Source organism: Acartia tonsa, chromosome 4 (assembly GCF_053477335.1).
Source record: "Acartia tonsa isolate MP-2025a chromosome 4, ASM5347733v1, whole genome shotgun sequence".
NCBI classification, from domain to species: domain Eukaryota; kingdom Metazoa; phylum Arthropoda; class Copepoda; order Calanoida; family Acartiidae; genus Acartia; species Acartia tonsa.
In genome coordinates, this window is record NC_137263.1 from 8,273,427 (window position 1) to 8,490,018 (window position 216,592).

Here is a 216,592-nt window from a genome sequence, read left to right on the forward strand (position 1 = left end):
TTAAAACACCAATTGCGTGGCTTGCCTTGATGGTAGGAAAATACCACGCATACCTTTAGAACCGCTCTAAACTTTAGTTTTTGGAAATCCTATTATATAAAGTAGTAAGTGTTTTTTGTCCGTCCCGAAGGATCTCTCTAACCGCTGAACCGATATTGTTCTCCTTTACAATGAAGCTTATTATAGGTCCAGGGAGGGATTTCAACTATTTTGGGGAGGGTGTCTTCACCCCTCCCCCCCAAAGAAAAATATTTTTTTTCTATTCTTTTAAAACCCAAAATTTAAAATGAGATGAGGTCGAGCGTTGAGTGCCCCTAGAGGCTTCTAGGGGGCGTAGCTGCTAGTACATATATATACTATGTACTTCATCAGGAGTCGACATTTACATTTTTTGTTGGTAGGGGTCATATTTTTCCAATGCGATTTATCTTGTTAGTTCCCTGCAAAGGAGAACAATATCGGTCCAGCGACAAATGATACTCATCGGTACAAACACACTGACAGACATCCTGTTATGTTTTATATGTAGGATTGGATCATTTTCAAGTGCTTTTTGTGTATTAGCGTGTATGTATGTTGTATAGATATAGTATTTGATAAGTTTTGTCGATATTTTATTCCGAAATTACACTAGGTAATATCGATCCAAGATAAGCACGGTGTTCCTTCAATTATGCCAAAAATTCATATCTGTCGATAATGACAAAAAGCGTATTTTTTTTATAAACATAAAAAGAAACATAATAAACAAATGAATAAGGATGTAGTACACTCTCCCATGTCCTAGACTCCAAAAGGTTGTTTGCATCCCCTACATTTCAATTTAATGCTCTATACTAGCTTTAATTATCATTATATACTCTTTGGATTGCATATAATCAAAATACGTTGTGTTCTTTAGTTTCACTGTTGTAAATTAATTTTGCAGTTTTGACAGTGGTTTGGTATTTCAATTTATCTAAAAGGCTATGATTTGGTTGTAGAATTTTTGAGAGTTTGAATGAACATAGTTATGCGCGGGGACCTTTTATATTATTTACACATTCACCCCTTCCCCATATATCAACTATTCAACCTTCCCCTCATCCAACGTAGACATCGTTGAAGCTGTTGGTATAATCCCTCCTGTATAATATATTTATTTGATAAATCAAGATATTTTACATTTTGACGATTTCTTTATTTGCAATATTTTTTTTCGCAAATTCATGGATATGAAAATCATCCACACGGCTATATCACTCAAAGATATGAGAGATGTAAAGATAAAAAGTAATAAAAATGAAATAGACTCAAAAATCTAATACTATAGACAACTAATAATATTTATTTATCGCAACGTAATTATAAACAGCTTTCCGCGGATATAAAATCTACAATCATAAGATTAAAACAAGTTTTTTTTAGCCCCGAGATAAAATTTTATGTCTGCGACTGAGGGTGGCTCTAATCAGCGCTGTTAGTTCTAGCTGCTACCTGAGTATTATCATAGCTGTTTGAATTTTTTACTCAGACTGCGGTTGGCGGTGGCTTTGACTATTTAGGCTGGTTGATATAAAATTTAGTGGCTGCTGCCGAGTCTTATTGGGAAGCCTAGGTAGCCGTGCGGCTAACTATGTGACTAATTTTGATAGTTTACGGGGAGGCTTCTTATGTCTAAGGCCTGGTTTAAAATAGCCGAAAGATGTAGCTAAATGCTTTTAATCCTCACAAAACAACCTGAGATTTATAGAACACGCTTTTCGTTTCAAGAAAAAAATTATATTTCAGGTTTTATTAAATTTTTCAAAGCTTATGAATATAGAAGTTTTATCTTAAAGTTGCCAAAACAAATCACAAATTTAGTAAGGCTCATTGTAATGTGCAAATAAAAAATTATTTTGTAAAGCCTTTAAGGTTAATAAAAATACTTTTAACGAATATGCGTTTCATATAAATTTATCATTTTCCCCAAATTTAAATATAAATTTATATGTAAGATGATTTAAAAATTTTAAACGTCTTTTTCAACTCAAACAAAGGATTTTTTGACTAGCTGCTTACAATATTTTGTTACCGGTTATATAACAGTGCTAATACATACATTGCATTGTGTAATAGTTATTTACAACTTTTCATTTTGCACTTTTTTCAGAAATGCATAGGTAATTTTTTTTTTACTTTAGTCAAATGAGATTTAACACTATAATCGGAATCACTTCAGTTTACCTATGTAGATGGGCGTACCTTAACGGAAGAAAGGTACACCAAATTTCTTATGAGTGATTCCAACAAATGTCACTGAATAAAATGCATAGGCGTTTTTTTGTTATCACAGGGGAGAGAAGTTTTAATATTTGAAAAATTTAAAGATGCCACTCTGCGTGAAGGTTTAAGTAACAGGTTTTTTTCTACTTCAGGTTTCTAGTTGCATCTCATAAAGGGGAGGGGCAAGCAGAAGATTTCACTATTATAGAAAAAAGGTTCTTTGACTAATGGTGAGACGGTGTTGGTTATTGGCAGTTCCAGTACAATATATGGACCTGCTGAGATTCCAGCTAGAGATACCTCCAGTTTTAGATTACTAAGGGCTCCAGTTCAGATGAACAGTTTTCTAGCATTCGGAATATATTGGGGACTCAAGTAAAAAATGTAGTAGAACCAGCTTTTTTCTAAACTGGAGAGTGCTCCATTATTTGGATTATTATGGGCTCTAGTTATCTGGACAGTGCTTCAGCATTCGGACTATTAGGAGATCAAGTAGAAAATGTAGTAGAATCAGGTTTTAAAAAACTGGAGAGTGCTCCAAAATTTGGATTATTAGGTGTTCCAGTTTAGCTGGACAGTACTCCAGCATTCGGACTATGTTGAAGGCTCCAGTAGAAAATGTGGAAGAATCAGGACCTGCTTTTTCAGCTGGAGGTACATACAGTATTTGGGTTACTAGAGGTTCCATTTCAACTGGACAATGCTCCAGCATTCGGACTCTTAGGAGTTTTTAGTAGAAAATGTAGTAGAACCAGGTTTTTTTTCAGAACTAGAGAGTGCTCAAGTATTTGGATTATTAGGTGCACCAGTTTAGCTGGACATTGCTCCAGCATTCGGACTATTGGGTGCTCCAGTAGAAAATGTGGTAGAATCAGGACTTGCTATTTCAGCTGGAGAAGGAGTGGGACGCTCCACATCAAACATCTCCTGAAATAATACAAGATTAGTTCAATGAAATTTCGTGCATTTGAGACAATAATTATTTACAAAGCTTTCCACACTAACGCAACTATTTCTCAGGGGATGCTATTCAGCCAATAATTCCTTTGAAATTGCCGAAATTGAAATATTTTGTTGGCGTAGAGTTGGCGTAAAACTTGTTTTTATGTAACAGAAGGGAAGTGGGTATTTCTTAATTATGCAGTATTAAATTGTATGTGTGGTGAATTGACTTAAAAATTGGTATTATTCCAAGGCAGGTTATAGGCTTTATTACAGAATAAGCTGGGGGGGGGGGGGGGGGCGGTTTACTGTTTTGCGAAGCACCTAGACACTAGGGCCGATGCTTGTTAAAAACTATTGAAATAATATTGCAACCCAATGCATCTAGTATTGACAGGGACCCAAGGAGAGTTAATTTTGTTTATCATATTTAGGAATGTATATTGTATATCAATTTATTGTCCTTTCCCTCAAGTTCCCTGGAATTATTGGAACTGAATGATTACGCCAAGATTTTCAAACAAATTCTTTGAAAATACATTATTTTAAATTAATTAAATAATAAATGATAACGTTAATAGTAAGTAATTAGTAAATTGTAATGGCATTTAAACAATACTTCGATATGAGAAGCGATCTTATTTAACCTAATAAAAAATAGTAGCAAAATTCACTATAAAACTATTAAATTCTTCATTTACATTATATAAAACTAGCGGCTTCGCCCCTAGCCTCTAGGGGCTTTGCCCCAAGAGGTATAATTACATCTTCTATTACTTACCCAGCAGAACGGATCGCAAATTTTCGCACCTACCCAGCAGGAAAACATTTTCTCGATTAAATAACGAATTCGCAAAATTCGTAAAAAAAAAAATAGCGATTAAATAACGAATTTGCAAAATTTGTAAAAAAAAAAAAAAAAAAATGGGAGGATTTTTTTTTGTTTTGGGGGGAGTGGGGGTGTCCCCCCCCCCCCCCCCAAAAAAAAAAATAGCTTAAAACCACCGCAGGACCAATAGGTATATACCCTGAAGAGTAGAATTCGATCGGTTCAGTGGTTACCGAGATCTTAAGCTTCAGACGGACGGACGGACGGACAGACAGACAGACATCAAGCTACTTTGTATTATAGATAAAGGAGATGATAATTAAGTAATCATATAGGAAGGTGGGGGGGAATGGGGGGGGGGGTAGTTTAATAAGACAAACTGTATGTAATTTTAAAAAATAAATTTCAAACAATGTTTATTCCGACTTACAACTGTTTGTTTATTGATTTAATTGTAATGTACTATTAATTACACAATATAAGTTATTACAGAGGCAATATAATATTGATCCTTTTTATTATTGTTCATATTTCACTATCATTAACTCACCAGCCCCCCTCACCCCCCCCCCCCCCCCAATACCACAAATAAAAAAAACATTAATACCAGGGTTCGGAAGCCGCGCCTCAGCCGCGCATAAGCCTCAGTTTTAAACCTGCTTGTGAGCAGAAAAATAAATTTCAGATAGAAGGATTGTCTGCCAAAGAGCAGTTTTATACATCCAGCTAAATTTTATAGTGATAAAATGACGATTTCAGTGAGGCTTACACGCGGCTTACGCGCGGCTTCCGATCCCTGATTAATACAATGTTATGTGCAGGTTTGTCCCTAATACACATCTTAACCTAGATATCTAAAGGGATAAGACAATGGTCGATAACTTTATGTACATTGTACATCTCCAATGATTCTACACAAATTTACCCCTTTTATAGATTACAGTTAGTGGTTGAAAAGTTATCAAAGTTGTTAATCTATCAAATAAAAAACAATGTCATTGTAAAACTTTGGGGACTAGTATAATAAATAGCCCAATTTCCCCTTTCTTCCTGAACACGTAACCCAACTATAAAATTGTAACCTCAGAAAGCCCAATCTAATTAATCCCAATAAATGAATAATTAGTCATAATGGCATTACAATGTCGGTATTATGTATGCCAGTCATGACGACGACGTAAATATAGTGACAACCAATCAAATTAACACAAGATATGTCCTGCAGAATTTAAAGTAAGATTTTGTGGATTTTCATTCCTTTATCAGCGAGGAACTTGAAATGACTTGGCTTTACTTGTTTAGTTAATCTAATATTCTTCACTCATGAAAAAAACTATCCTGGGATGGGACCTTTGTAAAGATTCCCTAAAATGGAGTTATTCATCGGTTCAGTGGTTGGTGAGATTTCAAAAGACAAACAAAGAAACCTTACTACTAGCGATGCGGCTTTTTATATGAGCGAGGGAGGTCCTGATTTAAAAAAAAATGCTTTAAAAACTTTTTTTTCAGGGGGGGGGGTATCATTCCTTTACTTTTCCCTTTCCGTCCTTGAAGGGCTGACTAACGATACTAAATTAAAGTTAAGGTTATATTCTTATGTTGATGAAATATCTACACCAAATTATTACGTTCACACAAGAACATTGCAGTCTATCTAAACTCCACACTCTATATTCCCTTCCTATCTTTAAAATTCCTAACAACTTGTATTAGATTAAATAGGGGTCTTTGGGGACCATTTATCATATTTCTCATGGGTTTAACTGGGCTTAACAAGCTATGTACATTACACTATTTCAGACATATTGGATCAATAAATACTAAGACAGGTTCTTGGTCAACATAAGAGATATACAGGTTCCAAATATTAACAGTTTTGCATGCATGAAAAAACATTTTTGTGTGCTAAATAATATAAATCCTTGAGGGCAGTCGATAGAATAACACCATTGAATTGATTATGTATCGACAAAATGCTGCTTGTTTTCACAGTTTATCTTTTAGCGGCCATATTCACTTGGAGGCCTCTAAGGGCATTTAAATATGAAAAAGGGGGGGGGGGGGGTAGATGGAGGTTGACCCAGTTAGTTTCAAGGAGAAAAGTAAGAATACTAAAGTGTGTTACCTTTTTATTTCAAGGAATAATTCCTTGAAATAAAAAGATATCTTACAACTGATTGATTGGGCTTGTAAAGGAACCATTTGAGTATCTTCGGTCGAAAAAGGTCTGATTTGTGAGCATTTTTGACCGAGTTGTGGCCAAATAATAATGAAACATATAAAACGGTATTTTAGAAGTGGTACTTCTTCTTGCATCGATTTTTTTTTGGGAAGGTGTAAGATAAAAAAACTTTTCGGAAGAGTAAAAGGAGAATCATATCGGTCCATTTTTCTTTCTTTTGGTACAGAAAGACAGACATTATATAATTTAATGATTAACACAATTGAACAAAAATGCCGGAAGAATAAGGATATATTGACCAAGAACAAATAGACATTATATAGAGTAGCCATGCTTTATATGCAGTTACCTTATGATGTTGTGGTCTATGTTGAGGTGGAATCTTACAACCGTTGTTGATGTGCCACTGCAGTTGTTGTTGGAGCGAGTAAACTTGCTCTTCCAGCTTCAATGTTAAATTTTTCAACTCGTCTTTCTCCTATACAATATATATTAATTCCTCGTTGGCCTAACATCACATATATTCGATATAAATGGGGGTTAACAACCCCTAAAAAAAAATTTTGCGCCTCGCTCCATGATTAAAAATTTATAATTAGTAACATTTGCTATATTTTGGGTATTTCATAATAGTTTTTTGTTGTATGTATTCTTGTTTATTCTGCATGTTTAAAATGGATGGAATATATGTATGTATTGTATACTCTTTTAATTAAATATTTGCGGACTAGATATAGAAAATTTTTCCGATTAATATAAATTTATATCAAATAAAAGTTTTAAGATACCTTTCTTAGAGCTCCAGCTTGTTGATCTAGCGTGGCAATTTTCTCAAGCTTCCTCATCCGACACTTGCTCGCCGCCACGCGATTCCGCGCCCGCTTCCGCTCAACCTTCAGAGCCTCGTTGGCGTCAAGATTGAGCGGCGGCATTAAAGACGAGGGCGGCGGTGGCGAACCGTGCAGCTGTTGTGGGTGACAGTGGGCGTGTAAATTACTTGTGGCGCGATAGCTTGTGTAGTGCGGCGTGTTTGGTCCGCTGGTGGTTTGTCTGGCAGCACCCCAACCAGACATATCCAACACAGGGGATTCATCCTTGACCCGGCTGCTATTGTTGGAACGGTATATCATCATGGATGTGTTTACCTGGATCGGCTGAACAGTGCCCGCTGCTGCCGCCGGTTCCACAACATTTCCACGAAAGGGTGATGTTGGTGTGTGAGGCAAACGACTGTTGTTTGGTGTTGTTAGAGATAATACTTGGTCTTGGTGTGCAGGGGGCGGGGCGAGACAAAATTCACTCGGTGGTGGGGTACATGAATATTCAACCTTTGAACTTGAGTATTCTTGTTGTTGTGATGTTGTTGCATGATGTTGCTGTGTCGTAGGATGTTGTCCACCACTACTTTGATCTCCTTGGTAATACTGGTCTAAAATTTTAGATTTTGAGTAATATATAATATTTTAGTAGCAAAGCTACTCTATAATTCACTTTATCTGTCCGTCCGTACATGTTTACAAAAATATAAAAGGAATTGACTCGGAAAATTAGTCTTCAACCCATTTGTAAAATCAAAATCAATTTAATTTAATTAAAAAAAACAATAGAAACCTTCTAATCAAACAGTCTTTGCATGTTCAAAACAAGGACAAATAAAAACATTCTTACCCAATCTGTTTTCTATACCCCAATCATAAAGGTTTTGTTCGTCCTCAATTATACCAGGTTCCATTTTTTATTCACAATTTAATCATAACATTTAATAGAAAATTTTTTTGTTAAAAGAAAATTTTTGACCCGCAAAGTCTAACCAACGACTAAAAGAAAAGTACGATGTACGCTTTTATCCCTTCTATCCCCTTCACCCCCCCCCCTCTCTCTCTCTCTTTTACACCCTACTCTTCCAAATACGTTACTCAATTATTACATACATATCATCAACCAACCTTTCTCCTTTTCCACCCCCCAATAAATGGTAGCTAATATAATATTGGCAGAATATGATTTCGGACAAATTTGAATGTAATTTTTATGTAATTTAAAACTTTATGTGTTGGATATTTTCATATTTATCTCTATCTTCTGGAGAACTAATTCGGTTCAGTAATTGTCGAGATCTTTTTGTCAACGAACAAAAACCATTTTGAAAATACAAGTTGCTTTGCCCCTAGATAAGAGCGTGGCAGAACAGGATGATAGCATAAAACCACCCTCAAGATATTTATATAGCACCATTGGAAATTATTGACAGTTCGGATCAACATTTTCAGAGATCCAATATAGATTTAGACTAACACACCTTACTACTTTAGATTCTAGAATAATATTATATAATTATCAACTAAATTGAAAATTTGTAAAATGATGCATTGGCTGAAACATTTTCATTGGTTGAAATTATCCGCATCTTGCCACCAAAGTTTTAATATAATTCTGCGTATTGATCCATTTTACCCAACATTGATCGATATTCCCCTTCCCCTATCACGAAATTTCCCCTTACCACAAATGTGTATTTCCTTCCGGATCTGGTCGTCGTCGTAACTGGTTGGGGGAGGGGGATATTATACCTCTGAGAGCGTATTTTATTATATTGGAGGAAAGGGGGTAGGGGAAAAAAACAAGCAATCCCTGTCCCTATAAAAAAAATGGACAGAGAAAGCGTCACGGACCAAAGATTACGGGAACAAAATAATTTTTAAAAGCGAAGCTTTTCTATGAGAAGGGCTGGATCGTCCGTACGGCTGTAATGGTTAGCTCTTTTCTTTAATTTAAACATGTAATAATTTTCCATTTGAATTAAAACTTTGCATAATGATTCCTATAACAGTTAGGTACGACTTACAAAGCAAAGCAACTCTATAATCGTTACCAGAAATTTCGTACGTCCATTTAAAACATGCATTTTACTTTTTTGACAACGAAATTTTGTATGTTGAATTTATCTTTTTCATCTGATTTTTGGAATGCTGATTCCTATTAAAAAAATATTATAAGCGAAGCATCGCTATAATCAAGTCCTAAAAATGTAAGTATGTCCTTAAACAGTAGCATGTATTTAATCAGTTTTGCAATAAATTTACTTACAATTTTGTTTAGTATTCTGCTTATTCAGTTTTGACACTCTATAAGTTTTAATGTTCGATTGTCCTTTCATTTCAGAGATTTGCTTTTATGCAGGGGCGTCCAAGCTTTTTATTTTGGGGGGGGGGGGGTAAAATGGCGCGCGAAGCGCGCCGCAAATTTTTTTTACCCCCCCCAAAATTTTTACCCCGGGGGTAAAATTTGCTTGGGGGGGGTAATTACCCCCCCTGAAATCTGTTGGCAGGGGTAAATTTAGTTTACCCCCCCCAAAATTTACCCCCGGGGTAAAATTTTTTGGGGGGGGTAAATACCCCCTCCTAAATGGTTGGGTGTGCCTACGGCACCCCCAGGGTAGGGGTAAATTTTGAATGGGGGGGGTAAAATGAAAAAATTTTTGGGGGTGCCTACGGCACTCCCAAAATCGTTTGGGGGGGGGTAATCGCCCCATTACCCCCCCCCATGGACGCCTATGCTTTTATGGGTGGATCCTTGTTATTACTGCAGCTACTTAATGACTTCGCTATGTCCGTGCGTTAAAAAGCCTGACTTCTCCGATGCTGTACGTATTGGTGCAAAAAATGGGGACAAATTTCAAATTGTTTTGGCGTGTGACGTCATACCCCCATCTCTTTTCTAGGGGGTTTCTTTCCTCCTTCCCTTTTCTTTCCCCTCACTTGTGACGTAAATAAACAGCCCCGTCAAATCAATTTAAAAATTGTCCCCATTTTTTGCACCAATACGTACAGCAACGACTTCTCCCTATAAAGACATATTTTCAGACATACAGAAGCTTCTCTAACAAGGATGACAAAACCCTTAAAAGCAAAGAATGATAAATTAACAATGAATCAACGAATTTTAACAATGTATTTAATTAAAGGAAGCCTGCAAGAAGTACCACGCTTTAACTGCTAAAAGACTGCCACAAGTAGACCAAATACCTTAAATTTGAAGCCTTCTGCTTCTATAACAAAAAAGTTCTAAGCATTTTAAAATGACATTTTATGTACAATGAAAATTTTGAAAGAATTGCAATGCTCAAGTTGAAAACTTTGAAATTAAACTACGTGGCCTAGAAACAAAATTATAAGCTTATTTTTGTCATAAATTTAGGTTTCCAGTAACTAATTATATTTTTACAATAAAAATACCCATTTTTATAGTCAAAATCATTAAAAAAAATTAAGTTTTACTTGCGTTGTACCGAATGTACTGTAGCCAATCTGAAGGCTGAATCAGCTTAACATCCAATCACAGCTAAGCTTGTATTAGTTTACCCCTTTGTTTCCGCTATGATTTTTGTTTAAAAATGCAACTTAAATCGATTTTTTTTCATAGATTTTGACTATGAAATGTGGTGTTTTTATTGTAAAAATTTAATCCGTTACAGGCAATCTAAGTTTATGACAAAGATAAAGTTATAATTTTGTGTCTAGGCGACGTAATTTAATATTGTTTTTTCTTTTATGAGCATTGGAAATCTTTCAAAAAATCCATTGTACATAAAATGCTATTTTGAAATGCCTAGAACTTTTTTGTTATTGAAGCTGAAGGCTTTAAATTTGGGGTATTGGGTCTTCTTGTGGCAGTCTTTCAGCAGTTAAAGCGTGTTATTTCTTGCAGGCGTCCTTTAAGGGTTTTAAACTTTATTAGTTTAAAAATTAGTTTAAAACGTTTTAAGGATTTTGTAATGTTATGAAATAATTTGAATAATATAATATCATTTTCTTTTAAAATATGTCATATTATATAAGTAAAGTAAACTAGTCTATTAAGATAAAGAAAAAAAGCAGAGTCAAGCAGCCGCGCCCTCAGCAGCGCTGCTGCAATTGTGGAAATATTCAAAATTTAAAGTATTTTTTAAAACAAAACCTTCGTGTTCTTGTAACTTCATAAAAAAAAAAGTTATTATGAAGTACCAATGAAGTACCCAGTAAGCAAAAGCCACCAAATTTTAAATGGACATCAACAGCCTTAGCCACCCTAAACCTCACTTATACACTCAGCTGCAACCACCCAAAGCCTCACTTAGCTGCGGCTGTATAATCAAACGAACAGCTTAAACAAAACTGAAGTAGCGTCTTCAACTAGTCAACCTAGCCACCATCAGCCGCAGCTGCGGTTGTCGGACCCTTTTAATATACAGCTCACAACGTGTTTGAAATTAAATTTTATAATACAACTGATAAAGGTATTAATTTGATTATATAAACCAAAACATATCTCTTATCTTAAAAACACTTAAACAAACAATAGACGAAGTATTAAAGGTAATGTATTTTAGAGAGATTTGTTAGTAAACGAAAGATACTGAAAATGTCAAGATTGTTGTGCTTATCTCTTGCCTTTCTGTCAGTTACACATGCTTCTATTATAGGTAAGTTTTAGAATCGAAGATATTCTACATCTACGGTGGGTCGATTCTGTCGGTATACTCAATTAAGGCATGTAAAAATTTTCCATTAATTTATATACTGATAATTTTTGAAACAGTTAGGTACAATTTGGAGAGCGCAGCAACTCTAAACCATGTCCAGAAAGTACGTATGTCGATTGTAAGCAAAAAGACTTTTCAATTTTATATGATATCCTATTCAATTGATTTATGGACAAAATCTATATGGGGTGTGATTTTAAAGTGTAAAACCATTTATAATTTGCCTTTTAAAATATCCAGCCGGCAAACTCAACAGCTGCAGACTTTTACGCGCTTCTGCCACAGAACTTTCCTTGAAATATAATCCAATTCTAATTCTAGGAGAAAAGGATCTTTTACATGCATCCTGCAGTGTCAAATGGTAAGTTTATTCCTTTAAATAGATAATAATAGGATAGGTACTTGTCCGTTTGTCTTTCAGGCTTTATCAAAAGCAACCTTTCTAGCCCATTCTTCCTCGGATTTTCAAAATTATTATTGATTTTAATTATTAGATTTCTTTAGATTTTCTGGTTGCCAGAAATTAAATTTAAGAATCTTGTTTAGCTAGATGAGATTTGTCTAGTTAAGATTGGGAATTTTAAATTAAATTTTTGTAGTAATGACCTGTGGTTACAGGATGTTTGTCTGTCTGTGTACCGAAGGATCTCGCTAACCGATGAACCGATATATCTCTCCTTTATAGGGTAGCTTCTTATGTCCTGAGAAGGGTAATAACTATTTTGGGGGTAGTGTACAACAGCCCTCACAAGAAATATCGGTCCTAAAAATAAATAACACCCTTAAATAAAAACTTTTTAAAAAAACTTACATAGCCGCAAGTTTAGTATAATTAGTTTCTTATTAGAATAGCAGAGGCATTCTTTTCCTTATAATTTTATTCACTAATTATAATTTTTCATAAAAAATGCAGTAAGCTAAATTATTATTACCTATTAAGTTTTAAAATAAATTAATCTGTGCAAACTTTTTCAGGACTTTATCCGAACAATGTGAATCTGCCCAAGAAAAAATTATTACTCAAATGAATCTTTGGGACAATGAGGTAAAAATAAACCTTGTTAACTTTGAATTTGTGTTAAATATATAATTATTTGTACAGGATTATGGTACAAAGCTAGAAGATACAACACATAATTATTATTTGTACAGGATTATGGTACAAAGCTAGAAGATACAACACATAATTATTATTTGTACAGGATTATGGTACAAATCTAGGAGATACAACACATAATTATTATTTGTACAGGATTGTGGTACAAATCTAGGAGATACAACACATAATTAATATTTGTACAGGATTGTGGTACAAATCTAGGAGATACAACACATAATTATTATTTGTACAGGATTATGGTACAAATCTAGGTGATACAACACATAATTAATATTTGTACAGGATTGTGGTACAAATCTAGGAGATACAACACATAATTATTATTTGTACAGGATTATGGTACAAATCTAGGTGATACAACACATAATTATTATTTGTACAGGAATGTGGTACAAATCTAGGAGATACAACACATAATTATTATTTGTACAGGATTGTGGTACAAATCTAGGAGATACAACACATAATTAATATTTGTACAGGATTGTGGTACAAAGCTAGGATATACAACACTTAATTATTATTTGTACAGGATTGTGGTACAAATCTAGGAGATACAACACATAATTATTATTTGTACAGGATTATGGTACAAATCTAGGAGATACAACACATAATTATTATTTGTACAGGATTGTGGTACAAATCTAGGAGATACAACACATAATTAATATTTGTACAGGATTGTGGTACAAATCTAGGAGATACAACACATAATTATTATTTGTACAGGATTATGGTACAAATCTAGGTGATACAACACATAATTAATATTTGTACAGGATTGTGGTACAAATCTAGGAGATACAACACATAATTATTATTTGTACAGGATTATGGTACAAATCTAGGTGATACAACACATAATTATTATTTGTACAGGAATGTGGTACAAATCTAGGAGATACAACACATAATTATTATTTGTACAGGATTGTGGTACAAATCTAGGAGATACAACACATAATTAATATTTGTACAGGATTGTGGTACAAAGCTAGGATATACAACACTTAATTATTATTTGTACAGGATTGTGGTACAAATCTAGGAGATACAACACATAATTATTATTTGTACAGGATTGTGGTACAAATCTAGGAGATACAACACATAATTATTATTTGTACAGGATTATGGTACAAAGCTAGGAGATACAACACTTAATTATTATTTGTACAGGATTGTGGTACAAATCTAGGAGATACAACACATAATTATTATTTGTACAGGATTGTGGTATAAAACTAGGAAATACAACACATAATTATTATTTGTACAGGATTGTGGTACAAATCTAGGAGATACAACACATAATTATTATTTGTACAGGATTATGGTACAAATCTAGGAGATACAACACATAATTATTATTTGTACAGGATTATGGTACAAAGCTAGGAGATACAACACTTAATTATTATTTGTACAGGATTGTGGTACAAATCTAGGAGATACAACACATAATTATTATTTGTACAGGATTGTGGTACAAATCTAGGAGATACAACACATAATTATTATTTGTACAGGATTATGGTACAAAGCTAGGAGATACAACACTTAATTATTATTTGTACAGGATTGTGGTACAAAGCCCGGAGAAACAACACCTAATGGGCAAAAATGCCTGTATCATCACACTGGATCTGAGGTTACTTATTTTATTTGTTTGGTGGCAAAGTTGCTCTGTAAATAACTCCTGTCTGTCTGTCCCAATCGCATTCTAATTAACAACAGTAGTGTCCCAAAGTGCGTTGTTAAGCTCAGAACACACGTCCCACTTCCTAACTTGAAATATATTAAAATTAAGTGGGGAGGGTTAATTTATTGTTTGTTCTATTTATTACTTAAGGATAGGTTAGGTTGAATTGGATATTGGGAAGCCCGCAGGGTAAAGGCCAATTAAAGGGGTTAGATGAATGCTACCCCGTCTTATTTTTAAACTACTTAAAAAATAAGAGGAGGGAAGATTTGGTGTTTCATCGATTTGGTTAAATATTAAATGTTTTAAATGGTGAGTTAATTTACTCACCTACCTCATTAAACAATTATTTGCTGTAATAATTTAATTTAGGGTCTGATTACCTATGGTACCCACACCACCCCCATCCACAGATATGTTGATGATCTTACATTCACATTCATTCCCAAGGATTATGGCTGTCTTGTTGATGTAAGTACCTATACTCTTTTTTCATTTAATCATTAAACCACTGGAGGCTATGCCCCCAAGTCATTGCTAGATAACAAGAAAATAGCACGAAACCATCAAACGGAGCATCCTAACTCAATTAACCAGCCATGTCCAAGATAATTTAATCCATTAAAAAACTTACCCAAAGAGATATCTTCATCTTCCACATTCCAATATGCCTAACTATGCACCAATGTTAATCTGGATTAAACACACATCAAGTCAAAGTTTTTAATTCTTCAATTGACCCTTATTTGCTCACGTATATACAGACAATAGAAGACAATGTGTAAAATTTTATATTCATCAATGCGAGACAAATATTTTACTTGCAAGAAATAATTACGAAAAGAGATTCACTACAGGCCCTAAATATAGAAAAGCTTCGCTTTTAAAAAGGTAGAAATTAACAAATGGACATTTCTTTTTTATATTACAAACATTTGTTCAGGCCTTCTCCCAGTCCGAGACCTTGTCCCTGTTGGACTACGGAACCAACTACTGCAACCTGTTTAACCTGATGGACGGAAGTGGTCTGGTGCAAGACTCTGCCTATACTGAGGATACTAATGATTTCATCTGTACTCAACACTCCACTGCTGATTGTGACATCTATTAAATATTTTATTTTAAATATATGTACAATGTTAAAATTAGCTTTTTATTCTTAGACCCTAAAAAATGGTTACTTTCATTAAAAAGGCTTTGTCGTTAAAATGGCTAAATAAATTTCCTTACACTTAACTTGCACTACCTTACACATAAAAAAAATTGCATTACTTATATAGATAAACCATAAGCTATTTAAATAGCCGTTCGGCCATGGTAAAATTTAATATCTATCACTTTTCCAATAGTCATGATGCTCACTATTTAAATTGACTCTAGGGCATGGTGACATTTCGAGTACAAGTCCTCTCCACGTCACCTTTGAACATACTATGCATTTTAAATTGTAATGTAACTCGCCCAATCGCCTAGGGTATCAACACTAATCAGACAACCAAACCATTGATTAAACGACCTTTGTCTGAGACGTCCTAACTGTGCATGATAATGAGATGCGTCTGTTTTGGGCTAAGGCATTCCCCCTACTTTAGCTATTTTGTCGCACATCTTACATAGCAGCAGTAGGAACCATTTTTAACGTCTTTAGTTATGACGCGGTGTCGGACCGAGATTCGAAACTATCACCTTCCCGACGACGAGCGGGTGCGCTACGTGTTGAGCCACGGTCAAGTTATAGAAAAGCCATGCAACAATACCAGGACACAACTTAGAAGTATAATATTGTATATTTAATATTATACATATAAATTAAACATTATATTATTATCATTATCATAGGATCACAGAATTTAAAATATATACAACAATAATAGTCGTTGCACATAAAATGGAAACTGCTAAATTTTAATGAATATTTTGTATGAACCGAGGCCAGCTTCATTTCAATAATTTTTTACACTGTTAGCTGCTTAATTTTACTTTATCTTATAAAATTAACTAGTTCAATTTACGTTTTCGGTTACAAAAAAAAATTGACATATTTTTAAATTAAAACTTTATTAATTAACAATTGACTAGGACGTAAAATAACAAGGTATTAAGGGAAAATTATACAAAAATATTTAATTTGATTAAAAGGCACTTATAATTAATAGATCAAAGAGATCAAAACTTATTAATTAAGATTTTTTACTTTTCATTACTTAAAATATTTAGTAGATTTATGTTTTAACAACAAAAACTTGACCTCTTTGAAAAATCTACAAAAAGTATTATCTTATTAAACAATATGGAGAAGCTTATTACTTCAATTCAGAATAATATAACTATATTTATAAATGGTGATTTAAAAAGATAATGTATTAACCGATAAATGCAAACAATATGTTAATCACCAAATATACTGTGATCAAGTCGGAAACAATAAGAAAAGTTTCTCTTTTTACACACCGTGTCCCTCAGAGGCCCACAAATAATATAGAATAGCCAAAGCCCAACAATAAACACGAAGCGCACGGTTAGAGAAACCGCGCAAATAATGATTACGTGCTATATGCGTGCCAAACCTGTTAATTATTGGGGTTTTACTATACCAGATTATTTTAAGGCAATGTTATCAAAGTTTTAAGGGATGTAAGGTCCCCGTTAAGGTGTTAAGATAGTTAAAAGATGGAAAAAAAACTTGCTCTGTATCTTCGTGTTGATCCAACTTATACATTCTATAAAAATGTGCTAAGATAAAAAATTAAATAAAAAACTATACAATTCTAATCATTTTGTGTGTAAATTTCTTAAATAAAATAATCATACTATTCAGTAATAATAAAAATATATAGCTGCTAAATAAAATATAGTAAACCAAAAAGGATGGAATCCCATAAAAATGTGTTAATATGCCTATTTCTACAATAGTGTGCCTTACTCCTATCACCCACATAGGTAAACTTAATGAAAGAGATAGTTATATCCAACTTTTATGTGATTCCATAGAAATATTATGATTATCTTTAAAAATTAGATTGTCAATCACAAAGTTAGTTATACATGTTACATCTAAAGTTATTTTTTTTATATTTTTATAAAATAACTCAAATTTTAACTTCTACAGTTAAAGCATTTTTTAAATACTATTCAAAAGATTCGTTTTTAAGTAATCTGGCCTTAGAGAACTAAAAAAATAATGTATATTGCTTTAATATTTTGATAATGCTAACCTTAATGAATAGATACTATTAAAGGCTAGTAAAGGAAGACATATAAATATTTTTTTATCTCCTTATAGTTTTACAATGTATATTAGTTATATAAAAGCTTAATATTCTAATTGCAGCACTTATCTCGTTGTTTCCTCTCTCTCTAAATTTGTTGAATTCTCGACTGCTCTTCAATGTCGTCGTAGTTGAAATACTCAATCAGTCGTACTAAAATTTAAAACTATATCAACACATACAATCATATTGAAAAGGTATCCACCACCCGCCCCTCCCCCCATAATTAACAGTCATATAATGAAAGAAACCATGTTGAAAGAAACTGTGTAAAAAAAAGTAGAATTTTAGTCTCAATGTAACCCTACTCTATATTGTATAAAAACTCATCTCATTAGGAGGAGTAGTTAGATAAAAGGTCAAAAAGGGACTTTTTTTGAATTAGAGGTGAGGATTTTGACAACTTAGGTTAGCAAATCCTAACTTATTTTTGCTATGTATAATCTTAGAAAATAATACAAAAAGATTTGTCAAATGCTTTGCCAAGTTTAAATGTGCACTAATTATGATATTTATATCACATTAATTTATAGTTTAAAATGCATAATTTTATTAAGAAATAGAATTATTGACTTAGTTTTATTTTTTATTATTTCGGTAAAAATATTTTTTTGTGTATGTATAGCCTTACATATTGCAATTTATACAAAAGCAAAGAAGTTCTGAATCACCGCCTTATTTACCAAAAAAAACTCACCCCTCGCTCATAAGTAGTTCCCTTAATAACAAATATATCAAGAATCATGTGCAATAAAAATATTAATTGTGCCATTTTTATTATTATCAACATTGAGGTAGGAAGGTTAGCTTCTTGTTTCTGATAATATAATAAAATCTAATACATTAAGTCATGTTAGTGTTCTTATCAAACTAAAAATAATCAAAGCACAAACAAAATCTTACCGTTTTTGAGATCGATACTAATTAGCCTCCTGTAGTAACTTTTTCCCACTACAGGTTTAATTTTCAAAGTTTGAAGAACCATAATTATTTACCTAGGTGCTTAAACTAATTTACTCCCCCCCCCCCCCCTCCTAACTAACAGAAAAGAGAGACAGCAAAATATTTGATTTTAATCATCATTAAATGTTATATTTACTTAACTATAAAAATGCCATTGCCTAAAGCATTCAGCTTTAACATAAAACTCTAACATACTCTGTAACAACATACCATAATAAACCAAATTTGTTCACTAAGATTATGAGAATAGCTTTATGGCATTTGATCTGAGATCTTTATAACTTGGAAGGCAAAGAGATATTTTCTATAATATCCCTTGAAAGTCATTGATCAATTGTGTTACTAATAACAATTTCAAGCAAAATTATTGTCCCATATAAAAACCAAGTAAAAAATAATGAAAGTCATAGAACATTTATACAATACCTGAAAAACAAAGCAAAAGTAGAAATGTCTTATTTTTTCTTACAATATTATTGTGCCAAATTTTAAACAGTGTTAGGAGATTTTAATTTTAATATAAAATAAATCAAGATGTTTATCTCATTTCATTTAAAAGTTTCATTTCATAAGGAATATCATAAACCCATTACTTAACCTGGTTAAATTGGCAAACTGAAAGTTAGCAGGGGACTATGAAGTGGAGGTTTTGAGGTCTAATTATGAGTTAGAGGAATGGCACCTTTAATCTTGAAAAAATACTGGAAGGGGAGCGGGTTGCAGTCCACTGCTAAAAGTGGTGATTTCACCAAAAACCAGAAAATAAGTAAATAAAGTAACTGTCTGGGCTTACCTGTGGTGGCAAGACATAAAAACCAAAGAATAACTTTAGTTTATCTGTAAGTTATAGTGTGGGGTGGATGTGTGTTACTGTACTGTGGACCCGTATTTAAAGTCTATACCACCAAGTTCCAACTCTTTCAGACTTTACGGTCTGTTAAGCAGCGTGAAAAGAAAAGGCAATATTTAGATATTTACATTCATATCATTTTATCATTCATTAAGCGTTTTAAAGTGACTGCAAAGAACAATAACTTCAGTTTCATTTAATTTTGACTTAACTGGAAAATTATAAAAAGTATTTTCTTTACATTTACTTTAAAACATGATTTTAGACTTTGACACAAATCATCTAATTTTTTTTGTATTTTGAATGAAAGGACAGACATCAAATTAACTTTCAATCAAATACTCATAGTTTATATTCTACCTGTGGTAGAGAATTTTTTTGAGGGGGGGGGAGGAGTTGTCTTTACTTAAATCATCATTATCCTAAGAATTTAAATGTTCAAAGGGATAGTTTCACGAAGTGCATTTAAAAAAAAATAGTGAACTTTAAGTTTTTTCTATTTTAAATAACGTAGTAGTGCATAATATAAAGTTATTGATTAAAATTGAGAGATTTTACCAGGGATTTTCCTTAAAAAATGAGTTTTTCATTTTTATTTTCAACTTCGTTGCGTGTTATATATGGCAAAAACTTTTTTGTCATAAATACAACTTTAGATAGCATTTACTAGTTAATAGAACTTTAAACTTTTTATACAACAAAATACACATAACAATAAAGAATGACCAATAAAATATTCAGTATGGTACTTAGAGTAGTGATCTTTTTATATGTCTTAGTAGAATATATTAGGCATTTGATAGATATGATTGTGATAAAGAATTTTAACATTGACCTGACCAAACTTTTTTTATTTGACAATATCTAAAAGAGTTAGTGATTTGCAACATAAATTACATGAGAATGGTTATTTTATATATATATATGTTGTATGGTTAGTTGGTATTTCCGCGTGAGATAATGTGTATATTGTAAGTAAACCGGACGGTTTTCTTTATTTTTTAAAAAAAGAATCTATAGAAAACCTGTCCTATAGTGAACCGGACGTTATTTTTTATGTTTTTTAAGTAACTTGTCCCAAGGGGAACCCCTGTTCAATTTTTTTATAACTCTTGTGAAATATGTGGAAAAAGATTATCTAAAATTGGTGTTTTGGCTATACATATTTGGAAAAAAATAGACCATTCTCATGTAATTTATGTGGCAAATCTCTTTAACTTTTTTCGATATTGTCAAATAAAAAAAGTTTGGTCTGGTCAATGTTAAAAATTCTTTAACATATAATCATATCTATCCAATGCCTAATATATTCTACTAAGACATATAAAAGTTCACTACTCTAAGTACCTTAACTCTTTAAATACACTTCATAGAACTATCCCTTTAGATAATCTGGTCCAAAGTCTGCACTAATTTTAATTATAAGACATATACATTATACACATATATATCTTAAGCTATTTTAAGTGTATGGTCTAACAAGTACCAAATTTTAAATAATTCAATTGGTTGTGAAATTAATTATAAATTCTTTTTATTGTAACTAAACATCAATATCAGAAAACTAGACTTAAACACATTATACGTTTTATGCTTTGAAATAATTATCAAATGTCCTTTAATGAAATTTTTTTGTTTTGTTTTTGAGGTTGAAAAAAGTATTTAAGTCTAGTTTACTGATTTGTGGTGTTTAACATATAAACATCTAGTTGATTTACTTTGCTTTCGAAACTAACAAAAAATATTATTTACTTCCATCACTAGATTAGAAAGGGTAAGTTGAAAATGAAATGTAACATTAGTTTGCATTTACAGAAATAAACTTAATTCAATATAGGCAAAACAAAATCCAAAATTAATATTTCATTGACTTATGTTTAAAAAATACGTAAAAGATTTTTTGTAATTACTGAGAAAAAAATAAATCAAAAATTAACTTTTAATAATCTGGAACTTTCTTATCTCTGCTTTCATTTCAAATCTAATGTGGTACGATGTTCATAAGAGGATATATCAATCCTTTTATAGAAAGAATTAGAGACTTTAAAACAAAGATTATAAACCCAAGGAAAAGAAAATCATCTTGTGAACAACACAGTAATTTATAATTCCTGTACTAAATCATTTGTTTTTATATAAAACTTTTAGTACATTTTCTACAGTTATTATCTCCTTAAACTTCTCCGTTTTTAAAAATGTAAAAAAAGTTTCATACAAATGAATGAATTGTTAACAGTGTATAAAATAAAATAAAAAAAGATTACCTACCAACGAATAACAGGTTGATCTAATAAAATGGAGCCCTTTGTATTTCTAAACTTTAAGTTAAAAATATGTGGAGATCTCATATTTCCATTTATAAATGGTCGTTGCTACAAAAGACCAACTAGGCGTTGCTACAAAAGACCTACATTCAAAAAAATATATTGCTAGAAGGTCATGGCCGCAGAGCTCGACCCCCTGACCTGCCTAGCCGCGGGCGCTCGGCCCCCTTGCCTATAACCTAACCTAACCTAAACAATATCTATGAATGTTTAATGTACATTAACTTATTTATAGTTTAGAATTTCGTAGATTTTAAAAAACGTGGTTGGTAGATTTTTTTCAAATTTTTTATATTTTTAAAAGCGAAGCTTTTCTATAATTAGAATCGGTCCGTCCGTCCGTAACGGATAGTTTTTTTCGTTAATTTAGGCATGTTAGAATTGTCCTATCGATTTCAAATTTTGCATCTTGATTCCTGTAATAGTTAGGTACGAGTTAGAAAGCGTAGCAACTCTATATTCATTACAAGAATGTCCGTACGTCCATTTTAAACATGTTGATTTTTAAAAGCGAAGCTTTTCTATAATTAGGGTCGGTCCGTCCGTACGTCCGTCCGTCCGTCCGTCCGTACGTCCGTCCGTCCGTACGTCCGTCCGTAACGGATAGCTCTTTTCGTTAATTTAGGCATGTTAGAATTGTCCTATCGATTTCAAATTTTGCATGGTGATTCCTTTAATAGTTGGCTACGATTTAGAAAGCGTAGCAACTCTATAATCATCACCAAAATGTCCGTACGTCCATTTGATTTTTTACATGTTGATTTTTTACTTTTTTAACAACAAATTTTTATGTGATCTAATTATCCGATTGATCTGATTTTTGGTATATTGATTCCTGGGACAACAAAGTATAATGTAATAAGCGAAGCAACTCTATGATCAAGTCCTAAAAATGTAAGTATGTCCATAAACATTATCCTGAATCAAGCAGTTTTTCAACAAATTTACTTACAATTTTGCTTTGACTCCTATACATTTATATTATTATTATTCAGTTCTGACACTATACAAGTGTTAATGTCCATTTGTCCTACCGTTTTAGTGCTTCGCTTTTATGGATGTTGTCATCCTTGTTTTTACATTTTTAATAACAAATTTGAATGTGACCTAATTATTTGATTGGTCTGATTTTTGGTATACTGATTCCTGGGACAACAAAGTACAATATTATAAGCGAAGCAACTCTATAAACAAGTCCTAAAAATGTAAGTATGTCCATAATCATTATCCTGTATCAAGCAGTTTTTCAACAAATTTACTTACAACTTTGCTTTGAGTCTTATGCATTCGCATTCTGATTATTCAGTTCTGACATTACACAAGTGTTAATGTCCGTTTGTCCTACCGTTTCAGAGCTTCGCTTTTATGGATGTTGTCATCCTTGATTTTACAATATTTAGGTAAGGTTAGGTTAGGTTATAGGCAAGGGGGCCGAGCGTCCGCTGCGGCCATGTATTGATTATGTATTACTTTATTAATAAATTTGATGTTGGCCTTTTGTAGGCGTTGGTCTTTTGTAGAGTTGGTCTTTTGTAGGTGTTGGTCTTTTGTATGAACGCCTTATAAATGTTATAGAAATTCAAATTTTTTACATATCTGCCATTAAATAGGTACCTATTATAAACCCTAATTGATGTGATGATTTAAATATTGGCCTTGATTATGATTAATCCTTATTTGTTAACATTTATGACAATTTAATAACGCTGTGAAAAAGTTTTTAATAATAATTTTGGTTTCAATTTGACTTATTGATACCAATTTACAGCAGCTGAAATTAAATCTTTAGGAGTCTGAATGTACTAGAATCTTTGAACTACATCAATCCTGTCTCTATAATTGCACAGAGACACTCAACTCATAGTTTGAGCCTTTTAAATATGTATCTAACGATCTGATATAGATAAACAGAAAAGAAAAAAAGAAAAACAACTATTTTGAATAACTTAGATGTAATTTTGTACCTCTTACTTCTAGGGCTTTAAAAAAAGAATATACTGTTTGATAAGCGTAGTGTAAACAAAGTAAAAAAAAATATTTATTTTACCTGATATATTAAGTTGATAAAGCCAATAAAAAGCTAATTCAAATTAATATCTGTAAAAGTGATAGCTTGTCTCATCAAATGATGTTACTGTTAGTATCTCACTGAAAATTCTACAGTAATGCTTAATTATCATCATAAATCTTGTTTTTGATGATTACAAAATTTATAAAATTATATTAGTCCAATTAGTAAGCATTAAAATCATGTCCTTTTCCAGGAATTTAGTATTTCTGTAAAAAATTAAATTTGAAAATCAGTTTTTAAAATAAAATGCAATGAAAAATATTAGAAAGAAAGCTCCATTTTGGCAGATGACCCGTGTGCTCTTACCTTGAAATGAAAACCTGTAATTCTGCGGACAACAGCTGAAGTTCCCAGTACCTGTGAGTCCAGAGTGTGTTGACTTAGGTTCAGGCTTCCAGAGGTTGCAGAGTTCCTCTCAGAGTTGTTGTTGTCACTGCTCTCTCCGGATAATCTGTTGTTAGGTGATGTTACACCATCACCCCCATCTCCAGCACCACCCACAGTTTCACTGACTGCTGCACTGCTAACTACAGCTACTTCTCCATTGCTTTTATCATAATGATGAACTTGCGGCTCAACTGGTATTTTTTCCACTTGCGCTATCACATCCATTTTACTGCCATTTGAAATTACTGGCGATTTAGCACTATTCGTCGAGGATTTCCTGCCGCCGTTTTTCTTCATAACAGAGTCTGCATGACTAGGCGGACGGCGGACAACCATTTCCTCACTTTTCTTAGACACCCCTTCTCCTTCATGAAGTTCAGCTGCCACAACAAACCTCGTGTTTCTAATGGCAGCGGGGCTGACCGGTTCGGGCTGAACAAACTGGCGAAGTCGGTCAAGTTGCGCCTCCAGTTGGCGGTTGTGATCCTCCAAAATAGCTAATCTGGCCTCCAAGCGGTTCTTCTGTTGTCTGAAATTAAATAAAGATAAGAAATATTCTAATCTAAAACATAACCAACTAACCAACATAGACCCAAGTAGTAACTGTGCTATTATCTAAATTGATTTTAATTCAAGAGAATACTAGATTAAACTAGAGTAAAGAGATACGTTCAAAATAAACCTTTTTGTCTAAGAAATTTGAACATGTTTATGAAAAATAAATAGGGGGTTTAGATTGTGAGATCAGTTATCAAAATAAGAGAGGTATCCAATGCTGTGATGCAATGTAAATACAATTTTTAGCGTGTTTTCTAAGAATTGTGAAAGATAATATTGAAGGAAAAATAAAGTATTGGGCAGGTCTGCCATCCTGTGGGCAGGCTGGTTTACTTTACTGTGGCCAGGAATCCAGGAAATTGCCATTTCAGGTCAGGCAACAACCCAACATTTATTTTTTACACAAGATTTTAACACAACTAGCAAAATCAACAGGTTTAAAATAAATTTACTGGATACCACTGGAGACAAAGAAATCTGTAAAGAACTTGGTATAAGGGGAGAGGTAAGTTATATTTAAATTTTAAATAAATCCATAGAAACAGTTTATTTTCTCATCTAAATGTGGCGAAGTTTAAATGAAAAAAAAATTAACGACTAACAGATGGTTATAAAAATAGTTCAGAAAAAGAAAAGAGCAATAACCTACTACTACAATATTTTTTTCTACTAGCAACTGAACCCCTAACATATTGTGACTCTGTAATAGTGGTAGTAGTAGTGTTACGGAGGGGGGTATAACAATAGACTAAACCATCTTGGAACCTAAGTAAAGCTACCCTAAATAAAGAACTCAATCTGTACAGTAGTTTATGAAATTCAAACTTTAGACGATAAAAACATTACTATTATACGGAGAATTACGTACGACAAAAATACAATATTTTCAATTTGACGGTTGGCAAATTAGCACTTAGCTCTTGTGCAAAAATAGAAAGAAGGCGGAATAGCAAACTGAGGAAAATATATTTTTGTGTATAAATGTGTCCGCTAAATTGGCGAACATAATTAAGATTCCGCAGATATTACATTATTAAGATGCTAAAAATCACTATAAAAAGAAGTTTTGCTGCTCGATAAATAATTTAGGAATTCTGCAGGCCTATGAACCAGGCCATGGAAGTACGGCAGGGGGGGGGGGGGTGTAAGAAGAATTCAAGACCCCAAATAAGCCAAGAAACTACTGTGCTCGCAGATGTCAAACGGGGGATCTAATACCGAAATCTTTTCTGCACATCCTATTGTTGTACATCATCTCTATGATGGAGAAAACTAAAGACAATATAACAACAAGATGACATAAAGTAATTCTTTTAGCGGAAGTAATTAAACACCTCCATATTTTTTGTTGGAATAGTGACAGTGAAATTATTTTTCATTCATGACGTCATTATTTATTGGGATTATACGGCCATCAATAAAACTGTAAATTGTGATATTATTTTGTATTTTATTATACAAGCTCTGACAGAATGGATAATTTAGTCTGAAATGATATAAAAAGAAAAATGAGATCTTTATGTTTTTTAATTTTCAAAATCCAATGACTTAACAAGTAAAACTCATTGGTAAAAAAAATCAGCAAACGTCAATTCCATATCGATTGCACTTTTTGTACTTTTGTGTTAAAGTTAGAAATGAAACTTTTTCCTATCCGTATTATTTGCAATCTTGTTTACATTTCAAAATTGTTTAATCTAAACTTGAGAGCGTATTCAATATGGTAAATATGTTCGCAATATAATGTAGAACATTATTAAATAGCACACTATTTAAGTCTCAAACAAGAACGTCCAAGCTATTTTTATTTGAGGGGGTAGGTAAAAAATTGAAAATCAAGTTCATATTGGGGGGGTATTCTTTATATCATAGAGGCAATGACGTCCAAGCTTTTTTTTATTTTTTGGGGATGGTATTCACCCCTTTACCCCCTCCCCCCCCTGGACGTCCCTAGTCTCCAACACTATAAGATTAACATTATGTCCATTGTAGTATGCCACTAGACTGGATACTTTTAAAAAGTCACTCTAAAGCATAGCTGCAATTTAAGATCAAATCAAAGTTGACAACATCCATAAAAGCGAAGCTCAATAAATAAAAAGGACGACAAGACAAACGAATATTACAATTGTATCTGTCCAAAACTTACTTTAAAAAGGATGCTTAATATGGAAAGACATACTTACATTTTATTACTTGATTATGAGACAAATATACGTAACTTAGCAGAGTGAAATGCAGAGAAGCTTTTCCAATAAAAAATGCAACAAACCTTAAAGATTTTTCCTCTGTGACAGCATTGTTTGATTGACCGGCCTGATTAGCTGTCACCAGCTCTTGATATTCACTTTCTAATCTGTTGTTCTCCTAATAAATACATCTTTTCATATTTCTGTTTAAATAATGTATAACCTAGAAAATGTACATAATTGAACTTACAATGGCAATGTACAAAAATGGCGTAAAATTATAGAATAATTTTTCTTCTTCTAAATCTTTTAAAACTTGAATGAAAAATGAAGAGCATATGTCGAAGATAGAAAAATTGAAATAAATGATAATAGTGCAGATTTTTTATGCTTTTTTGACGCAAATAGACAATTGAATTTTAAAATGCACGAAATTCTAAGAAAAAATTACCTCCTTTAGTTGATTAAGCATCTGCTCCACTTCCTCCTTCTCCATTGTGTCGAGCCTAGTATCAACTTCCTGCAACAACAGAGATCCAGCCCCGCTCATGTCAACATCATTGTTGTTGTTTGCTGTTGTCAACATCTTGCAGTAGGTTGCAATCAGAAAGTGTTCATCCTCCTCGTGCTGTTCTGAGCCCAGGGTGTCGTGTTGATTTAGGTTGCTTTGATTGCTGGTGCTGGACATGTTGGCGGCCTGCTTGTTGTTGCTGCTGTTGCTCGTGGTTGTCAGGCTTGTCTCCTCCCCGCCAGCCAACTTTGATGACATTGACTCAGTAATACTGGCCGGGAAATCACGTGACTCCCAGGAAAGGTTGGGAGATAGGGCAGGAGATTCAAAATTATCACCCTCAGCCACAGTCTGCACTGGCAGATATCCAAGTTTACTTTGCTTCTTCTTAAAATATTTCCTAGATCTAAATGAGTTTCTAAATGACTGCAACAGATGGCGTGCGTTGTCTGTTTTGCTAGTTGATGTACAATATTCTATCATTGGATGCTCAGCTTTGTGGCCTTTTATACTCTTGCCAAGAAAGAAGCAGCCATGGCAGATATCCAGGTTAAAACACTTCTTACAGTGATATCTGAATCCTATTATAGGATGTGCCCGACAAATCTTGCACCTCACATCATGTGTTGCAGTCTCAGCAGAGCTTAGCCTGTGCAAAACAGGCAACCAAACCAATGACTGTGGCTCCTCTGCCAGCCACTCCATAAACTCCAGACAATCCACCCAGGTAGCGCTCACCTGAGAACTTTTGCGAAGGCAGGACCTTACTGAAGGCTCAATGTTGGATCCGCCAAACAGGGCAATCTCTCCCAGATATTTTGGTATTTGAACACAATCATAGATTAGTAAACCTAGTCGACGCTGGTCTAATCTTTTTTCTCCGCCAGTTGCCATTTCAAACATGACATTGTATTTGTCCTCTAATGGTCCACGGCACATGACGACCAGACCTATCTTAAGGCTCAGCACCCGTAGAAAACCTGTTCTTTGAGAGTCGAACACATTTAGCAACCAGTTGAGACAAAGGTCGACACACAGGGGCACTTCGACCTCCTCCGGTTCGCACTGGTACAGCGTCTCATAGATGGACGTCAGGATGGTCACAACTTCAGGTACGGCAACAGAGAGATCGTGCTTGTCAGCGGTCAGACCGTGCGCCTCGAAGCACACCACGGCCGCCTCGATGTCGAGTAGGTCGAGGCAAAGTTTTTGCTGCACCTTGCGCAACTTCAGGGCCACGCGGTAGGCACAATACTTGACAGTGTTCATCACAGCTATGGAGTCGAAGAGAGAGGTAAACTCTGGATGGTCCCAGGATGTCGTCTTCTCTGTGTGGTGAGAATAGTAGGGAATATTCTCTTCTGTCAGACATCTCTCCCAGTCAGGTGGAACAGCTTCTTTCAGGAACTCCTGGTTGCTTGGATCCACCTGGACAACAAGGCTGGACAGCTGTTCTCGTCTATGGGCTGCTGACTCCTTCAGGGCAGACAAACGTTTCTCAAGAGTAGCGAGCCTGTCACCAACCTGGATGTAAGGTTTAGTATCTGATTGCATTTTGGCTGCAAGAACAAGTTCCTCAACTTGATTCAATCCTAGATGTCACATTCATTATATTAATTTTGATTACAATACAACTTAAGGGAAATAAAGTAAAATCTCAAACATTTAAAAACAAGCCTATAAATGCTGTAAATTATTATTTCATAGGGAAAAGTATTAAGCGTGAATTTAAATATAGATATTTCAAAGGTTAAAATAAGTATGCAATTAAAATGATCTGTAATGAATAAGTGCCTGCTAGGGTGACTTCCACCTCATCCCTCTCTTCTCCCGCCGTGTCTAGACTAGGTGGCAGGCTCCACTCCGTACTGTTCGTCTCCAGGTTCACCATCTTAGTCTCCGCCTCCTGTATGGAGGCCTCAACCCTGAGGGTGGCCCGCTCTGCCTCCCGGAGCTGGGTGTCCCAGTCATCTGCCAGGTCCTTCAGCTTTTTCCATTCTTCTCTTAGTTGGTCGGTGGGATTTGTTAACAGTTTATCCATTCTCTCCTCCTTTTTCTTTAATTCATTCCTGAAAAAATGAAAATAAAAAAACAATAAGTTACTCCAAAAGAAGTAATTAAGAAAGTATATTATTTTTTTTCTAAATTCAAAGGACTAAGATTCAATATGACACTTTTATATTATTTGCTAGACATTTAAAAATCATTCTTTACCATTAATCATTAAACAAAATATAAAAAGATAGACTTTGGTAATCTTTTTCTACTGACTGTTTGGCAATTTCATTTTTGTTTTGTTTATTACTTTAGGTCTGGTTATTTTGGGTACCGGGTAGATAACCCCAAAGGTTTAGGCATCACAGGTAAAGGCCCCGCAGGGGTTATTCTTATGAAAGAACTACCCGATCCCCTTACCTCCAATTCATTTAAAAAAAAACATATGTTAAATTCATAGTTAAAAGTGAGTTGACATTAGGATGCAAAACAAATTACTTAATTTACTTTTACAAAAGGATGGACGTACGGACATATCCAAGTTATAGAATATCAGCACTTATATGAATAAAATGTATAAATTAATCTAGTACCAATTGTACCCTAATCAAACAAGAAACTTTCGTGTTTTCATTTCTGTAAGCCGATGTAACCAAGAAGCGAAGTTTCTCGAATATGGATACATTAGTAAAACATTTCAATATTATTAATTGCTCTTAGGTAACTAAATACATAGGTACAAAATCTTTTCTAAGTATTTCAAGACAAAGCAACTTTAATTTCAATAGACATCCTTTTCTTTTCTTTTCGTTTTTTTTCTTTTCACAACTTCTTACTTAATTCTTATTTATTTTTTTTTTATTTTCTCAAAGCACGTTTTTCCATATGTTAACGTCCTTGTTAACATCTCAAGCTGACGTTTATCCACGCCTTAATCCGTCAATTGCCACAGGGATGTAAGGATTTGTCGGGGAGGAAATAAGTCATTGGGTACCTACGGAAATGGGATGCTATATCCCATGGATATAAAATAACATTAACGTGTAAAATCAACTAATCTAGGGAAAAGTTGGGTGGGTCAAGGAAAAGGTCTAGAACGGGAAAAGAAGCGTGGAGAAATCCCACGACATCCGTAATTTAATTGTATGGATCTCATTCTTGGAGACCCCGAAATAAGCAAGGTGGAACAGTCGTTAAGGGTATTATTAGCGAATATTATAGTATTTTATCTTATTGTATGTAATCAATATTCATGCAAAAATCCTATTATAAGCTATGTCATGACTTGGTAAGCACTGCAAAGACACCTCGCAGTTCAACAACCCTGAAGGGTTAAGCCATCCATTCGTGACACAGCTGCTCAGTGTTCATAATTATAAACATGTAATCATATATTTAAAATGTATGTGAATATAGGTGCGGACGAAATATTCAATACAGCCCTGAGCTGGTCATACTTAACTTATTATTATTGTCATATATAATAAAAACTGATACATTTACCACTTACTACATCCCTGGAATCATATCATTGTAATAGATAATATATATATATATATGCATTCTATTTCAGCCAGAAACATTATTATAAAACTGCAATCTATTTCAGGATGAAACCTTAGTAAACCATTGTAAACTTAATCAGTAACTCGCCCTAATTGTATGCACCTTAGGAAAATAAATCTTATCTTATCTTATCTAGTATTGAATAATTACTACAACTATGTAAACGAAAACTCTACATGAGTTTAATTTGAATTGGACTAAACTCTCTTATCATAGTTTAGTAATATGATCCATTATCCCTACTACCTATCACAGTATAAAATAGTAGGATGAATATGTGTATGTCTGTTAAATAGGGATTCTATAACAGATTTGTATTTTTAGGCAAGTTTTCGGCTATTTTTCAAATTGTAAGAGAATTGGGAGGTTGTACTTGCATTGTTCTTGCATAAAAAAAATAGGATGAGTAGGTGTGTGTAACCGGTAAGATATCAGAATAGCTGACCAAAAATGTTTCTGATTGTCTTGAAAGCCTTATAATGGGCACAATAAAGTTGTAGGCTATACCTATTCTCATTCAAGATAAAGTAAGACCAAGTCAAAAATTTGGGTATAGTCCCTTTCGTAACATCGCACCTTATGGGGCGATTCTTCGTACTTTTCACAGTAGCTTTTCTCCTAATTCTAGCCCCTGCGGGGGGCTCTAACTCTGCGGGCCAATTACCTAACCCTGTGGGGCAATTACCTAACCCTGTGGGGCAATCACCTAACCCAATATAACCTAAAATAACCTATAAAAAGCCATTTTAAAAATACGACAAATCGCCCCTTATGGGGCGATGTTACGAAAGGGACTATTCCCAAAAATTTTAACAAAAAAGATATTTGATGAATACGAACAAAACTGAAATTAAAAGAAAAATATACATACAATAGGCAAGTAAAAAATATATTTTTCTCATTGGAAAATACATATTTCTCATAAGGAAAATATTGATATTTGCAAAAAGTGCATATTTTTCAAGCATATTTATGGAAATCTATATCTTCCTAAACCTTTTAAAAACACCAAAACAAGGACGAAAATGTGGACAGGAGCACAGCAAGACAAAAAACAAACAGTTTTATGTGCAAAGGAAGATATAATAAGATATAACGCTCTTAACAGTAAGTTTCAAAACTGACTGGCATTTCTACCCTCGACCTTGTAGGGCTTTTAAATCACATGTTGCCTAACCTAAAAGAGACCTTTCGAGGCCTTTAGGGATGGGCGGCAATTTTTACACTTTCAGATAAAGGGATGTTATCTCAAATGTTAAACCTAACTCTTTAATGGTAAGGGTTTATCAACACTCCCTGTGTACACCCCCTCTATAACATAACCTCCTCTTTTTGAAATTTTTTTACACCCAAACTTAAGTCTAAATCATACACCTTAACCATCATAAATACTCTGAAAACTTAAAAACACCCTTCAAAGCGTTTATTATACACCTTACTGACGAAAAAACCACTCATCAACCCCCTTAATTCTTTGCAGAACCCTGTACACGCCAATGCTTGAGGTAAAATTAATGCACATAACTTTGAAATCTAATCCCATGGTGATGGGATAAAATCCAAGTTGATAAGAGAAAAAGGGTGGCGCAGTGTAATATCAATGTATGTACAGAGTAAAATAAGGAATACATATATTTTGGCAAGACTGTAGCTGTTTAACCTAATTCTTTTCTTATATATTGTAACTAGCGGCTACTCCCCTAGAAACCTCTAGGGGCACTTGAGGAGGGGAGAGTCGAATTTGATAACCCAATTTCTTATTTTAGAATTTAAAAGAAAAAGTAAAATAATAAATTTTTCTGGGGGCGAAAAAAATTTTTTTCGGGGGGGTTGGGGGTGTCCCACCCCCCAAGAAAATAGTTATAAACCTTACCGGGACCTATGAGAAGCTACCCTGTTAAGGAGAACCCGATCGGTTCAGCGGTTAGCGAGATCCTTTGGTACAAACAAACACACAGACACACATCCTGTTACTTTAGTATAAGGATACAATTTCTTTTAAAAATCCTCTAAAACATTTGTTAAAAATCCACGTATTTATTTTTAATGTAAAAAATAGTATCTTTCTGATGATTGCAGAAGCATGAAACTCTGAGTAAAAGAAAGTAAAAATTAAAGATAAAAAGATGTTTCACTTTTAAGTGTATGTATGTATAGTTACACGGTGTCATGATAAAAACTGCGTTTTCAATTTAGGAAATCAACCACAAGTATGACAAAAAATAATATTAGGTCCATATTCTCTGTAAAATATACATCAAACCTCAAATGAGTTATTTAAGCAAACAAAATTTAGCATAAATGGATATTTAAATCCCAAGGTTTTTTTTGCAATGGAATGTTTTTTTTTTATCTCTAAAAAATGTGGCTATATTATTGGTACATGTATGTACGGGAAAAATGCCTGATACTAAATATGTGATAACAATTAGACTCAAATAACTTAATATTTCGTAACAATATTAAAGTATTAAAAGGTTTAATAAATTTTCTCGTATTCATTCGAATCCGGTGGATAGGAACCGGTTCTCATCCATACGAAAAAACTATGTCTAGCATCGTATTATAATAATATTCCACCTCGGGGCTAAAAAAACTAGTTTTAATCTTATAATTGTACATTCTATATCCGCGGAAAGCCGTTTATAATACGATACGAGAAATAACTATTCTCGTATTCATTCGAATCCGGTGGATAGGAACCGGTTCTCATCCATACGAAAAAACTATGTATAACATCGTATTATATTAATCTTATAATTGTACATTCTATATCCGCGGAAAGCTGTTTATAATACGATGCGAGAAATAACTATTCAGGATTTTAAAAAATTTTATTTTTTTTGGCTGTATTCAAATAGCTTTTTATTTGTTACTTATATATCTCTATGTTAAATACATTTTTAAAAGTGAAATCTTTCTTAAAACTGTGCACATAAATAAATAAAACAAGTTACTTTTTAATTTAAACAAGGATGACAACATCCATAAAAGCGAAGCACTGAAACGGTAGGACAATCGGACATAAACACTTATATAGTGTCAGAACTGAATAATCAAAATATAAATGTATAAGAGTCGAAGCAAAACTGTAAGTAAATTTGTTGAAAACTGCTTTATATAGGATGATGTTCATGGACATACTTACATATTTAGGACTTGATTATAGAGTTGCTTCGCTTACAACATTATACTTTGTTGTCCCAGGAATCAATATACCAAAAATCAGATCAATCGGATGATTAGATCACATAAAAATTTGTTGTTAAAAAAGTAAAAAAATCAACATGTTTAAAATGGACGTACGGACATTTTGGTAATGATTATAGAGTTGCTACGCTTTCTAAATCATACCTAACTACTACAGGAATCACCATGCAAAATTTGAAATCGATAGGACAATTCTAACATGCCTAAATTAACGAAAAAAGCTATCCGTTACGGACGTACGGACGGACGGACCGACCCTAATTATAGAAAAGCTTCGCTTTTAAAAATATCTAAAAAAGAAGAAAGTTAGGTGTGTTGATTTAAAATTTTTATCTAAAATGCTACCTTATACATTACAGATAAATTATGATTTAATCTTTCAATCTCCCATTCAAATTAAAGGATTAAAGAAGTAAATGAAGGCAGGTGAACAATAGACATAGGCAGGGCAATTATTAAATTAAGACTTATTAAGTTGGAAAAAAGAAAAATTGATTATTTGTTTTGAAAATCTGTTAAAGTTTAATGTAATTGATAGAATATTTTGAGCTTTTGTGGTAAAATGTTGTTGTCAAGGAAAAAAAGATTTTATTTCAACTTTAAATGCAAAATTCCACCGAAATAAAGCATCACAGATACACCTTTCTAATTCTTTTAGATCAAAAATGCCCAGTTTTAAGGTTGAGTTCTTGCACTTGTCCTCTACATTCTAAAACAGTTTTCTATGATTTCTAGAGTTCCTTTTAGCATAAAGTTAACATTAGTAAGTAAACATGTAATCAAGGAATAAACAAGACTCTGTGGGAAATTTTAAACATAAATCCAAGTTGTAAACTACGAGACAGAACACTAAAACCACACCCCATCTAAATACAACCAAGATATGTTGATGAAATATCAAAAATGGGATAAATCGAACCTTCAACTTAATATTTTATCAATAAAACCTAGAAAAAAAATCAACATTTTATATTTTAAGTTTGTCTTAGGGATAAGACAATGGAGATAAATTGCTGTAAATTATATTTATTGATAAACAAAATTACTTCTTCTGTAGTTTAAAATTAATGATTGATAAGTTTGGACGCTGTTAGTTTGAACCAGCTAATCAAGATTTAACAAAAGTTCCTAAATTTTTAAAGTGTTCAAAAAATTTGTGTACCAATATAATATACAATCTAATGTTCTTTCCTATGACAAAATCAAAATACAACAAATCTTGATTGACATGACGGTCAAATACATAACTACAAGTAATTGGTTGATTTTTCTAAGAAAAGTCTTAATTGTTCTTTTATTGTTAAACTTGTAATTGAAAAAAAGATATTAAGGTATAGCGTGAATCTGATATTTCTCTTCTATGACAAAACATTATATTTTAAGGGATGGGATAATGGACAAAATTTAATCCCCCCTATAAATTAATTATCCGTTTGATCTGATTTTTGGAATACTGATTCCTAGGACAACAAAGTACAATGTTATAAGCAAAGCATCTCTACAATCAAGTCCTAATAATGTGATTTACTTACAATTTTGTTTGACTTTTATAGATTTATGTTCGAATTATTTAGTTCTGACACTCTACAGGGGTTAATGTTGGTTTGAGTTTATATAAGCTTTTTTTTTTTTTGGGGGGGGGGGGCAATAATTTAGTGTCCAAAGTCCTCTCCCTCCCTGATGTCAGCTGTTCTCTGTTTTATACACCGCACAGACTCAATAATTAAATATTTATATGATTCTGATAAAATTAAGACATATTTCTAAATATAACATCATTTAAATTTAATCAAATTCTTCTACTAATTTTATATTTCTTGGGACAGAATAAAATAACATGAAAAGGCAAAATATCCAGGCGTTTATAAAGTTTCAGTTTTATATTCTTTATCTTTACAAAAATTAACACATAGGTATTATCGCATTTTTTATATACATTTTTTTACTAACATATGCAGTATAAGAAGTATGATGATTGTTTATCTGTATGTTACTTCAACCAATACTCTTTCAGAAGCTTAACTTTGGTCCAGAAATGTTTTCAGTAAATAAAATTAATTGTCCTTTAAACCCAGCTTTTGTTCTCAGGCGATTTTTAGTTTCATAACAAAAATTGTAAATAAAATACTTTTGAAAAAAGCGAAGCTTCTATATAATTAGGGTCGGTCCGTCCGTACGTCACAGACAGTTAGCTCTTTATCTATAATCAAGTTCTAAAAATGTAAGTATGTCCTTAAACATTATCCTGTATTTAAGCAGTTTTCAAAAAAAATTATTTACAATTTATACGTTTAGACTGAATGTTCTGACACTCTACAAGTGTTAATATTCGTTTGTCCTACAGTTTCAGAGCTTCGCTTTTATAGATATTGTCATCCTTGTTAAGATAAAGTTTAGGGCATAATTTATAATTCTATAGGGTAAAGTAAATAGTATTGTAATATAGATACTTGGTAAGGACTACATATTGGTTTAGCGGATATCTTTACACAAACAACACTAGAAAAACAACAAACTTTTCCATTATTCACATATCTTGAGATGAACACTGTAAAAAAAAATATTAGTATTTATGGAAATTCATTACAATTATTGCAATAATGTTCATAATGAACTTAAAATTCAGTCAATATAAGTATATTCGAATAAGTTTATTTCGACTATTTAAAGCATTTGATATATAATATAAAGAAGGTCAGGCTTTTTTGGTCTGAAGCGTAAGATCCAAATGGGTTTCAGAGTATCTTTATAAATGTTTTGGGGGGGGGGGGGTTTAGGCTATTTCCTGACCTCCCAGGAGTATAGTGGCCATTAAACTATTATCTCATTAAGTATTAAAATGATCTATTAATATTATTAATAATTTTTTCCCTTTTTTCCCAGTGCAGTGTATAAATCAAACACAGACACACACACACACATATGCACATAGATACTTTGTTAACACTAGGAAACTTTAGTGCACTTACTAGTAAACATTCAAAATAACGTTTACAGATTATGTAATTGAAATAATCAAATTGCATAGGAAATGTAAAACATAAAATTTCTAGATGAAAACAGTTTTACGCTCTTTTCTTGTATGGGTTTCGGCAAAATATATCGCGAGAACTTTTAAGGCAAATTATAATTGTGTTCAAATGAATATTAGTGACTGCTTAAAGTTTTTCTGTATAAAGGATTTTTCTTACATCATCCTATACTATATATTAACTGGATGTATGCATGTGTGACCAGTAAGATCTCGTAAACTATTTGGCTGATGGTTTTACAATTAAATGTTTCGTAGTCATCACTAAACAACCCTTTAAGCTAAAGCGAATCCACTATCAGTGTAAATAACAGCCTACATAATATTGACTAGATATCTTTAAAACCTTTTGCACATGGCTAGCTATCCATCTATGATATTTGTAACTTTTACACTAACCTAATCTTGTCATGATGTTTTATTTGTTGTTGTATTTCTGACAAACTCTTTCCAATATCTTCATTCTCTAGCACCTTTGTCTTCTCCTTCATATACAGTTCAAACTTATCAAGTTCTTCAGATTTAACCTTGTCCTTCTTAGATTGAATACTTGCAAGATTTAACATCCTAAAAAGTTGTAAAAAATAAATAGGTCGTGATACTGTGTTATAGGGGAAAAACAAGTGTAAAAAGAATAAACAAAAAACATTTTGTTTAGAATTTTACTCCAAGAATTTAAGGTAGAAGGGATTATTTCAATGTTTTTAATCATAGACTGAAAATTTATTACATGAAATAATTTTAGTTTAAAAAACAGCTCGGCTGTTTAGGCTCTACTATGCAGAGAATATCTCTACTAGTCATATCATGTCTTTATTCTATTATAATAGGGATTGGGACACCTCAAAAGGGAAACAATGATCCCTCCAAAGAATATTTTATATAAGACGGGATTTAAAACAAATTTTGACTGATGGGGAGTTACCCCGACCCACTCTTGGAGAGAAGTCTCTAGTCTATGAAGCCTGTTGTGGACCTCATTGTAAGCTAGACTTTGTTAAAATTTTCACAAAAATAGTGAACCTCTTGCATAGACAATAGACCAAGAAGAAGTATTCCCCTTCAAATTGAGTTCAGCCATTTTAGAGATATTTTAAACAAGATAGTTCAACACCAAATCATATCAGATTTTTACCTATTTTGTAGATCTGTCCATCTTCTCCTAAGTTCTTCAATGACAGCAGCGTCGAGATCATTTACTGCCTCGCTCTTACCTCCACCCTAATTCAGATGAATTTCAATAAATTTCTCTTTTTTACCGTTTTCTTCAAAAGGGGAATTCCATATAATTGCAAATATTTCCCAATAAACAAAGTTTTTAATTAAAAATTAATATTTCCTAAATTGTACTAAGTTACTGGTACTTCAGATCTATGAAATGACGTGTGTTAAACCAAAGGCTTGGCAGACGTCAATTAGCCCTCAATTTTAACAGTTTAGATGCTTAACATTAATAAGCGGACGAATCTACATAGTAAGAACAGGTTTATGCATCCAATAGATTTTTAAAGTTCATTCGGTTTTTAACAGGGATGCGCGGTAATAAAATTAGAAATGGCAAATCATCCTTCCTGTATGGGTTGATTACACAAGGCTTGAAACTTAAAATCCTGAGCTCTGACCTCAACCATGACATCCTCTACTCTAGTTGTTGTACTCTCACTCTCTATTCGTCCAACCTAAATATTTATAAATATAGACACCTCTGCTCTGACCACAACCATGACATCCTCTACTCTAGTTGTTGTACTCTCGCTCTCTATACGTCCAACCTAAATATTTATAAATATAGACACCTCTGCTCTGACCTCAACCCTGACATCCTCTACTCTAGTAGTTGTACTCTCGCTCTCTATACGTCCAACCTAAATATTTAGAAATATAGACACCTCTGCTCTGACCACAACCATGACATCCTCTACTCTAGTTGTTGTACTCTCGCTCTCTATACGTCCAACCTAAATATTTAGAAATATAGACACCTCTGCTCTGACCACAACCATGACATCCTCTACTCTAGTTGTTGTACTCTCGCTCTCTATACGTCCAACCTAAATATTTAGAAATATAGACACCTCTGCTCTGACCACAACCATGACATCCTCTACTCTAGTTGTTGTACTCTCGCTCTCTATACGTCCAACCTAAATATTTATAAATATAGACACCTCTGCTCTGACCTCAACCCTGACATCCTCTACTCTAGTAGTTGTACTCTCGCTCTCTATACGTCCAACCTAAATATTTAGAAATATAGACACCTCTGCTCTGACCACAACCATGACATCCTCTACTCTAGTTGTTGTACTCTCGCTCTCTATACGTCCAACCTAAATATTTAGAAATATAGACACCTCTGCTCTGACCACAACCATGACATCCTCTACTCTAGTTGTTGTACTCTCGCTCTCTATACGTCCAACCTAAATATTTAGAAATATAGACACCTCTGCTCTGACCACAACCATGACATCCTCTACTCTAGTTGTTGTACTCTCGCTCTCTATACGTCCAACCTAAATATTTAGAAATATAGACACCTCTGCTCTGACCACAACCATGACATCCTCTACTCTAGTTGTTGTACTTTCACTCTCTATACGTCCAACCTAAATATTTAGAAATATAGACACCTCTGCTCTGACCACAACCATGACATCCTCTACTCTAGTTGTTGTACTCTCGCTCTCTATACGTCCAACCTAAATATTTAGAAATATAGACACCTCTGCTCTGACCACAACCATGACATCCTCTACTCTAGTTGTTGTACTCTCGCTCTCTATACGTCCAACCTAAATATTTAGAAATATAGACACCTCTGCTCTGACCACAACCATGACATCCTCTACTCTAGTTGTTGTACTCTCGCTCTCTATACGTCCAACCTAAATATTTAGAAATATAGACACCTCTGCTCTGACCACAACCATGACATCCTCTACTCTAGTTGTTGTACTTTCACTCTCTATACGTCCAACCTAAATATTTAGAAATATAGACACCTCTGCTCTGACCACAACCATGACATCCTCTACTCTAGTTGTTGTACTCTCGCTCTCTATACGTCCAACCTAAATATTTAGAAATATAGACACCTCTGCTCTGACCACAACCATGACATCCTCTACTCTAGTTGTTGTACTTTCACTCTCTATACGTCCAACCTAAATATTTAGAAATATAGACACCTCTGCTCTGACCACAACCATGACATCCTCTACTCTAGTTGTTGTACTCTCGCTCTCTATACGTCCAACCTAAATATTTAGAAATATAGACACCTCTGCTCTGACCACAACCATGACATCCTCTACTCTAGTTGTTGTACTTTCACTCTCTATACGTCCAACCTAATTTTTTTTTATATAATGACACCTCTGCTCTGCCCAAGGGATGGAGGAAGGGGACATAGGACTGTTTGTTATACTTGTCCCCAAAGTCTTACATATAATAACGTTTTCTTATTCGTTGGCTTTACAACCTTGGGACATTTATTGAATTTGATTAGTTGGTTTATTTAGTTCAGAGTCCAAATATGTCAATCAATAATTGTAATATAATAAAGGGGTAATTTTGTGTATAATAATTGGAGATGTACATCAATCTATTGGCCATTGTTTTATCTCTTTAGATCTCTGACCTCAAGCATGATATACTCTAATCTATCTGTACTCGCATGAAAAAAGAAAACTTTTATAACACTATAAATCTGACTTTTAAGAACGTGAAATATAATAGTTATTTCTCGCATCGTATTATAAACGGCTTTCCGCGGATATAGAATGTACAATTATAAGATTAAAACTAGTCCCGAGGTGCCAAAGGCACTGGCTAAAAAACTGGTTTTAATCTTATGATTGTACATTTTTATATTCGTAGAAAGCTGGATATAATACGATGCTAGACATGGTTTTTTTTCGTATGGATGAGAACCGGTTCCTATCCACCGGATTCGAATGAATACGAGAAAATTTATTCATTATATTTTAACATGAAAGCCAAGTTGATGGTGAGAAACAGACCAATAAAAAAGTTTCAAATTTACCAACTTTCCAAGGCAAAATTTTGTGACTATTTATTATATTTATACCTTAGTTTCAATGGTGGACAGCCACGTACGAAACTCGGCTAAATCTTGATCTAGCTTGTTTAGGGACTGCAGGGCAGCCTGAAGACTCTTGCCCCTGGCAGCACAGCCGCTGGACAGAGCCGAGTAGCGGCCGGTCAACTCCTGGTTTTTCTCTGATATGCGGCTGGTGTCGTCTCGGCTGTAGATGCTTATCAACCGATTACATGCCTACGAAAGGAAAATTACAAGTCTGTAATTTGAATCAGTCAGGTATTTCTTTTAACCCTGTATTCGAAGTGATAGAATAAGCAGAATTTAGCCTAAAACCATCCCAAGACGTATATAAAAAATAAATATCCTAAAACCATCAAAACTTCCATAGAATGGAGAACTCAAACGGTTCAGCAGTTATCGAAATATTAAGCTGCAGACCAAAATACCTTGTTACTTTATATATAAGGATTGTTGTACATCTAAATTTGTGAACTTTTTGAACGACAATATTTTTGTGTATTTAAGTTTTACCTTCAAAAACTTGTGTATAATTTAATTAGAGTAATTATTTTGCTTGGAACGAAACATATGCTCTATGCAAAAAATAATGATACAAATATTTCATTTATACAAAATTTGGTGCATAATATTTTTAGTTTGTAAATTCTTTATATAAACGATAATATACTAAAGTTATCTATTGCTTTAGTCAATATTATATTATACTTCTACTAAGCTGTAAAGAAGAGTTTAATTCAAAGCAGGGATAAAGGGACCAGGATTCTGACAAACAAGTGAAAATATCCCTACAACCCACTTCCTACTTTTCTCATCATTTTACACGCTTCCCTTTAATTCACAGAAAAAAACGGAAACGTAGAGAAAAGGGAAACCTTGCGATCCTGGATACCTGAGAAAGTAGCGCAACATGATGGGCATACTGTTGTAGTTCTCTGTGAATCTGGTTGACGTCACGTATCTGTTTGAGTAAAGTATCCCTGGTGCGTCCCACTCCAGCTCCTAACAAACAGGATAAGTCAAGTAGAAAAAGTATTTTTTTGTGGTTCAAAATATTTACTGCTTTGCATGAGAAAGGGACAAAGGTATCATTAATTTAAATTGTTAGTTACTAGTGCTGCGACCCTATCATCTAGAAGCACTGTATTCAAAGGGTAGGGAGGGGGCACAATAAATAGCCTTAATCCATACTAAGGATTTAATCTAAAATTATAATAGCATAAAATCATTTCGGAACCTATGTGAAGCTTTCATATAAAGTGGAACTCAATCAGTTAAGTGATTAAAAAAACTTATTGATTTCTTAAATGGGATAAATTGTTTTCGTCCCTAAAAGACATTGCTATTATTTGAAGTCTAATAATATAAGAAGGAATTTTAGAATATTTACAAATTGAGTTGAACAATCTAAGAAGGGGGGGGGGGTTAATGCAACCATCTCGTAATCAATGTATAAATAGCACTTAAAATTCGAATTTTGATCTGAAATTTTGCAAGAGTAATCCTTGGTAGGTCTATTTTCCCTAAATCGAACAAAAAGTTGAAAAAGTAACGGCTAACGGCTCAGCCGTTTAGCCGTTTTTTAAGCTATTTTTAGGGCAAATCTGTCATTAATTACGTAGAAATCAACTTTTTGAAACATATTTTTGCTTTAAATTATGTGAAATTATACAAAAAAACATTTTTTAGATTTCTAGTACCAGCAACTACCGGCTAGTACCGTTTGAAAACGTTTTGGAGCGGAAAAGAGCATTATGTGGAGAGAGGTTTCGTGATTTATTTATCTTGAAAATACCCAACAAATGTCTACACGGCTGAGCCGCCAGCCGTTAGCCGCTACTTTTCCAACTTTTTCTTCGATTTAGGGAAAATAGACCTACCAAGGATTACTCATGCAAAATTTCAGATCAAAATTCGAATTCTAAGTGCCATTTATACATTAATTACGAGATGGTTGCATTAACCCCCCCCCCCCTTTGTAAAATAAAAATTTTACCTGAAAGCATCGACTCCAGTCTGGTTAACCAATCCGACACTTCCTGTCCCTTGCTCTGCAGGTTGTCTGTGTGCTCCAACATGGTGGTCAACTCTGTCTTACGGGACATCAGAGTTTGGTGCAGCTTGGACCAGCTCGTGTTTACCTCATGCTTTGTGTCTGTGCCGTGGTCCACACTCGAGTTCTCGTACATCAACATCAACTCGTTCTTGGCTGCCTTCTTGGAATCCAGGTGAGATAATAGAGACCGGATTCTGTCCAGCTCTTTGCCAACAGCATCCGTATCCATTACATCGACTTGTTGTTTAGTGCCAACCATTTCAGAGGTCAGATTTTTTAAGAAGGTCAACATTTCGTTTGTTTTATTTGCCAGCAAGGTAGCCTCACCTCCTTTGGACGCAGTAGTGACGGGCACATGATGCACCAGTGCAGGAACTTCCTCCGCCTCCTCCGACATGGGGCTGTTAGTTCCTGTTGTAGGACTTGTAGCCCATTGTTCACCGCAGCTAGTACCTGTATTGGTTGACCGACAAGCCCACTCGCTTGCTGTTTGTGAAACTGAGCTTGCCGCCGATGCCTGGCTGGTGACACTGCTCACTGAATAACTAGAACTTGTCTTTGGCATGTCTTTACCACTAGTGGGAGATGAGTTTAGTAATGTAGTTCTAGTGGTTGGTATTGGTAGATGAACAAGCTGCTTTAACTTGACATCATTATTTAACTTTGTCCATTTTTGCTTGAGATCTGTCAGGTCTTTCAGCAATCTCGGATTCACCTTATGTTCTCCTTTCTCAATCTCTTTCTCAAGAAGAGAGAAATCATTAAAAAGTTTCTGAACACTATACTCTATTTCTCCAACAGCGACCTTGATAGAATTGTTGTCTTCATTACTTTTTGCTGTGTTAAATCTGTTTTGAAGATCTTGTACATATCTCCTCTTTTCTCTGATACTATCCACCATTGTGCCTAGTTTGTCCTTGTGTTCCCGCAAAGTTGCCAATTTTTTGGGCAGTAGAAAATTAATTTTTTGCAGCTTTGCCTGACTTGAGATGTATACGTTGGAGTTTTGTCCAATGGTGCAGCCAAGCTCATCCAGTGCAGATCTCTGGTTTGGCAGCTCTGATATGTACTTCTTCAGCTTTGTCAGGATGTCAGCTAGGACATCCTGTTCACTTAGATTGACAGGTTGACTGCCTGTGTCCAGGGCCTCTTGACACCAACTTAGGATTGTATTCAGATTGCTGTTTGAAACATCGTCAACAACTAAAATAAAAAAATATGTTTTTATTTCTCAGAGTTATCAAATGTATTTTTTTGTGTAAAACTTTGGAAAGTAAAATTTGCAAAGAAATGTGACTAAATATGCGAGTGCCTTTAAGCGGTTATTAACTGTATCTCAATTTTACCCACAATTTCATGTTGGGTTAAAAATACTTCATTCTCTTAAGTTTTTGGATCCAAAAATATTTACCTGGATTGTCAACTTTCTTGTTGCTATTATTAATATTGTTATTAGGATTATTATCAATATTAGCATTTATATCACTGGCAGCTGTGCTAGCAGGTTGAGAAACTGTTTCCTCAGCTGTCACATCTGGTTCTTTAGCTGTTGGAGCAGTTGTGTTGTTGTTGTGAAGGTTTAATTCTGTGTAGACGCATCTCCAGCGCTTTCGCACTGTGTCGAATCTAAAAAAAATTTTTTTTTAATTCTACGCCATTATGGATAAATGTTTGTAACCTTTAGTTTTAACTTGATTAATTTGATTTTCCATTTAAGGAAAGTTAAAGTTTGGTTTTATATTTTATTTTGAGCATAAATACGCGGCTATTATGCTAACTGCAATTCAGTAATATAGTGAACCCATTTAAAGAAAAGCTTAGACTTCACCATACCTGTTAAATATATCCCTAGCTTGTGTAGCACCAATCTGAGCTGAGATCTTGTTGCCCAGATCTGCTAAGTGTTTGACTCTATGTTCTGTATTCTCTACCTCAGCACTCAGAGAGTTTAATCTGTTTTCAGGCTCGTCATGAGAGTTCTAAATAAAATGTATTATTGGCATTAAAAATGTAGCAAAATTTCAAAAGCCGCTGTTCGCTTTTTTTTTATTTACTTGTATAACAAAACAAAAGACGTATGTGTCGAAAACTAACGCCGAACAGGAGACAGGTAAATGTTTAATAATCTGTAGTATTGATCACCAAATTATTTATTTTCTTCAGTTTTGTTTTTTGCAAGTCTAAAATAATCATTTTCGAGACACATTGAATTGTTTTTGTACATGTAAGATGTAAAATTAGTTTAATAAGTGATTTTTAAAATCCTCATATTATTACAAACGCAAGTGTATCACAATAGCATATTATTATAATTAGCAATAAGTGAGAGGATTTTTATGTTATTGATGATAGCGAAGGAAAGGGACACCTTGCGCTGTTGTAATAAAAGGATGGTGACTAATTTATGTTATGTATGTGCGCAAGGTACATGGTTCAGCACATCAATTCCATTTAAAATTGCTGTAAGTTTGGATATTTTTGTGGGATTATTTATGTGACGTAAAACTTGTTTTTGTGCTATAACTACAGGGAAGTGGATATAAAAGGGTCGAGGGGGGTGGTTTGAGGGAAAATCTTTATTTAGAATTGTATGTCAGAATCCTGTTATTTGTCCCTGAATGTGCGGAATTGAATGCTCACCAGTTGAATAATGTCATCCTTAAGAACTCCTTAGATATGCACGCACAGTTTTCATTTAACTTTTCACATTTTATACTTCAAACTTAAATCTTAAACATAGTCTTCTTTGGACTTTTGGTGTATTTTTCTAAACTTAATAACAATTAAATAGTCCTGTACTAAGTATACATACATTTTAGGGTTCTGATTTTATCCCCAAAAAAGGACAGAAAACGTAAAATTCTTTGAAAAACTTTATTTTTAACAACGATCATTGTCTTTTAATTACAACGTTATAGGTAAATACTACAAAAATTCAAATATCCTTCGGACACCAATTTGAGAAGGATGTTGTTAGCATATTAATTTGAGAAGAAAGAAATAATCACCACTTTTATACTTTTTAAAACTTTTATACTACGAGAAATAAATTCTACAACAACATAGAAAGGATCACTGTTTTAGGATGCTAAAATTGTTTATTCAAAAAGCCTTAATGAAAAAAAATCTCGTAAAAAGTTGAGAGAAATGCGTCTAGTATCGATATTAGTGCATGTTGGCCGGATTAAGTTGTATCCCTATACTGATTAAACAATTCCCCAGGCACGTATCAAAATATTTTTTCTTGGATGCGTAGCATCTCTGTAAATGCCCTTCTCCATCACTAACTGTCTCATCTTATTATTAATCTTTAAAATATTTTTGCACCTTGAAAATAGGACTAATATTTTTTTAAGTATAGACAAAATTGTATATAAATATGATTCAAAATTGTATCAATACAAGATTACATTTTTATGGAGATTATAAAAAAATGTCGTCAATAAAGTTTTCTAAATCGTAGCTAACTATTACAGGAATCATCGCGCAAAGTTTGAAATCGAGAGGACAATCTTTACATGCTTACAAGAGCCAACCGTTACGAACTGACGGACCCTAATTTATTAAATTCAACTTACAATATTGCACTTTTGGTAACTTGTTAGTTTTTTGTAATAAGTTTATGTGTCTTTTTTAAAGCTACGCTTATATTGATGCTTGCTACCTTGTTTCTTTTATGTACACATATCAGGGTTAAATAATATTAATCATTATTTATTTTATTGAATAGATAACTTTTTAGTATACGGAAATAGGACTTTTAGTTTTATTGAAAACACTTTTAGTATAATGTAGAAAAAATAAACAAAATTTTGAGAAAATGTGAAGGGAAGGTATGAATGTTTATAAAAACAGTTTGCTGTTTGACCTATTATATACAATATACAATATGTGAGCATATATATTTAAATATATATGTGCTTACATTTACATGTATATTTTCTAAATTAAATTTGAAGGAAACGGTGTGTTTTTAGCAAATTAAGGCCAATTAAAAATATTAAAAGGGTTTAGAATTTTTATCTTTATTTAAAATGTAATTTAAAGTAGAATATGGTCTGGGACTATGGTGGAGCTCCCCCCAGGGACTAGATGTCTATGTCTAATCATGCATAACGATGACACCCCCCTAAAAAAGAAATTGGGTAAGACTGCCTCCCCTTTTTTTCTCCTCCACAAGACTTCACGCCCCCCCCCCCACCCCTTCTGCTGAATCCATTTTTAAACTACTGCATTTCTGTAAAGACAGAGGACAGGCAGACATTCAGACATAAATCCTTTTTGTTAATCTAGATGTATACCCAACTTCTGTAGGATAAACTGGTAAAATGATGCAAAGGTTGTGAAAACTCAAACCAACTAAAAATTCTTTTGATCACACTGAAGAAATCTAAACATTAAGATATATAAGTTTTCCGGAATTTTAATGTTAGGGGGAGATTTGAAATCTGCATCAAATTTTAAGGATTTTTTAAAAAATTCGTTTTTTGTATAATTCTTTATCTAAAAGCGGAAATGCATTTTAAGTTAATTAATTTTGACCAATAGGATAGGTAGATTTTAAACTACCTGCGCTCTAATTGGTTGAATGATGTACGCCATCCAATCAGAGCGGAGATTTTTTAAATCCACCAATCACAGATGCTAAAATTAATTAACTTAAATTGCATTTCCGCTTTTAGATAAAGAATTATACAAAAAACGAATTTTATAAAAAATCCTCAAAATTTTATGCAGATTTCAAATCTCCCCCTAACTTTAAAATTCCGGAAAACTTATATATCTTACTAAACATCCTTTTGATGCCAAAACAAATATAATCATGAAGAGAAGTGGAGGGAGAAAAGGGAAGTTAACTGCAAAACTCTTAACCTTCTTTATCAAACAAGAACTCTTCTTTACTTCATATTTTAGTATACTAGCGACTGCGCCCCTACTTCTTATAAGAATAGGTAGGAAAGGGCCTAACTTAAAACCATCCCAACATATTCATAATTCGGATCTTGGAAAAAAAATTTTTGGGGTGTATAGTCGTATTTTAACAGTGGCTTATGATAGGTTAATTTAGGTTAGGTAAATGTTAATGATCGCCTCGCAGGGTTAGGAAATAGGTTCCACTGGGTTAGAGCCCCCCACAGGGGTTAGAAACAGGATAAAAGCTACTGTAAAAAATACGACGAAACCCACTACTTCGTTATCTTTCAATAATCCCATAATTCTTTACCTTCTTAATATCTTTGATAAACTGTTCAATGTCTACCAGCCAGTTGTTAAGCTCGTGCTCAAGGGTGGTGAAAGCGCGCATCTCCTGATCACACACGCGCCACACACTTCGCCTCTCCACGTAGCGGTCATTGGTCGTGTTCCAGTCCTCCCGCAACTTCTCTCCCATGGCGGTCAGCTTGTCAAAGTACTCCATGGAAAGTCCGCCAGATATATGGTCCATATCGGACATGGTCTTCTTAACCTAGTCAAAGAATGATCAGATTTAGTGTATATGAAATCAGAAGCATTTGCTTATACTTCCTTTTTTCAATTCAACAAAATGAGAGGGATATGTTACTAAAACAAAAAACTAATTTCCCTTTAAAAAATGATATACTTCTCCAAAAAATGGAATAGTCTAGGCAAAATAGTTCGTCTTTAGGTGCGATATACAATATACATTTTCCTATAAACTAATCCATTAAGACAGGGCAAAAGAACAGCTGTTTAAATATTCTAAAAAATATTATTATATAAATATTTAGAATATTGTAAAACATAAATTGTTACCTTTGGTCTGAGAGTATCTAAAGCTTCTTTTATTTTATCCAATGTTTGTGCTTGTAGCTCCAAACTCTCATAATTACGTTCCTGTTTTGAAACAAAACATTTTTACTTTTGATATATCACAGTGGGTGTTTCAAACTTATCAAACTTTAAGAATTCAATTAAGCTTTTGTAACTATCCAATATCTTACCATAATAATTTAAGTGTTAAAGATTTTAAAAAACCTGCCGACAATGTAAAAAGTTCTCTGATATACCTATGCCTTTATACAAAAAAAATAGTAAAAGATGAAAATGTTTCCTTAAGAACAGAAGTGTCAAGTTGATTTCTAACAGCTGCCAGCGCCTCCTGAACCCGAATAGTCCGGGTGAAAAGTTCATCCGGAACAGACCTGTCCGTCTTCTTGTCTCCCGGAGACTTACTTTTGCTCCGCCTAACTCCGTCGCCTCCAGCTTTGTTGGACCGCTCGGCTTTAACAGTCGGCGTTGCTAGATCTTTCAAGATATCCCAATCGCCACGGACTGCAATCAAAATTTGTTTCATGTCTCCCAGTTTATCAATAGGCTTTATAGTCGCTACAATTGATTCAATTAATTTAATTTCACCGGCCTTGCGGTCAACTTCTTTTCTTGCAGGATGAATACGTTCTTCTTCGGATTTCTTAGATTTAATAATTTTAATGACAGAGTCTAACCAGTTTTTCATTTTCTCTAGTTTATCTCGCAGTAATTTTAAAGTTTCCGCCTCTTTTGCTGATTTTATCTTTTTTTCTTCAGCAAAGGCTTTTAACTGATTCCAAGCATCCCTAAGACTAGTCACATTGTTCTTTAACTCCTCGCCCTGTTCCATATTAAACCTGTGTACCATAAGTACAAGTGTATCTCCACGTGATATTGTTGTTGCCACGTCAGCTTCCAACTCATTCACCTCGAGATCAATCAAATCATTCCTCACGGGGTATTCAGATTCCAGCTCTAGCGTGTCCATCTTTCGTCTGGCAGTTACCATTCTGGCGTTGATTGTATCAAACTTGTCCCTAAACTCCTTGATGTCCTGCACGTGATTTTCCTTATTATTCTGATGGCAGCGTGAACTTGTGTAGCTGGATCTTATCCGCACGTCCTCGATATCCTCTGAGGCTGACCGCAACAACCTATCAATAATGGCATTGTCCTCAGCATTTTGTTTATCAATGTCATCAAGAATGGACTGTGGTGCAGCACCTGCCAGAGCACTGTTCATCATGACACCTCCTCCTGTGCTGTCCATTGGCGACAGCGTGGGACTTGTGTCAACTGACGGTAACACTGTGCTCACCGGGCTTGAACATGCGACCACAGAACTGGTGACAGGTTGGACTACAGTGTAGGTAAGTGTTGTTGGCTTGGATTGTTGTTGCTGGGGCGGAGAATACATTTTAGTAGACTGTGGCATGCTTTGTTGTAGGGGTAAGCTTGTGATGGCCACAGTAACCTGTTGAACGGGTGGTGGCTGACTGCCTGGCTCTGGTACCATAGGGACCTTTCCACCCCCTGGGGACCGTAATGGAATGCTGCTAGGCTTTTTCAGCTTCTTTTGCTTGGCAAACGTTGTGTCCTCAACTACAGGTATTGTATGAACTTCATCCTGCACAACACGCATGGAGTCAACATACCACTGAGGTTTAGGCTTAGTAGCCGGTGCTGTTTTACGAGGAATCTTAGAGGGGGAAGATTCCTTACTGCTTGAATTTCTACTTGGCGAGCCTGCATCTCTTTTAGAGGAAGTCTTTGATTTTTCTGATGATGTACTATTATCACCATCAGCGTTAGAATCTCTTTCTAGTTCTGAATGTTCAGCTATGTTACCTTCTGCCAGGTATATATCTCTACCTGTACCTCCAGGAGGACCAGACATGAATGAATCCTCCGGTAAAGTTGATATTTCTTCAGGGTCTGAAGTTGCAGAATTATTTAGGTCAGATCCCTCTGGGGTGCCAGGTTTATTACGCTGATCTGACCCACGCCTCCTGCAAGAGTCCTGCTGCTGTTCAGGCTCTTCTGGTAAAGTTTCCAGCTGGACCTGAGAGGATTTTATCTCTTCCAGAACTTCTGAACTGTCTGAGGATTGATTTGCCTGTTTGAGTATCTTTCCAAGTATTGACTCCCAACGCTGTCCTAAATTCTCCATTTCTGGCTCAATATCCTCTCTGTTGTTAGAATACCTGTCCAATAACTTGGACGCCATGTCGCCGAGTTGGTCAACCTTTGGCTGGTATTTTATTATTTGTTCACCAATATTTTGATCTTTGCCATTTATTCTCTCCTCAGTGTCTTCAAGCCAGGTTGATATTTCCTGGAACAGATCTCTGAATTCTGACAGCAATATACTTTCATCTCCAGAGGATCCAGTTGAGTTTAGTGATCCATTTGTAGCGTTGGCAACCTTAGATGCTTCATCCTCAGATATATCTAGATCAGCCATGCTCAGCTGATTACTTTCAGGCAGTTTGCTATTGATCATCTTAAGAACAGCCGCCCAATCAGAGTAAAGAATTTTGAGAGCATCCTTAAGGCCAGTCAAGCAGGCGTCATCATTGCACAAACTTACAAATTCCTGTTTTAAACTTAAGAGGACATTGACGTCATTCTTAAGTGCTCGCATTTCCCGCAGCTTTGTTTTGATCATGTCTGGTGCCAGACCGGACATCTGGGACTTGGAGCTTCTCAACCACACGTTCACACGGTGCATTCGTTGGCTGAACTGTTCCGACAGCTCAAGGGCACGCTGCAAGATTTCTCGAGATTCGGTTACCTGAAAATTTAAGTTTTTAATTAACTAACAAAGAGGGAAGTCATTTTCTAGTAAATCCCGTAAAGGTGTGTGTTATAAGGCCTAAAAATAGTAGTAGAACGATAAGGTGCTCTATATAGTGGTATTCCCTATTGAATAGAACAATAGGGAAATTTTTTTTTTTTTTTGATAACCGTACCTGGAATATCTATCATAAGAAATTTCTATCAAACGCTTTGTTTGGCTCAAACTGACAAAAATTAAAAAATATATAATTATAATAATAATGTTTTCTATAGGTACAAGGTACAAGGTAAAGGTTAAGAACATTAAATAAAGGAAGAAGCCATTCTTTACAGGTTGTACGAGCAGTGAACATTAAAATGAAACTTTAACAAATCAATAATACAATGACTTAGTGAAACAAACCAACACAACAAGTTACATACAGACAATTTTGAAAACATTCAGATATACAATCTATATAAGAAGGTAGAAGATTCAAAGTGGAGGTTGCATGTCATATTCTTTCTTTGCTTGTTGTGTAGTATATCATTTTTAGTTTCAAATCCTATTTTAAAGCCAGAATATTTTTTTTATAATAAAGATTGACCAAAATGTAGTTGAAAAACAAGTTAGTTTTTTGATAATGAAAGTTTAATTTACAGAAAAAAATGTTCTAAAATGTAGTTGTTCGCTGTAGTGAAATTGAAATGAAACAATGCACATTGAAACCTTCTACTTCAAAGCAAACAAACATGAAATTCCACAAACATAAAACTAATTTTTGTCACCTTGAATAAATCAACCTGTAAAGAATGGCTTCTTCCTTTATTTAATGGTATAGATTGTTCTTAACCTTTACCTTGTACCTATAGAAAACATTATTATTATAATTATATTTTTTAAAATTTTTGTCAGTTTGAGCCAAACAAAGCGTTTGATAGAAATTTCTTATTTTTTAAAGATATTCCAGGTACGGTTATCAAAAAAAAAAAAAAAATTCCCTATTGTTCTATTCAATAGGGAATACAAATATATAGAGCACCTTATCGTTCTACTACTATTTTTAGGCCTTATAACACACACCTTTACGGGATTTACTAGAAAATGACTTCCCTCTTTAACACATTTCATAGTATTTGAAAATAATTCTAAACAAAATATAGAATTCGTTATTGTATTATCCACTTTTGTTTATTGAAAATATTCCATATTAATATAACATATTTATTTAAGTGATGATAAAATAAAAAAACCTATTAAAATAAAGTCTCTGTTTTAATTTTCTTAAAACTTAAGTAATAAAAAAGAATAGCTGAAGTAAACCATTTGAAAAGAATTGCATTGAAGGGCAGGGTTAAGAAAATTGAAAATATATTATTGACAGAGCAGGCAACTACCAAGCAGCAACTCAATTTCTTGGTAGGGTGGCCAACTTTTTTTGTATTCTAGTTTTAAAAAAATTCAATTCGTATGCAATGTACTGACGTACAGAAAAACATACCTCATATGATCTAATAGGAAAACAATAAGATTATTTTTTTAAAAGACAAAACTAGAATTTTGATTTAGGCTATAATTATGCAAAGCATCATTTATTGTCAAAAATCCATGTTAAAAAATAGTAAATGAAACCTCAGGAATTTAAAGGGATAAGACAATGGTCGATTAAATGGTGTACAAAACCCAATGATACACGAAATTACCCTTTCTGTGGTTGAAACGTTTGGACACTAAACTTAATGAATCAAAGAATCAAAATTTAATAAAAGTTGTTAAGTCAAAGAAAAGTAAACGTTATTAAAAAACTTAAGGGACTAGTGTAAAAACAGCTCAATGTCCCCTCCCTCCCTGATGAAACCTAATTATTATCTTTTTTGACTAAAAAAACAAGTTGATCCTATTTGTAAAAATGTTGCTATGGAAGATTATTTCCAATATACAACTGTTGACAATATTTTGCATTTGTCATCAATATTTTTACATTTCTTACTAACATATTCTTATTACCAAACAAAGTTTAAAAACTATTCAGGTTATTTTTACAAGAAGAATATTATTTCCAGTATCGCTTAGAAACAGATAAGAACTGGTTCTCATCATAGAGAAAATAATTAAAGAGAAGAATCAAGGTATCTAGAGGCATTTTTTCGGTAAACCAGTTTTTTTAGCCAAAAGATGTCGAAGGCGCGGAAAGCTGTTAATAATACGATGCGATAAATAACTATTAAGGATCATATCTTTTAAATATTAAGATAACAAATTAAATCATTCCATAATTTTCAGGGAAAGAGGGAAAATTGGGCTGTTTATTACACTAGTCCCCAAAGTTTTATAATAACGTTTCTTATTAGTTGGCTTAACAACTTTGGGAACTTTTTTCAAATTTTAATTGGTTGGTTTATTAAATGAATTTTCAAACGTTTTAACTACTTCTGTAATCTACAGAAGAGGTAAATTTGTTTCTCATTATTGGGGATGTACATTATAACTTCAGCTCCCTGATAATATTACCTGAGCGCCTAGGACATTGAACAGCTCTTTCAAAGCATCAATCTTGCGCGTTGTGTCTGGCCCATCTGCTACGGATCCTGTATCAACGAGTTTGCGTCCCATCTTTATGGTCGACTCTACCTCAGGTTTTATGTCCGCCAGGGCCTGAAAACAAATGTTGTTTTAAAATCATGGCCATTGCAAACTGTTTTCAAACACTTCATACATTTAAGAAACTCGTTAATATATCATAATTTACATTCTTCAAAATTGTTTTGGGTCTAGAGCATTCCCCATATTATTTATAAAAACGTTACGTACAGGGGAAGATGTGGATTAAAAAATTTAAAAAAATTTTCTTAAAATATAATTTTTTGACAATAATTGCATTACAATTTGTGATGGAAGTGCAGTTAGTCATTAAAAGAATTAAAAACCTTTTTCTTTTTTAATATCTCAAAAAATGCTTAATTATTTTGTTACTTTTTGTAAGCTAACCCAAGATTACAAATCATAGACCCAATCTTAGATGACATTTTTATGAATATACTGTGGTGTTGGGTTGTACAGTATATTATATATACTGTTAAAAATAAGTAACCATTCATATAAAATTTATTCCAATTTCTTGTGTTAAAACGTTCTCGAAATATGAGGATAATCTAAATTAAACTAAAAAAATACAGAAGTAGCGGACCAAAGTATCTTAAATTGCATTTTCGCAAGTCTTATAATCACAGTGGTCCTCAAGGCAAAAGAAGTTTGACAAAACCTACCATAAAAACGGACTATATGGCCATCAAATATACACATTGGAGGGCCAGGAACTGATTTTCTTAAAATCATAGCTGTTCCTTCTTGGGGTTTATTCCATTTTAAAGTTAACAGACCATATTCCCTAAAAAATCAAGGTTGTTTGTCGCGATTTTGTTGCTTTGGATTCAAACCTTTATAACTTTGGCTGTATGAAAGACTCATGAAAGCTAAACCTACCATTGGAAAGCCTATTGAATGACAATTTCAGACATAGCTTTAAATTTTTTGTAGCTTTCTTACTTTTTGCTCTACAAGGAAAATTGTAACCAAAGGGAGAAAATTTATTTATAAATCTATTCTCAGAAAGGCTTTCACTAGGGTATTTTGATGTAAATTTTTCAGGATTTTTCTTATGTTCAGTGATTCTTTTGATGACAAATGCAAAAAATACACTTTCATACATTTAATTTGGTATATTTGCATTTTTTCTACCTTGTGCCAAAAATTTTTAATAAAAATTATAAGTTGGTGTATATTTTTTTGTCCAAAATTTTACATAAATTTCAGGAATAAATATTAAGAACCATCAATTGCTACATTTTACATGTGTAGTTTTAAATTTCCTATATTTATGGTTGTGTAGAAGCCTTAAAAAATGCTAAACCTACCATTGTAAAGCATGTTGAACACTCTATCCAAATAAATCTACAACTTAAAAAAAAAAATTGACTTAAAGGGCTTGCACAGGATTTATGTTAGGTGTAATAAATTTCACCAAAAATGTTTACTTTCCTACAAAATTTGGAGTAAAAGGGAGGTTACAAAGCAATAATAGTTATCACATGTCCTGTTTCAACACCAATCTATGGAGGGGGTGTGCCCATCCCCCCCTCAAAAAAATGGTGCAGGGCTTAGGTGCCCCCCCTTTCCCCCCCTAAAAAGGGAGGGGGATAACATTTTGATAGTTGAAAATAATGCAAAATTTAAAAATTAAAAAAAATAATTCACAGTTTGGGGAGAGGGGGGGGGGGGGTGTAAAAAGTGCATGAAAAGTGCTGAAATTTATTTTATTTTCCTAAAATACATTTACTCCAGGGGTAACACTTTTATGGGGTGGGGGGGGGGGTATTCTGCTATATATCTTTTTAAAAATGTTAGGGGGGGGGTGATTTCAACCCCTCCCCCCACCTCCTTAGACATATCTGGGAATTTTTTTCATCTTTTTCAACTCTTCCCCTCCTAAATTCTGGTAACTTCCCCCAGTTCAGGGGGTTTGGGTGGGGCTCACAATCCTTCCATAGAAAAAAACCTGCTCACGTTCAATCTGCACAAAGTAAAGACCAATTTAACTTTGGGCTCGGGAACGAAGTAGAGGTTGGAAACAACAATATGATGTTTGGCTGGAAAACCGCTAAAGGACTAGTCAGGCAGATGATTCTGAATTCCCACAGACCAGCAAAAATTTGCACCTGAATGTTTGGACAATGTTTCAGTCAGGCCAGAAAGAAAACATTTGCTGAGAAATGCTTAAAGCCAGGGTTGATATCCTGGCAATCACCAAATCAATGTGGACAAATAATGGAGAGTTTAAACTTCATTCTGGCATGAAAATACTTTACTCAGGCCATATGAATGAGAATCTAGGTCATAAGCAAGGGGTGGCTCTTATGCTGACCAAGCAAGCAGAGCAGGCCATGATCAGTTGCCAACTCCATGGTCCAAGAATCATGGAGGCTTACTTCAAATCCTCAGATATAAACATCAATCTGAGAATTATAGTAGCATATGCTCTTACAGAACAAGTTTGGCTTAGACTTAAAAAGCAGGACTCAAACCCTAACCCCAGGAAGAAATATAATTTAACAACCCTTCAAAACTCTGAAAAGCTACAAGAGTTTAAGCTCACTCAAAAGAACAGATTTGAGTTGTTGACTCTTCAAGAGGAAGATGGAGTTGAAGATATTGGGCAAAGTATCAAAAAAGTTTATAATTATACTAGCCAAGAATAATTAGGTTTCAAAAAGGCTAACCAAAAGCCGTGGATCACTAAAAGATCCATTGATCTCATGGATCAAAGAAGAGATGTAAGACAAAAGACACTTTCTAGAAACTCTCCAGAAGATAAAGGCCTGTATAAGATGCTCAGCAGGGAAATCCAAAGAAGTGTCAGAATTGACAAAAAAGAACACTTGGAAAACCTTGCTATGCAAGCAGAAAATGCTGCTAATCAAAATAGAATGAAAGATGTCTATGAGATTACTAAGAGCATTGCAGGTAAAGTACACAAATCAGGATCACACATCAGGGACAAGGATGGTTCACTCCTTAAAACTGATAAAGATATTCCAAATAGATGGGCAGAGCACTTCACTGAACTGCTAAATCTTCCAGTTCCAGAGGAAGAAACTGAGATTCCACCCTCAGATGCACTTGACATTGACTGTCAAGCGCCAAATCTATTGGAAATCAAAGAGGCCATTAAAAATTTGAAAAATAACAAGGCCACTGAACCTGATAACATACCAGCTGAGGTCATAAAAGCAGACCTAGATACATCAGCTGAGGCATTCCTACCTTTGATCACAAAGATATGGAATGATGAGTTATGCCCAGAGGACTGAAAGAATGGACATATCTCATTACTAGTCAAAAAAGGACACTTGACCCAATGTGGAATCTACAGAGGGATAATGCTTCTTTCAGTAACTAGCCTTATCCTTAGTAAGATTCTTCTTAATAGAATAAAGAAAAAGGTTAATGAAAAGCTAAGACCTAATCAGGCTGGATTTAGACTAAACCGTTCCAATATTGATCAGGTAACCTCTCCAAATATCATCATAGAGCAATCCAAGGAATGGAACTCTGAGCTCTTTGTAAACTTCATTGACTACAAAAAAGCATTTGATTCTTTAGACAGAAGATCTCTCTGGAAAATCTGCCGACACTATGGCATTCCTGAAAAGATAATCAATATCATTACAGCCTTTCATAAAGGAGGTGGAAATGTAATGTATAAAGGTAAACTATCAACCTTTTTTGAGATTGTAACAGGCGTCAGACAAGGATGCCTTCTTTCTCCCTTTCTTTTCCTCCTTGCCATTGACTGGATCATGAAGAACTGTGAAAGTAATGATGGCATTTGCTGGGAGCTATTTGGAAATCCAAAATATTTGGGAGTTTTGGACTTTGCTGATGATATTGCTTTGTTAACAAGCAATAGAAGTCAAATGCAAAGAAGGACTAACATGATAGCTGAAACTTCCAAGAAAATTGGACTAGAAATTAATGTTCCTAAAACCAAAATACTCAAATTAAATGCAAATTCCCAAGAACCAATTACTATTGGAGACCAAATTCTTGAGGATGTAGATTGTTTTGAGTATCTTGGAAATAAAATTGATGAAGCTGGAGGCACTTTAACAGATGTTAAAGCTAGAATTAACAAATCTAGGACAGCCTTTACCAGCCTGAACAAAAGTTGGAATTCCAACAACATCTCCATAAAGACCAAGTTAAGATGTTCTCTCTGTTTTGCTGTATGGGGCTGAAACTTGGTTCCTAAACACAGCAGTGGTCTCCAAGCTACAGACATATATCAATAAGTGTCTCAGGAGAATCCACTAGATCTTTTGGCCAAATAAGATCACAAATGCTGAGCTTCTAGAGCGCAGTGACATGTCAGAAATTAAACTGACAATAAAACAGAGGAAATGGTGATGGTTGGGGCACACACTAAGGAAAAGGCATGATGATATATCCAGGCCTTGACTTAGAACCCCCAAATAGGAAAGAGGAAACCAGGTAGACCTTAAACAACCTGGAGAAGGGAACATTAACATTTTCTAAGCACCTTTCAATAAACTGATCAACTAAAAACATTGTATTAACAAAAATATCAAGGATTTAAGCCTTGATTTTTTGGTATTTTTGGAGGGAAAACTGGAAAAACAGGGGGGGTATGTTATATCTTGTTGAGTTTTGAAAAAAATATTTTTTAAAATTTTTAAATTTTGCATTATTTTCAACTATCAAAATGTTACCCCCCTCCCTTTTAAGGGGGGGCACCTAAGCCCTGCAACATTTTTTTTTGGGGGGGGGGGCACACCCCCTCCATAGATTGGTGTTGAAACAGGACATGTGATAACTATTACTGCTTTGTAACCTCCCTTCTACTCCAAATTTTGTAGGAAAGAAAACATTTTTGGTGAAATTTATTACACCTAACATAAATCCTGTGCAAGCCTTTTAAGTCAATTTTTTTTTTAAAGTCGTTGATTTATTTGGATAGAGTGTTCAACATGCTTTACAATGGTAGGTTTAGCATTTTTTAAGGCTTCTACACAACCATAAATATAGGAAATTTAAAACTACACATGTAAAATGTAGCAATTGATGGTTCTTAATATTTATTCCTGAAATTTATGTAAAATTTTGGACAAAAAAATATACACCAACTTATAATTTTTATTAAAAATTTTTGGCACAAGGTAGAAAAAATGCAAATATACCAAATTAAATGTATTAAAGTGTATTTTTTGCATTTGTCATCAAAAGAATCACTGAACATAAGAAAAATCCTGAAAAATTTACATCAAAATACCCTAGTGAAAGCCTTTCTGAGAATAGATTTATCAATAAATTTTCTCCCTTTAGTTACAATTTTCCTTGTAGAGCAAAAAGTAAGAAAGCTACAAAAAATTTAAAGCTATGTCTGAAATTGTCATTCAATAGGCTTTCCAATGGTAGGTTTAGCTTTCATGAGTCTTTCATACAGCCAAAGTTATAACGGTTTGAATCCAAAGCAACAAAATCGCGACAAACAACCCTGATTTTTTAGGGAATATGGTCTGTTAACTTTAAAATGGAATAAACCCCAAGAAGGAACAGCTATGATTTTAAGAAAATCAGTTCCTGGCCCTCCAATGTGTATATTTGATGGCCATATAGTCCGTTTTTATGGTAGGTTTTGTCAAACTTCTTTTGCCTTGAGGACCACTGTGTAATATTATAAATATACTGAAAACTGTTCAGAACTTACTTTTTTATTCAAATATAGGAGTTCATGCGTTTTACTTTAGAGTTTATCTAGAAAAAAAATATCCAAATATGTAATAAACTTTAGACAAAAAAGGCAATTACATTTTCACACAAAGAAATTCTTTTACAGTGTGTGAGTAGAGTAGTGTGGCCCGAACTAAGTTCTTGTGTCAGCAATAAATTATGTTGAAAAGTGGCAGTTTCAATGTTATCAGAACAGAGCTGCCACCAACCACACTTCACAAAAGGATTACAATATGTCATTGTCCACCAATTCTTTTAAAACTTAATTTTTCACACATGTTTTTTTTAGGTTTGCATAATAAAATAGTTATGTGGAAGAAACTTATCAGCAAAATCTTAAACAAAAATGTGTAACCAACTGAATTAAGCCAGCAAAATAAGTAATTTACCGAATGTTACGAAAAAGTTAAGCAAACCTAAATTATCATTACACCAGGATATAATCATAGCAAATAATATTGTTTTATTGTCATATATGTAATACAAAATATTTATAGTAGTGCAGTTTTTCTACATATAACTGGGTTATGTCCAAATGAACGTGAGCTTAAGTTTTAAAAAATATTATTATTCTTTTGTGGGTTCAAGGTAGCCACGTATAGGTAAGGACTTTTATTTTAAATTAATTTTAAAATAAATGGGGCTAGGGGAGGGTGTTTCGCTGTGCTTCAGTTTAAAAATTTCCCTAACATAATTTTGCTAAATTAACAGGTAGTAGATACTTACATTATAAATGCACTTAGTATGGTGTAGCTGTCCGTGGATAGATTCAGCTTCATGTGAGATTAGTTCAGTCAGGTACATGTTCCTCTGGATATCCTTCAGCTGCCTGGTGATCCTTCCAAGTTTGCCTCCGTAGTCGGAGGGCTGCTGAAACAGCTCAAACTTGCTCGAGAGTTCCTAATATTTATTATAATTAAACGGTTTGACATCTTACAGATTTTTAGCAACATGAAAAATATATACAGGCAGATACTTGGCGACTGTAACGTGTTGTAACGTATTACCAAAATAAAAGTCTAAAACAGCTGATAAATAAGGGAGAGGTCATTTTCTAGTAAATCCCGTAAAGGTGTGTGTTATAAGGCCTAAAAATAGTAGTAGAACGATAAGGTGCTCTAGATATATGTATTCCCTATTGAATAGAACAATAGGGAAATTTTTTTTTTTTTTTTGATAACCGTACCTGGATTATCTAAAAAAAATACGAAATTTCTATCAAACGCTTTGTTTGGCTCAAACTGACAAAAATTAAAAAAAAATATAATTATAATAATAATGTTTTCTATAGGTACAAGGTAAAGGTTAAGAACAATCTATACCATTAAACAAAGGAAGAAGTCATTCTTTACAGGTTGATTTATTATAATTATATTTTTTTTTATTTGTGTCAGTTTGAGCCAAACAAAGCGTTTGATAGAAATTTCAGATATTCCAGGTACGGTTATCAAAAAAAAAAAAAAAAAATTTCTTCCCTATTGTTCTATTCAATAGGAAATACAAATATATAGAGCACCTTATCGTTCTACTACTATTTTTAGGCCTTATAACACACACCTTTACGGGATTTACTAGAAAATGACCTCTCCCTTTTTTGGAACTTATATACTAAACAAATATTAATCTTTATCGTTTGTGTAATCACATGTAAATGAAATGGCCTAAAGATACTCAACTATCCGCTAACAAAATACAATAAAGTAGCAAAGTTACTGTTAGTTTACCTGGAACTTGGCATGGATAAGAATGAGCTGATCTTCCAATCTTGTGGCAGCTTCCTCTTTCCCAGATTCTCGGTAGGCATCCACCTACACAATGGGAGAATTATAAATCAAACAAATACCTCCGCTCCGCTCCAACAACGATTGATTTAGGGGGAAAACAGGAGTATCAGATTAGGTAACACGAAACAGACCCCTTTTTAAATTGCACGACATTTATCTGTCCTAACTGTGCACGGTAATTAGTTGCGCCTTTTCTGGGCCAAGGCACCTAATATTTTTCTGACATAGCAGCCGTAAAAATAATTTTTAACGTCTACAGTTATGACGCGGTGTTGTGCCGAGCTTCGAGCCCAACTCCTACCCAACAACATCAAAACCCATCAAGATGTTGAACTCCAGAGTATATCCATAGTAGGGATCAAAGAAAACATCACTTTAAACAACGTTTATATCCCTCCAGTATCTAGCTGTCAAAATGGTCCCAATCTTCCACTCCAGGATATCCTCTCCTTTACTGCTGGCAACAAACACACCATCACAGGCGGCGACTTCAACGCCCACCATGCCAACTGGTTCTCCAATGGAGAGGAGGATGCCAGAGGAAGAAAACTGGCTGACGAGATCTCTGACTCAGACCTAGGTATTCTGAACGAAGATCTAGACACGAGAGTCACCAGCCAGAATCAAAGTTCCCCTGACATCACATTGGCAACACCATCAATACTGCCATATACATCCTGGACAGTGAAATCCAGTCTAAATTCTGACCATCTACCATTAATAATCAAGCTAAAGGCAGACATAAACACCTCCAAGTCTGCCGACAAAGTTTACATTAACTTTGCCAAAGCTGATTGGACTGGTTTCACCTCTTTTGCTGAGAAAAAGTTTTCCAGACTCCCAACCCCCACCTCATCCATCAGGGGAGAGAAGGCATTCAGGAAAATCATGAATGCTGCGGCCAAAAAGTTCATTCCTAAAGGTCGTATTGTTAACGTTCACCACAACATCCCCTCAAGCACCGTCAATAAAATCAACGAACGAGACAGGCTCCGGGTGCAACAACCTGATAGTGAACGTTACCAACTTCTCAACAAGGAAATAAGAAATGAGATCAACGAACATCGAAAATCACAATGGCAAGAACATCTCGAAAAATGTGAAGCAGGATCTCAGAAGTACTGGAAAACTATAAAAGGCATCTGTCAACCTCAAAAAACGCCTACCAACACTGCCATCAAATTCAATGGTAGGATCATCTCAGCAAATGGGAAGATTGTAAACCTCCTCAATCGACAATACACACCATCAGCCCCCAAAAGACCATCAAAACAATTCCGTCAGACCATCAGACACATAAAACGGAAGAAGGCTGATAAGGTGTACAACTATACCCCCCAACAGGTCAAAGAGGCAATTAAAACCTCTAAGAACTCCAAGGCAAGCGGACCTGATGGTATCTCTCCCATCATGCTCAAACACCTTGGAGACAAGGGTATAGAATATCTTGCCACACTCATTAACATCACCATCAACACATCCATCATTCCATCCATCTGGAAAGTAGGCAAGATCATCCCGCTTCTTAAACCGGGAAAGTCGATTGATGAAGGTAAATCCTATTGGCCGATCTCTCTCCTGTCTCCAGCTGCTAAAATCCTGGAAAAACTCATCCTCCCAGAAGTCTCAGCAGCTGTAGACCTGCAGGATCATCAACATGGCTTCAGTAAGCATAGATCAACAGTGAGCGCTCTGCAGGAAGTTAACCACCACATCGCAAGCAACCTCAACAGGAAGAAACCCTGTCACTGCACCATCCTTGTTGCCATTGACCTCTCCAAAGCATTCGACACTGTTGACCACGAGCTTCTTCTGAAAGATATCCTGCACCTCGAGTTGTCCGACACCCTGCAGCTACCTCCGTGGCAGACAGCAATATACTGTCTTCCGCAACTGCAAGAGTAAATACAGGGTTGTCAGACAAGGAGTACCTCAGGGAGGAGTACTGTCACCACTCCTTTTCAACCTCTACATGAGAACCCTACCAGCACCACCCGGTAACATCAAACTAATATCCTATGCTGATGATTGCCAGGTACTCAACTCGGGGCCGACTATTGACAAAATTTGTCATGAAATCAACCCCTACCTTGACCAACTTGTCAACTGGTTCAAGGAACGCAGTCTGGAAATCTCTCCGGAGAAATCCACGGCAACCATCTTCACAACCTTCAGCAATGAAGTAAGCACGACCCTACCCATCATCATCAAGGGCAAAGATGTGCCGACTGTCAAGCACCCTAAGATCCTTAGAGTCACCTTCGACCCGATGCTCAACTTCGGGCAGCACGCCATCGCCACCAAGAAGAACGTGACCCAGCGCAACAACGTGCTGAAGTGCTTGTCAGGGACTGACTGGGGTAAGTCAAAGGAGACGATTGTAAACACTTACAAGGCCATAGGAAGATCAGTTCTAAACTATGGGGCGCCGGTTTGGACACCATCTCTGAGTGCAACAAATTGGAGCGAGTTGCAAAGAGCACAGAACAACGCTCTGAGAGTAGCAACTGGTTGCATCAAGCTGACCCAGGTCAGCCACCTTCACCAAGAAACTAACCTTCTCCCGGTGAAGGAACACAACGATATGCTTACCAACCAGTACCTACTCTCCATGCACCACCCAATTCATCCTAATCATCACCTGCTGCATAAACCATCCATGCCCAGGAACATGAGGAACACCATCATCAACCACCTCCCTCATGTGGAACCCTACCTCAGAGATGGTCCACCGGTCGAACAGAACTACAAGAAGAGACTAAAGAAGATCCATGACGATGCTCACAGAGACTGCAGAAATAAGTATCCTGTAAATAAAGTTTTAAATACACGACCCCCTGCAATTAATATTCAGGAAGAAAAAACACTTTCAAGACAGACGAGGAGCACACTAGCCCAATTAAGATCAGGATACAGCACTTTTCTGCAGTCAACAATTTCAAGATTTGACACTTCAAAGAGCATACGATGCCCAGATTGTAACATAGCGGACCACACAACTGAGCATCTTTTTAACTGTACTTTCAAACCCACTATTTTATCACCAATTGACCTCTGGACGCAGCCCAAAAAGAGCGCAGAATTTCTTGGACTATTGTAACTAAATTTATCTGCTTTCTGACCTGGCTACAAACAACAACAACAACACTCGACGACGAGCAGATGAGCTACGCATCAAGCCACGGTCGCGAGTCTAAATCAGACAATTATTTAGAGCTAACAGTCACACAATAATTTAATAAATAAACCTACAAAGGATTACTCATGCAAAATTTCAGATGGTTGTATTACCCCCCCCCCCCCCTCCTTATTGAAGTTTATACCGAGACTATCTACATCAATATCGATTGTAAATTAAATATATACATATAAAGTATATGTATGTTACAAAAATATTTATTATATATATCTATCATATATGAAATTAATTCTTGATTTATTATAATAAATAATTGTCTCAAAAATCGCCTATAAAGTTTAGGTTTGTATGATTCTAGCGACAAATTTATCGGTTTAGTAGTTTTAGCAACAGTCCCATCCCCCTTTCCTCCGTTCTATCTAATCTGTCGATATGTGCACAGCCCCCTTTAACATATTATATTGACTTATATAAACTATAAACTTTAACCTGTTCATCCATAGCAGACAATATGTTCTCCTTGTCTTCAAACTAATATAAAGTATATATCCTGTTCATCCATAGCAGACAATATGTTCTCCTTGTCTTCAAACTAATATAAAGTATAACCTGTTCATCCATAGCAGACAATATGTTCTCCTTGTCTTCAAACTAATATAAAGTATATATCCTGTTCATCCATAGCAGACAATATGTTCTCCTTGTCTTCAAACTAATATAAAGTATAACCTGTTCATCCATAGCAGACAATATGTTCTCCTTGTCTTCAAACTAATATAAACTATAACCTGTTCATCCATAGCAGACAATATGTTCTCCTTGTCTTCAAACTAATATAAACTATAACCTGTTCATCCATAGCAAACAATATGATCTCCTTGTCTTCAAACTAATATAAACTATAACCTGTTCATCCATGGCAGACAATATGTTCTCCTTGTCTTCAAACTAATATAAACTATAAACTGTAACCTGTTCATCCATAGCAGACAATATGATCTCCTTGTCTTCAAACTAATATAAACTATAACCTGTTCATCCATAGCAGACAATATGTTCTCCTTGTCTTCAAACTCTCGTAACAAATACTGAAGCAACAAATATCAATGTGCAAAATTAAAACAAGAATATTATTTTTCAAAACAGGAAAATTTTTAAAATTCCTAACTCTAAATATAAAACAGGGAATAATCTAGGGTCTATCTGGAGAGGACTTAAATTAAAAAATAAAATATCTATATATTCTTGTTTATTTACAATAGGTATACGACCCATGTTTTAAACAATTAAAGGAGTAGCCTCAATAAATACTTTTTCAACGTTGATAAAATTTTTTGAATGATGACATTAGACTTTTGACAAGAAAAAAGAATAGGTAAAGGAAGGACTTTTATATTAGGTTTAAGTAATTGTAAGTAACAAAGTAATTAACAAGTATAGAATTTAAAATATTTTGTTTGCTCCTAAATGGTAAAATAAGGAGGGGGGGGGGGGGCTATACATAAAAGTAATAAAAGGGTTAAGCATAATGGAAGTTACTGTATATAAAATTCTGAGTATAGATGCATAAAGCTACTTCAATAGTTTGCAAATTCAAAATACAAACAACAGATTCGGGCATCATCACAAGAAAATAATTCAAAAATGCATTATCACTTAACCCTTTTCACAACAAGGGAGTTGACAAAAAGAGTTATCTGACGTCAAAGTGATACTTAGAGCTTGCTAATTTTTGCTTATTTATCTAAATGTTTATTATCAATACTTAAACCTGAGCAAAAACGCAGAAAGTTTGCAGATTTCGGCGGCTTTAGTATAATATAAGAAAAATCAGCATAAAAAATCTTAGGGTACAAACGATTGTTTATATTGAAAAATCATTTAAAAATTTACGCAGTTGTGCTCCTTTATAGGGGAAACAAGTTAATAAAATTCTAAATTTAAAAAATAATGAAATGGAAAATAGATATGATAAAATAATTCAGTATTCTACGAAGTATAAAGTATCAGTATTTGTATGTACAGAAAAAAATCTATGGAAATGTTTTATGTTAGTCCTGATTTTTTGTAAATGTTATTAAAAAGAAAGAAAAAAAAACATTTTTTATTATCATATAAAATGCAATTTTCTTGTTTAGGCCTCTTCTTAACAAGAGCTCGGTAGCCTGGCAACTTTTTAATATGCTATAGCTGTTTTCGCAGCAAGCGCCCTACTATTATAATCAGCTGCAAAATCATATATCTACTAGGTACTGCCAAACTGCACCTACCATTATTGCAGCTCGATGCAAGTCAGCATTTTGCAGCTGCCGCAGTGAATTTTACTTTCCACCTTTTTTTCTAAAGGTTGCATCCACAGCTTTAAAAATTGTCCTTTTCTTAACCTGATATTTCTTTTTGAAAAATTGCATTTTATATGAGAATAAAAATGTATAAAAAATAAAATGATGTGCTTACCTCTCTCTAAACAGAATGATGGTTATTGTGCGGACATGATCATCACACATGAACATTTAGTAATTTAATAACTATCTTTCACATTTATCATTCAAACATTTGGTTTAATTAGGATATTAAGTTACTAGATTATTATATGTCTCTCTTATTTGGCCTAAATGTTGGAAAGACATTTGGAGCCAACTATTCATCATGAGAATAGAAAGACAATTATGATTAGAATTGCGTTAAATTTCATTTTTTAAGAGTTATGTGATAAGTCAAGCAAATATTCAATCAAACTGTGTTTTATAAAGCAAAATCGTTGTCCCGTAATAGAAATTCACATATTATCTGTAGAATATAAAAAGCATTACATTTTTGTATTGTAAAAAGATTAATAATAATAAATAATATATTATAGGATTGTTAAATGGTAATAAGAATGTTTATAGAAGAGAGTATGGAATGAACTGGACGCTCCACACACAAAATCAGGTACGAAATGTTTTTTTCTTGTTGCAAAAACAGAGTAACCTCAAATTTGCACAAGTGCCAGTATTTGTTTTGCCAAAAAATACAAACTTAATATTTAAAATAAACATTTGCTCAATAAAAAATATTTTTATAAAATAAAAACAGTAATTCTAAAATATAATAAAAAGTAGGTTTAAGGATATTTTGAAAAATGAAGACTTGAAATTTGGCAACCACGATGTAAAAGAATAATTGACCAATGCAATACCCGACCATATTCCCCTCTAATATCACCCATTTTCTCTGCGTAGCATAAACGAACAGGTAAAGCAGTACAAAAAAAAATTACAGTAGCTCAAAGTATATAGAAAATCGACTATATGTTTTATATTGTAGGATCCTTTATTTTGAACCGTTTTAAATATATAATTAACAATTAAAAGGCATTGTTTCTGCTTATACGTATTTTTAAAAGCGAAGCTTTTCTATAATAAGGGTCGGTCCGTCCATACGTCCGTCCGTAACGGATAGCTTTTTTTTGTTAATTTAGGCATGTTAGAATTGTCCTATCGATTTTAAACTTTGCATGGTAATTCCTGTAGTAGTTAGGTACGACTTAGAAAGCGTATCAGAATGTCCGTATGTCCATTTTAAACGTGTTGATTTTTTTACTTTTTTAACAACAACTTTTTATGTGATCTAATTATCCGATTGATCTGTTTTTTGGTATACTGATTCCTGGGACAACAAAGTACAATATCATAAGCGAAACAACAACATAATCAAGTCCTAAAAATGTAAGTATGTCCATAAACGTTATTCTGTATCAAGCAGTTTTTCAACAAATTTACTTACAATTTTGCTCCGAATCTTATACATTTATATTCTGATTATTCAGTTCTGACACTATAAGTAAACAAGTGTTAATGTCAGTGCTTGGCTTTAATGGATGTTGTCATCCTTGTTTGATATATCACGATTCACAATAGGTCAATAACATTTATATATCCCTTTTTCTGGCATATGGCCCATGCTTATCAGCCTAGCTCCCTGGTACCGGTAACAATGAATTGCATTTCCCGATCATCAAAATGGAAAAAAGCTAGTCAAAAACAACTCTTCCTTGTTCAAAGAGAAGGATCAAAACAACCCTTTGAAATTTGGAAAAACAAGATCGAGATGTTCAGAAACAGGAGTTATAGTCTGTAAACCCTGGACCAACTAAAACAGTAGTCGGAATCTACAACTTAAAACCAAGGAGTGCAGCTATTTTGACATTTTAGAACATTTGGAATTATTTAAGACTAATTATAAACTTAAACTAATTAAAAAGGGTTAACTTTTTTATTTTAATGGTCGCTATTATTCAGAGGTATCATGATCTAAAAGATTTTTACAATCGCTTAGAAGTTAGACAGTTTTATAATCCTGTTAGGCTGTTTTACACATTGCTTTTTTTACTGAAGTTCTAAAGCTTCCCAATATCTCAGCTTAAAGTGGAAAATACCAATATTATTTATTTTTTTTACTTCAACGGTAAAGTGTAAACTGTGATGATCTAATTATTATCAAACTATTTTTGATATATTTTATAAAAATTAATTATATAAATCAAAACAAAGAAGTAAATTAAATATATCAATGTGTTAAGTTATTTTTTATTTGTTAATTTGTAAATAGCGGCTGAACCCTCTAGATGCACTTGAGTAAGGGGTAGGGGGAGAAAGATTGAGTTTAACTCAAGAAACGATGGCATTATGGAAACCGGTTCTAACCAATACCTAATTCTCTTCCCCACTTTTTGTCATGCGTCATGATGGAAGGGTGACGCAAATTTCAGATCCCAGATTTCACGATTTGAAAAAAAATTATCATTATATTATAGCGAATTAAATAATCTTGAAAGCATTGCTTTTATCTGATATAGAAAAATAGTAAATTAAATAGCGAAAACTGAGATATGAAATTTGCGTCACCCTTCCAATATGACGCATGCCCGCTACGACCGCAAGACGTGACATTAATTTGTCCAACATCGGGAGAAAATTCGATCCAACTTTCGATTTGATATTAAAAGAATAAGTAACGAAAATTTGGGGAGGGGACATTTTATTTCTAGAGGCCATTCTCCTTGAAAGCGTAGTGGTAGTGGTACTCTATCAAACCTTCCCTAAACCTAAATATAAGAAGCATCGCAGTAAAGAAAACCCAAACAGGCAGTAGTACAAACATTCTGTTACTAATAAAGTTAATGGTTTCATACAGAAAACCAAATACAAAATTTTCACTTATTCAAATCTTGAAAAAAGCACCACTAGATTAGCAATTATCTAATTTTACCATAATTATTTAAAATGTATTCCACAATATAATTTCAAGTTGATAATATATGCAGAAATAATATCACGAAATATAAAATAAAATATCAGTTCTTGTAACATAACATTTAAATGCATTTTTAGCGATAAAAATGGATTTAAAAGAGTTTAAATAGAAATTTTGATAAAATAACACGTAATCTGACGTGCTATAGTCAGTAATTTTTGAATTATTTTCTACAGTGCATGTAGAGTTAAGCCAGTCCAAAAATAATTTAGGAATATGTTAGAACCTTCCTCTCATTTCAAGACTTAACACAATAATTGTTTAACAGTTAGATAGAAATAAGATAGCGCAGCAGCCTAAAACTCATTGTCAGAAAGTCCATTTTAAACAGATAAACTTGTACTTTTGACACACATTTATTACATGATATACTTGTCCAAATTTTTGCAATTGTGATCTTTAAGACGACCAAGCACAATGTTCACATCAAGTATTTAAGCAAATTTGTGTAAAAAGTATTGATAAGTTTAGTTCAAACTTAAAATTAAAAACTTTATCACATATTTGCTAATATTCTGTTGTCTGACTATGTGATTTGAAGTTGAATGAAGGATCTGTAGAAAATAACTAAAAACAAGGATGACAACATCCATAAAAGCGAAGCTCTGAAACGGCAGGACAAACGGACATTAACACTTGTATAGTGTCAGAACTGAATAATCAGAATATAAATGAATAAAAGAGTCAAAGCAAAATTTGTTGAAAAACTTCTTGATACAGGATAATGTTTATGGGCATACTTGCATTTTTAGGACTTGATTATAGAGATGCTTTGCTTATAATATAGTACTTTGTTGACCCAGGAATCAGTACACCAAAATTCAGAACAATCGGATAATTAGATCACATGAAAATTTGTTGTTAAAAAAGTAAAAAATCAACATGTTTAAAATGGACATACGGACATTCTAGTAATGATTATAGAGTTGCTACGCTTTCTAAATCATACCTAACTACTACAGGAATCACCATGCAAAGTTTAAAATCAATAGGATAATTCTAACTTGCCTAAATTAACGAAAAAAGCTATCTTCTAAACGTACGGACGGACGGACCGACCCTAATTATAAAAAAGCTTCGCTTTTAATAAACTTTTACAATGAATATTATTCATCGTTTTGTATTTATGTGTAATATTACAGTTGAAATAGTTCTCCTAGAATATATACACAAACACATGCTGTATATGATATGCAAATTGATAAAAATAAAAGTTTGAAATAAAATGAAATCCTAAACCAAATATTTGTATGTTGAATGTGGGACTGTGTGTAGTGTTACTGATCAACTTATGCTAATATTACTATTAGTATCTCCACATTAGACTGGCGCAAAATTTATTGTCTGTTTGTCTGTAAGACATTAAGACAGCTTAACTTTTAAATATTTCAGCTGAGCTAGACTTATAATCTACGCTTAGAACTTAAATAAATATATTGCCTTAAATCAAAATAATGTTTTGGTGGCTGCTGAGACTGGTGAAAAAATTTTTCTTTAAGATTTCAAAATCTTTTTTATACATACGTTAAAGTGATGCTTAACTACCCTCCAAGAAAACAATGAAACAATTTTAAAATTACGTCTTTCTAGCATTAAAAATCCAATGATAAAACTTTGAGTTTAGAATTAGTTCCTTGCTATTCTCCACATATGGTTTTCTTTCCTAATTAACATCACACAAATTTACATCTCATTAACATTTTTACAAAATTTTAACACAGTTTTCTTCGTAGCAATTTAAACACACCCAATTTTATACTATTAATTTTTTGATCTATTTTATAAAATTCAAAAAAATAAGGATCATAATGTCAAAAAGTAGCGCAGAAACAAAAACCCAAAATACTATAATTTATACCAAAGTTAATGAGTTTGTGTTTGTCTGCATAAACCTTAATTTGTAGCTTTCTATTGGTCTTTGCTGGCTTTAGACTTCTTAAATATAAATAAATGAAATTTTGGCAATAAAAATACTGTAAGGCATAATTGCAAATTCTTTTTTATTGTAAACCTAATTTTATTAAGATGATTTTGTGTATGTGTGCTGTCTTTAATTTTTATTTCAAAATTTAACAAATCCTATAAATATTATCAGAAACGATAAAAATATACATAAATTATAAAAAAACCGCATGCAGAAAAGGTTGGTGCTTACAATGTTAGAAAAACGCTTTGTTATATTCATGAAAACATTCTCCAGAGATTAACTAGATTCATTTTTTCATATTTGCAACAATCCACTTTCAACATTCATGTATCACACACACGCCACACTGGGGGTAAACAACAAAATATGTTCAAACATGAAAGCAAATTGAAAATAAAACTATGATTTGATTTACATATTCGTATAATTGCATTTCTAGTATTGAATCAATATAGCATTTGATCAAATTTCTTCTGAAAAAAATCCTAATAACAGATATTTTGATAACACACGGTTGGACCCTCAGATGTCAAAACTTTATTTAAGTGTTTGGCCAAAATGACTTTGCAATTGTATCTGTAAGTACGTCTAATAACACCCTTTGCTATTTTTAAAATCCTAGAAAATTTTTTTTGCAAGAAAATTGCATAAATTCGCAACCTTTTTTAGAACCACTACATAACTTGAGTTTTAAAACTTTTTATATAAAATCCTTTTTACAAAAAATATCAATAATTACTTAAAATTAAACCTGAAAGAAAAAAAATCTCATTACACGTGTTAATTTGCATGTTTTAGGTCTTTTTTTGAGGAAAGTATAACTTCCACATTTTTGACAATAATTATATTTTTTTAACATTTCAAAGTAAAATATAGTAAAACTTAAACGATTTTTCTTGAATTATCAGTTGAAAATTTCATCAAACATGCAATTTAAGTGATGAAAATTTAATAAAATCATTTTTTGAATGTTTAGAATTACCAATTTTCTACATTTAAAACAAAATGTTAACAAAATTTAAAAACATTTTAACATATAACTTCAAAAATAAATAACATTTTATAAAAAGATGTTTCAAAAAATAAATCATTAAAAGGTATTAAAATGCATTTCAAATTACTTAAAATTAAAACGAGAACATCTTTTTACACTGTATTCTGTCTAATAGAGTTTAAATGACATGATTAGTGAATGAAATATTTCCTAAACTCATTAAGCCTTTTTGTGACTATATTAAAAATAATTTATTTTGTCTTATATTGTTTTTTTATTCAAATATTTGACAAAATTTTCCCTACGTCAATAAAATAAAGTCAGTTTTTTACTGTTTCCAGGTTTTTCTTTATAATTATAACAATTAAATATAATATAAATCTTCATTATCTTTTATTTGAATTATCATACACATTAAAATGTAAAGTATAAGCTAGAATAGCACTTTTTTTAACGAATATTTTAATGACATTATATCAAAATAATTCCTCTTAAATATCACACAACATATGATTGGGAAGTATAGCCATTTCTTGGAGGTATAATATTTACAAAAATACCATTAATTCTGTTTTTATCAGAAGTTAAAAAAATTGAACAATTCTAAAACAATGGTTGGCTGTCTAGATATTGAGTACACTAAGACTACGGCTCTGTTCTATTGAAATAACGTTGCAAAAAGAGGGGTTCTGAAAGTAATCTACCTAATTATTTTTAAAGAACCAACAAGTACTGTCAGTATCTTTTTTCTTGTAATCTAGCAGACAATCAAATCATAACACAATTTTCATGATAAAATATTCAGGTTTCTACTTCACATTTTAAAAAATATACTGATCAATAAAATGTTCAAAATTTTACTTTGTACTAATTGAAAAAATATGTTGTAATTCTTATTTTAAAGTCACATTTTTATCCCTGACAAAATCATAGACGACTTTTAAAGGCATCTTATCTAAACTTTTTGAAGAAAAACTTAAAAACGTTAATTAAGTATTAAAACTATTTTCTTCGATTTTTCTGAAGTTATTATCGCATTCTATGGGTTTTTTATTATCATTTACTTATATCGAAAGTGCCAAACATTGTACCCTAACTTATTCATTTAATAAAAAACCAAGCGTGAACAGACAACTATTCCTTAACAAAAAATATATATTCTGGTGTAACCCTTTCTTTAAACTTTTATTATTCTAGCAAAGTGTGATACATACATACACTAACGTATACAATGGAATTGTAAAGGGGTGTTTTTTTCTCGTTTTTAAAGAGCAGAAAACCTGTCTAAACCAGTCCCAATCATTTCAGAAAATAATGAAAAGCTTATATTACTATGAACTGGGTTAAACAGATTTTAAAAAAACCTGCAGGATTTGAACTCCATCAGAGGGCACTAACAAGTTCAGAAAATAATGAAGGGAATAATTCTGTCATCCATTACAGTCAATGTCCCCCAAGAAAAATATCTGAGCACACCCTTGCATATATTATGCGTTTTCCTACTTTTAGTCTTTATTAGAATAGGAAATATTCCTACTGAATAGGGAATCTGTATAGAAATAGTTTATAAGTTATTTCTTCAACTTAAAAAAAGCTGGATGTTTAAGAAATTATGAAAAATTGACAATATAGATTTTAAGCATGGATATTTTTAACACTGTAAGCACCAACAAATAATAATAAAATAGATGTCTAACATTTTTCTTCCTCTGTTTACTTTGCGTTATCAATGAGCATATTCAAACAAAATTCTAATTATACTGTCATTTTTAAAACCCATCATTACGAAAAGTAATAAAAAGTCATGGACGTTTCAGAAGGCGAAAAAATGAGACATCTTTACTGTATTAAAAAAAGTTGAAAAAAACACTCTCAGGCTAGAGTGTGGAAAAATATATTACCTGATTTTCATCTGGCAAATCCTGAGCAGTCAGTTCATGTTCCAGGTGAGAGGACAGGATGGCATCTTTCTCCGCCAGCCAATCCTGGTCAAATCATAATCAGATGTTAGAAAGCAAATTATATAATAGAAGCAACCTTATATAATATGCAAAACCTATTTACTTGATTGGTATTCATATCTACTAAAAAAAGATCAAGTTAATTATTGGAAAATGATTCGTTGATTATTGGTGACTTTACAAAATTAAAAAAAAAATACTTGATAATTTCCGAGACTGTATATTTACTATTTTTATGCAATTTTTTATGGATATGGATTTTCTTGTTTTCTAAGTATTTTAGTTGTATGCATTGAAGAAATCATTGAACATGACAACGTATTGCGTAATCTATTATCAATATAATTTTTATTTATTTTGTGTACTTTGCTCCCATTAAACTATCTATTTTTTAGTGCAGTTCATGATTATATCCGGATCCCTAAAGAGATTTATAATCCCCCTCCCCCTCAACCCATTTTTTGCTTTAGACAATAAAAATACGCCCCCCCCCCCCCCCCTTGAGCCTAAAATATAGGGGAGAGGAGGTTACATTTTAGTGCTCGATAAGCACTTAGAAGGAAAGTACCGATTGTTTATTTATTTTATGATCTTTTAATATCTTATTTGTACTTTTGTTTTGCTGTATCATTAATGTTTGTCTATTTGTAATCTATAATACAAAGTTGAACGATGTCTGTCTGTCTGTTTGTACCGAAGGATCTCGCTAACCACAGAACCGATCGGGTTCACTTACAGGTTAGCTTCTCATAGGTCCCGGAAAGTTTTATAACTTTTTTCTTGGCGTTTAAGACACCCCCAACCCCCCAAAAATGAAAAATACCTCCCCCCCCCCCCCAAAAAAAAATATTTCTTTTAAATCTAAAATACGAAAAATTAAGTTGATCAAACCTCTTTGGGCAAAGCCCCTAGAGGCAAGGGGCGAAGCAGCTAGTAAAAAATAAAGCAGGAATCTAGCAAATACTTTTTTTTTGTAAAATGAAATGAAAGAAAGTCACCTATGCATTATATGCAATAAAACATAAATATTGTAAAACATTTGAAGAAAGATAAAATATTTACCTGAACCGATAATATTTTGCACTCCCATTCTTGTGCTTCGGTTATGCATTCTAAAATAAATAAAAATGTTCAGCTGTTGACATGACGATGTGTATACCTGGATACGGGTGTCAGCTGTTGACATGACTATCTGTATACCTGGATACGGGTGTCAGCTGTTGACATGACTATCTGTATACCTGGATACGGGTGTCAGCTGTTGACATGACGATGTGTATACCTGGATACGGGTGTCAGCTGTTGACATGACTATCTGTATACCTGGATACGGGTGTCAGCTGTTGACATGACTATCTGTATACCTGGATACGGGTGTCAGCTGTTGACATGACTATCTGTATACCTGGATACGGGTGTCAGCTGTTGACATGACTATCTGTATACCTAGATACGGGTGTCAGCTGTTGACATGACTATCTGTATACCTGGATACGGGTGTCAGCTGTTGACATGACTATCTGTATACCTAGATACGGGTGTCAGCTGTTGACATGACTATCTGTATACCTAGATACGGGTGTCAGCTGTTGACATGACTATGTGTATACCTGGATGTGGGTGTCATAACACAATCTTTTATGTAAGGTTTTAAGTAAGGATTTCAACCATAATCTATCTATCCGTTAAACATTTTAATACCTGCTATGGTATTCTATCACAGATAGTGCCTAAGCTATAAAAAAGACTCAATTATCATAATATAATTTATCAATTGTTTCAAGACTTCCAGATATTATCAACCATCCAATTAATCTAATTATTAGGTGTATATACAGATAATAAAAAGTAAATTAAGTAGGAACATTCCATAAACAAATAATTCGGGTAGATTTTTACCTTTGCTGTAAGAGACTCTTGACAAACCCTAAAGCAACTCAGCAAGGAGGCAATAAAACGACTAATTTAAAAGTATTATATGTAAACAGAAAAATTAAATAGTTTAGGTATAGTATTTCTATTAGGGATGGGAATCCGTCGAATTTTTGGGCCGGATTCGGATTCCGGATTCTGAAGGAATCCGTCAAAAAAAGTGACGGATTCTTGCGGATTCCGGATTCTTATTTTTGGAGGATTCCGGATTCGGATTCCGGATTTAGCAGTATTTTAAAAGGCCGTCCGTCACAGAGGGATAGCTTTTTTCGTTAATTTATCACTATGTTACTTGGTTGAAGCCTTGATTTGTTTAAAGTGTTGACTTCCAGCATAACTAAAACATTTACATCACATTAGTAATTATTAAAATTTGTTATGTAGAAAATTTTTTTTGATCTTTGCCTTCAAACAGAGGGAGTTGTAAGAAAAAAGACGGTAATTTTAGCCTACCAATTTAGAATCCGGAATCCGCTATAAAAAACGGATTCCGGATCCGGATTCGGATTCCAAAATTGGCCGAAAATTGGGCGGATTCCGGATTCCGGATCCGGATTCCCATCACTAATTTCTATTCACGAAACCTTGTAAAATATAACGACAAGTCAAAAATATGTATTTTTTGTAACAGACAAACAGAAAATCAAAGCAATAAACTGTATATTCCCAACATTTTAAATCAAACAATATTTAAATTCACTCATTAAAAAAACCAAAAGTTTCCTGTCTTACCTTCTAAACTTTTAATTCTTTTCTTTGCGTGGCCCTCTAGAGTTTCCCATCGTTTCTCAAGCCGGTCAGCCTCTGTCTGTACAGGAGATATCAACACATCCTTCTCAGACAGAGATGCTGCTAATCTCTTAAGTTTATCCAGCCTATCACCTGGACGGTTATTTAAACAATTCTCCAGATCATCCAACTCTTCGGAAATCTCCTCAGCGTCGGCGGCGCATTTGCTGGACCGCCGCAGCTTTTTTTCCAGGCGGTCAAGCCAATCCGACTCCTGTGCAACTAATGTTTTAAATTCGCCATAATCTGTGCTTGCCTCGCGCATCTTTGTGTACTGATTAGTCACTGGCTCTGTCAGAGTGCTCCATCGTGTCTGAACTTCACTTAGTTTTATTTCTAATGCTGATGGCTTATTTTGTGCTGTGGTTACAGCCGTTGAAGCAGTTGCTGGTTGGACATTAGAGCCGCCAACATTACCACCTCCCTCACCTTCACTTTCACTTTCTATGAGTTGACTAACAGTGGTAGATAATCTATTTAGCACACTAGACTTGCGGTCAGTTTTATCCCTCAGCTGTAACAATTTATAAGTTCGCTGTGACAACTCTGGCGCGTCTGTGACGACACTCTGAAGCGGCAACTCTTGCTCCAGCTGGTCTAGGAAAGTGTTGATCTCGTGAATGAGGTCGAGCACCTCTCTGGTCTTTTCGCACGCGCTCCTCAGCTTCTGGTTCTGTGTAAGCGCGGCCTGGACAGTTGTATCCCAGGATTTAACCACTCCGGATATTTCCTCCTCCAGCTCATAGCGCAGCTTGCAACCAGACTTACATCTATAAATAAAAATTGTTAATTATAATCAAAATAATCAAAACTAGAAAGAAAATTTATAAAGAAATCCATCACTAAAACTAAACAAAACAATGTTTTTTCGTCAGTCCCTTAAGATGTTTGAAGCCGATTAGGTTGCGCATATTCTCTTGTTCTGTGAAAGTTTTATGCTTTCTGGAGAATTGGAGAACACCCCCCCCCCAAAAAAAAAAGAAAAAAAAATTTAAAATAAATGAGGAAGTACTTGAAAACGTCAGTCCAACTCAAAAAATCTTTTCTCGCCTAACAAAAAAATAGGGGGGTACACAACCCCTAAACTGAATTTCCTAGATACACGGTGCGTTGCCCTTGATAATTAAGTATTGTAACATTAGCGCCAAACTATAATCTTTTATTTTTGTTAGTTTTGATTTGACTGTTTTCCATGGTAATAACTTGTCTGCTCTGGTCAATATTGGAAATATCATTTTCTGCAGAATCCATTATTCCGTCAATGGACCAATCATGGCCTGCTTTGCCTTATTTAAAAAGATAAATAAGAGGTAACACTATTCCCTCAATGCATCAGACAAAATGATTTAGTAATTTTATTAGACAAAAGAAAAATACATAACTAAAAAAATACGTTAATCTATAAAAACGTATCTAAGTCTGAAATTAGAACCACTAACAACTAAAACTAAAAACTAATAATAATGAAAGCGAAAAGTACTGCCTAATTTTCGTAAATTTATTCTTCACGAATAACCTATGCCTCCTTTTTTCAATTCTTCTTAATTTTTGAAGGGGAGTATTATTGGTCCACTTAAAAAAAACGAATTGCCTTATCTTTAGTTTTTTTTTACATTTCAAGGTCTATTCCTGAGCAGACACAAACACCTTGTTTCTACCTAATTTATAAAATTATTTACCAAAACTAAATTTGAAGATTGTTAGATTGGATTGATCTAAAAGCTTTTACTATTTCATAGTTTTAACCTTTAAAAGAAACCGCATTTATTTTCGTAAATAAATGGATAAATGATTTAGATCCAATAAATTGAAACTTTTATCACTCGGGGTGTCCGTCTGTAAATCTTATGGAATAGAGTCGAGAATAATAAACCTAAACTTTAAAGATAAAACGTTCTTCAATAAATACTTAGGTTTTCAAATAGATGATTAAATAATAAACCATACCTTGAAATAAGACTTTTACCAGTTCCTTGTATATTTGTTATGTTGGGTTCCAATGTTACAATATCCTCCTAAAATATTTCATTTAAATCAATCACCTTCGTAAAAAGTTGAAAAATGTTTATGAAAGCAAAACCTAAATATTCTTTGAAATGATTCTTTAAATGGCACTGACAGTTACACTAAAATAATTTATAATCTGCCATAATACAGATGATTATTTTATACCAATTTAATGTCGAAAAAACCCACACCAACAGGGCACTTAGAGGGGAAGCCGCCAAAATTTATCTTGGAATGAAACGATTTTGATTATAATCTCAAGGAAATATAAACTTTACTTGTAGAGCGTTAGATTCTTTAAGCTGTGCCTCCAGTGTTTGAAGGTCTCCAAGGGCAGGTTCTTCAGCTCCAAGGAATACATTCACTTCAGCCATCCAAAGGGATAAACCAGATATCTCCTCGCGAACCTAACATAATACAACTTTATTCTAAATAACGGCAAAACCTAAATATTTCTAACAATGTTAGAATAAATTTTAATTACTATAATCTAGGGAAGGGGGATAAATATAAAAAAAATTCAACTAATTTCCAGCTTGTAACAATTGAACAACAGTTTTATCTAGTAATCGTTATTATCTCATGAAAATTAGGTACGTTTTTCACAAAGTTTATTTATCCCTATTAAGTTAAATCATGATATTTCTACGTAATTTTACCTGAGTTACGTCATCAAGTATCGCCCTGGCATCCTTCTCACGTGACCTCAACTTCTTCTTGACCTCCAGTAATCTATCCAAGACATCTGAGGCCTCGTCATCAGTGAGACTGGCCGGCACAAAGGCATCCGCCAGAAGCTTTAGATGGCTGTGGGCCTCTCTAAGAATATCCTCAAGACTGCTGGTGTCCTCCAGGTAGAATGGTTCCTGCAGGTACCGGTCACATTTGTCCAGGTTCAGCTCCAGCTCAGATATTTCTCTGGTTGTTGTGGAGTGGGACTGTGATTGGTTCATCATTGTGACATAGGCTTCAGTTGTGTAACTTTCTTCTCCTTTTGTCTCTTCATTTAATCTAAAAGTTTAAATATTTTGAGAAGCATAGTTTTTAAAGTAAAATGGTCAGTCTATCATGTTTTTATGTTCTTTACAATTCTTAGCAATATATCTCCTCCTTCAGTAACAAATAACTAGATATTTTCCAAATTTTCTGTCAATTATATTTACCATGAAATGTAATTCATTTTATTAAATTGCAAAGAATTATTCAAAGTATTTTGTAATTGTCATAAAAACACAGTAAAAATAAAGCGATAGAGGGGGGGGGGGAATATGGGAAATCGTTATTTTATCCCGCTACAAGTTTCACATTATTATGAGAGGACATGAAAATCTTGTGCAAGATCCAAGCAGTACAAATTTTTTGCACGGTTTTAAATTGCCTTCCACCATACTTCTACAAAATTTTTGTTACCTAGGAATAGTTAGTGTAAGATTCACTGTACACTCTTCGTAATTATTTTTTACATCATTCTCTTTCTCATCACTATCTTTCACATTATCACTATTTTCCTCAGATAATTCTTTGCCACTATGATCACTCACATTCTTGTCACTTATCACATTTAATTTCTCGTCACTAGAATCTTTATAACTATCCACAATATTAGCAGTCTCTTTTTCCTCTTCAGCAGTTGTTTTAAGATTGCCAGTGCTAGCAATTAAATCCTTATCAATAATGTCTTTTTTCTCAACATCCGTTGTTTGTTTGTTCTCAAGCTTATCAATAAACTGGGCAAATCTTTGTTGAACAGCTTGAAAAGATTGACACAGTGATTCTAGGTCTTCTTTAACTGTATGACTTTCTGAACATTCTGAAATAATAATAATAGTGTAATGAAAACAACCATTATAGTACCCTTCGATTTTCCAGGTAAATTTATAAAGATCTTTAAGGTAACTTTCATAAGCCTCGCATGGTCATGGATCTCCGCGGATTCATTAAACTAAACAATATAATGGGTAATCACTAGCAATATAAGTATATCTACCCAAAATTTTAGAAATTATTAGAAATAATTATGAATATTTAGGTTGTTTTCAGTTATTGCGCAAAAATATGTCTGGTCCAACCTTTTTCCTGAAAAATCAGTATCATAACATTTCTAATAACATTCAACAAAAGACAAAACTTCTCAATATTCCTTCATTTTATTAAAATAATAGATTTTAGTTAAACAAGAATAAAAAAATAAAAACATTAAATTATAAAAATAGAATATATTTTATGGTTTTCAGCACATATGCGATTGGTAAAAAATCTCATTTCTGATCGCCAGTATAAAACGTTATAGGGTAAGCATTAGCTTTCCAAATTCCTTCAGTCACATTTTTTTCTAATAATGAAATTGTTTAAAAGTTTAAACCCTATTTTTCAATTCAAAGCAATTTTTGATTATGTTGACATTAAAAAGTTCGTCAATATTTTGTTATTTCCATTAAACTGTCATTAATATATAGATAATTAACGTATTCGATGCTTTCCCTCCAATGTTTGATGGCTATGAAAGTATTTCTCCTTGTTTTAAATATTTTAAAACAATTTTTTATCTGACAATTATAAAGCTTTTTTACAATTACTTTATTCGTCACTTATTTAATTGTATCTAGTTATTTTCAATGCAAAACAAAATGATTATAAATAAATTCGGATATTTTTTTCTGTATAAAACCAGAGGGAAAACTGCAGAAGATTGTCAATGAAACTGAACAACATTTCCAACTGGATAGCAAGATTCTACGTAGAGGAGCAGGGAACAAGAACTAGAGAAAGTAAAGAGAATGCAAAGATATCTCTTCTGTCTCTGTATCACGAAAGGCGGCGGATTTATCGGAAAAGTTTGCAAAAAAAAGTCTGCTAAACTCTTTGCTTTTCTCTATTTAAAATGGTAGGCGGACAAATGGTTTTAAATTATAAAAGAGAAGGGCAAATAAAAGGGAAATACTAACCATAGGAGGAGAGGTAAAAGGTATAATAACAACAAAGATAATCCTTGCAAAAATTTAAACAACTCTTGCCATTAGTTTTTACTTGTCATGTTTGGAAACTTTGTTCAAGTTTAAAATAAAAACAAACCACAGATGTGTATTTAAAGCATAAATCAATTAAATTTTAAGGAAAAAAGACTTTATATCAAATCGAAAATTTTAAAGACTTAAAATCAGTGTTGTGGATCCGGATCCGCAAGGATCCGCATTTTTTTGAGTCCAAGGATCCGGATCCGGATCCTGGGGTATAAATTTATGGAAAAATCTACCCAAATTTATATAAAATAGTCACTTACAAATTTTGAAAATCAGACATTCTTGTGATGAGAGCCAATCTTTAAGGTTTAGGTTCAGACTTGAAAATTAAAAGTATTTTTGACTTCGAGATTAAAGAATAAATATTTTTTGAAAAATTTAGTGATTTTATTTTTATTGTCAAGGATCCGGATCCGGATCCGCACTGACCAAATTTGGAGGATTCGGATCCGCATACAATCAATGCGGATCCGCAACACTGCTTAAAATATAAAATCAAACACGGTTCTTAAGTCAAGGTGACTAAAAAAGAATGGAATAAAAAATAAGTATTATCTATCTGAAGGGATATGACAATGATGTACATCCCTAATGATGATACACAAAATTATCCCTTCATTAGATTACAATTAAAGGTTAAAACTTAACTTAATAAACCAACCAATTAAAGTTCTTAAAGTTGGTAAGCCAACAAATAAGAAAACGATAATATAGAACTTTGGGGACTAGTGTAATAAACAGCCAAATGTCCCCTCTGTTTCTGATTAATTATGCAGTTATAACTTTTTTTCCAATAATCTTCAAATAATTTCAAGGTAACTAAGGCAAATTTTCACACAAAAATTAGAGGAAAAAATTTGTCCTTTGTATTACAACTGTAAGATTGGGTATATTTATCTACCAAATAGGTTTACTTATCTTTGTCAACTTTACTTTCATGCCACCTGACTTTTAAATATTAACTTCATAATCTTATATCAATAAAAAAAATCTTTGAAATTTCACAAGAAATATTGAAAATTGTAAACGTATGGTTGTATAGATTTGCATATTTTATTCAACAAAATCTAAAACGAATTTAAAGGTTTTAAAGAAAACTTTTCATGTTTTACACACCAAAGCTTAAGAAATAAGTATTAACATCGACACAAAAATAAAAGTTTTAAATTGAATATGAAAATAGTACTTTTAAGTGCAAAGAATCATCGGCGTACGAACTAAGGTTTTATTATTTAAAGTAAAGATCTCCTAAATAGGTGAAATTTTGAAGCAAGCTTTTAACACAACCTTGTGTGGTTTTGGGGTATTTTTCCCTTTAATTTGAAAAACAGATGAAATATACCTTAAGGAGGGCGGGGGGAGGTAAACCCTTGCCCTTACAAACCTAATATTATTTATAATTGAATCAAAGAGAAATATGTAGAAAGTTCTGTTTCATCACTATGCAGTAGTTTCAATTGAAATGACACAAAAATGTATTGGAGATAGAATAGTGTTTAAATGCAGAACTAGGCAGGGATACAACACAAGCAACGAGAAATTAACTTTCACCTTAATTATTAAGTAAAATCTCCTGCCTATGGTAGCATGTAAATATTTGAGAAAATTGAGGGTTGTGGTTAATTTCTCCGCGAGTGTGTTCTCCCTTCCTGAATTGTATTTCATTGCCGGGAAGAGGAATAATTTATTTTGTCAACTTGAACTCTCCACAGTATTCAAGAATTTAGGAATAATCAAGTGTACAAAAAAAATATGGGTTTATGCCACTTAAGTTTTAAAACCAATTAAAATGGTATTTCTCCTTCCTGATTTATTTCAAACTAGAGGCGGCGCTTCTAGCTTCTATGAACTATGTATTCCGAGGTGTAAGGGAATTAGGAAAATAGCCTAAAACCAAACTTAGATATAATTATCCGATAGCCTAAAGCCATCAAGGGATTTATAAGAATCTTCCATAAAATATAGAACTCAATCGGTTCAGAAATTATCGATATCTTAAGCTATAGACAAAAAAACTTACTACTTTAATATAGGATAGCGGCTGCGGCCTACTTTCTCAAGGCATTTAAGGAAATTATACAAAAGTATTTATTTCACTGTCAACAATTGACTAGCTATTTGCTTTTTACGTGTACGTTCATTTTAGTCAACACCTATAAAACAAACTTTTTATTATTAAATTTGACCATATAGCACTTGACAAAATCCAATTTGCACCAACTTTTTAACTTCTTACATTCTAGAGGTTATTGCTTTTTACTCTCATTTCTTTAGTATGCACCATTCATTACACAAATTTTTATCGCTACACGGTAAATAATTCATTTTATTGCATACTTTTTTTTATGGTTTATAAGTCTGTACGTCCGTAATTTACACAAAACTCTCCTCGTGTTGTGTATTTGTGTAACATTTTTATCGAAAATCTTACAAAAAATTGTCTTACGTTACAAACTTTGTTTTATATCTGTCGGGAACAAGGACGTCCAAGCCTTACTAGAGGAGGGTAAAAGAGGTTTCAAAGGTTTGAGTGGGATAATTTAAAGTATTTTTTACAGTATGACATTTCTTTATTGTGTGCTTTAGAGACTCTTTAATTCCTACATTCAATTACTTTCATTGGGGCCAAGAGTTGATAGTTTTTTCGCCGTCAAAATCCACATATCAAAATAAAAACATTAACATTAATACAAAAACTTATGATTATCTTAGATATAAAACCTTTACTATGATAAATATAAACTACGAAATTTCGAAAATGTGTATAAAGCTAAAATTTACCCATGTCAAAAAAAGATTTAGGTACCTAAGTTTATGCTTTAATATTAGAGTTGAATTTAAAAAAAAAATATTAGCGAATGTGTATAAAGTAAAATTCTCAAATTAAATCAAATATGCATAAGGTTTGCTTTTTAATTTTAGCTATACGTAAAGTTCTAATTGTATATGTACTATCTTCCCTGAAAAAAATATGCTTACGTCATGCAAAATCTTATATGAAAACTTCTCCAAGAAAATATGATCGATGGACAAAATTTATCCCCAAGATTTAAGCATTTTTTCGCCTTTCTTCAATAAGATATGCTTTTATGTATACAAAATATCAATCAATTAAGATTAACCAAGATAAAACAGTGACAATTATGTTCATTAACAGCGCAGCAAAAAAAAACATTTTAAATGAAAAATATATCAAGTAAACATGAAAATGATGTTTTTAATCAATCTTTGCAATTTAAGTGTAACATGCTTTAAATGTTGAAATTAGTATATTTTAACGAAGGTTTGTCCAACGTACGAGCATATATTATGCATAGAAGAAGCTACGCTGCCACAATAAAAAATGTATTTATACATTACTGTCAAAAAACATTTCCGCTCTGGACATGAGAAAAGAATATTTAATTTATCTTCATCTATTTTTATCTATATTAGCGTTAACAAGGGGAATGTTATCTCTTATATAAGTTCAGATTACAATACACTGGTTAACATCAATAATATCCATAATGGATATACGACAAAGGACAATAAAAAAGACCTTCCTATATTTTTTTATTAAATGCCACCTTTTTACAATCTTGAATATAAAAAGAATTGAAGAAAGCCTTTCGATTTTGATAAGGATTAATAAGATTTCAAAGACAGCTGTATCTCAAATGTGATAAATGATTTGTTAATAATAAAAACAAAGATGATGAAATCCAAAAGTAGCAAAGCATAACAAAATCATGAAATAGACAAACGGACGGAGTGAGTTATATAGCAGATGTTCAGTTGTCATAACAAAAAAAAGAGAGCGCAAGAAAACCACAAACCTTAAGAAAGGTTTATAACTTTTGACTTTAGTAAAATTTTATCTGTCTATCTTTAAAAGCAACCGAGAAAATAATATATACGGACTGAAATTATGTAAATTATATACCTAGTATTAAAAAAAACTTGTCTGAAATTACCTGGATGTTGCGCTATTCTGTCCCCAATTTGTCTAATTTGATCCAGCTTTACAGCAACACTCTCAACAGCTTTACCCCTCTCTACAGCAAGAGTATACAACTCATCAGATTCACTAGTATCTTCAACAGTTGCAGCTCCTTCTGATTCGTCTACAAATGAATGTATAACTATAGATATATAATCAAGATAACTACCTAGATCCAGTGTTAGGGTACATGTTTCGTCTGCTAGCAAATTGCGTTCTGATCTTTTGTAACGACTTGGCTGTGTTAATATTTATTACGCTTTTGGCTGCTATGCAAAGACCCAATTGAAAGTCGGCACAGAGTTTACAGGGTTGGGACATACAGTTATTTAACCCTTTCCCTCTCTTAATTGAAGCTTTAACAAAAAATCGAAGGAAAGAAGTGGGGATTATAAATAGACGTGTTTCGTCTGACCAACAAATCAAGATGTATTGTCAAGTGCATATAAAATGCTATTACTTCAATATTGTCAATTTCAACAGTTTAATAATATTATTTATTTATAATGCCTGAAATTTTATCATCACGAAATTAGACAAACAAGCCAAAATTCTCATTCAATCCATGCAAGAAAAGGAAAAAACAATATTTGAAATTGAATTTGATAGATTTGACGGCTTATTTTTGCAAATCTTTTAGATTTTCATTCAGATTTCATTCAAAATTGAATATATTATTCAAACTTTTATTTCCGTCTTAAATCTAATCTGAAATATGATTAATGATTTTAAAACCAAGGAATATTATTTTACATCACAGCTCAAAATCTGATATATTTTCACTGGATAGAAAAAATATTATATTTGGATTTAGGTAATTGCCCACGAAAACTTACTTATTTTTTTTTGTATAAATATATCTTTTTGATGCTTTAGTGCCATCAAAAAGTAATAAATATTATTTCCTTATCGAATCCACGGACAGATTTTTTTTATGTCGTTAACGTAAATAAAACTAATTGAATTGATTTCATTTTGTTAATCCAGGCGAAAACACCTTGATGGCACAAAGTTCCTAATATCAGTGATTGTTTTAAAAATATAAGAAATTTACCTAAAAATGATGTTATATTCGTGATGAATTTATATGTTTCTCTTGATAATTCTTCAAAATATTCTTGATCAACCTAAAAGAAATACATATAATCAAAATATACATAGTCATTTTTTTTAAAGATCAATGCGTTTGTCTGTAATAGTCTTGAAACGCAGTTATCGTCATAAACTTATATCATCTCAAATTTAAATACGTTTGGATGCTTTGAAATGTTGTTTGTAAGAGGCTTACAAGCGGCTAAAACCCTGCTTTATATTAAAACTTAGTTACTGAATATGAAAATATTTTTTTTCTCAAATCGGAACAAATTTAAATTAGCAAATCAAACTACTATCAATTTAATTCCACACCAAAAATGTTTTTTTTATATCATTGACAACAAAAATCCATTGAACTATTATCTGTTATATATTGATGATTATTTATTTACTTACATTACCACTTAAGTATGTAATTGCATACTCAAGCACAAATAAAGTAATGTTATAAAGCTATTTTTTTATGGGTAGCGCAACTACCCTAAAATAAAGGTATGAACGTAAGTAATATATGAAAGTGTTAGAAGCTGTACGTGTTTACCTATTGTTTCTACGTAGATTCCAAAGTACATTATTTGTTATAGATATGCTAAAATACCATTGTGCCGTGAATTATTTGTTTTATTGAACATCAGAAAAATAACAAACAAATATATAACCAAAGATATAAAGTAGTATTTTTTTTGTCTAAAGCTAAAGATCCGAATGCATTACTTTTCAGGGAAGTTATAAAAATGTTCTTGGGTGGTTTCAGGCTATTTTTCTGATCTTCCACACCCTTCCCTCCAGGCTTGGGGCAATGCTACTAGTTCTATAGAAATTAATATCTACATAAAATAAGTCTGCATACGGTTTCCCTCTAAGTGCCCAGTCGAGCACCGAACCCCTTCCCAATTGAGATTGAATTTTTTTTTTTTAATGGAGAGTTTAATTATTTCTGTGTTTTTTAATGTTAGGTTGTACTCTGCAAGGGTTTGACAAAAAATTATCCCATCTATTTCAGATTCATTAAAAAAATCAAGTATGGGATTCCTGTTTTCGAAAGGCCCTTTGAGGGAGAGAGCCGATGCATCTATTAGCACAAAAAGTTTCTTTTTACCTGAAAATCAATAAGTGATTTGAGTGCATGGAGTCTTGCCTTCACCTTGTCCAGCTGATGAGTGGCACCTTGAACCTGGCGGTCAATTGAATCAGGGTCCTCGGAATCTACACCACCTATAAAAAAAAATGTGAAGAATTAAGGCACTATGAAACATAACAGAAAGCTAAATAGACATAATATCCTTTTAAAAATAGATATTACAAAGCTTGTTTAAACAGTCATTGACCGCTAAAAAAATTCAAATTCTCGGTGTCTTATTAAAATATTTTTTCATTATAACCGTAAAATGCGTCACTAGACCAAAAAATGATAAAAAACATCCCCACTTTAGAAGAGAAAAAAATGTTTATGCTATGAAACTGTCCCTGTTTCTGAAAGAAAGTTTTAAATACTGAAAAAAATATAATTTGTAGGACTAGGTCATGGCATGGCAACCAGGCATCTTCTTTATATGATGAGAGACAGAAGAATATGCACTTCTAAAAGGACACTTCGCTTAAAAAAAAAAAAAATATTTTTAAAATAACTCAAAAACCACAAAAATATTAGTTATTTAAAGTATCGTTTTATAGACAGCTTTCCACGGATATTAAAATGAAAAATATTAACACTAAAACATGTTTCGGCCCATCGGGTTTAACAACACTAGTATTAATTTAATTATTTTTATTTTAATATTCGTGGAAAATTGTCTGTAATACGATGTTATACATGAAATTTCAGTATGGCTGAGACTGATTTCAATCCAGCGGATATAAATCGGTTTCGAAGCCATACTGGAAAGCTTATTTGATATTCTCCCTTAAATTCAAAACTAATTTTAAAAGTTGGAGGGAAAATAGAATTTAAAATTTTATTTTTGGATGTCGAGTCCTTTTAGCATGCAGTATTCAGATGCTTTCAACATTTTCATACAGAATATTAAGAATCCAGGTCATGCTGCTGTCTTCACTTCTATTCACAGAAAGTAAATTTAATTTTAATTAAGTCTGGATAAGAAGAATGTTGTAGGCAATCTTCATGGATACAGAAATAGGAATAGGATAATAAATATACTCCCATTTCATTCATTTTATAACACTAAAATTTGAAATAATTCAATTAATGCTTTAAAAGATTTTTGGTATAGTCCCTTTCGTGGCAACGCCCCTTAAGGAGCGATTCATCATATTTTCACAGTAGCTTTTCTCCTATTTCTAGCCCTTGCGGGGCTAATTGCCTAACCCTGCGGGGCAATCACCTAACCCAATATAACCTAACCTAATCTAAAATAACCTATTACAATACGACTAATCGCCCCTTAAGTGGCGTTGCCACGAAGGGGATCATTCCCAAGATTTCTTTATGACATTAAATAAGCCTAATATCGATTTGTATTAAATTCGAAGTAAAAAACAAACAAACTTAGTATCAAACGCTTTTCTTATGTCACAAATAAAATAATTCAAAATTGTCAAAAATCAGTGATAATTACTTGGATTCACCTTTGAGAATTGAAAGAATTGTTAACCATATTTACCTTTGTCAAGCTGAATAGAAAGATTAAGTAGGAGACAGAGAAGCTGTTTTCCAGAAACTAATTCAGCAGCACTCTCCTCATACAATAAGTTCTGGTCCTACAATCATATCAGACAATCAATGTAATGCCCAAATTTGATACGATTTTTAGGACCATAGATTCATAAAGTACGATTCTTTAATAGATCAAAAAAAGTACGCAATAACGGCCTCTATTTGCCTATTTATGAACTAGTTTCTTATCCTAAGAGATTGTTTTAATAGCCAGAAAACGCTTCTATTATGCAGATAATTGCGTTTTTATTTGTTTAGCTTTCATATAAAATAAAAAAAATCCGAATGGGCTGTAATAACGCTATAAGTTAAGTACGACGTCAGGACGGACAAAACGTAATTGTAGAAAAGATTCGTCAATAAAAATAGTAGTATTATATTGTTTTTACATATTAAAAGAAAGAATGAACTTGTATAAGTTTACTGTGGGCTTGTTTAAAAATATTTTGTATTCTCCACACAGCGCTCACTTAAACTGCAAAATTTATGCATTTTGGTCATCTTTTCTTTCATACATTATACATAATCACATACATGTACATTGTACAATACACTTTTAAATAAAAAGCACAGAATATCTTATTTTACAACTTTCTATTAAGCAAAATGTTATTAACGAAGCAACATATAATCAAGTCTAGAAAATGTCAGTATGTCCTTATAAAATATCATGTATTTATGCAATTTTGAGAAAGATTTACAATAATTTTTTTATCCGTAAAGGTTCGAAGTCTAGCAACATGTAAAGAGTCTATTCAAGTGTGGCTTCTTGGTTATATATTTGTTGTTTTGACGAGCAATCCCAATTATAGACACTATTATCCTATTTTTTAAGTAGTAAGTTTTTTTGTCTGAAGCTTAAGATTTCGATAACTAATGAACCAATTGGCTTCTCCTTTGAAGAGAAGCTTCAAATGGGTCCAATGATGGTTTAAGGCTAATTTATTTCAGATTTAAGTCTTTGGATGTTTAAGATATTTTTCTTCTCCTATTCTTGTTTTGAATACAGAGCCCCTAGATGCTAGGGGCGGATCCGCTAGTAAAGTGTACCTGGAAGGGAAGACTTTGGGTAACATTGTGTTCCAATCTTGAGAGAACTGTCTCTGACCAGCTGATAATTCTGGCGTAGCATTTCCTAAACTCTTGCTTGGTATCCTGGCTCAGGCGTGCAAGTTTACTTTCACATAGTTCATCACCTAATATTAATATCATTTTAATATAAAAAGTTTGTTTGTTTTTTTAGAAAAATTAACAGTTTTTTTAAATTCAGCGGTTATCCTCAATTGCCTAGTCGAGCACCCCTCCCACCTATTTTGACATAATTTGTCAGGGGGGGGGGGGAGGTAATTTGATTTTTTACAAAATAGCTGGGTACAGGGTTAGGGAACCATAGAAAAAAATACCCCCCACCACCTCCCTTTTTTAAGTTTTTCGCTATCCACTTTGAAGGAAAACACCAAATTATCTATAAAAAATGTATGATGACATTAATTGTGAAACAAAAATTATATTTAAACCAGAATTTTGGTTCTTCATGCAAATTAAAATCACAGCTCACAAATAAAATCTCAATGCTAATATTTGAAATTGACTCTAGCAAAACTTTACGACAGTTTAAAACCGTTGTTTTTAATTTTGTTTATTTCAGAAACGGTATAGCAAAAAATGCGAAATTCAAATTATCCCTAAATTTAATAAAAAAAATAAAAAAATGTAAAACAAAATAATATCTAAAGTAAAATAAATCCAGAAACGTTCTTTGTGAATATTGAAATGCATTATTAGTTAGGACGGGGGGATCAGAGTTCAGTCAAAAGTTGAGGCTGTATCTTTAAAACAATTGCTGAGTATAAATTACAACTAATTTCTTTACACTTTCAGGTGATAGGGGAATTCAGAGCAGAAAACAACAACAATACATTTATTTTGTGAGTGTGTGTGTGTGTTTGTAAAGTGAGGGTGTTAAAAAGTAAATAAACAAAAGGGGACAAGACATTTGAACTTTAATTTTCTCACAACAGTTTTTCATCATTACGATTTACAAACATATAAGTGAGAAATAAATAAATATTATTAGAAAATCATATTAAGGTAAATTTTTATTAGAAGGTTAATTTTAAATTATCTTTGTCAATCTGTCTAATGCATTTGGGTGGAAGCTCTGTTTTTCACATGGCGCAACTTCCGAGCCAAAATGACACAACTATAATCGGTCAAGTGATCTTGTTTATATATGTATTGTTTTAAACTTTATTATGCAGAATTTAAAATTTTTTCAAGTGTTGATCTATGACGATTTTCGTATGACTTATTATAGGCTATCGAAAAAGTATTTTCTGCCTTTCACCCGAAGCTAAACCTCCAAATATAAATATATATGCACGCCCCTGGCAAGCTAAACCTTGTCCTGTGTGTACCTGAATTTGGCTGGAATTCCCTAGTTGCTGTGGCACTCTTTAGATTACTTAATCTTGATTTCTGGGCAAATAACTTCTCAACAACCACACCCCACCTAAAATAAAATAAATACTTTTAAAAATAACATAACATAAATATTTTGCCTATGCATTTCCACTTTAAAAAAACAACTAATATTATTTTCTATAAAACAATGTTTTTTGGTCATCAAAATGAAAATTTTCGCGTGAAAAATATTTTTTCTTCTTCTTACCATTAAAGTAAATACCTATCAATTACAATGATCAGAAAAAAAATACCAATGTCTAAATTTCCACAATCTATCTTCTTCTATTGATATCTTTTTATCAGATAAAACCCTAGTGGCTGTTGGCGAAGCCACTAATCTTAAAACAATATTAAACAAGAAATTCTTTACTTCTACTCTCCATTGAACTAAATTAAAATATGAAGTACAGAACTAAATGTGAAATAGGGGCAACATCAAACATAAATATAATTAATAATTGTGCTACACATCAAAGCCTTCTTTGACATAGTGTAGGCAAGTTGAAGAGTGTGTATATTTTGATAATATGTTTCACACTATGGATTGCAAACGTAAAAGTTAATAATCAAATTTCTAAATATGGGCCTTCAAAGGTATAAAGTGTCTTTTTTACTATTACCAATACCAATAATTGACAGTGGATAAGATCTAGCATTGATATTTTAAAAATCTAATACGAGAATGATGCAATAATCCCACCTCGTTTATGGCTTTTTGAGAAAAAAAACTTTTGTCATAATGAATTTTTAATATTGATTTCTCCTAGCATAAAAGTAACAGGATGTCTGTGTGTGTATCTGTAACTTAAATCACGTTAACCGCTGGACCGATATGGTTCTCCATTAAAGTGAATTTTCTTACATGTCAGGGAAGGTTTAGTAGTTTTTCTGGGGATGGTATCTCAACCGCCCTCCCCCCCCCCCCCCCCCCAGAGATATCGACCAAGAAAAATCACACCACCACGATTATTTTACATTTTCTTTCAAAACTAAAATGTCTACTTAACCCTATTACTCACAGGCCCCTTGTAGCCACTAGTTTCATTATATTTACATAAAAAAAAAAATTATCCAAGCTTCCATATAAAATCTACAGTGAATAAAGTATTAAAACCAGGCACAGGTCTATATTTTCAACGATTTAAATCGATTTGTATCATGTAGTAACATTGTAAAAGATTTAAATTTTAGAGTAACTTAAAATGTACAATTTGTGATTGTTACAGTCACAATCTTAAAAAATATGATTGTTTGCAATGAGAACAAGAATGCCAAAAGATATAAAGAATACACAGAGTAATTAAAAAAATTGTTGTTATTCTGATTTGGTTACACATACAAATACAACAAGAATATTTATTTTTAAGAATTGGACTTTTTAATATTTTAATTTTAAAATAATGATATCTTCGAATATTTCCTATATAAAATGATAGATGCTATCATAGAATACCAACAGAAAATAAACTGGGATCCATAAAATAAAATCAAATGCAACCCTTTATGACTTAATCCATTGAAATAGCTGAATTAATGTCACTGTTCCTTTGAACATAAATTGATTTGAAGTTAATTATAAATCAAGATCCAATATAACAAGTTTCTGTTTCATGTTATATTTATATTATAAATATTAAAGGATATGGGAGGGGGGGGGGGGGAGATCTCCCCATCTTTTTATACAAATATATAATTTCAAAAATTTTATTATTAGCGTACGTTAATAGTTCTAATTATGTTCATAATACCAAAAAAATGCATATTTTGTATATCAAAACCATGACAATATTCATCTGGTAATATAACGGGTAAAACGTAGCTATTTAAGCAAACGTTTTAAATTTTAGCTTCTTTTTAAAAATCATTTGCATTTTAGGACTAAAATAGGTGTCAATTCTTATTGATTTCAACATAATTAAAGAAAGCTTGTCAACAAAAGTTAACACACATCTATTTTTACAAACTTTGCTTTAAAATATGGTTGGGCCGGATATCCGGTGTGGCCGGATATCCGGCCATTTTCAATATCCGGCCGGATACCGGATATTGAAACTATCCGGCCGGATATCCGGTAATTTGGCCGGATATCCGGATATTTGCCGGATATCCGGCGTTGGCCGGATATCCGGCCGGTTACCGGATATCCGGCGTTTGAAATCAGCCGGATATCCGGTATCCGGCCAAAAAAGTATCCGGCCCAACCCTACTTTAAAAGAATAAAAAATAAGATGTAATTAGCAAAGAACAAGAACAAAGAATAAAGTTGAAAAGAAACAAGGATGACAACATCCATAAAAGCGAAGCACTGAAACGGTAGGACAAACGGACATTAACACCTGTATAGTGTCTGAACTGAATAATCAGAAAATAAAAGTATAAGAGTCGACGCAAAATTGTATGTAAATTTGTTGAAAAACTGCTTGATACAGGATAATGTTTATGGACATACTTACATTTTTAGGACTTGATTATAGAGTTGCTTCGCTTATAATATTGTTCTTTGTTGTCACAGGAATCAATATACCAAAAATCAGATCAAACAGATAATTAGTTTACATAAAAATTTGCTTTTAAAAAAGTAGAAAAATCAACATGTTTAAAATGGACGCACGGACATTCTGGTAATGATTATAGAGTTGCTACGCTTTCTAAATCGTACCTAACTACTACAGGAATCATCATGCAAAGTTTGAAATCGATAGGACAATTCTAACATGCCTAAATTAACGAATAAAAGCTATCTATCTCGGACGGACGGACGGACGTACGGACGGACGGACGGACCGACGTACGGACGGACCGACCCTAATTATAGAAAAGCTTCGCTTTTAATAAGCCTAAAATAAGGCTATAATATAAAGGAAGAAAAAACAAAACAAAATAGTTACAGTACTGAGGTAAATTCTTTAAAAAATTTGCCCCACTAAAATCAGTTTGACCCACTGAGAGTTGCTACGCTTTCTAAATCGTACCTAACTACTACAGGAATCATCATGCAAAGTTTGAAATCGATAGGACAATTCTAACATGCCTAAATTAACGAATAAAAGCTATCTATCTCGGACGGACGGACGGACGGACGGACGTACGGACGGACGGACGGACCGACGTACGGACGGACCGACCCTAATTATAGAAAAGCTTCGCTTTTAAAAACACATTACACATTCATCTCGTTAAACATGAGAGTTGGGAAAAAAAGTTATGAATAAGTGAAGCGAAGCTTAAAAATTAGACTGATAATCATTAGTTAATAAAAATGGATATGGTTTTGAGGGTCCTTGGACAAACGCAGAAGTGACAAACGTAGGAGGGGACAAACGTCGTACTTGACACTTAACCCAACTTAACCTATTTTAAACCATCGTATAGATTTTTAAAATGCTACATTCCTGCTAGGGCCTTGTTTGTATATTCATATCTTAACCTAACCTAACAAGTATGAATATATTTAATATTTTAGACACTCCTGCGTTTGTCCTGGAACCGATTTAGAAAGGCATATACTTTTAAATTGGCACTATGAGCAATACTAAGCCTTACCAATAAGTATGTATATGTACATTACATGTTGAAAAGTTTTGCTATAGGCAAAAAAATTCTACTCTTTATTGACTATTTTACAAAAGACATTTTACACATAAATTACTACTTAAAATGAAATTAAGTCTGGGTACAATTCTTTCATTTGCTATCTTTTTAATTAATTTACAACTAAATTCTTACACTTTACACATTAAGAAACATACAAAAAGCGAATCTAAGCAAAATAGATATTTCATTTCCACCTCATTTTTAACAAGGATAACAACATTGTAAAAGCTCTAAAACCAAGACGGTGGGACAAATGAACATCAACACTTGTAGAGTGTAAGAATTAAATCAGGAAAATAAAAAGGGGGAGGTAGGTTGTGCTAAAATTCCGTAAGGTGTGAGTTTTAAGGCTTAAAAACAATGATAGAACGATAATATTCAATAAATATGTGTATTCCTTATTGAATAGAACCATAGACACAAAAATTTACATGTTTATATTTAGTGAATATATTATCGTTCTACTACATTTTTTTTCAAAATCACACCTTTACGGAATTTTAGCGCAGCCTCCCCCCCCCCTTTATCTTTTTTAATCTAAACAAAATTGTAAATATTTGCCAATTGCTTTAATTCAATACAAGATATATGGACATATACGGATGAACTTACTGTCCTAGTTATAGAAAGATTTGCTTTTTACAAAATTAACAACAATAAAACAGGTTTTATTTGATTAACAATCAAATGCTTTGCTGAGTTCATTGTGTCTATAATAAAAACACGCGTACGGTAAAATATCATTAAAATCTAAATAAGGCATAAGGACATTGACTAAACTGGCAATCTTTTAGCAAATTGCCCCCTTTGTTGAATTTCGTAGAACATGTATCATAATAGTAAGTTCAATTGATTATTGATTATTGTTAGACTCAATTGGCATATAATAATAAAGACCAAACAAACTTTAAAATCACTGAATAAAGGTGGCCCCCTTGGTATCAAACAAGCAAAAATCACATTTAAAATCTGACTTTTACCTGATAAAACACTTGCTAAAACTTCCATATTATACATTTGGACACATTAAAAATGTAAAAAAAGCTTCGCATTAAAACATTCAAAAAAGATTTTTGAAAAATAAAACATGTTAAATAATTGAAAGAAACAATTTTATCTATTTCCTTTCCTTTTCTAATAAATTTGTGTCACAATGCAAATGAACAAAATATAAAAACAGGGGATTTATTCACTTAAAAAATACTACATTAAAATGAAAAATCTGTATAGAGTTTGGATATTTGTCTATTTATAAAGATTTGTTATTACACAAATAATCAATCTTAGGTTAATTATTCCATTCTTTCTTCTAAAAGTCTAATTCAAATAATCAGGATATCGCTTTTTTTGTATGTAAAAATTAACAAATACTACGATGTAATTTATAATTTAATGTGAATCAAGCTCCAAGATTCCATTTAAAATTTGCTAAATCTAGATTTCCTTTTTTCTTTAAAAAAAGGTAATATCTGTCAGGCCCCAGAGTTCATTCTATTATTTTAGTCCACAATCTCTTAATCAGAGCACAGTAATTTGTAATCCTTGTGCAAACAGTTAGGTGCACACCTTAAAAACAGTTAGGTGTACACCTTGAAACAGTTAGGTGTACACCTTAAAAACAGTTCGGTGCACACCCTAAAAAACAGTTAGGTGTACACCTTAAAAACAGTTAGGTGCACATCAAAATAAACAGTTAGGTGCACTGCACATAATTGTAAATAAATAGGTACAGTGTACACCCCAATATAAACAGTTGAGTGCATCAGTATGTTCTAAAAGTTATTAATTTAAAACTAGGGTTTATTTATCTTTTATATTTTTAAATAATAAAATATTTTCCTTTTCTAATGAATGCATTTTATTGTTTACAGATACCTAAGTTACAAACAAAGAGAAAACACAATAGAAATATTTGAGGTCATTTAAAAAGTTAAAAAGGAATTAAGTAGGAAAAGAATAAGAAAAGAAGATACAGCAATTAGCACATTCGACGACAAATTCTAACAATAGTCTTAAAATGCATACAGGAAGTATATAAAACATGTTTACCAGATCTATAAAGCTAAAGTAATTATAATCAAAATATGTCAGTTTGTACGATAGTCAGTCTTTCCAATCCAAGTCTTAGTTCTCTGAAACAGTAATACCCAAAAAGCTGTGTTTTAAGGACAGTTTCGTAGTTATGGATTAATATTATCCTTGAGACCCTTAAATAAACTCTCGGGGTTGGTGGGTTGTCTGTCAGACGTTTGTACAAGTTATCATGCATTTTTTTTAGTAAGATTTGGTTCAGAGATACATGACAATCAGACCTAATGATGTAACCTTTAGAGTTTATTTCAGTTACTATAGGCTTAAGCTTTTGTAGACTGTTATATCCTGCTAACACTAATGAGAGATGGAATATTCTATTCATTAGTATTTTCCAAACTTTAATTTGAAGAACTACAATAAAGTTATTAAATTTTAATACAATAACACTAACAACTCCCACATCCAATTAAAACAAACTTAGAAGTAATGGAAGATTAAAACAAATATAATCCTCTGAAATGTACAATTAAATTCGCTAACAACATGCATTTAAACAAAACTAAATGCACACGTTTAATTGGATAAAATCAATTTGTTTTCTAAATTTTATTATACCTATTCCACAGTAGATGTAACAAAGTATTTATTTTCTTATAGCGTAGCATACTTTAATTGTTCCTGTATGTCTACAGTTCTTAGGAATTGTTTAAAAAATGATAATGCATTTCTATACATAGTTGCCATTTTTTCAACAGCTAGAGACAACAACGCTCACGCGACATCTTAGCTGCCAATGTAACTGCAGAAGCAACACAAATATGAAATTATATAATTTTAAATATACTTATGCTTATTTTTATCGTATATTATTTTATTGTCTTTTTTATATTGGAAAATAAATCTACTACTACTACCACATATGTTTATACGTCATGGAATACATTTTTAAGAACAATTCTTTATTTAGCTGTTTTAAATGTTTTGGAAGTTAATTTTAGCTACTTTTATAGCAGTTTAAAACGATAAAAAATACAATACTTTTTCAACTAACTTAAAGAATGACATCATCTTTATTATGATAAAACATTTGTAAGCTTGTAAATTCAAATATTTTAATCTAAAGAAGATGCATAATATCTAAAATTGAGTAATGCTATTCAATGATTCTTTTTATTAACACAATGCACTTGCATGACATTTTTCTGGTCCCTAGGTAATCTATTTGGCTACAGGCGAAGCCTCTTGCCTTATTATGTAAAAAAAGAAGGTTTTTGTCTAAAGCTAAAGAGCTTGGAAAATCCTTGTCCTAATTGGTTGTACTTTTCAGGAAAGCTTTATAATTTTCTAAAAGTGGTCTAAGAATATTTTCCTGACCTCCATAGCACTCTCCAAGAGACTAGGGGCGAAGCAACTAATATAATTTAAACTAACATTGTTTTACTAGAATGTAAACATTTGAGAGATGGAAAGACTTTGTTAATAATGAGAGTTTATATTTGTATTCTAGGTATGCTTAACTTGAGATAATAATTCACTAATTAAGATAAAGTTTCCTCACTACATTGGAAAGTTACGAAAAAATATATATCAGAAAACTCTACCGGAAATATTTTCTACCATACCCATGACGTCCATGCTTTTATTTTTTTTTGTGGGGGCGGGTGGGTTGAGGTTTAGGGGATAATAATATCCCCCAAAACATGGCCGATTAGCATAAAACCTGACTTATAAAATGTTTTCATGAAAATTTTAGGATCATATGAAGGAAATGAAGTCATTCCTAAAAACTCTTAAAATTATAAGCAAAGGGGTAATTTCATGAAATGCATTTGAACTTAATTTAGTGAACCGCATATTTTTTCCTAGTTAATGAGGTTAACTACATTTATATAGCATATATTTGAAATAAATTCAATTTTCTACCACGTAGTTTTTAAAATATCAAGACTTAAATTGTCTTTTTGTGATATATGATTTTTAAAAAGACGATTTTCAAGTCTTGACATTTTAAAAACTACGTGGTAGAAAATTGAAATTCTTTCAAATTTATGCCATATAAATAAAGTTTAACCATTTAACAAGGATAAAATATGCGGTTCACTAAATTAAGTTCAAATGCATTTCGTGAAACTACCCCTTTACTTTTCAAGATATGAAATAAATTCTACTAGAATAGTTATTTCTCGTATCGTATTATAAACGGCTTTCCGCGGATATAGAATGTACAATTATAAGATTAAAACTAGTTTTTTTAGCCCCGAGGTGCTGAAGGCAACGGCTAAAAAAACTGGTTTTAATCTTATGATTGTACATTTTTATATTCGTATAAAACTGGATATAATACGATGCTAGACATGGTTTTTTCGTATGGATGAGAACCGGTTCCTATCCACCGGATTCGAATGAATACGAGAAAAGCATTTATGAAATTTTAAGTTTAATTTTAAAAAAAACTCAAATGAGTATTAAGTGTGTAATATGAACAAAACTAAAATATTAACACAAAACAATTTTTCTTTACAACTTTAATGATCCTCAAGTCAAAAGTAATAATTATCTCTAAAGCATTCATTTGTAAATTATACATTTTGAAAAAGTTGGGACAATTTTGGGTAGGTATGCTCTTTGTTAATGTCAGAAAAGAATGTAGATTGTGGCTATCTAACTTGAAATTAGAAATAAATCACAAAGTTTAAAACAAAATGGTTTGACTTAATCCTGGCTTTAGCTTTTTACAGGAAATTTTAGAATAATATTATTTTATAATTTCAGAACTTAGGATATTAATTTTAGTATAGACAAAATTGTATGTAAATTTGTTACAAAATGGCCTAAAACATGATATTGATAAGGATAAAATTACATTGTCAGGACTAAGGTAGAGAGATGCTTCCCTGGTAACAATGTACCTTGTATTATGAATAATTATTACAAAAATTACATAAATGGGGTATTCCTATCCAGTTTTTTGTTTAGGAATGAATTTTTTTTTATCCGAGGGAATAAATGATGGACCGATAGGTCATCACTTATTCATGATAATTAATGGATAATTATATCATGAACAAATTCAAAATCAACATGTTTTTTTTTTTATTTTAATGAACCTGCAAATTCAAATATTACCAGAAAATCGGCAGGTCGTTCAATATACTGTTTTATATCTAATTTGACGTGATATTACAGGCGTTGTTACTTTATAATTGTCAATACTCCTTTATCCAATTGGCAAGCTTCGCCTTTGTTGATGTTTTCATACTATTTTGTTCATAATATTATATTTTGCTAATCTATAAAAAGTACAGTTAGTAATGTATTTTATGATGTATGTGTACTTTATGTTTGACATTAATAAATACTGAAAGTATCATTTTGTATTTTTTTCTCATTAAATAATAAATTGTGCTTATATTATAGCTAAATAAGATATTTATAAGTGATTTTCTCCATGTCTCACCTCCATATGTGAAACCTGCGGAAAGTTATTAGTCCTTACAAGGACCTAACTTTAATAAACCTTGATAAATCCTAAAGTTACAAATATTATTTATGTTTTAATGGTGGAATTCATGTTTTAATAGTGATGTTTTTACCTTTTATATATGTACATAGACCTGAAAACTTATTTACAAGTTGGAATAGACAATATAAACTTTAAAATGTCTAAACAAAAGCTGTGTGAAATATAATCTAACACACAGAAAAATAATAATCGCATAGTTTAGATAATAACCAAGACAATTATGTTCAAAGTGACACAGCTGTAACTAGCTTACATAAAGTGATAGTAAAGAAAAAGTTATAATATTTGATATGGATTATTAAAAATTTAAGTTTTATCCAACCAAATTATACTTTTGTCTATTTTTATTCCTTTATGAAAGAAGGCGTATAGACATTACCTTTTCCACAAAATTTTCTGAATGATTTCTCGACATTTGTATGGCTTTTAAGTATGTGTCTCTTTAAAACGAAATCTTCACCTTTTTCAGCTTCGAATTTTCAATTTTTAGCTTTCAGAAAATAAATTGTATTTTAAAAGCATATTTTTTCGCACCCTTCAACAGAAGTCAATAAAAGAACTACCTATTATTCTACTTGTAGCTAAATGAAGGGATAATAAAAAAAATGTTTATTTTTGGAAAATATTTAAGCATGTTTTTAATTCATCTTAACTTTTATAATCAAGTGTATATTCTTTATGATAATTCTAATTCTATGATGACGTCCTTTAATACGATAATAGTTTCAAATATATCTAAAAATGAAAAAAAAGCAAAAATTCAGTTAAACTATTTTAAAGCTTTTGTTAAATGGGTAAAAATTTAGAGAAGAAAACTTTAAATAAATCATTATGTTTAAACATTCCACTCACTAAAGTGACATTAATTCTTTTAACAAACAAAAAAGTAATAAATTCTACTTTAATAAAATAAATACCTATTTAATAAATTTAAGATTTGATATAAACTTTAAACTGATGAAATGAACATGTTTACCTTTGATAACATTTCCCAAGATAGTATCATCAAAATTTTCCATAAATCACTTTATTTAGATTGTCAACTTTGCGATAATCTTATCACTATTAAGATAAAACTAAATAAATAATCTTTAGCTTTTTCTCCATAAATTAAAACTTTATGGACACAAGTATTAATAAGAATTGTGCCTGTGTTAGTATCCACCTATACTAATACCCACTCATTTTAACATGAAAATTAGGCATCTAGACACAAGGGAGAGGGGGGGGGGGGGGAGGTGTGAGACAAGTTGTGTTGTGACTAGAATTAGTTAATTTTCTACAGAGGTATTATTTCGTTAACACAATTATTTGGGGTACAGGTCAAGTCAACCGTCCGACTGAGAATCTGTCTATTTTCTTATTATCGTGCATTACACAGAGGTGCAGAGAGAGAGAGAGAATGAGAAGGAAAAATCAGGGAAATTATGGAAGAAAGAGGGGCGGGATATGAGGAAAACAAAGGGGTTACATACTCCAAGCAATTGTAGTTTTAACATTGAGATGACACTGTGGCAGGCAGCAGGGGAGGACGGGGTAAGGGAGTTGCAATAGGCCCGTCTGACGCCACTATGTTACCCTCACATCATCTTTACCTTCCCAGATCCCGGCCTCTATACATCATATCTCCGACCTCATCTCCCCAACTTCTCTTAATTCTATATCTGTGTGTGTATGGACAACATGAGTGTTCCTAACTGTGTATGACTCTCTTGTATCCCTTCATTGTTCCTGCCCTGTTAACCTCTATGAAAATCTGTTCTATCGTACAAGTATATGAAGCATCCATGCCTCTCTGCTAACTGTACAAAAACACAAAAGAAACCAATCCCCTTCCACCTTCATCTCTGGTTCGTCCTTTCTTCCCCTTCTTTTTTTGAACCATCTCTTTTATAACTTAAGTGATGTAGATTTTCCCATTTTCAGACAATTTTCTGGATATGTTCAATGTTCATGGATTGTCAAACATACCTTTCAATTAAATTAATACATCATACCACCACAATGAATGTTCTTGAACAAAACATACAATATATAATATACTTATAATGTAAACTTTTTAAAGAATATTTAATGAATTCTTGTTGTTAAAAAAAGATAATTTAGAGAAACATGATTGATTACAGGTGTTTTAGTAAATGTTAAGTCTCACTAATAGCATAATTCCCCCACTCTGAAGTTAGCTCATAAACAACAAGTAAAATATATTAGAGCAATGAACAAGTTATTGTTCTCTAGATGTTTTAACAGCTCAATATTTAAAATCACACTTCTGTGTAGGTGCTACAAAAAAAAGAGTATATTTTAATAGTGCAATATTGAGAAACAAACTTATGGGTAGGTGCTACAAGAAAAAAAGGATAATTAACATTTCAATTTTCAAAATCATACTTATTGAAAAGAGGTCAAATGGGCGTTTAAATTTTTTTAATTTAATCTAATTTTGACAAACTTAATCATTTTAAAGAAGATTTTGGTAATAAAAATGAAAAAAAAATATTGTAGAATTTAAACTTTCAGCCGTATTAAAAACAATAAATTAAAACTCTTGATTAGGTAAATTTCATAATAAATTATAATATTTTGTATCACACCTTCCTCCATCCCCATGAAAATAACACAGACTCCCAAAGTTACTACAAATGTGAATAATATTGAAGTAAAGCTACCCTGCAAGGTATTGTGTCTGTGTGTCTTTGATGCCAGAGAAGGCTTTCCTCCCCTTACCTTATCTATCACTTACGTTCTCTAACAATATTTTTCATTCTCAAATTTTTGCATCACATTAAAAAAATATTATAGTAAAGAGGTGAATATTTACCCAATCTAATTTTTACTTTATGAGTATGACTCTTCTGTATCACTTCAAACAGCATTTCTACTATTTGAAGAAATCATATAATATATTTATATTATATAAAAAAAAACATGAGTTCTCCAGGTTATTGCAGAATCTTAAACTCACTTCTATCACTCACTATCTCTATTTAAAGCATTTTTTGGCTAATATGAAACAATTTGCGAATTATAAAAATATAGCGGAAGCTATGGGACACTGTGAATAATACCTGCGCATATTTCGCTAACATATCAGAAGGATATCTTCTTTATACATACACTTTACATTAAGATCAGCTAAGGCCACAAAAAAAAGAACCAGACTGACCAGGAAAAAAGATCAAACACAAAAACATCCAACAAGATTTTGATAAAGCCAAGATTTCTAATCCCATTTAAAATCAAAGATAAAAAAAAAATTTAATGCAATCGTTATAATAAAAAATATAGTAAAATATTCAACAAAACATAAATTTCTTGTTGAATGGAATAGTTTGAGATTTAAAAAGTGTCATACTGAAAAAATTATCAAGATTATGTGTAAATATAGAACAAAATAGTCTTGTTATATCTAAAAAAAATAGCAAAAATATCACCACATTAATATATGTTAATAACCATTGTCCTCTAGTGAATTTTTTTTTATCAAGCCTTTTTTAATTTCCAAATTTGTGTGCAGTTTTTGTTGCTCTCAATACTTACTTTCCAAACACAGAACAAAAATATTTTTTGTATATTTTGGTGTAATGTTAGCTTTATCATATGACAAAATTTTTTAGAAACATGACACCTGTACTGTTTATGGTTGGCTAATTCAGAAACAATAACTTTGTTATATACTAGCTGCTTCGCCCCTAGCCTCTAGGGGCTTTTTTCCTGAAGGTTCAGAGATGGGTTTTTAAAAGATGCCGCGTTTTTTCTCGACATTTTTTACGCTATGAATAACAAGCTCGGCATTCGCGAAATCTAAACAGAGTATACAACTTAAGAATTAAAAATTTTAAAATTATTATTTTAGCCATTTGTATAATGTCTAATATAGTAAATAAGTAAATATTTATTGCATCTCGAATTGAAGCCAGTTTATATGGTAGTGTTTGTACCCAGCTTAAACTAACGAAGAAATAACGAAACCTATACCTACGCGTTTTCAGCTGTCGATGGGGGGCAACACATAGTAGAATTGACAACCTTTCCAAAATATCATTTTAAATTTATTTCGCTTGTTGGCTTTACATAAAAATAATCTCTTAACATTAACGTTAATTATAGGAAAAAAGCTTTATTTTACAGCACAAAATTCCGGTCATACGATAAACATGAATTCTTGACAGGAAAATTTTACACTTCATTCAAGGAAACATATTCTCTGTAGGAATTGAAGCAATTTTACATTATTATTTCCTATTCAACCTTATACAAACCTACAATGACACAAAACACACACACGCACACTTTTAGCATATACAATTTCAATTGGCCGTATTACGAGACACTTTTTTAGCAGGGAGAACAGTTTCTAACAATTTGATTTTTTAACTTAGGTGATATTAAAAGAAGTTGTTTATGCAAAAAAATAATACCTTTGCTTGTTTGAAGACATGTAAAATAATTTTTTGGCAATTGCTTTTGGAGAAAAAAAAATGTCTACAAAATGATGACAAAAAGACTTCATAATATATGAAACCTTATCTGATGAGGGAATAAATGAAAGCTAACGTTAGGAAATTCAATAAACAATTCAAAGATGCAAATTTTGTCACAAATGTTGAAATAGAATTTTTCGCTAGATTTATCATAAAATGCAGAAACTATAAATTAAATGTATGAAAATTTTCATATCATAATTTAGCTAAAACAGGCTGTCAAAGTTTATCTTAAATACTGGTTACAGCCCGCAGTTAAGAATGGTAAGTATTCAATCATTTATTTTAATTCTTTGACGAAAACAGTCCAGAAAATCCCCAAATGGTTAGGCTGTACTAATTAAGAAAAAGGATCGAAAATAGGTTTAGTTTGAGTCTGTTTGCGGTCAAATCACCACAGAACGAGTGAATATGTATACACACAATACAATTATTTCATCTTTTAGCAAAAAAAATTATTTTAAATAAATTGAGTAACATTTTCCTTAAAATTGTTAAAAGGCTAATAAAGATAAGGGATAAAAAGTGCCATGTTTACAAAGCGGACTAAAATAGTTCAACACCTTGCAGCTAAATTTTAAAATTGACAATTTCATACTTGAAAGCAAATTCTTTTCTCTGTGTGTTCCTCATATTAAATACTTTCAAATTCTTTTAAATATTTTCAACAGAAACTAAAATAATAATAATACAAGCTAATAGCTATTCTAGTAAATTCCAGAATATTTAAGAAGGTTAATTTTATATTTTTAGATATCCTACTATATAAAGTAGTAAGCGCTTTTTTGACTGAAGCTTAAGATTTCAACAACTACAGAATCGAAGACGTTTTCTAATTTAGGAGAGCTTCACATAGGTCTCTGGATGGTTTCAGACTATTCTTTTATTTTTATATTTAGGTTTTTAAGTGACCTTAGGCTTTTTTTTCTTTCCCCTCACTATCCCATCAAATACAAGGACCCTAGATGTTAGTGGCGAGACCTCTAAAGAATAAAATGTTAAAGTAATCCAGTAATTCTTTAATAGAGCAGAGCTTACAATAAGAATATGTGGACACAGTAACATCAAAATATACATTCTAAAAAAAAATAGTTTACATGAAAAATTCCAATAAAACTCTGCTTAATTTCACACAACCTCCTATTAGGAGACAATTATTTTAGAGGTCCTCAGGGCCATATATAAACAAAATCTAATTGGTGGAAAAGGTATAAAACGTTTATCTTTATTACCAAAACGTAGATATGACGTTTTTGATGAGCAACTTGTGTCTATAGTTGTCCCTGTTTAAGTAAAAAAAGTAAAGGAAAAGATTAAATAAATTGCAAGACAAATAAAACTTGACACAGGCATGCATTTAATAAACAAGGAATAGGGGAGATTAGACAAAATTTGGATCTACTGCAGTTCACGGTAAAATATTGCTGGTAACGAATATTGCCAAAAATCTATGCATTTAAAAGGCTGCTAGCTGCCAAACGGCTGAACGTACAGATCATACCCGCACACCATTTTAAGCGGTATAAGAAGGCCTACAAATAATCTGAAATAGCCAAGATCCAATGATGCACAGGGAAAGCTTCACTGAAGAATAAACGCGTAAAATAGGCCTTTTTCGCGCATTTCTCTGTACTGCGAGATAATTATGCATTATTGATTTATCGCTATTCCAGATTATTTATAGGCCTTCTTATGCCGCTTAAAACAGTGTCCGGGCATGATCTGTACGTTCAGGCGTTTGGCAGCTAGCAGCCTTTAAAATTCATAGATTTTTGGCAATATTCGTAACCAGCAATATTTTACCGTGAACTGCAGTAGCTCCCAAAATTTCACAATATTAATCTTTCAATTCCGCAATTCATTTACATCTAACCTTGAAAAGGAAACAAGTTGTCATTAAAATCTCTAGAACTGCGTACCATAGAGATGATGAATGGACAATTAAAAGGTAAATCTCCCAAATTTTTTGGATAATTAATTTTTCCATTGGTGCCTTGTAATATTGAGACAAGCGAAATCAACTCCCCCCCCCCCCCAAAAAAAAAATAAAATAAAAAAACCTTATTTGCATCCTTTTTAAAGCAATATTTATGTTTTAAAACTTAAAATTTAGATGTAAGTAATTTTATGTGAACTTCTATGTATGAGAAAAAGAAATTTTTTAAAAAGAAGTTTGAATTTTTTTTTTGTTTCATCTGACTATAAGCTGATTCAGCAAAATTATTATATCAAATCTTTGGATTTAAACCAAAATTATTGGTTTCACCATATTAGATCTTTTTATAGATATATAAAAATTAATTACGAATAGTAATCGATTTCCAAAACGTATAATATTTACTGCCGCAAAAGGTTTGATCAATAACAATATGCTAATACATTTATGAATATTTATTTTAAATTATGAGAAAAAAAAGTTTTTTAAAAAGACAAAACGTTTCGTTAATTATTACATATTGTATAACATTTCTATACTTAAATATCTTATCTGCATGAAAGTTAAGATTACCATGTAATAATTGAACCTATAAATTAAATTATTTTTGAATTTTAGAGTTAGCAATTTGTATAAACCAAAAATATTATTGATTCTATGTGTTAGGCTAGCTGTAATAAATACAAAATTACCAAAAAGAATAATAAAATTATTTAAAAGTCTAGTAAATGATTGTTGAGTTATTATTTACCTCTTATTCATAGTAATGATCTTATTTAGAAAGAGAAAACTGCTCGACTAATCGAGTTTAGAATATTTAGAATATTTGTATTCTAAGGTAATGTGGGTAAAGCAAAGGAATTTACTAATTACACAAAATATTACTTTTAACTCAATAATACTCAGTCAATCTTATACAATTAAATAATATGAACATTTTCAATAGTTTCAAAAACCTATTTTACATTTTGATGGAAAAATGATAATAACATTTTATTTATATGATAAAATTCGGAAACTTTTGACGATTACAATATTTTTTTTTAAAGGTGGGTTAAATAAGAAGTTAGGTAGGACTACCTTTCCCCCTTTTCAATCCATAAGATTTAAACCCCCTGACAAATGTTGGTGCACGACACGTAACTCAATAATATGAACAGGCAAAGGACGCCAAATTTAAGGGGGGGGGGGCCCCCCGGGGGGAGACCCCTTCCCCAAATTGTTACCCTTCTTTCCAACATAAATATTATAAAAACTTTTGACATCTTTGAAGCTGGCACATATGGCTGATGAAAACAACAGAACCTTACCTGTCATGAACAAATTCTATTTTTGCAGCAAGGTTTGATACCACAGGACTTGATTCTGGGCTTCTCATCTAAATCATATTATAATCAAGACCATGCACAGAGATAAATGATCGTAAGTTTCATTAATTCAAAAATGTAAAAACTGAAAATGCTTGTGAGTTTAAAACTTGTTTTAAAGGTAAATGCTTAAAAGTATGAAAATCCAAGTTCTGAATTCTCAGAGATCTAAAGGGATATGGCAATTCTATCAATTAATGATATATTAATGTACACTTCAAATTACAATGATAAAAATAGCCCCTTATGTAGATTAAAACTATTTATTGAAAAGTTTGAAGACGATATGGTTTGTGCAACCCAATTTAGATTTAATAAATTAGTCCAAATTTTTTAAGCCCACGCATTAGATATTATTTATAAAAACTTTGGGTACCATATATTTACTTACAGCATCAATGTCTCCTACCTGTCTGTAGATACTGCAATAAAGAATAATATTTACAAAACATGACCAAAAACTTTTTTAAAAATTTTCCAAGTTAACCTGCAAGGCATCAAAGTCCATATCTGTTTGTGAGAGTCTTGATCTTTCCAGGGAGAGGCTGCCTTCCAGATCCTGAAACAATTAACAATTTTCAATTGACGCGATAGGGCACTAACAAATGAATCTGGTCTATTTCACGATAAAATATTCCTGAGATCGCTTCAGACTTTTTGAGAAAATCGATCACATCTGATACTTAAACATGGAGGGTGCCCCTCCCCCAATTCCCTTGATTCTTTAAAATCCAAAGAAGCTTGATGATTAAGGGTTAAAAAATGAAGTACAGTAAAAATAGTAATCAAATAATTGTTATAAAGAGTTTTTTTCAGTGTTTCGGAGCCGGAGCCGGGAGCAGCAACATTTTTGGTGGAGCCGGAGCCGTATTTTTCGTTAAAAACGGCCCCGGCTCTAGATTAGCTAAAAATGATTTTTTTAACTAATATAATTTGGCAACGGTCTATTTCCATATAATAAACTGAAAAACTATTGTTACTTAACAAATAGACACACATCCTTCTACTTTTATATAGCTTTAATCAAATAAAAGCAAAATATTTTATACCTATTATTTATTTTAATTTATCAAATTCAATAATGAACAAAAATTGATATATTAATTTTAAGGTAGGAGCCGGAGCTGGAGCCAGAGCAGGAGCCGGAGCAGGAGCCGGAGCCGTATTTCCAGATACGGCTCCACGGAGCCGGAGCCGCATCAAAATGAAACGGCTCCGACACCAAGGTTTTTTTTGTAGATATTTGTTAAAATTCAATTAACAAGGCAAATTTCATGATTCTTTAGTATCTGTTAGTTGCAGTCAAACGTACAAACATATAGCTGTAGAGAAGTTGCGCTACTAAAAATGAATCTCTTAACATAATTAAGAAATATTTGTTATTCATGGAAGGATGATTCTGAACCTTGGAATTTAATATTCAATTGATAACTAAATAAATGCCGGGTGTTTAATCTGTTTGATCATTGAATAGACATAGTATACATAAGATGGTCAAATTCGTCAAACTTAAAAAAGAAACCCAGCAGACACCTTTGTTTATATGTAATATTTATACGATCAATTTAAGTAATACGAGCGACGAAATTTTTCAACGATATAATTTCTATAATGCTAAGTTAATCCTAAGAAATTCAACTATTCATGGGTAACTTAAAAATGTTTTATCATGCTTCACATTTTACAAGGCAAGAAATTTTAGCACGATTTAATTTACCCATAAAAAAACTTTATCCTAAGAAATGCAACTATTTATAGCTGACTCATGTTATGGGAACGAAATGTAATAATTACACCAGTTCGTTCCAAAATCTGTTCTAAGTGGAATCAATAACAAGGCCGGATTAGTTTTCTACTGTTATCCTATTGATTGAATTAAAAAGTGTGTCTCTAGATTATCTCTATTATAAACATTTCAAGAATACAGAGCTGGATCTTTAAATCATTTTAGTGGTGAGCCAGATCGGGGTGAGCCGAATTTCAGCCAATCACAGCGCGGCATTACATAAAATGCTGTGCTCTCATTAGTGGAAAGTTGGCTCACCCCGATCTGGCTAACCACTAAAATGATTTTAAAATCCAGCTCAGGGATAGGTAAATTACTTTTTACATTTACCAACCATCGCAAAAATATTTGATTTTTACCAAAAATAAGTCATTTTAAGTTCAAATAAGGAAAAAATCCTCCTTTAACTTTTATACTAGGAGAGACGAGTAACCCTAAGAAAGCTATACAACCTAATCTTTACAAAGCGATTTATTATGTGTCTTTTACAAACATAAAATAGTAGGAAACCTTTTTTTTATATTTTCACTATAGCATACCAAGGAGATAAATTAGATTTAGAATAATATCAATTAAGAGTGGTAATTTATGAAGTAAAAAAAGATAAACGACATCTAATGATGTCTGCTAAGTACCTTTTTTATAAAAAAAAAACATTAATGATTTTTAATCATTAAAATTTCTCAGACTATTAATAGTTATTTCTCGTATCGTATTATAAACGGCTTTCCGCGGATATAGAATGTACAATTATAAGATTAAAACTAGTTTTTTTAGCCCCGAGGTGCCGGAGGCACCGGCTAAAAAAACTGGTTTTAATCTTATGATTGTACATTTCTATATTCGTAGAAAAATGGATATAATACGATGCTAGACATAGTTTTTTCGTATGGATGAGAACCGGTTCCTATCCACCGGATTCGAATGAATACGAGAAAACATATTTACATCACAGTATAGAATTAAAATAATAATGGAATCAGCAAAAAAAGGAGAGGTCTCATTTTTGTCAAATGTCGTAATAGACATATAGGATTAAATTGAGATTCAAATCCCTCAAAATAAAAGAGCTCGATATAAACTCAGTCAGTATTTATTTATTGGGAAATAATAATCTTCTATTCTCATAAGTAAAAATGTTTGTTTAGAAAGTCTACATTGAAGTGCCTAGTTGAGTTTAGAATCACCACCCCCCCCATAATGAAATAAATGGAACATGAGGGGGAGTAATTTATCTTTTTGTTTTGTTCATTACTTTAGGTCGGGTTAAGTAAAGGTTACAACGTACAGGGTAGTCCCGCAGGATTAGGGCACTTACTGAATGTTTAGGCCCCGCTGGGTTAGAGCAACTCACAGGGGTGACAAAATTACGACAAGCTGGCAAAAAGATCCCACCTTAAATTCAATTTTCCTTATACAATAATCAAAATTTTTTTACATGTTTTTACAATCACTGATTTATTTCTTATGTATCTTACGTACTTCAAGCTTAAATAAATCAGAGATTATTTGAAAGTCAAGGATATTGTAAATATTCAATATGCGTTAATGTACATAGTATATGTTTTCAGTTGGGAACATGAACACTTTTTTATGGCGGAAAATGATATTTTCTGATGAAAATCAACATAGGCACTACAATGAATTCACTTACATTGCAATTCTTACTGTTTTTTTAGTAAGGCGTAATTTAGTTACAACTTTAAAGTAGTTTTTTTAATCCTTTTGTGTTTCATGTGGGTAAAAATAAAAAGTAAACTAATACCATGTTTCTTCAAATTTTACTCTGTGACGTTAAAAATTGGGACAGGCATAATTTGGTACACTTTATTTTTGCAATTGATTGACTAAAGAGAGGCATAATTTTTCTAAAACCAAAACATTTTATGCCCTAACCCTGCAAGGCTACCCTGTATAATTTAGGTACTTAATTATTTATCATTTAATTATAGGGGGGGGGGATCTGTGCTCGACTAGGTTCTTTGAGGGAAACTGCAGAAAATAGTAATTAAAATTATGTTTCTTTTTAGAAAACTTGTTTGAGGCTCCCAACTGAATATGTATGTATATTGATGTCGGAAAATCAGTTGGCATAGTTAATAAAACCACAACCCTAACAAGAATAACAAGGATAGAAGATGAACAAATGTAAAACTTAAAGCTTACCATTAGAAAAAAATAAAAAGGGGGGGTTTTTAGCTTATAAAATGAAATAAGCAGAAGAATTTTAAAATCTTCTTAAAAAGAGATGATACTAATTCTTAATGAAAAAATAGGACTTGTGACTATGTACTTGAAATTTTCTTATGCTTTTTGAGAAGAGAGAAGTTTGAATTACCAGTTTTTAATGTCTAATCCTTCAAGCCTTTACATTATGGATGTTAAATTAGCTGAAAGAAATAGAGACCACAAAAGCAATCACAATAATATTTAATAGGACTATAAAATATCCTCAGTAATTTACAATGTAATATTAAATAGACGATGTAGAATTTTATTTCTAAAACATAATAAATTCATATACATAATACACTATGCAAGCAATATAATTTATGTAACATCTATTCGAAATCAATGCTTATGTATTACCAATGTCCCAAAGGCTTGTAAAAGCGTTTTACTAAAATTTCCCCTTTTCATGGCTTATACATTGATCCTCATACATGTTAGAATAAAGATATCAATTCAATTTATTTTAAATTCGACATATTTACCATGAATATTATACAACAAGAACTAATTTTTAAAAAATTGTCGGGTATAGTCCCATTCGTGACAACATCTCTTAAGGGCGTTTCATCGGATTTTTACAGTGGATTTTCTCCTATTTCTAGTCCCTGTGGGGTTAATTGCCTTACCCGTTGTCACGAAAGGGACTATACCAAAATTTTCTAATAATTTTTAAAAAAATATTCTATTTAATTTACTAGATAAAACAAAAGTTAAAAGAGAAACCACAAACCAATACTCACAGGTAACAAAACTATTTTTTATAAAATCCACAATTTTTTGTAAGGATAGATCCTGCTCAGCAAACATCTCAATTTATTGATAGTGCACTGAAAAAATCAGTTTATAAATATGAAACTTACAATTTTTGTTTTATACTTTAGATCCAAAAGGGGATACAATAAGAAATTAGTTTATTGCACTCATTAAAATCTCGAAAATGGTAACATAGTTGTTACACAATTTTCAGGTTTGCAACAGGCAGTTTTTTGTCCAAGAGGTTGGAGATTGATCAAATTCACTAAAAATAACCCATATTATTTAGGATAAAATCATTTACCCAAGCTTGCATAAAAGCTATAATAAAATTTTAATTCTTGGAAAATGAATTTTTTACAGTGTATAGATGTGTAAGCCTAATCAACCGAATCTTGACCACACCATGGGAGCCGAGGAATCAAACCAGGGAGGAGGGACAGACAATTGTTTGATTTAAAAAAAAAAACTTATATAAAAAAAAGGTGTCTGTGTATCTGTCTGTCTTTAGAATAACATCCTTATTTTTAAATAGTGTTACATAGCCAGGATTGTTTGGTTAATTGCGGCAGATGTTGTAAATTTATAAAAAAAAAAGATCATTAGAACTGTCCTTCGTGTAAATAAAAAAATTGAGGCCTTACGTCCCCGCCTCCCTGAAAGCAACGACATTGAACTTGAAAACTAAAATTTACTTCAGCACACACGTCATACGAAAATGCAATGATTGGAAAAACTCCAGAGTGATATAATGATTAATGGAATACTTAATATCGAGATGATAATGATTTTTTAATAACATGACTGATCAAATCATTTTTCATATGGATAAGATTAATGAGAAAAAATATTAAATGGGAAAAAGCTTTTAAGGACACTTGATAATTGTAATACTTTTTCTAATGACTTTCAAGAATTTGAAGAAGATTGGATATTTTGTGGGTTCTTGATACTTAAGATATCTAGATCAGCTATAGTTCTTTAATCACAAATATTCGGGGACGAGTTATATTGGCGAAAAGTATAAACACCAGCCTCGACTCCCAATGTTTGTATACTAGCGAATAGCTGAACGCGTTTAAACATAAGTCTACATTTGTTGCTGGAGACTGTACACCAAAGTAAATTGTTGATTAGCTACGCGTTAAAAATGTTAAATAAATATTAGTGTGGTATGATGTGTAGTCTGGATTTTTTTGTAAGCGATAATGTATTATGAACAAGTTCGCATATCTCATTCGTGACATTTTTAGCATTCAAGGATATTTTTTCTAATCGTGGCATCTCTATAACCATTCAATATTTTTTTGTTGAATATATTCTAAATTCAATTTAAATGGTTCTATGAGCTTTAAGAGCGCAGATGCTCTGTATCTTTTTAAGTTCGTCATTCATCATCTTGCCGTCCATGCATGCATTCATCAAATAGCAACATTTTTGTTCTGATCTTTATTTGAGCTCCGCTACCAATAACAATATTACCCTTGTTAGACTTTATTAAATTCCTGAACTTGTATTGTCACCAGGAATATAAGGATAAGTGAAAGATGATTACTTCTTACATATATTTGTAATTTATGTTAAAACACTAACACAACTTAACAAACAAAAATACTTCTTTTTCATAGGTATATCCCTGCAATCCTGCACTGTTTCTAATTTATACCTTATAACCTTGTTAAATTATTTACAAAGAAATTAAATGTAGATAGCTCATAATGTAAGAAAATATAATGCTTAAAATCAAGGGCGTTTGAGAGGGGGGTGTTTACACTCCCTGCAAAAAGCAGGGTTTCCGAAGTCAAATATAGCCACAGCCTTTAAAATACCACAATGCTTTCTAAAAAGCCGCAATTTGGATGGTTTACCAAACATCAGTTTCTTATATCATCCCCCTACCCAAACCTTTATAAATTTTTATATGACTAGGATATCAAATTATAAAACTAATATTTGATGCCCCAAATGTCCAGTTGCAAAATCCTGTGCACGCGCCTGGTTGTGAACTCATTACAGGCCATAATTTAAATGATTAAATCAGCAATTTAGAGCACACACGGCGTTTATTGTATGGAAAATTAAGAAATTAAAAAAACTATTTTATTGTATTATTATAAATGCAACCTCAGCTTTATTAGGGGCTCGGCAGCCTGATCAACTGCAACAGTCGTATCAAACAGCACTTTTTGTAGAAAAACGGCATCGGGCTACACTCTTAAATAATAAGCAGCCAAATAACAGCCAACCAATAGAACAATTTATAAATAATTGGTGATGGTGACTAAACACAAAAAAAATTTACAGCTATAGAATTTTCTTCTTTAACTAGTCGCTATTTATAAATAAAAAACGGATTTTAAGTTCAGTTGCTGAGCCCTTGGTTTATTGCCCCCAGGGGATGAAGGTGCAAATCAAATTTTCATTTAATACATTGTATATTATAATGCAATTTAAAGTAATTTGCAAACATTAAATTTTTTTTTTAAATAAAACATTTAAATTTTGATAAAAGTAAGGCAAGTACAAGGTAATTGTAAACCATGTAATTAAATCTAAATTATAATATTCAACGTATGTCTGATTTAACTATTAATTTATTAGCCAAGCTATACATTTTTTTTATTTCCGCACAGTAATTACAAAAATTTGTAAATGTCTGCAAAAAAAGTTGTCTTGTTGCACCATCTGGTTTTAATAATAATATGAATACAAGCAAAATAAACATTGTTTTATACACAATAGGTCATTTTATGTTTATGTTAGTTTTACTAAATTAGTCATCCAGAGGCGCCAAAATAGGAAAGGTGGGGTGGATTTATCCTTTTAAAAAGTCTAGGGGGAGGGCCCGAGGGGGCAGTTGTAAATGATTCAGCCAAAGATATATGGCTACACCCCCCACCCCAAACTCGAAAGAAAATTTTCTTACCAATATTTAACCACCTTCTCCATCTATCACAAAATTGCATTTACACTTGCAGAAATCAAAAATATATTGTCTTTGAGCTCTACATTCAAAAAGACAGAAAGGGTCTAAAAAATAGTTTAAAACCATCCGGGTGGCCCAAAGACTGAAATCTTAAATAGAATGGCCTAAAACCATCACAGGAGTTATGTGAAGCTTTCCTAAAAATCATGCTCTTTATGACATTTTAAGACTTAAGATTATAGAGTTGCTTAGTTTCTTCTAACATTGCGACTTATCTTTCAAGGAGTCTTAGTTAAAAAATTAAGATGTAAATATAATCAAATTCTGTAAAAAAAAAAAAAAGATTGTTTGAAATAAAAGATTTTCACATTTCTAAATCATCGACCAGAGCTATCCATTTCGAACAGACCAATCTTGAATTTAGAAAAGCTTCGCTTGTAACAAACAATCATTCTATTCATTGATTCAAACAGATTACAAAATATATTTACAGTCATTAAAAGCAATAAAAATATGAAAATTTAAATTGATTTTATATCCTTTATATTTTGTTATTACCAAGGTAAAAACATTCAATTTTCTAGATGAAAATAAAAATAAATTGCCTTAGTACATTGTTTTCTTATAAAAACGGCAATAAATGTTTATATTTTCATTATTGACTAGGTATTAGCAGCACAACTACACTATAATTCTGTATGTCCGTAAATCTGTTAAAAAACTAGAAAGCAGGAAATACAGTGTGTTTTTTTTAAGAGCACTTTTTTGAAAGCAATTTTACCCCACTTATAGTTATCAGAATTTAATGATTAATGGCTTATTTTCTTCGTTTTTTAAGGGAAATTATGAAACAACCAAAAAAAATTATAGTTTTTGTTAAAAAAGTACAGTAAAGTTGAAAATTAAAAACTTAGGTGTCAACATCTAAAAATGGTTTTAGCGCATTTTTCTTATGTTCAAATATTCTACCTTTTGCAAGAATGGCTGCAAAACGCTTCAAAGTTGAGATATAGAGCTATAAATTTATACAGATACTATTGGGGACATGTACTAGAATAGGTCAGTTTGAAGGCCATATCTCAATCAGGGAGAAAGTACTGGCCCCCCAAAGTAGACTACTGAAAATCCAATTTTGAGCATAAAAATGCGCTAAAACCATTTTTAGATGTTGTCACCTAAGTTTTTAATTTTCAACTTTACTGTACTTTTTCAACAAACACTGTAATTTTTTTTGGTTGTTTCATAATTTCCCCTAAAAAACGAAGAAAATAAGCCATTAATCATTAAATTCTGATAACTATAAGTGGGGTAAAATTGCTTTCAAAAAAGTGCTCATAAAAAAAAACACACTGTATAAGATTTCAACTATCTGAAATTTTTATTTTAAGTTTTAATAGACTTCAAAAATAATTTATATATTGAAATCAAATCGTTAAATTTACTTCAAATCAATGCTAAAGCAGGACTTGATTTATAATCTTCTATATTATTATATTTTATTTAAAAAATTATCCTTAGCTCCGCCGCTTATGGTTGAAGTGATGCTTGTATTTACAATAGATCAAATATTGAGCCATATGTTTTATGTCTGCCACTAGATACGTTTTAACGACACATCAACCAAGTGATAATTAATTAGTGTTGCAGCTTCAAATAATACAAAACAAGGATGATAACATTTATTTAACCAATCACAGAGAGAAAAACATATATCCTTATAATAAAGTAACAGGATGTGTGTATGTCTGTTTGTCTGTAACGAAGGATCTCGCTTACCGCTGAACCAATCAGGTTCTCCTTAACAGGGTAGCTAGGTCCCAGGAAGTTTTATAACTATTTTGGGGGAGGGTACCACCACCCTCCCAAGAGTATCACAAAAAAATAGAAGGAAAATTCAAATATTTGGGGACTTGAACGCAACATAAAGAGGTATCGTTGAGACTTGAACAAAAAAAAAACATTTAAAGTGCCACTAGAGGCCTCTAGGGGCGTAGCCGCTAGTATTATATATATTAGTCATATATTTTAAAATACATGTTTTGAAAGCTTTTTAGGTTATGTAAATGTATTTTAAGAAACCCACAAGATTAGAGCTTATAGCAGGTTTAGATTAGAAATTTAACTGTGGTATTGATTACGTAGTTAATTTTTTTTAAATTAAAGAAAACAAAAATTCAAATATTTTCTTACAGAAAGTGTTCTAGCCTTAAAATAGTTTAGAAAGAATGGTTCTACCATGACGAAATTTATGTTAGAATTGGATATTAAGTAAGAGCCTTGAAATATGTTTAGGTCATGATTATAAAAATTGCAAAACTTTCGCCACTTTTTTAATCCAAAGTTTTCAAATCGATAGAATGATTTAATAGGATTTTTAAAATTTTTAATTAAAGAACGTTTTAATACCATAAAGAGTAAGAAATCTACAATTGTCAATGTATTAAAAGATGTGAATTAAAAAATGAGTCACATACTTTCAGATGTTCAAGGGTAGAAAAATTCATTAAAGTCCGTATGATCAATTAACACGTGTTGCAAGCCAATACTTAAATATAGAAAAGCTTCGCTTTTTCAACACAGACAACACAAATAAAATCGATCGAAAATTTTCTCAGCAAATTTCAAGCTATAATTTCCTTGTTATTAACAAAAAATTTAAATCATCATTAAATTCAAAAAGGTCCTAATGTTCGGAAAAGGTTCCTGTCTGTTTATATATAAGATCTCGTAAATGTTTGGACTAATTAAATTGTATATTGTTTGGGATGGGAAGCGTTAGGGTGGTTTATTTGTCTACTTCAAAAGAGAAATTGCGTGTAGTCTAACCCTACAATCTTTTTCTTCCTGTTTAGGAAACAAATTCAAGGTAAAGGGGGGAGGGGACATATGATATGACTTATTGGGAAATATCTAGTAGCTAAATGCGCCGTTGTTTCGCAACAATGGATGTAGAATATACCTGGGTATTATTGGACAGGGGAAAATTGTTGTTAATTTAGCTTGCTAACATGGAATTCGTTTATTGTTTTAAAAGGGGAGGGGGTGGGGTAAAAAGTGTGGAAGGAGAAATCGTTATTTTAGCCTGCTGCCAATTTCACTTTATTAGAGAACATGAAAATCTGATGTAAGATCCAATTTTTATATCCATTTTTGCAACAGTATTTCAATAATAAAACATTGATGTTTATTAATGAATATTTTAAGAATATAAAAATATCAAGGTCAATTAAAATTTCTTTCCCAAATTAATTCATTGTTTCAATACGCCATTAAGTCATTAATCTGCTAAAAAAAATGGAAAATTTCCAAAATGTTGGCCCTATTTAAAGTGCCCCAAGTATTGTTCTTTATAATATGCAAAGAAGGCTGCCATAATTGTAAAAAAAAAACATTTTATGTGTATGCAGCCTTTGGTATTTTAAATGTTTGAAATTTAATTACAAAGAATAACAAAGTAGATTATGAATGAATGAAGTTTTGTAGAATGATCAGCTTGACATATGATCATACATAAATAAAAGAAAGTGGTTAAAAATAAGAAAGGAATAATGAAGGAAAGAAAAATATTAGTCGCACTGACAAGAAATCCTAGAAAACGTTATGCAGATTTGTAACGTTTTGTTTCAATGTTATATGTTAAAAATATATTTACAATTAAACTCATTTTATAGTAGTTTTTCATGAGCTTTGTAAAAGATTAGGAACCTGGTCCTAGACCCAATAAAGGGTATTTATTATTTTAGCACCCTTAATAAGTAGGACAGGGGTCTAAAGGGATAAGATAAATAATATAATATAAAGGGGCAATGGCCAATAAATTGATGTACATCTCTAACGATGACACATAATATTAACCCTTCTGTAGATTACAAATAGTGGTTGAAACGTTTGGAAACTCAACTTAAAGAACCAACCGATCGAAATTCATTAAGTCTCCAAAGTTGTTGAGCCAACGATAAGAAAAATATTATTACAAAACTTTGGGGACTAGTGTAATAAACAGCCCAGTGTCCCCTCCCTCCCAGAAAGTAAGCTGAGTATGCACACCTAACTTGAACTTGAAACAGCACATCTGCCGTTCAAAGGTTTAAATAAAAAGAGTAGGCTAACATATAATTTGGATATATTTGAATATGATGGTCTGCGTGTCTGTCTTTCTGTGTGTGTGTGTCTGTTAGTGTTGGTTGCATGATAATCTGACGAGTGTTTGTTTCACTAGCGCGTAACTATATTTTGTTGGTCACTATCTTCTACATAGATGCTGCTTGTATTTTTGTTCATCTGTCTGTCAATCATATCATGTTTGTTTGTACACGTCATCGTGTGTGTAAAAATTCAAGTGCGCGAGAAATTATAAACCATCTAATAATAAAAGATACCGCGTATTCCTTAACTCCTTCATTTACAACAAAGCTCTCATACAATAAACATTAATAATAATGAAGTTAAAAATATGTATACCACTAGTGTTGGCAGCAGCTGCTGTCATGGTACAATGTGCTGAAACGGAAGATGCGGAGTTTTCATTTGACCATGCATTTAGACAATTTGAAGGATTTCTAGAAAGTCGGCAAAACGATCAGATTGCCCTTGAGGCTAGGGATGATCCTCTAGGAGTTGTTGTGGATAGTCCAGTTGATATGATTGATAGAATGGGCGTTGCTGACAGTGAAGAATTGGTTGATGTCGAGACTTTGGGAGATGAAACCAATGATAGACTTGGCGACTTGGAAGAGTTTCTAAGGAAAGTTAGTGACTCCATATCTATTACTTATTTTTCATAAAGTTTACTTATATGACATTTTTAAAAGCATTGTATTTCTATGATAAGGGTTAGTCTCTCCGTCCGTAATGGATAGCTCTTATATTTGATAAGTAGCATAATATAATTGTCCTGTTAAATTCAAACTTGCCATTATGATTCCTGTAACAGTAAGATACAATTAAAAAAGATTTTTTTTCTAATTAAAAAATGTTGATAGGTATTTAAATTTTTATATTACATAATTATCCTATTCATCTTATTTTTGAAATAATGGTTTATAGGACGATTGACACTATTTTACAGGCAAAGCATCTCTATAATCGACTTTTAAATGTAAGTATGTCTTAAACATCCTGTTTTCAAGTTAAAACTCCTAGATATTATTCTATGTTAAATTATGTTACTTTTTGTTTGCTAACTAGTAATAAGGTCAGATTTATTAAGCTTCAATTTTATTAATGTTGTCATTCTTGTTTTAAAATAGAATAAGAATAAGAGTTGTTTTAAATAAAAATAATAGTAAATGTCGATCCCAAAATTTAAATATTGTTGTTTATATTGTTACCAGTGACTAAAATTGAAATTAATTAGTTAGGAATAGATTTCCATTTAAAAATTTTTTTACTAAAATTCAAACAAGAGCATTTTACAGTCAAGTAAGCTTGGTTATTATTTGTTCTAAAGAAGGTTTCATAATAATAAACAATAAAAAACCTATTGTAGAGCATAAACGAGCCTAACTAAATATTCAGAAAACTAGGAGATCTTGAGGACCAACACGCAGTAGAAGCTCAGGTAAAACAACAAAACAAACAAAAATGCACATTAAACATACTTCAACAAATTGTTTTTTTAAGCTTTATGACTAGCACGCTAATTTAAGATAAATGAAAAAAAATTGCCTAAACATTCTTTTTTCAATTATATTATACCCTTTATAATCATGAATATATTGCTTTACTTGTTTAACTTTAAAATAACCTAATCCTTTACTAATAGATAACTTTCAAAATTAGGAAAGATGAAAGATATAAAGATTAATTTATGTGGAGTGTTTTCATTCAAACCTACTTCTTGACCACTGAAACTCCCCCCTCCCCTTGCCTTTTTTTTATTTTTGAAAAAAACTTCTCTCTAGCCCCTGCGGTGGGCTCTAACTCTGGGAGTCTCTATTGCTACGTGACCCGATCCAGGACTCTTAACCTTAACTTAACTCAACCTAACCTAACCTATATATCTTTGAAAATATGTAGAATTCGTTTATAAAGTACAACTAATTTTGCGTGTGTTTAGGATTTCTCACAATTTTCAATGAGCTGGCCCAAAAAGCTATCAGGCCAAAACAAACGCAAGCCTGTCCCTGCAAGAAAGGTAGAAACTGTTCCCAAGTTCAACAGCATCAGCAGAGATGACGTGGAGCAGAGAACAATCATTGATAATGAGTACGCAGAGGTTACAACTACTGAGAAGATGAGCAGAAAGAATGACGGAGATGATGAAGTTTATGTTTTTGATCCTCTTCAGCAGAATAAACAATTTGTGGTAAGAATTAGTTTTTAAAGTAAAGTGCATCTACTCTATAACTGAGATATTTTGCAGGTCGTACGTCCAACTGATAAATTAAGAAAATCATTTATTGCAATAATAATTCGGAAAGTTATCCTGAATAAAATAAAGCCATCAAATTGGGAATTTTTCCTTCGAAAAAAACGTTAGCAATGAAATTTAAAAATGAAAGAGGCCAGGAATTAAAACATAATTACAAACTTAAAAAAAAATTAGGATACACTAATGTTTGTATTATTACTACATTCTGTATAATTTTTCCGTAATATGAATAAATAATATAAACACACATATTCGCATTTAATTAGAGAAAGGATTTTGATGTACATAATTTAAAAACTACTTTGTGTAACAAAAAATGTAACAAATAAGTTTATTGTACTTTTAAATTCACTATAAAATAGGAATGAGTTGCAAGTAAAACAAACCCAAAACTTTGTCCTTGTCAAACGAAATAAAATGTGGGTTTAGTTTTATATTTTAACATATGACAAGAAAATATAAAAACAATGAGCTTTTAATTCAATTATAAATTAAAATTTATGTGTTAATTCTACTGAGAGGGTTTTTGCAAAAGTTGTTCTAGACATACTCACTATCTTAATTATAGCCTTATAGTCTTAAGACGAACAATTTCTATTTAAGCCCAATAAAGTAAGGGGGGGGGAAGTTTGTACAGTTATAGGAAATGAAATTCAGTACCAAATTTTGCCCTGGCCGTTTGGGCTTGTTTTTATAGTTATCAACCTAATTCTTTTTGTAAGCGCTCTTATATGATTGGATCTACCTGTAAAACTTTAAAAATTGAAATTTGGGACTTTCCCTTAAAGGGGCTAGTGGAGCAAAAGACCCCCAAACACTAAAATTTTAAGTTCTGAGTCTATTTTCTGAGATATTGAGACGATTTTTTTAATGAAAACACTTTTTAACAAAACCGAACTAAGTAGCCAATACAAATTTCATTTTGGGACTTTCCTTCTAGGGGCTAGTGGAGCAAAAGGCCCCCCAAACACTAAAATTTTAAGTTCTTAGCCTATTTTGAGAGATATTGAGATGATTCTTTTTTATGAAAATTTTTTTTACAAAACCTAACTAAGTAGCCATTACAAATTTCATTTTGGGACTTTCCCTTAAAGGGGCTAGTGGAGCAAAAGACCCCCAAACACTAAAATTTTAAGTTCTGAGTCTATTTTCTGAGATATTGAGACGATTTTTTTAATGAAAACACTTTTTAACAAAACCGAACTAAGTAGCCAATACAAATTTCATTTTGGGACTTTCCTTCTAGGGGCTAGTGGAGCAAAAGGCCCCCCAAACACTAAAATTTTAAGTTCTGAGCCTATTTTCAGAGATATTGAGATGATTTTTTTTATGAAATTTTTTTTTACAAAACCTAACTAAGTAGCCATTACAAATTTCATTTTGGGACTTTCCCTTAAAGGGGCTAGTGGAGCAAAAGACCCCCAAACACTAAAATTTTAAGTTCTGAGCCTATTTTCAGAGATATTGAGACGATTTTTTTAATGAAAACACTTTTTAACAAAACTGAACTAAGTAGCCAATACAAATTTCATTTTGGGACTTTCCTTCTAGGGGCTAGTGGAGCAAAAGGCCCCCCAAACACTAAAATTTTAAGTTCTAAGCCTATTTTGAGAGATATTGAGATGATTTTTTAAAATGAAAATATTTTTAACAAAACCGAACAATACAAATTTCATTTTAGGACTTTCCTTCTAGGGGCTAGTTGAGCAAAAGACCCCCAAACACTAAAATTTTAAATTCTTAGCCTATTTTCAGAGATATTGAGACGATTTTTTTAAATGAAAACATTTTTCACAAAAACGAACTAAGTAGCCAATACAAATTTCATTTTGGGACTTTCCTTCTATGGGCTAGTGGAGCAAAAGGCCCCCCAAACACTAAAATTTTAAGTTCTGAGCCTATTTTTAGAGATATTGAGACGATTTTTTTAATAAAATTTTTTTTAACAAAACCGAACTAAGTAGCCATTACAAATTTTATTTAGGGACTTTCCTTCTATGGGCTAGTTGAGCAAAAGACCCCCCAAACACTGAAATTTTAAGTTCTGAGCCTATTTTTAGAGATATTGAGACGTTTTTTTTAATAAAAGCATTTTTAACAAAACCGAACTAAGTAGCCATTACAAATTTCATTTTGGGACTTTCCTTCTAGAGAATAGTGGAGCAAAAGACCCAGGGGTGTATATTCTGCACAAGATTTATTTTTTTTCCCCTGCTAAAATTTTTTTTTATTTTTCTTCCCCCCCTAGTTTTTTCTCACCAAGTAGGGGGAAAATGGAAAAATATTTAAAGAACTCTATATTTTATTTATTTTATCCCTCCTACCACACATTTTTAAGTTTTTTTTACCAAGGAGGGGGGAAATGGAAAAAATGTTTTCAGTTTTCTTAATTTTTACATTTTTTTTCCCTCCAACCACTTATTTTTTATTTCCCCCCCCCCCTGAGCAGGGGATCCCATGTAGAATATACACCCCTGAAAAGACCCCAAAACACTAAAATTTTAAGTTCTGAGCCTACTTTCAGAGATATTGAGATGATTTTTTAAAATGAAAATATTTTTAACAAAACCGAACTAAGTAGCTAATACAAATTTCATTTTGTAACTTTCCTTCCAGGGGCTAGTGGAGCAAAAGACCCCAAAACACTAAAATTTTATCTTCTGATTATTTATTTCAGTTATAATCAGCCATAATATCTTTAAAAATAAGCTCAGAACTTAAAATTCTAAAGGGGGTCTTTTGCTAGTACACTAGTCCCTAGAAGGAAAGTCCCAAAATGAAATTTGTAATGGCTACTTAGTTTGGTTTTGTTAAAAATATTTTCCTTAAAAAAATCGTCTCAATATCTCTAAAAATAGGCTCAGAACTTAAAATTTCAGTGTTTGGGGGGCCTTTAGCTCCACTATTCCCTAGAAGGAAAGTCCCAAAATAAAATCTGTAATGGTTCCTTAATTCGGTTTTGTTAAAAATGTTTTCATTAAAAAAATCATCTCATATCTCAAAAAATAGGCTCAGAACTTAAAATTTTAGTGTTTGGGGGGTCTTTTGCTCCACTAGCCCCTAGAAAGAAAGTTCCAAAATGAAATTTGTAATTGCTACTTAGTTCGGTTTTGTTAAAAATATTTTCATTTAAAAAAATCATCTCAATATCTCTAAAAATAGGCTCAGAACTTAAAATTTTAGTGTTTGAGGGTCTTTTGCTCCACTAGCACCTAGAAGGAAAGTCCCAAAATGAAATTTGTAACGGCTACTTAGTTCGGTTTTGTTAAAAATATTTTCATTTTAAAAAATCATCTCAATATCTCTAAAAATATGCTCAGAACTTAAAATTTCAGTGTTTAGGGGGCCTTTTGCTCCACTAGCCCATAGAAGGAAAGTCCCAAAATGAAATTTGTATTGGCTACTTAGTTCGGTTTTGTTAAAAAGTGTTTTCATTAAAAAAATCGTCTCAATATCTCTGAAAATAGGCTCAGAATTTAAAATTTTAGTGTTTGGGGGTCTTTTGCTCCACTAGACCCTTTAAGGGAAAGTCCCAAAATGAAATTTGTAATGGCTACTTAGTTCGGTTTTGTGAAAAAAGTTTTCATAAAAAAAATCATCTCAATATCTCTGAAAATAGGCTCAGAACTTAAAATTTTAGTGTTTGGGGAGCCTTTTGCTCCACTAGCCCATAGAAGGAAAGTCCCAAAATAAAATTTGTATTGGCTACTTAGTTCGGTTTTGTTAAAAATGTTTTCATTAAAAAAAATCGTCTCAATATCTCTGAAAATAGGCTCAGAATTTAAAATTTTAGTGTTTGGGGGTCTTTTGCTCAACTAGCCCCTAGAAGGAAAGTCCTAAAATGAAATTTGTAATGGCTACTTAGTTCGGTTTTGTTAAAAATATTTTCATTTTAAAAAATCATCTCAATATCTCTGAAAATAGGCTCAGAACTTAAAATTTTAGTGTTTGGGGGGGCCTTTTGCTCCACTAGCCCCTAGAAGGAAAGTCCTAAAATGAAATTTGTATTAACTACTTAGTTCAGTTTTGTTAAAAAGTGTTTTCATTAAAAAAATCGTCTCAATATCTCTGAAAATAGGCTCAGAATTTAAAATTTTAGTGTTTGGGGGTCTTTTGCTCCACTAGCCCCTTTAAGGGAAAGTCCCAAAATGAAATTTGTATTGGCTATTTAGTTCGGTTTTGTTAAAAAGTGTTTTCATTAAAAAAATCGTCTCAATATCTCAGAAAATAGACTCAGAACTTAAAATTTTAGTGTTTGGGGGTCTTTTGCTCCACTAGCCCCTTTAAGGGAAAGTCCCAAATTTCAATTTTTAAAGTTTTACAGGTAGATCCAATCATATAAGAGCGCTTACAAAAAGAATTAGGTTGATAACTATAAAAACAAGCCCAAACGGCCAGGGCAAAATTTGGTACTGAATTTCATTTCCTATAACTGTACAAACTTCCCCCCCCCTTATTCTTAAGCAAATAATCAGAAATTTTAACATTTAGAATCATACAGTTGGGGGATATTCTTGTACTTAAATTTTTTTTTAAAGATAATCTTTCTTTTATGTATTTAAATTTCTCACTAAAATAAACTTTATTTGCTTTTTATTAGGGTGGGATTATTTTGGTAAAAATCCACCCAAATATACATAAAAATATGATAAAACCTGACGACACCTCAAAAGAACTATCCCTTTAAAACATTTAAAAAATAATTTGCTAGAAAAAGAGTCTGCCACACAAACAAGACATGTCACATTATCCTAAGGAGCACAGAAGAGAGGGAGCAGGTAATAGTTTATTTAAAAACATTTTACTGTTGTTTTCTTTTAGCAGCGCAGTTACTATCTAACAATATGTTCAATGGTCACAAATATAACATGAAAAAAAAAATCATTTACTCCTAATGTTTTCATTAAAACTAGTCGCTTAGCCCCTAGCCTCTAGGGGAGGGCGGGTGATGTCAGGAAAATAGACTAAAATAATCCCAATACTTTTATGAAGCCTCTCAGAAAAGTACAATCAATTCTAAGATCTTTTCCTTAAGAGAAACATTATTTTCTATAATACAAAGTAGCTTGATGTCTGTACGTCTGTCTGTCTGTCTGTCCCTTAAGATCTCGGTAACCACTGAACCGATCGGATTCTACTCTTAAGGGTATAAACTTATTGGTCCAGCTTTCTACGAATATAAAAATGTACAATCATAAGATTAAAACCAGTTTTTTAGCCGGTGCCTTCGGCACCACGGGGCTAAAAAAACTAGTTTTAATCTCATAATTGTACATTCTATATCCGCGGAAAGCCGTTTATAATACGATGCGAGAAATAACTATTCATAACATTCTACTGTTGTTTTCTTTTAGCAGCGCAGTTACTATCTAACAATATGTTCAATGGTCACAAATATAATATAAAAGAAATTAATCATGTTTTCATTAAAACTAGTTGCTTAGCACCTAGCCTCTAGGGGAGGGCGGGTGATGTCAGGAAAATAGACTAAAATGATCCCAATACATTTATGAAGCCTCTCAGAAAAGTACAATCAATTCTAAGATCTTTTCCTTAAGAGAAACATTATTTTCTATAATACAAAGTAGCTTGATGTCTGTCCCTTAAGATCTCGGTAACCACTGAACCGATCGGATTCTACTCTTAAGGGTATATACCTATTGGTGCTGTGGTGGTTTTAAGCTATTTTCTTGGGAGGTGGACACCCCCAACCCCCCCAAAAACAAAAAATCCTTTCCCATTTTTTTATAAAGAATTTGCTGAAGATTTCCTTGGTCCTTTTACGAATTTCGCCTTAATTTTTTTTAAATCACCTCTTGGGGCAAAGCCCCTAGAGGTGACAAGCGCGAAGCCGCTAGTATATATATATACTAGCGGCTTCGACCCTAGCCTCTAGGGGCTTTGCCCCAAGAGGTGATAAAAAAATTAATATTTATTGTTTTTAGTGAGAGAATGTTGCTATTCTTTCATTCAAAATAAATGCTGGAATAAAAAATAAGAAGGGGATTTTTTTGTTTTTGGGGGGGTTAGGGGTGTCCCATCCCCCAAGAAAATAGCTTAAAACCACCACAGGACCAGTAGGTATAATCACTGAAAAGTAGAGCCCAATCGGTTCAGTGGTTACTGAGATCTTAAGCTTCAGACGGACAGACAGACGGACAGACGGACAGACAGACGGACAGACATCAAGCTACTTTGTATTATAGAATCATCTAATTTACAAAATAGAACGATGTCCAACCGTTCGTTTGTTTGTCTTGATGAAGCTTAAGTGACAGACAAACAGACAAAATTCAATTTTAAATTATAGATAAAATTATATTCCAGGAGTAGGACGTGAGAACTCCATGGCAAGTATGATGAACAGGGCTAGATCTGTCATTCTACAGGGAACAAACTCTGCTCTCCAGGTAAAATCAAATTGTGGAAAAAGACATACAAAATATAAAAAGAAATGACTTTGAAAATTTGTCCAGATCAACGGTCTAGTATTTATTTGGAAGACTTTAATATTTAAACCAAAATAAAACAAATAATAACTAAAGTAGATTTATAGGGAAAATTACACGAAGCTTGGACACACAAAACAAAATATGCAAGGCACATTGAGATATGATGCAATTGTACTTATCAAATCTGTTTCTAAATTCTAATTTTAGACGAACAATGTTGGAACATATCTATCAACGATGTGGATATCTAATCTTATGCAAACTTTTGGATTTAGCATGCTTGGCATGATGGCTAACAGTGCAAGGTAATAGTTTCTTCTAACGGCCAATGAAACCATTTTTAGGATAAGATAAGAGATTAAATGATTAGTGATTAACTCGTTCTATAATAATTTGACAACAAACAATAACATCAATTCTAACAATTGAGATTCCTAATAAAATGACAATTTGTAAATTTGATTTTCGGTGGCATTTCTTTTTAGTTGACCTCGAGTAACAAATTAAGGAGTTCATAAAAACACATCCTGCAATTTTCCTTTTTAAAGAATTAGAGTTTACATCACCCCCCCCCCCCATTTAATCCACATTTTCTCAAAGGATTTAATGTTAGTTTAAGATTTATTTGTCCTGAAGATAAGATATTATTTCTGCAATTTTAATTACAGTATGGCTTCGAAATCGCTTAACATCTGCCGTCTTAGAACCAGTTCTAAGGCATAATGAAAAATAATGTGTCGTATTGTATTATATCCAGTTTTCTAAAAACATAAAAATAGGGTTGGGCCGGATATCCAGTGTGGCCGGATATCCGGCCATTTTCAATATCCGGCCGGATACCGGATATTGAAACTATCCGGCCGGATATCCGGCAATATAATCTTTTACATTTTACAACAAAAATATCTGCCTTTCAAATTTTAAATGGCTGTAATTTTCTTATTATTGAATCTAAAAGAACAATTATTTTAATAGTTACTTAATTTTGAAGTTTTAACCTTAATTTTATATAATTAAACACTAGCTTATGAAGAAATTTTGTTTTTGTTACTTTAAAAACTTGTATTTTGGCCGGTAATCCGCCCGGATATCCGGTAATTAGGCCGGATACTGGATATACGGCATTTGAAATCAGCCGGATATCCGGTATCCGGTATCCGGCCAAAAAAGTATCCGGCCCAACCCTACATAAAAAATGTACAATCATAATATTACAACCGGTTTTGTTAGACCCGAGATGCTGAATGTTGTAATCTTATAATTGTACATTTTTATATCCGCGGAAAGCTATTTATAATACAATGACATAATTAACTATTCCAGTTCTGGAAGAAGAAACGGACAAAGATCCTCCCGAGGACGGGGCAGAGCAATGAACTTCAGCGAAGACGAACACGACGAAAACGTGGATGAAGTTGATAACGGTTTTGATGTTAAATTCATGACCTCCATGCTGCGAAGGATAGCTGATCTAGCAGATACACTTCATGATGAATTATAAATTCTTAGTTAATAGTTTTCTCATATTTTGTAAATTTCGTGTAAATAGTGTAAAATAGAATTAGAATCTCTCTAAAAATGTAAAGTATATAACAATTTTAATAAAGAATCTTTTCATTTCATAATAAAAAACTTTTGAAAATAAGCTTCAGGTTATCAAATAATTTTTTAAAAATCATGAAATTATATAAAACAAGGATGACAACATCCATAAAAGCGTTGCACTGAAACGGTAGGACAAACGGACATTAACACTTGTCTAGTGTCTGAACTGAATAATCAGAATATAAAAGTATCGAAAGAGTCGAATCAAAATTGTAAGTAAATTTTTGAAAAACTGCTTGATACAGGATAATGTTTTGGACATACTTACATTTTTAGGACTTGATTATAGAGTTGCTTTGCTTATACTATTGTTCTTTGTTGTCCCAGGAATCAATATACCAAAAATCAGATCAAACGGATAATTCGATCACATAAAAATTTGTTGTTAAAAAAAGTAGAAAAATCAACATGTTTAAAATGGACATACGGACATTCTGGTAATGATTATAGAGTTGCTACGGTTTCTAAATCGTACCTAACTACTACAGGAATCATCATGCAAAGTTTGAAATCGATAGGGCAATTCTAACATGCCTAAATTAACGAATAAACGCTATCTATCTCGGACGGACGTACGGACGGACGGACCGACCCTAATTATAGAAAAGCTTCGCTTTTAAAAATATAATAAGTACATAAAACATATCAAAAATTCACGATTAATTTACGAGATTATTTTAGATCTTTTTTTTCTACAACTATAAAAAAAAACAAAATCCTCTGCTGTATGCATTCTATTTTTTCGTCCGCTTTAAACCAAAATTTGCAGCTGCATTGCCATTTGGTCGGCTGCGTTTTGCGGAAGTTTTATGAGGCAAGTATTTTGTTTGCACCTGTTTGAGTCCAAAATATTGCAAAATCAGTAAATTGATAGTTTAATACGCGGCAAAAAAAAAGGAACATTTCAACACATATTAAATTCTCATTTCATATAAAAATTTAACTACCTACCTTGATTAGAGATTGTTGTGTTTGAATCTTGTTAGAGTCCATTTCTAGCTCGTTTTCCATACTTTTTAGATCCAATGTCACCTACAAATGGCAAAAGTCAATCTAAATATTTTATGTTTTTTTTGAGCTAATAAGAACTTCAAATATTTAATAGTTTATTAAAAGCGAAGCTTTTCTATAATTAGGGTCGGTCCGTCCGTACGTCCGTACGTCCGTCCGTACGTCCGTAACGGATAGCTTTTTCCGTTAGAATTGTCCTATCGATTTCAAATTTTGCATGGTGATTCCTTTAGTAGTTAGGTACGATTTAGAAAGCGTAGCAACTCTATAATCATTACCAAAATGTCCGTACGTCCATTTTAAACATGTTGATTTTTTTTACTTTTTAACAACAAATTTTTATGTGATCAAATCTTTGGATTGATCTGATTTTTGGTATATTGATTCCTGGGACAACAAAGTATAATGTAATTAGCGAAGCAACTCTATAATCAAGCCCTAAAAATGTAAGTATGTCTATAAAAATTATCCTGTATCAAGCAGTTTAACAACAAATTTACTTACAATTTTGCTTTGACTCTTATAAATTTATATTATGATAATTAAGTTCTAACACTATACAAGTGTTAATGTCCGTTTGTCCTATCGTTTCAGTGCTTCGCTTTTATGGATGTTGTCATCCTTGTTTAGTTTGTGACTATGGATGTTATTATCCATGTTATGTCTATAAATAGAAACCAAAAGAATTTCAACATCCCAACTTTTTACTTCCAAGCCTCTAACCCATGCGGATAATCTAAACCTTATAGAAGCCTAATCTAATAAGGACAACTTGTCCAGTTGTCGATTTTCTTTGCCGCGCTACTTTAAAATGTTGTCATCCGTGATAATGATAAAATTAGATTGTCTTGACATGCCTTATCTAAGTAAGTGTCTAAATACTCCTGGTTTGTCAGGATAGCCACCACTGTGTTTAATATCTCCATTCTTTCTTCTATACACCTGGATATCATACTCCATCTCTCTCCAATACCTAAAACATCACATTTAAATTTTTAATTCACTTATAATTCTAAAGGAAAGAGGCGGTTGTGACACTTTTTGATACCAAAAACTCTTTAACTTTTGAACTCTACTAAAAAAAAGAATTTGATATGGCAGTTGCTTTAAAGAGGTAAACTGTGGGACTGTGAAGAAACGGTGGCGGAACCGCCGCTATTACCGATTTTTTTCCTGGAAGGAAACGGCGGTAGCGGCGGTTTCACCGACTTTTCTTCACAGTACCACATTGTACCTCTTCTTTAAAGCGACTATCATTCCAAATTTCAGTGCTGTAACTCTTTTTTCAGTTGAATTCCTGTAGTTTTGGTTTCAAAAAGTGTTACAACCGCCCCCTCCCTTTGGTGCTCTTACTCAAAGTATATTTTCACCAACAAAACCTCCAACCTAGCGGGGACTAACCTTTTAGATACCATTTAATATAAATAATAATGCGTGGTTCTTCTAATCTTTAATTAACCTTGCGTCAAAAGTACACACAAAAAAAACGTTTTTTCTCAAGTTCAAACTTACAAAAAGTGTATGATAAATTCACTAAGTGAAAAAGTCTTAGATACTTCCCAGCTATTTATTGAAATATATTTCGGTGGACATTGCACCCTCATCAGTCTTGAGTTTAGTTGGATGTTAAAAGTGTCTTGAAAATTTAATTTATTTTTATATTATCTTGATCTAATACTTTTTTGTATTTCAAAATGTTTCTATTAGCTAATTATCCAAGGATAGGTAAATGCATTTTTACTTATTTCTGGACTGAATTTTCTTATCCTAACTACTCTATTTATTATTAACCCATTGTTAGTATGTCCAGCAATTAGTGAGATCCTTCGGTACAAACATAGACAGCGATCATCCTGTTACTGATAACAACACGACTTGTTTCAACGTATGGGAGAGCTGCTCTCTATTACATTTTCACTCACTGGACTGGCAATATCAAGCATTAATTATTTCAATTGCATTCAAGTTTACTGTTTTTTTGACTGAATTCCGAAGCTGTGCTACTAATGGATAGAATCATCCTTGTTATCAAACATATATCCTGAATTTTCTTAATTGATGTATAATATAAATTCTGCACATCCAATTATCTAATGGAAAAATAGATATTTTATTGCAGGTAGAAGTCATAATTCTAAGAAATGCAAAAGGAATGATTTTATAAGTTAGATAGATATGCTTTATTAAAATTATTGAGTGTTGTTATAGTTACATTGATGTATGTATTTTAAAATTTTATTTCTGAAGTCTTAGTGTATAGAGTCAGTTTTTATAAACACAAATACACAGGGATCAAAAGTGAAATGACAATGGGCGATAAAGGGGACTATGCTCGAACGAAAGCAAGTAATTTTAAGCACCTTCCAGACGTTAATTTAAGTATTCACGGTTGGACCCTCAGATGTCAAAACTTTATTTTAGTGTTTGGCCAAAATGACTTAGCAATTGTATCTGTAAGTACGTCTAATAACACCCTTTGCTATTTTTAAAATCCTAGAAAATTTTTTTTGCAAGAAAATTGCATAAATTCGCAACCTTTTTTAGAACCACTACATAACTCGAGTTTTAAAACTTTTTATATAAAATCCTTTTTACAAAAAATATCAATAATTACTTAAAATTAAACCTGAAAGAAAAAAAATCTCATTATAGTGTTAATTTGCATGTTTTAGGTCTTTTTTTGAGGAAAGTATAACTTCCACATTTTTGACAATAATATATTTTTTTAACATTTCAAAGTAAAATATAATAAAACTTAAACGATTTTTCTTGAATTATCAGTTGAAAATTTCATCAAACATGCAATTTAAGTGATGAAAATTTAATAAAATCACTTTTTGAATGTTTAGAATTACCAATTTTCTACATTTAAAACAAAATGTTAACAAAATTTAAAAACATTCTAATATATAACTTTAAAAATCAATAACATTTTATAAAATGATGTTTTAAAAAATAAATCATTAAAAGGTATTAAAATGCATTTTAAGTTGCTTAAAATTAAAACGAGAATATCTTTTTACACTTTATTCTTTGTTATAGAGATTAATCGTCATTTGCTGAAAATGAAACATTTAATAAACTAATTGAATCTTTTTGTGACCATGTTTAAACTTATTAATTTTTACACTAAGGTGTTTTTTAATGAAAATCTTTGTTGAATTCTCTTTTGCGACAAAAAAAGAAAGGGAATTTTTTACTATTTCTAGGTTATCTTATGTAATTTAAACTATATAATATGAAATAATGTTTAATTGTCTTTCTTTTGAGCCACAAAACACTGTAAAATGTAACATATATGCAAAAATAACAATTTTTTTGATGAATATTAAAATATCCTTATATGACATTGCGTCAGAGCTTATTCTTTAGATCATATGTTCATGAAAAGTAGTCATAAACTTGGAGGGTTGCGCTATTTATTAGAATATTAAATAAACTTGAATGGTAAAAATATTAGCATAGCCTTTGTCAATTCAAATGCTTTAGGTATATTATTCGGAAAGTTAGTTACAAAAGAGAGAATTTGCTGTGTATACTGTTGAAAGACTTTCAAAAATGTAAATTACAAAGCAATCCTAAAAGATCGGGTCGTAGGCGAGTCTTAGTCGGGGGTTTTCTGATAGCAAATATTGCGTTATTGGTAAACAATGTAAAAAAAAAACATTTTAAAGAAATTCTTTAAATAAAACCCAACGTGTATTGGCAGTACAAACATCTTAATGCTAGCAGACATATGTTTATCAACATTTGCAGAAAACTATTTCCACAAGAAAAATTATTCAGGTTTCTACTTCACAATTTTAAATATTTCTTTCTGATAAAATGTTTGACATATATCGTATAATCATTTACCAAAAAAAATATTTTGATAATTTAGATTTCAGAGAAGATTAATCCTTTCAAAAAACTAAGACGACATTTTGCATCTTCTGTCATGACATTTTAGAAAAAATATAAAAAACCAAAATTTAGTATGAAAACTATTTTCATCGATTTTTCTGAAGGTATTATCGTATTCTGTGGCTTTGTTATTATCATTTACTTATATCGAAAGTGCCAAACATTGTACCCTAACTTATTCATTTAATAAAAAACCAACCGTGTATTGTTTTGGTGAATATGCTAGGAAGGTTTCTCTTAATTATAGTTATATCAACAAAAACAAGTAAGCTTTACTATGGTTTTATATAAAAAAAACTATGGAATGTTAAGAGATTTTTAACGAAATATCATCAAATGTTTTGATGAGTTCAAAGTGCAATATATAATAATAAGGTAAAATATCATCAAATGCTGTAAAATGCAAAAGTACAAACTGTTGTTGAACTTGAACGAACACTTGTCCTATTCTTTTCAATTCTATTTCTACCAATATATATATTTTCACAAAGGCGTTTATTTTAATTTCTGTAGAAACTAGAGATTTTTTACGTTTTATTTATTATCACAAAATTCAACATTTGGCAAAATAAGAATACACTTTATTGGATAACATCCAGTAGCTGAACACCCAATTCAGACCTTTTTTGTTGTACCCGTCCTTTAAAGGTTATCCTATGTACCTGCTAGTTGATCTTCAATATTATCAGCATCATCAGTTTCCACCAGAATAAAATTGGCTATTGAACTGACCGCTGCGTGCTGGGCCTCGAGGCTCACCTACAATATGAACTTTAAATACATTTTAAGTAGCACAGACACTCTATACGCACAGCTTTTATAATGTCTTTAATAATATGTTAAATAAAATTTATTCAGAGAGAAAAAAAGTTTTTTTAAAAACTCCTTTGACTTTTGAGGGCATTACCTGAAACTCCGTGGCCTCTTTCAGCTGTTGCCGGGCAGACTCAGAACTCTGTGTCCCGATGGAGTCCAACCTCGAGATCCTGTCCTCGGTGTTGGTCATCCACTCCTTGAGACTCGTGATCTGCTCCATCTGCAGGGACATGATCAGCTGATGCAGTGAGGATTGTCTTTGCATCGCAAGGTCTCGGACTTTTTCCCATCTAAATCATATGAAAAAATCCCTTAATTTCAATCAACTGGATGTATGTTTGTATACAAGATCTCACAATTAGCTTAATCAATGATTCAAAAAATTTTAATAAAGCTTAAATTAAGCCTGGGAGAGAGTTACGTTTTTTTAGAGACAACCTCCATACCATTTATCAGGAAAAATAAACGAAAAAAGTGTACCTGTCTAGTAAAAGTTTGCTCTGGAGGCGAATTTCTATCTGTCTCTGAGGGTCCTGCACACATCCTATTAGCTCTTTACCTCGATTCAACAACTGAATTAAAAATATTTTAAAAATTCCAAACTAGCAGTGTCCAAACTTTTCAACCGAAAATTTTGATCTACAGAAGGGGAAATTTAGTTTATTATCATAGTGGATGTATATCAATGTATCGTCCATTGTCTGATCCTTGGTGGTTGTATCTTTGATTTACTTTTTTTTAGAAAAGTATCTTATATTTTCACATTAAAGAATAAAGGGTAATTTTCAACAAAAAAAAAATTTCTGTCCTAGCAAAAGTTGAAATTTGTTTTTACTGTGTTGTTTTAGCTAAATCTTTATTTGACCCATATATTTAAGGAAAAGATAACTGTCTTAAATCTCCCCCCTTCCCCGCTTCCTTATTTAGGAAGGCTTTGTTGCACTGCACATTTAGGATTATGTTGGCCATTTACTCATAATAGGGTTGCAAAAAAATTTAGTGATCATATTCATTACAAACTTTAAAAAACCTAATGACATCCATAAATGTTTCTAGACAATTTGTTTCATCATCTTAAATTGTTAAATCTTAAGTGTTAACAAATAATAAAAATAAAAAAATATTTTTTATTATGTAAAATTCTGACAATAATATATTTTTTGCTAGGGTTGACACCCCTGTTAAAAGTAAGCTCAATTTTTATCTGTTCAGCAAACTCATAAAATGTTGGGGGCCAAAAAGAAAATGTGTATAATCTTTTTATAGCATTTCAAGTAACAAAATATTCAACATTATAACAAATTTAAATTCTTCGTTAGCGAGTTAATGTACATATGTAATAGCCTGATTCTTATGTAAAAACTTTTTTTAAGATTCTCAAAACGAGGGGAGGGAACATTTTACTATAAATCATAGTGGTACCCAAAATTTATAAACACTATATCTTATTCGTTGGCTGAAAAAATGGAAACATTTCTTAAGTATTTATTGTGATTGTCAACCTTGTTTATTGTCGCTTATCCCCGAAGCGAGGGAAATAAGAAAATAAACTCTTCAATTTAACTATCCCTGCATAGGTATTACATATGAAATTTACCTTTCCAACACTTTGTTGATGGTTCTGAAGTTCCAGCATAAAATCTTCATGCGCATAGAATTTTGTTCTTACTGTTTGAATATTCCTAAATTATAATTAGAATTCTCAATCTTAAATGCAAGGTCTATAATGCACATAAAGGTAGGGGAAATTGGGCTGTTTGTGTTTATTACTATAGTACCCAGAGGTTTAAAATTACGTTTACCTATTCGTTGGCTTACAACTTTGGGAACTTCAATTGAATTTTGATTGGTTGACCTACTCATAGGTGTCTAAACGTTTCAACCACCAATTGTAATCTACAGAAGATGTAATTTTGTATATTATCATTGAGGATGTAGATCAATCTATAGGCCATTGTCTTATTCCTTTAGATCCCAGATAATGCAAGATATTTGCAAAACTAAAATTTTCAAACCTAGTGTATTTTAATTGTCGATATTTGCACAACTACACACAGTTCAACTAAAATACCCTCCCAAGAGAAATCGTCAAGAAAAAAAAAATTACTTTCTATTTGCTAAGTAAAATTGAAATGTGAGGGTCGATTCACCTCCTCTACCTTACCCTGAAGTACCCCCTAGACACCTCTAGGGGCGTATCTGCTATACAGTATGCTGTAAGTAAATCAGTAATACAAAAAATACCAATATAATCAATTTTTCTCTATAAATTTACCTGTTTCCCAGATTATGTACAGAGTTGAGATGCTCTTCGGCCTCCAGGATCCAGCTGAGAGCATCCTCCATACTTCTCATCCAACCATCCATACCCTCAGAGATGTCGCGGTTCAACTTTACCCTTAAATCAAACAATGAGCATCCAATAGCAAAGCCTTTTAGTGAGCAAGATCATGGTATCAATTAATGTTCTGTTTAAAATGAAGTTTTTCTATATTTAGGGTGGGTCCGTCCGTCTTTTCGTTACATGTTACATATCGTTGCTTTTATCACGGACATCTATATGATATACCTAATCATCACTTTCTTGATTTAGATACAATGCTTTAAGTGAATCATCTCCATAATGAAGTCTTATAATATAACATGTCCATAATTTCAGTACAGTAGGATGGGAGGGGATAGGGTAAAGGGGATGCAAAGGAGAAAATCTTTAATTAAGCCCGCTGCGTGTTTCACTTTATTAGAGATCATGAAAATCTGGTGTAGATCTAAGAATATACATTATGAGGATTATTACCCGAATCTTTGTTTTACAGGAGAATTGACAGCACAGACTGGAAGCTCTGGATTAAATACAACTTTTTGTTTGTCCACGAGGTCTGGGGTCACATCCTGGGGACTCAAATGCAAATACAGTAAACTCAGGTACAAAAAAATACAACCCTAAACACAGAAAAAAATATTTAATGGAAAACTTAAACAGGTGTAGATTAAAGATAACCTATTATTGATAAAATGGAAATTGTAAACAAACCAAAGATTTTGAATGGAATAAAAAATATCAAAATATCATAATTAGAATAGATTTCGTAATATTTTATCATGAAAATCTAGCATAATTAAGTTATAAATAACTACTGTCTACAAGAAAGAGAGTTTTTTTTTGTCATTATTTAATTACTAATTCTAGTGGCTCTTAAGTAAAGGATGGGTTGAAGTCATTCCTACACTGTTAATCTTATTTTTTTAAGTAAAAAAATTATGATTGGAATTTTTTCTTGAGGCGATTTCTCTTGTGAGGTTTGTTGTACCCTCTTCCAAAGAACTTATAAACCTTCTCTGGGTCTTTAAGAAGATTCACAAAAAAAGAAGAACCATACCGGTTCAGCGGTCGGCGAGATCAAAAGCTACACATACACACACACAAACAGTCAAACAGCTTGTTATTTTTGTTATAAGAATTACGAGTTATTGACTTACATTATCAACAATTTTATTGGCAACGTCATCAGCTGAAAACAGCTGGGGCACCTGGAACCGGTTTTCGATGACACGAAGTAGGACAGACCATCGGCGCTGGCCAGTCATGTCTGCCACCTCCGTGCACTCCAGAATACCAGGCAGGTTCGGGTCGATCGTAAGCAGCAGTTGACACAATTGTGAGCCATCTTGGAAGACATGCTGAAAGCTATTTAGTGCTAAGGCAGGCAGAGGAGAAATTTGGCAGGTTTTTGAAGACTTAGAGAGGGTGGTTGTGATCCATACAACTAGAATCTGATCTATAGAGTAGGAATTCCATTCGGAAGACGTAAACTTTTCTTGCAACTCGAATCTAAAATTAAAAGGAAGTAAGTAAACTAAATATTTCTATATTATTTGGCAGAGCAGTTGCTTTAATGGGGTGGTTTTTGGTAGCAGCAGCGGTTTCGCCGAAGTTTCTCACAAATCCATATTGTACCGATTAGAGCAACAGTTATGCCAAATTTTAGCGTTCTACTCTTGTTCTAAAGTCAAAGAACACATACCTTTTCTGAAAATTTGCATCGAAAATGGCACTCTTTAATCCTTGATATTTTAACAGGGCTCGAGAGCTAAATTTCAAAGTTAGGCTTACACGCGGTTGTCCTAATATTTACTTTAAAAATGACAGGTTTCAACCCTCCCCCCCCCCCCCCCCCACGAATCCCTTGGAAAGAGATTTTATATTATAGTTGAAACTAACCTGACAATTATGATCCAAACAAACTTTAAAGTTTGTTCCAAATTTCCTGATAATATTTGTTGTGTGTCTAAATCCTCAGATATTTGTGTCCTCTCCCTCTGAAGGATATTGATTAATGACTGCAGATTTCCTAATCTGTCCAACCTGAACAAAAAACATATCTCATAGTAATATTTAACGTATAACATTAGGTTTATTTGGTGCCTGTCGATCACTGAAACCGTCCCCCTTATTTATTAAATAAATTTTTAAAAAGTAGTTTTTCCCATGCCAAAACCCTGCAGAAAAAGTAACTTAATCTCCTTAATTTTTTGGATCTACTGCAGTTCACGGTAAAATATTGCTGGTAACGCAATTTTCCAAAAATCTATGAATTTTAAAGGCTGCTAGCTGCCAAACGGCTGAACAGATCATACCCGCACACCATTTTAAGCGGCATAAGAAGGCCTACAAATAATCTGGAATAGCCAAGATCCAATGATGCACAGGGAAAGCTTCACTGAAGAAAAAACGCGTAAAATATGTCTTTTTCGCGCATTTCTCTGCACTGCGAGATAATTATGCATTATTGATTTATGGCTATTCCAGATTATTTCTAGGCCTTCTTATGCCGCTTAAAACAGTGTGCGAGCATCTGTACATTCAGCCGTTTGGCAGCTATCAGCCTTTAAAATTCATAGATTTTTCGAAAATTGCGTTACCAGCAATATTTTACCGTGAACTGCAGTAGATCCATTTTTTTCTTCAAAAATATTTTTTTTATTTTATGTGACGTATTAACTGAATAACAATAGGTTTTCCCTGCGTGGTTTTCATTGATGACATAAGCATTGTATTTAATATTTAATAGAAAAGCCGTATTTTTTGAATTGACAATCAATTAAACTGACAAATAATCCCTTTTTCGTTTCATTATCATTAAATAAATAAAAATACAATGAAACTTTTTTAAAAATAAATAAAGTATCCGTACCTTGAATCAGCATGGTTAGCAATGCTGGGTTGTCCAGTAAGTACAGCAACCACCTGGTGAAGGACAACGCCGCTGCGCAGATCATAGCTCAGATCTGTCACAGCTGCGTGCTTATCAGGTCCACCATAGCTGTCAAGACGCCAGTTTAACCATCGCAAGAAGGTTGTTTGCTAAAATTAAATGATTTTTTGATACTAACTTTAAGCATTTCAACTCACATTTACTACTTAAAAAGTTAAAAAGTAAACAAAAAAAAGGTTTTGTGATTTTATTCTTAAATTGAAAGAAACTTTTTAAAACCAACTATATTTCTGTATTTTTCGAAAGTCTAAATCTTGCTCCTTGGAAAATTAAGATCTATATCAAATATACTTTTCCATCTAACCCACTTACTAAAACTTTTAATTAAAAACAATATTTGATACTAAGTTGAAGACAAAATGTAAACTATAATTATTAACAGGCAGTGATGCCCAGTCAACTTGAAAGTGTTTTTTTTCGAACCATCTCTAGTATGAAGAAGTTTCACTGGAACATAATGCCCTATTTTTTTCTTTATTCAAAAACACATTTTTATGAGTCACAGTTTTTAGACGATGTTAGTTACAATATATCTATTTAATTTACAACACCACACCATCCACCCCCTTTGGACATCCTTGATTGCCCATTTGAGAAGCACAGCGAAAAAGGGACAAATATCTCCCCCCCAAAAAAATTAACCGTGTACCTTGGACATGCTGCCATACTGTTGTTGTTGTGATGTCTCTGTGTTTGTATTTGGCTCCCTTGTGTCCATTCTAACCTGTACCAACTATTACTCATTGCATTTACGCAACAGGTTGGTCTGAAAGAATAGTTATTTCGTTCATCGTATTATAAACCGCTTTCCGCGGATATATAATGTACAATTATAAGATTAAAACCAGTTTTTTTAGACCCGAGGTGCCGAAGGCACGGGCTAAAAAACTGGTTTTAATCTTATAATTGTACATTTTTATATTCGTAGAAAGCGGTTTATAATACGATGCTAGACATAGTTTTTTCGTATGGATGAGAACCGGTTCCTATCCACCGGATTCGAATGAATACGAGAAAAATGTTTCCTTAAAAAAGATTTGTTTGTTTTATAGATATTCAGAGACAGGACAAGTACGATAAATAAATCTTTCCCCCAATTTTTATAAGCAAAATTCTGCCTTGTGAACTGAATAAAATCTGCAAAATTATAATGAGACTAACACACATATATCATTAAAATAAAACAATAGAGGGGAAAGGGGTCAAATAACTGTATGTCCCCACCCCGTGGACCAAGTGCCGACATTCAATTGGTTCTTCTATAATACAAAGTAGAACGATGTCTGTCTGTCTGTCTGTACGTCCGTCTGTCTGTCTGTCCGTCCGTCCGTCCCTTAAGATCTCGGTAACCACAGAACCGATCGGATTCTACTCTTCAGGGAATATACCTACTGGTCCTGTGGTGGTTTTCAGCTATTTTCTTGGGGGGTGAGACACCCCCAACCCCCCCAAAAATGAAAATCCCCCCCCCCCAAATAAATAATTTTCTTGAGAACACATTAGACTATGAGCAGCACCAGTAGTAATTTTCTTGAGAACACATTAGACTATGAATAATTTTCTTGAGAACACATTAGACTATGAGCAGCACCAGTAGTAATTTTCTTGAGAACACATTAGACTATGAGTAGCACCAGTAGTACTTTATTCTTTTTTTTCAATTACCTCTTGGGGCAAAGTCCCTAGAGGCTAGGGGCGAAGCCGCTAGTGTAATATAAGGCAATAGCATTGTAAATATTAACACAGTCAGGTCGCTACAAAATAGCATAGTGCAATTTGCTAGCACATTAGAACTAGGTAGTTGTCTGAGTTATACATCTATACTTAGAGTTATTCATAATTGAACGATAAATTTTTGGTTATTTTAGCCAAAATAATTTTAATTCAATAGAAAATGGACAAGATACTCAAATATACATATAGACAAACAGAAATACATCTATCACCTCTAGCAGATTCTTAGAACGACTAAAGATTATTTTCTAGTGTTAAATAAAATAAGTATCCAATGATTAATGGCCAAAACACGGAGACAGACATACATTAATTTTAATCCTTAATGATATTTAAGTGACCAGATAGACAGACGTACACATCTTAGTTATGAAGTAACAGTGCTTGTAAAAATTATACAGGGGCTGACGATTCGAAGCAAATTGTATAAAAGTTTGTCTTTTTAAAATTTTTGGACAAGGCAAACAAAAAAGTCATTGAATTAACTTCAGTCTACTTGAAATAATCAATAAAATAAATAAAACCCAAACTTTTTATAAAAATTATCATATATGTATTCTAATACCTAACATTTTTTAAAGCTCAGTTAAGGTGACTAATAAGTGATAAATGAAAATATTTAACAATAATGAAAATGTTATATAAATTTAAGCCTTTAGCTTACCTTAAACCAAATAAAAGCTTACTTAAAAAGCATAAAATTAAAATTCTTTTCTACTAGAAAAACAAACTAATACCTATTACTTCATATAAAAAAAATTGTGTATTGTTTCAATTTGTAGCGCTTTTCTATTAACTATATTAAAATTTAAAAGGTAACATGTCTTAATATAAATACAGATCTAACTGGCTAAACGAATACTATTTGTAAATGTATCACTCCTCCTCCTACATAAGTTTACAAGTCATTTCTGTTTGTTTACTTTTAAGATAAACTCCCGAACAACTAGGAAACTGGGGGGGAGGGGAGTAAGCATAACAAATTTATATTTCATTTAACAGCGGAATCTTTGTATCATTGCCTTGTGTTTATTTAAAAGAATAAAATTTATAAGAAACGTCTAGTACAGTTCAAATATTTTAAAAATTATATCAGGATTCCTGCAATAAAAAGGGTATAATCTTAGAAGCATAGAAACTCTATAATCTCATCAAAACTCAAAAGCAAATTTATGTTTTTAAAACTAAAATAGACTATGATTATGCATGAACGAGCGCAAGGTGAAAATCTAAGCACCTTCCTAAAGAAATATCCAACATTGTTTTGATAAATATACTTGGTTACTTATAAATTTAGTTAAATGAAACAAAAAAAATCATCCCAATTCCTATGATCCAAGTAGTCAGGTCTTATGTCTGAATCTTAAACTTCAATAACTTCATTTTAGGGAAGCTTCACATAGGTCCTAGGAGGGTTTTAGGCTAATCAATTTCTAATGTATGTCTTGGGATGATTTTATGCTATGTTACTACCCATCCTCTAGATATTAGGGGTAAAATCGCTAGTTTTACAAAAATAAATTATTCCTCTTAATTATGGAGAGAGTGTTCTAAGCGTAGCTTCTCTAAAGTAGTATTTCCAGGGAGTAAGGGAGGGGACAATGGGCAATTAATTCAATTTAAGAGTTTTCACTGAAAAGCAATGAAAACCAGATTCATCCAAAACATTTGACTAAAATTATAAAGGGATCATGGTAATATAATTGAGAACAAAATTTATTCTAAGAAAAAAATCATTTACTTGAAAATTAAATTACCAGTACATCACAATGTAGTAAACATTCTGTAATTAATCACTAGAAAAATCACCCTTAGAACTTCATCAACCCTTCTCATATATTTTTAACTGCTACCTAAATTCAAGGGGTTCATAGATCGTTTAATACATAAATATCACAGTAGAGTTTCTATACATGAAATGACATTTTCTTGGGAAAATATTTGTTAAAACCAGTCATCTTAGGACAAATTTTTCTGTCTGCTTTATTCAAAACTAACTCAGATAGTTAACAGGGCATTGATGCGCTAGTACCCAAAGTCAGTCAGAAACTGCTGAATTCTTGCACATTCCCTTTAAGCCAGTACCCAAAGTCTGAGACTCTTAAAAATTGAAAATTCGATCCATTGTCCCCTTCCTTACTCCCTGAGTATTTCAGAGTTAAATTATGCACCTTTATTAAAAGAATTTAACAAGAATTATAAAATGGATTATTGGTTGTTTCAACAAACAATAGGTATCCTGAATCATAAAAACTTAAATACAAAAAGTATTCCAACTCTATAATTGTTAATTCGTTGCTACAGTGATTAATAGAAAGAAATAAAAGGGAGACAATCCTTATTTATTCTATACCTATAGCCCATTAACATATGTCCAAAAAAAGGTTAATTACATATTAGTTTCACTAAAAAAACATGCACAATGCACTGTGTGCCCAGAATTCCAATATAAAACAAAAACTCATAATTCTGTTAATTTTGCTTCAAATTAAGATTTTTATTTTTTAAATGAAGGATAATTTATGTAAGTTTTATTTTGGATACCTTAAAATGCTTTCAAAATAAAAAAAAAACAATAATATCGACGAAAGACACTTATTTACTTATTTTGGCAGTAAAGGTTTCGTGATTTGTAAAAAAAAAATATACAGGGTGGGGCAAATAAGACCGGACAAACTCTAACTTCTAAACAAATAAACATAAAATCGTCAATTTTAAAGATTTTATTGAATTTTAAAAACTGGCGATAAAATTACCGCCAGCCTTAAGCACCGCCTCTACCCGCCTACTCAACCGCCGGCAAGTCCATGTTAAAATGTACCTATCCAAGCTGGCGTAGTTCTCCTTGATAGTGGCAATGAGGGAGGTCTTTGTGGTATGAGCACGTCTATTGGTGCATGCTTCAAAGTAGCCTCAGGCCCAAAAGTCCATTTAATTAAGATCGGGCTGCTGGGAGGCCACATTTCCTTAGGAACGTGAGTAACCGCAGGATCCAAATTCGCCCAACTTTCAAGCTACCCTTATACACGAAAGGCTCTAATTTGGACCACAGTTGAGCTAGAACGACGTTCTTTATCTTTTTGGAAATGGCATGAAGTTTCAGCTAGGGTTGTCATCACAACCCATAGTCTAAAATGAGTTTTAAAGTTCAATATGGGTCCCTGGAGTCAAAAACCGAGAAATTTTCACGAATTTTCACAGTTTTTGACGTTTTTTACATCTCAAAATCTGCCCCATTTCACTTTGCTGGATTACTACGGCCAGGCCATTTCAAATAGAGAGCTCTAGTCTTTTCTAGTGTCTTACTTATGAATCTAACAGTATCCCCAGCAAGTTGCATAACTCTACCTCACCTACAACTGGGCTGAGGTCAGATTTAGTGGGCCCTAGTCGAGAATCCAGATTAAACCAGCGGCGCATTTGGAATCTGCCTTGTTGAACATATACGCAGCCAGCTTGTTGTACACGTCCATCTTCGTCCAAAGATTTTTTTGTGCTAAAAGGTCATTACCTCAGCTTTTTATAGTGTGGTCAAACGTCCTGATTGGTCAAGTAGTTTTGGCGCTATGGCCGTTTAAAGTTTGTCCGGTATTATTTGCCCCACCCTGTATAAAAAACCTTAATTAATATTCTGAACTAATAATATCATATTTATTGTGGTATTTTGTTTTTTGTTGGGGGGTTGGTTGGGGTGTTAGCCTGAGGGAAGGGGGTCAGGAATAAGAGATATAAGTTTTCCAGAATTTTAATGTAGGGAGTAGATTTGAAATCTGCATCAAATTTTAAGGATTTTTTATAAAATTCGTTTTTTTGTAAAATTCTTTATCTAAAAGCGAAAATACATTTTAAGTTAATTATTTTTGACCAATAGGATAGTTGGATTTTAAACTACCTGCGCTCTAATTGGTTGAATGATGTACGACATCCAATCAGAGCGCAGATTTTTTAAATCCACCAATCACAGATGCCAAAATTAATTAACTTAATTTGTATTTCCGCTTTTAGATAAAGAATTATACAAAAAACGAATTTTATAAAAAATACTTAAAATTTGATGCAGATTTCAAAGGTCTGATATGCGGCCTCGTTAGCTGAAAAAAGATCAAACTATTTGAAGTTGAGAGTATCATGACAAGATATTATAATTCCTGCTTCTTTAAGGGGGAATACTTTGACATCAATTTTTTCATAAGTTTTATAAGTAAATGTTTAAAAATTATTTTAAAATCGTATAGTATATTCAATACGCTTTCAAAAAAGGTATAACATATTACTGTAGCTTAATTTTTGGTAGTTTGACGACAATTTAAAGTTTGCATATAAAATGTAATTTCAATAGTCAGGCTTTATTGCAAAATCCTAAATATCTAGGTAGGCTACTTCTCGAAGCTGTAAAATTTTAAGTAATTGATATTTTCACCTCTAGCTTTGGGAATCCTTCTCAAATATGATAAAGATTAACTTAAAACTTTCAAATTGGTCAATATCCAAAAATGCATTTTTTGGAATCTTGGAGTTTTTGCATTGGCTGGGCACATAGTGCGATGTATACAGCAAATTCTTAATATCATGTCATATACACTTATTCCCTGAAAGAATAAAGCTTTGTTTATTTACATTAATAATACTTCATTTTTAAAAGCGAAGCTTTTCTATAATTAGGGTCGGTCCGTCCGTACGTCCGTCCGTCCGTCCGTAACGGATAGCTTTTTTCGTTAATTTAGACATGTTAGAATTGTCCTATCGATTTCAAATTTTGCATGGTGATTCCTTTAGTAGTTAAGTACGATTTAGAAAGCGTAGCAACTCTATAATCACTACCAAAATGTTCGTGCGTCCAGTTTAAACATATTGATTTTTTACTTTTTTAAATAGCTTTTTTCGTTAATTTAGGCATGTTATAATTGTCCTATCGATTTCAAATTTTGCATGGTGATTCCTGTAACAGTTAGGTACGAGTTAGAAAGCGTAGCAACTCTATAATCATTACCAGAATGTCCGTACGTCCATTTTAAACATGTTGATTTTTTTTACATTTTAACAACAAATTAGTATGTGACCTAATTATCCGATTGATCTGATTTTTGGTATACTGATTCCTGGAACAACAAATTACAACATTATAAGCGAAGCAACTCTATAATCAAGTCCTAAAAATGTAAGTATGTCCATAATCATTATCCTGTATCAAGCAGTTTTTCAACAAATTTACTTACAATTTTGCTTTGACTCTTATACATTCGCATTCTGATTATTCAGTTCTGACATTATACATGTGTTAATGTCCGTTTGTCCTACCCTTACAGAGCTTCGCTTTTATGGATGTTGTCATCCTTGTTAATATGAAGTGAGAAGATATTTATTACAAAAGCTAAGGAGTAATGTTAATCTATTAAACAAGGATGATAATAACTCCAACAAGAGCGAAGCTCTTGAATATAGCATTAAGAAGAACAGTCAATAAGAAAAGAGAGAATGACAGACAAACAGAAGGCCAATTTGAGCTATAGAGAAGATGCTCATTAGTGTCATGAATCTTGACAAAAAATTAGCTGTCGGTTTTTAAGAGCACATGAGAAAAAAAAACATATTTCCTAAGCAAATATGATACTTGATGTACTTTTAGATGTACCGATAGATCTACGGACTTATGGAGATGATATGCATTGGTTAGTCAAACCTTTACAAAAAAAATTATCCTTTTATAGCAGGAAAGTTAAGAAAATATTTACTTTATAGTAATTTAGCCATCCTCATTACATGCAGAAAGACCGACGGGCCCAGTCATTTATAGTTAAGATATTATTAGTCAGGAGAATCCTTATAAAAACAAGGACGACAACATCCATAAAAGCAAAGCACTGAAACGATAGGACAAACTGACATTAACACTTGTATAGTATATAATCAGAGTATAAATGTATAAGAGTCGAAGCAAAATTGTAAGTAAATTTGTTGAAAAATTGCTTGATACAGGATAATGTTTATGGTCATATTTACATTTTTAGGACTTGATTATAGAGTTGCTTCGCTTATATTATTGATATTTGTTGTCCCAGGAATCAATATACCAAAAAACAAATCAATCGGATAATTAGATCACATAAAAATTTGTTATTAAAAAAGTAGAAAAATCAACATGTTAAAAATGGACATACGGACATTCTGGTAATGATTATAGAGTTGCGATGCTTTCTAAATCGTACCTAACTACTACAGGAATCACCATGCAAAGTTTGAAGTCGATAGGACAGTTCTAACATACCTAAATAAACGAAAAAAGCTATCCGTCTTAGACGTACGGACCGACCCTAATTATATAAAAGCTTCGCTTTTAAAAAAGTTAAGACGTACATCTTATACAACATATAACCTAGAAAATATATTTCCACCAAACGTAGATTAATGACGGATAGACAGGCGGACATTGGAACTTTTTGGACTTTTCAGAAAAAGAATTGGTTCAAATAATAAAATCTTCGACGGGCAGACAAAAAACATTACTACTTTATTAAAATTTATAATAAACTTGTTAAAATGCTTCACAATTAATTAATGTTTTACGCTTTTTGACATTTAATTTTAAAACAAATTTTAACATAGAAAATCACGATTAATTTCACGTTGTTTTATAATTCACTGTAAAATATAACAAAGTGCCTCATATTGTTAATATTAATCCGAATTAAAACAGGATTAAATTACAAAGTAAGAATCTTGATTCACTTGAGGCATGCTAAAATATTATGTAATAACAGTGTGCTCAGATGAAAATTTTGCTCAAGTCCATTTTCTAGGTCGAGTGAAGTCCATTTTACATCCATTTCTTCCATTTGAAGTCCATTTGGGAAGAAGGGGGTAAAAAAAGGGAAGGGGGAGAAAATTTTTCTCAAGTCCATTGAACATCGAGAGGTTACTTTTTTTCAAGTCCATTTAATGTCCAATCTGAGCACAGTGTGTAATAATAATAACAATAGTGCCATAAATGTATTCAGTACAGGGCTGAAACAATGGAAAAGGGGAAGTTTATAAAGTGTGCATATGAATTAAATTACTTCTTAGGGGTATAAAATTTCGCTCGGAGAGCGCAGCGATAAGTTTGAGTAATTTGGGGTAGGGCGAGATGAGCGCACAGGCCCATATTATGTAAAGGGGGGAGCACAGGGATAGGCACTTTGAGAAGGTATAGAATAACAACCAGAACACACACACACACACACACTCACTCTCTAGCAGACAATAGTTAGCAGACAGGTAAACAAATAAGTGTACACTAACCATACAAAGACGATATTATTATCATATCAACAAGTGGTTGTCAAAAAAATTAATAAGGATATTCCAAAAGCTAAATATTTTATAGCATTGATTAAATACGTAATGATAAAGGATTTATTCAAAACTTAATCGATCAAATAAAAACAATTAAAAAAACATCATATAATTTATAAATCAACAATAACAATAATTTTGCATAATAATTTGTAATCTAAATTTCAAATATTTGTAAAATCCAGGGGTCTAAAGGGAAAAGGCAATGGCCGATTCATTGATGTAGATCCCAAATGATACACAAAATTACCACTTCTTTAGGTAATTAATGGTTGACACTTAATTTAATAAACCAACCAATCAAAAGTCAACTAAAGTGCCCATAGTTGTTGATCGAGCCAACGAATAAGAAAACTTTGGGGACTAGTGTAATAAACTGCCCAATGTCCCCTCCCTCCGTGGGAAAATAAATTTATAGGGTCTAAGAAAGCCCTACGGGAACAAGGTCCTGCAAGATCAGGACTCCTTTCAGGGTCTATTTAATTGTCCACAGATAAATTACTGGATTTTAAAATATTTTCTTTAAATACACATAAATCAAATTGAAGAAAGTGCTTATTAAAATATTTTAATTCTAAAATTTAAAGGCAAAAAGTTATTTCTTTTTACTTTTTGAATCTGTTGCGGGGAGAGGTTTGCGGACAAATGGAATTTCATTGTGTAAATCTGGAGGCATCCAAGGTCTAAGCACTTCTGGAACCAGGATACCTGTGTCTGTCTGGTTGGTCTCCATCAGGACGCAGATAACTCTAGTGACTGCACACATGGTGGCATTCAACATATGGCAGTATTCAGCCTAAAATAGTCAAAATTACCAAATGCTTTTTTTGGTTTGTATTCGCACATTTAGTATTAAAGAGAAAGGTTGTGTAATTAAAGGGTTGTTTGGCTATTTGGAATGTTAATTACTTGGCACATTTTTGTTTTTAACAAATCCCAGAATTATTACCAGGTAACTTTAAATGCTTGACTGTTTTTATTGACTAGGTTACTTTTTGGAGGGAGTGAACGTTTTTTGGGTATAGTCCTTTCCACGACATCCCTCCATAAGGAGCGATTCTTCGTATTTTTAAAATGGCTTTTTATTGGTTATTTTAGGTTAGGTTAGGTTATATTGTGTTAGGTGATTGCCCCACAGGGCTAGGTAATTGGCCCCGCAGGGTTAGAGCCCCCCGCAGGGGCTAGAAATAGGAGAAAAGCTACTGTGAAAAATACGAAGAATCGCTCCTTATGGAGGGATGTCGTGGAAAGGACTTTACCCCGTTTTTTTTTCAAATTATGAGGGGGGAGGGGATTTCTCCTAGGAGGATCAAGTGGTATCTTCCCTCAAATAGTTATAAGCCTTTCCAGAATATATATGAAACTACATTGTAAAGTAGAACCAATCAGCGGTTGGCAAGATCCTCCGTTACTAGCAGAAAATAGACATCTTATTACTGTCATATATGGACTGCTTTTTGGAAAGGAGTGAAGATTTTTTAGATGTACGGGTGGTGGGTGATTTTTCTTCCAAGAATATCGACTCTCATAATAGTTCTATACCTTCACAAAACCAATAAGAAGCTTCACTGTATAAGGAGAAGTACATCGGTCTAGTAGTTAAAACGGGAATAGTCCCTTTCATGACATCGCACCTTAAGGGGCGATTTGTCGTATTTTTAAAATGGCTTTTTATAGGTTATTTTAGGTTAGGTTAGGTTATATTGGGTTAGGTGATTGCCCCATATGGTTAGGTAATTAGCCCCGCAGGGTTAGAGCTCCCGCAGGGGCTAGAAATAAGCGATGTGCGAAAGGGACTATACCCGTTAAAACTTTTACTTAAAGAATAAAGAAAGGGGAATAGCCTTGGCCGAGAAATCACAACAGTCGCATCGCATCGTTTTTGTATACAGTCTACAAAAGGGTTGGTTGTCTCATGTATATATTCTTAAACCTATTAAAACATTCCAGTTCTATAGCCAAAAACTTTGCATACATACGAGATAAATCACATTAAAGGCTAGACTTACACTTTGATTTGATTTCTTAGTTTGTCCATATCTGACTCTGAGTCTTCTTGCCTGATAATCCAAGCAGTTGGAGCATGAAACTAGCTCACGGAAAGCTCCACTCCCTAAAATACAATAAAATCATAAAGTTTTAAGTTTTATTAGATGACTGGAAGTCATTTTGTCAAGATATATTTGTTTTGGGTAATATAACTTGCCAATTGATCCAAGACATAAAATATTTGTTTCTTTCATTTAAGCGAAACTTTAATTATTTTTTTTAATAAATTGTATTTTTAAAATAGTTTTATCCTTAATTTGTAGGTTAAATATCAAAACATATTTTTTTAGAGGGAGGGGTAAAAAAATTGTATAGGTGTGGTAATTCTTAAGGGGGGTAAACAGACCTTTAACCCCCCCTAGGACGTCTCTGTATAAACTGTCTATCATTTTTTAGTTACCTGGAAACCATGCTTCCAGGTCCAGTTTCTTTGCAGCAGCATTGTTCAAAGCTCCAGAACAAATACACACTATCCTAAATTACATAATAACGTTAAATACAAAACCTGGTTCGTGAAAGGGTTATCCCTATCCTGCAATCTCAAAAACTATTAAAAATAAATGGTTGATTAAATCATCAACTGATGAATTTAGAAAAAAGACTTTGAACCTGTATGATATGCCGAGCACTTTGCAAAGGTTCTCAGCGTTGTTGATCATCTGGTCCATGGCCTGCCAGGAGGCATCCTCATAAGGAGATGTAATCACAAACTGTTCCACCTTCTCAAACTGATGAACTCGGAAGATACCTCGGGTGTCCCTTCCATGGGATCCAACTTCCTGTCTAAAAACAGCAACAACAATGTTATAGCATGCAAGAAACTCATTTAAATTCATACTTTTAACTTTTTCTAACATAATTTTTTAAAACATTATTATTTGTCTGTTACATGTTTACATTTTTCAATAGAAACCAGAAGCCAAAAAATGGCTTAACAGAAAGGCACAATTCTAAAAGATATGTTTGAAATGTTTATTGGATGTTTAGCCTATTTTTAGAATGTTAAAGCTTAAAGCATGTATCTATCTACTCTTTCTTTTTTATTTTCTTGTTATGGACTCATGCCATTTTTTATATAATAGAAACTGACCTAAAACAGCTAGAGATGCCAGCATATTTTATTGGCAGGCTCTTCTCAGGAATCCATTCATCTCTAAATTAAAATGTTTATCAAATTAACTTTATATCAAATATTGCATATCGTTTGACGGTTTGAGAGATGTTGTCATATGGTGTCAACAAGCCTTTAACATATCAAGTTTTTGTAACAACCATGTGAGTTTATAAGGTTTTTACCTCCCATTTAACAGTTAGGGAGTTGAATCCATTTTTATAGAAGCAGAAATATAATCTATGATTATGGTTTGGACCCTCTAAAACTGTAATCTACCCTTCCACTTTCCCCTCTCTTGGTGAAGATATCTTCAACGCCGATACGATTTTTGAAATGTAAGATTCCACTTTCAATAGAGGTGAAACTGGAATCATACATTCATGTTTACATATCAGCGTATTCATAAACATTGATTTCCTTATTTATATCGACATAATGGTAATGTATCATTCTACTTTCAATAGAGACAAAACTGGAATGATACATTCAAGATAACATATCATATATTTAAATCGACATAGTAGAAATTGTACATATTAGTTAGTTTTTTTTTCTAGTTTTTTTAGTTTGAAGTTTTTAAGAAAAAAAGAACCTAAAAATAAAGGTTGCTAACACTTAACAATCAGGCCCATTTCCGGACCTTAATAGTTCAACGCTCCCCCCCCCCCCCCCCACATATCATCTCAGCCCCTATTAGAGTTAGATGGCAAAAAAAATTGTGCATGTTCCCTGTGAGACAAAGTCATTTTTCGCTTACTTCACCCTTTCATTTAACAACTTTCTTTGGTTAATTAAAATGTTAAATGAATGTAATTTCCTTATTTTTGAAGCTAGAACAATTTTTTCAGAAAATGTTTATCTTAAAGAAAATTTTATATTAGAAATCTCAAAACATAAATTTTCTTATTCGTTTGCTCAACAACTTTGGGGACTTTTACTGAATTTTGATCTACTATCTATAATACAAAGTAGAACGATGTCTTTCTGTCTATCTGTCTGTCCATCCGGCTGTCTCTTAAGATCTCAGTAACAACTGAACCGATCAGATTCTACTCTTCAGGGTATATACCTATTGGTCCTGTTGTGGTTTTAAGCTATTTTCTTGAGAAGTGGGACAACCCCAACCCCCCAAAAAATGAAAATTCCCCCCCCCCCCAAAAAAAAAAAAAATATTCTGGTGATGCTCATAAATTATGGGCGCAGCACCATAAGTTTCTTTTTTTATTTTTAAAAATTACCTCATGGGGCAAAGCTCCTAGAGGCTAGGGGCGAAGCTGCTAGTACTTAATAACCTAACCATTCAAAATCCAATAAAAGTCCCCAAAGTTGTTAAGCCAGCCAATAAGAAAACGTTATTGTAAAACTTTGGGGACTAGTGTAATAAACAGTCCATTGTCCACCTCTCTCTATGCTAGTTCCCAAAGTTTTACAATAATGTTTTCATTTTTGTTTGCTTAACTCTTTCGGGACTTTTACTGAATTTTAATTGGTTAGTTAATTTAGTATAGTGTCGAAACGTTTCAACCACTGATGGCAAATTACAGTAGAGGTATTTTTGGGAATGTACATCCATTTATCGGCTATTGTCTTAAACCCATCAGATCCCTGGTGGCGATAAACTTGAATCAAAGTACCTAGAGGTTTTGGACCAACTAGGAAGGTAATTTCAGTCCAATGTTCCCTACCTCCCTGGGTACAATAAAAGTTGTATACAGGGAGGGAAAAATGGACGAAAAATTAAATAAATTCTGTCTATAATAACATGAGAAAACAGAATGAGAAGGACAGTAGCACCCTGTAATCGATATCAGAAAGTCCTGAATGTCCATTTAAAACATTTGACGAAGCTTTTTATATACAATATAAATTGATAAGATACATACACAATGTTATTGCTTCTAAGCGACATTTTCTACAAAAAGGTTGGTAGAAGTCTATATGTATGTCTAAAAAAATCACTCTTATGGTTTGCAGGTTTCTATAACTATGTCTTAATAATAATGACTATAATAAGGGAGGGTTTAAATTTCAGTAGTACCCAAAGTTTTATGAACATTTGTTGGATTTATAAATTTGTTTAATTTTATTTAATCTTAATTGGTTGATGAAAACTGGCATTGTCAAAACTAAACAGCCAAGATTAGTTGTTTATTGCATCTGTTTTTCCAGTTTTGTTAGTCCTGAAGGGGCGAAGGCCCAGTCTAACAAAACTGGTGTTCATATTACAACTTTTTACTTTACTATTTGTAGAAAAATGTTTATAATACAATACAATACATGGTTTCAAGTATGGATTAGACAGGTCTGATCCAGCGGATATTAATTGGTTTCGTAGGCATACTGGAAAATCATAAAAAATCATGGACAGAATGACGGACAGGCAGAAAAGTGAATTGTAGAGTACCATCGCATTTTATTCTTTTTTAGTTAGTATTCGTATCCAGAGAGGGAGGAGACAACTGACTGCTTATTACAATAGTACACAAAGTTTCATTGGCTTTGGGGATTTTTACTAAATTTTGATTGGTTGATTAAATTGTGTTTATAAACGTTGGAACCACTAATTTTTATCTACAGAAGGGGTTATTTAGAGCGTCATCATTATGGATGTGCATTAATTTATCGGCCATTGTCTTATCTCTTTATATCCCTGATATGTTTTATAATTTTATTTGTTAGCTTTGCTTAAAGAGACTGTGAACGAGAAAATTTCTCATCAGATTATCAAACCTTAACATCATCTCATTAATATAATCTCAAATATAGGGCAAAACTGTCTCTCGTTCTTTAAAAAACGGCTTTTTCCGAAAATTTTTACTATGTCCAAGTTTGGGGAAAAAATTTCCGGAATATATAAATGTGCAGTTAATTGTCTTTTTTTCCTCCTATAGCTAAAACTAAACTTTTTGACATAGTTCTCTATTTTTCCTAACGGTTAAGCTGACTTTTAATAATATCCTTGCTGTAAACCAATGCAATGTATAGTTACTTAAAAATTGATAAAATAAGTAATATTTTTTATTGAAAACCAAATACAATAACAAAGCTAGAAACAGGTTATTTTATTAGTATCCAAGTAACTTTAGATGGCCCATCTCTCGCCCACCTTTAATTACAAATTTGTAAATAATAAAGGTGCAATATTTCTTTATAAACAGTCTGATAAAAGTGTAAACTAATTCTTCAAAGTGGGTTATTTATTGTCCAACACAATAAAAAATAATATCATTATTTTAAATAACCTATGAGATTCAACCCTTTGTAGACTTTGAGGTATTTTTTTGTCAATAATACAAATTTAAGATAGATCTTTATTACCTAATTACTACGTTATAAAACAACTAATTGGCAATTTTATATTACAAAATAAATTCCTTAACAGTAACTAAATTGTTTCAACTATATATGACAAGTTAAATACCCTTACAAACATTTTAAGAAACAAAAACGTTCAGATTTTCCTTGTTTTTTCCTTTTTTCCTCCCAAAATACCATAAAATCAATGCATTATTTCTAGATATTTTTGTTAATAGGACGTTTTTGGTTGATCAATGTAGTGAAATGTGCTTAGAAAATGTTACGATTTGATAATCAGATGAGAAATTTTAACGTTCACACTCCCTTTAAGTGAAAGCTTTTCATGGTACTTGCTTACATGTGGTAGACTGGAGCACCGAAAACCCCCCCCCCCCGCTTAGTTTTGACAAAAATCAAAAATAAGGGGGGGGTAGTTTTTTAATGTCTGGAAAATGGCAAGGAGGAAAAGTGCAGGGAAAGGCAAAGACTTTTTGTTCAAAACCCCCCCCTTAATTTTGAATAAAATAAAAAATAAGGGGGGGGTAGTTTTTTCACTGTACAACACGCCAGAAAGTTGAGTGAGGTAAATCAAGTAAATCTAGTATACCAGAGGGGAAACCTTACTACAGGGATATTCATGTTTTGGGGCATAATTTCCTTATTTATTTATTTATATATTTATTTTAGTAATTGATGTATCCCTGAACAGAAAATAAGGAGGAGGGGGGCCAGTAAAAGGTTTTAATTTTGTGCGCACAAAATTAAAACCTTTTACTGGCCCCCCTCCTCCTTATTTTCTGTTCAGGGATACATCAATTACTAAAATAAATATATAAATAAATAAATAAGGAAATTATGCCCCAAAACATGACTATCCCTGTAACAAGGTTTCCCCTCTGGTATACTGGATTTACTTGATTTACCTCACTCAACTTTCTGGCGTGTTGTACAGTGAAAAAACTACCCCCCCCTTATTTTTTATTTTATTCAAAATTAAGGGGGGGGTTAAAAACTACCCCCCCCTTATTTTTAATTTTTGTCAAAACTAAGCGGGGGGTTAAAAAACTACCCCCCCCTTATTTTTGATTTTTGTCAAAACTAAGCGGGGGGGGGGGTTTTCGGTGCTCCGGTCTTCACATGTAAGCAAGCACCCTTTTCATTACATTAGGTTTTAAGTCTTAAGTATGTGTTATAACATATAACATAGGCCAAAGTTAAACTTTATCTGAGAGTGATAGGACAATGGCAGATTGGTTATCACACCTTTTTACATAAAAATTAAATCGTTTTGCAAGGGTAATTAATATTCCATCCTCCTTTACCATTATCCCAAAGTTAATTAAATCTATAATAAGGCTTTTGAATCTAATTTATTAAGCTATTTAAAATATATTTAAATCTATTTTTACAGTTTTAAAGAATCCTGAGATAAGAATTACCTTTACATAAATTCAATCCACCTAAAATGAAAGCCAAAATAGACAGGCAAAATTTCTGGATTCTATTTTGTACTTCAGTTTGAATTTTCATTGGTTTGAAATAAATGCACATTTAAAATAACCTTTAATTATTTTTTTTGTTATTTATGAATCATTCCAGTAATACAGCAAAGGAATTTTTCAACCATATAATTTCTAAAAAGCTATCTTTGTCTTAAGAAATGCAAATTTTATCTCTTTCCTGTCAAAATTTTTACACATTTCTTCCAATAACTTAGCCAGATTGTTCTTCTGCAGTTATTCTATGGCTGATTTAGAGTTGGTGTCTCTAAATTTTCACAATTCTTAATAAGTAAAGAATTCTATACCTTAATGTTGAACCCATTAGTGCCAAGCGCCACTTTTATGGGCCAATCAAGCTGAAAATCTCAGGGAAGCTTTATAATGGTCAAAACGGAATTCCAATTTTTTTTGTTTTGTTCTAGTGGCCTGCACAGGAAAGTTGCAAAAAAACTCGGTTCGGCATGGCCATAAATGCCCAACGGGCATTTAGACCTGTTTTGGGCGGTTTCCCTCAGTATTAAAACCCGGTTTTGTAGTAAAAACCCGTTTTTTTCGACAAAAAAATGAAAAATGTAATTTTTCGCTGCCCAAAGTGAGATAAACACTTTTTAGAACTTTGATACGATCCGTAATTGAAAACTACATAACCTCATGTAATCTATAGAGCAACAAGTGATATACGAAGCGATTTAAACCCCGAACAAACATATTATGCAAATCTGAATTTTCAAAATAGCAGCTTTATTATTCATTTAGGATGATTTCACAATAAATATGAAATGTAAATGCCTCTTTTGGTTACAAAATTCCACTGTTATTTTTTAATTAATCAGCACCAATAAAGCACAAGATCTCAAAAACAGCATTTTTTTTATGTGTTAAAAAAATTCCTTTTAAAATCTTGATTTTGAGGATGATGACCTTTCAGATGCTCCTGTTGGTGGTGATGGTGAGCCAAATGTTATCTAAGTACATGCCCATTACAACAACTTGTCTATTAACCTATGTACCATTTTTTGTAGTCATAGCAGCCTCCAATGGAGCCTTCCAACAAGAAATATAACCATCTTCTAAAAACTACAGTATTCACCTTATGAATTGAAGTAAATAAAATTGCAATTCTTTTCTTTTTTATTAATGCTGGGCTGGAGGATGCTATAACTACAAAAATTGGATCATAGTTTAATATATAGGTTGTCATCATGGACATGCACTTTGATAACATTTGGCTCACCATCACCACCAATAGGGGCATCTTAAAGGTCATTATCCTCAAAATCAAGATTTTAAAATGAATTTTTTTAACACATAAAAAAACATTTTTGTATAATTTTCAGGGTAATTTTTATCTTTAACATGTATTTAGGTTCATCCATAAGACTGGGGGTCAGCAGCTGTCCTCTAAAGTGATAGGGATCGAATTTATTTTTTCATTTATATTTATTGTAAAATCATCCTAAATGAATAATAAAGCTGCTATTTTGAAAATTCAGATTTGCATAATATGTTTGTTCGGGGTTTATATCACATTTAGTGTTTTGGCTATAGGTACCACCCTTTTCGGTTTAAAAAGCCTGTTTGTCGAAGTTTTGAAACTTCACACACACAAAAAAAGAACATATAAAAATTGGGTGATACATATCAGAAAAAGAGCATAAAAATATTGGGTGACAAATATAGAGATTACTAGGGTATATTTATTAGGGTGGCTCAAGAATAATAAATCATTAAGAAATATTTAATGGTTGAAAAGTTAAAACCGGGTAATAAAACCAAAGCCGAGCTGGGTTTTAAAACTGTTGGGCATTTATGTCCATGCCAAACCGGGTCATAATAGGGCGTAAGAAAACGATAAAAAAATCATATAAAAAATAATAATTTGAATAAAACAAATTCACAAATAGATGTACTTGTCAATAAACTTTAGATTTCATGAAAAAAATCAGTGACTTTACTATAAAAACAAAAAAGTTAGAAGGGGTATTTTGAATTCACCAAAATTTTCATGGTTTTCAAATTTTGTTGAGCTATACCGGCAAACTGAAGTAAGCAAAACTGCCTGCTCCAGGGGGAAATGAAAACCAGGGTAGTAGATGGGGGATTCATACTGAGAATGATGCAATTATGAAGCTGGAAACCGGTTATTTGTGATTTTCTGGAACCGGGCTTAAAAACCCGGTTCGGCACTAATGAGTTAAGATCAAAAAGAAAACAATTAAAACACTAAGACAAGTTAACCATTAAGAGATATAAGTTTTCTGGAATTTTAATGTAGGGAGTAGATTTGAAATCTGCATCAAATTTTAAGGATTTTTTATGAAATTCGTTTTTTGTAAAATTCTTTATCTAAAAGCGAAAATACATTTTAAGTTAATTAATTTTGACCAATAGAATAGGTGGATTTTAAACTACCTGCGCTCTAATTGGTTGAATGATGTACGACATCCAATCAGAGCACAGATTTTTTAAATCCACCAATCACAGATGCCAAAATTAATTAACTTAATTTGTATTTCCGCTTTTAGATAAAGAATTATACAAAAAACAAATTTTATAAAAAATCCTTAAAATTTGATGCAGATTTTAAATCTACTCCCTACATTACAATTCTGGAAAACTTATATCTCTTATTATCAAATCACAACTGCTGCATTGATTTCACATTAAAGGAAGCCTGCAATAAATACCACGCTTTAACTGCTGAAAGACTGCCACAAGTAGACCCAATGCCCAAAATTTGAGGCCTTCAGCTTCTATAACAAAAAAAGTTTTAGGCGTTTTAAAATGACATTTATGTGCAATGAAAATTTTGAAAGAATCTTAATGCTAAAATTAGAAATTTTAAAATTAAACTACATGGCCTAGAAATAAAAAATTATAAGCTTACTTTTGTCATAAATTTAGGTTGCCAGTAACTAATTATATTTTTACAATAAAAATACCCATGTTTATAGTCACAATCATTAAAAAAATTAAGTTTAACTCGCGTTATACAAAGTGTACTGTACCCAATCAGAAGGCTGAATCAGCTAAACAACCAAACACAGCTGAGCTTGTATTAGTTTACCCCTTTGTTTCCTCTTTGATTTTTGTTTACAAATGCAATTTAAATCGAATTTTTTTCATAGATTTTGACTATGAAATTTGGTGTTTTTATTTTAAAAATTTAATCAGTTACCAGCAATCTAAGTTTCTGACAAAGATAAAGTTATAATTTTGTGTCTAGGCGACGTAATTCAATATTGTTTTTTCTTTTCTGAGCATTGAAAATCTTTCAAAATTTTCATTGTACATAACATGCTATTTTGAAATGCCTATAACTTTTTTGTTATTAAAGCTGAAGACTTTAAATTTGGGCTATTGGGTCTACTTTTTTTTGAAAATTGGTAAGACCTAGAGCTAATCTGTAAAAACCTTTTTAACTAAGAATTGTGCCCTATTTTTCAAATCGGTTGAGAGCTTTAAAATAGAGTTAATATTTATTTCAAAAATGACCAGAGTTAGGCTTTTTAAGAATTAGGCCAAAAAGTGGGTAGGACAGTGTTTTTGTATGAAAATATTTTATTTTTAAAGAAAATTTTTGCAAAAAAATTAAAATTTCACATCTTTAAAAAAATGATTTTTGACATAGAAGGAATAGTCTAATCCTTATGAAATTTTTTGTGGATAATCCCTCTAACCTAACCTAATTATGTCTGATTGGCTGTTTTTCATTGATTTTTTTAGGTTGAAAAAAACATTATTGGTTTAGCCCCCCTGTGGGGTATTAATCGGTAACGACTTTGAGTCCAATTATATCAAACTTCTAAAAGTCCTAGGATAGTCTTTTCCATAAGCTTTCTAATGGTCTTGGTTTCATTAGAAAATATTTTCTTTCTTCAAAAACTGAAAAATTACCGGTTTGGTCCGCCCTCACCCTAATGCAAGAAAATTTAACTCTTTCATTTTGTACAAAAATAATTAAAAATAAATTTTTGATTAATTGTTTATAAAAAATTAATGAAAGTTTTTGTTTAATAGGCTTATATACTAAATCATGCCATTTGTTGATTAATTACTTTCAAGCAATCAATCAAAATTTTTGCTATTATCCAAATCATGGTAATTTTACGAAAAAATACTCATAATCAATCAATAAAAATTATTGCTTATTTGGCTCATATACCAAACCATGCTGTTTTAAGATAAAATACCTATAAGTAATCAATTTGATTGATTGTTTGATCAGCCATAGTTTTGTATGGTTTTGACCTGGAGTAGGCTGAGACACTTTTCCATAGAAATAGGGCTATCAAGCTCCATGTTCATGCACATTTTAACTTGACTTGCTATCTCATGAGATCTACTCTTACCTTACCCTTGCTGAATATGGCAGATGTCCCAAATTAAGTCACGGTAATGAATGACGCTCTCCAAAGAGGAGCTTGGGTTAAGAGTAGTACTGTAAGTAAGTGACTATTAGGTATCCAAACTTACTCAATAATCTCCTTCTTACACAACCAGGGGATGATGCACGATTAATGTTGTGAATGAGAAATTAGAGTCAACAACAGAGAATTGAACTGGAACTCTCACCACTGTAGCTCAGTGTGCTACCACTAAGCATGACACCCCTGCTAAGTAATCAATGAAAATTATTTGACTTATCCTATTTTATAAAGTAGTAAGGTTTTTTTGTATGAATCGTAAGATCCCATTAACTACTAAACCGGTTGAGTTTTCTATTTAAGCTATTAAGTAAGCTTCACAATCACACAGCTCTTGTCTATAATACAAAGTAGAACGATGTCTGTCCATCTGTCCGTCTGTCTGTCCGTCTGAAGCTTAAGATCTCAGTAACCACTGAACCGATCGGATTCTACTCTTGAGGGTATATATCTATTGGTCCTGTGGTGGTTTTAAGCTATTTTCTTGGGGAGTGGGACACCCCTAACCCCCTCCTGTTTATGTTAAATTTCTTTTAAGCAATCGATGAAAATTTTTGCTTATTTTGATTATATCAGCCAAATCTTCAATTTTCGTCATAAACTGTTTACAGGAAGGAAGGGATTAAGGGGGGGGGGGGAGGGAAGTTCTGACACATTTGCGTAAACCTGGTGTATAGGCTTTATCTTCGGGCTGAGAGGATAGGTTATTAGGGATAAAATCATTCTTATATGATGAATTTCCCTCAGATTTAAGATTTTTTGGATAGGCCTCCAGGTTCTGGAGCTCCAGGCCTCAAGGTGGTCTCTGATACAAGCAACTTTTACTATAAATGTCCATTTATTAATCCATCCACTTTTAACTCACAAATCAGACCACCAAATTGTTAAGTAATTGATCAGTAATTTACCACAAAAATGCACAAAGTAATTAACCTTTTAGTGCTTACTTACATGGTAAGAGATTACTAGGGAAATACTAAGATGAAATAAATTGAACAAAAAATTACAAATATATACAATTAAATTAATTAATAAGCGACTTTCTTAATATAATTTTGATTACTCATTTGATACACTTTTAAAAGTATTTTTTAAAATAAACAAAACATCTTTTATAAAAGGCTCTTTGTATGTTTTGTTTAATTAATTAAGAATGTACAACAATGTTTGAATTATATATAAAATCTATGCTTTTTTTCACATTTGACATAATTTTAAACTAGTATGGTACATTTCTATTATGTCGATGTTAAAAAAGTAATCGAAGATTACAGAAACAATGATATCAAAAATGTAAACCATGATTCCAGTTTCGCCTCTATTGAAAGTGGAATCTTACATTTCAAAAATCGTATTGGCGTTGAAGATATCTTCACCAAGAGAGGCAAAAGTGGAATCTTACATTTCAAAAATCGTATCAGCGTTGAAGATATCTTCACCAAGAGAGGGGAAAGTGGAAGGGTAGATTACAGTTTTAGAGGGTCCAAACCATAATCATAGATTATGTTTCTGCTTCTATAAAAATGGATTCAACTCCCTAACTGTTTAATATGAATTGAATACCTGTGAAATGCTGCTATGGGTTGTTCAGAAGTAGCTATCAAATATTTTTCTTCAACATTAGAATCCTCGTGCTTCTCAGAACCTTTTCCAATAACCTGCAGCATTATAATTATCATTTTACCTTAAGTTTGATTTATACTCTTTTCTTAAAGAATTTTACCAACAGCTAATTCGTCACACTACTTTATACGTTTTCTACCGGCTTAACAGGGTAAATATAGCTATTAGCTACGCCCTTATTCAAGGAAAGATTGATTTAATAATATTTTTGGGGGAAATTCAACCTACCTTTCCTAAAATAAATAAAAAAGTCCTATCCATTACTGACATGAGCTTCAAAAGTTTAGACATCTTTAGAAATACTGCTATTTGAAAGGAAAAGCAATGTACTAATTTCATCCTACCAATGGATTTATTATTACTTGGATCTTACACCAGACACGGCGGCTCGCTCACTTATAGAAATGGGAAACTTATAAAAGTTTTACTCAACACACGAAATCGTAACAATTTTCATAAGAAATACGCATTTTATAAGGCATACAAAACGCTCTAATTTTCGTTCTATTTAACGTAATTTTATCATTTTTTTGCTGTTTATTTTATTTTACATATACTTTTATCATTTTATCAAAAAAAAATTATCTTTTTTCATCATTTTTTGGAGAAATTAATGCTTAAACTAAGGGTATCTTTAGACGCAAAATTGACGCACTTAGAATAAAAAATGCGTATTGAGTACAAAGGGGGGATAATTTCAAGTCATGAATGTTCTAAAGATATCTTTTTTTCCATAAAATTTTAATGTTTAGTCCACCCCACGTCACCCCGAAAATTATATATCAATTTAGGAAGATAATTTTTGTAGAATAATTACATAATTATGGACTCTGAAAGTATAGTTAAGATCAAAGGCGTGCAAAAGGTTGGTATAGGGGTTGTTTACACCACCCTTGTAAAATTAAGGGGGATGGATACACCTCCCTAGGTTTTCACCCATGTCCACCCTCTTGACAAGAGCCTACACCCTCAGATACACCCCTCTATAAATTCCAAGGGGGTGTAAAGGAAATAAATTTACACCCCTTAAAATAAAGTGGGGTTGGGGGTGTTTAAGGAGGGTGTATATAAGCAAGTCACAGATTCAGATAATTATATGCTATCTATTTTTAGATAAATTAATTACCAGACTTTACTAAAATAATCTTGCAATATTCTGTACAACTGTACTGTACAACTTTTAATTAGTAAATTGGGACATGAGGAAGCTCTCATACATATGTAGGGGGGGGCCCGGGGGGGGGGGGGCAGTTAATGCAACCATCCCATAATCAATTAATCCAAATTTTGTTATGAAAATTGGCATGTGTAATCCTTGGTAGGTCTGTTTTTCAAAAGAAGGTGTATCAACTATTTTTTTTATAGCTAGCCGGTTCTTTTAGTAAGTAGTAGATGTAAAATTTTTCATAGAATTCAGATATGCAATCGGTTTTTTTGTAGACCTCTTATTTTTTAAGTAATTTAAGTTTAAAAAAAAAAAAATTAAGTCGATTTTAAGGTACTAAAATGCAACAAAAAAAAAGAAAGAAAATGGTCATTATGAACAAAAATAGTAAGATCTTTAATTTGACACCTTACTTTTTCAATTCTGTCAGGTAATTATTGAAAAAATCGATTTTTTAAAACCCACGAGAATAAAAACTTTGAACTTAATTTTATTATTTCACAAGTAAAAAAATATGGGTTCATATATACCTTTAGAATCAGAAAAATATTACAAATCCATTGTAAGCAAAATTGAAAAAAAAAGTTTACAATATAGTATATAAACTACAATAAAAGGAATTATATGAAAATATCATATTATATTGTACAGGCAACGTCTTAATTTTTGAATTGAGTATAAAAATGGGAAGGGGGTAAAGAGGGGGTAAAAAAGGGAAGACAATAGTGTTGCCTGAACAAAAAATATAATTGGCCATTTGTTTATTTTTTTATTTTTTTACTTTTTTGATACACCTTCTTTAACAAAAAGTTAAGCCTAAGGGGGGGGGGGGGGGGGGTTAAGGCAACCATCACGTAATCAATGCACAAATTGCACTGTTTGCTCAGCTGTTTAGCCGTTTTTGGGCTATTTTCAGGGCAAATCCATCAATAATCATGTAGGAATCATCCATTAGGGATAGGTTTTAATGGGTGCTGAGCTGAAAAATACTACCAAAAATAGTGGCAGCTGGGTAATGGCTTATAAGGATATAAAAATATTGAATATTTCCATGGAATTAAACTTTTCTTAATTAACATTATAACTTTATGTCATGGACATATTACTAAAAGAACTTTTTTTAATTTCTAGATTTCGTTGTCATAACAGCTAAAAACTGCCAAAAATGGCTGAGAACAGCTGTCAACAGCCAAAAGTATATATTGTAGATTAAATCATCCCGCCCTGGAAAAATTTTGATAAAAGTTTTGCCCCCAGTAAAAATTGGTTGATTTAAGCAAAAAAATGACCCATGCTAAATATTTTTCTGTGATGCAATAATTGTGACCTCATGAGCACTGCAAAGTTTTTGAAATCTGCAAAAAAAATTTTTTTTTTAGTTCTTTTGTGTGATCTCAATTTTAAAGATTTTTACAAAATTTCAATTCTAGTATGTCAATATAAACCTGAAATTTACCAAAAAAAATGGAGCAGTCTCAATTATAACATATGAAGGTGTAGCAAGTAATCTGCAAAGTCAAATTCCATTTTTGCAGAGTTTTTCTTACATAACTTAAAAATATAAATTTTAATTTGGTTTTCATTTAGATGCAGTAACTACTGTAACCAGGCAATTTCAAAATTTTAGCTCAATATTCAATCAATTTTGCTCACCTTCCAACACTAAACCCCCTTTATTGATAAGAAGACCATTAATTTTATTTGGGGTTTCCCTCAAAGTTTTTACACAGATAGTGTTAGTATTTATAGTAAATTGTGACCTCAAAAATTGTATTATATATATTTATGCAATTTTGACTTTAGAAGATGTGACATGTCTAGGGTAGGTTTTTTTTTAAAAAACAAACTTTTGCTTTAATGTATGTTAAATTATACCAATAACCATATTTTAATTTTCAGTACCACCCACTTAACAGCTAGAACTGGCTGGAAACAGCTGGGAGTGGTCAAGAGTATGATGAGTAGATAGGGCTTTTGATGTGTCTAAGGGTAGGTTTTTATGGGTGCTGAGCTCAAAAATACCACACAACATCCATATGGCAGCTTGCTAACGGCCGCAGCTCAGCTGGGAGCGGCCAAGAGTAGAATGAGTAGATAGGGCTTGTGACATGTCTCTAGGTAGGTTTTTAACAGTCTGTGTAACAGCCCAAGCTGCCAAATGGATGGACCCCCACTATTTATAGTAGTATTTTTGAGCTTGGTACCAATAAAAACCTACCCCTAGACATGTCACAAGCCCTATCTACTCTTCATACTCTTAGCTGCTCCCAGCCAGTTCTAGCCATTTAGCAGCTGGTACAAGAAATTTTAAAAATGGATATTTAAAGCAAAAATATGTTTTAAAAAGTTGATTCCTATGTAATTAATGATAGTTTTGCCCTGAATATAGCCCAAAAACGGCTAAACGACTAAGCCGCCAGCTGTTAGCCATCACTTTTCCAACTTTTTGTTTCATTTTGGGAAAATAGATATACCAAGGATTACTCATGCCAAGTTTTGTAACGAAATTCGAATTCTAAGTGCAATTTGCGCATTGATTACGAGATGGTTGCATTAACCCCCCCCCCCCCCCCCCCTTAAACTTGAATTAATTCCTTTAATTATCTTGATAGATATATGTTTATAACTTTTAATATATTTTACAATAGTGCTCAAAGTTAATGTTGGGAGGGAGATATATCCCAATCCTCTTTTTATAAAAAATTTTTGAAATGTAATAAATTTCTTATGTAAAGTAGTTTTGATAAAATCTTAATAAAATAACCCTTGATTTTAGTTTAAGGGGGATGTTAAAAGTCATAAGTGGGGTGTCAAAAAATTTAGTTGTTAATAAATTAATGGAATATAACCTGATATTATAAATTTGAAACATATTTTTGATGTACAAAGAGATTTAAGGAACATGTATTACACTTTTTTTCATAGAAGAAATTGAATAATTTTTTATTTGTTTTTTTTCAACACAAGGTTATTTGTGTATCTCTTGGTGCAAGATACCACCATATTATTAGTTAAATCTAATTTTTTATAAATTAAGTGAATCAGTCTGTTAGACCAAGGGTAGAAACTCAGCAGATAGACAGACAGACAGGCAAGAAGAATTATCAAAGTTTGACTATAATAGACAATTAATTACATAAAATCCAATAGAGAACCTGTGAATGATCAGACAGACAGAGGGATAGACAGACGGACAGACAGAGGGACAGGTAAATAGTAATAGACAGTCTTTGAGGCATTAACAAATTACAATTAGGCTATGCTAGATGATTCATTGAAATCCAAAAGAGAGGCAGTTAGACAGATAGACAGACAGACAAAAGGACAGACAGACTGAGGGACAGATAGACAGACAGACAAATGGGTATTGCCTAAAAACAGTTTGGCTGCTATATGAATCATTAAAACCCACAATAGAAAAGAAATTTACAATAGTTTCTTTTTTCAAAACTCAAGGCCCCCCCCCCCCTCCCCCACTCAAAGGGGTTTATTATTTCTGAAAATCAATGAGTGACTTCTCAGCATAATAAAATTGAATGTACTTTTTATTTCATCAATTTATCTTAAATAGAACGAAAGTTATAATCATTTTATTGTCTACAAGAAATATGCTTTGAGTAAAAATCAACCTAATTGTCAGTAAAAACGTTATATTTATGCATATTTACACAGTAAATAAATTTTAAAATTGTATTTTATTGTAATGAATAACTTAAGGGGGTTGTATGAATTATCAAAAACCTAAAAAAAAACTAATTTAATTAAATTAGTCCAAGTAATGATTGATTTAGTACAGCACATATGAATATGTTGTCAATTTCCTATCAGAGTCGCAGTGACTATCACGTTTTTAAAGTTAAACTTGTACCGGGCTAAAATAACCATGATACCCCCCCCCCCCTTTCCCCATTTTTCCCTTGTCATAATATCCTTGTATAATTAGATTACCTTATACAACTCTTCATCAAACTGAGATAGTTGTGCCACCTCTCTCATCACCTCCTTCCTCATAAAGAATGGTGTGTAGAGGGGAGAGAACCCGGCATCCTCCAGCATATGGAGAGACAGTTGTATGAGGGCCTGCTGTAGCATGACTGCTGGACCAACCAGGTAGTAACCACGTCCCCCGCTCACAGTTGTGCCCCTCTCACCATCCCAGCCACCTTCAAATAAATTTGTATTAATTATTCCTTATATAAAAGCAACAGGATGGGTATCTGTCCAGAAGGTTCATGTTTACCGTTAAATTTATATGGTTCTCCTTTACAGTGTCTTTTTAACCTTTAAAAACAAATAAAAATTGAAAATGATTGTAGGCCGACTTCTTCCCCCAGCCCCTTTCAAGTGCCCCTAGAGGCCTCTAAGGGCGTAGCCCCAAGTAATTTATAAAAAAAAACAGCCTGGACACACACACTTTGTGTTACAAAACTTGGAAACGTACCAATCATATGAATAAGGTCAATATGCGAGTATTTGTTTCTCTTTTCACAATCTCCCCAGGTTCTTTCTGTTCGGTTATCAGCATCCTAATACAAATTAATTCAATTTGTGAATGTTTCAACAAGATTTCCTTATAATAAAGAAAAAAATGTGTTTCTGTCTGTTTGTCTGTGTCCACCGATATGGTTCTCCTTTACAGACTAGCTTCTCATAGGTCATGGTAAGTTTTATAACTATTTTGAGGGAGTTGATAGTGGGGGGTTTGCGACTTTCTCACCACTTTCAAGTGCCCCTAGAAGTAGGGGCATAGCCGCTAGTTATGAATATCATGCTTATATTTGTAAATTGATTTAATTCATTTTTTATCAACAAATTCTTTGAAAGACACTTATTTTGTATTTACCTCATTATTTGAAATTGGTACAGATGGATGCAGCCAGTTTCCTAACTCACTAAATAAATATTAATTTATAATATGAGATTAATATGAAATTTTTTTATGACAATATGATGATTACAAAGTTTATCTTATTTTTATCGAAATAAAGCCCTTAAAAATCATAAAACTAGTATGCATCAGAAAAGAAGAAATGAAAAAGGGAGCACCAAGGAAAGACAGATAGATATGGTTGTATTGTAGAGTAGCTTTGCTCCTTAAACATTAATGTGCTCTTAAAAAGTTATCAAACCTTAATGCATCATCCCTCTTCTTAAGATATATTTCCAGGTTTTCTGTATTTTCTACCAGTAACTCATCTACTTCCCTTAAATATATTTGTAGATTGTAAGAAGGATGACAACATCCATAAATTCGAAGACCTTAAAAACAGACGGTAAAAACAAACATTAACACTTGTAGAGTGTCAATCGTTTATAAGCAAAATATTAATTTATGAGTCTAAACAAAATTCTATACAAATTTGATGCAAAATTGCGTAAATATACTGTCAAAAATTTATAAAAATGATTATTTTTGCAAAAAAAAATAAGTTGAGGAATCAGAAGGATTTCAGATTAAGCCGCAACTTAAACTTTTAAAATATATATTTATCATTAACTAAGTTTTAATAAATCTAATGAACATAGATTTCTTTATCACAATATCCACGTATTCTATATCCATATGAAATGATTCTGCACCAAGAATAGTTATTAAAGAATTAAACTATTTGTGTTCTCCCTGCGATAAGCACGGTCTAACAAAACTGGTTTTAATATAATGATTGTCCATTTTTATATTCGTAGAAAACTGGATATTATACGATACGATACATGATTTTTCAATATGGCTAAGAACCGGGTCAAATTAAGCGTCTATTAATCGGTTTCGAAACCATTCTGGAAAATGATTACCTGGCAAGGTCCCTCAGATCTTCAATGCTGCGAGTTTCTAGGTCATCTTTGGTGAGAGCACACACACTTTCCAAATCTTGTTTGGGTTGCACATTTGTGGATGGTAGAGACTAAATGTACACATATATGGTCAGTTATGAAGAATGAAAAAAATATTTAGAAATTCAAATAATTTTCAAAAATAGCAAGAGTTTAAGTTTAATAGTACGCATTCAAATGAAATGATTCTGAAAAATTGGACAAAATAGTCTTTTAAATTCATTGACCAATTAAATTTCCAAGACGCTGTCTAACTTAATCTATAAAAATTTATTTCTATGGCAATGTATGGAGCTATGCAAGCTGCTGCATGATTTGAAATATTTTCAGTTCATGACATTTTATTATTACGTTCAATGTTAGTACTGAAATAATAATCCTTAATGTTTAATTGTACATTACATAATTTAAATACTTTTGGATCATGGAAAGAAAACAAAGTCATTCCTTAATTAGGACAGAAGTCACCTTCCTAGGAAGGACATAAGTAGCTTCCCTTATGTGAGAATTTGTTAGATGAAGGGCATAACTTGTCTCCCTTAACAAAGATTTTGCAAGATGAAGGACATAAGTAGCCTCCCTTCACCACACAAAACCTAGCTTTTTGGTCCTTCACATAGCAAAATCTTGCATAAAATAGTTTATCTGTCCTTCACATAGCAAATTCTTGCAAAACATAGCATTTATGTCCTTCACATAGCAAATTCTTGCAAAACATAGCAAATTCTTGCAAATCATAGCAAATTCTTGCAAAACATAGCATTTATGTCCTTCACATAGCAAATTCTTGCAAAACATAGCAAATTCTTGCAAAACATAGCAAATTCTTGCAAAACATAGCATTTATGTCCTTCACATAGCAAATTCTTGCAAAACATAGCAAATTCTTGCAAAACATAGCAAACTCTTGCAAAACATAGCATTTATGTCCTTCACATAGCAAATTCTTGCAAAACATAGCAAATTCTTGCAAAACATAGCATTTATGTCCTTCACATAGCAAATTCTTGCAAAACATAGCAAATTCTTGCAAAACATAGCATTTATGTCCTTCACATAGCAAATTCTTGCAAAACATAGCAAATTCTTGCAAAACATAGCAAATTCTTGCGAAACATAGCATTTATGTCCTTCACATAGCAAATTCTTGCAAAACATAGCAAATTCTTGGAAAACTTAGCATTTATGTCCTTAACATAGCATTTTGGTCCTTCACATAGCAAAATCTCACTAAACATAGGTTTTTCTGACCTTTTTCTACCAGGAGATCAGAACTAAATCAGAACACACATAACAAGAGTTTTACATAATTTAACTCTGCATAAATTATGATAATTCATTATTATTACCCCTCCCCCCCCCCCCTATTTAAAATTTACCCCTGCATAAATTATGATAATTCTTTATTATTACCCCTCCCCCCCCCCCTATTTAAAATTTACCCCTGCATAAATTATGATAATTTATGCTGAGTTAATTGTACTGTTTGAACTTCTATCTAACAGGATATGAGAACTGGGAGGTTGTGACACAAAAGAGGCCAGCTATGGTGCCATGTAGGAAAAGTGGCATTGCATTCTAGGGCCTAAAAGGCGTCATAGCTGGCCCCTTTTCAGTCCATCATATGACATGGGAAGGAGGTTGAGGAGCATTTTATGCAGTCTAAATTCCCAAGAATTCAATGCCACTTTTCCTACATGGCACCACCTCCCATGTCATATGATGGACACAAAAGAGGCCAGCTATGACGCCTTTTAGGAAAAGTGGCATAGCATAGTGGAATTTAGGCTGCATAAAATGCTCCTCAACCTCCTTCCCATGTCATATGATGGACTGGAAAGGGGCCAATTGAATAATTGTTAATCTGAATGTACTATGTAAACACTCTTGTTATGTGTGTTCTGATTATGTTCTCATATCCTGTTAGATAGAAGTTCAAACAGTACATTTAACTCAGCATAAATTATCATAATTTATGCAGGGGTAAATTTTAAATAGGGGGGGGGGAGGGGTAATAATGAAGAATTATCATAATTTATGCAGGGGTAAATTTTAAATAGGGGGGGGGAAGGGGTAATAATAATGAATTATCATAATTTATGCAGAGTTAAATTATGTAAAACTCTTGTTATGTGTGTTCTGATTTAGTTCTGATCTCCTGGTAGAAAAAGTTCAGAAAAACCTATGTTTTGTGATATTTTGCTATGTGAAGGACCAAAATGCTATGTTAAGGACAGAAATGCTAAGTTTTCCAAGAATTTGCTATGTTTTGCAAGAATTTGCTATGTGAAGGACAGAAATGCTATGTTTTGCAAGAATTTGCTATGTTTTGCAAGAATTTGCTATGTGAAGGACATAAATGCTATGTTTTGCAAGATGAAGGACATAAGAATTTGCTATGTTTTGCAAGAATTTGCTATGTTTTGCAAGAATTTGCTATGTTTTGCAAGAATTTGCTATGTGAAGGACATAAATGCTATGTTTTGCAAGAATTTGCTATGTTTTGCAAGAATTTGCTATGTGAAGGACATAAATGCTATGTTTTGCAAGAATTTGCTATGTTTTGCAAGAATTTGCTATGTGAAGGACATAAATGCTATGTTTTGCAAGAATTTGCTATGTGAAGGACATAAATGCTATGTTTTGCAAGAATTTGCTATGTTTTGCAAGAATTTGCTATGTTTTGCAAGAATTTGCTATGTTTTGCAAGAATTTGCTATGTGAAGGACATAAATGCTATGTTTTGCAAGAATTTGCTATGTGAATGACAGAAATGCTATGTTTTGTGAGGTTTTGCTATGTGAAGGACAGAAAAGCTAAGTTTTGCAACTTGAAGGACATAAGCAGCCTTCCTAATGTAAGAATTTGTCAGACAAAGGACATAAGTCACCTCCCTTAAGTTAGATTTTGTTAGATGAAGGACATAAGTAGCCTTCCTTAGACCAATTTTCAGTGACTTCTGTCCTAATTAGGAATGACTTTGTTTTCTTTCCATGATCCATACTTTTTATTTCATCTTTGTGTGTTACCATTTACAGTCTTGATATATAAAGATTGACCAAGGTAAAAACATACAAAACAAGTGTTAAGTTTTTTTACCTGAAAAATAAATCTATGTGCACCATAGCTACTGATATGTTTGTGCCATCTTAGTAAATGTGGAAACCTGTAAAAAAAAAGGAATTTTATATTAATTTTTAAAAGCGAAGCTTTTATATGATTAGGGTTGGTCCGTACGTCAGTAACGGTTAGCACTTTTCATTGATTTGGACATGCTAGAATTGTTTTATCGATTCCAAACTTTGCATGATGGTTTCTATAACAAGAAGCGTGATACTCTATCATTTTAATTAAAAAGTCTGTACGTCCATATAAAACATGCTGATTTTTAACTTTTTTGACAATTTTTTGTGTAATAATGCTATCCTAATCATATAATTTTTGAAATAATAAGTATTAGGACAACAAGGTACAATAATCATATCCTAATAATCAAATCCTGTATTTAAGCAATTCTGTAGCAAATTTATGTACAATTTTGTACAAATTAATGTTAAGTTCTGACACTTTACAAGAATATTATTCGTTTGTTCTTCCTTATTACTTTAGAGATTTTATTGATGTTGTTTTTTATCTCATTGAATTTGAAGAAAAGTTTGAAAAAAAGAGTCCTTAGATTGTAATAAGAAATATATTTTGTGTTTTTTTTTATCTTTTCAGTCAACACAAATGTATCATGCTACATGGTGTATACAGATAATTTTCTTGTCTATTTCTTTTTGTAAACTATTGGCATGCGATCTGACCTATCTTGCCATAATGTTGAGTTTTTAATGCTCATGCCAGGACAACCAGCCAGCCGGTCAAACAGCTTCTGGTCAAATATACTCGGGCTCCATCCACACACATAGCTTCGACTCTCAAAATAGTCATCCAACTTTTTCAAATCCTGTTTGGTTAATTTTCAAAATATGCGTTCCCAAACCAAAGTCCCTAACATACAATGGAGAGAAAAAGTAAAATGTTAATTCATCCTGGATTATAATTATAGCTTCCCTAAAATGGAGAACTTAATTGGTTCAGTGGTAATAATTTTCAATACTGAATGAGCTGAACATGACTCTTATTAGATGTGCATTAAAGTTAAATACATTCATTAGAAATAAAAATTAAATGAAAAGGCAAGGTGTTATTGTTGAATTGAAGAGCAACATAATTACAGGGAAGATGGGATTGATCTGCATATTGATCACAATCCTGATCAAGGGCTGGATTGACCGGAAATGGTTTGAGCTGGTCAACAGGTTCAGCAGCAGCAGAAACTTGGGATGGAACTGCACTTTTCTTTAATTCTCCGCCCCTTTTCTTAAAAAACAATGATGTTTTATAATTGAAAACTTCAAAGTATAAAAAATAAACGGCAATAAACTGTTAGTTGGCAGTAAACAAAACAAAAAGGTCCCTATGTCCATTTTAAACACTGGCAGCTTCGCCCCTAGCCTCTAGGGACTTTGCCCCAAGAGGTAATTAAAATAAAATTATGTACGTGCCTATCATGGGAATCATTACATCTTATATTATCTATCCAGCTAAAAAAATTGCGAATGGGTTGCCATTTTCGCGCCTACCCAGCTGAAAAATTGTGAATGGGTCGCCAATTTTCATGAATAAATGTCGAATTTGCAACAGATATGCAAAAAAATCTATAAAAAAAATAGAGGGGGATTTTTTTGTTTTGGAGGGGGTTGGGAGTGTCCCACCCCCCAAAAAATAGCCTAAAACCACAACAGGATCAGTAGGTATATTCCCTAGAGAGTAGAATCCAATCGGTTCAGTGGTTATTGAGATCTTAAGGGACAGACGGACAGATAGATAGACATCATTCTACTTTGTATCATAAATATACATTTTTACATAAAGATTCCTAACAAGATCATATAATTATTTGTTATATGTTACAATATTAAAAGAATACTACCTTTTTCATTTGTTCTCCAATACATTTACTGATTAGATTCTTTATCTTGTTCAGGTTATCTTTCGTAAATCTTTCTAAAAATAAAGAAAAGTATAGAATGAAATTTTAGATGGAGCTAATCTTAGAATGTCTGTAGCGTCTCTATTATAGAAGACAGTGAACATCTGTATAAATTTTATATAAAAGACGTACAACAACTCTCAAAATCTCTGAGTATTAACTAATTTATCAAACAAAATAGGAATTAAGAATTTTCTCCCATGTAGTTTTACTGAAAAAAGTGTTCACATGAAGAATGGAAAATGATTCCTCTGTGACCTCCTAAGGTAGCACCAAACCATCCTAGGACCCAAACGACACTCCCCTGAAGAGCATAATACAATTCAATAAACAGAAACATGTATAACAACTTCAGATAATTTTAATTCTAACCTTTTTTCCATTTATCATCAAACTGTAGAGCTATATCCACAAGGTTTGGATCACAATATCTGTCTCTCTGATTCTGGCGAACTTTCTCCGGATCCCCAGCACGCTCGGGGCGCAGACTATCAATATCTAACACCATGCTAAAATTCACTTCAAAATTTCTGCAAATATATATTATTATAAGCCAAGTTTTTTGCATTTTAAATGTGTTTGCTTATTCATTTCTGTATGTTACAGTGCATGCGAATTTCTGTATTAATTAGGTACAATTTTCAAAATGTCGTAGTCACTCAATAATCATTGCCAGAAAGTCAGTCATCCGTTAGAAATATATTATTTTTTGGAGCTAATTTAAAACTTTTACATGATAAATTAACATAATTTTTTGACATAGTGATTCATAGCAAGATTAAACACAATGTTAAATACAAATTATCAAAATATTAACACGATCAAGCAATTAGTTGCGATTTTATTTTTAATGATAAGGCATGTCACTCAGTATTTATTAATTTTCGAGTGTTTACTGTCTCATTTATTGAGACTATGGACGATTTCATGATTACTTCACTGTATTTAAAACTTTTTAAGGAATATTTTGCACCATTTATAACCAAAGCCAAGAATTTACTAAAACAACATATGATTAATACTTATGTATATACATATGTAACCAAAATTTCATCATTTTTCCTGCCTACATAAGCAAGCACAGAAAACACTACAACATAGAGCTTATTATATAATTATATACTTGAATGATTTTAACAGAAGCCTTTAGAAGAAAACATATCATTTAAGAGACGGGGAAAAATTATCCATTTTTTATTTTAATTGTAAAAAGGAAAAAAAATATTTTACTTAATATATAATTACTTTTACTTATTAATGAATTTAGTAACTACGGCAAAGATTTTAGCCCTTTGTTTTTGTAAATATTGATACTCTAAAGTATACATTTCATGTAAAAAAAAAATTTTATTAGCTATAATTTTTTTAAGAGAATGTACTTATCATCTGAAAGAAAACTATTGTGTCCTATTTACCTATGTTCCTATATGAAAGCTTTATCAGTTCTCTTTATATATACTGATTACTGATATACATTAATTGTATAACATATTTGAAAGCAAACAACAAAATTAAACATTTCGTCTTTACTGATTGTTTTAGTGTAAACAATTAAAAATAAATGGTTTTCTTCAATTAAAATATATATCCCAAGTAAGCAAGGCATGGAATAAAAGCACACTCCACTAATGTGTAAAAGTATAGAAGCAGACGGAGAGAAAGACAATAATTGATAAAGAAAATCTGGGAAAGTTACTTGTAAAGCTTTCCTTTGCTTATCAAGTAAATTTTCGTATATAGTCATTCAATGTTTCAAGTATTTTTATCTTTATAATAGGATGTTTGTCTGTACCAAAGGGTCTCTGCTGAACGGTTATGGTTCTCTTTTACAATGTAAAAGGTTTGTACAGGTCTCGTGAAGGTTAATAACTAATTTGGGGGAGGGTACCACCACCCTCTCAAGAGAAATCGCACCTAGAAAAAATCCCCCCTTCCCTAAAAAAAAACTCTTAAACTTAAAATAAAAATGAAGGGGGAGATGTCGAGTCGTCGATAACCACCAACCCCCCCCCCCCCCTCCCACCCAAAAAAGGGCTCATAGATAATGTAGATAAACAATTCTAATAAAAAGAAATTAAATAAAAATTTTAGTTTTACATTTAAAACATCAATGATCAAACTAATATTAATATAACCGGTTATATTAACTATCAAACCTTATACACAACTCCCCATTACCAGCTACAAAAGGCAGAATTTGACGATTCTACTCTGAAAGGGGATTAACTTACCCACATTGTCCTATCTCTGAAAGCCTAAGAAATAATATATTTCTTCACGAAACCTTACATGTTCAAATAATTATTTTCCTATTCTCACCTCCTATTTGCTAAAAAAAAGTGGTCACAAAATAGGTAAACTTTTGTTATGGACTGGAATGAATAGTTTTAACCCTTGGAATGGTTGTAGGCTAATTTTCTGACCATGTCTTGTTTACCCTCTCAATAGCCTTTGATGCTAGCGCAGCGACTAGTTTGATATAAAGTATTTCAATCTTGTTATTCATAAAGAAAGACATCGACCTTAGACTCTAGGGGACCCCCCCCCCCCCCCTTCACCAAAAAAGAAGCTTATTTTGTCTTTTATCTAGTAAAGGACATTTTTCTCAGTTTTTGGGCCAATTCTTAAATTCCCCCCAAAAATCTGTAAATATAAGATCAGTCCAGCCGTTTGCGAGATATTTTAGAAAACACACACATAAGTTAATTCTTTACAGATTAGGATATTGTCCAAGATTTGTAACAAAAATAATTGTATCCGGCTTCTTTCTTTTCCCCAAGTTCCTATCTTTACACTTCTATTTCCTTCAGCTTCGCAATAAACCAGCAAATAAGTAGCGCAGAAACAACAAGCTAATGATATTTCTAAAGGCAAAGCTTTTCTGTTATTTGGGTCGGTCCTTTTGTACGTCCGTAACAGTTAGATCTTTTCATTTATTTAGACATTATCAATTTAAACTTTGCTAAATGAATCTTTTAACAATTTTAAAAAGCGTAGCAGATCTATAATACGTTACCAGACTGTCCGTACGTCCATTTAAAACACTTTTTGACAACAATTTTTATGTTATATAATTATCCTAATTATCTAATTTTTTAATAGTGATTTCTATTACAACAAGGTACAATGCTGTAAGCGATGCGTCAATATCAAAAATTCCAGAGAGTTAAAAACAAATTTTTGTTGCTCTAGCTCCACCAATAACTTCCCCCTAAAAGAATTCCTGACCATTCATTGTGATTTTTTAATGGGTATGGATTCAATAATATTGCTAAATCTCCGAACCCCCCCACCATTCCCTCATCTTGTTCAGTCTAATTACAAGTTTGGCGGACTATTTTTTACCCGGCCATGATGACCAACCACTTTCTCTGGTTGATTCCCCTAGAGGGCAGGGTCGAAGGTACACCTTGTGCGTATGGTCGGCCACTAACTAATTGTAGAAAAGCATCGCTTATCAAAGTTAATATTAAACGAGCTGACTTTCAAAAAATTTAGTGCTAAAATAATGGGATAAAAAGTTGAAATTCGTGTAGTTCTTAAAATCTTTTTCTTACAATAGTTTTTGTTATCCTAGCACATTCATTTCATACGTGATTTTATCAATGTATAATAAATAAGGTTTACATTAAATCTATATTTCTTAGGTTAACTTAATTTTATTAGTCGCAAATAAGGAAATTGATAAGAAAGAGAAGATGTTAGCCAGCACCTGACATCATCCCTCTGTCCCTGGGATACAGGATAATGGATTAATATTCCCGAAAATTCTAAAGTGTGTAATTTTGATATTGAAAACAAGGACGTGAAATCTTTTTTTGGTGTATTAAATGTTTAAAGTTTGCCTAATTTGAAGAAAAAAATAAAGTTTGAATCATGGCGCGAAGCGCAAGTTTTTTTGTAATTCAGAGTTCTTATGGGAGGTGGAGGGAAATTTGTGGAGGTATTACTAACCCCCCCCCCCCCCCCTACGAAACCTTGAATGTCCTTGATTATTAAAGCTTTTAAATATTGGTTGTGTAGTAGGAAACTAAATTCGTAAATTTTAAGTGTAATCTTTCTCCCTGTTTCCTATTTAATGCATTCTCCGTGCTAATCAATGCTTCGCCTCCTCTTAAAACCCCTTTCTCCACCCCTACCCCATAATAAATCCATAAGCCCCCGCAGAATTTTCTTTGCTATCCTATCCGTGGAAATTTACGCACGCACTTGTAGCAACTACTAGGAGGGTGAATTGTAGGGTGTTTAAGTAGTTTAGTAAAGGAGTGTAGTGTCGGATGTTAGATACAGAGCAATACTATAAGGTGTGTACACTTATGTCTATATTTAATTGAAATGCTCTGTTTACTCTCTAGAAATAAAAATTTATTTAATTATTCTAAATTTACAAAGCCCAATCTGCACCACTTTTGATTCCTGTGACGTCATAAAAATGAGGGATTCTCCATCCTTTTTTTAGGGGTTTTCTTACCCACTTCTCCTCTCATCTCCCTCATTTTTATGACGTCACAGGAATCAAAAGTGGCGCAGATGGGCTTTTTCTTCTAAAATTTTTGTTGTTGTTTTTTTTGTATCCCTTCCTTTCAAATCGGCGCTGCTCTTGCCTTGCGTAGTAATACTTAGTAAATATATATACATACTATGTTATGTATGTACTTATTTATGTTGCTGTTGTATACGAAATCAGGCAGTTAGCAACAATTATCTGCCTTTGAAGCACAAAATTAAGTTATTAGTGCAAGTTATTATTATAAATAATTTTTGTTTTGTCCGATTATTTTATAGTTTAATATGTTAAAGCTATATTAAAAGTGATTTTATTCAAACGTACAAACAAAGAACCTCTATATAAAAGTTATAAGCGTAAGTTCAGCTGAGAAATGTCAAACAAAGAAATTGTTTGAGCGAGATTTCAAATGATTTAGGTTTGTGTAGGTGCGTGTATTTATTTAGGACGTAGCCACAATTTCAGACAAAGATTTTAAAATCAGCTGTTCATGTTATGATTTAGTAAAAAAAAGAAAATAGTTTGAAGTAAGCCAGAGCTTTAGATAGATGTTTATAAATGCATAAAAAAGAGTGATATATTTAAGTTTTTATAGTCAACAATAGATAGTGTTACTACTCTGATAATATTGGCCGCCCTAACAGGGCGGTTGTTCTACATTACAAATTTGCAGTGCCGTTTTTTTAGGGGAGGGGGGGGGGGGGGTGTCAGTATTTTTTCTGGGTTAGGGCAAAACTTTTAATTATTTTATTTATAAAGAAAGTTACTTAAATCTCATTGTAAAAAGCAACTAGTTTTAGGATTCTAATTTCTCATTATTGTGTTTTAAAGCTTATTTTTGTTGTTTAATTTAGATTTATCTATTTAAGCTTAGCTACTCTATAATTTAGCTACATTTACATATTTCTTTGCCTTTTTTATATAAAACATGACATCCTTAAATTATGATGATAAGATTTTCTTTAAATATTAAAAAAACTCTGATGTACTTTTATACTTTTGCGTAAACTCTTCTATTTAAAGTAAAATTGTTTACACAGGTGATAAAAAATAAATAACTTATATATCTTCTTTATTCATAAGTATTTGTTAATAAATATTATTCAAATCTTGTGCAAACATCCCAGATTATATACTTTAGAACTTCAGTTATGTTTTTAAAGGCGAAGCTTTTTTTCATTTAGGGTCGCCTGTCCACTCTTATAAAAATTTAATTTTTAATTCTCCTATCGATTTCAAGCTTGTCATGATGGTTCCTGTGACAGTTAGGTATAAATGATTGTATGCATAGAGCAGCAACTCTATAATTATTGATAAAATACCGTATGTTCATTATAAACATGATGATTTTTGGCTTAATAAAAACAATAACTATAATTATTATTGGAGCAAATAGAGACAAAAGAGTTTTTTCAAAGTTAAAATATCTTATGCTATTCGATTTTTTTTATATTTTTATGAGTGTCGCTATTTTGCTAATTTTCTTAAATGATATTCTAATTATATTTCTATGGATTATAATCTCTTATACAAAAGTGAGAACAAAGTCCAAAGTTTATTAGATATGAATTATTATAGATAACAGTTAGATTATTCAAATTCTTGCAAATGTTTTTTAGTTGTTTTAGCAACCTTGCCTGATCACATTTTGTCGTTTCGCTGTTGTAATTGTTGTCAATATAGTAAATAATACAAATAAAAAAGCATTGCGTTCAGAAAATTGAAGGAAAAGTAGAATGCTAGCCCAACGAGTTTGTAGAAGAATCTACTCTATATAACAACTGCTACGTCCTTCTTTCTTTATAATACATGATTATGCAAGTTTTTTATTGGCAAAAAAGTTTCATCTGCCATCTGAAAGCGTCAAGGCTATTTTTGCAAAAATAATGTCACGCTGCAAAGATATTTTTCTGACCTAAAAATATTGTGTAAAAATCACGTTTAGTAATAGACAGTGTGCATTAAATTCATATTTTATGTGTATATCTAATTTCATGAATAAATCATACATTTTATATTACCCTTAATAAAATAATAGTTCCAAAAAAATAAAATGTTTTCCTGAGTTTAAATGCTAAAAGTTGCAAAATTTGTTAAAAGAAAAATTAACAAAATATGTCTTAAACACTTTTTGAATACGATTTTAATAGAAATTCAATCGATTTAACATTTAAGTAAAACAGCTTTTAGTTGATAGTTGTTTTGTTTATTTATAAATAGAAAGTAAAATAGTGATGGAGTTAAATCGGATTCACCAAAGAAATGCTCCTACAGTTAAATAAAAAAATTTCTAGATGATTTTTTTACAGAAAAAAACACTGACATTTTTAAACAATTGAATTTGAAATCTATTATTTAATGCAAAATTAGTAAAAAAGGATAAATTAAATTAAATCAGTATATAAATCTTTGCTTATGTGATATTTAAGTATCTATTTAATTATCTGAAAACTTTGCAGTTTTGATTCAACATACAAGTAAGTTCATCATTAGGTTGATAGACTGACCGCCAACAGGCGGAAGAATCAATGAAAAATAATAATTACTACCTTATTTTAGTAGCGCAGCAACTCTATATCTATGATTTGTCGGTACACTTTTCAAAACGACCGCCTTAGAGTGAGAGCTCCAGTTAAAATGAAAGATGTCTATTGTCAGTTTTAAAATGGAAAAACAAAAAGCTTGAAATTACGTAAATATCATTTGCTTTTACACTCATAAACTGTTCTTTTTCATATTTATATTGCTGCTCAACTTGTTGTCATAATTGTCCTTGTTAATTTCATAGATAGGAGGAGGAGTCAGGGGGTAAGGAAAGGCCTAGGGGGAAGATAGCGTCTAGAAGGCGGGGTGAGTGGCTTAATTAATAATTTTAATTAACTTTTAATTATTCACCAAAACTGTTTTTTAAAAGTACAAACAAATTAGGTATCTGCTTAATTTTTTTAAGATTTTTTATTTAGAAAACTTTTTTAATTAGTTAAACTTTAAAGAAAAAACAAGGATGACAACATCCATAAGTAGCGAAGCTCAAAAATTATGAATGGATATCGGGAAAAATTACTATAAAGCAATGTCATACAATAAACATTAATCTTGATAAAATAGGGAAATCAAGAAACTGTAAAAATCACGCAACCTTAAAAATCACAAAAATAAAAAATCTAGGAATCGAACCGTAATTTATAGACACATCTTAATGAAACTTGATAAAAATATGTAGTATATAAGCATATTCAATCCCTGATAATTTCAGCCGCCAATCCTGAATAGGAATCGAAAAAACCATTGAAAGCCTAAAAATCTAGGAATCGATCTAGCACCCCAATTAATAAATAAATCGCAATAAAGCTAAAGGAACTTATGTAGAATGTAAATCTAAGCAATCCCTGAAAATTTCAGCCCATTATCTTAGAAAGGAGTTAAGAAAATCAAGAAAACATGATAATCTAGGAATCGATCTAGCACCCCAAATAACAGGCAGGTGGACAAAACAATGTATAGATTAGATGGACATATGTTATGAGAATCTTCACTAAAAATTTCAGCTGTCGATCTATTATAGGAGCCGAGAAAATCACGTTTCCCCCACTTTGTCTCAGACGGACGGACAGACGGACGGACATTTCGAATTATAAAGTAGCTTCGCTACTAAAAACATTAGAAAAACTAATTTATTTTATATTTCAGAAAAAAATGTTACAGTATATTTCTATTTTTATTTATTAATCATAAAAATGGACACAAACGAAGAAAAGGTTTGTTTTCTGATTTACCAAAAACAAAATATAATAAAGTTAACAAATAATCTTACAAAACTGTAAATGAAAGTTCATATATGTTTCTTAAATCATACGTAAATATAGATTTTAGCTAAGTTAGAAATTTAGAAAGGTCTAGCAAATGTTTTAATACTGCATATGGATTTCAACAAACTATATATTGAATCCAGATTTAACTGGCAATAAATCCAATAATTGCATTTGATAGTGTAAGTGCTGCCTTAAGTATTGATTCAATAAAAGGGGGGAAAGTAATATCTGCGTCAATTTAAGCAAATCACCCTAACCCCAATCCTTGTTTTATAATTCTACAATTAAAACGAATTTGTTGTAATTTATTAGTTATTTGTCACATCGTATTACATACAGTTTTCCGCGAATGTTTTATTATTAATATTTCCTTTAAAAAACAAAGTACAAGTTTATATCTCCTTTTACAGTTAGGGAGTTGAATCCATTTTTATAGAAGCATAACTATAATCTATGATTATGGTTTGGACCCTCTAAAACTATAATCTACCCTTCCACTTTCCCCTCTCTTGGTGAAGATATCTTCAACACCGATACGATTTTTGAAATGTAAGATTCCACTTTTGCCTCTCTTGGTGAAGATATCTTCAATGCCAATACGATTTTTGAAATATAAGATTCCACTTTCAATAGAGGTGAAACTTGAATCATGGTTTACATTTTTAATATCTATGTTTCTGTAATCTTCCATTACTTTTTTAACATCGACATAATAGAAATGTACCATACTATTTTAAAATTATGTCAATTGTGAAAAAAAGCATAGATTTTATATATAATTTAAACATCGTTGTATATTCTTAATTAAATAAAAAAAACATACAAGAGCGTATATAAAAGATGTTTTGTTCATTAAAAAAAATACTTTAGAAAGTGTATCAAATGAGTATTCAAAATTATTTTAAGAAAGTCGTTTATTAATTAATTCAATTGTATATATTTGTAATTTTTTTGTTCAATTTATTTCTTCTTAATATTTCCCTAGTAATCTCTCATTTACTCATTTAAAGTATAAAAAAAAATTACCATCAAAACGGACAATGCAGCGTTCAAATAAAACAAAGAGACATTTAGAATCCATTGAGAACGAAATACTAGCTGCTCATTTTCATTTTATTTCATTTTCAAGATTTGAGGTGAAAACACCAAATTCAACAAATATACAAGGCAATTCTACTTTGAATACAGGAAGATAAGATGTGCTCCTGTAACATGTGCTCAGTATACTTTTAGATACTTTTGTAACACAAATAAAAACTTATTAATGTGAAATCAATGCAGCAGTTGTGATTTGACTTGAATTTGGTCAACTTGTCTTTGTGTTTTATTTGGTTTCTTTTTGATCTTAAACATTAAGGTATAGAATTCTTAACAATCTAGCTAAGTTATTAATAGAAATATGTAAAAATTTGTACAGGAAAGAGATAAAATTTGCACTTCTTAAGACAAAGATAGTTTTTTAGAAATCATATGGTTGAAAAATTTAGCTAAGTTATTCGTAGAAATATGTAAAAATTTTGACAGGAAAGAGATAAAATTTGCACTTCTTAAGACAAAGATATTTTTTTTTAGAAATCATATGATTGAAAAATTCCTTTGCTGTATTACTGGAATGATTCATAAATAACAAAAAATAAACAAAGGTGTTTATCTGCTAGATTTAAGTTTTAAGTTGATGGATTATAGGACCAGTTTGACCAAATCGATATCCTTTCCTTGTGCTAATATATGACTCTACAGGTTATCTGATTCTTGACTGTAGGATAAATATTTCTATAATTTTCTATATATTTCTAATAAACTGCTAAGTAACAAATTGTAATTAACCCCTTACAGTCGGGCCCCTTGCCGCACCTTAATCGGTCGGGGGGGGGGGGTTCAACGCCCCCCCTTATTATCTCATATCCTATTAGAGCTAGAGGGCTAAATTTTCTGACCTTTTATGAGTCTAAGTCAATTTTCGCTTCCTTCACCCTTTTATTTAACAACCTTTGTTTTTAGGTCTTTTTTTACTTAAAAATTTCAAACGGCTGTAACTTTCTTATTTTTGAAGCTAGAAGAAAATTTTTTTTCCAGAAGATGTTTATTTTTATGTAAATTTTACATTAGAAATATCAAATTTAAGTTTCAGCGGCCGCAGCTGTACTTGGCAGCTGCCAGCCGCCGCAGTCGGCGGTCGGCGGGAAAACGGCAGCGGATCTTCATGAAATTTAAATACCTTTTGTAGACATGTAAGAAAAGCTTAAGTTTAAAATTTGAAGTCTTTAAGTCAAAAATTACGGCCACAGGAGTCTTTTAAAGACTTCTGGAGACCTGGAGGATCAGGACCTGCAGGATCATACCTGGAACCTGAAAGTGACTTGAACACCTGTATTTTATATAGGATGTACTACTAGAGGATTTTTTAGTATTTTGGTATGATAAAATGCTTTGTTTTAGTCAAAAAAATATTTTTGCTCTTTACCTGGATGACCCTGCCAGGTTTGCTGGCATCCTGTGCCCGCCAGGATGGAGATATTCAAAAAATTCCAACTCTCAGTTATGTGTCATACCCATACTTAAAAAGTCCAGCAGTTTTGGCTCTTTATCTTTCACACACAGAAAATGAGATAGAAAAAACCGGATGGGGGGGCATTCAACGCCCCCCCCCCCCAACCGTTAAGGGTTAATCTGTTTCTATTAAAATTTTTGAATTAAATTCTTTAATAAATGGAAGACCAACTATTAAAGAAACCCTGCAAGAAATACCTCTCTTTAACTGCTGAAAGCCTGCCATAAGTAGACCCAATACATATACATAAAGAAAGATCCGCCTCCAAAAGTTTGAAAATATTGCAGAGATGACTTTGGGCTCAAAAATGACTCCTTCTCCCTCTAACGGGGGAAAATTTGAAATTAACAAGAACAAAATTATTCAAGTCATGCAATATAAAATGCTTAATTACTCAAAAACGGCTGGGAGCATCTTGAAAACTGTTTTATACACAATACATGTTGCATATTAATATTATTATTGCAAAAACTCCGCCCTCCTGGCCGTTTTTGGTTAAAATGGAGAAAACTGATTTTTTGGGTTAAAAATCTTTATATTTTTGGTGAAATTTTCTTACAAAATGTCAATTTACACGCCAAAAAATTTTTTAAACATTTTTTTCTTTAATTAGACAGTTCTACAGGTATCTGAAAAGTACCTCAACCAAAAAATTTTTTTATAAGATGAACATAAATTCATTTTTTATTGCTTTGAAAAAAGTGGGTAAAAAAATCTGGAAAATCATGAAAACTGACAAGAAGTTTTTCACTGCCCTTTTTAAAAATGGCATAAATCCGCCAAAAATTTATATTTTTTTAGAATTTCTTTTCTAGCTGTCTACTTACAGCCATTATTAGGTCCTAGGATAGATAAAAGTTGATTTAAAATTTTTTAGATGTCCTGCTTTTTGTCAAAAGACCCCACTGTGTAACATTCTTACAATAAAACACCCTTTTTTATAGTCAAAATGTCTTTTAAAAAATTTGTTTTAAATTGCGTTTGAAAGTGTAAAATCAAAGCGGGAAAAAATGAAACTATTGTAAGTTAAACAGATGCTCAGCTGTGATTGGTTTTTCAGCATGGACTCAGACTTCTGATTGGCTAGAAATCCTAAAGGCTGGCATTCTCACGCTACATTACTCTCAATACAACGCAAATTAAACTGATTTTTTTTAATGATTTTGACTATAAAGAAAGGTGTTTTTATTGTAAAAATGTTATCAGTTACTGGCATCCTAAGTTTCTCCCAAAAATAAGCTTATAATTTTCTAGGCGACGTATTTTAATAATGAAAATTTTATTATTAGCAATGAAAAACTTTTAAAATTTTCATTGTACTAAAAACATGATTTTGAAATGTCTATAACTTTTTTGTTTTTGAAGCTGAAGGCTTCAAATTTTTTGTATTGGGTCTACTCGTGGCAGTCTTTCAGCAGTTAAAGTGGTTTATTTCTTGCATGGTTCCTTTAAGGGTATTAATTTGCCTTTGCTACAAGTAACTTTTTCTTATTTAAAGTTCTCTTCTATATTAAACTACTGTAAAGCTTTCCACTTAAAAACAAAAACAGTGCGGGAATATGAATCTTAATATATGGAGGTATAGATTCTGTGTGTTCTACTATACTTTCACAAGACTTTAACTGGAATAATTATCCTGAAGCTGGTATGTTTGATGGCAATAAGCCCCAACCTACAGCATCTATAAGTTCTTGTTCCAGATATGGTTGAATCAAAAAGCAACTTTTGATTTATATTTGATCTAAGCAAGTAAAATTTTTTTGGATAGTGTCTAAATACAAAGCAAATTGATTGTTTCAGTTATTCAGACACCCAGAAATTCATTGAAGATCTCAATCATGTAAACATTGCCACAGCACAGCAAAAGCAAGTCTTGTAGTTGAAGACCCCTTTTCTAACATAGTTTTTTTTCAAAAGGTTTTCATGGTACAACTTGAAAGTTAAAGCTTTCTTTAATAAACATGAATTTCTAGGAGAAACAGAAATTCATTTGGTGATAAAGCTGAGGTTTAAGTCAATTTGGCCATCAATCTTTCTTTATTGCTGGTAACTTAGATAATGTATGTAATCATGCAATTTTACTAAAAGCTAGATGAACTTTTGGGTCTGTCAAAAGTTCCAATTTTTTTCAAGCTAGCTAGGCAAAATCTTCTACATGGATTCTATCTTATACTTTTTCTTCTTTGAGGCTAACAATGAAAATCATTGCTTATTTGTCTTATATACCAAATCATGCTATTTTTTGATAACTTATTTATAAGCATTCAATCAAGATTACTGCTTATTTTGCTAATAAACAAAATCATGCTTCTTTTTTTGGATAAATTATCTGTCCGTCTGTTCCTTAAGATCTAGGTAACCACTGAACCGATTGGATTCTACTCTTCAGGGTATATACATATTAGTCATGTGGTGGTTTTAAGCTATTTTCTTGTGGGGGTGGGACACCCCCAACCCCCCCAAAAATGAAAATTCCCCCCCCCCCAAAAAAAATAATTTTCTTTGGAACACATTAGACTATGAGCAGCACCAGTAGTACTTTTTTTTATTATCTCTTGGGGCAAAGCCCCTAGAGGCTAGGGGCGAAGCTGCTAGTTGCATATAAGCAATCAATGAAAATTATTATTTATTTGGCTTATATAACAAATTATGCTATTTTTGATAAATTACTTACAGGTAATCAATGAAAAACATTGCTTATTTGGCTTATATCAGTCAAATCTTAATTTTTTCTTAAACTGCTTACAGAAAGGAAGGGATTAATTATTACTCCTCCTCCTTTTTCTTCACTTCAAAATTATATAAGCCATTTTTACTATAAATGACTGAGTATTTAAAGTGTGCTACCTTTTTATATGTTTCAATATTATTTGGCCACATTTTGGTCAAAAATGCTCACAAATCAGACCTTTTTCGACCAAAGATACTCAAATGGTTCCTTTACAAGCCCAATCAATCAGTTTTAAGATATCTTTATATTTCAAAGAAAATACCAAACAAATTTGGGTGTTTCCTTGGTAATTTCCTCTTTTTTTTATATTTTTTTTTTTTATCAATTTTAAAAATTTGGGTACCCTCCCTCCCAACAACAAAATAATTTATTTCTGTAAAATATTATTATGTTGGACAGGAAGGAAGGGAGGGGTGGGAGGTGGGGTAAGTGGAGACATAAGCCTCATTAGTCTAGCATGGCAACCGGTGAACAGAATCATAGTTCTGCACCACAAGCCACGGGCGACTGACGATAAAATTTCAAAAAGCTCAATAATTTTTTTAGGGGGGGGGGGGGGGAGGGTTCATGGGGGCTTCGCCCCATGGTGCAGTCGGGTTCCCCCAACCCAATTACTGGTTTTTGTTTACAAAAAAAAAAAAATTGGAAATGGGGATTTTTTTTATTTTTAGGGGGGTTGGGGTGTCCCACCCTCCTAGAAAATAGCTTAAAACCACCGGAGGAATCGTAGGTATATTCCCAGAAAAGTAGAGCCCAATCTGTTCAGCAGTTACTAAGATTTTATAAATAATGTAAATAAATTTTTTTGTGGGGGGGGTGGTTTTTTAGTTTTTGGAGGGATTGGGGGGGTCCCACCCCCCAGGAAAATAGTTAAAAACCATCACAGGACCAGAAGGTATAAACCCTGAAAAGTAGAGCCCTGTATTATAGACTAGCGACTATAAGAATATATAAAACATAAAAAAAAATTTTAAATTTTTTTCTTTTGGGGGAAATTTTCATTTTTGGGGGGGTTTGGGATGTCCCACCTCCCAAGAAAATAGCTTAAAACCACCGGAGGAACCGTAGGTATATTCCCAGAAAAGTAGAGCCCAATCTGTTCATTATAAATAATGTAAATAAATTTTTTTGTGGGGGGGGGGTGGTTTTTTAGTTTTTGGAGGGATTGGGGGTGTCCCACCCCCCAGGAAAATAGCTTAAAACCATCACAGGACCAGAAGGTATAAACCCTGAAAAGTAGAGCCCAATCGGTTCAGCGGTTACTGAGATCTTAAGCTTCAGACGGACAGACAGACATCAAACTACTTTGTATTATAGACTAGCGGCTTTGCCCCTAGCCTCTAGGGGCTTTTTTACCTAAAGTTTCAATGGAGAATTTTAAAATTTTTTTTACATTTTTTTTGTTTTCTGTATTTTATAACTCTTTAAAACTTTTTATATTTATTTATATTATATTATATTTATATTTAAAGTTTAAAAGAAGAAAAGAAATTTAAAAAGAAAAAAAAATTAAATATAAAAAAGTATAAAAAAGCATAAAAAAATATAAAAAAAATATAAAAAAATATAAGAATATATAAAAACATAAAAAAAAAAATTTAAATTTTTTTCTTTTGGGGTAAATTTTCATTTTTGGGGGGGTTTGGGATGTCCTACCTCCCAAGAAAATAGCTTAAAACTACCACAGGACCAATAGGTATATACCCTGAAGAGTAGAATCCAATCTGTTCATTGGTTACCGAGATCTTAAGCTTCAGACAGACGGACGGACGGACAGACAAACATCAAGCTACTTTGTAATATAGATAACACATACTTAAGACTTAAAACTTAATGTAATGAAAAGCTTTCACTTAAGCAAAGCTAACAAATAAAATTATGAAAAATATCAGGAATCTAAAGAGATAAGACAATGGCCAATAAATTAATGCACATCCATAATGATGACGCACTAAATAACCCCTTCTGTAGATTAAAATTAGTGGTTCAAACGTTTATAAACACAATTTAATCAACCAATCAAAATTCAGTAAAAATCCCCAAAGCTTACGAATAAGAAAACGTTATTGTAAAACTTTGTGTACTATTGTAATAAGCAGTCAATTGTCTCCTCCTTCTCTGGATACAAATACTAAGAAAGAATAAAATGTGATGGTACTCTACAATTCACTTTTCTGCCTGTCCATCATTCTGGCCATGATTTTTTATGATTTTCCAGTATGGCTACGAAACCAATTAATATCTGCTGGATCAGACCCGCCTAATCCATACTTGAAACCATGTATTGTATTATATTATAGACATTTTTCTACAAATAGTAAAGTAAAAAGTTGTAATATGAACACCAGTTTTGTTAGACTGGGCCTTCGCCCCTTCGGGTCTAACAAAACTGGAAAAACAGATGCAATAAACAACTAATCTTGGCTGTTTAGTTTTGACAATGCCAGTTTTCATCAACCAATTAAGATTAAATAAAAGTAAACAAATTTATAAATCCAACAAATGTTTATAAAACTTTGGGTACTACTGAAATTTAAACCCTCCCTTATTTTGCTGAGAGTTAATATATTAAAAAGACATAGTTATAGAAACCTGCAAACCATAAGAGGGATTTTTTTTAGACATACAGACTTCTACCAACCCTTTTTGTAGAAAATGTCGCTTAGAAGCAATAACATTTTGTATGTATCTTATCAATTTATATTGTTATAACTCTTAATATAAAAAGCTTTGTGAAATGTTTTAAATGGACATTCAAGAATTCTGATAATGATTACAGGGTGCTACTGTCCTTCTCATTATGTCTTCTCATGTTATTATAGACAGAATTTATTTAATTTTTCGTCCCTTTTTCCCTCCCTGTAGACAACTTTAATTGTACCCAGGGAGGTAGGGAACATTGGACTAAAATTACCTTCTTAGCTGGTCCAAAACCTCTAGGTACTTTAATTCAAGTTTATCACCACCAGGGATCTAAAGGGATAAGACAATAGCCGATAAATGGATGTACACTCCCAAAAATACCCCTACTGTAATTTGCCATCAGTGGTTGAAACATTTCGACACTAAACTAACCAATTAAAATTCAGTAAAAGTCCCCAAAGATGTTAAGCAAACAAAAATGAAAATGTTATTATAAAACTTTGGGAACTAGCAGAGAGAGAGGTGGACAATGGACTGTTTATTACAAGTTTTACGATAACGTTTTCTTATTGGTTGGCTTAACAACTTTGGGGACTTTTATTGGATTTTGAATGGTTAGGTTATTAAGTACTAGCGGCTTCGCCCCTAGCCTCTAGGGGCTTTGCCCCATGAGGTAATTTTAAAAAAAATATAAAAAAAAATTCTGGTGCTGCGCCCATAATATATGGGCATCACCAGAACTTTTTTTTTTTTTGGGGGGGGAATTTTCATTTTTGGGGGGGTTGGGGTTGTCCCACCTCCCAAGAAAATAGCTTAAAACCACAACAGGACCAATAGGTATATACCCTGAAGAGTAGAATCTGATCAGTTCAGTTGTTACCGAGATCTTAAGGGACAGATGGATGGACGGACAGACAGACAGGCAGACATCGTTCAACTTTGTATGATAGTAGTGGTTAAACCAACCAATCAAAATTCAGTAAATGTCTCCAAAGTTGTTTAGCCAATGAATAAGAAAATTTATGTTTTGAGATTTCTAAAATAAATTTTACTTTAAGATAAACATTTTCTGAATAAATTGTTCTAGCTTCAAAAATAAGGAAATTACATCCATTTAACATTTTAATTGACCTTAAAAAATAAAGTTGTTAAATGAAAGGGTGAAGTAAGCGAAAAATGACTTAAAGTCGGAAATTTATTATTTAACAGGGAACATGCACAATTTTTTTTGCCATCTAACTCTAATAGGAGCCCAGATGATATGGGGGGGGGGCGTTGAACGATTAAGGTCCGGAAATGGGCCTGATTGTTAAGTGTTAGCAACCTTTATTTTTAGGTCCTTTTTTTCTTAAAAACTTCAAACTAATAAAAATATAAAAAAAACTAACTAATATGTACCATTTCTACCATGTCGATTTAAATATATGATATGTTATCTTGAATGTATCATTCCAGTTTTGTCTCTATTGAAAGTAGAATGATACATTACTATTATGTCGATATAAATAAGGAAATCAATGTTTATGAATACGCTGATATGTAAACATGAATATATGATTTCAGTTTCGCCTCTATTGAAAGTGGAATCTTATATTTCAAAAATCGTATCGGCGTTGAAGATATCTTCACCAAGAGAGGGGAAAGTGGAAGGGTAGATTACAGTTTTAAAGGGTCGAAACCATAATCATAGATTATAGTTCTGCTTCTATAAAAATGGATTCAACTCCCTAACTGTTTTACCTGTGTCAATTAATCTGTATTTTTTTTATCAAAAGCTTTCTTTTAAATCGTATTTTAAACTATGAAATATTAAAAGAGACGATTGATATTTTCTTTACAGTGAAGCTTTTTGTGTAAATAATTAAATTATCTAATTTTAAGTTTTTAATTAATTAGGTTGAATACCGTTTGTATGGTTCCCGCTGGATCCTACTAATAGCTGTGACCCTATTGAACCTGGCCAACTACAGTCACTGGATCGCATTTGCTTCAGTGGCGAAGCAGGCAGCTGAGTTCTACGAGAAATCCGGGCCAGAGGTATTTATATACGTGCATTAAAAGCCTTGTTTTAAATATTTTTAGTAGCGAAGCTACTCTATAATTCACTATGTCCGTCCGTCCGTCCGTCCGTCAGTCAGTCCGTCCGTAACGCTACGGGGGAAACGTGATTTTCTCGGCTCCTATTCAAGATAGACAGCTGAAATTTTTAGTGAAGATTCATATGACATATGCCCATCTAATCTATACATTGTTTTGTCCGTCTGTCTGTTAATTGGGGTGCTAGATCGATTCCTAGATTTTTACGTTTTTGTAATTTTCTCAATTCCTGTTCAAAATAAATGGCTTGAATTTTCAGGAATTGAATAAATTTAGATTTTACATATTTCGATTAAGTTTTATTTAGATGCCTTTATTGGTTGGGGTGCTAGATCGATTCCTAGATTTTTAAGTTTTCATGATTTTTTCAATCCCTATACAAGGTAGACAGTTGAAATTTTCAGGGATTGAACAAGTTTACTTTATACATAATTCCACCTATTTTTATTAAGATACCTTTATTGGTTAGGGTGCTAGATCGATTCCTAGTTTTTCAAGTTTTTGTGATTTTCTTAACTCCTGTTTAAGATAAACGGTTGGATTTTTTAGTGATTAATTAAGTCAACATTCTTCATATTTTGACCAAGTTTTTTAAAGACTTACTTTTTTTTGGGGTGCTAAATCGAATTTTAGATTTTAACGTTTTTTCTTATTAGCTTAATGCTTCAAAAAAAACATTATACAATATACATTTTAAAAGGTTTCGTGATTTTTGTTATTGAAGTTTTTATTACATACTCTATAGATCATTTCCAGTTGTCTATTTATAGTTTTTGAGCTTCGCTACTTATGGATGTTGACATCCTTGTTTTCTTTGAACGAGGGTCTTTAGTGTTATTGGATAAATAATAGTAGTTTTGTTGGCCCGGGCCATTAACTTGATCACATTTATTTGATTATTCCTGAAAATTGTCTATAAGATACATGATTTTTCAGTATGCGAAAAATTTTAATCGGTTTCGTTTTTTTACTAGATCGAAAATGACTTTCCAGTATATTTTTTTGTTCTTGTTTCAACATAGTTTCTTTTAGGTAGACCTTATTCCAACTTTATCATATGGTCTGTGCATTCCTTTCTGTTTGTTGGCTGTGTATCTTGTTGATAAGTATGGCCTGCGCTTCGGCCTGCTGGTTGGTGCCTGGTTGACCGCTGTGGGAGGAGCTATCTGTTGTACAGCTACTCTACCTCAACTGTTAGGACAGGTAATATCAGGGCCATGTTATAGTTTAGTCTTTTTAAAAGCAAGAGGTTTCGTGATTTTTAACAGTTAAATCAGAACGAAAAATTCTAACATCCCTAAATGAACGATTAGAGTTATTTGTTACAGAAGGTCGTTCAGACGAACGGAAGTACGGACCGACACTAATTCAAAAAGCAAAAAAATTAAACGAAGGTGCTTACTGTGCCTATAAAAAATTACGTCATATGTTAGGTCAGTATACATTTTAATTGTCCAATGTTAAAATGTATACTGGCCTATTATTATATATTTGTATTTTATAACGTCATTTTTTATGGGCATTATAAGTTGCTTCAAATTTAACACTTGTTTCAGGTATGGTGGGATAAGCACACAGCCTATGTGTTGACAGTATTTGGTCAGGCCTTGACAGGCATGGGGTGTCCCTTCATCTCTTGTGTCCCCACCAAGATCAGCCAGAACTGGTTCGGGGACTCTGAGCGTGGCATGGCGACCTTGATTCTCGGAATGTCCAATCCTCTCGGCCTTGTTCTTGGACAGACACTGACACCTTTCCTGGTGCAAAGTCCTGCAGCCATCCCTATGCTCAACCTTGTCTGGTTCCTGCCGTCCCTCCCAGGTTTTTTCCTGACAATTTGTGGAGTGCGCAGCTCTTTGCCGCCAACCCCACCGTCATCGAGCGCCGCCTCGGCCGTATTTGCCAAGAAAAGAAATTTTGTGGCCACAATTTGGAAGTTGACGAGAAATTTTCCGTTTTTGATAATTTTTCTGTTTCTTGGTGGGGCTATGGGATACATATCTACACTACAAACTAAACTTGAACAGGTATACATATGTAAGTATAACTAACAATAGGGTGTTTTTTTAATAGAACAAAAATATTACTTAATTTGACCCTGTATTTAGCTGAATCAGATAAATTAACTCTAAATCAGCCAATAGGAAACAGTGAAGGCTACATTATTGGTCAGCAAGATTTTAGTACGGATGGGCAGTTATTCCATTTCATTCACATAATAAGTCGCATTTCTTAATATAAAACAAGTAAGCTATGAATAGGATAAAGCTAGGTTTTGGGAAATTATATCGTATTATTGTAATACATCTATAACTATAAATAAACAAATGGCCTTTCTTGTCTTAGATCTTATGTTCCCGCGGCTACTCTGACCAACTGGCAGGATTATCGGCTTCAGGAATTATTGTTGCAGGATTCCTCGCATCTTTTCCAATTGGTTTTCTAGCTTTCAAAACTGGCAAACTAACTCCGATAGCTAAGGTATTCATTTTGCAATTTTTATTGGTTATTATTTCTAATCATGATATGTTAATGTTAAAGTTTATTGCATATGTTTTAATTAAACATTACAGTTTACTACAGAATTGATATAAATGTCTTATAAACACACGTTTAAAATTACACTTTTTTTTTGGTGTTTTCATCTATTATTTTGTTAATTTACTTACATTGAACTTATATAGTATATATTTAGGCCTCTTGTGTTCCCGCAGTGGTTATCCTGGGCCTGATTACCTGGGTGCTTATCCAGCCAGGTCGTGAGGAGCTGGTACTCACATCCTGTCTGGTCCTGGGTGTATTCTCTCTGGGCATCTACCCTGTCATGTTGGAGCTCAGTGTGGAGTGCACATTTCCTTTGTGTGAGAGCATAGTCACGGGACTTTGCTATCTTTCGTCAGCTTTGCAGGTTTGGTTCAAATTTTTTTCTCTATCATCACCTATTTAAGTGTTTTATTTCCCCCTAATTTTTAAATTTCTTGCCATGTAAACATCATAGTCTAATGATGAACCCGGTATTAGTGTCTTAGAAATTATCTTAGTGACGTAAAAAAAATAGGATGTGTCGATACTACTAGGATTTTTAAGAATTGTTAATATAGGCCTGAAATCAAGATTTTTTGTGCTTTTAAAAAATATTAAAAATATTTCTAAAAATTCTACATTATTTTTGCTCACTTTTAAAAAACAAAATCAACTTTTTTTTATTTTTTTTTATAAAATTATCTTTCAAAATTGAAATAAGATCTATCACCTGATATTGTACTTCTTACATAACTCAAGAGTTGACTTACAATGTGTAAATATTTTATAGATTATTTAGCAAAATAATAAAAAACCTATATGTAATTTCGAGATTAATAATTGGCTTAATCTTACATTAAACATTGAATGATTTTAAATAATTTTCAAATATTTGCTTTTATAATTATACTTATTGTATAAACCCATCATAAGTTAGCGCAAAATGCTATATATTTTATCACATATGAGCTATTTTTTAAGCCAGCTTTTTAGTCAAAATTTTTAACCAATAACAATTAAATCAAAAGATATTAGGTTAAAACTATATATAAACGAGAGTAAAGAAATAAGATATTGCTATCAACAACAACAAAAAAGGGTTTTGTCTAGTTTTTGGTAAAAATAACGCATATTTATCATTTTAAATTAAAGCTATCTTTTCAAGATTACATCTATGAATTCGTCTGTATTTTATAACTTATAACTGTTACCATGAAAAATCAATTGATTTTCCATAATAATTTTATTTCTATATTAAATTTAGAGACAGCTAATTTTTCTTTAAATATAATGAGATGTTTATCAGAAATGTTTAATTAAGCATAATAATGTATATATAAAAAAGACAATTACGAATAAAAACAAAACAATCAATTATTAGATTATTTATATCAATAAATTTAACGGAATTTGAACGTAATTGTTAAAAAAGCTAGCTTAAACAGTTTTGCCATTAAAAAATAACCTTCTTTATTATGAATGGTACATTCTAACAAGGGTAATGATATCCAGTAGAGCAACATATTTAACAAATATGTCTTTAAATAATCAGTCTATTTAACAAATATCTTTTTAAAATGCATAAGTTATATTACCTCTCACAAGATTGTTTAGTCCTTTGACACTGTACATAATTATTATTTGATTGATCTATCCTTAATTTTTATTCATATTCAATTTTATTGTTTGTATATAAATATTTAATACCTGTATTATAATACGGTTATTATTTTTTTTGCTATGTTTTTATAAAATAAATATCTAAGCAAATGTTACCAATTCTTATAATTATCTGGAATTGAAAAGAATTACTTTCATTCGGTTGCTAAAAAGAGGAGAAAAAGAAATGTATTGAGTCAGATAGTAGCCTTAACCTGTACAGCTTTACATTTATTTCATAGATAAATTGAAATTGAAATTAGATAAAATTATTAATTGATTTTAGATTATTAAACAAGACATGTTAGAATTATCCTATCAATTTCAAACTCTTCATGATGATTCCTATGACAGTTAGGTATAATTTAGAAAGCAACTCTATCATTGTTAACAGAAAGTCAGTACGTCCATTTAAAACATGCTTTGTGTGTTTTTTGGCTGCTATTGAAGAAAGACAACTGAAATTTTAAGTGAAAAGGTCTTTTAAGAGGTGTTTTAATGTATTTTTTTTTACAGTGGCTTTTGATGGATTATTTTAGGTTAGGTTAGGTGATTGCCCTGCAGGGTTAGGAAAATGGCCCTGCATGGATAGAGCCCCCCCCCCCCCGCAGTGGCTAGAAATAGGATAAAATCTACTGTGAAAATACCAAGAAACGTCCCTTAAGAGGCATTGTCATGAAAGGGACTATACCCAAGATATATGTGCATCTACTTAACGACTTCCAAAATTTGAGGGTGCCCTCAAGTAATCACCCCTTCCCCCCCCCCCCTGCATCTACTCTATACATTATTTTGTCTGTCTGACTGTCGGTCATGCTTAAAAAACCTTATTGTTGGAGAAATGTTATTTTCACGACTGCTTTTTTAGATAGCCAGCTGTAAGTATTAGTCAAGATACCTTATATTTATACAGATCTGCTCCATATATTTATTGTCTGTCTGTCTGACAGATATACTTAAAAGGACAATTTAGTTTTAAAAGAAAAAAATTTAAAAAATGTTGGTGGTTTTTTTTCTAAGCGCGTGAGGGTGCAGGTACCCTATCCTAAAATAGTTAAAAACCTTCCCATGACCTATGACCTATGTCCCTGCAAAGGAGAAGCATATTAGTTAGGAAGATCCTTCCATATAAATAGACACACACACACAAACATTCTTTTACTTTGATATAAGGATTAGCATTTTGTTACTGTATCCTATTACTAGCGGCTACGCCTTAGAGGCCTCTTGGGGCACTTGAGGAGGAAACAAACAAACAAAGAGACAGACAAACAGACATCCTGTTACTTTATTATATCCTATTATATAAATTAGTAAGCTAAGCTTTTTTTGACTGTAGCAACGGATCTTGTTAACCGCTGAACATAAAGGGTTCTTCTTTACAGTGAAGCTTATTATAGGTATAGAGAAGTTTATAATTATTTAGGAAGAGGGCTCTCCACTCTCCAAAAAAAATAACACCTAGAAAAAAAGTACCATCTCTGCAATTTTACTTCTTTGTTTTAAAACTTAAATTGAAAATTGGAAGAATGAACTTTCCCCCTTACCACCCTAAAAGCTTCTAGTGATGTTACTGCTAGTGATAATATATTATAGTTTATATCAACATAATATGCGGATTTTAAGAAAAATTTAATCAAATATGCGGACTTTTTTCAACCTTTTTTTGACAACATTTATTAGACATATTAGAATTATACTATTGATTTCAAATTTTGCACGGAAGTATGTCCTTTTACTGTATGCTATATTTACGCAATTTTGCAACAAATTTATGTGCAATTTCATTTAGACTTCAAAATTAATATTCTGCTTATTAAGTTCTGACACTCTAGCTATTGTGCGTTTGTTCTACCTTCTGATTTTTGTGCTTCGTTTTTATGGATGTTGTCATCCTTGTCTAGAAAATACAAATTAATTAATCTATGGTAGAAAGTACAGAGAGTATAAATTATTTCCTACATTTTCTTTATCAATTATCAATTATCAATCACCTCTATTATCCATCTCTTTTTTAGGGGTTACCTTTCCCACCTCCCCTCTAATCCCTCGTTTTTAGTTACGTCACTAAGATAATTTCTAAGACACTAATACCGGGTTCCTAATGATCGACATATAATTTTATTTTAAGAAATAAAAATACTTAGTAATTTTGATAATTAAAAAGGCTAAGAGAAATTAAACTATAATAAGTTTAGGCTTTATATAAATTTATGTACTATTTTAGATGTATGGTTTCTTACGTATTATTCACTTTTAGGGAGTTTTGTTGATGTTCGTGGAGAATTTATTTGAAAATCCTCTGGATGCAAATGAATTGGAAATTCAAACTTGTATTCCACATGGTTCAGGCAAGCATTTTTTATGCCTTTTTTGAAAAAAATGCTTCTAGAGTTCACCTCTTCCAACAATGCTTTCTCGTTATTTCTATGGCCTTGGAGACTTATTTTTTCTCTCATTATATTTGGAAATTTGTTCCTTCTGCTGTTATGTCAAGTGCAGTGCAATAAATTTTCGATTGTATTTCCTTCAATCTTGGGAAACTGAGGGGAAAGAAGCGTAGGTCTTCCCAATTTAAATTTTACTTGCGTCCATTTTTCAAGCATACTAATAATACATAACAAGGATGACAGCATCCATAAGTAGCAACGCTCAGAAATTATGAATGTATTTACAATATACCAGTGTCATCCTATATATTTGATAAAAAAGGGAAATGACGAAAACGCCAAAATCACGCAACCTTTAAATCACGAAAATTTAAAAATCTAGGAATCATTCTAGCACCACAATTTATAAACAAATCTTAATGAAACTTGATGGAAATATGTAGAATATGAGCATATTCAATCCCTGATAATTTCAGCCGCAAATCCTGAAAAGGAATTGAGAAAACAATAGAAAACCTAAAAATCTAGGAATCGATCTAGCACCCCTATTAATATAAAAATCGTAATAAAACTTAAGAAAAAATGTAAAATGTTAATTTAAGCAATCGCTGAAAATTTCAGCCCATTATTTTAAAAAGGAGTTGAGAAAATCAGAAAAACATGAAAATGTAGGAACCGATCTAGCACCCCAAATAACAGACGGATGGACAAAACAATGTATAGATTAGATGGGCATATGTTATAAGAATCTTTACTAAAAATTTCAGCTGTCTATCTTTTATAGGAGCCGAGAAAATTACGTTTCCCCCACTTTGTCTTAGACGGACGGACGGACAGACGGACGGACATTTCGAATTATAGAGTAGCTTCGCTACTAATAATGGGACAATGGACTGTTTTTTATACTAGTCCCCAAAGTTTCAAAACAACGAATTCTTATTCGTTGGCAAACATTTTTGAGGACTTCAGTGAATTTTGATTAGTTGCTTAAGCTTTATTAAGTTGATTGTTCAAACGTTTCATTCACTAATTTTAATTTACAAAAGGGGTAATTTTGTGCATCATCATTGGAGATTTACATAAACGTATTGGCCATTGTCTTATCCCTTTAGATCCCTGATAACAATAATCAACAACCCTCCATTAATTCTATATTTTCAGGATCAAGTGTTGAGGGACATATGATGCCAAAAGATTACACAAATTATCTGATATTTATAAATGTTTACATGATAACTCTGATTGCTATTTTCTTCTTCTTCTTCAACACTGACTATAAACGATTACAGGTAAAGGTTTACAATAATGTTGTTCATCCTTATGTAAAAGGATGTCTAGCTGTGTGTGTGTGTATCTGTTTGTCTGTGTGTAACTAAGAGGCCTTTAGGAACGTAGGTATCTATTACCTCTAGAATGGCAATGCCACAACTTTCCTTAAGGAAACACCTTTTAGTCATTGATAAATGTGACATTTCTAACTGGGTTGATTTTACCTCTCTCTCTTTTTTTATGCACTGTGTGTACAAAAAAGCGGTTGTAGGAAGGTTTTGTAATCTAGAGGATTCGGAGTGTCTACTTTTGACGATCTGGTTATTTTAATCGCAGGGATGAAGGGAACAATGACAAAAGAATTAAGCTACCTTTTAGCTAGCTTCACAATGATTAATATTTATATTACATTCAAATTTATTTGATAACGGAGTGCTGGTATTTGATGATGCAATGTAAAAATACTTGTTTTTTTATACATAATACAAAGTAATTTCTACCTCAAACAATATTATTTTGTCTGTTCGTATTTTTCTAACAAAGATTTCCGTAAGTAAAATCTATCCCACTTTTACTTTTGTTTGCCTCTCCGTCTATTGGATATTGATTTATATATATTTTAGTAAGTTGTTTTAAATTGTAAGCTTCGTTGCTTTTAGATCTTGTCATCCCTGTTTAGATTTTTTTCATTCGGTAAAAAATCGACTTCTGTTTTTAGAAGATTTTATACACAAATTAAAAACTAATTTTTCACTATTTTTAGATGAAAGAAGAAAAAAGTGATGAGAAACTAGAAGGTGGTAAAGTTGTAATACCTGAAATGGTGGCTCTAAATTCCCCCAGTTAAAACATATTAAACAATATTTTTTACCTTTAAAAAAGTCTTGAAATGGCAGCTGCAAAAAGCCGCTATGTTCAGGGGCCTCCAAGCTTTTTATTTTGGGGGGGGTAATTCGTTTTTTTTTGGGGGGGGGTAAAATGGCGCGCGAAGCGCGCCGCAAATTTTTTTTACCCCCCCCAAAATTTTTACCCCTACGGCCTACGGCACCCCCAAAATCGTTTGGGGGGGGGGTAATCGCCCCATTACCCCCCCTCTTGGACGTCTATGGCTATGTTTACTGTTGTCCTGTATATTTTTTAATGTGTTGTTTAAAGAATTAAGGTAAACTAAATGATTGAAGGGCTATTTTGAGGCTTTCGAAACTTAATTTTTTTTAAAAAATGAATATATCATTCTTTACAAAAAAAATATTTTAGTACAATCATACAAACGAACTGATGAAATGCCAAAATACTTATTTTCTTACTGTAAATAGATTCAATCCTAAAATGTCATACTGTAAATACTATATACCTATGTATCTTATTTTTGATGAAAAAAAGTAATTTTTCATTTCAAAAAGATTTTTAAAACTCATTTTTAGCTTAATTAAAGATACTTATTACACGTTTGATAATATATTAGAAAATAATGTGATTTTATGTATTTATGTATAAAATTATAATGTATTTTTACTTTAATCTAACCAATGCAATTTTATAAGTAGCACAGCTACTATTTAACTGAGATATGTTGGTAAAATTATGTTCATAAAATTTCCTTAATTTATAATTTATTATGATATAATCAGCTATATAATACATTTCTTATAATTTTTTTATTACTGCGTGTTTTAAATTGTCCTTGAATAATGAAAAGCTTATCAAAAAGACTAATGTATATTGTATAAATCAAATTTTGATGTATTCTTATTAAAACAAAGCTTATTAGTTTGTATAAAGAAAAAACTTGAATTAAAAAAATATTTGTATGCATGTATATAATTTAATAAATAAAACAAAATTTACAAACACAAACTTAAAATTGTTATAAGTATTTAATGTAAGTTAATTCACAAAATATTTAACTATGATATTTGTATCTGTTATCTATAATACAAAGTAGAACGATGTCTGTCCGTCTGTCTGTCCGTCTGTCCGTCTGTCCGTCTGAAGCTTAAGATCTAGGTAACCACTGAACCGAATGGATTCTACTCTTCAGGGTATATACCTATTGGTCCTGCGGTGGTTTTAAGCTATTTTCTTGAGGGGTGGGACACCCCCAACCCCCCCAAAAACAAAAAAATCCCACCCCCATTTTTTTTTTTTTTTTTTTTTTTACAAATTTTATGAATTTTACGAATTTTACGAAATTTACGAAATTTACGAATTTTACGAATTTTACGAAATTTACGAATTTTACGAATTTTGCGAATTTAATCGCAAAATGTTTTCCTGCTGGGTAGGTGCGAAAATTTGTGATCCGTTCTGCTGGGTAAGTAATAGAAGATGTAATTATACCTCTTGGGGCAAAGCCCCTAGAGGCTAGGGGCGAAGCCACTAGTACTTTTATATAGAAAGAATTAATAAAGTTTAAATTACATTTAAAAATTATTTATTAATCCATAAAAGAAATAGTCTAAAAAAACTAAGTTTTCATATTGTATATGTATGTATATGTATGTGCTTGGTTTTAGATAAATGTGAGGGAGGGAGGGTACATTGCACAATACAATTACACTGGTACCCAAATTTCATATAAACTGTGGGTAGTTTTTATTAAATAGTGATTTTAGTTCATAAATAATGTCTAAACTGATCAACTGATAATTTTAATCAACAGAAGAAGTGATTTGGTGATAAGTAATGTAAGTCAATTTATCTTTCATAGTCTTATTCCTTGAGTTCCTTGTAGGAAAAAATGATACACATATTTTCCATAACTTACTATTTAGCAAAAAAATATTACATAGAGGTAGAAATACAGTATAGAATTGTATTAACTGCATACAGTTGTCTTGAGCAACTTTACGGTTTTCAGCAAAATTATCAGAAAAATTAAAATATCATGTAACTTTTTTAATTTTAACTGTATCATTGAAAATTCTTATATCTTTAAACCACAATATATAAGGAGAGAGGCCACAAAAGACTGTCAATGATACTGCCCCAAATATTAAACTCGTTCTATCATTCGTTAGCTTAAAAACTTTATTGGTTTAATACTGAACCATGATTAAGTTGTACTAAGTTACAGTGTCTGTTTCTCTTTAATTTTGCTATAATTATAATCTTACTTACTTACTTAATGCCCGTCACTACGGTTGTAACATAGGGCTGATGACACAACATCCTCCAAGCCGTTCTGTCCTGGGCTCTCTCCTCCATTTGCTCCCACTCCATCTCCAGTTCTTCCAGATCCTCCAGGATAGTCTTCCTCCAGGTCTTCTTGGGCCTGCCTCTGGTTCTCCGCCCGTTCTCGGGTTTCCAGTGTAGAGCCACCTTTGGAGATCTTAGAGTACCCTTTCTAATTACATGCCCTAGTCACCTCCATATTTTCATTTTGATTTCGTCCTTTATGCTCTTACTTTTAGTAAGTTCAAACAGATCGTTATTAGAATTATAACTTTATAATTATAATCTATGTCAATTAAATTAGCTAATTTTAGTCGCTATATCTTAAAAGTTGCAATTTCTTGGATATCTCCAAAATATTTAAAAATATTTTATCTTTCGGTGTTATGACCGTAAACATATTTATTTAAGATTTATTAATAATATCATTAGAATTGGTAAAGAATATGTTAACTGTGCGAAAAACAATAGGAATAATATTTAATATTTTTTTTAATGTTTTCTTCTTTTCAAAAAAAAACTTAAACAACAAGTGTATTGATCTGCTTTTTGTAACTAATATGTGATTCATGATAAAGATTTTTTATATAGCTATATTTTTACACAAAGAATCTTGAAAATATTCATGTTAAATTGTTAAATGTTAAATTGTTAAATGTATTATGAAGACCTTGTAATATATTTGATACTAGCAGCTTCGCCCCTAGCCTCTGGGGGCTTTGCCCCAAGGGGGTTGATGAAACCAATTTTTCGTATTTTTGATTTAAAAGAAAAATGGAAAAAGAAAATTTTAGTTTTAAAAAGAATATTTTTTATTTTTTTTTGGAGGGGGTATTTTTCATTTTTTGGGGGGGTTGGGGGTGTCCCACCCCCAAAGAAAATAGTTACAAACCTTCCCGGGACCTATAAGAAGCTACCCTGTAAAGGAGAACCCGATCGGTTCATCGGTTAGCGAGATCCTTCGCTACAAACAAACAGACAGACAAACAAACATCGTTCTATTTTGTTTTATAGATATTGTTTACTTGGGGAAAATCATAAATTGAAAATTGTTTCAATCCAATTTAAAAGTATGACTGTTTAAAAAAAAGTATGACAACATCCATAAGTAATCAAAGCTCATAAATAAAACATCGTTTATGAACAATAACAAGAACAAACAGACGGTAAAAGGGATCTATAAAGAAGATGTCTGAAGTTCCAATTATCTATCTTTAATATAAACCAAAAAAACATTTCCCCCATAGAAATCATCACTGAAGTGTATTGAACGGACGAATTATGTTATAGAAACAGGGGCGTCCAAGCTTTTTATTTTGGGGGGGGTAAAATTTTTTTAAGGGGGGGATAATTCGGTTTTGGGGGGGGGGTAAAATGGCGCGCGAAGCGCGCCGCAAATTTTTGTTACCCCCCCCAAAATTTTTACCCCGGGGGTAAAATTTGCTTGGGGGGGGTAATTACCCCCCCTGAAATCTGTTGGCAGGGGTAAAATTTGTTTACCCCCCCCCAAAATTTACCCCCGGGGTAAAATTTTTGGGGGGGTAATTTAAATTTTATCAAAAATTTAGTATTAAAAATTTTTTTGTTAGAGATTTTCTATTTTGGGGGGGTATTTACTCCCCAAAATTGTTTTGGGGGGGGGGGTAAATACCCCCTCCTAAATGGTTGGGGGTGCCTACGGCACCCCCAGGGTAGGGGTAAATTTTAAATGGGGGGGTAATCACCCCATTACCCCCCCCCTTCGACGTCTATGTATAGAAATATTGTGTTATACCTATAAATTAACTGGTGGTCGAAAATACGGAAAGAAGTTGTATCAACTTTTTTTTTTATAGCTAGCCGGTCCTTTTAGTAAGTAGTAGATGTAAAATTTTTCATAGAATTCAGATATGCAATCGGTTTTTTTGTAGACCTCTTATTTTTAAAGTAATTTAAGTTTTTTAAAAAAAAATTAAGTCGATTTTAAGGTACTAAAATGCAACAAAAAAAAGAAAGAAAGTGGCCATTATGAACAAAAATAGTAAGATCTTTAATTTGACACCTTACTTTTTCAATTCTGTCAGGTAATTATTGAAAAAATCGATTTTTTTAAACCCACGAGAATAAAAACTTTGAACTCAATTTTATCATTTCACAAGTAAAAAAATATGGGTTCATATATACCTTTAGAATCAGAAAAATATTACAAATCCATTGTAAGCAAAATTGAAAAAAAAAGTTTACAATATAGTATATAAACTACAATAAAAGGAATTATATGAAAATATATTATTATATTGTACAGGCAACGTCTTAACTTTTGAATTGAGTATAAAAATGGGAAGGGGGTATAGAGGGGGTAAAGAGGGGGTAAAAAAGGGAAGACGATAGTGTTGCCAGAACAAAAAATACAATTGGCCATTTTTAAATTTTTAAATTTTTTTACTTTTTTTCAATTTTGCTTACAATGGATTCGTAATATTTTTCTGATTCTAAAGGTATACATGAACCCATGTTTTTTATGTCTGTTTGAGAAAATATTTAGGTCTAAAGTTTTTATTAAACCGAGGTTAAAAAAATAGATTTTCTCAATAATTACTCAACAGAATTTTAAAAGTAAGGTGTCAAATTAAAGATCTTACTATTTTTGTTCTTACTGGCCATTTTCTTCTTTTATTTTGTTGCGTACTAAACCTTAAAACCGACTTAATTATTTTTTTAAAAAACTTAAATTACTTAAAAAATAAGAGGTCTACAAAAAAACCGATTGCATATCTGAATTCTATGAAAAATTTTACATCTACTACTTACTAAAAGAACCGGCTAGCTATAAAAAAAAAGTTGATACACCTTCTTTTTAATTTTTAATGCAACGTGGGGCACTTTATAAATAACCAATAATATATTTATAATGTGGCGGTGCAACTATTGAAAGGTTGATCAAAAAAGAATTTTCTTTCATTATAGAAAACAATTTTGAATGTCAATGTTACCCTCCTTGATACATAAACGTGAATTGGTTTAAATTGGTTATAACATAATAATCAGGGACAAGGGACCAGGATTCTGACAAACAATTCTAGATGACGGGTAATACATATCTGAAAATACGCAATGACGCAAAAGAGTACAAATGATACGCAAATTCGGATCACAACTCTCACGTTTATCTAAAAATGCAACATATAATAATAGATATTAATACAATTTTCAAGCATAACTTTTATCTTATTAGGATAACAATTAAATAAGAAAAATAATTTTACCATATGAAATTTGTGATCAAACACCTAATTGAAAAAAAATACAAGACATATTTATTTTAAGAAAGACTAGGGGCAACGAACGCCCCCAAGAAGCCTCTAAGTGTTCTTAAGGTGGGAGGGGGATAAGTCAACCGCCCTTCTACTTTTTAATTTGAGTTTTAATAAGAAATATTCAGAAAAAAAAATTGGGGGGGGATTTTAAATTGGGAGGGTGGATATACGCTCTCCCAAAATAGTTAAAAACCTTCCCTGTACCAAAAAAAAGCTTAATTGCAAAGGAAAACCAAACAGATGTCATTTTTTAACAATTTTATAAAAAAAAAACATTGGCGCACTTGTATAAACACCTTATCACATAATAGATAATCCAGAATAATCCACTTCAAAGGGAATGTAAAAAGAGAGGGGGTTATATCAAGTTTGAAGATATCTGAAAATAGTTATGATCACCATCTTCCACTATCACAACTCTAAGTTAAAATATCCCCCCTCCCCACCTTATTTCTCCCCTTTCTTCCTTTTAGTTACTTACACCACAAAACAGATAGAGTTTAACTTAAAGTCGAGAAGATAAAACATTATGATAACCGGTTCTACCCCATCCCTTATTATCTTCACCACTTTCAGATTATGAGGGTGACGCAAATTTCAGACCCCAGATTTGGCGATTTGAGAAAAATTTATCTTTATATTATAGCGAATTAGATAACCTAGCAAGCATCGCTTTTATCTTATAGAGAAAAATAGTAAATCAAACGGCGAAAACAGAGATCTGAAATTTGCGTCACCCTGTCAATATGACGCAAAACGCATGACCGCTACGACCGTGGCATTATTTTAAACCCAATCCACAAAACAAGTATCAGGATGTCATTGTCTATCTCTGTGTTTGGAAGGATCTTGCTAACCCCTAAACTGATATGTTTCTACCTTGCATTGTATCTTCTCAAAGGTTCTAAGGAAGTTATAAAACTATTTTTGGGGAGGATAGGGGCGAACACGCTAATAAAACAAGGATGACAACATCCATAAGTAGCGAAGCACAAAAATTAAAATCATAGATGGTAATACGTACAAGTAGATTTAAAGTGTATTTATTAATTGATTTATTGGAGAAAATAAACACGAAACCCTGTTTTATTTTGTATTATGATGACGGTCAAAGTAAATTATATAAAAGATGCTCATAACAATGGGAAAAATTATTTTGATAATGATATCCCAAAAAAGTTTTAAAATTGGACCAAAAACGCCAAATATATGGGGAAATATGTAAAACATATAAAAATAGCAAAAACCTGCTAAAAGGCAGTCTGACCGCCATGCTTGTTTTCTTAAAACGACAGGAAATTTAATTTTTAAATCCTCAAATTTGGACTATATACATCAAATATATGAAAAAATCTAAAAATAGCCAAAAACCTGCTGAAAGGCAGTCTGACTGTCATAGTTGTTTTCTTTAAAGAACAAGAAAGTTAATTTTGATATCTATAACTAAAAAAATTTTGGAAATTGTACCATAAACACCAAAAGATATGGGGAAAAGTGTGAAAAATACAAAAATAGCCTAAAACCTGCTGAAAGGCAGTCTGACTGTCATAGTTGTTTTCTTTAAAGAACAAGAAAGTTAATTTTGATATCTATAACTAAAAAAATTTTGGAAATTGGACCATAAACACCACAGATATGGAGAAAAATGTGAACAATACAAAAATAGCCTAAAACCTGCTTAAAGGCAGTCTGGCCATCATCGTTGTTTTCTGTAAACGACTGGAAATTTAATTTAGATATCTATAGCTGAAAAAATTTTGAAAATCGCACCATAAACACTGAAGATATGGAGCAAAATGTGAAAAATACAAAAATAGCCTAAAACCTGCTAAAAAGCGGTCATACCGTCATCGATGTTTTATACTTAATTGTGCTTCTTAATAATGGGAATGTTGTCAAAAAATTTCAGCATTCTATCACTTATAGGAGCTGAGTAAATCCCATTTCCCCTATAGCGTTACGGACTGACTGACTGACTGACTGACGGACGGACTGACTGACGGACGGACAAAAGGAATTATATAGAAGCTTCGCTACAAAAAATAAACATCATCTATAAAACAAAGTAGAACGATGTCTGTCTGTCCGTCTGTCCGTCTGTCCGTCTGTCCGTCTGTCCGTCTGTCTGTCCGTCTGTCCGTCTGTCCGTCTGTCTGTCTGTCCCTTAAGATCTCGGTAACCACTGAACCGATCGGATTCTACTCTTCAGGGTATCTACCTATTGGTCCTGTGGTGGTTTTAAGCTATTTTCTTGGGGGGTGGGACACCCCCAACCCCCCAAAAAAACAAAAATCCCCCCCCCATTTTTTTTTTTTTTTTGAAGGAGATTTCCATGGTCCTTTACGATTTTCGCCATAATTTTTTTTTTATCACCTCTTGGGGAAAGCCCCTAGAGGCTAGGGGCGAAGCCGCTAGTGAAATATATAACGCGATAATAAATGTGATAAGTTTTTGAATGAAATTTATTAGATAATGGGTTAATACCAATAACACAAAACTAAACCTTTTTGTTTTTTTGAATATATGATAAATTTGTTTGTTAAAAGCGAAGCTTTTCTATAATTAGGGTCGGTCCGTCCGTACGTCCGTCCTTCCGTCCCTCTGTCAGTGATAGCTTTTTTCGTTAATTTAGGCATGTTATAATTGTCCTATCGATTTCCTATTTTGCATGGTGATTCCTTTAGTAGTTAGATACGATGTAGAAAGCGTAGCAACTCTATAATCATTACAAAAATGTCCGTACGTCCATTTTAAACATGTTGATGTTTTTACTTTTTTAACAACAAATTTTCATGTGATCTAATCATCCGATTGATCTTATTTTTGGTATAGTGATTCCCCGGACAACAAAGTGTAATATTTTAAGCGAAGCAACTCTATAATCTATAATTCAACAAATTTACTTACAATTTTGCTTCGACTCTTATACATTTATATTTTGATTATTCAGTTCTGACACTATATAGGTGCTAATGTCCGTTTGTCCTATCGTTTCAGTGCTTCGCTTTTATGGATGTTGTCATCCTTGTTTATATATGTTTCAATTCTAGAGTTCCTCTACCCCTATACTCTAGAGACAGCATATAAATTTTTTAGATGCTTGCAGAACTCATAAATAAAGAATGACAACGTCCATAAAAGCAAAGCTCTAAAATCAGACAGAAGGAAAAACAAATATTAAAACTTGTAGAGTGTCGGAATTTAAAAGGAGGATATAAAATTTTAAGTCTAAACAAAATTGTATGTAAAATTGTTGCAAAATTGATACGGATTTTCTGATAACGATTAAAAAGTTTCTAAACGTAATAACTGTTTCAGGAATCCTTGTGTCAGGTTTGAAATCAATAGGATAATTCTAACATGACTAATTTAACGACGTAGGGACAGAACGACCTTAAATATAGAAAAGCTTTGCTTAAAAATTATTGACATAACTCAGTTGGAAATAACCTTGCACTCAAACGTTCAAACTTATTTTAATTATGTTAGTGACATTGTGAATGGCCACGTATAATGACACAGCATCGCTGTAAGGGAGAAGACAAAGCATTATGAACAGGTTTTGCGTGTTAACAATATTTGTTATCATTAAACAACCCTTGGGTTCAAGGACCTATCAATTTAAATCAGGGATTTAAAAGGATAAGACAATGACCGATATAAACATGTACAATGTACATCCCCAATGATGATACCCAAATTGCCCCATCTGTATATCACTATAAGTGGTTGAAATCTTTGGACACTTAACTATATGAACCAACCAATTTAAAATTTAATGAAAGTTACCAAAGTCGTCAAACCAACGAATAAAAAAACGATACTTTAAAACTTTGGGGACTAGTGTAATAAACAGCTCAATGTCTCCTTCCTCTCTGAATTTACATACTATCTTATATATATCATGCATAGCATATATTAATATAGGTTTTAACTGGTTTATCATTGTATAATTACATGGCAAGGGTGAATGATATTGTAACAAGAAAGGAAACATCCATAGCTGCGTTGTCTAACAAATAAGAGACACAAGCAGATTAAGAGTAACAGCATTTATATACTGAATAAACAGAATGATTTTTAAAAGTCTAAATTAATAATTTGTATCTTCATCATTTTACATTTAAGTCAATTCCTTGAAGATGGATTGACTATAAGACAGATGGACGTTTAATTTACGGAGTATCTACGCTTCCTATAAACCACCGTCGTCGGCAGAACAAGGCACTTTAGTTTCTTGATACGTTATAATATAATTACTTTAGCTTAGCATGATGTGTGTGATGTAACAACCCGTGGTAACAGTTACATCTACCATGTAATACAGCTAACATTTTTACAACATAATTAAAAATTAAATTTTACAACATAAATAACAAATTTAACTTTGTTATACGAATATGTTGAAAATATGCCTGTATGCAGTTGTGTGCCTATAAGGGTGTGTATCCCTCCCCCTAACAAAATTAATAGGGATGCAATTCATCTCTCTAGCTCGACACATCTTTATGTCCTTCCAGTAATGTTGTTACACCCCTTTTGACACACCCTCCAAACATAAGCTAGGGGCTTTGGGATGCCTAGTTATCAATCTTATATCCCAATTTCTGTCCATCTGTATGTCTGTCTATTACTAAATTAAAATGAATTAGGTTCAGGTTATATATCTAATTTTGTTGTGTATAATCTACTAACTTAGAAATATCTTTAAGCTGTGCACTTCCCCGCATAAACAAAAACCTTAAATCAAGTCGATTATACCAAGTCCCATGAATTTTAGCAATTTTGTGGAAACAACCCAATAAGATTAAAATCAGGGAGTAAGGGAGGGGACAATGGGCAATTAATTCAATTTAAGAGTATTCGCTGAAAGACCTTGAAATCCAGATTAATCCAGCAAATAAGGAGGAAATTTTAAAGGGAGAGTTAATACAATACAGAAAACAATAAAATAAGAAGAAAGTTCCAAGAAAAAAGCATTCATTTAAAAATTATATTACCAGCACATCAGACTGACGTAACCATTCTGTAATTAATAACTAGAAAAATCTCACTGGAACCTATTGAACCTATAGCCCCATAGCCCAAAATTTAATTGGATTCTTAAATTGTTTATTAAACAAATATCACAATAAAGTTTGTATCTATGAAATAATATTTTCTGGAGAAAAAAAATTGTTAAAACCAGCCACATCATAACAAATTAAGTTTATTGATACT

General features: G+C 32.3%; 6 protein-coding genes across 10 annotated transcripts; 3 read left to right on the plus strand and 3 right to left on the minus strand.

Moving 5' to 3' along the window:
* Nucleotides 1-2,967: 2,967 nt before the first annotated feature.
* On the minus strand, nt 2,968-8,019 carry LOC145318209 (uncharacterized). The gene is made up of 4 exons (XM_080159547.1): nt 7,869-8,019; nt 6,989-7,629; nt 6,550-6,678; nt 2,968-3,174 (listed from the first exon to the last, which is right to left on the minus strand). The coding sequence occupies exons 1-4, from the start codon at nt 7,930-7,932 to the stop codon at nt 3,058-3,060; spliced, it is 951 nt and encodes a 316-aa protein (XP_080015673.1). The 5' UTR covers nt 7,933-8,019; the 3' UTR covers nt 2,968-3,057.
* A 3,467-nt stretch (nt 8,020-11,486) lies between these two features.
* On the plus strand, nt 11,487-15,691 carry LOC145315913 (uncharacterized). The gene is made up of 6 exons (XM_080156054.1): nt 11,487-11,661; nt 12,043-12,082; nt 12,697-12,766; nt 14,424-14,495; nt 14,919-15,017; nt 15,490-15,691. The coding sequence occupies exons 1-6, from the start codon at nt 11,601-11,603 to the stop codon at nt 15,655-15,657; spliced, it is 510 nt and encodes a 169-aa protein (XP_080012180.1). The 5' UTR covers nt 11,487-11,600; the 3' UTR covers nt 15,658-15,691.
* A 623-nt stretch (nt 15,692-16,314) lies between these two features.
* On the minus strand, nt 16,315-144,380 carry LOC145315914 (dystrophin-like). 5 transcript variants are annotated; one of them, XR_013878192.1, is made up of 48 exons: nt 144,257-144,380; nt 143,527-143,696; nt 142,554-142,697; nt 141,812-142,163; nt 141,129-141,274; nt 140,607-140,729; nt 139,929-140,013; nt 138,812-138,903; nt 138,423-138,621; nt 138,178-138,274; nt 134,470-134,585; nt 133,553-133,633; nt 110,962-111,033; nt 110,418-110,485; nt 93,488-93,582; nt 92,121-92,266; nt 91,018-91,114; nt 89,496-89,611; nt 88,356-88,428; nt 87,276-87,425; nt 81,710-82,109; nt 80,959-81,310; nt 80,578-80,706; nt 80,240-80,307; nt 78,236-79,062; nt 76,634-76,683; nt 75,512-75,595; nt 66,423-66,479; nt 62,193-62,276; nt 61,195-61,368; nt 54,673-54,816; nt 49,681-52,176; nt 49,386-49,463; nt 48,835-49,077; nt 45,444-45,589; nt 45,022-45,236; nt 43,551-44,813; nt 42,447-42,556; nt 41,564-41,770; nt 39,041-39,149; nt 38,606-38,690; nt 37,870-38,037; nt 29,463-29,737; nt 27,609-29,260; nt 27,241-27,335; nt 24,381-24,939; nt 19,572-19,712; nt 16,315-17,968 (listed from the first exon to the last, which is right to left on the minus strand). XR_013878192.1 is itself a non-coding variant. In XM_080156057.1 (47 exons), the coding sequence occupies exons 1-47, from the start codon at nt 144,323-144,325 to the stop codon at nt 17,960-17,962; spliced, it is 12,570 nt and encodes a 4,189-aa protein (XP_080012183.1). In that variant the 5' UTR covers nt 144,326-144,380; the 3' UTR covers nt 16,315-17,959. The 5 variants fall into 5 exon arrangements, 3 of the variants coding, with proteins under 3 accessions (XP_080012183.1, XP_080012181.1, XP_080012182.1); XR_013878190.1 differs by having other exon boundaries at nt 17,842-17,968; nt 24,330-24,939; XM_080156057.1 differs by lacking the exon at nt 19,572-19,712.
* LOC145315916 (uncharacterized) lies at nt 123,646-132,628 on the plus strand. The gene is made up of 6 exons (XM_080156059.1): nt 123,646-123,731; nt 124,230-124,478; nt 129,256-129,322; nt 130,872-130,954; nt 131,204-131,301; nt 132,320-132,628. Exons 2-6 carry the CDS (start codon nt 124,248-124,250, stop codon nt 132,495-132,497), a joined length of 657 nt encoding a protein of 218 aa, XP_080012185.1. The 5' UTR covers nt 123,646-123,731; nt 124,230-124,247; the 3' UTR covers nt 132,498-132,628.
* An 8,339-nt stretch (nt 144,381-152,719) lies between the features above and the next one.
* LOC145315915 (putative serine--tRNA ligase, cytoplasmic) lies at nt 152,720-179,252 on the minus strand. The gene is made up of 16 exons (XM_080156058.1): nt 179,093-179,252; nt 178,661-178,734; nt 177,936-178,047; nt 177,489-177,627; nt 176,782-176,848; nt 173,644-173,753; nt 172,980-173,054; nt 172,694-172,742; nt 172,292-172,376; nt 171,799-172,013; nt 166,626-166,720; nt 155,813-155,875; nt 155,332-155,505; nt 155,123-155,196; nt 154,683-154,786; nt 152,720-153,469 (listed from the first exon to the last, which is right to left on the minus strand). The coding sequence occupies exons 1-16, from the start codon at nt 179,226-179,228 to the stop codon at nt 153,269-153,271; spliced, it is 1,773 nt and encodes a 590-aa protein (XP_080012184.1). The 5' UTR covers nt 179,229-179,252; the 3' UTR covers nt 152,720-153,268.
* Nucleotides 179,253-186,921: 7,669 nt separating this feature from the next.
* On the plus strand, nt 186,922-206,114 carry LOC145315917 (solute carrier family 49 member A3-like). The gene is made up of 9 exons (XM_080156060.1): nt 186,922-186,985; nt 196,861-197,001; nt 198,094-198,264; nt 198,618-199,088; nt 199,408-199,542; nt 199,757-199,969; nt 203,504-203,594; nt 204,795-204,922; nt 205,666-206,114. The coding sequence occupies exons 1-9, from the start codon at nt 186,965-186,967 to the stop codon at nt 205,747-205,749; spliced, it is 1,455 nt and encodes a 484-aa protein (XP_080012186.1). The 5' UTR covers nt 186,922-186,964; the 3' UTR covers nt 205,750-206,114.
* Nucleotides 206,115-216,592: the final 10,478 nt, after the last annotated feature.

Bases quoted from the DNA above. Each gene is read 5' to 3' on its own strand.
- LOC145318209 (XM_080159547.1), bottom strand. From the start codon at position 7,932: ATGGAACCTGGTATAATTGAGGACGAACAAAACCTTTATGATTGGGGT. The intron at 6,679-6,988 runs GTATCTTAAAAC...TATATTGTATAG, and splicing joins AAGCTGGAGCTCTAAGAAAG to GAGAAAGACGAGTTGAAAAA. The intron at 3,175-6,549 runs GTAACTGCATAT...GTATTATTTCAG, and splicing joins ATAGACCACAACATCATAAG to GAGATGTTTGATGTGGAGCG.
- LOC145315913 (XM_080156054.1), top strand. From the start codon at position 11,601: ATGTCAAGATTGTTGTGCTTATCTCTTGCCTTTCTGTCAGTTACACAT. The intron at 12,083-12,696 runs GTAAGTTTATTC...AAACTTTTTCAG, and splicing joins GCATCCTGCAGTGTCAAATG to GACTTTATCCGAACAATGTG. The intron at 14,496-14,918 runs GTTACTTATTTT...AATTTAATTTAG, and splicing joins ATCATCACACTGGATCTGAG to GGTCTGATTACCTATGGTAC.
- LOC145315916 (XM_080156059.1), top strand. From the start codon at position 124,248: ATGAGCTGGCCCAAAAAGCTATCAGGCCAAAACAAACGCAAGCCTGTC. The intron at 129,323-130,871 runs GTAATAGTTTAT...ATTATATTCCAG, and splicing joins GCACAGAAGAGAGGGAGCAG to GAGTAGGACGTGAGAACTCC. The intron at 131,302-132,319 runs GTAATAGTTTCT...TAACTATTCCAG, and splicing joins ATGATGGCTAACAGTGCAAG to TTCTGGAAGAAGAAACGGAC.
- LOC145315914 (XM_080156055.1), bottom strand. From the start codon at position 144,325: ATGGACACAAGGGAGCCAAATACAAACACAGAGACATCACAACAACAA. The intron at 81,311-81,709 runs GTAACAAAAATT...TTAAACTTTTAG, and splicing joins CTTACACTAACTATTCCTAG to ATTAAATGAAGAGACAAAAG. The intron at 45,237-45,443 runs GTATGGTGAAGT...AATTTTTTTTAG, and splicing joins GCTAGGGATATATTTAACAG to ATTCGACACAGTGCGAAAGC.
- LOC145315915 (XM_080156058.1), bottom strand. From the start codon at position 179,228: ATGGTGTTAGATATTGATAGTCTGCGCCCCGAGCGTGCTGGGGATCCG. The intron at 155,876-166,625 runs GTATTCAATTCA...ATTTTAATTTAG, and splicing joins CCCATAGCAGCATTTCACAG to AGATGAATGGATTCCTGAGA. The intron at 153,470-154,682 runs GTAAGTCTAGCC...TGACTATTTTAG, and splicing joins CTAAGAAATCAAATCAAAGT to GCTGAATACTGCCATATGTT.
- LOC145315917 (XM_080156060.1), top strand. From the start codon at position 186,965: ATGGACACAAACGAAGAAAAG. The intron at 186,986-196,860 runs GTTTGTTTTCTG...TTAATTAATTAG, and splicing joins TGGACACAAACGAAGAAAAG to GTTGAATACCGTTTGTATGG. The intron at 197,002-198,093 runs GTATTTATATAC...AGTTTCTTTTAG, and splicing joins ACGAGAAATCCGGGCCAGAG to GTAGACCTTATTCCAACTTT.